The sequence below is a fragment of the Clarias gariepinus genome, chromosome 8 (assembly GCF_024256425.1).
Source record: "Clarias gariepinus isolate MV-2021 ecotype Netherlands chromosome 8, CGAR_prim_01v2, whole genome shotgun sequence".
Lineage (NCBI taxonomy): Eukaryota > Metazoa > Chordata > Actinopteri > Siluriformes > Clariidae > Clarias > Clarias gariepinus.
The window spans coordinates 12,870,595-13,158,952 of NC_071107.1; the positions used below are offsets into that span (position 1 = coordinate 12,870,595).

The 288,358-nt window shown below is 38.1% G+C and overlaps 4 protein-coding genes across 10 annotated transcripts; 3 read left to right on the forward strand and 1 right to left on the reverse strand.

Moving 5' to 3' along the window:
- The first annotated feature begins 19,397 nt into the window (after positions 1-19,397).
- Positions 19,398-72,359, forward strand: htt (huntingtin). Of its 6 annotated transcripts, none has more exons than XM_053501701.1 (67): positions 19,398-19,751; positions 22,244-22,327; positions 24,327-24,447; positions 24,583-24,642; positions 24,989-25,068; positions 25,430-25,568; positions 27,615-27,756; positions 27,861-28,039; positions 28,162-28,366; positions 29,300-29,344; positions 29,659-29,736; positions 30,227-30,594; positions 31,962-32,085; positions 32,354-32,472; positions 35,528-35,639; positions 35,756-35,893; positions 36,932-37,090; positions 37,956-38,053; positions 38,161-38,300; positions 39,190-39,253; positions 39,480-39,580; positions 41,309-41,455; positions 41,601-41,745; positions 41,846-41,991; positions 42,970-43,127; positions 44,162-44,364; positions 44,506-44,632; positions 46,039-46,163; positions 46,305-46,415; positions 47,675-47,752; positions 47,862-48,085; positions 48,167-48,245; positions 49,339-49,500; positions 51,532-51,587; positions 52,683-52,831; positions 52,981-53,117; positions 53,212-53,328; positions 53,413-53,535; positions 54,688-54,938; positions 55,034-55,176; positions 55,274-55,484; positions 55,860-56,001; positions 56,208-56,387; positions 56,508-56,684; positions 57,435-57,511; positions 57,650-57,788; positions 58,171-58,293; positions 58,474-58,690; positions 59,081-59,226; positions 59,789-59,966; positions 60,058-60,153; positions 61,353-61,537; positions 62,053-62,179; positions 62,279-62,382; positions 62,453-62,607; positions 62,897-63,036; positions 63,148-63,230; positions 63,329-63,459; positions 64,500-64,632; positions 65,260-65,415; positions 65,504-65,694; positions 66,251-66,365; positions 66,755-66,986; positions 67,371-67,476; positions 67,610-67,772; positions 68,600-68,760; positions 69,945-72,359. In XM_053501701.1, exons 1-67 carry the CDS (start codon positions 19,651-19,653, stop codon positions 70,156-70,158), a joined length of 9,420 nt encoding a protein of 3,139 aa, XP_053357676.1. In that variant the 5' UTR covers positions 19,398-19,650; the 3' UTR covers positions 70,159-72,359. The 6 variants fall into 6 exon arrangements, with proteins under 6 accessions (XP_053357676.1, XP_053357677.1, XP_053357678.1 ...); XM_053501702.1 differs by having other exon boundaries at positions 66,755-66,968; XM_053501703.1 differs by having other exon boundaries at positions 41,625-41,745.
- Positions 72,360-81,457: 9,098 nt separating this feature from the next.
- rgs12b (regulator of G protein signaling 12b) lies at positions 81,458-155,263 on the forward strand. 2 transcript variants are annotated; one of them, XM_053502224.1, is made up of 18 exons: positions 81,458-81,642; positions 82,664-83,869; positions 85,591-86,460; positions 101,429-101,539; positions 131,194-131,215; positions 140,378-140,547; positions 140,930-141,022; positions 141,255-141,398; positions 142,967-143,146; positions 143,526-143,670; positions 143,863-143,957; positions 145,497-145,691; positions 146,022-146,095; positions 146,279-146,405; positions 149,825-149,924; positions 150,789-150,856; positions 151,960-152,056; positions 152,321-155,263. In XM_053502224.1, exons 2-18 carry the CDS (start codon positions 82,820-82,822, stop codon positions 152,872-152,874), a joined length of 4,095 nt encoding a protein of 1,364 aa, XP_053358199.1. In that variant the 5' UTR covers positions 81,458-81,642; positions 82,664-82,819; the 3' UTR covers positions 152,875-155,263. The 2 variants fall into 2 exon arrangements, with proteins under 2 accessions (XP_053358199.1, XP_053358200.1); XM_053502225.1 differs by lacking the exon at positions 151,960-152,056 and having other exon boundaries at positions 152,321-152,517.
- A 15,761-nt stretch (positions 155,264-171,024) lies between these two features.
- On the forward strand, positions 171,025-209,460 carry dok7b (docking protein 7b). Its single transcript, XM_053501380.1, has 13 exons — positions 171,025-171,202; positions 171,307-171,352; positions 174,354-174,575; positions 179,061-179,261; positions 191,451-191,570; positions 199,678-199,785; positions 200,193-201,010; positions 203,214-203,265; positions 203,362-203,438; positions 203,993-204,062; positions 204,153-204,221; positions 205,594-205,761; positions 207,614-209,460. Exons 1-13 carry the CDS (start codon positions 171,149-171,151, stop codon positions 207,748-207,750), a joined length of 2,142 nt encoding a protein of 713 aa, XP_053357355.1. The 5' UTR covers positions 171,025-171,148; the 3' UTR covers positions 207,751-209,460.
- A 2,657-nt stretch (positions 209,461-212,117) lies between these two features.
- Positions 212,118-222,303, reverse strand: lrpap1 (low density lipoprotein receptor-related protein associated protein 1). Its single transcript, XM_053503017.1, has 8 exons — positions 222,031-222,303; positions 220,635-220,779; positions 220,167-220,297; positions 219,930-220,050; positions 216,776-216,931; positions 216,551-216,633; positions 213,970-214,146; positions 212,118-213,821 (listed from the first exon to the last, which is right to left on the reverse strand). The coding sequence occupies exons 1-8, from the start codon at positions 222,205-222,207 to the stop codon at positions 213,753-213,755; spliced, it is 1,059 nt and encodes a 352-aa protein (XP_053358992.1). The 5' UTR covers positions 222,208-222,303; the 3' UTR covers positions 212,118-213,752.
- Positions 222,304-288,358: the final 66,055 nt, after the last annotated feature.

The following is a 288,358-nucleotide window of genomic DNA, read 5'->3' on the forward strand; positions in this document are numbered from 1 at the left end:
TAGTTTTTGTGGCAAATTCAAGCAAAATCATTTTTTTCTCCTCAATCAGACCATAATGGAGCTTCTTTGTTGCATAGAATGTGCTATTGAAACACTAAACGGGCTTATTTTCATGAATAACAATTTGTTTCTAGTGACTTGCTCCATCTTTGGTCTGTCCTGGACTGGAAGGGCGCTGATACAAACCTGCATTTGTATTGAACAATATTTTGCAGTGCTTCACCCAATAACATTTCTAAAATATAAAAGCATAAAGTGCAGAATTGCAGCAGTAGCAGCAGCTTGGCTAATGGCTTTTGGATACGGTTTGTACGAGATCTATTTCCCGACTTTCACCAATCCCATTTTTAACTCTGCATTCATTGTGGCATTGGCCGTGATCACATTTTGCTGTGTGTCTGTATTGCGTGCTCTGAAGCATCCGGGGCCAGGAGATAGAGGTGGAGATGCCAGGAACCAACAAAAGAAGAATGCATTTAATATGATCTTTTCAATTTTGCTTATAATTGTGTTTAGCTATGTTCCTCTGGCAGCCCTTAGCATTTTTACTGTGGTACAAATACACTGGGTTTTATTGTACTGTAATGTGGCTCCCTTGTTTTTTTCCTTAAGCTTCCTTAGTTTGATTTTTACACCACTGCTGAAAATGTACAAAGAGGGTTATTTTATTAAATACCAAAACCAGAGAAATTTGTAAAAACCTGAGTAGACCACATGAGAAAAATCTGCAGGATTCATAAACTATTCATCTATCCATGTGGAAGAACTTGACTGCCCCGCACAGAACCCTGACCTCTTACCCATCAAGCACCTTTGGGAAAAAATGGAATTAAGATTGCGAGCCAAGCCTTCTCGTCCAACATTAGTACCTGACCCTATAAATGCTCTACAAAATGAATGGGCACAAATTTCCCCAGTAACACTCCAAAATCTTATGGACAGCTTTCCAGGAAAAGTGGATGTAATTTTAGCTGCAAAAGTGGGACTGACTCCATATTGAAGTATATGTATTTGAATACAATAGCACTATACCAAATACTTTTGTTCATATAGTCTATATAAATATACCAAACATTACTCTGACTGCCTTGCTCTGTCTGCAACTCCAAAAAAAAAAAAAAGGATGAACACCAGAAACAATAGGGACAATATGGACTTGTGGACTGTTTTCAATCCTGAAAGTAGATCGTACAGAACAAGCAGGCTAAACCATTAATACTGACTGTCACCCCACACATTTGCACTAACCCTATTTAAATAAACAATATTAAGAGTTTATTATGACAATCATACTGTACCTGGATACATGTTTTGTATGGCAAATGAACTTTCGTGTATTTGCTTCTAAAACCTTTTATAATTCAGCTTTAGTCATTTTACTGAGTTCTTGATGTTTTGTTGGTTTCTGCTATTATCTTTCCTATTCCTATTCATTATCCTTTGAATCTTTTAATGCTTATCTGTGTAAATGCTTTCTGAATGTGAGAATATAGCTGTTTATGGTTGTTGCTATGTTACTGTAATTGTGAGTGTGTAAAATGTAATCTACTAATAAAAATCTTTTAACAACATTACAATACAACAACAATACAATTTTACTCTGTCAAGGTGGATTACTAAATTGAGGTCAATATATAATCTTGTCCCTGCAGAGTAAAATTATTACTACTGCAAAAATGAGCAGTGTTTGGTGTATATTGTAAACAGTGTATTTTGTTTTTTCAAAGGCAACATTAATTGTTTAAGTTTTTCCATGCATACTTCTTGGACAGTGTATTGTATGTATAATGCATTCTTGTTCTGATTATGTCAGATTTGGTCTGGATAAGCTCAAAGCTTTTTATGTACAGTTTTGTACTGAAATTATCATATGTATGGTTTGTTGCACAGATTAGGATGCCATCTATTGGACATATAAAGTACGTTAGCATGTCTAAAGCACATCATTCGGCCTTACGTACAAAACATTTAACAAACATTATACTTTTCTTAACAGGGAAGTAAAACAGAAGATATTTAATGTAAATTAATTAACTTAAGTGGAACTTAACTGAACTCTAGATACAAAGGGAAGCATTGCCATATCAAATATATTTTTTTCCTGTCCTGTTTTATTCCTGTTCTGATTTTCCTCAGTCAGTCAACAGAAAAATAAACTAATCTATACATAAAAAGCACTTGAGCACATTCAGACCAAATCTGACATAATCAGAACAAGAATGGATTACACATACAATACACTGTCCAAGAATGATGCATGGAAAAACAGAAATAATTAATGTTATATAAAAATGTTTAGCATTAACTATTTGTTTAAGGTCAAAAGATAATTTATTGCACTCTATTGTACGGTGGCCCTGAAGTGCACACATCATTTACTATTCCCAATTGTTACATCTTTATTATTTGTTGGCTCATTTTATACTGTAAGATGTCAATAATTCTCCAAGGTGCTGCAGCATTGGGTAAATTAAGAAAACACATGCTAAGTTTTTTCACAAGTATTAAGTATAACATTCAATATAACTTTTTATGATTTTTTTGCCATTTTTATTTATTTTAGGTTATCTGTAGTATGTTATTATAAATCAGTATCATGAATAATATGTCAATAATATTTTCATAATTAAAAAAAAAAAGATATATAGTATATATAAAGTGGAACCTTTGATTGCAAGTAACTTGGTCTGCAATCGACAAGCAACATTTCTGAATAAATTTTCAAACGAGGCAAGCACTTTGCTAAGTGTCCTGTGATCACAACTGAGCCAATGGTTCTTCTCTCTCACGCGCTGCGAATTATGTGTAATCATCTCCCATGCTTAGTCTTTGTGTGCATACACCACTTATATAGTTAACTCATGTGTGCATGCATGTAAAGCCTTTTTTTTAAGTGTACAAAGTGTTCTTTAGTGACTGCACATTTTCTTTGTGTATAGTTTCAGGTAAGATTAGTTTGCTGTTGATGAATGTGGGCAAACTCAGAACAGGATGCAAAAGGTTATTATTATTTCGGTTCTTTCGAATTTGTATAGATTGAACTTTTGTCATGTCATGATTAGCAAAAGTACCCACTGAATCACACGTACATATCTGCCTGTCTTTCTGCACGCCAGAACGCTCAGCCTAACTTATTAATACAAAGAAATTAAATTTTGTAAGGTAGAGTATCTTACGCCTTGTTTACACTAAGTTGTACTTCTTTTATTTACAAATACCACTTTAGCACTGTTATTTTAGCTGTGAAAATTTTAAGCAATCACAGGAAAAAGATCTGTTTTGTTTTTCTAATTAATGTCTATTGGTTGCAGTGTTTGTTTACTTTGAGCAAGTAGCTTATTAGCAGCAACACGTTTGCCAAGTGCTGCAGGGGCTCCTGGAGAATAACCTATTTCATCAACGCTTAGAAATGCGAGTTCCATACCACATCTACTGTACCACGTTCCTCAGATTCACTATTGGGCGCGCAGACATCAAGATGGAACCCGACAAGCTCAAAGCCATTACAAGCTGGCCTACTCCAATCTCACGACAGGTTCCTGGGTTTCACTAAGTTTTACCACCGCTTCATCCAGGGTTACAGCACCATTGCTGCCCTCCTAACAACCCTCACCACTCCCAAGACCCATTTCTGCTGGAATCTGAGCTGAAGCAGCGTTTCACGTTCGCCCTTATCCTCACCATTCCGGACCCATCATGCCAGTTTGTCGTGGAGCTCTCTAGCATGGGGGTAGAGGGCGTCCTTTCCCAGAGGGGGTGGAGGGTTCATTCCTAGTCTGTTGTGATCACAAAAACCTTGAGTACCTACAGAGTGCCAAGAGTCTCAATGCCTGCCAGGCTCAGTGGTCCCTCATTTTCTCCAGGTTCAATTTCACCCTCTCTCTTTGCCCAGGTTTAAAGAACTCCAAGCCACACATCCTCTCAAGACAGTTCATGGCCACCCACAACTCCACCGCCGATGACACTATTTTGCCTCCTCTCTCTTTTACCGCTGCTGAGGTCAGCATCGAGTCCCAAGTCAAACAAGCCCTGGCTCATGAGCCGAGGCCAATCAACACACCCTCTAATCTTCTCTTCGTTCCCCTCTCTCTGCAGTATCAAGTCCTGGATGCACAGCTCGAAGCTCCCCTGCAACCCTGGCTCAGACAGAACCCTGACGCTAGTCCAGCAATGTTTTTGGTGGCCCACTCTCAAGGAATTGATCTCAGTGTCAGGGGCCGGTAGGGGGCGTGGTGGATCCAAACGCAGAAGAAACGGATCACTTTAGATAGCAAATGGAGTTTGGGTGCTTGTGACTTGGTTGACAACGTTATAGTTTAAATGTCTTGACCTTAATTCCGCGTAGAGCTGGGATTTGAAATAAATCCACTGGAAAGCGGAAGCGCGGAGCGCCGACACGAGCGTGCCGAGAGAGGAGGGGGGGTGTGCGACGCTTGACTCGCAGAGACGCGGAAGCGCGAGCTTTATGCCGGTATGAAGAAGCCTGAGTCTTGCGGGAAGGCAGGAGCGAGCGGAGCCGGCGAAAAGCGGCAGCGTGAGTCCGGTTAGGAGAGGAGATAAATCGGGGTCGTGGAGCTGGCGAGGGTCGAAGCCGAAGAAAGGGAAAGAGGTCCGTGATCCAGATTCGTGGTCGATGGCAGGTAAGCAGTCGGTAACGGGAAAACTCCAAATGTGTCAGATCCAAAACGAAAGGCGGAGTCGTAGTCGAAGGGGCGAAGCGAGGTCGATACTTGGCAGGCTGAGACGAGAGATAACGCTGGTAAATTGAGGCTGAGAAGGCACACAATAAACTGGCGATGTGGTGGTGTCAGCACATGGCTTAAATAGGCATGAGAGGTGATTGCTGATAGGAGACAGGTGTGTGGAGAGCGGAAGGTGAGGTGGTGAGTTGGAAGCAGTGGTTGGGAGAAAGGAACGGGAATGCTTTTAGTGATCATGGCGAGACTGTGGCTTGACGTGGCATGACAGTACCCTCCCCCCTACGAACGCCCCCAGGCGTTCTACCAGGTGCCTCGGGGTGAAGTCTGTGAAAATCAGTGATCAATGAGCGGTCTAGGATGAATCTTGCAGGTACCCAGCTTCTCTCTTCAGGACCGTAGCCCTCCCAGTCCACTAAATACTGGAGACCACGCCCACGGCGGCGAGACTTGAGGAGTCTGTGAACAGTAAAGGCTTCACCCCCATCTATGAGTCGGGGGGGTGGAGGGGGTTGGGAGGGTATGGACAGTGGGCAAGGGGCCAGGCGACGAATCTGGGAGACGTGGAAAGTGGGGTTAATTCGGCGCATGGTGAGAGGTAGCGATAGCCGGACAGAGCATGGATTGATGATGCGGTTTATAGTGAAGGGGCCAACGAACCTTGGAGAGAGCTTCTTCGAAGCGGTCTTGAGGGGAAGGTCCCATGTAGATAGCATGACCCTTTGACCGACACGATACCTGGGGGCCGATGATCGATGACGGTTAGCATAACGCTGGAAGGTACTCACAGTGTGCAAGAGTTGCTTGCGGGCCTGCTGCCATGTCCTTTTGCAGCGACGGACAAAGTTTAGCGCTGAGGGAACCGCCACCTCCTCTTCTTGGGCAGGAAAGAGGGGTGGTTGATAACCCAGGCAGCAGTGAAAGGGGGACATGCCTGTGGAGGAAGTTGGGAGCGAGTTGTGGGCATACTCGACCCAGGGAATGAATCTGCTCCAAGAGGATGGGTCCCGGGAAGCCATGCACCTTAGGGCCTTCTCGAGTTCCTGGTTCATTCGCTCAGTTTGCCCGTTAGTTTGTGGGTGGAATCCAGATGAGAGGCTGGGGGTGGCGCCGACAAGGTTGCAAAAAGCCTTCCAGAACTGAGCCGAGAACTGGGGACCCCTGTCCGAGACGATGTCGACAGGAAGCCCGTGAAGTCGAAAGACATGATTGACCAGGAGCTCAGCAGTTTCCTTGGCAGACGGGAGCTTGGGTAGTGGGATAAAGTGGGCCGATTTAGAGAAACGGTCCACAATGGTCAGGATGCAGGTGTTATTCTGTGACGGTGGTAGGCCGGTGACGAAGTCGAGAGATATGTGAGACCAGGGGCGGTGAGGGATGGGGAGAGGTCTGAGTAGGCCCTCCGGAGGTCGGTTAGTGTTCTTGTTTCTGGAACAGATATCGCAGGAGGCCACAAAGTTCTTTACATCCTCTTTGATTGTGGGCCACCAGAAGCGTTGGTGCAGGAGGAAAAGAGTGCGTGCTGCTCCAGGATGGCAAGCCAATCTGGAACCGTGGGCCCAGTCCAATACCTGAGGGCGCACGGAGGCTGGAACAAAGAGTTTATTTGCGGGAACGATACTTGGGCCTGGTTCTTGTTCCAGGGTCTGCTGAACCAGGTGCTCTACGTCCAGTTGGGTGATTGCAATGAGGCAGTGAGGGGGTAGGATTGTCTCTGGCGTGGACGTGTCTTGAGGGGTAGAGAACTGTCGGGAGAGAGCATCAGGTTTTACATTCTTGGTCCCAGGACGGTAAGACAACGTGAACTGGAAACGGGAAAAAAACAGTGACCAGCGTGCCTGGCGTGAGTTCAGTCTTTTAGCTGTCTTCAGATATTCAAGGTTTCGGTGATCCGTCCATACGAGGAAGGGATGTTCGGCCCCTTCTAACCAATGTCTCCATTCCTCAAGTGCCAGCTTGACTGCCAGAAGCTCACGATCCCCGATGCCATAATTACGTTCAGGGGGGGTAAGTCGGCGAGAGAAGAAAGAGCAGGGGTGGAGTTTATTATCCTTGGGAGACCTCTGTGACAGGATAGCTCCTACTCCAGTTTCCGATGCGTCTACCTCTAAAACAAACTGGAGGGCGGGGTCAGGAAAAATGAGGACGGGCGCCGTGGTGAAGCGGTGCTTAAGTTCCCTGAAAGCCTCCTCAGCCCGCGAGTTCCATCGGAATGGCGTTTTGGAAGAGGTTAGTGCCGTGAGCGGGGCTGCCACCGTGCTATAACTTCGGATGAAGCGACGATAAAAGTTAGCAAACCCCAGGAACCGCTGAAGTTCGCGTCGCGAGGAGGGTACTGGCCAGTCAGTAACTGCCTTGACCTTAGAGGGGTCCATCTGGATGCCTACCGGGGAGATGGAGTGGCCTAAAAAGGAGGTGGAGGTGCAGTGAAACTCACATTTTTCTGCCTTAACGTAGAGCTTGTTCTCCAACAGCCGTTGCAAGACCTGGCGGACATGACATTTGTGTTCCCTTATAGAACGTGAAAAAATTAGGATATCGTCTAAATAAGCAAAGACGAAAACATTGAGGAAGTCTCTAAGGACATCGTTTATGAGGGCCTGGAACACGGCCGGTGCATTGGTCAGACCGAATGGGACTACAAGATATTCATAGTGGCCCGTGGGGGTGTTGAAGGCAGTCTTCCACTCATCACCCTCCCGTATCCTGACAAGGTGGTAGGCATTTCTTAAGTCAAGCTTGGTAAAAACATGGGCATCCTGAAGAAGTTCGAAGGCGGACGTCATCAGCGGGAGTGGGTAACGGTTCTTTACAGTGATCTCGTTTAAGCCTCTGTAATCAATACAAGGTCTGAGGGACTTGTCTTTTTTTTCAACAAAGAAAAACCCAGCTCCCGCCGGAGAAGACGACGGACGGATTATGCCTGCTGCTAGTGACTCGTTAATGTAATGATTCATGGCCTCTCTCTCTGGGCGAGAAAGTGAGTAGAGTCGCCCCTTGGGTGGGGAGGTGCCGGGAAGCAGGTCAATAACGCAGTCATAGGGGCGGTGAGGTGGTAAGGAGATCGCCCGTGACTTACTGAACACCTGTCGCAAATCGTGATATTCAGCGGGAACCTTAGTTAAGTCAGGTATCTCCTCTAGTGATGCTGGCGAGGTCCGGTCCACAGGGGCTGAGCGTAGACATGAGGAGAGGCAGGTGGGGCTCCAATCAAGTATACTCCTTTTAATCCAATCAATGTGGGGGTTATGTAATCTGAGCCAAGGGAGCCCTAAAACAATGGGTGCATGAGCATTTTGTACAGTTAGGAGGGAAATAGTCTCTGTGTGGTTGCCTGAAAACTGTAGGGTGATGGGGGCAGTGCGATGGGTGATGGGAGTGAGTCTGCTACCATCAAGGGCCTGAACAGAAAAAGGCTGGCACAGGGGAGTAAGGGGGATTTGGAAGTCGGAGGCAGTAGAGGAGGAAATTAGGTTCTGGTCCGCCCCGGAGTCTACTAAGGCATGAGTGGCATAAGACCGATCTTCATGGGTCACAGTCACTAAGAAAAATGAGCGCTGGTCCGGGGAAGAGCTAGAAGTTGGGCCCCCCTGCATCCCCAGAATTACGGGGGGGCCTGCCCTTTTAGTGGGCAGGATCGCACGACGTGGCCTGTCTGGCCGCAGTAGAAGCAGGCGCCATCGTCTCTGCGGCGCTGACGCTCCCTTGTCGAAATGCGCGTGCGACCTATTTGCATGGGTTCAGGGGTTGTCTCGGGGGGGGCTAGGACAGGTGCTGGGGTGTAAGGAACGAGCGAAGGCTGCCGTTCACTACGCCGAATCCTTCTCCGGGCGTCAACGCGGGTTGCTAGGTCGATGAGCCCCTGAAGATCCGAGGGGAGATCTCGAGCCGCGAGCTCATCTTTGATTGAATCCGAGAGACCATGGAGGAAGCAATCAAAAAGGGCTCTTTCATCCCAGTCACAGGAGGGAGCCAGAGTCCGGAAATCTATGGCATAGTCTGAGACGGAGCGTGTTCCTTGACGAAGCTGAAGTATCTGGGTTGCCGCCTGATGCCCCGTGAATGAGCGATCGAAAACTCTTCTCATTTCGTCAGTGAAGGTCTTATACGTGAAGCAGCATGGAACTTGGGCATCCCATAATGCCGTCCCCCATTCTCTAGCCTTTCCAGTGAGCAGGGTGATAATATAGGCGACTTTGGAACGCTCTGTGGGAAATGACATAGCCTGCAGCTCTAGCACGAGGGAGCATTGAGACAAAAAAGAACGACACGTGCCTGGGTTGCCGTCATAGGTAGGTGGAGCAGGGAGGCGTGGCTCCTGAGAGGGAGGAAGTATCTGAGTGGGGGGGCGAGGAGTGGGTGCAGGAGGTGGCCGATCCTGAATCTGAGCAGGGAGAGATTCCAAAGTTTTTGTGATGGTTTGAAGAGTACTAGTTATCTGGGAGATTTCCTGCTGGTGAGTGCCTAAGAGGGCTCCTTGGCTCTCCAGTGCCCCCCTCAGGCGAGCGGCTTCTGCTGGATCCATTCCTTGGCCAGTTTATTCTGTCAGGGGCCGGTAGGGGGCGTGGTGGATCCAAACGCAGAAGAAACGGATCACTTTAGATAGCAAATGGAGTTTGGGTGCTTGTGACTTGGTTGACAACGTTATAGTTTAAATGTCTTGACCTTAATTCCGCGTAGAGCTGGGATTTGAAATAAATCCACTGGAAAGCGGAAGCGCGGAGCGCCGACACGAGCGTGCCGAGAGAGGAGGGGGGGTGTGCGACGCTTGACTCGCAGAGACGCGGAAGCGCGAGCTTTATGCCGGTATGAAGAAGCCTGAGTCTTGCGGGAAGGCAGGAGCGAGCGGAGCCGGCGAAAAGCGGCAGCGTGAGTCCGGTTAGGAGAGGAGATAAATCGGGGTCGTGGAGCTGGCGAGGGTCGAAGCCGAAGAAAGGGAAAGAGGTCCGTGATCCAGATTCGTGGTCGATGGCAGGTAAGCAGTCGGTAACGGGAAAACTCCAAATGTGTCAGATCCAAAACGAAAGGCGAAGTCGTAGTCGAAGGGGCGAAGCGAGGTCGATACTTGGCAGGCTGAGACGAGAGATAACGCTGGTAAATTGAGGCTGAGAAGGCACACAATAAACTGGCGATGTGGTGGTGTCAGCACATGGCTTAAATAGGCATGAGAGGTGATTGCTGATAGGAGACAGGTGTGTGGAGAGCGGAAGGTGAGGTGGTGAGTTGGAAGCAGTGGTTGGGAGAAAGGAACGGGAATGCTTTTAGTGATCATGGCGAGACTGTGGCTTGACGTGGCATGACACTCAGTGATGTAAACTTAAGCACTTTTTGTAAGTCGCTCTGGATAAGAGCGTCTGCCAAATGCCTAAATGTAAATGTAAAGAAGACATCACCAGCTTTGTGGAGGCATGCAACATCTACACTAGATTCAAACATGTCAACACACCCCCAGCTGACCTGCTCAGGCCCCTGCCTTTAAGGCCTCAACCACCCTTGTTCCCGACCCAGGAGGAGTACGTCAACGTCCCGCCCACCCAAGCCTTCATCTGATGATGCAGAAAGACCTTGTTGCAAGTCTGAAATATACTATTACCGGTCGGCAGTAGATACAAGGGACAAGCTGACCGCAGGCCCCTAAGTACAGGGTGGGTTACAGATTCTTGCTCATTATATCTTGTTATTAGCACCATGGTTTCGAGACACATAAGATAAACTGGTTTTATCCTGCCTGCAGGAAAAATAAACATACATTGATCTGTCCATTCATCTTTGAAGGTTCAGCTTTAAAAGTCTACTTTCCTTTTTTTGGAATGAGCCATACTGTGTTGCGCTTTCATTTTTATTCGTTAAAGATTTTGGCATCTTGTAGGTGCATTACCGTTGTTTTTGTGTCTTCCACATACAATGTCTAAACTATCACATTGATTGGCTCTGTTGAGTGACGCGTATAGCCACAACCACTTCGGGAAAAAAAGCACTAAATTTGTACAAAAAAAAGTGCTAGATGCTGTGACATAATCTGGCACATAACTGCTCATAACTTCATAACTTCTGGCAACATTTTGATTTCATTTATGGTGCAAGTTTAACTTCAGGCAAATATCTAAGTACTCCCACAGTTTCATTAAATTCTGTCCAGCTAGTTTTATGTAATGCAGTGACAAAATCTGCCAGAACATTTTCTGAAACTGACTTTTATCCTCCAAAGTATTAAATATAAAGATATCAGTAAAAGAGTGAGTTCTAACCAATTTATAGACAAAACATTTCTTTTATTTATATAGATAAATGGATGGTTTATCAAACCATTTTCACACATGAATTGGCCATTGCACACTTAAATCGAAGCTGAATGCACCTGAACAAAATCTGAAAGTTAGCATTTTCTTTGGCCATGCAGGGTATAAGACTGACAGCATATACTTTTACAGAGCATATCACACAGAATTCCTGACAGAATCCTTATATACTGTGTGTGTGTGTGTGTGATTGAATCCAAGTATTCACAATCAGGTTGGAACATGTGTCCTTGGGGCGTCCTCATCGACCATGATTATAGGACAGGCTGTGTTCTGAGAAATGTAGTTAGGCGACAATGACACGTGACACTAATGAGTCTCAGTAAGGTTGTTAAATTGTGGTAAAGTTTTCTACAGTGGAGTAAAAAAGGAAGTTCTGCAATTTAAATGAACTAATGCATGAGATTCAGACTGTAATGCGCAATCAGTTGGCCACAAACAGAACTTAAAGGATTAGCTTAATATATAAGCTCTAAGCCTAATTTAAAAAGCTAAAAGCAAAGAATCTTGTATAATAGTGTGTGAATATTTAGCCTAATATTATATCTACCTTAAATGTAATTAAATATTAACAGTGGGTTATTGCAAATCGTATGAAATGTTAATAATGTACTCCTTTGTATTCAGTATTACTGAATTTAACAGAACTTGCTTCAATTAAATACACATTAATAAAGAAAAGTATGTTAGAATATTTAATGCATGAAAAAGTGAAGCTGATTGTCCAGTTTAGCTAAATAATGCAGCAAGTCTAACAAATCCCTTTTAGTAAGACGAGTGAATTAAACATTTTTAACAACATTTTTTAAAAATCTACATGCAGTTCACATTTAAAACAGTGTTCTTTACAGTGAGAAAAACGATTAAATATGACGTTTACAAATTTTAAATTTAACACAAGTTATTGCTGTTCTATTCAAGTAGTTAACTAAAATGTGGAAGGTGATTAAATTTAAATTGAGTGTTTTATTCAGTTACACCCAGCATGTTTTTGGAAACCACATGGAAGACAGGAGAATATGCAAAATTGATGTTAACCATTAATAAGCAATGAACCAGGGACCGCGGAGCTGTCAGGCGTTAACATTATGCCATGTGCCCATTGCCAAACCATGAATAAATGCCTGCTTCTTTAAATACTGTGCTTGCATGATCTGTATTTTGCTCTTGCTTATGTTACTGCACATTCAAGTCTATTCATCAATTTAGCTAATTCTGTTAAGTATCAAGTGATGTATGGTTAGTGTTTTTATAAAACTGTGTTGAAACATAATTGCTGTTATGTTGCAAAATGTATTTAGTATATTTTTATGATACATATACTGTATAATGTTTTATAAATAAATATATTTTATAATGAATATATAAAAATGGTATAATAATTAAAAAAATATATTTTTTATAAAAAAAAACGGACCACTTTAGGTCACACATGATTTCACTGACAGTTTAGAACATAATGTTTTTCTTAACTGTCGGACTAGACACACAAAGTGGTCTGCCATCATCGAATAGTAATTTGCCTTTTGAGCCTTAAGTGTACTTACTATGAAAAGCATCATGCACACCTGTTCACAATAAAAGCAAACTAAACAGCATTATTTGATAACCAAATGCGGTTCTTCTCCTTTGCTTGGAAATTATCTTGAGTCTAGAGAAATGCTGATATTTCTGCAGCACATACAGTACATAGCGTCATCTATACTGTAGGTAAGACGGCTTTGAAATTCCAACTGCAATTTTTCAGGTGATGTAGACTTTTTTTTTTATTATTACAGCAGCTGTAACAGTAATGCTGAGAGAAAATCTAACCACAAATATTAATGCACGTTGTTAAAATGTATTTACTATTAACAAACCCATGGATTTGTACAGTATAAGTACAGTATATACAGTATAGATCAGCTCTTCTGGATCAGTCAGGACAGTACTGTCAAGTGCATTTGCAAAGCACCATGATGCATCATGACTGGCTCTTATGAACTCTCATTTAAAGTTACCAGTCTCAGAAATCATTAATTACCAGCATTTAGATTAGAACTTAAGATTTATAAAGCCTTTTCAGAGCACAAATAGCAGACACATTTTAGTATAAATTATTTAAAAATAAATTATTGCATATTTTAAATGCCTTTAGCAATGTGTTACAATGTAAAAAAAATATTTAAAAATCAGGTAAGACTATGGTATTAGAAGGTGTATCCAACTTTTTTGCTTGTAGTATGTATATATTACTTGTATTTTATCTCTCTGCAGGACAGAAAATGATACAGGATGTCCAACACATCTAAGGAAATCATAAATTCCACTTCAGTTGTCCCATACGGAGAGGCTGTGTGTTTACTTGAATTGCATTATGAACTGGTTATTTGCTACTTTATCATGTCAGTTTGTGCCCTTGTGGGAATACCAGCTCATTTGTGGTGTCTCTGGTCATATTTTAGCTTTTGTGGCAAAAAGAACACTCATTTTTTTGTCCTAAATCAGACTATAATGGAGCTTCTTGCCTGCATAGAAAGTGGTCTCGAGACACTGAATCAGTTTATATTCATGAATAACAATTTGTCTCTGTTGACTTGCTTCATTTTTGGTCTTTCCTGGACTGGAAAGGCGCTGATACAAACCTGCATTTGTATTGAACGATATTTTGCAGTGCTTTTTCCAATAACCTTTTTGAAATATAAAAGCATAAAATACAGAATTGCAGCAGTTGCAGCAGCTTGGTTAATGGCTTTTGGATACGGTCTGTATGAGACCTATTTCATGACTATCACTAGTTTCATTTTTAACTCTGTATTCATTTTGGCAGTGGCCGTGATCACATTCTGCTGTGTGTCTGTACTGCGTGCTCTGAAGCATCCAGGGCCAGGAGATAGAGGTAGAGATGCCAGGAACCAACAAAAGAAGAATGCATTTAATATGATCTTTTCAATTTTGCTTATAATTGTGTTTAGCTATGTTCCTCAGGCAATTCTTAGCTTTTTTACACTGGTACAAATAGATTGGATATTATTTAATTGTAATGTGGCCCCCTTGTTGTCTTCCCTTAGCATGATTAGTTTGATTATTACACCACTGCTGAAAATGTACAAAGAAGGTTGTTTTAATAAATACCTAAATTCATAAACTATTTATTGTCAAGGTAAAATGACTACACTGGTTGAATCAATGCAACAATCCACATAGTTTTAACAAGAAATTATTAACATACTTTCTAACTAAACAGAATAATTAGGCAAGTCCACAAAACAACTTAGTAAATATTGGGTTATAGTGCAAATATATGTGGAGTGACATGCAGTGCATTATTGTTATTATTTTCTTAAATACTAAGTTGTTTTGTGGACATACTATCGCAATCATACCTATATACATGTTTTGTATTGCAAATGAATTTGCCTATAAGTCTATTTGCTTCTTAACTATTTAATAATCCATTTTCAGTCATTTTACTCTGTTCTTGATGTTTTATTTCTTTCTGCTATAATTGCTCATATGGCTTTTCAAATATTTTGAATCTTTCATTGTTTAACTGTGTCAGTGCTTCCTGAATGCCGGATTATAGATTTTTATGGTTATGGTTTTTACTATAATTGTGAGTGTGTAAAATGCAACCTATTAATAAAAGTTTTTTTTAACAATAAAAGTTTCTTTGTTATGCTTGGTTATTAAATCGGGGTCAATAAATCATTGTGTCCATGCAGAATAAAATTATTACTGCTGCATAAACACAGGGTATTGTACAAGAAACAATAAATAAGTGATGGACAGCTAAACACCAATATTTTTTGGTGCAGGCTAGTGCTGTCCCAGCTAAGTGGACCTTTATAGATCTTTCTGATCCTTGGCCCATTGAGACAGGCGATATGCCACTGCAGTAATGACCCAATGAGTTGGCCTTTGGCTTCCACCTTGAGAGGGAGATTGCTCTTTTGACATGAAGTACCAACATATCAAAACAGAACCTTTAACACTACAGTACGTTCACATTAGAAGACACATTGGTCAATTGCGTTTTTTTTTTCTCGCTTAGTGTGGATATTCATGTCATGACGCTTCATGTTCATAATTATAATTGACTTTTATCTGACTCTAATGTGCATAAATCTGTCCTCTGAAAAAGCACACATACATACAGTACATGCAGACAATGCATCTTTGCCTGTACCATCTAGGTTAAAATCCATTACCATCATTCATTTTAAACATTAGATGTGATTTTAGCAAAAAACAATATGTTTGGGATTTTGATCCAAACTAAAGGTATTAGGTTATAGAAATGCTTTAGATACTATGCATCAATGTTTTCACTTGAGGTTACTGAACATATACTGTAGTTCTTGTTACCTGGCTGTAATAATGGATTGAAATACAGTATTGCAATTTTACGCAGTACAGTATATCATCTGCAACACTGAATGATAAATTGCCTTTTGAGCTTTTAGTGTACTCAGTATTAAATGATATTATTTGACGGCAATTGCTTGGAAATCAGAGCTACTTTAAAGGGCTTTCACCACTTTCATTTAATCTTTGATCAATGTTTTTTACAGCCACTTATCAGATCACGTAAGCATACCGTATACCTTTCATATTGTAGGGGATCCTAGAGGTTTTTGTGTGTTCTCTTACTGTTTCTTTTCAGATCAAAAATTATAAAGAATATCTAATACATACACAAGTTTATCTTTGTGGGAACACAAGCTCATTTGTGGTGTTTCTGGAGTCTGTATTAGAATATCAATATACAGCTTATTTCCTAAGTACTACAAAAGTTCAAACTTTCGGATCAAACTGTAAGCTTAAGAGTTCAACTGAAGTGAATTAATTCACATAAAATATTTCCTGTTTTTTTTTTCTTGTTAAGAAATGTATACAATTTTAAGGTACTGTATTGAAGGTACCATAAGTATTGTTTTTTGGCACAAATGAGGATGCCATCTATTGAAAATCCACAGTAGCATGTCTACACGACATCACTACATGAAAAAATTAATTATAAAATGTATTTTTAAAGTACATTTTACTGTATTTTACTGACCTGTTGCAGACTGAGTATGTGGAATATAAATTAGCCTTGTTTACAATACAAACAATGGTCAGTTCCAAACAACAGTTTTTGCATAGCAAATGTGCTTCAAATATATATTTTTGATATCAGGGCTAACACGTTAAGTGTGCAATCTCGGCTTAAGTTAAAGTTATAACAGCATATAAAATCAGGCATAAGCCCTTAGTAAAGGGGTAGACTCGTCCAAAGAGAGAGAGAGAGAGAGTTTATTTTTATTTTCCAGAGCTTTGTTCGTTCTTGAGGGCATGGCAGATCTCTGTTTGTGTTTTGTTGTTTTTTTCGTTTTTTTTTTTTTTTACATATTAATAATCCCCCACACTATCTCCAAACAGGAAGGTCTTCCTGTATATATCATAAGCACTCTGCATCCCATGGTGCAGCTCGCTAACCCGCACCACGTAACAACATTTTAATGGAACTTATCTAAGATCATTTTAGGCCTGTGGTGAACTGGAAGACAGTTGATACTAACATGCATTTCTATTGAACAGTACTTGGCCATGCTTAATCCAGTAACATTCTTGATACATAAGGTTGGTATACATAAGGACAAGATTGCAACATGTCTAGCTTTTGCATATGAGTGTCTGTGTTGTGTGCTCTAAAACCCCAGCACCAAGAAATATGAGTAAGACCAAGCAGGTAGTTAGAGATGTAGCCAACTAACAAAAGAAGAATGCCTGCATTCCATATATTTTGGCATACCAACCTTATGTAATAACTAGCTTCTGTTCCATAATAATAACAGACTTTAAAAACGTTTTATTGTAATGTCCTGTTTATGGTGTGAATATTTCACCAATGCTGAGAATGTACAACAGGGTGATTTAAAATATTTGAATTTGTCAAATTAAGCAGAGGTGAAAGGTAACAGTATATTTACTTTGTTATTGTACTTAAGTACAGTCTGCACATATCTGTACCGTACTTGAGTAGTTTTATAAGTAAATGTTTCTTAATTTTACTTCACTACATCCTACAACAAATATTTGTACTCTCTAAATAACTACATTTGTGCATAACCCATACCCACTGTAATGTGTAGCATTTGAAGCCACCTGCTGACTATTATATGAACTTGCATAATTTGTTTCCCTCCATAAAACTCTTAATCATGTACAGTAGCAGGTGTTTAAAATTAGAAGTGGTTTTAGACAGTGATGAGAACAGCATGTTTACGGTTTGAATGCATGTTCACATATGGAAAGAAAAAGAGAGAAAGAGAGAGAGAGAGAGAGATTCTTTTATTATGATTAAAGCCTATTGTGACCAAACACAAGCTCTGTGTTTTGAAGTTTTTGTACTTTTTCTAAAGGAGAAATTTAAATGGAGTACTTCTATTTTTACTGAAGTAATATTTTACCTGGGATATTTGTACTTTTACTTAGGAATAGGATTTGTTTACTTTATCCACCACTGAAATTAATGGGCCTCATAAGGCGAGGTCAAAAGAGCGATATGTGGTAAAATAATATCCAACTTTGATTTAACTTTGAATATAGAGAAGAGCGGAAGTAAGTGTTGCCATTAGTGCTGTGAACTCAAAGCGCCAGGGTTGCTTTGCATGTCATCTCTGCGTTTGCATGGGTTTTCCTAGTTTCTTTAGGTTTTCTGAATAGACTCTTTGACCCTGCCCAGGATAAATGTGGTAAGTGAAAATCACAGGATGAATAATATCTTACATGTATAAAGTCATTTTAATTCAAGTGTTTTACATGCAACCAATCTAAACTCTTTAGAAAGCTACAGAGGAAGAACAGATTCTCTCTTTCTTTGTCCATCTTTCTCTCTCTACTTCTGTATTAATTTTACAAATTTACATTGCAGTTGTGCATGTTTAGGTAGTAGGCATTTCAAAATGTTTACTCCTGTTTTAAGTTACCAAAATATAACTGTACGGCCAAAATTTTGCACTAATTCCTTAATTCTTGCTGCTGTTTTTAAAGAATGTTTACGTTTACCCACTACCTCAACACCATATTCTATGTTCTGTAACTGTTACGTTTACGTTTACCCACTACCTCAACACCATATTTTATGTTCTGTTATGTCGTGGTTGCGCACTGTCACTTTGTTGTTGATCTTGTTTGCACATTTGCACGTGCACTTTATGTTGTCTGTTAAAATACTTATACTTAGTTAGTTAGTTTTTGTTAATTTATGTTGTAATTTATGTTAGGTCTCTCTGTCCTGTCTCTGCTAGCCAGTTAACTAGGCCTCTTGGTTAGCTAGTTTAGTGTCTCTGTTAATTTATGTTGTAAATTTATGTTGCATGTAGCACCTTGGTCCTGGAGGAACGTTGTTTCGTTTCACTGTGTACTAACTGTATATGGTTGTAATGACAATAAAGCCTACTTGAACTTGAACTTGAAAATTTTATAGACACCTAAACATTAGACCCAGATATGGGCCTTCCTAATATTCCAATATTCCTGCCACAAAATCAAAGGCACATGTTCATACATAGTTTTTTTTTGGAATGAAATGTCCAATAATTGTGCATGTGTGTCATTACATTTTGTTAATTAGTTAATTATACAGTATGTCTGTTGGAAAGTGTCATGATGGAATAGTGGTTAGAGCTGTGGCCTCACACTTAAGGGTTTGATTCCTGCCTTGGGTTTGGTGTTGACATGTTCTCCCTGTGCTGGTGGGGTTTCTTACGGGTACTCTGTTTTTTTCCCACGGTCCAAAGACACCACAGTCCTTTTTCACCAAGGTGGTTCCTGAGCTAGTTTCTGAGGCAGGATTATCCCGAACAACTATAAGTTTATAAATGCCAACTTTAAAAAAATTGCATACAATGGGCAGCTCAAATGCTTTCTAGGAATAATAAAGCCAGGAAATGTTAAAGTTAGCCATTGTTGTTGTGTATGTACATGGACGTATATAGTAATGTATTGACATCACTCTCTGGAACATGAAAAACAAGGCCAGTTCTTGGATGTCCGCTATTGAACTGACTCTGAACTGGCACTAGCACCAGACATGAACAAGCACCTAGTTCACTTTGTTGGAAAAGTGACTTGTGGCCCTGTGGCGTCCTGTTCAGGGTCTACCCCGCTTTGTGCCCAAAGTCTCCTGGACAAGTCTTCAGGCCCACTACGACCCTGTTTCGCATAAGCAGTAAAGAAGATAAATTAATGAACAAATTAATTACTGTTTGTGGAAATTATTATATACTATATCGGCTTGTTTTACTCTATAATAAAAGCCTTTTTGTTTTGTTAATTTTTTTTTTAAAACTAAGCCTCTTGGAGACTTGTATTTTGATGAGTTTTTTAGTAACCCGGAAGTTGCTGCTACATTGTTTCTCGCCTGATACTGGTTCAAAAATGGCAGATGTCAGAACCCGATGGAGTATCATCTGGGTCCCGTTCGTTTTGTCCGGATTTTTGGTGATATAAAGTGCGTTGAGTTTAAAACGGAAAGTCACGCTAAACTTATTGCTTGCGGTATTTCATATTGGCCGCGCGCTACATGTTGCTAAGCAAACTGGCTAATCCGAAAACTGTAAACATTGGCTAGCTACGTTAGCGTTTAATTCCTCGCGGCTAGCCAAGCTAACGGTTTTTAAAATAAAATGGCCACTATGGAGAAACTAATGAAAGCCTTCGAGTCTCTCAAGTCATTCCAGCAGCAGCAGCAAGGCCCGCTGTCGGCAGAGGAACTGGTCCAGAAACAGTAAGTACAGACTAGATATTCACCAGGAGAGATTATTGTATTGCTAGCTAGTTAAGCGTTGACCGCGCTAGCTTCCCTGCTCCTAGCCGTGAACGTTTTCACGTGACATTTACGTGACAGTTCTGCGATTTCTAGTCCTGCTCCTAAAACAACATTAATAACACTGACATTCCTCTTGCACTAATCTCTCTCTCTCTCTCTCTTACACACACTCTCTCTCACACACACACACACACACACAATACCCGATGAGGCTCTTAATTAACACTGTTATGTGATGTGTTGGAGCAGTGGGAAACTAGAAAATAACTGTTTATCATCAATCAATCAAATTTGATCATGTCATCACATGTTAGATGTAGTTACATTTAAATGTACTTGTGAGTAAATATATATAAAAGGAAATTATGTATAATCTTAGTTTAAGATACTGTCTCAGAAGTGCTCACTTCTGTCTAAAAAAAAAAAAAAAAAAAAACGCAAACCATTTTTCCCTGTCGGGAATTGTTTCTCTGTTTGGTTCGTGCTTTTGTCAGTAATTCGATAGACACGCCCCCTAACGCCCTGTAACGCCCACTCACACGCACGCACATCATTATAAAAAGTTGCAGGTTTTTAGAGATGTAGTCTTGGCTTTAAAACACTTCAGGTTCCGAGTGCATTTGAACGTGATGTCATGACAGTCCTTGCTAATGTTAGTTCAAGTTAATTGAATGCTAATTCTAGTTAATTCTAGTCAAGTTTTTGAGGTGAAGCTTTGTGAGAATAGGACGAGGCTCAAAAGACTTTAGCTTTACTTTTGCCTTCAAACAGTAAACTAGATTCAGTAGTGTACTGCAATTCTTTTGTTTAGCAGCACATCTTTTGCCTTACTGACTCCAGAAGAGATTTTTTAATAGATATTTTTAAAATTGATATATGTTTACAGTTGAGGTAAATGGTGCAGTTCCTCTATAATCTTGCATGTGGTGTACTTTATTCACATATTGACAGGCTGCACAGCATCCTGTGTGGTAGGAGCAAATTATTAGCTAATTTTTTGTAAAATAGTAACAAACTGTATGATACGTAATATTGTGTTGTCCCTAATGAATTTCATCCCTAGTAAACATCATTGTAAAGCAGTATTGTGTACAAGTATATGTGACGAAATGCAGCCTCCATAGTATTGAAATGAAACATTACTGCTCTTGAGAGGATTTTTATTTGTAGAAACCAAAGTGAATAATTGTAATAGTAGGAAAATGAATTGAAACCAACATTTAGAATCTCTAGTTTAGGGTACTGCCCCCTTCAACACAAATACCCCATGTTTAGTCACATGACACTACACTGTCCAGTTTGTGACATGGAAGCAACATGGAGGATAACTTTCTTTCTTTAACAGCTGAGAATATTTACAGTACAATCCTTGTCAATTATAATCATGGTAAAACGGACGTAGCTCACGTGTATTGTAATAAAAAAAATAGACACTGCAGGGCACCAGATGCCAATCTTTACAATCATATCCAATATTTTCAGTGAGTAAGTGGATGTTTAATATGTCTAAAGTTTTATACTTTATATATTGTGTGTGTATGTGGGTTTGGGAGAATGCGGCCTGGTTTCAATCAATTAGTCCAGAAGCACGGTGATAGAAAATGGCTGTCCTGTAAAGCTGTCCTGATGGTGAATAGTCCTAATTTCAAAAAATCCTCAACAAAACAGAGGTCACACTGCAATATAGTGGAAAACAACTCTGAGACAAAATGCATGCGAGATTCCTCTATCGATATATAGGCACAAAGACAACACTGGTACATTGTGTGAGGCTAAGTTCCTTAGGCGCGATTATGGTTTTTGGACACATGATGGCAGTGTGGGGAAACGGGGCAGATTTAGTCAAGTGGATTGGTATGCTGTCTGTTGTACAGTATATCCGTGTCAAATGCATACAAGACTGACTTTGTCAGACTTAAAAACAAATCAGGCTTAAAAATGTGCTCCCAGAATGGAACTCATTCATAATTCAGGGACTATCTGTACATAATACCCCCTTTTTTTAAATGTTTTTTACATACATATTTTTTTCCCTGATTTTATTATCAATCTTCACAAAGGATGCTACACAGGATGCTATGCTACCTGCCAATGTGTCAATAGTTTATGATGTGGCCAGTCTAAATTATAATTACATTATATCTGTAACTGTCATTATAATAAGAGTTTTAATTATCTCACAAGGTCACATGCTTCAACAGACTGTTAAATCTAATTAACACAGACTAGGAGCTGAGCTTTTCTTACAAAGCTCAGTTAGAAATTTTTGCGCACTTCAAACCATGTTTAACTTTGAAGACCATCGAAAAGTAATTTATGCATAATTGATAGAATGACATGTAAGCCAATGCAACAGGTAAATAAATTATGCAGTTTTATCATGCATTATTCGGGTTTATTATTTTTATTTTAAACAGTATGACATGCTTGCATTTTATTTTTCTCTCCAGGAAAAAGGATCTCGCGACGACCAAAAAGGATAGGGTGACTCACTGTTTAACGATATGTGAGAATATCGTAGCGCAGTCTCTGAGGTAAGAAGCACCCACTTCATTTTAGATTTTGTAAGATTTAGTCAGGGTTCATGAGTCATCTTCAAGGATTTATCTATCTATCTATCTATCTATCTATCTATCTATCTATCTATCAATATATATAAATTATATATATATATATATATATATATATATATATATATATATATATATATATAGATTACACACACAAGCATCTAAATGTAAAAGCCATTCTCCCATCCTGGAGCAAAAAGGTCCCAGCAAGATAGAATAATAATTTTTTGATTTATTACTACTTTATCTGAGTGCATCACTGAGGACGTGTTAATGTTGTGTACAATTAGGAGAACTGAACTGAGCAAGAAGAAAAACACTCTGCCATGTAGTTTATTGAGAATGAATGTTTGAGTATATCTGTATATGAACAAATAATTTATTCTGGGTCTTAGATAAACCAAAAATGCCATGCTTGTTAAACAGCAGCTCAGCAGACGTGAATATCCTCATTATGATGACGGGTGACCAGGTGCTGTGCGAGGATTTAGAAGCAGACCAGATATTAACAAGCTTAGCAGCTCTGGCTGTGCTTTGGTTACCTAAAAAAAAAAAAAACTTTTTATACTGAAAACACACGTTGAGAGAGTTTTAAGGTGTACATCTTTGGGAGTATAGTAACTGTACACTACAGTTGCCATTAGTGAATGCGATTGCAATTTAAATATTTTAAGCTATGATAATTAATTATTTAGTGTCCCATTTTGTATTTATGCATGGTTGTCTAGGTTGACGACTAATAATTAGATGATCCGTTGGAGGATGTTTGCCAATATTTATTTAGCAATAATAATAATACAGATTATTTTTAATGCACTTATAAGTACTATACATCATTTCAAACCAAAAGCTCTAATTAAAAAGATTTTAAAAGCTTGGTCTTAGGGGCTTTCAAGGAGCTACTGACAGAGAGGAGGTTGCGTGTGGATGTATATGAAGTGACGAGTTCTTTGAGATAGGGAGGGACATCCTCATAAATGCACTGGTGGGTAAGAAGGGCAATCTTGTGTTTATTACACCCTTAAAACTATTTAAAAAGTAAACAAATACTTAAATGAATTCCAAATTTTACATGAATTCCTGACCATGTGTATCTTACCTGTAATAAATTACACCCTTTTGGTATTAAGGAATAAGTCCTTTTATTGGATTGATTGTGCAGCATTAGTCACTATAGGGATCACGCTACCTGGACTGTGCTGTTTTCTTTACAGAAGTCAATAGTTCTGTCGTCTAAATTATTTTTAGATTTTAATTAAGATTTTTTCACCAGTTTCATGTATTAAGAAATGCCATGGTAGTGCAGACTCAAGCACTGGTTAAGTTGAGCCTTGATTTATCATGCATTTATCTATACATGACTAAAAAGTACATTTTTTTGTTCCTGCATCCCAGCTTTGCTGTGGTCAGAGCGCAGGATCAGTCATGATATGGCGCTCCTGGAACAGACAGTGGCAATTTGGTGGAGCGGATCTTCTGACTCCCAGCTTTAACCCTCTGTGCTTCCACTGCCTCAGTGGTTACCGTACCAATGGAGACTTATAAATTATTCGTTTTCTTTGAGGCTTTTCTTTGAGGCTTTTCTTTGAGCTGTCTGGTTCTCTCCTGTCTTCCAAAAATGTGCTTCTGGTTATTACACTGTTCTGAATCAGTGTGTGTACAGCTTAATGTTCCAGGAAAGATACAATGGCACACACTCGAACACACACACTATGACCTTGAACAAGGTCAAAAAAAGAAGTGAATGCATTCTTATACTATATAAAACATTTGCATTAAAGACTTCACGTTTATAATTTACTTAAATGGTTTTCTAATTTAGTGTGTTTAAGATTATTATTTTGTTTTTTTTATTTTATGTACAAGACTACGTAACATTTCTGTATGGTAATCATAGTGTTTTGACAGAATTCTGATCTTATTCTGGTTACATCTCTTTCATGCACTATGGCTCTGGAACCAGGACTTCCCCAGAGTTCCAGAAACTTCTGGGAATTGCTATGGAAATGTTCCTGCTGTGCAGCGATGATAAGGAGTCCGACGTCAGGATGGTTGCAGATGAGTGCCTAAACAAAATCATAAAAGTGAGTTCTTCCAGGTTTCTCGTTCCTGTGGTCTGCCTATGGGTAGTTAATTTCCTTAAAGGGGAGTATCTTTTAATGTCTTTAACTGAAAACCTGTTAATGTGAAACTTTAATTTTTCTGTTCTTTCTCAATAGGCATTGATGGATTCCAACTTGCCTCGATTGCAGCTTGAGCTTTATAAAGAGATTAAAAAGGTAATATAGACATTCGTTTGTTTCCAGTAAAAATAATTCTTAGTAGAAAGCACCATTCACAGATGCTCTGGCTTCCTGTCAGATGAAATAAACCATGAACATAAACCAGTTCCTTCTACAAATCTGCTTATACCTTGTGGTTTGAGTTTTATATTTCAACATGGTGTCATTTGTCAGGAAAACAGAAACAGCTGAAATTGAAGAAACCAAGCATGCAATCCAATGGATATTAATATTATAAATTCTAAGTTATCTTAAATTTAGTTGGTTTATTATAGGTATGGAAATACATGTTTTACAAATAGTACTTATCTTGTATTAATTTTTGCCGTTTTTTCCCATAAAGAATGGCGCCTCTCGGAGCCTGCGGGCAGCGCTGTGGAGGTTTGCTGAGCTCACACATCTTGTGCGTCCGCAGAAATGCAGGTATAATGAGCATGCTGCAGTCTGCGTTTAAGCATATTTAGCAGCAACTCGTTTTATTAATTGTATGCCCTGCAGTACTGTGCAAAAGTTTTGAGTCTCATGTCTATATATTAAATGAAATGAGGAAGATTAATTTAAAGAAATGACAACAAATGTTGTATTACTACGTGCCTTAAGATGCAATTTAAAAAATAGGTTGTTTATGTCACAACCTCAGCAGCAACCTCATTTCACTTCTGGTTTGTTTTATTTTGGACACAATGAGTATAATTACACTAGTTTTTGTATAAAAACATTGTTATAAGTGGATTTAAATAGAATGCAAAAGTTGACGTGTACGCAATTGGCGCTTTCTTCTCAGGCCGTATCTGGTGAACCTGTTGCCTTGTCTAACACGGATCACTAAGCGACAAGAGGAGACGGTACAGGAGACTCTGGCCTCCTCCATCCCTAAAATCATGGCAGCCCTCGGGAACTTTGCCAACGACACTGAGATCAAGGTACAAAAAGAAACATCAATGAAAAACAAAATAATTTATATTAATGTTACTGTTTTAATTTAGAGCTTTGTTTTGCGTAGTAAATGAAACAAACATTTTGCAGGCTCATTTTATAGTTTTCATTTATAGTATTATACAGTATTGAGTTCAGTAGTCTTTTTTTTCTCATTCAGGAGCAAGTTATTCTCTGCTCCTTTGCTGCTCTTATTTCTAAAATGATTATAAGCCCCTTTTAGCATCCACTGATGTATGTATCATAGACATGTGATATTGATGAGGATCTACTGTATGTTTTCCTGCTCCAGTGATGTTCTTGGCTTGTTGTTCACTCAGATTCTAGTCACGAGAGCATGAGGATGACATCATATTCTAAATGTGGAGAGTGACTCATTCAGATTGGCTTCAATTATCCATGATCCCCCCCTCCCCCTCTCTCCCTCTCTCTCTTTCGCTCCCTTTTTTCCTCCTCCCACTGACACACACTTTTTCTTACTTACTCATTCACCGACTTTCCCTAGCACTTTCTCTCTGCAGTAAAATAGATTTTTTTCCCTCTTAAATCTGCCATTACTTTGTGAGATATGTTTAATTCTTTTATGGATAATTAGATCATGCGGAACCCAGCTGTCCATCAAACGCATTTTATTTGACTGTAACTCTTTTACTCCTTTAAGGAACTTGTTTTACTCTGTTGACACTTTTTTAAAAAGGTTTTTAAACAAGTAAATCCAAATATGGTCTTAAACATCTTATCTAGTTTTTGAATACCAAAATGCTTCTTGTCATGAATATAGCCATAGAAGCTGGCATGGCATTAAAAAGAAAGAAAGTAGGTATTATAAATTTTGATGGTGCTTTCGAGTGTTAAAAAGCTCATAAGTGGCTGCTCATGACTTTATTTCACAATGAGGTGCCACAAAGGCTTATTCCTATAGTACCTTATCAACATGATAAAGATTAGAGAATGCAGAAGTAAAAAGCCACAAAGGTGTGTACGGCTATAAATCAGGAAGTGTTTGTAAAATCAGTGGCCAGAATATCCTTATAACCACTCACCCAGGAAAATAAATTAACAAGGGTCCTATATGAACTTGCCTGAAGGAGGTTGAATTTACTGTCAGTTTTACAGGAGGAACTGGAGGTAGGCGCGCAGGTGCATTGAGGTGAGCTCATGTGGGACTGTGGGAAAATTTAACTGTGGACCTGCTCACAGGGCAAGGCAGCCATGCAAAATTTATGACCTGACAAAAATTCCATTTAATCTTTATGGTGACAGATCATTGGTCTTTCGGATGATTAATCGGACATCAGAGGAAAAATATTAAGAGACAACTGATCAAGCTAAAGTTATGCCCAATTTTAAAAAAAAATTGTCATGGGTGTCCATACAGCGTGAGGATATAAAGTACTGTACAAAAGTCTTGAGCCCGCATCATTTTTTCATATTAAATAAAGGTAAATAAAATTATAGAATAGGAACAAATGTTTTCATACAATAACCCAGTATCCAACAATGAAAACTACAAAGCATGTTTGTAAGTCGCTCTGGTTAAGATGCCTAAATGCCTAAATGTAAATATAAATATTAAACACAATTTAAAAACTAATTGTTTATGTAACAACCTCAGCAGCAAACTTATTTCCTCTCCTGTCTGTTCCAACCACTCAGCATTCAGCATCACCAGTATACTAATCACCAGCCTGATCGTTTATCATCTGCACCTGTTTCTCACTGGTTCATGCCTTAAGTTAGATGTGTGTGGTTTTTTTTAATGGTCGAATGGTTCTTGGGTCACTGTGTGGCTTAACAAACAAAGAAAAATATTGATAAGGTACAAAGACTGGATTGAAAATTAGCGCTTAGAAAGTCACATTAGAAAACACAAAGTCTGGCTCTTTGGAAGCAAACGAAGGGCTCATAAGTTTTACACAGGACTGTATGCTTGCATGCCTTGCAAATAATAATGAATAGAAATTGTACAACATTCGGTTGTGCAGGTTGTCTTTTAAGAAAGACCATGTCTTTGTGTGTGTTTTTGTGGTTAGGTGCTTCTGAAAGCCTTTGTAGCAAACCTGAAGTCTAGCTCTCCCACTATTCGTCGCACAGCGGCCAGTTCAGTCGTCAGTGTTTGTCAGCACTCGCGTAGAACCAACTACTTCTACACTTGGCTCCTCAATGTGCTGCTAGGTATGATGCATGCTCACAGATGCAGACAATCACACTCTAAGTACTTTCATTTTCTCCTTTTTCTCTTTAACACATCCTCTTCTCTGTTTTCTGTTCTTGTCTAGGTCTGGTGGTGCCAGTGGACGAGGAACGCTCGAGCCACCTGATTCTGGGTGTGCTATTAACCCTGCGCTACCTGATGCCTCTGCTGCAGCAGCAGGATGCAAGCACCAGTCTGAAGGGCAGCTTTGGTGTCATGCGAAAAGAAGCGGACATCTCCCCCACTCCTGAACAGCTCATCCAAGTACAGTTGCTTTCTTTTCCAGAATATCTTTAACCCCTTGTGGTGTATTTTTTTTTTCTTTTTTTTTTTTTTAATTCTTTATAAAGTCTTTATAACAGTCAAAATGTATGTCTCCAATCCAGGTGTATGAACTGACACTACACTATACTCAGCACCGTGATCATAATGTGGTGACTGCATCCCTGGAGCTTCTGCAACAGCTGTTCCGTACTCCATCTCCTGAGCTCCTGAACACACTCATAATGCCTGGCAAAATCACACACACGCGTGTCTTCAGGGAGGAAATGGAGAGCCGTGCGCGCAGCGGAAGCATCGTTGAGCTCATTGGTACTTTGTGAAATTTGTGTCTTGGAGTAGGGTCTTTGTTACATTATGAGCTTTCAGATCATTAAAGAACAGAACTTGTCCTTATCTATTTGTATCACTTTTGCCTAATCAGTCAAGAATTTAGTAGTGCATTTAGTGGTATGAAGGGAATTGCATGAAGTGAAATTCTGGAGTTGGTTTTGTTTTAACACAAAGCTCCTAACATCTCTAAAAGTGCTTCTTAATTTTCACCTAATGTATGTACACATCCACCCCTCATTTCTTCATATTTTGCCTTAAAATAACCAGACCTTGTATTTTTAATGTAGTCTTGAGTAATATTTCTCCCATCTTTAAAACGGCCTTTTTTGGCTCTCGTTTTCAGTCTAGTTCTAGAGTAATGTTTTTTGTTTAAGCCACACATTAACCTATGAATAATTCAAGCTAATGTAAATCTAATATAAAGCGCAAACAAGTGAGAAACAGGTGCAGATGGTAGATGATCGGGCTGGTGATTAGTATACTGGTGATGCTGAATGCTGAGCAGACGAGCGGGGAAATAAGGTTGCTGCTGAGGCGGGTACATAAACATCTCATTTTTAAATTCTAACTTTTGGCCCTTTGCAGCCTGTCACAGTAAAAACATTTGTTTCTGTTTCTTTCATTTACTATACTTTAATTTACTTTAATTTGACATGAGGAAATGAGAGGTGGATCAAGACTTTTGCACAGTACTGTGTCTCATAACTTGCATGTAGCTGTTCAATCAGTATTTTTATTATTCCACTTAATGCCTTTCCGGAAAACTCATATTATTCTCTAAAATAATCACTCATTTGATTTCAGTAATTCTCTGCTTTTCTGTTGGCTTACTTTCTAACTGTCTAAACTTCATTGCTTCGGTTTCTGGGGCTTTTTTCCCCTGCTCTCGTACTTCCTGTTGCATGCTCACAGCTGGTGGATCAACATCCAGTCCACTCGTCCTCAGGAAGCAGAAAGGTGACGTCCTTCCCGAGCTTTTAAACTTTCTATCACTCATTATGATTCCATCACCATTTTACGAAAAAAAAAAAATATATATAATCAGCATACTGATTTGCTTTTGTCAAGAAATGGTGTATGTTACATACTAATGTCTGAGAAAGTATAGTTGACTAGCTATGGCATGTTATATTTGGTGACGTCTATGCTGTTTTTGCATTAACAATACCATTCTAGAATAACATTGTATTTTAATCTCGTTTAATGTCAATTATGCATTACAGTGCACAAATTTATGGGTCTAGTTTACCTGCGTGATGTAACTGTTTCAGGAAAACTTTTGTCAGGGGAAGAGGATGGTCTGGAGGATGATCCTGAGAAGGCAGATGTCACAACAGGTTCCTTTACAGGTAGAATTAAAGGACTTACAGTTCAGTACATACATTTAGTAATTTGCATTAGGAATAAACTATTTGGATGTGCTCTTTTAGGAAAACAATCAACAATAGGCAAAGGTTTTTTGTTTTTTTTTCCTAAAATAATACATCCTGTAAGTGTTTGTGTTTAAATTTAGTCTTGTACTACATCAATTTGTCAACAGTTACAATGTTATAGGCCCTTTTTTAAAAGTAGAAATTTAAACAGTTAAACAGTTCTGGTTAATGTTGGGTGTTGATCGTGTGCGATACAAGTTCCTTTGAATGAGCTGTTGCTATAGAAATGATACCAGTTGAATTAATTTACTCCCATGGTTTTAATTACTGCTGTAGTCTTCTGACCAATCAGCTTAAAGAATTCGACAGCCCGGTGTTACAATGCTAAAAATGTTCTTTTATCAATCCTTACATTATGTAAAGCATAACTACATTATTTTTCTGATTATTTGTCGAACACCTGCAGCCTCAGTGGGAGGAGAGAGCTCCAGCGATGCCCCCTCCTCATCAGGCGTGTCCTCTCTTAGTCAGGCTGACATCATCACCGAGCAGCCGCGCTCTTCCCAGCATGCCCTGCAGCCAGGAGACTCTGTCGACCTGAGTGCATCATCAGAACAAGGCGGTGGACCGGATACACCCGACGAGGAAGACGAAGACATACTGAGCCGCAGCTCTAGCAGTGCTGCCAGGGCCATGGGCGCCACCACCGACTTGTACTCTGAGACCAATCCTTCTTCAGTGGGGGCGGGGTCATCGTCACCTCCTAGCGACAGCTCCCAGACAACCACGGAGGGCCCAGATTCAGCCGTGACGCCTTCAGACTGCGCCGAGCTCGTAAGATACACTTCCTTCCACTCCGACAGCGAGACCTCTTCATCCTACACAGCCTCCTCTTCCACCTCCTCTTCCATATCTTCTTCTTCCTCTTCTGCCGTCTCCTTCGCTAGCAGTAGTGACAAGGTCAGCAGGTGGCAGAATGAGGGATATGTCTTAATCTTCCCATCCTCCTGTCTGAGCTCATCTGCATTTTTCAATAGAAATATTTCCTCCTCATGCACGCACAAATTGCACACAAAGTCAGTCAAATGTATTTTTTTTTTTTTAACAATTTTCTCCTTAAAAGATGAGTTGAGAAGTAACACTCTATACTTTTAATTCTGATCTTCAGCAAAAAGCATGATGATGAGCTCTTCTTTCTTGGCTATTGGGATGCTAGAAACCGAGATGCATGTTTTTGCATTTTTTTTAGGTTTGTTTGTCAGTTTCTAAATTATCATTCATTGCATTTATCTTTTTGTAACTATCAGGAGTGTTCAAGTCAAACAGGGACACTTTTGATTGTGCAGAACACAGTTGTAAGAGTGAAAACTTAATTTATCTATATAAACCTCTGGTGCACTAATGCACTCTTCTAGTGTTTCACTAGGGCTTGGATACCATCAAGGTAGAAAGTCCTCCCAGTATGATCAGACTCCTTGTTTCACACCTGAAATGCTGGCCTCCCAGGAACTCATTTAATGGCCCAAACATGTGGAAATGGCCTGGAGCGGGGTCAGGACTGTATGGTGGATTTGGCAAAAATATCCAGAGTTACTGTAATTTGCAAGTAGTGTTTGTGAATGTTTCTGAGTACAGTTCCCACAGACAGATGCGTCTCTTCCACAACTAGGTGACAAGTTTTCCCTTAAGCGTTCCTCTTGCTAAATGTTCACAAGAACAACTGCACTGGGCATTGAGCCACCTCGGCCGGGGTCATCATTTACAGACGTTATGCATCCTATTGCATCATTTAAATGTCACCATACTGTACTTGAAGTCTTTTGTAAATGTCATGCGGTTTTACACATTAATTCACAAGAAATTTCATCACAAATCCCATTTTGACTTGAACGCCCCCCTGTATTTTTCCCAATTAAAAAAAGAGAGAGGATATAGCATATGCATTGGTTTATATACAAAGTATATAGTTCTTGCCTGAATATTTGCATTGATTCCATTTGTTTGGTCTTTCATAGTCATTTGTAAACTGCAACATTTTGATTCTTTATTATAAGAAATTATTATGTATGTCTGTCAGTTTTTGTGTTATGAATGATTTCTTTATGAGTGTGTTTTTAGCCTATTTGTCTTTTAGTGAAAGACAAATAGGTCAAAGAAAGTTCTTTGTTCTTTATGGTGTCTGTGTGTGTCCGCGTCTGTAGGTGCTGGATGGCAGTGACAGTCAGTACTCGGGAATGCAGATCGGCACTTTGCAAGATGAAGAAGAGGAGGGAGTGGCTCCTGCTGCTGATGAAGCTTCAGAATCCTTGGCTCACTCTGTGCTGGGTAAAAACCACATTTATGCAATATGCACATTCAGACAATATACCCCTAGCTAAGAATCGTGGCCATGTTGATGCATTTCTAAAGCCTTATATGGTTTTAACTATACATGTACCTTAAAAAAACTATTTACTACTCACCATCTGATTCTGGTAGTTTAATTCTGGTTCAATATAATTTGATCTGATTTGATATTGGCTGCAAACCTGTATAAACTGTCGTGCTCTCTTTTAAATAGTTAAATGTGTGGTTTGTCCATATTTGTTTGCAGCACTGAGTAAGCCTCACCTGCTGGAGGGTAAAGGCCACAACAGACAAGCTTCTGATAGCAGTGTGGACCGCTTTGTACCAAAGGATGAGGTTCTGGAGCCAGTGGACCTCGATAACAAGGTTAAACCACAAAAATAGTACAATAATAGAATCAAACTAAAATCAAACTTTAATTTACCCATGGCGAAAAAGATGTGATATATAGCATTAGCATATAGCAATAGTCTTGATATGTATTGCTTGGTCTCATATTATCACGGTGCCTACAGTGGCTTGCAAAAGTATTTGGCTCCCTTTAACATTTCCACATTTTGTCACATTACAGCCACAAACATGAATCAATTTCATTTAAATTCCACGTGAAAGACCAATAAAAAGTGGTGTACACTTGAGAAGTGGAACGAAAATCATACATGATTCCAAACATTTTTTACAAATAAATAACTGAAAAGTGGGGTGTGCGTAATTATTCAGCCCCCTTTGGTCTGAGTGCAGTCAGTTGCCCATAGACATTGCCTGATGAGTGCTAATGACTAAATAGAGTGCACCTGTGTGTAATCTAATGTCAGTACAAATACAGCTGCTCTGTGACGGCTTCAGAGGTTGTCTAAGAGAATATTGGGAGCAACAACACCATGAAGTCCAAAGAACACACCAGGTCAGGTCAGGGATAAAGTTATTGAGAACTTTAAAGCAGGCTTAGGAGTCTACAGTCTTAGCAATCTACAAAAAGATTTCCAAAGCCTTGACCATCCCATGGAGCACTGTTCAAGCGATCATTCAGAAATGGAAGGAGTATGACACAACTGTAAACCTACCAAGACAAGGCCGTCCACCTAAACTCACAGGCCAAACAAGGAGAGATCAGGAATGCAGCTAAGAGGCCCCTGGTGACTCTGGACGAGCTGCAGAGCTCTACAGCTCAGGTGGGAGAATCTGTCCATAGGACAACTATTAGTCGTGCACTGCACAAAGTTGGCCTTTATGGAAGAGTGGCAAGAAGGAAGCTATTGTTGACAGAAAAACATAAGAAGTCTTGTTTGCAGTTTGCCACAAGCTATGTGGGGGACACAGCAGACATGTGGAAGAAGGTGCTCTGGTCAGATGAGACCAAATGAAACTTTTTGGCCAAAATGCAAAACGCTATGTGTGGCCGAAAACACTGCACATCACTTTGAACACACCATCCCCACTGTCAAATATGGTGGTGGCAGCATCATGCTCTGGGGGTGCCTCTCTTCAGCAGGGACAGGGAAGCTGGTCAGAGTTGATGGGAAGATGGATGGATCCAAATACAGGGCAATCTTGAAAGAAAACCTCTTGGAGTCTGCAAAAGACTTGAGACTGGGGCGGAGGTTCACCTTCCAGCAGGACAACGACCCTAAACATAAAGTCAGGGCAACAATGGAATGGTTTAAAACAAAACATATCCATGTGTTAGAATGGCCCAGTCCAAATCCAGATCTAAATCCAATCGAGAATCTGTGGCAAGATCTGAAAACTGCTGTTCACAAACGCTGTCCATCTAATCTGACTGAGCTGGAGCTGTTTTGCAAAGAAGTATGGGCAAGGATTTCAGTCTCTAGATGTGCAAAGCTGGTAGAGACATACCCTAAAAGACTGGCAGCTGTAATTGCAGCAAAAGGTGGTTCTACAAAGTATTGACTCAGGGGACTGAATAATTACGCACATTATTTTGAATCATGTATGATTTTCATTCCACTTCTCACGTGTAACCCACTTTGTATTGGTCTTTCAAGTGGAATTCCAATAAAATTAATTCATGCTTGTGACTGTAATGTGACAAAATGTGGAAAAGTTCAAGGGGGCCGAATACTTTTGCAAGCCACTGTATTTATACCACCAACTTTATATATTTTGTAATTAAGATTACCGGACTTGTATATCTGATTTTTTATACATATATATTTTGGTAGTAATCTGGTTTGTTTTTTACATATTTAATCAAACCAAAATATAAAGTGGAGAATAGAAGTAAAATACAAGTAGTTTAAATCATAAATTTGTCATATTAAAATTGTAACATATGCTAACACTAAGGATAGACTGGTTATGATATTTTTCAGCTGATACCGATGTTTAAAAATAATTTGCATAATAACCAATCCTGATACCAGCGTTTTTTTTTCTCTCCATACGTCTCAGAGAAATAAAGAAATTTTCATTAAATTAACAAATAAACAAAAAAAAAAACACCTTTTAATATACAGATATAAACCATTCCTTTACATGAAAGATTTATTTTGTGAAAAATTATTTTTTAACCTTATATACAGCCTTGTGGGGGCAGTGTCAGGAACTGGATATTTTTTATTTTGCCCTTTTCCGCATTTCCCTATGTATAGCATGTAGGATCATGGGATATATCCGGTCCTCCGAAGTGTAAAATGAACAAGAAGAAAACGAACTAGAAGCGTTTTCCTTGCGTTCGTTGGGTTTTGAATGGCAAGAAAAAGCTTCATGCAACGTTTTTTTTAATGCCGTATAAACACGCAGCCAGACAAACACACGTCACCAAAGCCGTGTGAACACTCATTGACTCCTACATGTAGAAAACACTCGCCGCTTGATCCGTGCTCACCGGACGCTACGAACACTACGAACGCAAGAAAAACGCTCGATTTTAACGCCCGTGTGAAATGTGTTAAATTTTTAATGGGAGGTATTATAGCACCACCTATTGGATGCTTCCTGAAAATACGTCTAGGTAAACTAATGTCCGAGTCACAATGCAAATAACCAACACAACTTACTGTATAGCCTACATGCAATGCAACTGATAACTGGCCACTAGCATCAGTGAACATGCTGTTGATTGAACGCCTGATGCTGGTCAGCCAGATGAATATCGACTGCTACTGATGTATGGCGGATAAATTGCATCACTTGTAAACGCCGAATTATATATTGAGGAAAATTATTTCATGCCACACTAACTTTAAACAGCACCTAAACAAGCTCCGTTCCGTGCATGCATGGCTTATTATATTTCAAGGCTTGATATATTCATAGTAAAAAAAAAAAGTATTTGCCTCTCCCAATTTGTCATTCATTTAAAATTATCTACACTATCTCCTTTTATTTATTTGCACAAAAAAAGCACACTTATGCAGTAAATGTGTTTACATTTTTATGTGTTTTATCTGTGTCGTAGCTGTCTAGGATTAAAGGGGACATTGGACATTACACTGATCCTGCAGAGGCGCCTCTGGTGCACTGTGTGCGGCTGCTGTCTGCCTCCTTCCTGCTCAGCGGCCAAAGAAACGGTAAGAACTGTAGGAACATCACTTCCCACTTTCTTCATAGATGCATGTTTTGCAAAAGAGATTTTGGTCGTAAAGTGTTTTAGTGACATTTTATTTTGACGCATGTATGTTTGTAGGGCTGGTTCCTGATAAAGAGGTCCGTGTGAGTGTGAAGGCTCTAGCTGTCAGTTGTGTGGGTGCAGCAGCAGCTCTCCTTCCTGAAACGTTTTTTAACAGACTCTACCTGCAGCCCTTGGATGGACAGCAGGCAGATGGTAAGACACTAAAATATGCAGTATATTTTATTCTATGTATATGTAGACTGCATTTATATTATATTCTATATGTTATGTATTATTTTCCCTGTTATATTGATTAATTTGTTGGAGCTGTCACCTTACAAATAAAATTTTACATTTTTTGTCTTTTTCTGTGTCATCTAGGACATTGTGATAAATCCTAGTGACACATTTTTAACCAAACTTTTTTTGGATTTGTTTTCAATGTCTAATCATGTTCACTTCACTAATATTTCATCAATCCGATTGAAATCTGTTTGATTACTGATTTCATCTTGACTATTTGCATGGATGCCAATCTTATATAATGTATGTTTATATGTTCAAAGGATTAAATAGTTAGACTATAACTTTTTTGACATATATAATTAAATTGAATATATAAGAAAGGAAGAAGCATTTCTTTCCCACTGTGAGGTTAGGTTATCTTCACACGTTTTCTGATGATTCCTACCTTCTGCATTATGATTAGAAGAATTCATTCTCATCCACGATTGTGTAGATGCTGTACTGTGTATAAAATGGAAAACCCAATCAGTGCTGCTTCCTCAGCCAGAGACACAGTGAATGAATTAAAGACAGATAGGAGAGACATGTCCTCCTAGCTTACCGATCAGCAAGGGGAGCAAAATTTAAATCCTGGAAACTCGTCATACAACCTAATGTAACCTCCCGTGGGGCAAGCATCTGCAGAAAGCATATATTTATTTACATGGTACAAAGGTTTGCACCATGCCTCTCTTTCTGATCGTGTCACTGTTTCGGCTGAGGTGTTTACATGATGCCTTTTTGTTCCCGTTGGTCTATTGTTCTAATTATGAGTGGAATATTATGATCCATGTAAACATACCTGTTGTTATAATGCTGCACAGTAGGGGCACATACCGATTGACTTCAAAAGATTGAGGCATGTCGCTCCACAGCAGATTGACTCACCATTCAGTCTTGAATGATTTATCCAGCTTCATTTGCTCTCATTTAAGTGACAAAGTAAGTGCTGTCTTTTGTTAACAGAGCAGCAGTACATCAGTGACGTCCTGCAGTACATCGAGCACGGCGATCCTCAGATTAGAGGAGCTACAGCCATACTATGTGGAGCTTTGATCCAAGCCATCCTGCTCAAAACTCGCTTCAGTACCGAGTCTTGGCTCACACGCCTCCACAGCACCACTGGTGAGAATTGCGGAGATGAAAAAATTTGTTGCAGTTGAAAATAAATAACAAAATCAACAAATAAATAAAAATTTTAGGGAAATTTTTTTTAATTGGGACAAACTGCACAGGTAAAAGGAAAACTCCACGCTGTAAAATTTTTTAATGTTTATACGTAAATGTATTTAGTGTTTATTTGCTGTTTGGTATTGTAGTTTCATTGAGAAGTTGATGTTAAGGGATAATGGTCATGTTTCATTGTTAGTAGCAGCACATCACTTTTTTTGCTCGCCTTTTTCAGCACTGATGGATGTTAATCAGACTAAGTAGAAAAAGAAGAAACAAAATGTTTGGCTTGAAATTCCTGTAAAAAATGCAGTTAAGCAGCATGGTTGAATAGAGTCACAGTAGAGGCTCAGCTCGTTAGAAAGCTTAGAGATGATAAGCATGATACTGTAGGGGTATCAGCATGAAAGTTGAAACTTAGGAATTTGAGCTGATTGGACAGATAATGAGGTAAGAGCTGAAAAGAACTGAAGCACTGCTGCATTTCCCTTTTTGGCTAGAAGTCTGACTGCCGCCACTATCAGCAACCCGTTGAAGAGCATTATGGGTAAAGAAACAGTTAAGCGAAGTGAAAATAGACTATGTTGATAAAAGAAGAAGGCTTTGAACTACATCATGAAGACCACATTGAAGATCACATGTTGCGAGTTCTACATTAGCACAGATATAAAAAGATATAGATTTTCAGTTTGTGTACAGCCCTGATGTATTAATAACTAAATATTTCATATACTTTTGTTGCGTTCTCAGTATAATCGAAAACAGTTATATACAACATCAGTCATCACTTGTCTTCCTTTTTTTTTACTTGGTGTCTCAGGAAACAAAGTGTCTCTGGAAGACATTGTACCTTTGCTCCAGCGCAGTCTGAAGGATGAGTCCTCAGTGACGTGCAAGATGGCCTGTTCGGCTGTGAGGGTAAGAATCGTGGCAACGCAGCCTAATCACCTTCACATAAATATCAAAATAAAAAGTAATTTCCGCTAGACTCCAGTGTGTGTTTTGGTGTGTGTTTGTCATTTCAGCACTGCATCATGGCTCTGTGCAGCAGCAGTTTCAGTGAGCTGGGTCTGCAGCTCCTCATTGACCTCTTGACGTTAAGGGATTGCTCTTATTGGCTGGTCCGTAATGAGCTGCTCGAAACCCTGGCAGAAGTGGACTTTCGGTAAGACAAGTCTAAGGTTAACATACAGTAGCTTTGTTAATCATGCTATTAATAAATTGGTTTATATCATATCTTTTATATAAACAAGCATGGCTTTATTAAAACATGCTCTTATCAAAATGCAAAGACAGGGTTTTATGAAACATTTAAAATGAATAAATATGTTGAATAAATAATCTTATATTAAGTTAAAATGGAGATCTCTGAGAAAGCTTCTTCAATTTTTCTCAACAACAATAACAGATTGGTTAAAATAAGAAAAAAAATGCAAACCGAACAAAAATTAAAACAAGCCTAGTTTAATACTATGGCAGACCAGAGACCCCCTGAGTTGGCATAGAGAGAAGTGAATACAATTCAAGGGCATATTTTGATACACTGAACACTTTATTACACTAAGGAAGAGGATTAGAGCGAGCACAATAAGTGAGCCATTCGAGGGCACCCGATTGAACTTCTCTATGCCTTTTATAACGGTGTGGTGTGTGTTTGATGGTGAGCTGTAATATGCCAACAGCCATGGAGAGTCGTCACTCCTCAAGCATGCTCAGTGGTGCTGGCCTTTTTGCTGAGCTTTGCCCTTTTACTTTAACGGGAATTTACAACGTTAAGGAGATCTCGGGATCTCGTGCATACAAACTCGGCAAAACGTGGGAATGAATTGTAGCACTTTGTGCTAACTTAGTGTTGGAAGAAATGGCCTCAAAATGCATTTTTTTTCTCTTTATGCTCACTATGTGTCTCCGCAGGGTGAATGAAGCTTAAAATGCCCATTCTTTTGTTTTGAAAGGCTTTGTGGGCACAAAGTATAAAACACCTCTTGTATTGCAGTTTATGAGGCTAATCATGCCGTCCTGAATAATATTGTACACACTACTCTTGATTGCAGGTTGGTGTGCTTCCTAGAGAGGAATACAGAGAAGTTGCACAGAGGGGAGCATCATTACACTGGGGTAAGGCTTAAACAGTTCTTTTCACTCCGGGAGTGTCGAGTTTATTCTGTACGTTTATTCTCCACGCATGCAGTATACCAAGGGTGTCAGACTGTATTTCTAGACTTCTCTAGACCAACTTCTCTGTTGTTAATGTGCAGCCAGCGAATGATTTCACCAATGATGAGTTCACTTTCGAACAGAGGCAAAGTTTAATATATGTTCCTGTATTCTATCTATTTGTCAGTTGTTGCGTCTGCAGGACAGGATAATAAATGACGTAGTCCTTTACCTTCTCGGTGACGATGATCCTCGTGTACGACATGTTGCGGCTTCTATTGTTTCAAGGTAAGCACCTATAACACCCTACAGTAACAAGTGATACAGGGACAGGACAGTTACTATTTATATGATAAATACATTCAAAGTGCAGAACTGAGATTTAAATATGAATGAAGAGTTTCTCAGGTCTGTGCAAATGAACAAATCCAAACAAGTGGCTGGAAGGATTTCTCTGACCAAACATAAGACTTATTTATTTATTTATTTATTTATTTATTTTTCTTTTCTGAAAATTTACCAACCTACTAGAATTCCAGAGTTTAAATCATCCCTTTTACAGATTTTTTTATGCAAAAATGGAGGAAAAACTAAATCTTGTGCCTTAGGGAATCACCTGGCACCATATGAATAGCTGATACTGTAGCTGTGTTTGACAAACTGTTTTTTTCCACCCACTTTTTAAGAACGACAACCAGCATGACTCATTTTACAATAGACATTATTTATAAATCACAAGTTCACATGTACATAAATAAATATTACTGATCATTTTTATTTCTCTAGATCTAAAATTCATTCCAGATACACAATATTACCATTTCTCTCAAACATTGTTCACAAATCAGTCTAAATGTGTGATAGTGAGCACTTCTGCTTTGCTGAGATAATCAATCCCACCTCACAGGTGTGCCACATCAAGATGCTGATCTGACATCATGAGTAGTGCACAGGTGTACCTTATACTGCCCACAGGTGTACCTTATACTTTTTTTTTTTTTTTTTTTTGCCAATTTATATTAATTATTTAATATATTGCTTTTTTAGAAAAATTAATCAAATAAAAAAAATACAATTTTAAAATATTTATTTAACTGAACATTTTTTTTTACATTCCAGCAGATATTATACAAACAAAGCACAATATAACTTAAAATAAATAAATTAGTAAAATAAAAAAATATTTTTATTTGGCCATCTTTGAAGCCCCCCTTTCTTGAATAGCCTATGTTAGGGCTATAACTGACTGTTAAAAGAATGTAACTCTGTATGTCTACAACAACAAATGTGCATTAAATAGCGCAAAAAATGTGGATTCGCTGCTGCTGTTGCCGTAGCCGCCGTGTCTTTCTCGTACTCTGCATGATGTTCGGGGTGTCTTGATTTTAAGTGATAAATTAAACTTAAAGTGTTGTACGTTTTTGCAGATACACACCCTCTGAACAATTTAGCAGAACAGTATCTGCAAACGGATGTTTTTGCCTCTATCTCTGACACTTTAAAGTGCTTCCACACTGCTGACATGTTTGCTGCATAAAGCGCGCGCCTCTCACTCTTTGGCCTTTTTACTTACACCGAAAGTGCTTTTTTGCCTATTTTCGGCCGAATAATTTCGGTTGCCGAACATTCGGTGCATTAACTCACTTTTTGTTTCTGCTATGAAAGTGGCAATTGCTACATGAACACTATACAAATATTACAAGAAACTAGGGTGAATGTACTTAGTTTTGTGAAATTTTAAGACTTTAACTGAAGATGAACTCCATTCTGGGATTGTAATAACTTATTTGGAGTTTGATAGTATTTATGATTAGAGTCCATAAACCCAAGAAGAACCCAAGCTGTTGTTTGCTGTCTGGCTGGCTGTTTTACATGATTTTTTTATTTCAGTTGTCAGATGCAGTCTACTATCAGTGGGATACTAACAATCTTTGTATGCAATGGGGATTTTAATTTTTCTGACCATTTGTTCAAGTTGAAATCAAAAACCTTAGTTTCGTTTGTTCCTCTTTCCAGACTGGTGTCTAGGTTGTTTTACGATTGTGACCAGGCTCAGGCAGATCCAGTGGTGGCCATTGCACGCGATCAAAGCAGTGTTTACTTGCAGCTTCTAATGCATGAGACCCAGCCGCCATCTCAGTTTACTGTCAGCACTATCACACGGTAAAAACACTATATAACATGACTATTACATCTAAGACATTGCTATAATATTTCAAAGCGACATAATACAAGATAAACTGTACTGTAATAATCAGTTGTGGAAAGTGTTAAATCTGCCTTTTTTTTTTTTTCCCAAAATGACTAGTGCAACACATGTGCTTTCTAACAGGACATACCGAGGGTACAATCTGTCGCCGGGTGTGTCAGATGTAACAGTGGAGAACAACCTTTCTCGGGTCATCACTGCCATCTCTCACGCGCTCACCTCCTCCACCTCTAGAGCGCTGACTGTAAGCTTGAGATGGCCGAGTTTTAAGTTCCTTTATAAATTCTTTAAATATACATGCAATTTGGGACATCGATTGTATTTTCTTTCCTCTGTTCATTCAGTTTGGTTGCTGTGAGGCACTATGTCTGCTATCCTTCGCTTTCCCAGTGTGCAACTGGAGCACAGGCTGGCACTGTGGATTTGTCAGTGCCTCTGTGTTCCACTATGGCCGTTCCAGCCAGTACCGCACCCAAGCACGCTCTTACAGGTAGGCGCAGTGTGTGTACTGTATCTCCTGGACAATGAGTTGAATCGTGCATAAATTGTAGTTCCTTATACAGAAGTAAATGTTTACTCTAATTATGAGCATCCCTCCTTTACCAAAATCATTGTCATGCCATGTCTTCAAGACATGTGTAACTAGGGCTGTGTGCCAAACATTGATAAAAAACTACTTTGAAAATATTTGTAAATACTTTGTTATTTAATAACTTGGTGACCAATACATGGTTGTTTACTTCATTTAATGTTACAATTATAGGTGCTGGTCACTTATACCGGGTTAAACAATTCCTTGGGTATTGTTTAACTGTAAAATTACCTCATGGCTAGATAGTTCTTTAATAAGATGAAATGCATTTAGAGTGACAATAACCGATCAACTTTTACTAATACTAGTATATGGCAGCGTTCAAGTCAAACCAGGACTTGTGACGAAAATTCTTCCGAGATTAAGGCATGAAACGAGAAGAGATCTATGTGAAAAGGGAGAGCCCCTTATTGCAGAATGGGTCTGATGTCTTAATGCATGTGAAGTTTGCGGCACGCCATCGGGAAATTTAAATAACAGCTAAACCACAGATATCTTATATAGGTTGGATCAGATGTACGCACTACACATTAGAAAAATTAACTGAAGGATCATCTAAGCTTGAGACCGCATTAAAAAAAAACAAAGTGTTTTAAGTGCAGTTGACAGTTGACATGCTGTTGTGATAAATGTCACGCCTAGTGTCCGGCTTGTGCTTGAACACAAAACACTGTGGAGTGCTCAATTTGTGGACTTGTGTTGTGAAACGCAAGGGGAAAGTGCACTATTCAGTGGGTCTTATTACAGTTCTGTGTGAAAAGGGCTAGTGCCTAAACACCTGAGAAACGTATGCACATCATGCTTATTTTACACAGTATCTTGTTAACACTTAACCTGTTAAAGCTTAACCTGTATATCTGTGCTTTGTCTCTTTAGTCTGTCTCAGAGCCAGAGTGGCAGCAGTGAAGACAGTCGCAGGTCACTGATTGTCGGCGTGGCCAGCATGGTTTTGTCTCTGCTTTCCTCCGCCTGGTTTCCATTGGACCTGTCTTCCCATCAGGATGCCTTGATGCTGGCTGCAAATCTGCTTGCTGGTGCGAACCTGCCTCAGGCTGTCACAGTCATGAAATTTTGGTTTGATCAGAAAATTAATTATTTAATGCTATCACAACGAATATTGCTGGTTCACATTTACTTTGAGAAATTTTTGCTTTGATCTGGGCATTGCACAAGTTTAAGTCAGACCAGGACTTGAAATTTCTCAGGAATTAAGGCGTAAAACCGATTGACATTTACAGAAGACTTCAAGCAAAGTGTGATGATGTGACTCTTAGCTTTAGTAATAGCTCTGAATGGTGCAAACATTTAAAGGAAGACCGTACACACTCGAAGAATGATCCTGACCGAGATGGCTTGGAGCAGAATGGCTTTTTATTGAAAGTCGATGGGTAACTTTGGGGAAGAGACAAATCTGTTTGTGCAAACTGTCCAAACAATCATTCAGGAAAGCTGCTCACACTTTACAGGAACACATTGAGTGGGCATTGTTGCCACATTATTTGGAGCTCCAAGTGATTTCTTCCATGTTTAATACATTAAAGGAGTTCCTGGGAGGCCTGCATTTAAGACATGAAGCAGTCAGTCCAAGCATGGCACTGGCATGGTGAGAAAATGTTCCACCTAGCACTAGTGAAATTCTGGGATAAGTGCATAAGTGTCACAGGTGGATTATATAGAGGAATTAAGGTAGTTGACACTCTCATAGCTGTGTTGTGTTATTCTGCTCAATGTCCTGGTTTGACTTGAACGTAAGGGTATAGAGCATACAAAAATAATCCTCAAAGAAAACACACACTATTGAGTCAAAAGGTCCTGATCTTCTAAGTACTCTGACATTTCTGTTATTTTAATGTGTTAGGAGTGGCTAGTAGAAATAGTCAGCTCAGATGTGTCAAACACCATCAAACCATGATAAATAAAAAGAAGTTTGGTAATGTACGAATATAAAACCTTAAATCCTGTTACTTTAAATTTGCATCAGTAGTGTAATATTTAAAATAACTTTCTTGTTGGTTTTTGTTTTCATGACTTTACCTGTCTATGTCCTGCTTTCATTCTGAAACTTAAGCTGCTGCACCAAAGTGCATGAAAAGCCCATGGGGTAGTGAGGAAGACTCCAGCTCTGTGCCCTCCAAACAGGAAGAGGCATGGCCTGCTCTGAGTGACCGTTCCCTAGTTGCCATGGCAGAGCAGTTGTTTTCACACTTACTGAAGGTCCTCAACATCTGTGCACATGTGCTGGAGGACACTTCCCCAGGTCCTGCTGTGAAGGTACTGCATTATGTTAAGATGGTCTTGAGCAGAAGAGTTCTACTGTAGTTTTATAAATAAATTGTTTGCATTTGTATCTTGTGCATCTGTATGAAACCATTAAACTATTTAAATTAATTATTATTTTCTTTTTAAATAAAGGCTTCATTGCCATCGCTGACCAACACACCATCTCTGAGTCCGATCAGGCGAAAAGGCAAAGAGAAGGACGCGACTGAACCCAGCAACACACCCATGAGCCCAAAGAAAGGAGGAGAGGCTAATGCCGGTAAGCAGAGATTACCCATGACCCTTATTTTTATTTTATTTTTTTGGAGCTTGAATGAACTGCTAGTGATCAATGTACATCATATTGCCAAAGATATTCACTGCTATTCACTCACTTATCTAAATCATTAAATTCAGGTGTTCCAATCACTTCCATGGTTACAGGTATGTAAAATCAAGCACCTAAGCATGCAGACCACTTATACTAACCTTAATGAAAGAATGGGTCGCTGTCAGGAGCTCAGTGATTTCCAACGTGGTACAGTCATATAATGCACAGTACAATAAGTCCAGTTGTGAAATTCCCTTGCGAATAAATATTTCACAGTCAGCTGTTAGTGGTATTATAACAGTGGAAGCGATCAGGTCAAAAGGTCAACCACGCAGTGGTAGGCCACGAAAATCACAGATACTTAGGTCGCCAACTTTCTGCCGAGTCAATAGCTACAAACCTTTTTGTGGCCTTCGGATTCGATTCGAAGATCAGCACATAGAGAGCTTCATAGAGCAGCTGTATCTAAGCCTTCCATTATCAACTGTTATGTGAAACATCGGATGAAGTGGTAGAGTGTAGAGAGTGGAGACATGTTCTCTGGAGTGACGAATCACGTTTCTCAGTCTAGCAATCCAATGGACGAGTCTGGGTTCTGCCAGGAGAACGGAACTTGTCTGACTGCATTGTAAAGTTTGGTGAAGGTGGGATTATGATGTGCGGTTGTTTTTCAGGAGTTGGACTCGGCTCCTTAGTTCCACTGAAAGGAACTCTTAATGTTTTAGCAAACCCACACACTTTCATGCTCCCAACTATGTGAGAACAGTTTGAGACGGCTCCTTCCTGTTCCAGTATGACTGTGCACACACCTTTGGGTTGAATTAGAGCGGAGACTGCGAGCCAGGCCTTCTCGTCCAACATCAGTATCTGACCTCACAAATTTTCTTGCTGAATGAACTGTTGTAGCTACAAAGGGTGGGCCAACATCATATTAAACCCTATGGAATAAGAATTCAATGTTACTCAAGTTCAAATGCATGTAAAGGCAGGCGAGTGAATACTTTTGGAAATATAATGTATCAACTTCTTAATCTGAGGACATCTAGGCATTGACATCCTGAAATCCATGATTGAGTAATGTTCTTAATATTCATAAATTAAATTAGGTAAATTAGACACGTTTAAGTCACTTATTTTGAAAATACCAATTCAAATAGCATGATCATTAAGTCTGTTTCAGTGGCCCAGGTCCTACTGTATGTGGATTTGACTTTGTTGGTCTGATAAGAAACTGTTTATCTACATTAAATTTTAAGTCATGAGTAATTGTATTGTGCCAAGTAAAATGTCAAAACATTAGGAGGTGTGTTTACTGTTGAGATCTGAATCCTGGTATCCTTCTTTGCTTTTCACAGGCAGAGCAGCGGACAACACAAGCACAGCTCCAGCAAGCAAATCCACATCCGTGGGCAGCTTTTATCACCTCCCTCCCTATCTGAAGCTTTACGACGTGCTCAAGGCCACTCATGCTAACTACAAAGTGAGACAGCTTAGTATCTGACGTGCTGGTTATTTCATCTGAAGGTTGTATGACCTCAGAAGGACACCAGTGCTTTCTAATGGAAAAAAAATATCTTGCAATGAATAGTTTATGTCATGTTTGACTTTGGCTGTTTTCAAGGTAACACTTGACCTCCACAACACCAGTGAGAAATTTGGCAGCTTTCTGCGGTCTGCACTCGATGTTCTGTCCCAGCTGTTGGAGCTGGCTACCCTTCATGACATTGGCAAAGTATGACTAATTGTGATGTTAATATAATTGCTTTGCATGTTGGAATACGCCAGCACTTTTCACCCTAATAACCTCAAACTCATCTTCGTCTGCAGACAAGAGTTTTGAAATTGTTCTCTATTAAGGGGAAAACTTGTTTGAAGAAAACATACTTAAACAGTGAAAGTTTATGGGTTCATAATCTGTCAGTAAACATTTAAATGATTATAAAAGATGAAACCGACAGAGAGAGGCTGTTTTGAGTTTATTCAACGCTTAAGTCAAGCTGTCACCTTTTTACGGTGCAGAATAACAGATCAGGGGCCCCAAAAATCCCATAGACTTAACATTGAGACCAACTTTGACAGATTCTGGCGTTTCTGTCATAACATACCCCGCAAGAGGGTATAAGTTTGTACCCCTGTGGTGCAAAAGGTGCCCAAATTTGCCCAATTGACATATAATGGGGAAGGTACTTCTTTGAAACAGGAAGTGCTCACAGTTGCATTCCCTGCTGTGGTAACTTCCATAGGAGCTTTGAAACTAAACTTAATTGTGGATCTCATTGTCATAGAGATATGGAAACAAATTCCTCAAAAAGGGATTTTAGAATGGATTGATATTTAATTTTTTTTTTATATCAGTTCCGGAATTACAGAATGTTAGGTTGAAGAATAGAGATATACTTTAGTAATCTAAGTTTAATGACAAACCGTAACAAAAAAAACATTATTAATACAATGAAGTTTTTTTTTCTTTCTATGATAAATAGTTTTATTTACAATAAAGGGTCTGCACAGTTGCTTTGTAAGCCATAGGTAAAGCTGTTCCTTTATGTTTCCTTAGAATGTCTGAAATAAGGCATATTGTGTTTTGTCAGGTTGTTGTAGAATGACATGTCTCATATTTTTGTCTTATTAATTTCTAGCGAAAGTGATGAAACAGCTGTGGACAGCTGTAATTACATTTAGGTTCACAAGAACTAATTTGTTTCTTGGACATTCCACAAAATGAAATATATTTATAAACAGATACAGTTTTATAATGAATCCTAAATAATAAATGGTCAGTGGTAATTGTTTACAAATTGCTGTCGTCAAAGTGAAATTAAACACTTTCTACTCTGCTGGTATTTAGGTGAGGTACCAATAATTGCAGTTCACACCAACCTGTCCTTGGCTATTTTCATGTCACATTGTGTTTTCTTCCTCACTTTTTTCTATGCGATCTGTTAATGAGTAAAAAGAACAAGAGTTGACTCTTTCTGTCTTTGCATTCAGTGTGTGGAGGAAATCCTGGGTTATCTGAAGGCCTGTTTCTCACGGGAACCCACTCTAGCCACAGTGTGTGTCCAACAGGTATGGCATTTGCTCTGCCTTACACACTCAGATATATTGTACCCACCTCATAGTGTAACATGTGAAAGCACTGTGTTTTTTCTTCTGAACCTTACTCTTTCTCCCTCAGCTACTTAAGACCCTGTTTGGGACTAATCTAGCCTCTCAGTACGACGGGAGCTCCTTACACCCGTGCCGCTCCCAGGGGAAAGCCCTGCGTCTAGGCTCGACTAGCCTGCGTCCAGGCCTCTATCATTATTGCTTCATGGCGCCATATACCCACTTTACCCAGGCTCTCGCAGATGCCAGTTTAAGGAACATGGTGCAAGCTGATCATGAGCAGGACACATCAGGGTGAGTAAACACACACACTGAAGGATTTGCATGTGTTTTCTAGTATGTATGTGTATAAATGTTGTATGTATACACCTACAGGTGGTTTGATGTAATGCAGAAAGTCTCTAATCAGCTGAGGTCAAGTATCACTAATGTGACACGTCATCGAGGAGACAAGGTAAAGCAGCACAAAGATTGTATTGATTATCTTTTTAGGCAACCATAATAATTGTTTTAATCTCGTATTTGTCCTTACTTAATATTTGTTATATACTTATAATGTGGTACAGCCTTTTTTTTTTATGTGTACTTTATGGGCCTCTCTATATATCGAGTTCAGCTCTAAACAGGACTTTTTTCTGATAGAAAGTATAAAACTGATTGACATTTACAGAAGACTTTAAGGAAAGTACAGTAAGTTGAGTGCAAACATTGTAAGGCAGACTGTACACCCATGAATGATGATCCTGGCCAAGGTGGCTTGGAGCTCACTGCAGTTGTTCCTGTGAACGTTTAGCAAGTAGAATGATCCTCACAAATCGATGGATAACTTTGTGAAAAAGACAAGTCACTTTGTCAGAACTGTGCACACAAACATTCAGGAACACCATTTGCACATTATAGGAACTTGGGTGGGCGTTATTGCCACATTTCCCACACAATCTTGACCTTGCAATTTATATAGCGAAATGAATATTAGATACTTTTAGAACTGGGTTCTGTTTTTCTGCACAATCCAAAGTCCTGGCTTGACTTGAACACCCCTGATATACTGTATAGCCATAACACTAAATCAATCCGCCTAATATTTTGTCGGCCCCCTTGTGTCATGGAAACAGCTCTGACTGATCGGCACTGACTTCACAAGACCTCTAAAGGTGTTTGCTAGTGTATTTGACTCCAAAATGTTAGCAGTAGATCTTCTAAGCAATAAGTCTTTTATGATTTGAGGTGGGTGTAGACGCCAATGTTCCTGTCACAGGTTCAGCAGTTGTCATTCTTTTTGGTACCACTTTTGCTAAGTACTAACCACTACGTATTGGGAACTCCTCACAAGACCAATTTGTCCAAAGTGACTCAGGTCCTTACAATTTTTCTGCCTTAAATGCATCAGCTTTAAGAACGGAGCTATTAACTGGCTGTCTAATATATTTCCCCTTGACTGATTAAATTGAAATCCATTGTTCCCTTAACCACTCAGGGGTTTTAATTTTATATTTCTACCCATACAATAATTTTGATGTATGACTGACTTGTGTCCTATGTTTAAGAATGCCATCCACAATCACATCCGTCTGTTTGAGCCGCTGGTGATCAAAGCATTAAAGCAGTATACCACCAGCACCTGTGTGGCCCTGCAGAGGCAAGTGCTGGACCTGCTCGCTCAGCTAGTGCAGCTCCGCGTCAACTACTGCCTGCTCGACTCTGACCAGGTGAGTCAAAGCTTTATCTAAAACAGTAAAGATTATAAAGTACTGAACCCTGAATCAGACATTTGGGTCAACTGGTGCCTGTTAAGAAAACTGGTATGCAAAGATTTTTGTACATGTTTTAGTTCGTGGTTAATCTTGCTAGCAAGTAAGGAGTGCTTGATCATTTTTATCAGCATACTCTTGTCCTAAACTTATTTATGTAAAAAAAAAGTTATACAGTATCTCACAAAAGTGAGTACACCCCTTTCATTTTTGTAAATATTTTATTATATCTTTTCAAGGGACAACGCTAAAGATATGAAACTCTGATAGAATGTAAAGTAATCAGTGTAGAGCTTGTATAATGGTGTAAAGTTGATGTCCCCTTAAAATAACTCAACACACAGCTATTAATGTCTGAACTGCTGACAACAAAAGTGAGTACACCCTAAATTTAAATGCCCAAATTGTGCCCAATTAGCCATTTTCCCTTCCCGTTGTCATGTCACTCTGTTAGTGTTACAAGGTCTCAGGTGTCCTTGGGGAGCAGGTGTGTTAAATTTGGTGTTATCGCTATCACACTCTCATACTGGTCACTATACGTTTAACATGGCACCTCATGGCAAAGAATTCTCTGAGGATCTGAAAGAAAAAATTATTGCTCTACACAAAGATGGCCTAGGTGTATAAGAAGATTGCTAACACCCTGAAACTGAGCTGCAACACGGTGGCTAAGACCATACAGCGGTTTAAAAGGACCGGTTCCACTCAGAACAGGCCCCGCCATGATAGACCAAAGAAGTTGAGTGCACGTGTTCAGCGTCATGTCCAGAGGTTGGCTTTTAAAAATAGACGTGTGAGTGCTGCCAGCATTGCTGCAGAGTTTGAAGGGATGGGGAGCCAGCCTGTCAGTGCTCAAACCATATGCCGCACACTGCATCAAATTGGTCTGCATGGCTGTCGTGCCAGAAGAAAGCCTCTTCCAAAGATGGTGCACAAGAAAGCCCGCAAACAGTTTGCTGAAGACAAGCAGACTAAGGACATGGAATACTGGAACCACATCCTGTGGTCTGATGAGACCAAAATAAACTTATTTGGTTCAGATGGTGTCAAGCGTGTGTGGCGTACAAAGACAGATGTGTCTTGCCTACAATCAAGCATGGTGGTGGGAGTGTCATGGTTTGGGGCTGCATGAGTGCTGCCGGCACTCGGGAACTACAGTTCATTGAGGGAACCATGAATGCCAACATGTACTGTGCCATACTAAAGAAGAGTATGATCCCCTGCCTTCAGACACTGGGCCGTAAAGCAGTATTCCAACATGATAATGACCCCAAACACACTTCCAAGACAACCACTGCCTTGCTGAAGAAACTGAGGGTAAAGGTGCTGGACTGGCCAAGCATGTCTCCAGACCTAAACCCTATTGAGCATCCTCAAATGGAAGGTGAAGAAGCGCAAGGTGTCTAACATCCACCAGCTTCGTGACTTGATCAAGGAGGAGTGGAAGAGGATTCCCGTGGCAACCGTGAAGCTTTAGTGAACTCCATGCCCAAGAGTGTTAAGGCAGTGCTGGAAAATAATGGTGGCCACACAAAATATTAACACTGGGCACAGTTTGAACATTTTCATTTAGGGGTACTCACTTTTGTTGCCAGCAGTTCAGACATTAATGGCTGTGTGTTAAGTTATTTTGAGGGGACATCAACTTTACACCATTATACAAGCTGTACACTGATTACTTTATATATATATATATATATATATATATATATATATATGACAGTTTTGATTTAAAATGTAGGTTACGCTATGTGTTAAAATAATTCAGTGCATCAGTATGAGTGAGGTTGTATTGCTTTTCAGTAGTCAATGCCCTGTACATCATGTTTTTGTGTTGTGAGACTGAGCTTTAGCCGTATAATAACATTAGCCTAACGTGCAGTACTGTAATAGCAACCATCAAGTGACAAACATGAGGGCAATTGTGGTAAGAAAATAGTAAACGTTTCCCTAGCAGAATGTTTACAGCTGCTTCCTTGTGTTTTTCAGGTGTTCATTGGTTTTGTGCTGAAGCAGTTTGAATATATTGAGGTGGGGCAGTTCAGGTAAGCTGTAGTGGCAAAATAGTATAAAAATGTGCTAAATACTTTGTAAAACTATACCTTTGTATACCTACCAAGCTTCTACTAATGTTCTTGGTTTACAAAAATGCCCTTGGTTAAAATAACTATTTACACAACCCCTATTTCCCCCATAAGCAGAAGCGCTGCGTTTTGTCCGTGATCAGGTCGCCAGAGTAAATCGCTGTCTAATCATTGTGTTTATACCTAGTGTACTGTTTACGAAGATTCCCAGAAATCAAATTACATGCCTAGTCTATTTTTGTGGGAAGCCACTTCTACCATTCTAAGTAAGGGCACGAGGCGGGGTATACCCTGGACAGGGTGCCAATCCGTTGCAGGGCTCACACATTACGGGCAATTTGAGAATGCCAATTAGCCTAACCTGTATATCTTTGGACAGTGGGAGAAAACCGGAGTACCCGGAAAAAAAGGCAAACTCTATGCACACAGAGACGGGAATCGAGCCTGGCCGGGTATCGAACCCAGACCCTGGAGGTGCAAGGCGACAGTGCTAACCACTACACCACCGTGCCGCCACGAGCATGTTGCCTTTCTTTAAAATGTTAGCACTACTCAAATGTTTAAAATGTTTTCCAAAGAGTCTTATTACTGTACTGTACTCGAAGTCTTCTGTAAATGTCAATTAGTTTTACACTTTTATTCCCCAAAAATTTCATCACAAGTATTTAAGATTTGACTTGAACACCAATTGTAATTGCGAGCAATAAAATATATGAATGAAAACATTTAATGAATACTGTATATTTACGTTCCAATATAAAGGTCGTGCCATAAGGAAAGATTAATTGATATCTTTTTAAAATGTTAATGTTTAATGTAAAAATATAGTCGAGTTCAGTCATATTCCTGTTAATCATTCAAATTATTATTATAATTTTTTTATATATATATAATTTTGATGCTGCTCCAGACGAGAAAGAAAACCTCATTGGAAATGCGACATTAGAGATCTGCTCCTGGTGGTCTGGGGTTACACGTCAAGATTCTCTAAACTACTTATAGCGTGCTCATTACTTCATGTTTTTATTTCTTTTTTTCTTTCTCTCACTGTCACAGGGATTCCGAGGCAATCATTCCCAATATTTTCTTCTTCCTGGTGCTCCTGTCCTATGAGCGGTATCACTCCAAACAGATCATCAGCATTCCAAAGATTATTCAGCTGTGTGACGGCATCATGGCTAGCGGCAGAAAAGCGGTCACCCATGGTGCGTGATGCCCTTTCTGAAACATACCGCTTGCCAAAATGTGTTGTTACATCATTAATGAAATTAATCCACTGTAGTTTATTAAGACAGGCAAGATCTATTTACTTTGAATTGTTTTTGAGTTTAGTGTGTTTGGCATTGTGTTTCAGCAATACCCGCCCTGCAGCCCATAGTGCACGATCTTTTCGTGCTGCGCGGCTCCAATAAGGCTGATGCAGGCAAAGAGCTGGAAACTCAGAAAGAGGTGGTGGTGTCCATGCTGCTACGGCTTATACAGCATCACCAGGTAGCACTGCACTCTAGAGCGAACACGATATGCACTACTGTACTATGATGCGCTGAACTGTGTTCTGATGGAAGCATCGTGTGTGTGTTTGTAGGTGTTGGAGATGTTTATCCTGGTCCTGCAGCAGTGTCATAAGGAGAATGAAGATAAATGGAAGAGGCTGTCACGGCAGATTGCTGACATTATCCTGCCAATGATTGGTAAACAACAGGTAAGTAGTTCTTAACAATTTAGTTGTTTGTTAATTATCTATTAGTGACACATTTGAAGAGTTTTGTTTCTATGTGCGTTACAGATGCACCTGGATTCTCCTGAAGCATTAGGAGTGCTGAACACACTCTTTGAGACAGTGGCACCGTCTTCATTGAGACCAGTGGACATGCTCCTCAAGAGCATGTTTGTCACACCGTCTACAATGGTCAGTGTGCTCCATTACAATATCCATGTTATCTTATAGCCTGTTTTTCATGTTGGTATTTGTTACTCACTTTTATGTCCTATTTGCACATACTAGTATTACCTAAGGACCTTGTGTGATTTGTAATAATTGCGGTGGTTGTCTCTGATCTTAATCCCAATGCAAATCAGCCATCTGTAATTTGTAAAGTAAAAATTCCTTTACAAATTACCTACCATATTTCGCCAGACACCAAGCAGGTCTGTGATTGGGCCAGTATTTGGTAGTAAGTCGTATATCAATTTTTCAAGGTTTTTGTTTCCTACGCACCTTTTTATCCATCTTCCATGAAGAATGGAGGCTGCGTTGGAGAAACTATTTTGTGTGCTGGGTCATATCGGTCATATTTATTTATTTATTTATTTATTTATTTATTATTATTTTTTTATCTATCTAACCGGACATCCATAAATTCTCTCTCTGCCTTACACACAGTCTGCATATGGGTTCACTTATCCTGTGTGAATGTGCCACATTAAACCCAAATGTGAAGGGGTAATTTCTAAATCACACGAGGTCCCCAGATAATACTTAACCCATGCGAACAGTACATTAGTTGTAAATTAATAGTTAAATATGTGTGGTATGGGGCGGCATGATGATGCAGGACATGAGGGGCCTCCATGGTCGAGGGTTCGAGTCCTGCCTTAGGGTCTGTGTGTGTGGAGTTTGCATGTTTTCCCTGTGCTTGGTGGGTTTCTTACGGGTACTCCGGTTTCCTCCCACAGTCCAAAGACGAGCTGCTACATGTTAATACCAGAAGCTGTTTAACATATTTAGAATTCTATTATGCAGTTTATTAGAACAGTGATTTATTGCAACACTTCATAAGGTGATTTTAGATGCAAATGAAATTTGGTTTTGTAGCCACATAATACATCTGCTGTTTTGCTAATCAACTGTTTAATTGCCCAGTTACATGTTTTTGTCCCAAATTAACCTGCTTGATAAACATCAAATGTTCCACCGTATGTCATATCTTTTATATGTTAAATCCGTAGTACGTCATCTGTAGGTTTTATGCCTGAATTCATTGTTACGTTTTGGCATTTCTGTCTTTTGATTACCTGAATGCTGTCCTGATTGCATGATGCTCTTTTGTTCCCGCTGTAGGTGTCAGTTGGCACAGTGCAGTTGTGGGTGTCTGGGATTCTGGCCATCTTACGTGTCTTGATCTCCCAGTCAACAGAGGACATCATTCTGTGTCGCATCCAAGAGCTATCTCTGTCTCCATATCTCCTGTCCTGTTCCGCCATCTGCAGTCTCCACAGCAACGATTCCTCCTCACCAACTGCCCCACCCACTGCTGATGTAGAGACCAATGGAGAGCCACAGCGCTTTTTACCTGAAGAGACATTCGCCAGGTGAGACTACTCGTTTTTTTATCCTGTTTGAATCTGATTTTCCTTAATTTATTCCTCTCTCTATCTCTCACACACACTCTCTTTCCTTCCTTCAGGTTCCTTCTGCAGCTGGTAGGTGTGGTGTTGGATGAAATCTCCAGTAAGCAGGTAAAAGTGGATATGACTGAGCAGCAACACACCTTCTACTGCCAGCAGTTGGGCACGCTCCTTATGTGTCTCATCCACATCTTCAAATCAGGTACATAAAGAGCTAATTTCTCAATTTTTTTTCAATTTTCTTTTGCATATATGACTTGTTCCATCATCACTTGCATCTTCCTACATTATGCTGTCAGGAATGTTCCGCCGCATTACGGCTGCAGGCAGCCGGCTGCTCAAAGTGGAGGGGCCTGAAGCGGCAAATTTTTACACCCTGGAAGGGCTTAATGCTCTGGTGGTGCAGCTCATCACAACACACCCATCACTGGTGCTGCTCTGGTGCCAGGTGCTCCTCATCATCAACTACACTAATTACACCTGGTGGTCTGAAGTGCACCAAACTCCCAGGTATTGTGATCTTTCAAATTATTATTGTTTAGATTGATTGAAGTATTTTTGGGAAGCACGGTGGTGTTAGGGGTAAGCAGTGTGGCCTTGCATCTCCAGTGAGGAAGGTTCGATTCGCGCCTCAGTTCTGCATGGGTTTGCATGTTCTCCCCATGCTTGGTGGGTTTCCTCCAGGTAGTCCTTCCATAGTCTAAAGACATGCAGATTATGCGGATTGGTTTTGCCAAATTGCCCATAGTGTGATTGAAGACTGAGTACAGTGAGTGACTGATTATAATGAAGTATTAAGATCCATGTGATGCTACAAAGTCTAACTTCAAGTTATTCTTGAGTTGCTCATCATTTCTAATCTTTTTTTTCTTTTTTTGTCTTTAGGAGGCACAGTTTATCCAGCACCAAGTTGTTAAGCCCTCACTCGTCTGGAGAGGATGAAGAGCAAAGACCCGAGGGAAAGCACGCCATGTGTAACAGGGAGATAGTTCGCCGAGGAGCGCTTATTCTCTTCTGTGACTATGTGGTGAGAATGATTTAACTGGTTTTTATAGATCGACTGTGTAAAGGTCCTTTTTTGTCCAGATTTTTTGGTGTCTAACACACACACACACACACACATACTGTTTGACCTATTTGAACCATTGGTTAGAAATATGAAAACACAAAAGCTAAATAAAACCTAAGCACTCTAACTCGTCTTTCTCGTTCTCTTTTCTAAATGTATCTCAGTGTCAGAACCTGCATGATTCGGAACATCTGACGTGGCTGACTGTAAACCATGTGAGGGATTTGATCAGCCTGTCCCATGAACCGCCCGTGCAGGACTTCATCAGTGCGGTGCATCGTAATTCTGCAGCCAGTGGCCTCTTCATTCAGGCCATCCAGTCTCGCTGTGACAATCTCTCGACTGTACGTAATAAACACAAACACACACCCAACAATCAGCCATCTCTTCATTTTCTCTCTCTCTCTCTCTCTCTCTCTCTTTGTCTATATTTCAACAATTTAATGTACACTCTCTCTGTGTAGCCGGTGATGCTGAAGAAGACTCTACAGTGTCTGGAGGGCATTCATCTGAGCCAGTCTGGAGCTCTGCTTATGCTTTATGTGGACAAGTTGTTGAACACACCCTTCCGTGTGCTGGCACGCATGGTGGACACACTTGCTTGCAGAAGAGTGGAAATGCTGCTCGCTGAGACTTTACAGGTCTTTGTCTCTCTCTTATACACACACACACGCAGTAAAAAAAAAAAAAAAAGATACTTTGGGACATGAGTGTGTCTAGTGTGGTGAGCCTAACAACAACACACAAGGCTACACTGTTCAACATCTTATTCAGCCTCATGTATGATGCAGCTTTGTCATTTAACTAACAAAATACAACACATCCTTAATCTAAACAGACTTTGTTCTGATTTCAGCTAAAGTGTTGTGTGAAATTGCACAATATTTTTTTTAAGTTGACTTGAGTCATTGATCCAGTATCAAAGAGCAGATATTGCAGATTGCTTTCTTAGTAAAGATCTTATAAATATTAAAATCTATCAAAGGTCTAATGTTTCAGATCTAATTGCTGGTCGTTTCTTTCAAAGGATGTAAAGAACTATTGCCACACCCTTAAATTAAAAGCAGTGATGCGGCAGCACCTTAGTTCGTTTAGTTCTCTCACCTTATCTTCTATTTTACTTTTTTTTTTATGTCATTATTTAGCCTAATTATGTTTTGAGGATTTGCAAGGTTAATAATTATATCAAGTGAAAATTAAACAAACTGTTATTGATCTCTTTTTGGAAGAGAGTATGCAGACTTACAGTCTAAACAAAGCCAAAGAATGCGCTGTTCTATGGAAATGGAATGAAAAAATGCAGCTTGGTTATGGGAATGAAAAGGTTACGAGTCATAAAAGAACAAAAGACTTGTGTGAAAACAATGTCCTTCTTTCTTTTTCCTCTGTAGAATAGCGTAGCTCAGCTACCCTTGGAGGAGCTGGACAGGATCCAACAGTACCTCCAGACTAGCGGTCTAGCTCAGAGGTAATTCTAGGTTTTTGTGATTTCCTGTGCTTTGCTTATGTTATCATACACACATTTATTTATTTATTCTAATGTCGACTAAAGTGATGGGTGATGGGCCTGCTGATAATTAAAACACCTTTTTTTCCCTTTTCATAGGCATCAGAGATTCTACTCCCTCTTGGACAGGTTTAGAGTGACGGTTGCAGAGGAAACCACAAGCCCCTCCCCTCCGATTTCATCACACCCGCTGGACGGGAATCCACCCCCTGCCCCAGAGAGTGTAACGCCTAGTAAGGTGAGATTCATAAGACTAATGTTTTTTTATCCTAATGTGTATTTCTGTGCCACAGCCATTCTTAATACTGATTGGTCAGAAGGAATTGATTAGTTGTCTACAGTGGCAGCTCTGGCAGTATTAGTATAAGTGGTAATTTCAATTAATAGTATATATTAATGCACTTGTTTTAAAATGTGATCTTTTCTGTAGCAACAGCTTGTTCAAAGGGACTTGTATGCTGGACGGTCTACATACACTAAAACTTTGAATAATTAAAATAAAAAAAATTTGTACTTAACATTTATGAAAGGAATCTCCAGTTTCAGAGGTGTGTTTTATCAATGTTGGTTGGCTTCCACAATGTATTTTATTCCTTTATTGTATTGATTTTGTTTTACAGGATTGGTACGTTGCCCTGGTCAAATCCCAGTGCTGTGTGAGAGGTGAAGGATCTCTGTACGAGACAACTGACCTGCTAACCAAACTACCCCAGTCTGACTTAAACGCCATCATGTCCTGCAAGGTATTCATCACAAACCTGTGATGTTAAAGCTCTTGTTTGAAGTTTTTTAGCACTATGTACTAGTAATGATAACGAAAGAGTCTTTGTGGAAGGAAAAAAAAAGGATTTCTGGAACTAATCTGCTATCTCAGTACTGACTTCATGCCCTCTTCAGCTTTTCTTTTTGTGTTTCCATCTCAGGACTTTAACCTGTGCCTGTTGGCTCCATGTTTGAGTGTTGGCCTTCAGAGGCTGTGCAGAGATCAGGGAGCAGTTCTTTTTGAGACCACGCTTCATGTGATTTTTGAGCAGTTGACAAGCATCACAGCACTGCTCCCTTCCCCTCATCAGCCACTCCTCCTCTCATCGCAACCCAACACGGACGCTTCTTACTGGAACGCGCTTAGCAGTGTATATGGTGAGTCTTCTATGTTGTTAAAGACACTGTCCTACCTAAAATCCTGATCTTTTGGTTGATTAAATTTATTGAATCAGTGAGTCTGTTTTTAATTCAGGCTCCATTTACACTTTTCAATTAAATGTAAAGGTTCAATTGTTTAAAATTGACAAAATCCTTGGAAATATACCACAGCCTTGGAGCTATAAACTTACACGCCATGAACCTGCTGGTGCTTTGGTCATACTGTATATGGATTAAGAAAATTATAATTTTGTGTTGTGTTAAAATTCTGTTTTTACCCTCTCTCTCTGAGTTTCTTTCAGTCCCGGTTGCCCAAAGAACAGTACTGTTTATTTTTTATGATGTTGTGTTTTACTACTAATAAAAGTCTTTGCCTCTGTGTTGCAGGTGAGGCAGGATTTTACCAGAAAGTCATGAGTGTGTGTAGTGCATTGAGTCGGTACCTCTTGTCTCTGCCCAAACTGCCCTCGGCCCTACAGATCCGTCCTGCCACCGAGCACATGATCACCTCCTTCGCCACTCTGGTCATAGAGGTATATACACATACACCCATTTTGCATTAGACTGTCCATTAAATTGAGTTATTTAATTCCTAAATGAAATAAATGTTGGCAAACAATGAAAGTTAAAATCAGGGTGTTTCTAGTTTGATTAGTGTGTTTCACTAAAATATAGACTTTAAAACGTAAACTTTAAAGCACTTTTTGTAAGTCGCTCTGGATAAGAGCGTCTGCTAAATGTAAATGTAAAATGTAAATGTATAGAACTTAAGCATTTAAAATCAGATTACCCAGAGCTAAGCAGTGTAGCATTATAATATCGGTATCGCAGTAATTGATGTGATAATACACTGTTCTGTCATGTGCTTGAAATTTAAAACTACATTTAATAAATGCATGAGATTAGTCCTACTAAAATCGTTAATCAAATCAAAGGAACATATAATGATGATCATTATGGTCTGTGGTTCTATTTTTATCCTTTAACTTATAGCCTCAACTCATAGTTACGAATCCATGTTTCTTTTTACCATCTGTTTCCCAAAATCTGGATTATTATTTTTTTTTCTTTCTCTCTCTCTCCCTCTCTGTGTAGCTGGTGACATGGCGTTTGCTACAGGACCGGTTACCTCTCAGTGTAGATGTACAGATGAGTGTGTCCTGCCTGTGTTTGGCCTTACAGCAGCCGTCAGTATGGGCAGACTTTGCCTCTCGAACCTACCTCACACACACCTGCTCAGTCATTCACTGCGTCCACCTGCTAATCCGCGCAGGTAAGTGCGAGTGGAAGCTTGGCAGACTTCAAGCATGTACTTAACTGGTTATATAAAATATTTAAAACTGATTGTTTTGTTTTTCATGCAGTCACAGTTGGTGCGGGAGATCAACTAGTACGGCCTGAGAGAAAGACAAACGCTGACAGAGAGTCTGAGGAGGACCAGGTGGATTCAGGAAAAGGCAGTGGGTTTCACTTAAAATGCACTCTCATTCTCACACATACTCACACACTTACTGACACATCTGCCAGGATAGCACAAACTCTGGCTGGCACACAGGGTTGGGCTAAGGGACTCTCAGATGAATAATCAGTGCTCCAGACAAACGCAGATCTTTAGGGTCCTTTGGCTCCTGAACCCAAAATGCTTAGGAGCCAAAATTTAACCCCTTTTCATACTGTAACCAGGTGACCTCATGTGATTTTAAACTGGAGTTGTGGATACAGGAAGCATAGTTAGCTTTTCTAGCTTTATCTGTGACTTAATACTGTATCTGGCCGGGACGACTGTACCCGGGAACTTACACTAGTTCACTCAGTCTTTGCAATGATGGCACTGATGTAGAGGATTTGGCTGAGCAGGGAGTGAGGAAAAGTCATTCGATCAAATAGTAGCTTCTTGCCAGGTGGACTGTACAGGGAATACAGCCACATCAATTTAGATTCCAAACTGTAGGGAGCAAAACTACTCAGTTAAAAGGGAACTGTGAGCAGTGAAGGCAACAAGTGAACAGCGGTTTATCACCCTGCCAGAAGTGGCTATAGTCACTGCACCTCAGGAGATTGCAAAAGAACATGGCACTTACATGATACCTGGCATTAAATTCATGCACTAATTATTGTCATCACAGACAGCTTTTTATTAGTGTTACTTAATAATAATAGTAATTTGTAAGTAATCTATAAATATTGTAAGCAATTATTAATTAATATTACATTCAATATTAATCAGCATATTAAGCTCTACAGAAATTAAAGTGTCCACCTTGTAAATTAATTAAATCTTATTTGTTCACAAGTTATGTCCATTTTAATAGTGTATGTTTTTAATTTCTGCTCAGCATTTTGTTTTTTGGAGTGTGAAATTTCCACCGTAGCAACAAGAGGTTACCCTGGTAACTTAAGCACTTCAGATACTGGTTGCTGCTACTGCAGAAATTTGACACTTCTTAAAAAAATGTAAATATACATTGAAAATTTTTTTGATGCATTCCAAAATACATACTATTGAAATGTATATAACTTCGATTCGATAGATTCGATTCATTTACAAGATCGTGTCATTCCTGAAGAAATTAATATCATGCAGATAAATATCCCTGATAATCATAACTTGAAATGAATTTACAACAAAATCATTATTATGTGTGTATGTTTATTTTAGACCTGTGTGAGCAGCAGTGCTGTGAGATCATGGCTGAGCTAGTGGAAAGCCTGCAGAGTGTTTTGGCTCTTGGTCACCACCGAAACAGCAATATCCCAGCATTCCTCACTCCTACCCTTAGGAATGTGACCATCAGTCTGGCCAGGCTGCCCCTTGTCAACAGCTACACACGCATCCCACCTCTGGTGAGAGATATCTAGTTGGACAGCGTATAGCAATGTTTTTATCTCACGCTATGACTATTATTCTATCAGTATTTTGTAAAATGGGGTAATTAAATACAAAATGTGTCTTCTTTTTGAAAATCTGGAACTGAAATTGACTTAAATGAGATTATGTATTATGAATCTACAGAAAATGTTACAGTAGAGGGAAATCAGAATTCATAAATAAACATGATGAAAGATATAATATATAGAACATGAATTATATACAGTATAGAGTTATTGACACTCACTGACATGTGTAACCACTAAACCAGTTGCCATTTGCAATCACCCTATTCATAAAGCCAAAGATGCTGTCAAAACAGATACAGGATTAGTTGTGGGTTGTCTACTTTCCTGTCTCATATTTATTTTTTTTTAACTAAGGAGTCTCAGTTACAGGTATTGTGTGTGTGTGTGTGTGTATATATACTCTCCTACTATTAGTGTAGTAAAGAAGTATTTAAATGCAAGCCTTTATTTGTGTGTCATAGGTCTGGAAGCTGGGCTGGTCCCCCAAGCGTGGTGGGGAGTTTAACACAACATTGCCTGAGATTCCTGTTGAGTTCCTGCAAGAGAAAGAAGTCTTCAGAGAATTCCTTTACCGCATCAACGTTCTCGGTATAAGACAGATGAATGTGTGGTCTGATTACATGTGAATGATGGCAGATTTTCATTTTTTATGTCATGTTTGATGTGTTTTTGATGTGTCCTTTACAGGATGGAGCAGTAGGACACAATTTGAAGAGACCTGGGCCACTCTGTTAGGGGTGCTGGTCACCCAGCCAATTACGATTGATCAAGAGGAGGAAACTCAGCAAGAGGTGAGTCGAGTCTTCGCTCGTTCAATTGATAAATCGTGACACTAATATTAAAAGGTACGTTGTGTGTTAGGATGATCTGGAGCGGACGCAGATAAACGTGTTGGCAGTGCAGGCTATCACGTCCCTGGTGCTGAGCGCCATGACTCTGCCTATAGCCGGGAACCCAGCCGTCAGCTGTCTGGAACAGCAGCCACGCAACAAGAGCCTCAAAGCCTTGGACACCAGGTTCATTTCCTCTTATAATGGTCAAGATTAAAATTTTAAAATAGTGAAAGGAACGTCCGATCCCAGGATTGTGAGAATGAGATTCCCGCTTGAAATTTATCTGCTCACTTATTCACACAGCATTAAGTGCTGTTCTTACTCTAAATGATTTTGGAAAAACCCACAAAACTAAATATTTAGGCTTAAGGTTGGAGCTAATTTAGTATTTAGCTAGTAAAATCTGTTAATAAGGCACTTTGAGAAGCAACCGAGTTTGTGAATTCTCCATAATCTCTTCTGTGACTAACAGGTTTGGGCGTAAGCTGAGTGCAATCAGAGGTGTAGTAGAGAGGGAAATTCAGGCAATGATGTCCAAGCGAGACAATATAGCCACACACTTTCCTTACCAGGCCTGGGACCCGGTGCCATCGCTGTCATCTTCATTAACAGGTATTAACACACAATCAGGCTCCTGCAACTAGGTGTGCAAATCCTATATTTGATTCTGTATGCAAATATTTGATCCTCTGCTATTTTGTTTATTTATTTGTTTTTGTGCAGGCACTTTAATCAGTCATGAGAAACTCCTCCTGCAGATTAACACTGAGAGAGAACTAGGCAACATGGACTATAAATTAGGCCAGGTTAGAGAATGCAAAACAAACCAGCAACCATGCAGTAAATCTTGTCTCTCTGTTAAAGGCTGCCTGATAATGTATGGATTGTATGCTGATTGCTGTAGGTGTCCATTCACTCTGTGTGGATGGGGAACAATATCACTCCGCTGAGGGAGGAAGAATGGGGTGATGATGAGGAAGATGAAACTGATGCTCCTGTAACTGCTTCACCTCCGATATCTCCTATTAACTCCAGGTGAGGTCACACACAGGCACAAGAACACATGGACCTACATATGTATATTCAGTTTACACACCTTGATTTACACAACGAGCAACAAAACATGCTTGAGTTATATGGGTCAAGGATTTCAGCGATTGTAGAAAGCTGTTGTGTATCAAAACAAATACAAATGATCGGCTCGATTAATGATTCCTCTAGTCCCATTCTTTCATATACGACAACTTTCATTGTTTATAATCGCAATGAAATTTCTTGTGAATGAAGGCAAAAAAATGATCGACATTTACAAAAGACTTCAAGCACAGTATGGTGAGACTCTTAGCGGCAGTAAAACATTTGAATGCTGCAAACCTTTAAAGAATGCTGTATATCCATGCATGATGTTCCCAGGCTAAGGTGGCGCAGAGCCCACTGCGGGCAATCCGGTGAACATTCAGCAAGTATAACACCTGCTCCTTGAAAATCGATAGATAAATCGTCCCCAATGTGTAAAAGAGACGCATCTGTCCGTGTAAATTGTGCACACAATCGTTCAACTGCACAACTTGCACATTTGAGGAATTCGAATGGGAATTATTGCCACATCCCCCGTCCAGTCCTGACCTTGCTCCAAGCTACATTATTGGGCCATTTATGGAGGTTCTAGAAGACCAGTGTTTCAGATGTGAAGCATGCAGTCCGCTCGTGGCTTCAGCGTACTGAAAAAGCTTTCTACCTTGATGGTTGGCAAGCACTAGTGAAATGCTGGGATAAATGCAGTAATGTAGCAGTGGATTAAAAATAATTCATACTTCAATATCTATGTTCTGTTATTCTGCATAATCAAACTCCTGGTTTGACTTGAACACCCTCATACATCAAACAGATGATTTACACAACTAAACATTTGTATGTTTCTCATCATGTGACACAAGCGATTTTGTCACATCTTTATGAGCCTAGGGTAAAACTGGTGACCTGGTGTAGCATTTTAGCCATAAACTGCACTCATCATCTGGGCATGGATTTACTCTGGACTGATGCTGGTGCTGCCTGTCCTCTCTCACATTCAGAAAACACAGAGCTGGGGTTGATATCCACTCCTGCTCCCAGTTCCTCCTGGAGCTCTATAGCCAGTGGATCCTCCCTGGAAGTCCCAGCAGCAGAAAAACTCCAGTGGTACTTATAAGTGAAGTGGTGAGATCGGTGAGTGTGCTGACTTTCCGACTGTGTAAGAGGGCAGATTATTCTTGTCTTTCAATCCCCCACTTTTTATTCCTGCTTTTTGTTGCATGATAATACAATTCAATAGGTTTAGCTTCATTCTGCATTGTTATTTATATAATAATTCTACCAGTTTTGTTCAGTTCCATGCTAGTTTGGGCTAACTGCTCTTTAATCTTTTAAATGTTAAATGTAAACAAAATTATTGGACTAAATGAATAAATGCATGTGTATCTAGTTGTGCGTATTATAAGATCAGTTCACACTGGTTTGAAATATTTAGCTATTTCGTGTGCAGCTGCTGGCAGTCTTTCTTATAAGTAACACACATACTGTAAAGTAAATTTAAATAAAAAAAAGAAGCACAGAGCTTTGACTGCTTGATTCTGATTGGTCAGAAAGCATTGTTTCTTCTTTTTAATCTAAAACCTTTTCGCTTTTTCTGAAAAGCAGCTATTTAACAGTTAGAGGCAAACTGTACATGGGTTTTTCTCAGTATCAAAATCGATAATGTTTTATTTACAAAACCAAATTTATGATCCTTATTAAATATTAAATAGCTCTATATTCCTATTGTAAGTTTTTGTCTTTATTGTCTTTTGTCTCTAGTTGTTGGCAGTGTCCGATCTATTCACGGAAAGGAATCAGTTTGATATGATGTTTTCCACTCTGATGGAGCTGCAAAAGGTTCACCCTCCAGAGGATGAGATTCTCAACCAATATCTTGTCCCTGCCATCTGCAAAGCAGCTGCTGTACTGGGCATGGTGAGTGTGTCTGCGTGTGTGTGGTGGCAGGGGGTTGATGTAGACATTGTGTTTGCTTAATTGCTGTGAATGCGTGTGTGTGTGTCAGGATAAGATGACGGCAGAACCTGTGTGTCGGCTGTTGGAGTCGTCACTGAGGAGCACTCATCTGCCCAGTCGAATCGGAGCGCTGCATGGAGTGCTCTATGTGCTGGAGTGTGATCTCCTGGACGACACGGCACGCCAACTCATCCCCACAGTCAGCGAATATGTACTGTCTAATCTTCGGGCCATTGCCCAGTGAGTCACCACCACCCCTTCCTCCGCACACACACACACACACAAACTTTTACTAATACTCTACATACTGTCGAAATATGACTAATAGCTTATGAATAACATGCGTCCAGTTCTGTGGTTTCCACGCAACACACTGAAACAAGTTTCATCAGTCCCAATGTGAAAGCAAGCAGCAATATTCAGACTTTTTGACCTCACAGCGATCAAATTGGAACACACAGTGGCATGAGCTCAGCTTGATAATAAATCATTAGGGCCAGTGTAGATCTATTTGTCTCATATGAGGGAATACGAGATGAGAAGGAAACAGTCAGCAGCTAGTACCCAGTCAAGATAAAAGACCTCATGCTGACCATTAGTGCCCTTGAGTTTTGGATGCCTGGGGCTAAAGCTAATGCCAGACTCTGTGTACCATGCTGTGAGGCTAAATCCCAGATATTAAAACTGCATCGCTATTAGCTCCTTATTATCTGTGTTATGTGTAAGATATAAGATTTTTAGGTTATTAATGGCAATTAAACTAACCTGTGTTTGTGTGTGTGTGTGTCTGTTTCAGCTGTGTGAACTTGCATAATCAGCAGCATGTGTTAGTAATGTGTGCTGTAGCATTCTACATGATGGAAAACTACCCACTGGATGTAGGCCCAGAATTTAATGCAGGAGTTGTCCAGGTAAGGACATGGACATGCATGCAGTACATTAAATATAATAAATTGATCTGGACACTTAACCATCACACATATATCTGGTTCTTTCCCAAATTGTATATATGAAGATGGGTTACATGCACTCTTGTTTTTGAGGCTAAGCAACCAGGCACGAGGGCTTGCTTAATGGTTTGACGAGGATGAAAATGATTTCTATAAAATTAAAAAATTGAGAAAGAGGACATGATCCTAGTGTAGTATTTCTTAGTTGCAGCATTAGAAAACATGGCAAATGCAATAACTTAATATGTTGCGGTTCCCAGTACAGTCAAAACAGTGACTAGATGTTGCACTTGTCTAAACAGATGGATGAATTGACTTTGGTTTCGGTCTCATGCTTTATTCTTCTCTAGGTGTGTGGCATAATGCTCTCAGCCAGTGAGGAGGCCACTCCATCAGTAATCTACCACTGTGCCCTGCGAGGCCTGGAGCGATTGCTTCTGTCTGAACAGCTGTCGCGCATGGACGCAGAGACGCTGGTGAAGCTGAGCGTGGAACGCGTGAACATGCCGAGCCCGCACCGCGCCATGGCCGCCTTGGGTCTCATGCTCACCTGCATGTACACAGGTGTGCCTGGAGAGGAAGGCAGGACACATTTCAGCTCACTTTTACCCCCCTCCCCGCTCCCCACACTGACCCACCTACTAACAAAAAATCCTGCAACTGAACAGATTAGTGCCCTTCCTCATGCTAACACACCTGACTAATACACAGCACCTCTACACACACTCTTCACACTTCCTTCACTGGAAGGGCAAGAAAACAGGACCCTTTTTAATTGGATTGACAAGTGAAATTACTAAAATGTTGGATGCTTTTTGTTTAATTTAATGAAAAGAGTAAGTACAGTAATTCAGAGTATTTCAACTTCCTGTTTAATGTAATGAAAGGAGTAAGTACAATAATTCAGTAGTATTCAGAAATTATGTATTTAAGCTAACTTGCGACCGATTTGTTTTTATCCCACAGGAAAGGAGAGAGGGAGTCCTGGTCGGCCGGCCGACACAGACCCCACGGCTCCTGACAGCGAGTCTGTTATTGTTGCCATGGAGCGTGTCTCAGTTCTTTTTGACAGGTACAGATGATGCGTATACTGTATGTGTATACTGTCTGTAAATGTACTGTATCTTATGCATATTAATTGAGTTTATTTTAGTTTCAGTTAACAACCTCATGTATTGTGTGATTACTTTTGTATCCAAACTCAGGATCCGTAAAGGTTTTCCATATGAAGCGCGTGTGGTGTCAAGGATACTGCCCCAGTTCCTGGATGACTTTTTCCCCCCACAAGATGTCATGAATAAAGTCATTGGAGAGTTTCTGTCCAATCAGCAACCTTACCCCCAGTTTATGGCCACAGTGGTTTATAAGGTATGTTTGGTATTGCTGAGTTGTGATAAGATTTTGCGTGAATGATGGCGTAAAACCCATTGACATTTACAGAAGACTCAAAGCACAGTATGGTAATGAGACCCTTAGCCGCGGTTAAACATTTAATAGGCGCAAATGTTCTACCTTGCTGTACCTATGTGAATAAAGATTCTGTGGTGGCTTGGACCCCACTGCAGTCAAGTAGAAAGCCTGATTTTTTTTTTTATTTACATAACTTGTTGCCAACTTGCGGAAGAGACGGATCTCTTTGTCGCATCTCAAATACGGTCCTGACCCCGCTCTAAGCTGTTCCCACATGTTTGGGACATTGACATTGATTTCAGACATTAAGTGGGCAGTCTAATCACAACTCTAGTGTACTCAGACAACTTTCTACATCGATGGCATTGAAGCACTAGGAAAACATTAGGGAAATAAAGGGAGTCCTGGTTTGACTTAAGCAACCCTCGTATAGTCGTAAACCCTCGTATTATAAACAATAATCGTTTAATCTATTAAATGATCTATAAACATGATTTTATACACTTGCATTATTCGCGGCCTAAATATGATAGGTATATATATATATATAATTTTTGCATGTTTATCAGACAGATGTAATCTTAATTCAATGTGTGGAGGTCATTTTAAGGCTATTCTCTTTTTATGTGCAAAAGAGAATAGCATGGTTCCATACAAACAAATGTGGCATTAGATTTGAGCCTAAAAAAACAAGAACTCAAATAGTTATGTTACTTCGAGCTATTACAACATTACCAGCAGTATTAGCGTAGTGCTCTTATTCTAATTTGCACTTGTTGTTCCAGGTGTTTCAGACACTTCACGCCACTGGTCAGTCCTCCATGGTGCGAGACTGGGTGCTGCTCTCGCTTTCCAACTTTACACAGAGAACACCTGTTGCCATGGCGATGTGGAGCCTGTCTTGTTTTTTTGTCAGCGCATCAACCAGCCAGTGGATATCTGCCCTGTATCCTTAAACATGGTTTTACATACTGAACATGCTCTTACACACATTTCCTCCTAGTTATTATTCGCTATTAGTAAGCTGTCGTAGTGTAGTAACTGCACGGTCCTCCTTCAAAGGTGGTGGATTTGTAGAAAATAGGCGTTTGGGTTAGGATGTAGTCATTACTAAACAAATGTATGTTTATGATTTCAAAGGTAAATTCTCAGTTTATACTTTAGAGTCATTTAATCATCTATATACCAAAATGCACACTCCAAAATCACAAATGTGAATGATTTCCTGTAGTAAAATAAACAACTTTTAGTGCACACTCTCGGCTGCTTTCAGTTCACATACACATGGCACAGGTTTTATGCCGGATGCCTGTCCTAATGCAACCCTTACATGCTCTCTAAGCTTGTGACCAGCACTAAGGATGGCATGGATATTTTGACAGTTGCTTGGAGTCAAACCCAGGCCCTCTGTATGGCAGGCGAGAATCTTACCACTGAGCCTCTAATGCCCTGTGTAATCCTCACAAACTATAATCTTTTTCCAGTTCCATTTTAAAAAATCTGCAGTTACTTTATACCCTCAACAAACCCTTGGCCTTGGTTAAGGTCACAAGAGGTTTCGGGTAAGGGACTGTTGTCTGCATTTACTCAGACCTGTCTCAGTGGAATAAGGATCATTTATTTTCTGCCATCCTCCCTACTGCATTTGGAGCTGCTCAAAGTTTTGTGCCATGTTATTGTTCAAACTTTAAGATTTACAAACAAAATATGCAAACATTTTGCGTCCATGAACAAAAAAAAAATAAAAATCCTTGCTTTTCGTCCTTTTTCCATTTTTATATTGGCTATGGCTTGAACAAGCCAACTAGATTTTCCCCCTATTGTGACCTCATGTAAGAACATCCCCTCCCCCGGCTTGTTGCGCAGCTATTCTGTTCTCATTTACATAAACGAGGGGGTTTGTAATAAATTTAAAAAATGCATTATCTAAAGGTTGTTTCAGCTGGAGCTTTAGGGGAGCTCTGAGGCCTGTTTTTAACTTGTTATAGAAATAGTAAAATATGAGATCTTAAGGCAATGAATTTCATTATAGCAGAAACACACTGACAGTGAGTCAGTGAAAGGGTGTGTATGTTACAAACCTGTTTGTCTCATACAGTTATTATCTTTAACTCCACTTGTCTTCTCCAGCCTGCCTCACGTGATCAGTCGCATGGGCAAGGCAGACACCGTGGACGTCAGCCTTTTCTGTCTGGTAGCCATGGACTTCTACCGACACCAGATCGACGAGGAGCTGGATCGCAGATCTTTCCAGTCTGTTTTTGAGATGGTGGCATCACCCGGTAGTCCTTACTACCAGCTGCTGTGCTGTCTGCAGAGCATTCATCAGGACACATCACTATGAGGCACACACGTCAAGCCATCAGACTGACTGTAATGCACATCTCATCATGTCGGACGTAGTAAACTAGTGGGTCGTAGACAGTTCACTGTTACATTAACCATAGGACCAAACCACAAGGGCAACTTTGTGCATACTAATGACCAGCTTTATGAAGAAACCATTGCATGTCACCTAATATATGAGCTCTGCAATACGGAAATTGGCAACAGGCTAATTGTGGATTGTTTTAGAAACAACTTAGTATTTGGGTTAGATGTAATGTCTGAAGGCAGATGTGGGGATAAAATGTACTCTCTAAACACTTGATTATTTTTTTTTCCTTCCAAATTTAGGATCTAGTTTTTCCACCCTTTGCATCTCTTAGGGTTGTCACTTTCAACACTGAGCAGGAACCACAAAGTCAAGTGCTCAGTCAAAACATATAATGTGCATGAAAGAGTAAACATTTATATTAGGATTTTTTTTTCCTATTCATGTCATTCCTTTGTAGGAAAGTTTGCCTGATTTGACTTTAAGCACTTGGGGAAAGTCGAGAGGTTTAACTGGAAACTGACTTGATTGTCCCTCATTCGAGGATAAGCCATGTTGAAAGAAGACCGTAGTATTTCCATGTATTTAAAATGTAAAATGTGCTCAATTAAATACTTTTAGGACTATGAGATGGTAGAACTGACTGGCACAAAACTGACCTTTATATAACACCACCAGTTCTCTCTCTCTCTCTCTCTCTCTCTCTCTCTCTCTGTCTCTCACCTTTAGTTTATCTTTTTAAATATATTTTTTATTTTAAATTTGATTCTCGATCTTGAAAGAAAGATATAAAAATATATATATAAAAAGTGAGGCCTGGTGCAGAAAGGCTTGCGACAGCCGCAACGCTCAGTGTTTTTAGATTGTGAAGTCGTAGCAGATAAGAATACCAAGTGAGCTTGTTAAATCTGGTATACGCACTTACAGTGATTTTGATGTAATCCGGTTCCACCTTTTGGACTGATTTTTGCATTTGTTTTAACGCTCAGGATGCTCTTGTGGAACTCTTGTGATTCTTTGATCTAGTGTCATGACCGGAAGTCTATTTTTTATGTTGTGTCGAAAAATCCTGTACAATGTATGTAAGAGAAGAAATATTTGTGTTTATACTACTAAAAACTCTGCTGCATGAGAACAGCCATCAGATGATAAATGGCGTAAAGAGACTACATTTACTGAATGTTTGCAAACCACTCCCCTCGTTGTGTGTAATTATATACTGACAGCTTGCACTCTTCGAAGGCTCTGGAGCGAACAATCAGATCGAAGATGTTTAGAGGAAGAGAGCAAGAGTCCCTTTACTGTAAAAAAAAAAAAAAGAAGCCTGGTAGCATCTTGTCTATTTAGCCTGCAGCATGCTGTTGTCTGCTTTTAATATTGAGTCTTCGTGTGATGTGTTAAAACCTCAATGGAGAAGGACGACAAGCTGCCCAACTTGGAATAAATTCGATAATATCACAGCCATGAGATTTCTTGCGTCATCTTGAAGTGTCTAATCTAGTGCTGCATCGTTGTAGCCGCTATAGAGAGTCGGATATTCATCCTTTTACATTTTCCAAGTTGAAGTGTACCCTTTGCTGGGTCAGTGTCTCTTCATGCACACACGTACATAGATTGCAGTTTCAGCACTGCGCTAGTCTGTATTTCCTCAACAAACTTCAGAAAACAACTTCACCCTTCTCCAAGCCTGTAAATTTCAAATGGGATAAATCAAATGTTGGGGGCAGTATGGTGGGGGAATGAGGGTTTCTTCTTAGCACTTATTCCCTTCTTCAAAATCTCATCATGCCACTCTCAAAACAACCTGCCTACTTTCTCTTTAATTTGCTTAACCTAGAATGCTTCAGTGATGATTTTTATTTAACTGCTTATATTTGAGGCAGAGTTCAATCAGTGAGCCGGGGCTGACAGTAGATGAGTGAGTAAAGACAGTGTGGATTATGTGACCGTAGTCTCTATTCACTCATCTACGATCCTGTTCAATAAGGAAGGCTGTGAAAGTTGTGCACCGGAGCTTCCTGAAAACATTGGTGTGTTCAATATTCCACACTGGACGTCTGCAAGCTTGTGGAATGAAAAAGTTGTTGTATTTACTGTAATGGCATATTTTAATATAAAACTACTGGAAAGATTATAATGTAGTAATAAAATGAATAAAATGTCTAATGTTTTTTTTGTTGTTGATTTGCATTTCTTTTCTACCCTTCACATATTTCTGCTCATTATTATTTACATTTTTTGTTGTTGCTTCTTTTCTGTTTAACTTTTCAAGCTCGTCATTTAATATCAGCTCCTTTCTGTCAGACTGTTAACTAATTGCTTTAGGCAGCTGCTTTGGACAGCATTTAGTGATAATCCTCTCAAGCACTTAGCACTCCCATGCACTGGGACAGGAGATTAAATGAAATCTCTGGCTGGACATGATGGAAGCGAGATCTATTAGTGGGGGAAATTAAAGCTTCCAGACTCGACAGATTGTGTGGTCATGGGTGACAAATTAAAGGGGGGGGTGGGGACGGACCTGGAGAGTGTGTTTTGCTGTAGGGAGCATTTGTCCCCTAGAGCAAAATGTCAATTCAAAGTTCTTCAGACTGATCTACTGTGATAAAAAATTTATTTCCTTGAGTAATTCCTTTTAGGATATCTCCTCCCCCATTTTCACATGCCACTAGTTCACATCATATCTGCTGTTCTTGATGAGTTGAGAGTAAAAGTATGGCCTACTCTGTGACTGCTCGTATGAGCCTACAGTATGGTTGCAAAGACCAGTCACTGATTATCGGTGTTTGTCGCACATTCTCACTCCTTTGTTTTTCTTTGTTCTACTCCAATGTTTCTTGTCTATGTTTACAAGTACTGTAGTAACATTAAACAAAGTGAGTTATGGATATAAGTCTATGACCATTACCACTATGCCTATTTTATAACAACTTGGTTTTAATTGTTTCCTTCCGTTCAAGTTTTTGATATTTGTTAAAAGGATATATACATATATGCTTATGTATATATACATACAGAGTGGCCCACAAAATGTGTACACGCTTAAACATGAAACCTATACCTCTCTTCTGACAGTCACATGATAACAATAGTGTGACTGACATCTTTAGAGGAAACATAATACTGCACATTGCTGCCATAATCCAATTAAAGGGCATAGTTAACAACTGTTGAAGTGTGTATACATTTTTTGGGTCTATATATATATATATATATATATATACAGTTGTGTTCAAAATAATAGCAGTCCAACATCAGTAATTCTTCTTCTTCTTTGTCTTTCGGCTGTTCCCTTTCAGGGGTCGCCACAGCGAATCATCTGCCTCCATCTAACCCTATCCTCTGCATCCTCTTTTCTCACACCAACTTACTTCATGTCCTCTCTCACTGCATCCATAAATCTCCTCTTTGGTCTTCCTCTAGACCTCCTGCCTGGCAGTTCCAACCTCAGCATCCTTCTACCAATATATTCACAATCTCTCCTCTGAACATGTCCAAACCACCTCAATCTGGCCTCTCTGACTTTATCTCCAAAACATCTAACGTGGGTTGTCCCTCTGATAAACTCATTCTTAATCCTATCCATCCTTGTCACTCCCAAAGAGAACCTCAACATCTTTAGCTCTGCTACCTCCAACTCTGCCTCCTGTCTTTTCTTCAGCGCCACTGTCTCTAAGCCGTAGAGCATCGCTGGTCTCACCACTGTCCTGTACACCTTTCCTTTCATTCTCGCTGATACTCTTTTATCGCACAACACACCTGACACTTTTCTCCACCCATTCCAACCTGCCTGTACCCGCCTCTTCACCTCCTTTCCACACTCCCCGTTGCTCTGGACCGTTGACCCCAAGTACTTAAAATCCTGCACCTTCTTTACCTCTGCTCCCTGTAGCCTCACCGATCCTCCTGGGTCACTCTCATTTACACACATGTATTCCGTCTTGCTGCGGCTAACCTTCATTCCTCTGCTTTCCAGAGCATACCTCCACCTCTCCAAATTTTCCTCCACCTGTTCCCTGCTCTCGCTACAGAGCACAATGTCATCTGCAAACATCATAGTCCATGGGGACTCCTGTCTTACCTCATCTGTCATCCTGTCCATCACCAGAGCAAACAAAAAGGGGCTTAGAGCTGATCCTTGATGCAGACCCACCTCCACCTTAAACTCTTCTGTCACACCTACTAAACAGATCAATAATTGTTTTTGGGAGAAATTATATTTCTTCATGATAAATATTTTACTTGTAGGTGTAGTGGAGTAACAACAGACCCAACAGTCATGACTTGCATGCACCTGATACTGTGTAATTGAATCATTAATTAAAAAGGGCATGTTCAAAATAATAGCAGTGTAAGGTTCAATTAGAAAGGTAAATTATTCTGTGAACAACAGGTGTCAAACAAATTCAAGGATAAAAAAATTAAAAGATAAATGCAGAAAAGGTTGTCCTGTGCATTTCTCTCTGAACATGTCAATCTCCCAGACATTGTTAGGAAGAACAGTGTACTTTAATTCTAAAGTTGATTGTAGATGGAAAAACATACAAAGAAGTGCAAAAAAATGATCGGCTGCTCTGCGAAAATAATATCAAATGCTTTAAAATGGGGACCAAACCAGAAAGCTATTAGCAAAAAGCCCCCGCAAAGTCCCATTGTTGAAAAAAATAAGACACGTGCTGAAGAGGTTACAGTTCACCAAATAACACATTGACTGGCCTAAAGATAAATGGCGCAATAATTTGTGGACTGATAAAAGCAAGATTATTCTTTTTGGGTCTAGAGGCCGCAGACAGTTTGTCAGGCGACCCCCAAACACTCAATTCAAGCCACAGTACAGTGTGAAGGCAGTGAAGCATGAAGGGACAAGCAATGATATGGGGATGCTTCTCGTACTATGGTGTTCTTCTTTGTCTTTCGGCTGTTCCCTTTCAGGGGTCGCCACAGCGAATCATCTGCCTCCATCTAACCCTATCCTCTGCATCCTCTTCTCTCACACCAACTAACTTCATGTCCTCTCTCACTGCATCCATAAATCTCCTCTTTGGTCTTCCTCTAGACCTCCTGCCTGGCAGTTCCAACCTCAGCATCCTTCTACCGATATATTCACCATCTCTCCTCTGAACATGCCCAAACCACCTCAATCTGGCCTCTCTGACTTTATCTCCAAAACATCTAACGTGGGTTGTCCCTCTGATAAACTCATTCTTAATCCTATCCATCCTTGTCACTCCCAAAGAGAACCTTAACATCTTCAGCTCTGCTACCTCCAACTCTGCCTCCTGTCTTTTCTTCAGCGCCACTGTCTCTAAGCCGTAGAGCATCGCTGGTCTCACCACTGTCCTGTACACCTTTCCTTTCATTCTCGCTGATACTCTTTTATCGCACAACACACCTGACACTTTTCTCCACCCATTCCAACCTGCCTGTACCCGCCTCTTCACCTCCTTTCCACACTCTCCGTTGCTCTGGACCGTTGACCCCAAGTACTTAAAATCCTGCACCTTCTTTACCTCTGCTCCCTGTAGCCTCACCGATCCTCCTGGGTCCCTCTCATTCACACACATGTATTCCGTCTTGCTGCGGCTAACCTTCATTCCTCTGCTTTCCAGAGCATACCTCCACCTCTCCAAATTTTCCTCCACCTGTTTCCTGCTCTCGCTACAGAGCACAATGTCATCTGCAAACATCATAGTCCATGGGGACTCCTGTCTTACCTCATCTGTCATCCTGTCCATCACCAGAGCAAACAAAAAGGGGCTTAGAGCCGATCCTTGATGCAGACCCACCTCCACCTTAAACTCTTCTGTCACACCTACAGCACATCTTACCACTGTCTTACAGCTCTCATACATGTCCTGCACCACTCTAACATACTTCTCTGCCACTCCAGACTTCCTCATACAATACCACAGCTCCTCTCTTGGCACCCTGTCATACGCTTTCTCTAAATCTAAAAAGACACAATGCAACTCCCTGTTACCTTCTCTGTACTTCTCTGCCAGCATCCTCAAAGCAAATACTGCATCTGATGTACTCTTTCTAGGCATAAAACCATATTGCTGCTCACAAATGCTCACTTCTACCCTTAACCTAGCTTCCACTACTCTTTCCCACAGCTTCATTGTCTGGCTCATTAGCTTTATACCTCTATAATTGCCACAGCTTTGCACATCTCCCTTGTTCTTAAAAATTGGCACCAATACACTTCTCCTCCATTCCTCTGGAATTTTCTCACTCTCCAAGATCTTGTTAAACAAACTTGTCAAAAACTCTACTGCCACCTCTCCTAAGCACTTCCATACCTCCACAGGTATGTCATCAGGACCAACAGCCTTTCCACTCTTCATCCTCTTCAACGCCCTTCTCACCTCACTTCTACCAATATTTGCTACTTCCTGTTCCACAACAGTCACCTCTTCTACTCTTTGTTCTCTTTCGTTTTCCTCATTCATCAACTCCTTAAAGTACTCCTTCCATCTTCCCATCACCCTTCTGGCATCTGTCAGTACATTTCCATCTCTATCTTTAATCACTCTAACCTGCTGCACATCCTTCCCATCTCTATCTCTCTGCCTTGCCAACCTGTACAGATCCCCCTCTCCCTCCTTACTGTCTAGCCTAGCATACAAGTCCTCATATGCTCTTTGTTTGGCCTTTGCCACCTCTACCTTCACCTTACTCTGCATCTCCCTGTACTCCTGTCTACTCTCTTCAGTCCTCTCAGTGTCCCGCTTCTTCTTAGCTAGCCTCTTTCCCTGTATACACTCCTGGACTTCCTCATTCCACCACCAAGTCTCCTTGTCCACTTTCCCCTTACCTGATGATACTCCAAGTACCCTCCTACCTGTCTCCCTGATCACATTGGCTGTAGTTGTCCAGTCAACTGAAAGCACTTCCTGACCACCCATAGCCTGTCTCAACTCCTCCCTAAAGACTTCACCACATTCTTCCTTTCTCAGCTTCCACCACTTTGTCCTCTGCTCTGCCTTTGTCCTCTTCGCCTTCCTCACCACCAGGGTTATTTTACACACCACCATTCTGTGTTGTCTGGCTACACTCTCCCCTACCAACACTTTGCAGTCACTGATCTCTTTCAGGTTACAACGTCGACACAAGATGTAGTCGACCTGAGTGCTTCTGCCCCCACTCTTATATGTCACCCTATGTTCCTGCCTCTTCTGGAAGAAAGTATTTACTACTGCCATTTCCATCCTCTTTGCAAAGTCCACCACCATCTGTCCTTCTACATTCCTGTCCTGAAGACCAAACCTGCCCATCACATTTTCATCACCTCTGTTCCCTTCCCCAACATGTCCATTGAAGTCTGCACCAATCACCACTCTTTCACCTCTGGGGATGCTCTGCATCACTTCATCTAACTCACTCCAGAATTTCTCCTTCTCTTTTAACTCACATCCTACCTGTGGGGCATAACCACTAACAACATTTAACATCACGCCTTCAATTTCCAGCTTCAGACTCATCACCCTATCTGATACTCTCTTCACCTCTAGAACATTCCTTACAAACTCCTCTTTCAGAATAACTCCTACTCCATTTCTTTTCCTATCCACACCATGGTAAAACAATTTGAACCCTGATCCTAAGCTTCTAGCCTTGCTACCTTTCCACCTGGTCTCCTGTACACACAGTATATCCACCTTTCTTCTCTGCATCATATCAACTAACTCTCTTCCCTTCCCTGTCATGGTCCCAACATTCAAAGTCCCTACTATCACTCCTAAACTCTTGCCTTTCCTCTTCTCTCTCTTCTTACGAACACGCCTTCCTCCTCTCCTTCTTCGACCAACAGTAGCCCAATTTCCACCAGCACCCTGTAGGTCAACAGCACCAGTGGCGGTCGTTGTTAACCCGGGCCACGACCGATCCGGTATGGGAATTATATTCTTGATTCGCATCATTGATTTGGCAAATGTTTTACGTCGGATGCCCTTCCTGACACAACCCTCTGCATTTATCCAGACTTGGGACTGGCACAAGAAGACACTGGATTGCGCCCCCCCGTGGTTGCATTCTCGTACTATGGTGTTGGGCCTACTTATTACATTTCAGGGATCATGGATCAATTTGAGTACATCAGAATACAAAGAGGTCACGGTGCCTTATGCCGAAGAGAAAATGCCCACTTTCTCTCTCATATATATATATATATATATATATATATATATATATATATATATATATATATATATATATACGTATTTAAAATGTTTGCATCATTCAAATATTTTACTGTGGCTAAGAGTCTCATCATATACACTCACCTAAAGGATTATTAGGAACACGGTGTTTGACTCCCTTTCGCCTTCAGAACTGCCTTAATTCTACGTGGCATTGATTCAACAAGGTGCTTAAAGCATTCTTTAGAAATGTTAGCCCATATTGATAGGATAGCATCTTGCAGTTGATGGAGATTTGTGGGATGCACATTCAGGGCACGAAGCTCCCGTTCCACCACATCCCAAAGATGCTCCATTGGGTTGAGATCTGGTGATTGTGGGGGCCATTTTAGTTCAGTGAACTCATTATGTTCAAGAAACCAATTTGAGATGATCCGAGCTTTGTGACATGTTGCATTATGCTGCTGGAAGTAGCCATCAGAGGATGGGTACATGGTCGTCATAAAGGGATGGACATGGTCAGAAACAATGCTCAGGTAGCCTGTGTCATTTAAACGATTGGCACTAAGGGGCCTAAAGTGTGCCAAGAAAACATCCCCCACACCATTACACCACCACCAGCAGCCTGCACAGTGGTAACAAGGCATGATGGATCCATGTTCTCATTCTGTTTACACCAAATTCTGACTCTTTGGTGAGCTTGTGCAAATTGTACCTTCTTTTTCCTATTTGTAGTGGAAATGAGTGGTACCCGGTGGGGTCTTCTGCTGTTGTGGCTTCACAAATGCTTTGCTGCATACCTCGGTTGTAACGAGTGGTTATTTTAGTCAAAGTTGCTCTTCTATCAGCTTGAATCAGTTAGCCCATTCTCCTCTGACCTCCAGCATCAACAAGGCATTTTGGCCCACAGGACTGCCGCATACTGGATGTTTTTTCCTTTTTTACACCATTCATTGTAAACCCCTCGAAATGTGCGTTAAAATTCCAGTAACTAAGCAGATTGTGAAATACTCAGACCGCCCGTCTGGCACCAACAACCCTGCCACACTCAAAATTGCTTAAATCACCTTTCTTTCCCATTCTGAAATTCAGTTTGGAGTTCAGGAGATTGTCTTGACCAGGACCACACCCCTAAATGCATTGAAGCAACTGCCATGTGATTGGTTGATTAGATAATTGCATTAATGAGAAATTGAACAGGTGTTCCTAATAATCCTTTAGGTAAGTGTACTGTATATGATGAGATTCTTAGCCACTGTAAAATATTTGAATGATGCATACATTTTAAATAAGGTAACTGGTCCATGAATGATGTTCCTGTGAACATTCAGCGAGTAGCGTTCCTGTGCTTGAAAATCATTTACTGTGTGGATGAGATGCATTTGTCTGTAATGACTGTACACACAGTCATTCACCAAGATCATTTCACACTACAGCCACATCCTCTGTACAGTCCTGACCTCAGTCCAAGCTACTTCCTGGTTTTATTTATTTTTTGCATATTTGTCACATTAAAATGATTTTGATCATCAAACTAATTTTAATATTAAACGAAGTTAACTTGAATAAATGCAAAATGAATTATTATTTTTTTCATTTATGGAAAAAAGCTGTTGAAACCTACTAGGCACTTTGTGAAAAAGTAATTGCCTCCTATTGCTAAAGCATGAATGAACTGTGATTATTATTATTATTATTATTTTATTTTTTTTGGAAAGCTGAGTAAATTTTACTTGCCACAGCAAGACCTGATTCCTGGCTGACCCATTGAATCCATAATTTATTGAAAAAATAGAATGTGTCTGAAAAAGTGAAGAATGTTAAAAGATATAAACAAGAAACACAAGAAACTAATAAATTGACATGTATTAGTGTGGCAAGGGTTAAAAAGCCATTTCTGAAGCTTTGGGACTCCAGCGAACTATGGTAAGAGCCATAGTCATATTGCCAAATGGAGAAAACTTGGAATAGTGGTAAATGTTCCGAAGGAGCTCATAGCAGAACCCAGAACAACATCTAAAAAACTGCAGGCCTCTCTTGCCTCAGATAAGGTCAGTGTTCTTGATTCGACAATAAGTATGAGACTGGGCACAATGGCTTGTCTTATATTTGCCAAAAAGTATTTTGATTATCCCCTTGACTTTTGGGCAAACATGCTGTGGACTGATAAGATGAAAGATTAACTTTTTGGAAGGTGTGCATCTTATTACATCTAGCATAAAACTAGTACAGCCTTTCATAAAAAGAACACCAAACCAACAGTCAAACATGCTGATGGTAGAGTGATGGTCTGGGGCTGCTTTACAGCTTCAGAACCTGGACGACTTGCCATAATTGATGGAACTATGAATTCTGTGCTCTACGGAAAAAAAAAAATCCTGAAAGAGGAATGTCCGGCCATCAGTTCGTGACCTCAAGCTGAAGCACACTGTGGTAATGCAGCAGGACAATGATCCGAAACACACCAGCCAGTCCACCTTTTAATGGCTCAGAGGTTCTGGAGTGGCCTAGTCAAAGCCCAGACTTAACTACATCTGAGACTCTTAAACTGGTCGATCATGCTCGAAATCTCTCCACTGTGGCTGAATTTAAACAATTTTGCAAAGAAGTGTGGGCCAAAATCTCTCCAGAGAGATGTGAAAGACTCATTGCCAGTTATCACAAATGCACGATTACAGTTGTTGCCCCCTTGTATTTTGTAAACAGGTGTTATTTTAGCTACTCTCCTCTGAAAAGATTTAAGATCACCAGATTAATGGCTCTCTGACCACCTCATTACAATTGTATAATGTCATGTTGTCGTATTGTCACTTTGTCGCTCTCAACTGTATATGGTTAAAGTGACAATAAAGGCCTAGTTGACTTGACTGGTTTTGGAAAGCATTTTTATTCTGTTGGCAATATTCCATACTCCAAAATTCAATTCGATAACGTTTTCTCCTTTATTTATCACGTGACTCGACATTATATAAACTTTAGAGACTTTTATTTCACTGTTGTGTTTGGTTCTCCACTTGCACGTGCACTTCTCTGCACAAGCAGTTTTCCCCCCTTTTCTCTACAGAAATCCCGAGGTCACGTGACCAAGGAGGTCCTCACAGCAGAGGTCTACTCCTAAAAAAAAAAAAAGAAAGAAAATAACACGTCCACTGCGACCTCGTCTTTAGCTCCCAGCAGCTGCCTCTCCTCCCTTTGTTTTGCCAAAACAATCACATTATTATCATACAGTTTGCTTTTTGTAGGAGGAACGACGCGTTTAGTAAGTTACAAACCCTGAATAAAGGAACATCTTAGGAGATAACAGTAAGAACTGGTGAGTTAATCTTTATAAAAATCTTTATATGTTTTTGTTCTTGCTTCTTTAGTACTTAACGAGTATATACAGAATATCTGCATGTAGCACAGAGGAATGGACTCGTATTTCCTGTTATTATTAAATAATGAATATTTTATCAGTGTAGTCTCAGAATTCAACACCGTTATGTTCCTCCCACTGAGCAGCTGTTCTTTAGAAACTTCACCGCCTCATGGAAGAGACAAGAAATCATTATTTAATAAAACAGAAAACCGCTAAACAATACACGGTAGTATTCTTGTGATATTTTCCTTTGTTTGTGTTTGCTTCTGTAAACTCCTTAACTCGAAGTTTTCGACACCTGTGGAATAGTTTGGATTTACAGCCGAATCAATCTCAAACAAACTGCATTTCCAAATTGGGAGCGATGCTCAAGATGATTGACAAGCCCGCTGGCGAATAGGCGACGGTGACTGGGCTTTTGCTGTTTCGGTTGTCATGGCTACGCAAGGCGACGTGGTAATATTCTCCAATAGGAGCGCGTGGGTGGGCGGAGGCCAGATAGCAAGAGTGAATGAGTGTTCATCGCAAAGGCGACAAACAATAACGGAAAGTTGTTGTTAGTTTTAAAGTTAGCCCACGTGCATCAGGGTTATATTGTATTCCTAATGTAAAAAAAAAAAAAAAAAAAAGTTATACAGGTCTTACAGAAGCATCAAAATATTTTTTTTAGCTAATGTGTTTTGGGAGTTTTGTGGCTTTCTTACACCCAAAGTAGATATTAGGAATATCTTACATTCAGAAATACATTACATTACATTTAAAAGTTGTTGTTGGGTTTCTTCCTCCACTTCTTCTTTTCTTCTTAGTATCATGTTTCTCAGAAAAGCAAAAACCAATGAACAAACAACCCCTCCCCCCGAATAAAAAAAAACCCTAAACTGTTTGTGAATGTTCATAATATTTTCCCTAAATGTATCAGAGGACTATATTTGTTTATAATAATTGACTTTGATCTAAAGTTCAATTTATTTTTCAGAACATGATCCATGAACCAGGCTTGCGTCGGGATGTTCCCTTCCTGAAACCCACTATAACAGAGAGGATGATCTCACCTGAGTGTTATATTTAACCCGCCTGCTCTGCATTCGTGAAGCCGGTGACACCTGCATGCGAAAGAAGACACAAACCAACCATGTTCAGGTTATCTGAGGCAAGCAGACGGCGTGGTAACAGCCAGGCGCTGGGCCGTGTCAGAGGGGTCGAGGTAGCCCGAGGAAGGACAGGTTATGGTTTCACTCTCTCTGGCCACTCGCCCTGCGTGCTGAGCTGCGTCCTGAAAGGCAGTCCGGCTGACTATGTTAGCTTACGTGCTGGAGATCAGATCCTGGCCGTAAATGACATCAATGTGGCGAAGGCATCCCATGAGGACGTGGTCAAGCTGATTGGACGCTGCTCGGGTGTTCTACACCTGCTGATCGCTGAGAGCGGACAGCTGGACTCGTGTTCCAGCGACGAGGAGCTCGGGTTCCATGAGCACAAAAGCCACTGGCTCCGACCAAAGATGGACTCTAAGACTTTGGGAATAAACCGTGCTGAACGTGTGGTGGCAGAGATGCAGTCTGGAGGAATCTTTAACATGATCTTTGAGAATTCCTCCAGCCACTCTTCCAGCAGCTCGGAGAAAGCCGTGGCGAAACGGAGGCCTGTCTCTGAGCTTGACTTCCCGTGTGGAGACGTTGAGACACACAGGAGCGACGTGAACCTCCTCTCTGAGCAAGAACTAGCCAGAGTGCTGCGTGACGACTCCGTGTTCGTAGATGCATTTGAACCTGAGCGTCAGGAAGCTGACTCGGCAGGCATCCTCAACGTCGGCATGATTGTGGGATACTTGGGTTCCATTGAGCTGGCATCGAGTGGTGCAAACCTAGAGAGTGACAGTGTTCAGGCAATACGTGGCTGCATGCGCCGCCTGCGAGCCGAGCATAAGGTGCACTCGCTGGTGCTGCTCGAGGTTCTTCATGACCGCGTGCTCCTACGCAACGAGCGTAAAGCTGTCCTGGCTGCCTACCCAGCTGAGAAGCTGGCATTCAGTGCTGTGTGTCCAGATGATCGCCGCTTTTTTGGCCTGGTCACCATGCAGGCTTCTGAGGATCATGGCATGAGCGCAATTGCAGATGAAGACCAGGGCTCGAGGACCTCATGTCACGTATTTCTCGTTGATCCTGAGCTCTGTCACCACAAGGTCTTTAAACTTGCTTTTAAAAAAAAAAAAATAATAATTTTATTAAAGGTGCTATATGTAAAGTTCAAAGGTTTATATAATATTATAGGTACAAAGGCAAGAAAAAGTATGTGAACCTTTTGAAATTTCGTGGTTTTCCTGCATTAGCCTTTCTTAAAATTTTATCTGATCTACATCTAAGTCAAAAGTATTGACAAATATAATGTGCCTGAAATTATAACACATTTAGGTTATCGTTTATGTCTTCATTGAGAACAACCATAAAAAACCTTATAGTTCTACTGGAATGAGTGTGTCAAAATCTTGAGTTAATGACCTGAAAAAAAGCTAATTGGAGTCAGGTGTTAGACTACCCAGAATCTTCTTAAGAAAGTTTGGAAGTGTGGACTAGAGCTACGTTGAGTGATAAAAACCACTCAAACATTTTGAGTTTTCTCCGCACAGGAAGAATAGACATGTCTTGTCAGCAAGAGCTTTATAGAAGGTAATCTATAATCCAGAATTGTTGATTTACATAAATCTGGAAATGGTTACAAAGTGATGTCAAAGACTTTAGAAATTCACCAGTCTACAGTAAATAGAGACACTTTGGGACTGAGGCTATTCTACCCAGTATTCTACCCAGTAAAGAAACAACCCTGAGTGGCAGCCAAGGATTTAAAGGCATCATTGAAACTAGCTTATGTCTGTGTTCATGAGTGTAAAGTACATACTGTAAGACAATGAACAAGCAGGGTGTCCATGGCAGGACACCACATAGGAAACTGCTGCTTAAAATTAGCAAAAAAGCACATTATGCTCACACGTTATTGGCAAAATGTTGAAAACTAAGATCAAACTATTTGGAAAGAACATGCAGCACTACATCTGTCGTAAAAATGGCACTGCATATCATCATGAAAACATCATCCCCATCCAACCCATGGTGGAGCAAACATCACGATTTTGTCTGCTTTGCGGTAACAGGACCTGGCCAGCTTGCAGTCATTGAGGTGAAGATGAATTCCCAGGCGTATTAAAAAATTCTTCAGGGTAATGTGAGAATGTCTGTGTGTCAGCTGAAACTCTTTAGAAGTTGGGGATGCAACAGGACAGTGACCAAAAAGTCCACAACGGAATGGCTTCAAAAAAACAAAATCTGCCTTTTGGAGTGGCCAAGTTAGCCCAGATCTCAACCCAATAGAGAAGCTATGATTTGATTTGAAAAGAGTCATACACATGAGACGTCCAAAGAATATGACAGATCTAAAGCAGTTCTGCCAGGAAGAATGGGCTAATATTCCTCCTGAATGTGCAGGTCTGAGCCACAGCTACAGAAAGCCGCCCTGTTGAGATTATTGCTGTCAGTGTGGGGGTCAACCAGTTATTAATTCTAATAGTTCACTTATTTTTTAGACTACTATTTTGAATATTGAATGAGTGTGTTCAATAAATACATTCCAAATAAAAAGTTTTTTTTTTTGGTGTTATTATTTCAGACACATTATATTTGTCAAAACCTTTGACTTAGATGAAGATCTGATCACATTTTATGACAACTAAATACAGAAAACCATGAAATCCCAAAAGGTTCATGCCTGGTTGTTTAATATACTTCATAGTTATAGTTATTATAGTTAATATAATAATATGATTTTGAAGATGCATTGGGAAAACTGGTTTGCACTATTGCTTGGTTAGGTTGGAACTAAGTAGTTTTTCTTATTATTATTATTATTAAGGTACATCAAGGGATCTCTCGGCGCTTCGGTTTTAACTGCACTCCAGATCCGGACACTGGTGGCTGTTTGGAATTCCCCCCAACATCTCAGCCACTGCTGCAGTTTGTTTCAGTGCTCTATCGTGACATGGGCGAGTCCATCGAAGGTGTCCGAGCGCGAGCGTTCCTCGACGGTGACCTGGATGCTCAGCAGAACAACAGCACTAGCAGCAACAGCGACAGCGGAATAGGCAACTTCCTGCCAGAAGAAAAAAACAACCGAGTCCTCTTGGTCGACCTCGGTGCCAATCCTGCTCGTCACATACCCACAGGATTATGGGAAAGCGCACAGGGGAGTAGGAACCCTGCAGGTGCTCAGGCTGGTCTCCCTCCTCCTCCACCACCTCCTCCTTCTATAACTCATCGTAACGGATACAGGCACGAGTTCTCTGAGCCACACCCGCACCCCCACACAGACCAGCCCTCTCTGTCCAGTAGACACCTGAGCTGCTCTTCTCGGCTAGACGTATCCGGACTTCCCACCCGCCACCATTTCCCCGCCCACTCTAAGAAAGGAGCAGGAGGTCAGCGCTGGCTCCCTGTACATGTCCTGAGAGAGTGGCATCAAGGCCGCAGCAGTGATCAGGAGTCCTACAGCGAGTCCACAGACGGCTGGTCAAGTGCCAACTGCAGCACACTGCCGCCTCCCATGAGTAAGATCCCAGCTGATCGGTACCGTGCGGCGCGAGACATCGCCTCACAGCCCCATCGTCTCCATGCCCACAAGGACGAGTGGGCCAACAAGCTGTTCGGGACGGAGAAACACTTTTGCCAGCACCAGCAGCTTCCACAACAGCACAATGGAAAGAGGGCAAAAGATGCTGAGAAAAAGGTAGGAGGTGTTTTATTTTCTAAACTGATTTAACTTTTACTATGTTTCTCCGTTCAGGGCTTAAATGAAATGAATGACGTGCAGAATTTATCAGCTGTTATTACACGACTGTACAGTCAGTTATCTTATAATTGTGATTGACTTCCTTAAATAATGAGCCATAATTAACTGCAATATTGATTAGATGTGAGTTAATACTGATTGTGCTGCACTAAATCAGTCTGTAAAGCTTTCTAGCTGTCTGTCTCTATACCTGTCTAACTTATAGCTAATAGAAAAGTTTCTTAACTTATTACATATAGAAACAAACACACAGACAGATATATAAATATAAATAGAGAGATAGCTGTATTTGAATATAGCTAGATAGATGAAGACAGACAGATAGATAGATAGATAGATAGATAGATAGATAGATAGATAGATGTTAGGGAATAATACATTTACTGTATGGGAATTAATAAATGAATAATATAAGTAAATAAGTACATTAAAAGAAAGGACATATGAAAGAAAGGATGTATATAAATAAATAAATAAATAAATAAATAAGGAAACAGTTAGGAAGATACAGTGAAGCAGATACAATAAATTAATATTAGGAACGCATTTATGCCATTGAATAAAGGAATTGAAAGAAATACTTACAGTGGTTGTTGATTGTGCTGTAAAAGTTGTCGACTTACCACATGCACTTGCTCTGTTGGGATTGCTGGTGTTTGTTAAGTAGCCTGATAATTTGTACAAATGTAAAATACATAAATAATATTAATGATGTTACGACCAAACTGGGTTTTAAAACATGAACACTAATGATAGTGTAAGTGCAGAGTTCACTACGAGTGCTGTTATTTAATATGGCACAACCGTTCTGCTGGAGCATCCATGGGTACGTGGTGTTTTTCCTCAGTGTCTCCACGCACATGAAGGTGTGTATCTATGCCGACGATGAGAGAGAAGAATGCCTAATATACAAAAGATTGTGCAGAAAATAGAAACCTCTTTCATCTTTTGCAAATACTTGTGTTTTGTAATAGTATCACTTCTTCTTTTTAGAGTTCATAACTAGTTGCTGCAATAACACTACCACCTGTTGCTTAAGATAAATGTATGAATGAAGTTATATTAAATTTAAATAGTCTTGTTATAGAGAATTACCTTATAGATTTTTTATCACAACTGTCGTCATATCCCATAATGAATATTATCATCCTGATTGTGACTAAAGATCTGCACATTCCTGAGATTCAGATACAAAAAAGGGCTCTTTTGTCTTGCAATTCATGTATAGACACACTGGCATAAAAATATATATTTTAAAAATGTTTTTTTAATTGATGTGTATGCATTTGGTAAAATGTCGCCCTTCCTTTGTGATTCTATAGGTAGTGGGCTCTAAAATATTCACACATTGACTGAAAACACTGCATCAGAAGCTAAATTAATTGCTAAGTGTTTTAGAATCCTTACAAATTATATTATTGAATCATGAAAGTCATAAAATCATGATGCTTACAGAATCACAACTCAAAATGAATGAGCACCAAGGTATGGTGATAATATCGTATTGGTCCCTGGTGATCCCCATCCTGAATAATCTTGCTACTTTTTTTACACTTTGTTTTCTAATCAATCACATGGTGCAGTTGCTATTGAACATGCAAAATTTTTTAAGCTGTTAACCAGGTTTAATCTGTCTGTGTCAAATCGAGTGTGTGATCTGTCACAGTGTTAAGATCGATCCAGTGTCTTTGGCTTTGATACTCTTTGATGCGTTTGCTCTTTTATTACTCCGACATCCCACATAAGACCTAAACCTTGTCGAGCACAGAATCTCACTGTGGCGTTTATACTAACTTGGGAGAGATTAATATCTGAGGCTGTGACATGTAACACACTGGTCATACACACGCACCAGCAGTGTTTTATAGGCAGCAGGAAGGTATCACAGCAGTACGAGTTTCAGTAGATAACAGTTAATGTGCAAGCAGTAGTGCATAATTAAGCTTTCAAGTGCGTAAGTGGTAGACTGTTGTGAAAAAACAAATCTGTCCAGGTGATTCGTGGGGGTGTGTGACTCATAGTGACCACCTGGTGGCAGCGTTTCATTATTTGATCTTGTGCAGGCGAAAAGTGCAGTTTTTCTCTTTGTTCAGGGAACACTTGTTTTACTGAGTCCAAGTCTTAGTACTTGATTTTTTGGAGAATATGGTTCAATACATGTTAAGGCAACATGCTTATATTGTGTGTTATGTAATTTTTTTTTTTAGATATACATATTTTAAAAAAATATGTATTTTAGGCTTTCTTAGTATTTGCAATGTCCCCTTTTGCTATATTGACAGTGTGAACTCCAGCTGGTCTGGACTCAGCAAGTTTGTTTAGATCCATTTTAGATCAAATCCAACACAGTATCTCCTGAACACATTTACATATGAGCATTTGGCAGATGCCCTTATCCAAAGCAACTTACATTTTATCTCTCTTTTTTTCTTATATCTGAGCAATTGGGAGTTTAGGGCCTCGCTCAAGGGCCCAACAGTGGCAACATGGTGATGATGGGGTAGTCTAACACCTTAACCACTGAATTACTCCTGATCCCAGGCTTAAAATGAAGAAATTAGGAATGTGGAAAATCTTACTTTTACAGAGTATATGATAAGTCCACCTCTGTGGTTAGGATCTCCTCTTCTGCTATGATCTGGTTTGTTCAGCTACTCGTCCTAAAAGTGTCAAATCAGCAGATCTGAATGGAGAATTTTCCTCAGACAGGGGTCGAGGTGGATCTGGACTCTGCTGAAGGTAACCACTGCGGTTCTACTTGTCTCAGCTCCATAGAGCTTGACTTTGCTACTTACTAGTCTTCCCTTGGTCTTCAGAGACAGGATCTTCCTTGAAGCTGGAGATGTTCTGTAGCTGCAAGAAAAGGTGCTTTTGCTGTGCAGTTTCTTGTTTTCAAATAGACATCTGTTCCCTGCTGGATAGTCAACGATCAGCCCATGTACCCTTCCAAGTCCCAAACTACAAACTAAATTCTACATATTTATATGAAACCACTCTAGAATGAAGCATGTACTGTTTCACCACATAGTCAGTAGAGATGGTTGTAATCACCAGGGACCATCCAATATAATATTAATTTTAAGAATTTTATTAGGGCTGTCAATATTAAATACGTTAACACATGTGATTAATACAGAAATTTTAACACATTTTTTATGCAAATTGTTGGCATACATATGACCCCAATGGCTTTCCATAATTGCAAAAGAGTTAACTGGCTGTGGTTGATAATGGCACGTTTAACATGGATACTAGACCGAGGAAACATCACCAGTTGTGCTGAACAGCAAGTTTCATTATAAAAACTTATTTCTATATGGATGTTTGGATAAAACCAAAGTTGTGTGCTTACGCTGCCTTGAAGGATACATTAAATGTACAATGTGGGATTGATGGTTTAAATGGCTAAGGCTCTAGGTTGTTCATTTTTGGATCTGGGTTCGAGCCCCGCCATTGGTGGGCTGATATGCCCCAGGCACTGCATGCACTGCTGGTCCCATTCAAGGAATTTTAATTTAAAATTTGCTAAATGTTTATGTTTAAGATATTATAAAACTGCATAATCTGTTTTCTCTAACCAGTTTGTCATGCATTTCTTTATTTCAACACTGCATGTTTATAATACAAGTAAACCTGAATATTTTGAAATTGTGAGTATTCATAACCATGGTTATAACTAACTAGATTTAAAAAAAAATTATTGATTAACACCACTAGATTGTATAAACATTACAATTCATTATTATTATTGTTATTGTTATAATAAGGAGCAAATGATTTGCTCCGGCCACACAGAACTGCCATTATGTGAATAGTTTAGAGCACACCACCTGCTGGATCATAGAGGAACAACACTATTTTGCCACATCAAAATACAAACATATATGAATTTGATAAGAATTATAAATAATCGATTTATGAGTCAGTGTGGAATTGTGTGGAATAATTTAATAAATCGTCTCCAATAGTTATTATAGCGGTGTAAATGTCTTATAAGAAAGTGGCTTGATGTTTTTGGATGAGCCTAAATAAATAAATAAGTAAATAAAGCGTTCTCTGGCAGCTTATACCCTATCAGTCAAAAGTTCAGTCACATACTAGTTCCATTTTATTTATTTATTGATCTCTTTTTTTCCTACACTGTAAAACAATGCTGAAGGGATCCAAAAATTATGTAATAATCTTCTTTGAACAGTTAATATTAAGATGTGTCTGCTACTTATGCTCTGTAAAACCTTCCTAATGGCTGTAATCTGAGTTGCCTGTTAATTGGTGATTTTTAAGGCTGGTTACTAAATGAACTTCTGCCAGTTACATCATGGTGCTTGAGAGGTTTCAAATGCACTTTTCAATACTGCTCTCGCAAGAGCTATTTAAGAACAGCTGACCATTGAGTCTTGAAATCACAACTGATTATGGTTACGTAATTACCTATATAATATGTGTGATTTAATAGTTTTAATTTAAAAAAAGTATTGTTCTAGGATGTAGAAAATAAATCTGAACTCGAGAGTGGTACTGTTCTCCAGCACAGCTGAATTCTAGAATCTGGTTCATCAGATAAGAGCTCAAACACAGGGACTTGTATGGTGCATAATGTGGGACTAATAACAAAAAAACAGTGTTGCTCAAGAAAGTCAAACATAAATATTGATGTAGTGACATTTTCTAGGAGACATTTATTTAACCTTTATGGAGGGGAGAGACTGGTAAGGGAATGACTGTTTATTACAGCTCTTACTGTATATATGTGTTAGCAGGAACTAACTTGTTTCTCTAAAGTTTCACAACATTAACTTTAACTATAAACAGATAAATGTGTGACATGTGGTTCAATAGTAAATCAAACATTGTTGTAGGCAAATCTCTGTGGTGTAAGTGGAATAACACCCTCCAGACCCGGCTGTTAATGGTATGTCATGTGTTATTTCTTTCGGCCCTTATAATGTAGGCTAACAGTGGCAAAACCAAAGAGTCTTAAGTTAGATTCTATAAATAATGCTTTATACACCAGCCATTCAAATCTTATCTCTTATTTGGGATCATGATCATTTATGGTACTGTATGATGGACATGCTGCTTTAAGATATACTGTAGGCCTGATTAAAGGAATGCAGAAGGCGGTAAATTAATTAATACATAACATCTTTAAGGCGGTCATAATATGCAATTCTACTTTGAACAGTTGATACTGTATTAAGATGTGTGTTCTACTTATGCCCTGTACATCCTTCATAAGGAATTCATTTTTGGCAGTAAGTTTTGGTCTTGCTTTTTTCGATGGTCTTCATGAGAACCAGTTTCATTAAGCATCATGAGAAAATTTAGTTATTACTCAATTATTGTTTATTTGTTTTCACTTAATTACCTAATGTCATATGTAGCATCTAATAGTTCTGAAAAAAAAAAAGAAAAAAATCACAAAAAATATAATTTAAAGGTGTGTCAGAACATTTGACTGGTATTGTAAAATAGAAGAAACAAACCAATTTTTTTCGCTGAGATGGGGAAGAGTATATCCAGGTCAATGTAGAAAGAGTCATCACTATGCGAGTACTCTATGCTTTTGTTTATTTCTTTGAAAGTAAATTCAAAGAAATTTAAAATAAAAAAAATTAAAATAAGAAAGCTGTTTCAAAAATATTAACCTTCTATCTTATGATAGGTTAGAAGAATTCTTGATCTATCTTGGTTGGATAGTCACCAAGAGCATAAAGGCGGGACTAAAATCATTGTTTTTTTTCCCAATAAAGCATGTTAATGTTTGTTAATTATTATTATTTTTTGCCAGTCCAAAGTGTATAGATAATGTACTGTATAGATAATGCTGAATGGTGGCTATAGGCGGTTGAGGCTCTGGGTTTCTGGTCAGAATGTCAGGGGTTCAAGATCTGTCACCCCTGTTGCCACTGTTGGGCCCTTCGGCAAAAAACTTCATGATACAAAGCAGCCACTGCAAGCAGTGATGGTCCTAAGTCCAGTTAGGAAAGGGAAGGGTTGTGACAGGAAGGTCATCGAGTGCAAAACCTGTGCCAAATGATATGATATGGTGACCTATATGATAACGGGAGCAAAGCCAAAGGAAATTGGGCTTATGTGAGCAAGCTTGTGTAAGGTTAAGAATCCCCACCTTCTGCTAAATTATTGATTAAAAAAATTCAGTTACCTTTATGTTGGAGGTTTCTAACCAGTAAAAATACTTAAATCTTAAGTGTTTTAAGTGCAGTTTAAATGACACCGATACCTATGAATCACACCATTTTTTCTGAGATCTCACAATATAAGGACAGCCTTAAATGCCCAATAATTACACTGTGCAATTTACATTTTAATGTCTTAATTATCAATTATCTTAAAATAAGTAAAGTTAAAATGGCATAGCACTTTGAATAACACAGCACTGTAGGACAATAAGCTACGTAAAAACAAGTGAGTACACTGTGATTCGGCTTTATATATATTTTTTAATACACATTTCCTGGCCACATATAATGGCAAAAGGAAATGTCCACACCAACAAGGGCTATTCCCTTAGAGCTGTTTCACTAGGTTTATAAAGAAGCTCAGTCTAGAGCTAAGATGCAGGGAAGCTCTGAAAACGATTAGGATGTGCATCCCATCAGCAGAACAGCTCGACACGTCTGGTTAATTACAGCATTGCCTTATTTACAGACACCTTCAGCTGGCTTTGCTGTGTGCTGGACGATTAACTGGCCATGCCAAGCGTCTAACTTGTTGACACTGAACAGTGTTCATTTTGATTAACCTCCTGGGGTAAAAGTGGTGGGGATGTGGAACTGCAAAGAGGAGTCGCATCGAGAGTTACGGCCATGTTGTGTTTGGAGTGACATGTTTTTCTGGGTTTTGTAGTCGGCCTCTCTGGAGTGAGAGGAGAAAGAGAGCAGAGATAGAGAGACCTAATAGTTTGCTTTGATAGTGCATTGGTATTGTTTTATTAATAGCATGACTACAAGCTAGTGGTAACTGCTTTGGCAGTAAAGCACATTAAGCTGTGGAGCTGTGTGGGAGAGGGCGAGGGAGACTTTGTAAAAGAGCTACCTTCCTGCTGTGCAATGTTATTTTCCCCTCACCATTGAATCTGACGCCAGTAGACTACCTGTGAATGGGAATAAAGGGGAACACGTAGGAAGACAAACAAAGCTGCCGGACGTGGCAGAAGAGAGTAGAGTGAGGGAACAGTTACCTTTGCCCTGTACATACAACATTCTGTAACTGATATCCAATTAAATAAACTTCATTTGGTCTACATAAATGATTATGTTAATTCATTTGTGTTATTTACTTATGTATTAATATAAACTTGGTATTATGTAATGAACGTTTATTTTAGGATAGAATGCAATACCATAATGAAGCCACCGGAGGCAGCAGTGTGCAATGCTGTTTTCAGTCCCACTTTTCTTAAGAAAGCAGGAAAACAGGATGATTGATTTCACTTGCCAGTTGGAGCTGGTATACCCAATACAGAAAAGAATTAATGTCGTTTCAAGATAAGTTCAGGTGACCTCAACTAAGACTTTATGGCATGTTAAAAAAACTATTGCTTATATATAAATCATATTGCACAGATAGAACTTTGAATGACTGGAGCAACGTGAGAACAACCTTTAATATTGACTTTTTTCAGGTAAAAACTTAAAGCCATGCTACAGTACCGTCTGTGTAAACAGGAGCATCTTGATGATGCATGAACTTTAAAAATCATGGCACTCAATAGCTCCTCCTGGGTGAGTGAAATATACCAAATGCTCAATATTATAGCTTCTTATATCACAGCACGCTTCAGGGCATTATTTGAAAATAAAAGCACAGGTACAGTTCCAGCTGTAACACAGAAAACGACAGGTTAATGTTAATGCCCTTGTTGCAGTATGTTACCATTTCTATAGTGACAGATCATAGAGGACAGGGTTTGTGTGGCGAAAGCTTCACTTAAGTGTTCCATATTTTCTTTAAAAAGTTCAAATTTAAATTGTATTTGTCACATATGTACACAATCATACACGCTATAAAATGCAGTGAAATGCTTACTTTATATGACTGTTTGAGACCTAAAATGAAAAGTTATTATAGAATAGAATAGAAGAATTTCACTCCAAAAACATGCATTAGAGATCGAAAGATAGAATTTACTTTAATAATCAATTAAAACAATATGTTTTTTATTTTGGGTTGAAATACACAAATGTACAAAGTTACAGGAAAAATTTAATTAAAATGTATTTTAAACACAACAGGTTTTGCAATGATTTTAAGAATGTGCAAAATGTAACTAAAAACCAAGAGACATAAAAATATAGAAGAGTAAAGATATGATGTGTGGGTATGACTGCAGCAGTAGAATTAACATTATCACAAAGCAGCTTTACACAATCAAAAGAATTAGTTAAGTTTGTATGAAATGTTAATGTGTATGAATTAAAATGATAAGGCTGTCCCTGATGTCCCTGAGAAAGAAGGCGACAGTGGCAAGGAAAAACGCCTGAGATGGCAATAGGAGGAAACCTTGAGAGGAACCAGACTCAATCAGGGAGCCCATCCTCAATTGGGTGATAACGAATAGCTGGGATTGATCTGCAGTCATACTATGTGTTAGAAGGCTGAACACTTAATAGAACAAGAGATGTGTTTAAGTTAATATTGAGTCTAGTTCGTTATTGGAGGCTTGGGTAGGCGTAGGAAAATCTACGTGACCGCAGTCACAAGTCCTCAAGATTGAAACTTGATGATGTGTGTATCAGCCACAATGGTATTGTCCAAATTCCAAATGCATCTTAGCCCCCTTTTTGTGTAAATGAGCGGTGTGCAAAAGTAAGTTAACGTACTGTACTGTGCATAATTCTTGAGCCTCCCCTCATTTTTTTCAGATTTTGCTTACAGAACCAGACTTTCTTGTATTTTGATGTAGTCTTGAGGAACAATTCTCCAGGCGTCCTGAAGGACCTTTTTGGCACACATTTTTGACAGGTTTTTGTCTCTCATTATCAGTCCAGTCCTCATACCTGACCAGTTTCAGAGGAATGTTGTTTGTTAAGCCACACAGTGATCTATGAATCCTTCAAGCTTAATAAAAAACATCTAAAGTAAGGCACGAACCAGTGAGAACGAGGAGCAGATGAGTACTGGTGATGCTAAACGCTGAGTGTTTGGAACAGACAAAAGGGAGAATGAGGTTGGTACATAAACAACTAGTTTTTAAATTGAATCTTTGGGCACTTTGTAGCCAGTCTCAGTAAAACATATGTTCTAATTTCTTTAATTGAATCTACTAATTTAATTTAATGTAACGTAAATAAATGAGGGCTGACTGGGGGGGGGGGGGGGTGTTCACTTTTGAGCAGTACTGTAGGTCTCAGAGATCAAGCATGTGTTATATTCCATCTGAAATAGCCCTCAGATATTGCATTTAAGTCTAAAATCATCTAAAGGTCTAAAAATGACTAAAAAGTGAATTTTGCATGATAGGTCTCCTTTAGCTGGCATGGTGGGTCGAGGGTTTAATTTACAGTCTGGTCAGATTTTTTTTATCTGAACTAAGATAAAACCTTCTTTTTTATCTTTAAGACGTAATCCAGTTAACAATTTTAATAATTAGATTTTTTTCCCTGCCATATTGATTCTTCTATTTTATTGGTTTATCAGAAGCTGCAGATGACCTCTGCAATAAGCCACAGTTTTTATTTGCGCTTTTAAAGCATTGCAACCATCTTACAGAATCCAGACTCATTTTCTGAGTGCTTTGATTTATTGTGGTGTTAATTCTCATGCAAATAAAAACAAACATGATTAGTTAAATATATGCAATAAAATAAATAACTTGCAATACTGCAGTTAAATATCAATGTGAATAAATTGTGAGACATGTTACAATCGTGGTGTGTAGGAACGTAATTACAACATGCTACACATTGTGACCAGGGTGCTGATTTGTCTCAGCATCAGAGGGTTAATCATGGGGGATTCTCCGCTCAAGGCTGGAAACAGTCCTACAGTATGAGCCAACGTGATTACTTTCTCCCTCTCTGTCACAGACACACTGTAATCTCACTTTTGTCTTGTCTTACTTTTAATGAGCAGCTAGTGAGTAGTGATGGCTGTTTGGCTGTGTGTTGTAAAGGAACATTTGTAAAAAGAAGCAATGTGTCCTCTGTCCCTCTTTAGATTTAATGGTCTGCACTGTTTCCTTATATGGTGCGCATCCGTGGACGGGTTCGTCATTCGGTTTGTGTCTGGGTGTCTGTGGCTGGGTTTTGTAGGAACAGAGTGGACTTGAAGCAGATGTTTCCACATTAAATTATATACCAGCAAATACTGTTATTGTTTATAAATAACCTTATCAAGCGGAAAGGTATGATTAAATAAGAGGGACTATCTATATATATATATATATATATATATATATATATATATATATATATATATATATATACAGAGGACATGGATTAACTCAAACTTGGTACGTCAACAGTTTTAACTTGGAGTAATTTGGGGAACTCGAACACAGACACACTTTATAAAAAGGAACAAGGTTGTATTTAGAAAAGTCTTGGTTAAACAATAAATGCATATCATCTCTATTATGCATTTGCAATGACACAAACTCAAAAATGGAGATCACAACCGTGATTCCGAAAGCGTTACCATGAATTCAGTGGTTAGTTCCTGAACTGTACTTTCATTCCTTCAAACCATTCCTGTGCAATTGAGCCTTATTCTCAAGACACAATGGATCTTCTATGCACCATGTCTCCTTGTACACTGCTGGGCTAAAAAAAGCACATGTTTTGTTTAACCTCCTTGTTCTTTGATACAGTGCAAAATGTGGTGATCAATTCTTGTGTGAAAACATTCCTCAGGCTCCCAGAACCACTAATTTGAGTCCTGAAAAATGCCTATGCCAGCATGGAAGAAAAACTTCATTAGATGTGATACCCTGGTTATTCAGTACATTCAGGTCATCAACGGACTTCATTTTATTGCCACATAATATTGCTGAGTCTAGCCCTGACCAACAGAAGCAACCCCAGATCATACTGTAACACTGCTTCCAAAGGCTTGTACAGTGGGCACTGTGCATGGTGAGTGCATTGTTTTATGTGCTTCGCTCTGGAATAGGATCAATCGGAAGTCATCACACCAATCTTTGACTCCCTAGCAAATAGCTTGTTTACAATCACATGGCAATTATGTTTGACAACAAGATGAAGAAATTCCTTATATCCAGATATCTTTGATGTGATTGGTAAGTTGTGAAGAGGAGTGATTTTAAAACAGAATTGAAAGGCATGTCTGTTATCATGGCAGAAGATTGAAGTAACTCAGTTTTTCTCACGTGCACTGCACTGAATTGTGTGCAACATTTTGCATATTTTTGAACTTCCCCTCATACCCTGCTATGATTGGCTGAGGTGTCAAATGAAACCTTCACCATTAAGCTTCAGCTACATTCGATGTTCTTCTATAATCCTACAGGTGGCGCTCTTTAAATATTCACACATTGGCATCCTGTGTGGTAGGAGGAAATTCATTGCCACGTTTAAATGTACCAAATGTAAATGTTACCATGACATTTTTTTTTTTATTCTGATACTAAAAGAAGAGCAATTCAAATCAAATTAAAACTCGGGTATCGAGACAATATCGTATCGAGAGGTCCCTGGTGATTCCCATTGCTAGTCATCTTCATTTTAACAGTCTCTTTATTTGTTCGCTGTGCTTGATTCAGGCCTAGACTTAGACCTACAATATGGTTTACCTTTTTTATTTTGGGTGGGGCCTGGCTGTAAACATCAGCTGTATGCACTAATACATATATTAGTATTATTTATTTGTATTAATGTGTTAATATTAATACTTATACAACAACCATACACACTACCAGTCAAAAGTTTGGGCACACTTCCTAATTCCAGGGTCTTTCTTGATCTTTTTTTCTTTCTACATGTTAAAACGGTGCTGAAGGCATCCAAAATATGCAGTAATCTCCTTTTCAGGTGTCTGCTGCTTATAGTGTGTAAAGCCTACATTATGGATCTAACCTGAGGTGCTGTAAATTTGTGATTTCGAGGCTGGTAACTCTAAATGAACTCGACCATTTCTAATAATAAATTATTTAATGAAATGGGTCAAATAAATGCAATTATTAAAATAAGTTAGGTTAAAGAAATTTGTATCTCTAATTAAAAAAGAAACGAAAAATATCCAAAACACAACCATAAAACGCAGCTCGGCATTAGTATTGTTTATGTAAACTGATCCAGTGTATTTATCTAAAAAGGCGATTGGTTCCTCATCTGAAGCATGAAAGAGGCGAGGAAAAACCCTGTCTGTGGATGATTATGGATGTCTATTCACTTCTTCTTACCTCTTTCACTCATTCTCTATACCACTTATCTATATAAATAAAAGAGAGGTTTTGTTTTTACATTGGTCTTTCAGTAATATCTTTACGTTTCATACAGTTCAGATTCCAAAAATCTTTTTTTAGGTTTTTAACTTTCTCTTCTTTGATTCGTGCTCTGATTAATTAACAGGGAGTGTATTTGGCTGACGAAAGGACTACATCTTGGCGTAAACAAGGCGTAAGATCATCAACCTTATGTTAAGTTAGGCAGAGTTCAGCTGTAGTGCAGAGAGTTCAGCTGTACAGAAAGACAGACAGACATGTACATGGACTTAAACCTGAAATAATATCACTAATTACATTACAGCTAATCAGCTTATTTTTTAGCTTTAACCTTTTATCTATTTCTACAAATTGTTTTCCTATTAAAGACGGTTACTAATGCTGGTCCTGAATAGCGGGGCAGGAGACCTGGAGCCTATCCCAGGGGACTCGGAGCATTAGGGGGGTACACCTGGGATAAGGAGCATGCATACAGTATGCTCACACACTCATTCACACACTATGGGTAATTTAGAAAACGCCAATTAAACTAGTCTGCATGTCTTTGGTCAGTGGGACTCTCTATTCAAGAGATTTATGTTATAACAAAATTCAGCACAAGAAGTTTATTGCTAGCAGTACACAGTAGCAACGAACATAAACACAGCTCACACTCATTTTGTTATCAGCATCGGTGTTGATTAGGTCCAAAAACATTTATGCTTGTACTCAGTCTTGGAAAAGCAGGACTGATTCACCAACTGTTGCATCTACAGATTTAATTCCTTAATTGGATATTGGTTTTGTTATCACTCGCTTATACTCCTTATAAGCTGGAGTTTCTAGAAAGCCTGAGCTAAAAATACCTCTTGATTCACAGTGTGATGGGTTCCCCGCTGCGCTTTGGTTCCCGCTTAACATTTCTACCTCTATCTTTGGGAGCTTTTTTCCTCACCCACTGTTACCCTTGGCTACCTCACCAGGCAATCTGCACAGCAAAAATACGAACTTTTACGATTTTATTTACTTTCATTTTGCATTAAACTCTTCCAGCTGTTTGAACAGCTGTCTTCAAACACAGAAAAAGGATGAATGAACAGTGAACACAAGGTGTGCAGTTATAAAACAGATTTCTTTTTAACTATTACTGTATTTACACATTTATAGACTCATTGCCTCGTTATCTTAACATTCTTACGTCTGCACCAGCATAGTCACGCACTCTGTAAACCCTACCAATGCCAAATGGCGGAGATGAGCACTCAAGGCTAGATTATAGGAGACACACTTAAACCCTTCAGTGTGTGTTTGCTTCTGTGTGTGTGTAAGGCTCAGGGACAGGGTCTGAAGACGGGCAGTAGAGAGCTCTCAGCGTATCCAGGCAACACAGGAGACCATCTGATTAAACACTCCTCAAATCAAACTTGACGCACTCGCTGCTTGAGATCTGCTCTTGTCTGTGTGTCTGTCTATCTGCCAGGCTTCTTAGTGTCATATAGCTTTCATTGTTCGGACACATAGTGCCATGTCAAATTGGCGGTTCTTTACCTTTTTAGTCCTGGATGAGCATATTGTGTTTAACTAAACTCCCAACTCTGAATATATACACTACTTTATATTGGCAAAAGTTTTCGCTTGTCTGCCTTCGCATGATGTCGCATGAACTTGAATAACATCCAATTCTTAATCCCTAGGGATTGATATGATGTTGGCTGACAATTTGCTGTTATAACAGGTTTAACTCTTCTGGGAAGGCTTTCCACAGGGTTTACGAGTATGTTTATGGGAATTTTTAAGCATTTTTCCAGAAGCGTGTTTGTCAGGTCAGACACTGATATTGGACACGAAGAACTGGCTCTCAGTTTCCACTTAAATTCATTCCAAAGGTGTTCTGTCGGGAGAGTCAAGTCCTCTCTCAAGTCAAGTCCTTCCACACCAAACTCACTTATCCATGTCTTTATGGCCCTTGCTTTGTGCACTGGTGTATAGTCATGTTAGAACAGGAAGGGGGCATTCCCAAAAGTTGGGAGCATAAATTAGTCCTAAATGTCTGGGTTTGCTGAAGTATTAAGAGTTCCATTTACTGGAAGTAAAGAATAAACCAACTTCAGGAAACGACCAGTAACTCAGAACGATCAGACCATAAGGCAGTTTGTTATTTTCCTGTAACAGCACTCCTTGTCATGGGCTTTTTCATATATAAAATTGTCCACTATTTTTAAACGCCACTATTTACAAATTTGTCCAAAGAAGTAAAAATCTAACTCTTTTAAAATGTGAAAGTTTGAGGACTGTTGAGTTAATCATCACTTTCAGTTTTTTGTGTTTATTATTTTTGTCTCGTAAATTTGCTGTTAACTGTAAAAGTATGTGTTTGTTTTAATATGCATCTAAACGCCTGTATACATTCTTTTAAGTCTGCCTTGTTCTTGTTGTGACTTTTGCTAATTTTGTGTGTGTGTGTGTGTCTGTGTGTGTGTGTGTGTGTGTGTGTGTCAGGGTGGAAGGTTCCGGGGCGTTACTATGGGATTTCCCCAACGCTCATCTGGGAGAAGATCGTTCGGCCGGTCCAAACGCCTTAGTATGTCTCACTCACTGGACGACCTTGAGGTAACACACACCAAAATCACACACCACATAGACAGTCACAAAAAAACAACACATTTTGTAAATCTACAAAACATATACCAGAAATATGCGCCACAACAATACAATAAGAGATCACAAAAGAAACACACAGTCTCAAGGCGGACCCACAAAACATTCAGATTACAAAAATACACCCTACAATAGAACCGCTGCAACAATGTAACACTTGTTTCAAACTACAGACACCCCGCTTACTGGGGCAGTCATCCTCTTTTCCTTCTATAAGGTGTCTATCTGTTCATCTGTGCATCCTTTTTCCTAAAGTCTGCTGGAAATGTGATGTTATCTGGCATGGACAGGGGTGATTATATAAAGCATGAACTCCAGACAGAGAGCGAGTCTGTTTCCTCTCAAAGTGATCCGTCACACAGAAACTCTTTCCCTCTGTCAGCTTCTTCTATTCCACACATCCTTAAATATCTGCAGAAATAAGACATCATGACCTTTTTCATCCCTTATAGACATCCCCCATCCCCCCACGTCTCACATACTCACACACAGAAACACGTGAGTTTAAATTTAGACCTCAGCAGTCAGCCGCGTCGCTGCCCGTGTGTTTGTCGTGACGTATACACGTGTGATTCCAGAAGAAGCACACGAGCGTGGTGATGGCAGGTCGCCATGGCGACCGAGGAGGCAGAAAGGAGGTGGTGCAATCTCTTGTTCGTATGATACATTTCTACAGCGACGGCAAAGCGCTCCCATTATTTCTCCCTGCGTTCTGAACGATAACAGTCACGCAGAGATCGCTGTAGGAAGATGTCCATTTATTCTTTGGCAAGCATTTATATCCAGGACGGCTTCAGTGCGGCAGTGAGCTGTTGGAATACGTGACACAAACGCACACGTACACTTGTTCACACTTCAGCAGGACCTGGTTCCACGCAGAAACTGGCTTCCAAGGAGTAAAACTTGGACCGTGTGCAAGGTTCAGTAATTGGCACAAGTTATGGAAATTGTACATAGGTTAATGTTGTGCATCTCTCTCTCTCTCTCTCTCTCTCTCTCTCTCTCTTTCTAACACACACACACCTACTCACATAACTGTAGAAACTTTTAAATAGCAAAACAGACATACTTAAAAGCCAACATTGCCATCTCAATGATCCGTTGTAATGAAGACTAACAGGTGAAAATGGCTTAGTATGGAAAAAGGTTTTGATGAATAAAGTAGACCTAATGTCATAAACCAGGGTTGCCAGGTTTCAAGATTTAAAGAACTTTATTAATTATCCCAGTGGGAAATTGCTTAAACATTCTGACATTAAACATTCTACAACATTTCCATCAAACTACTAAGGCTATGTTCACATTACACACATTACAGCCACATTAACATGATCACCACAGTGCACACACATTCCTGTTCATCATACATTATCCATACCATAACTCCTTTTTCCCCTTCCAGAATATCTTAAATTAGAAAGAGTTCTCTACATCATGGACATAGTGTCTGCACTGTCATATTTAATTTGCATTATTTGCTATAAAACAACCCTTCCTGCTGCTCATCTTCTATTTCATAAAACGAGCATGGGGCAGCATGGTACCTGCCCCAGCTGCCTCTATTACCACGTGTTGTATTTCTTGTCTCTTCCACCACCATACAGTAAGACTTTAGTCTTTTTTTTCTTTCTCCCTCCAAAAATTTTATTAGCATTAGAGTTGTTTGTTGTATGTTTTTTTAAAACCCAAACCTTTAAAGGGAAAGTGGATTTCCTCTGAGTTTTCCTCAATCCGAATTGTCTCAGATTATTTCTGCAACAGCAAAACACCTATTAGTTCATCAAGACTAGAGCATTAACGAACAACTCGTTATAATCACAATTACAGTCACACATGTCCATTATGCTGCAGTGACGGGACCATGATTAGATCAAGATTTCTGCTCACATGCATGGACGTGAGGAACAAGCTTATGGGATATCATCCATTACTCATAATCATTTAAAAATTTGCACACATATTGTACAGTTTATGACGTATGTTTGTATGTACGTGCGTGTGTGTGAGAGCGTGTGCGCGGCTTGATAAGATCAAACTCTTGCTGGTTTCCGCTGCTGGGCGTTTGCCACAAACAGAGGCCTGTGTAGGCAGAGATTGTTGTGGAAAGGGTCAGGATGGGACTGAGGAGATCATTGAGCACTAGAGCTGTGAATCATAGGTAGACTTTTTATTTCATCCGATTCAATTTTGGGGCACTGTCATTTACAATTCCATTCGATTCAATAGCGCAAAACTTTTTTTTTTTTGGTTTTATTTTGAGTAGCAACACTGCCTGGCCAAAAAAAGGCCCCATTACAGAAGCGCCAAAATATTGGACTGCGTCAAGCAAAGAAAACAACTAAGGAGATTAGAAATTACTGGAACTGGGTTAAGAACCCTTCAACACATTATCAGAACCAGGAAGGATAGTGCTAAACCTAAAAATTATGAATGGAGTTTACTTGGTGAAGTTGCATTAGTAAAAAAATCAACAGTAGAATCCATAGCTATGTTTAATAGCGAAGGTAAGAGCACATCATTTGATGAGAACTGAAACCCAGGAGCTACGTTCAAAATAATGTTTTACAATATTGCCTCAATACAATTCAAATCATAACCGTTTACATCAACACTGATCTGGTAAAATGTGCTTTTACATGCTTAATTAGAATATACATAGACTTGCGTTTACACAGTGGTTCTGCCTGCAGGGAAGCATTTAATCTGCTGAAAATATAACAGAAGAAGTAGAATTTTTCTGCAACTATGAAGTTTCTCCCGCAGATTCCTCCTTCTGTTTTATGATTAGTTAGAGGCATTCAGTCTCATCTGATTGGTTGGATGCTCTACTGCATATAAAATGGTGAGCTAATCAGCCTGAGGAATGGATGAGAGAGTTGTTCCGAAGCAACATTTCCCTTCCCGAAACTCATCAAGTCACTTAATGTTACCCCGGCTTGGAGCAAATATATATATGTAAAAAAATAGAGCCGTTCCCAGAAAAGACACACAGTCAGATTAAGTGCTTACATGGTTAATACTCACCTACTGAATGGATTATCAAAGGTTTATAGTTTATACTACCCTCTTTGTCGAGTCAGATCGGGTGAGGCTGTCCCATGATGCATTTTTAATTTTGATTTGGCTATTATTCAGATTATCAGTGGAACATTTGGGTCCATGTCAGCGCACCTAGTGATTTAAATAAAGATGGAATGCAATGTCTGTTCACGTTGAATATTTTTGTGACGGTACTAAATTGTAGCTATTAACCTCAACCACTTTGATGATTTGGGTGGAGAAAGGATTAGAGGTTCGTCATGGCAGGATTGTTTTCACACAGATGAATGCTTCCGAGCCAGTTTAGCAGCTTGCGTTTGAACAAGAAAAAATAAAATAAAATCCAAAATGCACAACATGAACGTGTGTGAAGTGTGAAAATCTGATCTTTAAGAGTGAAGATGAAACACGGCTTTTATCTAAAGTGTTACTGCTTTGAATTTTCAATTTAGGCTCATTTAGAATTTGCCGTCTTTCCAACTACCATTAAACTATAGCATATGGTAAGCTTTAGTTCTCACACTTGTTCTCACACCATGGCATCTCCTTTGCCTTCCGACCTTGTGGTTGCTTAATCACTATTTCTCAGTGATAAAGCAACATGAAGGATGATGATACTGACATGTAAACAAAGCCTGGTTTGTGTAAAAAAGAGCACAGTAATTGTTATGTGTGTGGGTGTCTGTATATGTGTGTGTGTGTGTCTCTGTGCTCAATCGTAATGAGCATTGAACAGCATTTTGTTCGTTCTTGTTAGCGAAGGACTTCGTGTCCACACACAGACATACAAACACTCTAATGACTGCCCTGTGGTGAAACACCCTCATGCTGTCGCTCTCTCTCTCTCTCTTACAAGCTAGTTCACACACACACACACACACACACACATAATTACTGTCTCTTAGAAAGTACATGATCATACACAGTGCACTGTGAAAAGTAAAAGCACACAGACACAAATTAAATGTTAATGAAACAAACCGCTTAAATTCCGACACACTAACAGCTCTGAATATCCAGCAGACACACACACATACAGTACACACAGCTCAGGGTTTCTCAGGGTAACCAAACAGACAGCCAATCTGACTGCTCAGCCATGATGTGGGATAGTGTTTATCTAATGAGAGAGGGCATCCCGGTGCCCACGCGCCAAGCTCCTGAGTCGCTCATGCTCTCTGAGTCTTGCTGTAATGACTCTGTTTCTTGTCTCAAACAAACTGACAGCCTACAAAGCTCAGACTTCATTTCTGTTTCACACCAGTAACAAAATGACAAGCAGACATTCATTCCCTGAGCAAGCTGGCGACATTAAACAGCGACAAGTGACAGGACGAGAAATGACATTACATATATATCTTTTATAATATTTATGCAAATCACATATGGTAAAGTTCGTAAAGTCTTCTAGTAGTTTTTTTATAAAACCTTTTTTTTTTTTTACTTGTCAGAGATATTTCTAAATAGTTTATAATACTAGTAAAAAGTTCTAGTAACCAACTAGAAAAATGTAGTTGGTTCAGAAAAACATTCGTATCTACAAAAGTGTAGAAGGTGACACACTAATGTAAACTACAACTGACTTGAAATCAAAGTTGCATCAGAAGCAATCAACAGTAGAAATCAGAGTTCTGTTAAATAGTGAAAGTAAGACCTTTTCCATATGCATACAAGGTGATGAGAACTGACCAGCTTGGAACTAAACAGCTGCATGGCCATAAGAAAACCACTTGTTTGTGAGACTCGTTATAAAAAGCGTTTAAATTCCTCAAGAGCAAAGAGATTGGACTTTGACACAATGGGAAAAGATCATGTGGTCTGTTAGGTTCAGATCGGCCCGATTCCATAGTGATGAGTGCATTAGGGTAAATAGGAAAGCGCATGAAGCGATGCATAGTGCTCCCTGTACAAGTACTCTCGTACCCCGTACTCAGGGTTGCTTCAGCTGGTCAAGTCTAGGCTCAACAGCGTGATGTGGCAAATAAATGAGTTTTTCCTTGACTAATGATGCAGACATTTTGCAGGACTCTACCTTTGGAAAAGTGGTTCTGGGAGCGTGAGAAATTGAGTGAACTAGCCACCACATTGCATTTAATTTATTTTATTTTTCTATTGTTGTTGTTTTGCCAGACTGTGTAGATACACCAAAAGTCAGATCGGAATCTATAAAGATGTATAAAATGTTGATATGTAAGTTGGAAGCGTAGATTTTTGGTATAATGCTTGAAGGAGAACACATTGGAAGATTAAAGGTTGCATTGATTGCAAGTGTTGAATTTGCATTTGGTAGCTATTCATGGGAACTCTTGATATGAAGTCCAAAGAGATTTTGATGCAATTGAAGGAGGTTATCATTAGGCTGAAAAAAAAAAAAACCTTATCAGAGAGATAGCAGAAAAGTTGGAAGTGGCCAAGTACACAGTTTGGTTCAGAAAAGAAAAAAATGAACTAGGGAGTGAACAACAACGAAAGCCCACGGAGTGGTAGAAAGTTTTTTGTCAGAGCCATGACCTGACTGCCTGCTTCATTTCTGAAACTCCAGCCCCCCAGGAACTCCTTTAATGGCCCAAACATTTGAAGATCACATTGGAGTTAATAATGATTGTATGCACAATTCCCACAGACTGTTGGACGCAAGTTATCAGTCAGTATTTCAGATTAAGTGTTAATCTTGATGTTCATGGTAACAACTGCACTGACCTTCGAGCCACCTTGGCAGGGATCAGGGATCATTACTGATGATGTGACTGTTGACATAAGTAGCAGGAGGGGTTTTAAAGTGAAAACTGATTCACAGTGCAGATGGATAATGATCCAAAACTTACTTATTGAGAGCAACTCAAATACCGCTTAAGGCAAGAAAATAAAATGTTCTTAAAGGGCAAAGTCAGCCACTTGACCTTAGTCTTAATTTTTATAATTGTTCGTTTGAAAAGTGTTAATTTTCTTATTAAACCCATTGACATTATACGAAAAATCTTAAGTAAAATCACATCTTAATTGCTTCATGTCAAATTCATTGTGGTGCTATATAGAGGTAAAATTGGGTTAATATATAAAGTAACATTTTAAATTATAATGTATATTTACCCTACAATATAATATTATATAATATACTGTATAATAACATTTAATAAACTGTCATGTATAATGGGTACAATCATTTATTTATTGGAGCTTATAAACAGCTGCAGAGATGAGAGATAGTAAATACTCCTGGTACTTGTCCCTCGCTAGTGTGAATGCAAAATCTAATCAAACCAAATTAAATGTGAGCAACATGACATGCAGTTAACTTTTAAAGTAAAATTAAAATATCTGTATATATCCTTATAAAGGCATGTTTCTTTTGTAAATAAGAGGCATGTTTTTCCTGATTCCCCAGAACAGAATGATGATATATATACGAACTTGCAAGTTTATGAATAATAATGTAGTTTGGAAGACAGCCGTCTTGCGCTTCCTCGCTGTGCAAAATCTTGCTCTGTCCCCCAGGGTGACATCGATCATCTCGTAAAATGCTGTTTACTATTTTTAGCAAGCGATGGAAAGAGAAGTTGAGTGTAGAGAGGTGGTGTGTGTGTGTGTGTGTGTGTGTGTGTGTGTCCATTTTACTGTTCTGGCTCAGTCAGGTGACTGGATTCTCCTGCATGTTGTAGCAGATACAGAGCCATGAAGGCTGTCGTTATTTCAAGGTTTTTGCATTCAAGTGTGTACAATTTATTCATGCGTCATTATTTTTAATTAGCATTAAATATGTTGTTGAAAAATTTTGGATCACCACCTGTGTACCTGCTCAGCCAATCATGTACCAGCAGGGTAATGTATAAAATTATACAGATACAGAAAGCAATAGGCTTCTGTCTGTTCCTGTTTCAATCCGCAGGCTATCATTGACTGATTCATAATTGTTTTCTTCTGTAGTTTTCTTTTGTACTCTTTATAATAATTTAAAAAGGTAATCAGGCAAATGCTATTAGCTGCTAAACAAAATGACAAATCTGTAGCCTGGCAGCGTTTTCTATTTCTCTTAGACGTTAACAGCATAGTGGATAAAGATCTTTGTTATCCCAGAGATTTTCTCAGCTTAAACACATAGACATTCTACTTTAACAACTTGCTATGCAAACTCATTCAGTTTAGGTGTGTTATACAGTCCATGCTAAAAGTATTGGAACAGCAAGGTCAATTCTGTCGTTTTTGCTTTACACCTGGGCTTTTCCTGAGAAAAAAATGAATATGAGACGATAAATCAAAATTTTAACTTTCAAATGTCTTCAGTGTAAGAAAGAATTAATCTTGCCGTTCCAATATTATTAGAGTGTCCTACTGTAAATGAACATTTTGTTTAATGTTGTGTTGTAAATGCAGTGTTAAGATGTATCTTAAGAAACAGGTCTGCTGTCAAAAGCAATTAGTTACTGAACATACCTAGAGCTTTTTGTACATCTTTTTGGATCACAACTGATTACAATAATTACTTTGTTTAAAATAAATGTCACAAATATATTTCATTTCTGTGTCTTCTCAGCTCATTACGTTTTTCGAAGTTAAACCCCCTGTATAACATAAATTATACAACAGTTACTTCCGGGTTTATACTAGGAGTAAAACAGTTATAGGTCATTTTCTGAAGCTGTCTGTCAATGGTGGCTCTTGTTGCACTGACTCCAGCCTTACTTCAGTCCTTGTGGCAGTCACCAAGTTCAGCTTTTCTTGACAATCTTCTTTAGGCTGTGGTCATCCATGTTGCTTGTATACCTTAACCTTCCGCACTTCTCCTTTTTAGTCATATTTGCCTGAATATGCTTGAAAACAGCACAGTGTGAATAACCAGCTCTTTCGGTGATGACCTGGAATTTACCCTCCTTGTGAAGGGAGTCAGTGATCATCTTCTGGACAACTGTCAAGTCACCAGTCCTTCCCATGTGTGTACTGAACTAGACTAAAAGATGCACAGTGTTTATACTGTATGAATAGTAATTTACTTAATCTTTAAATAAAATTAAATATTTCAATATTTTAATATACTGGATATCTGATTTTCATGAACTGCAATCCATGAACATTAAAATTAAGACAAAAAAGGCTTTAAAAATTTCTTACATGTTAGGATTATAGAAAATGTTTTGGATTCAAACTGCAAAATTCTTCCTGGCAGCCACAGAATACACACGCACGCACGCGCACGCACACACACACACACACACACACACACAAACCTTGCTGCGGTCTTCATGTTCTGCTCAGTGGGGAGGAGAACATAATGCTGGGACTTGCTGAAGAATGTAGAGCTTCATAATTCTACTCACACCTCTGACACATGTCAGATAAGTGACTCATACACACACACACACACACACATATATATGTGGGGGGGGATCGTAATATATGTTTTATGTATTAATTTATACACAAAGTCACCATTTTAAGCTTTAGAATGATTGGGAGGCTTTATAAAAACGCAACACAAAAATATAAAAATGTCTAACATTAGTTGTAAGTCATCTTTTCAACTTAAACATGTGAAAATGCTGGTAGCTAGATTAATTGCTTGCACACTCGATCTTCAACTCTTCACCTAGTAATTCATGTCATTGTCTAAGCAGCCAATTATGTAACAGGAGCGCAGATAGGCCAGACGCTTCATGTAATGTTCACATCAGACATTAAAATGGAAATGATTTAATCTGAGTGATTTTGACCATGGCATGAATGTTGGTGCCAGACAGGCAGTTTGAGTATTTCTTTAACTGCTGATCTCCGGGGATTTTCACACTCACCAGTCTCCAGACTTTACACAGACATAGCAATAAAAAAAAATGTTTCCGGTGAGTGGTGGTTCTGCAGACAGAAACGCCTTGTTGGTGAGGGAGGTCAACAGAGGAAGGCCAGACTGGTTCACGATAAAAGAAAGCCTACAGTAACTCAGACAGCCATTTATACACTTCTGATGAGCAGAAAAGCATCTCAGAATGTGCAACATATCAAACCTTAAAGTGGATGTGTTACAAGTGCAGAAGATCATGACAGGTTCCACTTCCGTCAGCTAGGAACAGAAAGCAAAGGCTGCAATAGGCATAGGCTCTCCAAAGCTGAAAAGATGAAGACTGAAGCAAAATATATTTAGCCTGGTCTGATAAAGCTTGATTTTTGCTAAGGCACTCTTTGTCAGATGGTAGGGTCAGAAATTGGTTCCTACAGCGTAAATTCATGGACACAACCTGCCTTGTGTTAACAAGTCAGGTTCGTGGAAGTTGTGTAATGGTGTAGTGAATGTTTTCTTGGCACATTTTGCACCCATTAGTATCGATCAGTCATCTCTTAAATGCCTCAGTCTATCTGAATGTTGTTGCTGAACATGTGCATCCCTTCATGGCCATGTTACACAGCCAAAGTCATCTTAACCTGCTTTTATGAAAACGACAGCATTCTTCTTTTTCTTTTCTAGTTAGCGAATCTGAATCCAACTGAACAACTTTGTTTGAATGTTCGAATAGCAGAAAACCTAAATCTGCACCTAAAAATCTGGAGGAATTTTTTAATGCCATTACATCAACAAGTAGTAAATCTCAAAAGAATATTCCCATCAACTTGTGGAAATAAATTACTTATTTGGTCATGAGTGTAAAAATTCGTATTTCAGCAATAAGTGTTGACTGGATGTTAAGGTTCAGTCACGTGCTGTGACACTTCCATGAGGTATGTGCATGAACACAGCTTATTTTACTGACAAGCTGCCAGAATGCATCACTGTGTTCAACTGTTTGGTACACACACTTGCATGAGTGTAAATAACTGAAGAGAGAAATAAATCTCCCCATTGTGTTTGCATCAAGATTTAGTACAAACAGGATTAAGTACAATCTGCAGTGATGAAAACCCAAATATAACTACTGTAGGCCTACAACAAATGATTATCTTACTTATCGATCAATCAATTTATCTTAATGTCAAGCAAATCAGACTTCCCACAACTCCACAAACATGCAATGCTTTTATTCACAGAAGTGCAAACAGCAGCATCTTCTTAATGAAACGTATACTCAGACAATGTAATGTATGGACATACTGTTTATCAAAGCAAAGTTTTCATACTGTATGTGTTATATGTCCACTGATCAGCTATAAATTACAAAGTATTAACATTAAAACTACCTAGATTTTAGGTTCCTCTTGAGCCAACAGCTCTGACACCTTGGGGCACGGAGTGATGGATCCTTTGAGTGCCGTGGCTTGTGGAATGGGCTTATTTGTCCAGCGTGTGTCATGGGTACTTGATCAAATTGTGGCCTTGGGGGTTTGGCTGCTTTGGACTTTTTGCTTGCTGGGCCCCGTGCATGGCATGCTGTGGTGCACTGGATGTTCTGGTACCTTTCTGTCATGGCCGGCATTGGGTTTCTTCGGCACTGTGTGCTGCATTGACTTTTCTATGTTATTAGATCAGACGAGTTGACCCTTAGTTGCCGTGGGCATAAATGAGTCTTGGGTGCCCATGATCTTAGTTTACTAATTTACTGGTGGATAATTGATAATTAGTGTTATTCACACTGTTATGTTATAGTGTTAATTTTATAGCTGATCGGTGTGTAGTCACAAAACATACTGTATGTATAGTACCTATTTCCATATATATTCCTAACATTACATAATGTAAAAATGATATGCGAGCCATACAGTGGGGTAAAAAAGTATTTAGTCAGCCACCAGTTGTGCAAGTTCTCCCACTTAAAAAGATGAGAGAGGCCTGTAATTTTCATCATACTGTAGGTATACCTCAACTATGAGAGACAAAATAAGAAAAATAAATCCAAAATACCACTGTTGCCGATTTGACCTATTCTTGTTGATGTTTTGGGGCTGTCGCTGGGCACCACGGACTTTCAACTCCCTCCAAACATTTTGTATGGGGTTGAGATCTGGGGACTGGATAGGCCACTCCAGGACCTTGAAATGCTTCTTACGAAGCCACTCCTTCGTTGGGGTCATTTTCATGCTGAAAGACCCAGCCATATTTTATCTTCAATGCCCTTGCTGATGGAACAAGATTTTCACTCATATCTCACGATACATGGCACCATTCATTCTTTCCTTTACACGGATCAGTTCTCCTGGTCCCTTTGCGGAAAAACAGCCCCAAAGCATGATGTTTCCACCCCCATGCTTCACAGTAGGTATGGTGTTCTTTGGATGCAACTCAGCATTCTTTCTCCAAACACAAAGTTTTATTTTGATTTCATCTGACAATATGACATTTTCCCAATCCTATTCTGGATCATTTAAATGCTCTCTAGCAAACTTCAGACGGGCCTGGACATGTACTGGCATAAGCAGGGGGACACGTCTGGCACTGCAGGATTTGAGTCCCTGGCAGCGCAGTATGTTACTGATGGTAGCCTTTGTTACTTTAGTCCCAACTCTCTGCAGGTCATTCACTAGGTTCTTCTTTGTGGTTCTGGTATTTTTGTTCACAGTTCTTGTGATCATTTTGACCCCACAGGCTGAGATCTTGCGTTGAGCCCCAGATCGAGGGCGATTATCAGTGGTCTTGTATGTCTTCCATTTTTTTAATAATTGCTTCCACAGTTGATTTCTATTGCAGATTCAGTCTTTATAGCCTGGTGCAGGTCTACAATTTAGTTTCTGGTGTCCTTTGACAGCTCTTTGGTCTTGGCCTTAGTGGAGTTTGGCGTGTGACTGTTTGAGGTTGTGGACAGGTGTCTTTTATACTGATAACAGATGCCATTAATACAGGTAACGAGTGGAGGACAGAGGAGCCTCTTAAAGAAGAAGTTACAGGTCTATAAGAGCCAGAATGCGGAGCAAGCCCCAGATCCTATTAACGTTAATTATTGCCAGCTGGCCAGAATAATAGATTTGGGCACACGCCCATCACAGGCGCACCCCGTGACAAGGTATACCTATGATGAAAATTACAGGCCACATAATCTTTTTAAGTGGGAGAACTTGCACAATTGGTGGCTGACTAAATACTTTTTTGCCCCACTGTATATTGCTTACATGTATCACCAAATACTTTAAATGAGGTGATTCCAAGGTTATTTATACTGGATATATGAAATACTATGACGCACACACTAGTACAATATACAGTATAATGCACATACTGTATATGCACCAATCAACCTTTACAATAACACAGTAACACTGATTATCAATTATATGCTAGTAAACTGGTACCAGGATATTGGGTGCCCCACGTTCACACATTCCCTCAGGGACCGAAAAAGCTAGCTTGTCTGGTCCGATCATACAGAAAAGCCAATGAGGCATAAATCGCCAAAAAAAAGTAATCCTGGCCACAATGGAATGGTATCGGAATACCCAATGGACCCCAGCCCAAGGCTGCTGAGCCCGCCATCAAACTCCCCAAATACCAATCTAATCAAGCATCCGTGTTCTGCACCGGACAAAGAGGTCCGATCTATGTAGCTCCTGCCCCATAACATTGTAAATAACTTTATAATTTTCATAATTGTGCCAGACACCATAACATACCTCCAGTGGTCTTGTGGAGTCGATGGGCCAGAACAGTCTAGGTGGCACAAGGGGAGGTATTTTTCTCTGCCTCTGATGTTAGAGGAGGCTTTCCATCTTTTCTGGTAAATCCCACCTTGTATGTTATACAAGAATTCAGGCACATCTATGATTGGTTAGACACTCTATTACATACAGTATAAAATGCAGAGGACAAACAATGCCTATCCTCAGACAGATGGGTGAGTTTATTAATCAGGAATGGAAGCAATAATGTATTACTGAAAACACAAGTTACCTAATGTTATCCCCATATGGAGCAAACATGTGCAGAGAGAATATTCTTAGTCCGTTAAGAGAGAAACCATCAGATTAAGTGTTTAAATGGCTAATATTCACATGATGAACAGATCATCAAAGGTTACACCACCTCTCTCCTTCTGATTGGGGCAGATCGGATCGGACTATTCTGATTGTGGTGATGTGTTTTTATTCCAATTAGACTATTATTTTAATTATTATTGGAACAGTAGGGTGTAAACACACCTAGTGACATTATCTAGTCGGGGGTATCTGTAACATCATGAAAGCTTTAGATGGTAAATAGGACTTTTCTCTGACTGTGCTACCGTGTCCTGTGATGCTGCATGAGCTGGATTTACATGTCTTCCATGGAACATATGTTTTATTTACTCTCACTAGTTGGTAACTGCTGTATGATATGGGAGGGCATGATTTTTGGAAGGGGAATTGGCAGGTGACCAAATTGGCGAGAAAGAAGGAAGGGGTGAGTAGGGAAAAACCCATGAAGATGAACCAAATGACAGAAAAATCTGACTTGAATGCGTTTTTGATAAAGAAACTTAGTCGTTGCTTCAGGGTACAATTATCATTACACACTATCATTACACACTGAACAGGAAGTGGACTTCTTCAGGGAATTCAGGATTCCCTTTCAGGTTTTTTTTCCCCTTATCAGAAATAGTTGCAATTTTAAAAAGCCTCCTTGAAGAAGGTTTTTAAAATTGTATGCACTATGTTTATTTTCTATATATATTATTTTTGGTCCTGTGAAGGGGGCCAAAACATATAGAGGAATACACAGAAGATAGTACACACATGAATATGTAGATTCTGGGGTTGAGGCCCCAAGCACCCTCATCTCTTTCTCTCTCACGGACACACACACACACACACACGTTTGTGTTAGTCTGCTTGTGAGGACCTGCCACCGAGACTTTTATTTATTAATTGTTTATGTAACTCTAACCATAACTTCAATGATCAAAACGAAAACTTTTAATTTTAGCTTTTTTCTGATGTTTTTAAATAGTAAAAAGAATACATGTTCAATTATAAAGAAAGCAACAAGTTGTCATTGTGGGCACCAGCGAAATGTTCCCACAAGGTCTAAATCTTCAGGCATTCACAGCCATCTAAGGACATTTGGTCCCCACCAAAGTATAAGAACATGACCCCCCCCCCCCCACACACACACACACACTTTCACTCTCATTCCCTCTCGTTCACACACTTGCCCCTTGTATTTAAGGAGATGCTGTGCTTTAGGCATACTAAGTAGGCGACACAACACATTGTGTAATAAAAAAAAACCGCACAGGATCGCAGGGGGCCACGATGTCATCAAGCACTTTCTGTGTGGGAATATAATCTTTGTTGAGCGCAACACGCAGCAAGTGTGTAATTTTTTTTTTCCCTTTCAGACATCTTATGGAGGCTTGAACAAACACCCTCGCGCACACACTAGCATACACACACACACACACACCTCTGTGTTGCAAGCGTGTCTCTGCATCTTTGTGTTCGAGCCCTAAGCTTTGTGGGCGGAATAGGAATTACAGGGTGGGTGGAAAGAAGGAGAGGGAGGAGGGAGAGAGAACGAGAGAGACTGAGTCAGAGGAAGAAGCGCAGAGATCACGACGGTGACTGAGAAGGATCGTGGACACAGGCTCTATCACTCATACACTCACACACACACACGCGGTGGATGGATGTTTTAACAAAGCGCAGGGTGACGTGACGCCGGCTGTAGCGTTGAGACTCACAAGGCTGCAGATGGAGCAAACTTTGAGCATCAAACCTGATAGAGTGAGTACCTGTAGAACATGCGCACACGCATGCACACACACACACACACACACACACACACACACACACACACTCTTTCACATATTTTACTACATTTATTAAACTAGTCTGTCATCCTGAGAGTGTTTTCCCGTCCATCTTCTGTACATTAATACTGTGAGTGCGTTAATGAGGGATTTCACAGTCCTTCGCTTTCAAAGTGATGGTTATATATGTCAGAGTAGGGTGTGTGTGTGTGTTATTTGTATATCTGTGTGTATTGTTAACGTGTGTCAGTAAGCGCTCATGCTTTTTTCACACCGCTCTCTGAAGTGCCTGTGCAGTCATGCTGTGGAATGCGCTGATTTTCTGCAGCAGAATAACCTCTCAGATTTAAACACTAGCTGCCATTCCCAAATCTCTTTAAATCTCATGTGTCACGATGTAGTTTCAAACAGAATCCAGTGCACAGCTTTACACCTGTCAGGAGATCAAACAGAACAAACATCAAACTGTTGAGCATTATGAAATATTTCACAATTCTATGGCTCAATCGAGCCATGGAAAAATCATGACAGCTTCAGAATTCTGTAACATCATAACAGGTGACTTAATGTCTTACCGATTAAGATATAATTTGGCTCCATTAAGTTTTCTGTCGATATCCTAACGCTAAATGACGCCCGCCTGACCAGTTCCAACAGATGGAAACATCCCTCTGTTTAGTTCTTCCTGTTCACAGAGCGCAAACATAATTGTACAACATGAAATTAATTAAAGCCTCTGATTGAACAGCAAATGAATAATAAATGACACCCCTGTGGCATGCATTCACCTTTTCCTTCAGTCATCTAATGCAAACAGTTCATTACCGCACGGGAAATGTCACTTTCATTACCGAAGCAGCGAGCTTTTGAACTTTCTTTTATTTTTCATGATATGCATTTAAAAAGTTCTGTAGGAATGTGTATGAAGCTGTTTCACACAGAGCAGCCTGAGTTTGATCTTATCAAAGAAAGACTTATTATTGAAAGTGATCGTCATGAATGTTTTTCCAGAGACAGATAAAAAAAAATTATAAACATAAAACAATTATATATATTGTTTTATGTTTATTCATTTTTTAAAATAGATATTTATTATATATTTTTATTTATTGTGGTTTTGACTTTACATTCGTCTATATCCCTCTGTCACTCTGACAAAACTTTTTAGCCCCCCCCCCCCAAAAAGATTTTGACTTATTAATTATTTTATTAGTTGAAGGCATGCTAAAAATTATTTAGAAATATGTTGAATGTCTTTTTTTTTTCATTTAAGATCTTTCTATTTTTAAATGTATTTTATTAAACCACAAATATAATTAACTTCAACAAAAACCCCACGCAAATCAGATTAAATCAAATTGATGTGTACAAATAAAATGTACACTGCCAGTCAAAAATTTGGACACACCTTCTAATTCCATGGTCTTTCCTGATTTTTATTTCTTTCTACGTTGTAAAACAATGCTGAGTGCATCCAAAATATGCAATAATCTCCACACACTTGAAACTAACGGCTCTAATCTAAGGTGCTTTAACTTAGTGATTTTTGGGGCATGTAATTCCAAATAAACTTCTCCTCTGCAGCAGAGGTAAGTTTTGGACTTTCATTACTGGGATGGTCTTTATGAGAGCCAGTTTCATTATGGTGCCTTAGTTTTATAGTAGTACTTGACAATACTGTTCTACTATTCCAGAACAGCTGACCTTTGTGTCTTTGTGTCTTAAAATAACCCTCATTACACACACACACACACACACACACACACACACACACACACACACACACACACACACACATATTTGATGATTTTTTCCTGATTTATCACACTCATTTTAATTTGCCTTTTGTAATGAATTGTCCGCATAGTTAACGGGTTAATCCAATGAAAGATGGATTCCACAGCAGAGGGCAGTATTGAGAAAGGTTGGAGTCATACCAGTGTTTATTTGCTCACAAATAAGGTGCAAGTGATTTCCACTCGTAAAACATGTAACATATAATCACTTTACTCTTTACTTAAAATAACCAGAACCTCTGATTACTTTCCAGTGATTCCTTCATTCTAGTGATCCAGAATTCGGATTAACATGGTAGTCAGGAGGCATGGTAGTACAGTGGATAATATTGCAGTCTAATAGCTTCCGGGGCTTCATGTTGATCTTAAGCTCCAGTTACTGTCTCTGTGGTGGTCTGTCCATAATTTTTTTTTTTTACTCTGGGTTATTCATAAAAACATGTATGTGGGTGGCTTGGCTACACTCACTTGCCCTTAAGTTTGAACGAGTGTGTGAACATGTATGCAGAGCATTTCGTCCATGATGTATTCCTACCTCATGTCTCCTATTCCTGGGATTGTCTCCAGACTGACTGTGACCCTGATCACGATAAACTCTGCAGTGAAAATTGATCAAACAAATACAGTAGTTATAATGATGGTATTAACTTCTTGTACATCTCTAATTGGAAAGAGTTGGGACAAAGGACTGAATTATAATTGAAGTTAAAAAGTGAATTCTAATTAGTTAAGTTAGAGTTTAAGATAAATAAAATTGATCAGAATTGTAGTTACACTTAGCTGGAATTACAGGTAAATTGAAATAAGTTATGAAATTAGTAATAAGTTAGAATTAATTAGAACTAATGTTTAATTCTTAATTAAATAAAGTAAGAATGAGATTTTGAGGTAAAATTAGAAATCTTTGAACTTTATCGTTAAGGAGTAAAAATATAAATCACAACGAGTTTCTTTAAGAATTTAGTGAATTAGCGAGAAGATTAGATTTAGAATGACTTGTATGTATTACATCTAGAGTTAGAATTAGCATTAGAAGGTTATACTGTATGTAGAATGTGAGTTAGAATCACAGTTTGTAGTTGAATTTGTAGTTAGAATTTGAGATACAGGTATATTCAGTGTTAAGGTTTGAGTTTTAGTTATATTGAGAATAAAAGTTGGTGTTAAAGGGTAAAGTTATAGTTAGAGTAAGAATTCAAGTTGAAATGTGAGTTAGAGTAAAAAGTTAAAGTTGTAGTTATACCCTGAGTTGTAGTTAGAGTAAAAATTAAAGTTCATTTAGAATTAGTTTGAAGTAATAATTAGGTTAGACACAGAATTACAGTTAGTTAGAGTTGAAAATCGAATTAGATTCAGAATTGAAATAGTAAATTATAAGGGTAATTAGAGTTTTTGCTAGTTTTAGAATAAGAAAATTAAAATTAAACGGTTAGAGTTAAAATTAAATTGAGTAGTAAGAATCTTTAAAAAGTATGACCTGGCTCATTTACATTGACCTTACAGAACCTAGAACCTAATAACAATCTTAAATCAGCTGTGCTGGCATATTAAAGTTATATATAGTGTATGTTAATCACATGATAAACACAGAGAAACACTGTCTGTCCAGTTACTGGCGAATCAGAGTGCAAATGTTCTCATTTTTTGCAAAGCACTGAAACAGGAAACCATCCTTATATTTTAAATAAACATCTCCTTACAGAAAACATCAACAAGGGTAGGTACACCATGGCCAGGGTGCATACCATCACATGGCACACATACACACACAGTCACACAGTCACTCACACACACTAATGGCACTTTGAGGCGAATTAGCCTTATCTGCATGTCTTTTGACTGTTGGAGGAAAACTGAGTGCCCAGAGGAAACCTACCAAGCACGGGGAGAGCTATAGCATTTATATAAATCTTTATAATATTAATTGATAGGAAATCATTGGAATTACAGCTGGGTTGACTGACAGCGCTGCTGTACTAGAATGTTAATTCTAGTGCTGTAGAATGTCTACAGTATTTTTAAATCCCGGCCTGAATTATACCCTGGGTGGTGGTTCAGTTATTTAACTATAAATAGTTAAGTTATATCTGCTGTGTCTTGACAAGATAAACCTCAAACCAAAAATGTGCCCGAATATATTTATTTATTGCTCAGTAATTGCAGTGTATCAAGTCTTCCAGCTGGAAAATCCATGTCTCTGCTTGACTCCAACATGTGAAAGTTGATATTTAGTTTATTAGAATTGTTACGTAGTTGCCAATAGCGAGACAGTATGTTTATTGAGGTGTAGAAGGATTACAAGTCCAGAAAATTGTGTGTGTAATCTAAGAAGAATCAAAACCATTTTTTTCAGTTCCCCCTCTCCCGCTTAAAATGAGACAGCTGAATGTTTTTTAAAACCTTTTTTTTTCCCCTCAAGTCTGGGACAGGAAATAGCTCATCATACCATGAACAGGTTTCAGCCTCGGCCCATGACCACGCGGTACCTATCAAACGCAGCCTTTGTGTCTGAGCGTCTCGTTCTCTGGTTCGATGCAGCAGAACCTCCCGGCTCTGAGTAAACCAGCACACCTTTGGTTACGTCATGTCCAGACTCAAACGTTTCTCCACCCCTTGAGTCTGCTCCATTAATAAGTGAAACCCCAGACCCAGACTTCTCCAGTCTCTGCTACAAGCTCCTCACACATTCTTGTTTGTCTCTGAGAGAAACCGACAGCTTTCTTTGGCCTTTGTGAGAGTATGATTGTGGTCCAGCGCAGCGATCAGAGATGTTTTCCAGTCGGGAATAAGGACAGATGTTTATTTAGCGTGTAAGAGTGTGTGAGTGAGGCACTGCAACGGCAGTCGAGGGGCTTTCTGGGCTTGAGATCCTGGATTTATTTAGGTTGAGACTGAGCCAGAGATGCAGAACAGTTGAGCTAGCAATCCTGTCGTTCCCTGGAGAAGGAAAAAGAGCGACGGTTAATCTGTGCTGATTTGATTCTATGACGTGTTCTGTAAAATGAAACGGGAGACAGGAGAGAATTTCAGGTTCTTCAACTGGATTTTTCACTAACCAAACTCAAGCCCGTAAATCGGTTCCCGCCTCCCGCTGCAAGCTTGGGTTGTCATAGAGACGGAGCTGAACGGAACTTCCTCAAGAGTAAGAGATGGCAGATCTCTGACTGTGTATATGTGTGTATGTGTGTGTGCGCGCACAGGGGTAAGAGGCGAGCGTGTTGGCTCTTGCTGTGAAGGAATGAGTCGTGCAGACATGTGCGTGCCCATGGCATGGCTCAGGCATTAGCGGCTCCACATCCGTGTATGTTAGTAGCTCGGCCGGATGAGGAACACACACCTCCGTGAGCGCACTATGAGTCTGAAGAAGAGGCTTTCTTTCAAACGAGTCTCCAACTTTACAGCGGTACGTGTGAGAGTTTACATTTCAGCACTTTATAAAGCCGTTTCTCATCTCTTCACCTTCCCTCACTATATGTCCCGCTTTTTATTCTGTTCAGATTTTGTTTCAGAATGTGCTGCTCTGTTTTTGTTTTTTTAGGTTTTATTTTTAAATCAGTCTTTAATTGTTACCATCGTTTTGGAAATAATGCAATATTTTATCAAATTTATACAACATTTTTGAGCAGTTACTCGATTTAGATTGTTAGACCCAAAGCAAACTTTCAACTGTTGTGTCTGTCCGTCTGTCTTTCGCCTTCTCTCTCCTAGTTGAGTCAGTTGTCCCTCAAAGGCAGCTACTATTCATACTTGAAATTCAAAAGTAAACAGTGGATGGGTTTGTGCACAGACGCTTGGATCGGAACGTTCTGGTCCTTCCTCTAGGTGTAGTGTGGGATGTGTTTTGTTTGGAAATATCTCAGTGTTGCTCATGTCGACATGGCCAAAAACCTTAAACAGAGCTTTCTCTTTCTGTTCTTTTACACCAGAACAACCCAAGGCTTTTTTTTTTTTTTTCTTACTCATGTTAGGGTTAGTCCAGTGCTGAAGTGTTATGACTGAACAAAAACTAGCAGTCAGTGGATTAAGTCTATTATTAGATAACTTTTATTAGTAAGCACAGAAATGAGTGGTGTATTAATGATGCCCTATTATAAGTTAGTACAGTTATCGTTAGCAAAACATTGTATTAATTAGCACAGCAGTAGTACAAGTAAGTACAGAACTGAGTGTTTTAGTGTTGAATTACATGAATGGGTTGCTAGTTAGTACAGCTCTGAATGTATTTGTACAACCCTGATACTAGTTAGGGTGTGTTAGTTACTTAGTTCAACACTAAAACCTTTTAGTAAAGCATTGAACGTGTTATAACAGCACTATAAATTAGTTTAGCACTTATACTAGTTAATAAACAGTAGCACTAAGTGTGTTAGTACATTGATTATTCTAGTTATTATAGCACTAGTACTAATTAGCATAGCACTGACTAGGTTAATACAGTAGTACCAGTACATCACTCATACTAGTTAGTACAGCACCGAGTGTGTAGTGCAGCACTGATATGAGTTAGTACAGCACTGGGTGTGTTATTCCAGTTCTAGTACTAGTTATTATAGCACTAGTAGTAGTTAGTATAGCGCTGACTGTGTTAGTACAGTGATATTATTAGTATAGCACTAATACAGGTTAGTACAGCACTGAGTGTGTTAGACTGGTTATTATAGCACTAGAGGGTATGGTGGATGGAAAAGTCTGTTTATAAAGGTGTTTTATTGTAAAGTTTTGTGGTAATTCATTTCATACACACAAATAGTTTGAAAGCAAAACAAGACAAAAGCTATTTTCTGACTTTCACTCATTGTGGCAAATTGCTGCCACATTGAGTCTTTCTCTTGCCGTTTTTCTTTAAATTCCCATTTACAATTCTCTTTTTTTTTTTACTTCCCAGTTTCCCTCTCCTGTAATTTTCATATTCTATTCGGTCTTTCATGCAACACTCCTTTATTCCTCTTTACTTTTCTTTTTTTCTTTTACTTACCTTTCTTGTCCACCTTTTTATTTACCCTCATATCTCCCATCATCTCCTTGTTTCAATTGCTTTCCATTTTCTTTCTCTCCCCTGATTTTTTCCCCTTCATTTCTCTTATTCTTCCCCTTTTTTCCCTTTTTCCCTCTTTCACCCTTTTTTTCTTTTTCCAGTTCTCTCCATTTCTTATTCCTTTCGTTGCTGTTCCTGCTCTACCCCAGGACCCTGTTAATATCTCTTTCCTCACTCTCTCATTGTGTCGGTGAGTAAAGGCGAGGATTAGAGTCGAGCAGTGCTCACTCTAAATGTTCGCTCACTCTCGCTCTGAACAAGAGTGCCTTTATGGCAGTGTGTACCGTGTGTCCGTGTGTAAAAAAAGCTTAGCTTTGTGTGACTCAGTGTGTCACTCACTCATTTACATCCAGCTCTAAGGACGCAAGACACACACACACACACACACACACACACACACTGGCCTTCTCAGTTTATGTACAAGCTTTATAAGAAGCGCTGCCGTTTTTAGACCTGTACGTGTGCATGTTGTTTAAACAGTCGTAAACTTCAGAGTCGGATAACAATGCATTTGGAAGCAATGTGTGTGGGGGATTGTTCCAGCATGGCCAAACGCACTGATGTGCTCAGGATGTGTGTGTGTGTGTGTGTGAGAGAAAGAGAGGGAGAGCGGGAGGGAGAAAGAATCTCTACTCCTTAAATGGTAGCAATGATGTAGCTGTGTTTTCATTATTCAGGTCAGACCTGACCAAACACCCGTGATGAGCGTGGGTTTATGGAAGTGTCACTTATGTGGGAGAAGATGTTGGGGTTTGATCCTGTGCTAGCTCGATCAAACCCCTTTAGTCACCATGACAGCAGTAACAAATGAAAGCACCTGCCCATTACACTTCTGTGCAGAGGCATCCTTTAATTCTAGAACTGTGTGAGTCTTTAAAGCATACAGTGATGACTTGTGATGCCAAACACTTTTTTTTAATCATTCAAAATAAAGATTTTAATTCCAATAAAAGACTGTTTAAGACCTAGTATTGGTATAATGAAATTGTTATAATACACATTTCTAAGATTTTGCTGATATTGGGATCATTTGTTATAATATTTTATATATATCTTTATATAAGTACACAGAATCTGAGCTCACATGGACCTGTGATTGGTTAGTGTCCCTGTGATTGACAGAAGAGAGAGCTATAACTGTGACTTCTAAAAGTTCTAAACCCACTTTAGCAACATTGCACAAAACCATAGTTAATATCTACGCAAATGTCTTTAAAACAGATATAGATATAGATCTCCATGAAGCTGCATTAGCTGTGTGTCCAGGCCTGTTGGTCCAGCAGTGTTACTCTGTTCATTAGAGTGGGGAAGAGAAAGAAAGAAGTGTCCTCGGACAAAGAGTGAGCGACAGGTCTATGGGGACATGCAGCTTCAGAAATGTTGAGGAGGCTGGAAAAATCCAAGTAATATTTCAGTATGTGGCCACATTTGCTTGCGTTGCCAGAAGAACGGAGGCAAGCCACTGGAATGAGGAAGGGGGAAGGGGAATGAAGAAGAGCCACAGCATGAATAAAGAGGCCCAAAGATGCTCAGAAATGTACACTGAATCTGGAAAAAATGCTGACAAAGAAATTCCCATAACTCATTTCCCTTTAAAAGAGCAAACACTTAAGTAATCTCATACGTTCCACTCTTTTTTTCCCCTCTTTTACTGAATTTGAATGCACTGAATTTGCCCTGCATGCATTTATCCTAGGCAGGTCTGTATCTGGTCTATGTACTTGCTTACTGTTATAATCAAAATTAAATTATTCATTTTTCCCCCCTGCTTTCCCATCGTCTAGAAGGGGTATGCTTTTGAGCACAAACCCAGGAAGCATGCTGTTATATGAAAGGAAGCAATGCAGGGGTGGCATGATAAACCCAGATGTAAAGAAGAGTTGCTTCAGTTGGTCAGGTCTTGCCTCAGCAACGTTATGTGGCAATAAAATGAAGTCAGCTGATGACCTGAATGTACTGAATGCCCAGGTTATAATACCAGTAGAGTTGATGGCGCAGGCATGTTTTAGGACTCAAGTTGTGAGAGAATGGTTCTGGGAGCATGAGGAATTATTTTTATACATGAACTGGATGCCACATTGTGTCCTGTAATCAAAGATAAATGCGGTCAAATGAGATATTTCTTGACACAGTGCTACAGGAGAATGTAGAAAATGACCAAAAAACACTGAAATGAAAAGTGTGTCCTTCCAGTTTAAATTTTAAATTAAATTAAATTAAATTAAATTAGTTTCTTGTTTACTGATTTATGTTTTACATCCTAAAACAATAATGCAGATTTCAAAACTATGTTATTAGATACATAAGTAAAAACAACAACAAAAGTCAGTTGTTAAGATATAAAGGTCAGCTGTTAATTCTTGCAAGAACAGTATCGTCAAGTGCATTTGCAAACCCATCAAGCACCATGATGAAACTACCTCTTAACCTGGCAGTCGATTCTCTGAGTACTGAGGGATTGACCTGCAGTGGTATGGGAAAGAGCACTGAGAATTTGAAAAGAAGTTTAGATACTGATCTGAAGAGAAGACCGCCATTGTGTATTGGTTGTCAGAAGAAATGCACACTCTTTGAATATGTGAATGTGAATATGTACTGTACTGTACACTCATTCACAATGTACAATATCTCACTCCATGACTACAATATGATAAGAATCATGCAGTCCTGGGAAGGTAACTGAGGAAGCCGTGAGATTCACCTTCACTTAAGCATACTGAGATTTTGTTTAAACAGACAACAAAACACATGCTTTCAGCTGTTACTACTTCCTGTTTATAACGCTGCTTCCTTACTTTAATGGAAAGCCTACAGATAACTCAGATTCCTATCCTATTCTGAAAAAAAATGACACTTTAGCAGATTAAGTAGCTTGTTGTTGTGGATCTTAAAAACTCTTTTCTTTCAGAAGCATGAATCATCTTTAAGTAGTAATGAAAACAGCTTGAGCTAATAAAGTATAAGAGCAGGTGGGATGGAAACGGATAAAGGAGGATTGTGCGGACGAGGTCCTCAGTATATGACGCCTCTGTCCTATAATTGGGAAGGAAAGCCAGTTTTATATAGTATGATTTTAATGTGATTTTTCTGTCAATGACAAAATTACACATTTTAAAAGAGTCCCGATCCTAACTCATAACAAAAAAAACTCTTGGATCTTGTGTTACATCAAAGTAATTGTGACCAGATAAAGTTGACAGCAAAGTTCTGTTGGTGTCAGAAAATATTTTATTAAAACTGAAGTGTGAGCAACATCTAAAAGCCACAATAAGTGGGTGGGACAGGATTACACAAGGGCTTTGCAACAGTTACATGTTCACTAGTGTCAATGGCGAAACAAAAAGAAAACATAGGGTTTAAAGGTCACATATTATGCTCCTATTTAAACAAGTGTCCAAAATGTGTCTTGAATTTTCCAGCTAAAATACAACTCAGATCCTGCATTCTGGCATCGATTGTTTTGTTTTGTTTTTTGTTTCACTGTAGTTTCATTGAACTGCCCCTGAACACCCCTTTGAGGATATGAGTTTTCCCAGACAATTAGAACACAGAGACTGGAAAAGTCCATGTTCAGACCTTATCAAGAGAAACTATTTGTGAAAGAGCTTTAATTCTCAACAGCATCCTCTATATTTACTGATCATAAAAGTTAGTACACAACTAAGAGGGAACTAGCCTAGGTTAGCCATTAGTGGTTAGCTGCTAATTGCTAGCTTAGGCTAGCCTATACTGTAGCTTTTAAAAACGGCACCCAGGGAATGGCAGAGATGGTCAGGACTGAGGCGGAGTGGGGAGTCAGTAAGGGTTCTCTTGGTATATGAGGTGTCAACATGGGGAAAATCTGATTTGCTTGTTTAGGTTCCGGCCAATACAAAAATGAAAAAAAGATAAACACCAGTGAATGTTTTTTTCCCTCATGTTTTTGTGCATTTATACAGACGGAGGTTCATTTAAAAGTGTAAAAATTACTAAAAAGGTAATTTTGTACAACAGGTCCCAATTTAAAGAAGAGCATATTGTTAAATGTTGGCGGCAGAGAGGATGTCACTTATCACAGATGACAGAACAAAGAAAGACATGACATGGAACCGTGGGTGAACCATCCTTGATTGTGCATTGAATGCTTGAATTTAAGCAACAATTTTACAGGTCATATGTTTCTAGAAGCTTACATAAATTTTTGTATCAATACTCAATAAGTCAATAATCAATAAAGAAATAGTAATAAAATTTGGATTTTCATTTATTATTGTTTGAAGTGAGACAGTATGATGCTGACAAATGGCTCTATTAGTTTTTTTTATCTCAAAGGAGGAAGGGAAACTTGTTTTCTTATCTTAGATTAACTTGTATTCATGGTGTAGTAGCCATGAACGATTACAATACCCTTTTCTTCACATTCAAAAATTGTGTTTTCCTGCAGAAGATGCTTCTTGGATTGTGATGATGGAAGGATGTAGTTTACATTATCACAAGTCTATCATGTGAAAATCTTCATGATGTAATCAGATCCAGGCAACACTGTTGCACATAATAGAATTCAGCTTTTTATTGTACTACGTTTATTTCATCCAGTGTGACAAGCAATTATTTTATTACACCTCTTACAGTGTATCGCACATCTAACTTAATACAGGAGACAATTTAAATAGAGGACTGTTTTAAATCGAGAACTGTTGTACTGTTCATGTAGCTTGAAGGTCTGCACATTTACAGTAATCCTGATGCCTCACTGTCCTTGACTATTGATTAACTATCTTCTGAAATTTGCATGTTAAGGTGGCATTTGTTATCTGGACACAGTTGTGTATAGCTGGCCTGCTTTTGCATTGTAAATGACCTTGTATTTGCCTGTTCCCATGCTCCCAGTATAATAAAGGACGGATAACCTGTGCTGTGGAGCCACTGCAGCTGTGACGTCATATGTGTGGGAGAGCAGGGAGTGGGTGGTACATGATTAACACGGGTCATGCCACTGCAATCAGAAAGAAGTGAACTCAAAAATAGGCTTTCTGTGAGCGTGTGCATTCTGTTTCTTCTCAAATTGTATAATATGTGTGAAGTGCATACTGCAGATGCGAGACATTTTACTACTGCTCAGTGTTCCAGAAATTTTTGCATTATAAAACTGACTTATTTGTTGGTCCCATTAAACAATTTACATCTAACAGTGCTTAGAAGAGAGACTACAAGATCCCTCTTACATACACATTATTTATAAAAGTGTTCTGCAAGAAGTACTGAGGATTAATTTGTATATTTTCTAAGTAAAAGTAAAACAGTATGCTATAAGGTTCTACATGGAAATAAAATGCTATGTTATTTATTTTCCAGTAGCGTGTCCAGGTTATATATTTTTCACGTGCGAGAATTTTTTTGTCCTTTATTAAGGTAATCTCAGCTTTATGAAGCCTGTTGTATTGAGATGAAATGTAATAATGAGGAATTCACAGCTCCATATGTGGCAGCTTTGCATGACATAGAATCCCATATTCAGTTTTTTTTTTATTATTGAATGCCTGCAGGTGTGATGCAGGCAGTCCGATCATGGTGTTAGTGCATTAGTGTAGCAGGCGATAACATAGAGAAATAAAGGTAGTTTTTACTCTCATACCTGTGGTCTGTTATCCAGCACAGTTGTCAAAAGTCCCGGTTTGACTTGAACACCCCTTGTAATTTCTAAATATGCCCCAAGTTCCGCTGACTTGTGTTTGAGGTTGATCCTGTTTTGTGAACAGTCATTGTGTTGATATTAACCAAGATCTGATGTAGTTACTGATCAATGGGAAACTCTCACAGGTGTGCTTTGTGGGTTTTATTAATGATTAATAATAAAAAAAAAGGAGAGAGAAATTGTTCATTATAGATGGTTGGTTAATATTTTTTTGCTCTGGGTTATGGGGATTTGCATGGGAATATGTATTTCCATGATGATTTTTGTCATTTACTCTGGAAAGAGACGAAAAGCTTCTGACTCACTGAAGAATCTAAGAAAGGTTTAATATGCAACATTTCCGTCTACTTATCACTCTCTATCTCCTCCGTCTCACTCGCTAACTTACTTCAGACCATCTGTCTGCCCACCCGTGGCTTTGTGGTCAGGCTCCAGCCCCCCTTTTTCTCTCTCTGTCTCACTCCTGGTTCTCTTATGACCTAATCACTTCATTGTGTTTGGTGTTGGAGTTCTGCGTAGTCGGTGTGGGCGGCCTTCTTGTTCGCCTGCTGGAAATTCACACTGCATGTCTGAACAGAGGAACACTTTTAAGTACAACAGTGATGATTATGATCCTGCTCGTGTGTGTGTGTGCGTGTGTGTGTAAAGGTATGTGGGTGAGTGTGTGTGTGTGTAATATTCAGCATTGTTTCTCACGAGCAAATGCATACCGGTTTAGATGTATACATTTATGTTAAGGATGTTTGATTACTATTTGTGGCAAGGTCATGTGTTAGCGAGTGCCTTGTCTCCTCCCTACGCAGTTCTGTCACTGTCTGACTTCAGTGCCTACATCTAAAGGAAGTGACTCACTAGGTTTCAAGCCTACACAGACTTATACATAAACACATGCAGATAAATCTTACACATAAATCTCATGCTATTTGACTTTGTTCCTGATAAGGGGTTTGATCTTGTAGCAGTATGGGGCTAAAAACGGTTCGATTTCAGAGTCATTGTAGTCACACTTCATAATGAGGGTAAAAGTCTAGACCCTTCTCTTATATATAAAGAGTATATATATATAAATAAATATATATATATATATATATATATATATATATATATATATATATATAAATATATATATAAAGAGTATATATATATTTTTTTTTTCTTTTTTTTCTTCTTAATTTTCTAATTAAATGTGAAATCTCCTTCATATGGTTTAGTATTAAGTATTGACTTTGAAGGCCTTTTGCTGGTAGAATGTAAAAACACTTTAGAATAGAATCTAGCACAAATCTAAAACTAAAACTTATTAAGTCAGTAAAAATAAGGCACATGCATCTTAATATCAATGCTTTAATCTACCGTGACACGTTTTATTTTTTAGCCCTTAGTGTGGAATAAAATATGATGAGGAACGCTATTATGGAGAACTGATAAACAAAGTGTGATTTTTCCTATAATTGGAGGGGAAAAAAAATTGTACCTCAACATTTTGACAGTGAAACAGTGAAAAAGTTATGTTTGTTAATGAATGAAACATAGCAGTTTCTGTCTGTTTACAGCTGTGTTTAATGTTGTGGAACGTTCCGGAAAGCAAGGTTCGTTCCTGTTATACCAGTTAACAGTCAATCTCTTTCTCTTCAAACGAATAACACCAGAATGGAGCTGGCTTGAGAGAAACCTCAAAATATTGAGTCCTCTTTCCTTAATATCCTCCCATGGTGGAACATGTAAAAAAACAGATTTGACCTCTTTATGTTTATGCAATACTGACACTGGAGACTCCTTCCAAAAATCCACCATCTGAGAAATCGGAACCAAGAATTCAACATCAACATGGCTGGGGTGTCATATTTTGTGAATTAAGACAGTGTGTATGGTTGAACAGAACAGGTAAAAGGGTAGAAAACCTGCTAACACACACACACACACACACACACACACACACACACACACATCTTGTTGCTATGTGTTTACATATCATTTATAGAAAAGCTGATACCGGATTGTATTAATATTACACCACGAATTAGTCCAGTATTGTTCTCTGTAAACTTCCTGTCCTTCTGTTGCAGCGTGGGAATTTGTTTTGCCATCTTGTGCTCGCTCAATCGACTGACATGTCCGGGCAAACCAAGGCAGGGCAAATGTGGGCAGGGCTTATGTGGGTCTGTGGGCGGAGCTAAGAACATTTCACTCATTTTCATTCAGAATGTTATCAGGTGAAAAGCATTACCAGTAGAACAGGAAAAGTGTGACTAAATCTGAGTGTGTGCATATAGGAGAGAGAGAGAGAGAGTGTGTGTGTGTTGTGGTCGGGGGATGCGTGGGTGCCATCAGAACACCCTGCCTAGCTCCAGAGCGTGTACTGTGTTAGTGTGAGTGTGTGTGTTGGTGGGGACAGTCACTCACACATGTCTCTCTGTGTTCTCTTGCAGTCTGCAGCTGTCTCTGATGGCGGTGAGTAACCATCAATTTATTATTCTCACATCTTTTCTCATGTTGCTCGTTGGTCCATCTCTCTTAAATGGAATCAGTTCTGCAGCTTGACTTATCCATCAAAATTGTTTTAATGAACGTCCAGATTACTAAGCTGAAAATGTAATAATAATAATAACAGCAAAAGTTTGTTTAAAAATGATAGCACACTATAAAACCTTTTGGCTTTAAAACACTTCATATATGTTTACATGTGACTTTATTACAGTAATTGAATTTAGTATTAAAATGGAATATATAAAAAATTCTCTTATTTTCCTCATGCTTTTGATCCATTTCTCACTTCTCACATTTTTGACCTAGCTGTTTACATTCATTCATTTATTAATAACATTGCATTCTTTTCTCAGACTCAAGTGCTTTTTCAGCCTTTTACTAAGCGTTTTCCTCTCTTATGTTCTCAGTGGTAAGAGTTAGGGATAGAGATGAGCTGATAAACAGATAGAGAGATTTCTGCCTGCTTAAAAGGGAACTCATCCATGGCTGTATTTAAACAGTTGATAACTCGGGATGAGGTACTGTTTGCTTTGCTTTGTAATTTAAAAGCCATTTAGGGCAAAAGATATATTGATATGCATTGAATATATCCAATTTAACAGCTGTTGCATGTCATACTTGCTCATTCAATTCATCTTCAGGCGGTATTGGTCTGGTGTCATCTTTTATAACTAACATTGTACACGAGCACTACTTCACGTATTAGGTAAGTTTTAAGTCATGTAGCACATAAAACGCATTGTTTGTTCTGACAAGTACTCGAGTTCCTCCTGAGACTGATTAAGAGGAGGTATGGCCACTAGAGACACTCCTTCCTGATCTGTCCTCTGTTCTCTCACCACCCAATTAGCACGTGTGAATGCCGCGCCAACATCGGCGTGATCATCGTTACCGTGTGTTTGAGCCCCAACCTGGCGCATAACAAAGGCATCGGGGGAGCGGGCCAGGATCCGCCATGATCCCAAGACTAAACAGCATGTAAACTTATAAAAAAGAAAAAGGCTTTACTTGCCACATGTACTGTACATTACAGCATAGTGAAATTATTATTTTTTGCCTATTGGAGCATGTTAAAAACCTGGGGTTGGAGCAGCTGAGCCCTGCTTACATGCAGCATGGTTGACCGTGGTACAACATCCCTGGACCAGACAGGGTTAAGGACCTTGCTCAAGATCATATCAAGCTTTGTGGAGCTGGTGCTTGAACCTTTTACCTTCTGATCAATAACCCAAAGCCTTAATGCACTGAGATGCATTAATGCTGAAGAGCAAACTGTTCTCATAAAGTTATACCACAGGATTTTATCCTCACATCAGATTGGTCAAAAGCTTCGTATAACTTAAGCTCTGACTGAAAATTAAATATATCATTGTCGATAAGTGCAGGAGGTTTTCCACAATGGGAGGGTCTTCAAGAATTCCGGTTTTCTATAACATGACAAACACATTGTTTTTCTTTATAATAAAACTAATTACAAATGTTAAAAGAGTTTGATATTGAGGAATAGAATAAAAGACTTAATATTAAGCAAAATGTTTAATATGTAAGATTAATTAAATCTTTGGGGAATTTTTTTAGGCAACACACCAACACTACACTGATTATTTTCCTAAAACTGCACACCCCCAAGTGTTAGATTTCTTGCTAATTATATGCAGCCGCCTGTGTGTGTGTGTGTGTGTGTGTGTGCTTTAGTCATAACAGACCCGTAGGTGAAAATTCCGTCACATTTTAAATCCTTCTCACTTGTCTTACTGTCAAAGGATCACTATTTAAGATCTTTGTTGCTATTTCAGTGACACGTTTAGAACCTGACCAGCCTTCACTGCTCTATTAATGCACATTAAGGTTTTTTTTACAGCAGTGACGGAGAGATTGGGTTCAGAAAAGGTAAAAGTATTATCACATTACTCATCAAAGGCCAAACTGTGGTTGTGTTTCTGACTGTTCTCAGATCTGTAGGTGTACTTAAATAGTAGTGTACGGGTCATGCCTTCATATTGTATTAGGATGGATGAGATGACTAAGACATCGTATCGTGTTATGCGTCACAGTATGTACAGTAAACAGCGAAACCATAACGTATATTTATTTAATAAAAAATATATATATATCTTCGATAAAAACCTAACTCCTGACAGGAAAAGGAGGGAACATTTTAAAGATCGGAAATTGCATACTCTTTTGGTTTGCTCTTAAATTTATGTATTCGAACAAGCGCCTTAATATCAATCTAACATTCCTGTAACACTTTCTGTGTGCTGTGGGACACATCCTCACACTTTGAACATAGATTTGCTTTTAGAGTTTGAGGTGATGGAGGTTAGCAATTAGTTAGAAACTCTGCGACATTTTTCCACTTTTGCTACTTAGGTGATCCATGTTTCTTATCCCTTTGTAAAAAGCATGAGGAATTACTTTAATTTATTTTTGTGGAGGCCTGTAGCTTTTCTACTTGGGAGGAATCTGAGCTACTGTTATGTCTGATTTATGCTTCTGTGTCAAGCCCACATTTACTCCGCTGGACCATGGCCTGACGTGCAACAAAGACCGAAATAACTGTGACTGGTCCGCTTAGTAGTACTGCATCCTTTTTATAGGAATAGTTTTAGATTAACTTAAAAATAAAAATGTAAATCTTTATGTCATATCTAAGCTAGTCAGCTAATTAGGTCTCTTAGTTAGCTAGCTGGTTCCGGTAGAGTTGTGTTGTTAATTTATGTTGTTGCATGTATGCAACACCTTGGTCCTGGATAAACATTATTTTGTTTCACTGTGTACTGAACTGTATATGGTTGGAACGACAATAAAAGCCTACTTGACTTGACTTCTGTATATCCATTTTTAAAATTAAGCGTCATACTGACTGTCTCTTCCCTCGTCTTCTCTCATTTTTGCAATGCAGTAATTTCAGTAAAAATAACTCTTAACATCTATTTGCTCTAATTCCAACAAGATCTGCTCACTTTCATTTGCCATTACAGTGGAACCTTGGATTGTGAGTAACTTGGTCTGCGTTTTTTCGAGACAAGCTAAATTTATTTAAAAAGCGAGGTCTTGACATATGAGTAGTTCGCATATGCTTTGTCTGCCCAGCATCACGCAATCACAACTGAGCCAATGGTTCTTTACTCTCTTGCGCTGTGGGATTGTGGGTAATCGTCTCCCATGCTCAGTCTCAGTGCGTCACTCGTATAGTCAACATCTGTGCGCGTATGCACTGTTTACTATAGCATTGTGACCACGTGTGTGTGCGTGTAAAGCATTTTTGAAAATTTTGTGTCCAAGTGTAGTGACTGTTCTTTAGTAACCATACTGCAACAACAGCCTCCATGAAAAAAGCAATAGCGGAAGATGAATTTGTTTAGAGGAGTGATTCCATTTGTGTGTGTAGAAGTGTAAAAAGACTTCCTCATAGAAGAAAAATGTAACTTTAAATAACTCAAACTGTTCAAAAATGTAACTTGGCACTAAAATCTCTTTCTTTAAACATGAATTAAATTTCATGTTAAGTTTTAGGGAAGTGGTGGCTCAGGTGGCTAAGGCTTTAGATGGTTTGGGTTTAGATAAGTGCCCTAAAATGGCCATTTTTAGTGTTATACTGTCTCGCTTCAAAATATAATAATTTAAAATGCAAATAATTGATATTTCTTTATAATAATAATGATAATAATAATAATATATATTTTTTTAAATCACCAAAAAAATCTGTAGTGTCTGTAACCATGACAAATTTAAGTTGCAATATATTAACAATTAAATTTGTTTAGAATAACACTTTTTCAGGTTTGTCTTTTGTCAAGTTTCATCTGAATGATAATTAAGATTGTTGAATGATTTTAATTCGAAAAGTTACAGACACTTCATAAAAGGGCATGAAATTGTATTCACAAATGTGTTTTTTATGAGCTAAAAAAATAAATATGTATGCATATTTACAAAAACTAGAGTATAGATTGAAAATATCGTAAAAAGCATTAAGTATTATAAAAAAATGTTACATGATCCTATCTGAAAATTTATCTTTTCACCTAAGATACTTTTTTAACACCAATACCATATTTTGACTTGATTAAATTATATTGGCTACCGGGTTCTCTCTTGATGAACAGGGTTTTAAAAATCATGCATCATGCAGGGGGGAAAGTGCTTTAAAAAACAAATTCTGAATATGAGCACCACTTCTACTAAAAATTCAATATAAACCTGTAGCTTACACCAGGATTTGATGTATTCATCATTACTCACTCATTCCTTGAAACCACTACGCCACTGTTTTTAGCTTTTTTGAATGTGCCAATGATGATGCAACTCAGAAAAGGTCAGTGTGTGATTATGAGCCTAACATAATTGCATTTTAATGGCTTGTAAATCCTTCTAAATATGTATAATTACTTCGTTGTTTGTGTGTGTGTGTGTGTGTGTGTGTGTGTGTATGTGTGCGGTTAGGATGCTGTTAGACCGCTGTATTAGCCTCTTCATTAACATTGCAGTCTCATGTTGCCTCCGTCATCAATGTTTCCCTCTTCTACCTGCATTGAATTATTCATCCCGCGACTCGGCAGGGTTTTGTGCCGGACTTACTGTATTTCCTGCAGGTGCGTGCTTGTGTGTGTGTAGCATGGCTGTGGCTGCACATTCGGGTTTATGTTGTGTAATGTGGAATAGGTCTGTGAATGGTTGACGGGGTTTTTGATAACCAGTAGTCCTGCCCTCCATGGACCGTGTGTGTGATGGTAGGGAGGCATGGATGTAAAGGTCTGGCGTCCTGCTGGGATGAAGTACCTGGTTAGGTGGCACCATACAGGCTCATACCAACTTTACCCAGGTAAGAGATAGAGTTCTAACAACAGGGCATATCAGAGATCTGGAAACATTGAAAACTGGTATAAAACTTATTCCTCTGAGAAGACGACAGTATCTGGGGTATTTCTCCAGGATGTTTTAATTGTTATTTTCATATTGTTGCTACTGTTTTGTTCTATTGCTTAAATATGCTCGCAAACCTGTGTGTTAAATAACACATAATGCGCAATGGAAGCATACTGAAAAAAACACTGAGCTTATGTTTGTAGTCATATTGTGCATGATTTATATGCATTAGTTACTTAAAATTCTTGAAGCATAATTTTTCATTAAATTGTAACGTCTGGCTTGAAAAATCTGAAATTTTAACGCACATTGATGAGTGTTATGGCGGACAATATAATATGACCCAATATTATACAACAACTACTTTCAACCAAGCGATCCGATTAAATGAGAGGCATTTCACGATTATTGATAATAGACGCTAAAAGCGCCGCAGCGTTTAACTGTTCGTATCACTCTGTGTCACAGGTGTTCTATTAACCATTAATTACACTAACCTATTTATTTACAGCTACAAACCTAACTATATTGTCTAACACAAGGCGGAATTCCAAATCGCTCTTTAACCCCTGATCAAGGGTGCCCTACTTGGTGTGTGGAACAAGGGATTATACGCCCTACATAGCACGCTAGCTTTTAATTTATTGCTATTTGGGATTCAACCCAAGAACCTCAAAAGCTATCAGAGCAGATATTCCAATATTATAAGTTCCCCAGGACTGCTTACTGCCTCCGTGATTTATTCTTCATAGTACTGTAAGTAATTAAAACCACTCCGAACTGTCGGCTGCCAGCTTCTGCGAGTCGCAGTTAGTTAGTTCCGCCAATTCGTAGAAGGATATGTCTTGGCGGAGCAAGATAACTGGTTAAATAAACAAACAAATCATTATCTATTGATAAAAAATGTGTAAAAGCAATATCACACTAGAGTTTGTACTGTTGTTTTGGGTATCAGCACTGCTGTGATATCTTCAGCCCTTAAGATGCCTCACTTACATTTCACCTGGAAGTGTCGTGTTACAGCATCATTTTTGTTTTGTGTCTTCATGTTTGTTATAAGGCGTTAATGCTTATTTCATTGTGTTTTGGCTCTAATCATATGTGCGTTAAATTTGTATGACAAATTGTGTACTTGTGTACCTTTTAGTTACCAGACTAGAATAAAGTGATTGATGTTTATTACTTAATAATGCCACTCAGATTTTTGCTGTCTGACAAACCCTTAAAATGAAAATCTGAACAATCTGTGTGAATATCCTGTTCACACCCCAGTTACTAAAGAGCATTATGGTATCATACTCTCCACACACCATCACACGAACCTTCCTAACACACTTCACATGAATACTCTTAATGACTAACTGCTCAGACTGACTCAGATATTATGAATCATACGGCAGTATATTATTAATCAGAAGTCAAAAAAGAACCTTGAAAAAAAAAGTGACTGTGAGCTAGTATTAAGCAAAATTCTGAAATGAAATCTTGTTCTTGGTGTTAAGTTTAGGCTTTTGCTTGTTTTTTATTATTTTTTTTATAAGGACTAACGTGTTGCGTCAATAGCTGAAAATAGCAAACTTTCAAAAGAAGTGTATAATTTAGCCAGAGGATTTAAAAAGGAAAAAAAGGATGATTTGTGGGCACTTAATTTTGTCAAGTAAAGAATCATTCCCATCTGAGTATAAATAAATGATTTTTTTGATTTAGCTACTTTACCATAAAACGCAAAATAATCACATCAAATTATTACCAGGAGGCTTGCAACACCAGCTAACAAATATTATGAAAGTGCTAGTTGTTTGTGTGTGTGTGTGTGTACACATGTGTGGCAGCTGCAGGTAATCTAAACCAGTTAGTCTCAGCTTTAAGTTTTTACAAATTTTAACATAAAGGTTATATACATATATTGGCTTTGGCATTGTATATCAACAAAGAAAGACCAAAGGGAGAGACGTCCTGATTAGTTCATGTGCGTCTGGGTGCTGCTATTAATTATTGTAATTCTTGGCCATATAAAACTGAGCAAATTGTGTAAGTCTGTTTGGGTCTGTGTTAGAACTTATTAGAGTTAATTCGTGTCAATAATAAAATTTAAGCCTAAAAATATCCGTCTGTTTCCTTGCTCTTTTTCTTGGGTTAGAGTTTTTTTTTTAAAAGTGAGAGATTTTTAAAGGTTTGTGGGCACCGATGCAAAAGAAACAGAAGCTAAAAGGCTCAGATATACACACAGCTTGTTTCTTCAAATCACTTTGCGATGCCAGGGTTTTGAACAGGACGATGAGGACCTGCTATGCAGTTAATGAGAAACAGAACGCTAATGACTGGCTTGTGAAATGCTCTCCATATGAATGCACAGCACACCACCTGGTAGGAGTTTTCCTTTACAAAGCATTTAAACAAGTTTCAGATACGTGGAGTTATTGAGGGGGACACAAAATCTGCCTGAGACCTTTATGCAGGTTTATTAGGACGGAGATTTACGCGGTCTAACAGTAACAGTCACACCGAATGAAGTGGCTTTGAGTTCCATTAAGGGTGATATTTTCTGTAGTGACACGTCATCAGTAGTGATTGAGAAGGCGTGTGTGAGATAGATATGCAAATGTAATGAACATTGAAGAGGTGGATTATTTACTTTATCAAGCAATTTCCTTTCAACTCCTTTAAAGCTGAAGAATAAAGTACAGTACAAGGAGTGCTCAAGTCAAACTGGGACTTTATTGTGTAGAATAACAGACTACAATTATGAGAGTAAAACTCCCTTTATGTCTCCATGTACTGTAATCCCCTTAACACCTACACTAATGCACTTATCCCAGCATTTCACTTGTATTTGGATACCATCAAGGTAGAAAATTTTCTCAGTACGCCAAAGCCATGATTGGACTGCTTGCTTCACGTCTGAAACACTGGCCTTCCAAACACATGGTGGCTTGGTACAGTTTGCACAGACAGATGGGTCTCTTCCACAAGTTGGCGACAAGTTATCTGTCGATTTTCAAGGATCAAGCGTTCCACTCGCCAAATTTTCATGGGACTGCTGTGGGCTCCATGCCACCTCGTCCAGAATAGTCGTTTGTAGATTTACAGTCTTGTTTAAAATGTTTGCACAAAGCAAATGTTTTAATATATCTAAGATTCTTATCATTATACTGTGCATGAAGTCTTCTGTAAATGTCAATTGGTTTTAAACCTTCATTCATGCATAATCAAAGTCCAATTTAAAATAAGGGATATTTTACAGGAATATAAAATAAAAATAAAAAACCTTTTGTTGTATATGTATGTGCAAGAGCGTGTAAGTTTCATGTCATTGTTTTTCTCTGTTCTCCTCTGGAATTAATGGCAAAATCATTTTTGTCCACATACAGTACACCAGATACACAGATCATAAATAGATATAATAGATAGATGATAAAATGTTTGTATGCAGGTGTTGCCTCATGCTAGAAAAAATGATGAATGACTGCTGCCATTTGCTCAGTATCATTGCATGCATATTAGTAACCCTCCCTCAAATTGAGTTATTTTTTAAATAGATTTTAGCATTTTATCACTTGCTACTGGTCAACTAGTTATAACTGCAATAGTTCATTGTGAAAGAGCTGGGAAACCCCATAGTTGTTTCATTTAGATGAACTGCAGGAGTAGAAAAAAAAGCTTGGGAAAAAAAAAATCAATATTGACAAAGACTGACATCTCAGCCTTGACTTTATGTTCTGAAAGGGAGATTGGATCGGAACTAATTTAAACAAGTACAATGTTTTACGCTAGCTAATTATACCAATTCTATTAACAACACTATTAGACTGACTATAACTGATTTACATAAGAGGATTAAAACATAGACATTAGCTGAGGTAAGGCATGCAAGTTCTGGTAACCAGATCTCAAAACAAGCTGCTTATATTCTCTTGTAATTTGCATATTTGCACAATTGGTTCTTATATTTTATGAGATAATACTTGCTGCACAGCTCTGATCTTTGAACTTTTGATCTCACAGCTTATTCAAATTAAGTAACAAAGAATTTAATCATGAAAAAAAGTTTAAAAGGTTTGTTGTTACTTCGACTTCACTGCTTCTTGGAAGCATATATAATAGCTTTCCATTTATAAATTTCTGAGAAGCAGTATACATAAATATTTTTTTTTTCAGAAGTGGATTGCTTAAGTTTCAGCTGTTGCTGTTTTTGTGGTTGTTGATGTGCAGCAGTGATCATAACTGAGTGTGTGTATATTTCTGTGCGTGCAGAGCTGAACAGTGCAGATCTGAAGGGCTGCGGCAGTGACAACAGCCTGAACAGCAATGCCAGTCTCCCCAGCGTGCAGTGCCACAGACGGCACCCCGAGCGTCGCGTCGCAGAATGGGCCGTCTGCTTCGAGCGTCTGCTGCAGGACCCTGTCGGCATCCGTTACTTTTCAGTACGTCACGTCTTAAACTAAAATCAAACACATGTTTTATCCTTCAAAAATTAGAAAATTACAGTCCTGCAGATTCTTCGACATCACAGAGCAGTTGGCGGCTTTCTAATTTAAAATGCGATTACATTTTATTTATAGGGATAAAAAATGAAAAAAAAAAAATAAAATAGGTAGCTTCAAATAAGATCCAAATAACTAGTTTTGAGAATGTTGCTCCGCATGTCAAAAATCAGTGCCGGATAACTTGGATTTTTTTTATTTAAATATAACTCACACTGCTCTAAACATGCCATTAGTGCTTGCCTAAAGAAGATCGCAGCTGGCCTAATGTCTCTCTGCCGGTTGCATGATTAAAGGGAGTGTTGTTTTTCTGACTCCGCAGGAGTTTCTGAAGAAGGAGTTCAGTGAGGAGAATATCCTATTCTGGCAAGCATGTGAATTTTTCAGCCATGTTCCAGAAACAGACAAGAAGCAGGTACACAGCTTACCAGTTTCCTTTTACCTGAAGCAAATCTGAACACTGCTGTCCTTCATTCCATTGCTGTAAAACTCCCACACAAAGCACTCAACTGGGCCGTTATTCATGTACAGAACATTCTGGAGATAACAAGCCCCTGCTTTATTTTTGCATTTGTTATTAAAGCTAGAACAATCCTCCCTACAAACTATTATCAACTTTTGACCACATCATGACCTTTGAACTTTAGTTATCCCAGAAGGCGAAAGAGATCTACAACAGCTTCCTGTCCAGTAAGGCCACCACGCCAGTCAACATCGACAGTCAGGCACAGCTGGCCGACGACATCCTCAACGCTCCGCGGCCCGACATGTTCAGGGAGCAGCAGCTACAAGTACGTAGTGCACTACTTAAGCAGAATAAATATCTGGACCAGGGAGAAGTGTGGAACAGAGAGCTCTTAGTATAAATGAGACATAATTAGAGTCTTGATTTAGACTGCAATTGTGTCAGCACTATTCCAGCAGTTTTCACAACAAGGTTTTGTAAATTCATTTAGTTAAATGCTATAAATACTACTGCTGAATTCTCAAATCTGATTGGTCAGAAGGTGTTGGTTGTCTATGATAGCACAGTAGATTAAAACAAAGGTTTGTGTTAATGCTACGTTCAGAAAATCCATATAAATCCCATGTTTATGTTTTAATAAACCTGGTAAAAATGATTATTTTGAGCTCTGAGAGGTGTATGAGCTGTTAAACAAGTTCCTGGGAGGCTGTTTCAGACTTGGAGCAGGCAGATCAGGCTTCGATCATGGCTCTGGTGTACTGAGAAACTTTTCAACCATGCTGGTCTCCAAGCAGTGATGAAACACTGGGATATTGTACAATCATTATACTCGGTTTGAATTGAACATCCCTTGTATTGTTTATTGAGATTTGCTCTTAAAGAAAGATAATTATGCACAGGGTGCGAAATGTAGCTGAGAGTTGATTATATTTGCCTATACCAGCACAGTTCTTAGTGTTTTATTCTATTTACACAAGAGCAATTTTACAATTTCACTTATTATGAAAATGACACATCATTCTTTTTCACTGTGTAATGTTGTAGGATGTAGGCAAAACAAATAAGTTCCTGTTATGACTAACATTATAGCAGGTGTAAATAGTGAAGCGTCATTCCATCATGTTATTTTATCATTTATTTTGAAATTATTTACACGTATATACAGTATGCAGCTTCTTATGTCACTGAAAACAGCAAAAACCCTTCCATAAAAGTCACTGTATAATTCCTGCTTGTGGTTTTAGCACAACCATTAACTTCTTACTGAGGTACACTATAACAACCCCATAAGTTAAAATAAATGAGAGAATTATAAGCAACATGTCCTGTGTGAAAGCTTTGAGAGGGCAGTGGTGGTGCTGACAACGCTACGTCTAGAGTGGTTGCATTAGGAAAGCCACATATGGAGATACAGTCTGCTGTTTTTCTTCTTGTGGTTAAAGGAAGAAAATCCCTCTGATCCTGCTATCACGAGGTTGTGTAAATAGCCTCCCATGTACCAGATTGCTTTAGCCGACACACACTGAGCACATGATGGAACAGTAAAAGCCTTCTGGAAGCCCAGGGGCGAGACCCAGGCACCCAGGCGCTGCAAACTTAACCACGATTCACCTCTGTCATGTCCTCACTTAGCTTTTGCTCTGAATGTGAGATCTGTTCTGTCTGAAAAAGGGTCCCGTATCACTGTGCACAATAAGTGCATTCAGGGTGTCGGGCATCACTGCATAAAGATATCACATAAAGATCAGAACACGGGTTTAGTGATTAGGAAAAGACTGAATAGTTTAATACGACGGGAAACTAAAAGCCTGCAGTCGGTACACTTTGACTGTGTTCAGTACGTATCTTTTTCTCATTCCGACCATTTCTATCTTTCTGTCTTCCAATCCGCAGATCTTTAATTTGATGAAGTTTGACAGTTACACGCGCTTCCTGAAGTCCTTCCTCTATCAGGAGTGTATGTTGGCTGAAGTGGAGGGCCGTCCGCTCCCAGACCCACACCACATCCCCAGCAGTCCCACGTCCAAACACAGCACCGGCTCAGAGCGCTCCAACCTCTCCACGCCTAAAAAGGTACACACACACACACACACACACTCACACACTCACACGCGCGCACCCTATCCTAGTGAGGACCATAATTATTAATGCAGCTGATAATGATATGACTTGAAGCGAGGTCAGGACTGTACAGTGGATGTGGCGATGTACAGTGGCAGATGAGGGCCTGATGAGTTTGAATCAGGTGTGGTGAGAGTATAATTAAGTTCACAGGAGCCACTGTTATCAGTTTGATCAATTCAGGAACCGAGTGAATTGACTCACAGGAACTGAGCAGAATTTCTCCATCTCTGCCTTACATCTCATTATTTCAGACCTGACAGTGTGTTTAAAGAAAAGATTCCCCAGCTATCACATGTCCTTTTGTGAATGTGATGAATGGTGTTTGCAGGAGGAGAAGAAGAGCAAATCAGTGAAGGCACTCAACGAGGAATGTAAAGATGAACACAGTGATAAAAAGAAAGGAAGTTTATTTCCCTGGCCCAGAAACCGAAGCTTTGGGAAAGGACAAAAAAAGAAAGACCTCGGAGAGTACAGTGAGTTTAAACTGATGGATATCATGTTTACATTGTGTTCTTTAAAGAATTTGATTTATTGTATGTGTTCAAGTTATGCCTGTGAGCATGATTTTTTTTTTTTTTTAGAAGATTCACTGGATAAAATAGTTAGTACAAGTGAATATGAAAAAGCGGTCGTGTGTGATTAGTGTGTGTTTGCTGTTGCTTCAGGCTTTTCAGGGAATGACGGGCGCAGAGAATCACAGGGTTCTTTATCTTCTGGTGCGAGTCTGGAGCTGGGAAATTCAGCTTCGGGCAAGAACGAGGTGAGGAACTGAAATACTGATCACACAAATAAACTACGTTACCCTTTGGTGGTGTAAGCCTTATAGTTATAGACTCCTTAAACTAAAAGGAGTTTTATTGGCTGTGAAATTTTGGCACCTTATTTAAATGTACACAATTATATTTTACCTATATTATTGTATTTTTTTTTCTGAATTTTGTTTAAATTGTTACCATGCAGTTATTTCTACTTCAAAACAATTTTTTATGACTGATTATTGGTAGCCAGAAAAGAAAATTAATCACAAGCTACCTGTATATTTGTGGCAGGAAATCAATTATTTAATATCACATGGGAGAGAGTTCTGTTGCGCCCTTGTGCCTACAGCTGCATTATCGCCATGCTGATATTCAGCACAACAGCATGTCAAGTGTGATATTGCTTTTCTACGAACACCTTTGATTATCAACAGATTATGATTAGATTGCTTATTTACCCAGTTATTTTGCTTCTGCGACTGGCAGAGCCGGTCGACCTACTTTTTATGTAATTAACAGGCGTGCAATTAGTTTTACATTCTTATATGTTAACTTCCAGGTACTCTGGGTTAAATCCCAAGTACCATAATATTTAAAGCTAGTGCGCTATGTAGTTTGTACCATCCCAAGTAGTGTCCTTGATCAGGGGTTATAGAGAGATTTGGAATTCAGTCTAGTGTTAGAAGCTAGTTAGCTTTGTACCCTGCCTTAGCCATAACCAGAACAACACTGACAGTTCAGAGGCAATTCAGTAAGACTTACCAGCAGTTACTTAGGAGGCAAAGTGTTTGTTGTTTAAGGTGACATAACATTATCAGATGTGCTTTTTTTGCTGAATGTACGTTCATGATGGTTTTGAATATGGGAATTGGCAGGCGGCTGCTCTTTGCAGTACTGCGGACTGTACACACCTACTTTCACCTATCCTGCCGATTGCCAGTTAGTGTAATTAATGATTGTTAGAACAACTGTGTTGCGGCAGAGTGATGCATATAGTTAAATATCCCAGTGCTGTCATGCTCCACATCACCACTCATGGATTGCTTCTCTTTAAATCAGATTACGCGTTGAGAGTGATCTCACACGACTTCATAATCTCCAATAAATAGTCAGCCAAGATGAGAGCTTGTAAATGTAAAGGTCATAGTTCATGATCCGTGAACTCAGCAAGGCATATAGTGAAAGCTCTTGCCCTGCAGATGGGGTCATCTTGGAAGAGACACACTCATCAGGATAAAATTGTTTTTACATAAATCAATATTGTTGAGTCAGATTTTTTTTTATTTGATTTGCGTTGACACATGTTCCAAAGGGGTTCAAAATATGCTAGCAAAATAATAAAACGCCCCCACAGCATAATAAAATTAGTTTTTTCCTTTAATTTGTCATTTATAAGTATGTCATTTCAGTTCCAGCATCAAGGCGGGCAGATAAAATAAAATAAATCTCCTGAAAGTTTACATTTTAAATGTCCATTGATCCTCTCTATTTCTTTTTCTCCCTCCTTCCATTGTGTCTATTTGTTTCTTTCTATCTACTAGGGAGAGGTGTCACGTAACTCCATGGCGTTATCAGAGCGTGCTGTGCGTTACTGTAACATTAACCTGCCAGATGGGTCGTGTTGCTCAGTACCCATAAGGCCCGGCGTGTCTATCCGTGAGGTTCTTTTGGGCCTGTGCGAGAAACTCTGCATCAACCTGGCAGCTGTGGACCTTTTCCTGGTGGGAGGAGAAAAGGTAACATCTGTAAACAGGCTTTCCTAATTATTGTGGCTTTTGTATGTTTTGAAATGAATTAATTAATAGTAATTAAAAATTATAGCATTAAAATATTATTAGATTACTGTACACCTGGTAAACGTTGCCATCTTTCAAACAAAGTCACCCAGGTGAACATATTCACCTGTGCAAATACATATTTGTTTTTTGTGTGCTAAAGTCTAGTGGTTCAGCTCTCATGTATGTGTAGTGTTATAAGTGTGTGGGTGTGTTTGTGGGATTATTAGTGATATCCAATCCTCTCCTGTTGTGTTATATAATAATAGTGTGCTTTGTCTGTGTGTAAAGCCTTTAGTGTTAGACCAAGACTGCATGACGCTGTGTTCCAGGGACCTGCGACTAGAAAAACGTACATTATTCAGGTACCAACAGCACACCTGCTTCAGTCTACCTAACAATTTATAGCCATGCATTTATATATTCATTTCTGTTTCTCTTTTAGAAATGACCATTCATTTATGTATTATTTTTGCAATGTAAGAATGTATGTCGTAAAGTTTGTCTAATTAATCCAGTGTCGTTAATAGTCGGTATTTCTCTCTCAGGCTGGATCTGGTGCCCATAAACCGCTCGGTAGGGCTGAAAGCTAAACCCACCAAGCCTGTGACTGAGGTGCTGAGGCCAGTTGTGGCTAAATATGGATTGCACTTAGGAGACCTGGTAGCCAGGATTGTGAGTATAACATTCACCGATCCGTCCAGAACGCAGTTAAAACTTATTGGGTTATTCAGCATGTTTTTGTTTGGGTTATTACATATTTCATTTTAAATCGAATAATTAATTACTTCAGGTATTTTGAGTGTCAAGTGTGCTTGTGAAAAAAAAACATGCATTATTATTATTATATATATTATATAGTTTATTCATAATTATTATTTATTATTTATAATTATGTATTATTGATAGTATCTAATTATTATTAATAATTTGTATTTTATTAATTAATTTATAATAATAATAATAATAATAATAATAATAATAATCACGTAACTAACTAAATAACTTTGCCATGCCACACTCATCTAGATGGACATTAAAGAGCCTGTTTGCACCATAATAGCAAAGCAAGAAAACCTGTAAAACACCAAAAATGCTTTTATTTTCTCCTCACTTTCAATCCAGATTCTGGCAAAGTAGTACCCCGAATGGTGCAACAAACAGTTAAAACTCCACCAGAGGTGGGCAAAGTAAACAAATCCTTGAATAAAAAGTAGGGATTACCTAGGTAAAATTTTACTCCAGTAAAAGTAGAGGTCCTGCATTTTCTTTTCTACTTGAGTAAAAGTACTCACGTTTATTTATGAAAAGTACAGGAGTTGTATTAATTGTATTGGCTCACAATAGCCTTTTTCATAGTAAATATCCCTCTCTGTGTGTCTCTCTCTCGAAGGTGATGTGCTGTTTTCATCACTGTCTGCAACCAGATGTGATGCTGATTTTATACAGCTGTTACATTATTAGGCGTGTCTTGAATGAAAGTCAATCAATTAAGCATAATAGTGAGGAGGTGGAGACATTCCTGCTTCAAATACTGCACAGTGTGGTTAGGTAACGCAACCCCATCAGAAATGCACTTAAGTGGACAGATGTGTAAGAGTTGCACTTAAGTACTGTATCATATAAACCATGCACTCAATTATCTCCCACCCTTGTCTTGTATGATCAAGAGTTTGAATCCTACGTTAGCCTACACCCTCCACACTCTGTGCTGTAGCTGTTGTATCTTAAATAGGGGAGATCTTTGAAAATGAATTGTCAGGTGACTAGAGATGTTAAGGATTAATCGTTAAATGATTAATTGCAGTTATGAATGTAATCTATTAAAAATGTATTAACCAGTAAGGTTGTTTTGCATGTAGTGCTAAGCTCGACAGCTCAGCTATAATCTAACGTCTGCTTAGCTGTCCTTACAGGAGTCGGGCTCCTCACATGCTTGCTAATAGCTATTTTAGAAGAGTCTGGTCTCTGGGATTCCGTTAGCGATCACTGGATTGAACAGGCCGGCTTACAATCTAGTTCCTCTACCGCCATTTTTATTTTCACGGCGAGCCCTGTGACAAAACTGAACTCTGTTGTTCTAAAACAGTTCTGGTAAACTGACAGTTAAACAGCATGAACAGCACTTCATGAATGCTCACAGAGGGGAGGAGCTATTCACAGACTGTTTCTTTGTGGTCCTGTGTGAAAGAGAGAAGGGATGAGTTAAGGGCACGCAGTGCAGTTAAATAGTATCTTTTTTATTAATACATTTTGATAATAAAAAAGATTACATTTATATGTGCAGATCACCACAAATAAACCAGTGTATGAGGAAACAGTGGGTTCTGCCCCTAAAACTATTTAAATAGATTAAGCTACTTAATTATAATGTTCATCAATGTAAACTTTAACCAGTCTATCAACATTTGAAACATTTATTTTTAAAAATTATTATTTTAAAAATTATCTGCCAACAGAATAAGAAGTTTTAAAGCCTAAAATAAATTAGACCACGTAGGCATATATTTATTATGAATACCTATTTATTATAAAATGTTAGATACATTTGCCTATATATGAGAGGGGATCTGTATAAATAATGCAGTAGTAAATAAAGCTCAGTAGTGAAAACACTTGTTTTGCATCAGCCACTTTAATATCCTTGTAGCACATGAATGCTTACCATTCACTAGAATGAGTTAAAGAGTTTTGTGGGGAAAAACAACTACAGGGAACCTTGGATTGTGAGTAACTTGGCCTGTGAGCGTTTTGCAAGATAGTCAAATATTTTTTAGAAAATCTAAAAAATTTATCTAATAAATGAGCGAAGTTTTGCTATACGAGTAATGTGCATGTGCTTTGTCTGCCGAGCATCACATGATCACAACTGAGCCAATGGTTCTTCTCTCGTGCACACTACAGGACTATGGGTAACCGTCTTTCATGCTTGGTCTCAGTGCATGTGCGTTACTTTTATAGTCAACATCCGTGCGCACGTACTGTTTATTATAACATTGTGACCACGTGTCTGTGCACGTAAAGCAAAAGCAAGCGTCATTAGATAGGGTTCCCGTTAAAGATCCAGTCTCTCTCTGTCAGAGAGTAGTGATTCCGTTAGTGTGTGTGCGCGCGCATGAGTGTCATTAGAGACATTCCTTGTTAAAGAACTCTCCCGACAGAGAAGTGTTTCTGTTAGTGTGTGTTTGTGTGTAAAAGTTATCCTACACAGTAGCCCCTCCCCTCCTCTGCTCCTTTCGCCTTCATACATACACACACACACATGCACACACATTAATGGAAAAACTGCTCTGCCGGGATTCTTTTTAAATGAAAAGTGCAAGTTAATTTGTTTTATTTTTACTTTATAGCAGTGACTTTATTAGTTTGTGTGCGCGTTCGCACGAGTGTCATTAGAGAGGTTCCTTGTTAGAGGAAGAGCAGTGTTTCCGTGTGTGTTTGACACACACACACACACACACACACACACACACACACACTAACGGAAACAGTGCTCTTCCACGATTCTTTTTAAATTGCTGGGTAATTTGTTTTAGTTTTACTTTACATTTTGTATTAATTATTTTAATGTGAATATTTTTGGGTTATGGAATAAATCTGAGTTTCCATTATATATTATGGAAAAATCCATTTTAAAAATAAATCCAAGTTTAAGTGTATTATTTTATTTTTTTTTACACTTAGCTAAGATGTCTGAGATGCCACTTTGGTAAAGAAATATGGAAACCTTAAATTAACAGCAAATGATTAACTTTAAAAAAGAAGAAAACGTGTATTAAAGTTTCCCCTATATTGCCAGTGCCTTCCAAAATTTTCACTTTTTAGGTCTTCTTTTAGATGGCAATCACAACAGGTTAATATATGAAACATGATGTCCCATATTAACTTGGGCAATTTTAGATAAGTTCATAGTAGAATTAGCAGTTTTATTAGAATGTAAAGCATATTTTAGCATCTATCCTGTTTACCTTGTCCAGAAGTGTCAGTCTGTCCACTTTTCACAGCTCTGTTGTTGAACATTAGCACAAGGTGATTAATCCAGACAGGAGGTAAAATTTCAAAGTTTGAGTAACAGTGTATGTGTGTTTGTACAGAGTGGAGAGAAGGAGCCACTGGATCTGGGTTTGCCCATTTCCAACCTGGATGGACTCAGAGTGGTGCTGGAGGTGGCTGAACATGGCAGTGCTGCAAAAGGCAAGATATATCAACCACGGAATCTTTAATGCTTCTTTGACTCATTCTATGTTTCACTAAACATGAACCTTGAAAAATATTAATAATTTTGTATAGGAAAACATGCAGTGTGTATGTTATTGTTACATCAAATGATCAATGCTGGGATGGTATAATGTGGCCCATGGTTACTGTTATAATCACCTTAATAAGCACCTTAAAATAAGCCTGTGATTCGACACTGTTGTCATAGTATCTGTCATAGAAAATTAATCAAAACCCAAATCATTTAACAAATCAATATATGAGTGGTGGCTTTGGCGCCTAAGGCTCTAGGTTGTTAATTTGGGGATTTGAGGATCCATGTTTAAGCCCTGCCATCACTTGGTTGCCATACCCCATACTACCCAGCCACTAAGTGCAGTGCCAGTCCCAAACCAGTTAGAAAAATGGGAGAGTTGTGTAAAACCTGTGGCAAGTTGTGTGGGGATGAAATGGTCCGCTGTGGCAACCCCGTGACAGGACCAACCTCTCATAACTGTGTTCTGTTATTCTGCAAAATCAAAAGTCCTGTTTTGACTTGAACACCTCTTGTATATCAAAATATAACTTTCATTTGTTTGGTTATGAAAGTCTGACATGTCATTATTAATTAGTAAATGGCAAATGCTAATAAATTGCTTCTTTCTTAGACTTCTTTTATAATGTCTAAGCCTAAGTACAGGGTTCTTTGTAAATCATTTGTTTACTCAGGAAGGGCTATAAATTTAGCCAGCCTATCATGTTTGAATCCTTTCTAAACTAGTTGGCTTATCTTTTTCAACAATGTAAACAGTGACCACAGTATCTGATCCCATTCTTCCTTGTTCTGCCTCTCCCCTGCAGACAAACAGAAACTGACCTTGTCAAAAAGCCATGGCCCACCACTGTCTACACGAAGCCAGTCTGCTACAGTAAGCTCTTCTTATGTGTCTGGAAATTCACTGTGCACACTTTTAAGAAACACTTTTTTTCTGTTGCTCTGTCTCCTTGTCTGTCTCTTTGGCCTGTGTGGTGGAGGAATCTGTGCATGTCTGGTCCTGCCACCTCTTCTCTGTCTTTCTGAGGCTGTGTATATCTTAAATCCTAATGGACCTGTGGATGATCTAACCACACTCTTCCTCCAGCAGTTCTACAACTACAACTCATTTCTGCTCTCTGCCCACACTTGAGTGAACAAGGCTAATTTAACGCTTATCTCCGGGCTCAAGTAGTTGCGATGTGCCGGGAACTAGGGGTACTGTGGGAAGCTAGAACAGAGCTGCCGTCTTTATATTTGGTGAAAGTCTTACAGTGGTGGTGGTGTTGCCTATTGTGCTGTGCTTTGGTGGAGTAGAGATGAATATATACGTAGTGACTGTAGTGGCAGTAGTGTTCCTGTGTGTATGTGGATGCAAGCTTAGGAAACAATCCACTGCCCCCTCATGAATTAGATCTCCCCTATTCTCAAAGAAGAATCCCCACAGGGGTTTTTTCCACTGCTCTTGCAAAAACAATAACTATCCCAAATGAAAACAGTGGGACTTGAGGTTCGAGATCTCTTTCCACCCACAAGGCAGGCGCCACTCAAAGTGGCTACCTTCATCTTTGCAGCATGCGATGATGCAATTGATAAGTTTAACACAGAAGTACATATTAATTAACCTTGGTTTGGTCAACCAGATTACAATTACCGTTTCATTCTTAGATAGTTTTAGGGGGAAATTGGGGCAGTTTACAAATTTTTAAAACTGCTAAACATACATGGCTTAAAGAAAACTAGACGAGAGTTGGTCTTGGCAATTTTTGGTGGCCCAACCCCCAGCAAGCATTACATCCCAATGGTACCAGTTTGACATGAGTAAATCATGCGACCTGGGCACTCATTTGGAGGTGAATGAACAAGGAAAATGGCCCAGATCCATTTTCTGCTGCCAAAAATGCTAGTGCCACTTTGTGCAGTGGAAAAAGACCCTTCGCATCTTTAGCCCTCATGCACCCATCCCTAATGTGCCCCGTTCTCATTGTGACCACCCAGGCGGAGGACAGATCATCAGGAAAGGCTACGACTGTCAAAACCAGGGCCCAGGCGGAAAAGCGAAAACAGAAAAAGCTTAATATAGATGAAGCCGAAGGTAAAGATTCTTGCCCTCTGTCCCTCTTTCCTTCTCTTTATACCAATTATCATTTAAATAACTTAAATGCTTGGCTACATGTCTTGCTTAACCAGTTTGAGATGGCTGATCATGCTAATGCTAATGCCCCACAGCAAACCTGATACTAATGTTCTCCATGACGAATGCTCTCCTCCTACTCTCGAGCATTGCTCTTCTCAAACATGTATTGGTGTAAGTTGTTTTCTGGACTGTGGTTTGAAATGTTGTGTGTTTTCTAACTAGAATTCTTCGAGCTCATATCCAAAGCACAGAGCAACCGAGCTGACGACCAGCGGGGTCTGCTAAACAAATCTGACCTCGTTTTGCCTGACTTCCTGCGCCTTGATCCTGACACGAGTCCCAGAGATGTCCCCGTCAGCTCCACCCCTGATCCCTGCAAGCCCCGCCCACGCTCTAAAGAGAATGGCTCCGCCCTCAGTGCCAGCCACCAGACACAGAGCTTGGATTCGGGTGTGGAGGGTCCAGGTGGCCGGAAAGTTTTCATGCCCCTCCATAGAAATCCCGCTCCCCATAGGCAGGCGACATTTGGCCCTACCCTCTCACCCATCTCACACGGTCATGGCGAATGGAAGCGAGAGAGCAGGGCCCAGGCACTGGAAGAGGAGGAGCATGGCACGGACCTGACACTGGTGGCTGAAGGCGATATTGCCATTCCAAACAGCCTGCTCCTCCCTCCATCTCCTCTGCCCCTCCCTCGCTCCCCAGATCGGCCCCGTCTCCTCAGAGAGGATGCTTACCAGGACAGCTGGGCCCAGCCAGGTACCTCTCCTGTGTGACCTGTGCTTTTCCTCTAGCACACCCCTCTCATGTTCTTCCTGAAGATCTGCGTGTGTGTTTTATTGAGTGCCGTGGACTTGCTGTTCTTCTTTTTGCCAAACCTCGTCAAAGTCACAACTCTCCCTTGTACATATGTTACCCTCTAAGAGCACTTTACTGAACTGTTGGAAAAGATTTATAAAATTGATGACTAACAAACTTTTATTGCCTTTGTTAGAAAGGTTTTGTATGTCCAGTCACATTTCATGACGCACAAACATGACAGTTGTTTGTTGTCAGGCTTCACTAATATAAGAAGCTTAGTAGAGACGATTGTAGACAGTGTGATTGTCAGTGAGTGGTCAGCTATTCTCAAAAACACAGAAAATACAGTACTGTGCACACCTCATTGCCACCTCGTTTCTTCATATTTTGCTTCCAAAGAGCCAGACTTTCTTGTATTTTTAATGCAGTCTTAAGGAATAGTTTCAAGCTTCCTGAAGGCTCTCAGGTTTGGCAAGGATTACTCTCTCATTTCCAGTCCAGTTCCTGCATCTGACCAGTTTCAGAAGAATATGTTTTGTTTGTATGCCACACAGTGACCTATGAATAATCCAAGCATAAAAAACATCTAATTTAAGGCATGCACCAGTGAGGAACCGGTGCAGATGATGACAGATGTTCAGGCTAATGATTAGTATACTGGTGATACTAAATGCTGAGTGGTTGGAACAGATGAGAGTGGAAATGAGGTTGCTGCTGAGGCTGTTTGTGTACATAAACAACCAATTTTAAAAGGTACAAAACATTTGTTCACATTTTTGTAATTTAATTGTTTAAATTAATTTAAGATGAATAAATGAGGGATGGCTTAAGACAGTGTAATGCACAGTACTGTATAATAAGCATAAATGCCTAAATATGAAGTGGTGAGAAATGCAACAATCATTACACCACTTCCTGATTTTAACTATTATCAGTTAAGACCATTTTGGCTCTCTAATATCTTCTGCAAAATTCATACAATGACAACACACTAGATTGATTTCACAAGAATGAAGAAATAAAGATTTTAGCCCTGGGCCTGACTCTCAAAATCTCAGCTTATTTCTTAGTCCTTAATATGTTGCAATATATTATTCCATAACTACATTAAATTAATACGAAATGAAAGTAGTTATGCGGTCTAGGAATGTAAATCTGGATCCAACAAAGAATCTTTGGAATGTAAAGAATTAACTTTCAGGAGTTTTATATTTAACCTGAATTGGCAAATTCATATGAATTGACACCTAAGATACCCTGATGGCTTCTTGCCTAATGTCATGACAGGCCTAAACAGGTGCAGAACCAGACTGGTGACGAAAGTTGTCTTCATGAGCTATTGTTAATTTTAATTACTGACTTAAAGGCTGTTTTAGAGTTATAATAACAAGAACAAGCCTTAAAAACAGGTATCAAATATATATTACTGACTTTTCCTGTTTTACCATCACTAAGGAAATGACTTTAAAAGTTAATACTTGTTCATTCTTTATTTTTTCTGAAAACAGTCCGGCCACATTTCAGACATCAGATACTATATTTACATGTTTCTTTCTCAGTGGTCTTACAATGTATAACAAGAAGAATTTGGAAAGATGGAAAAAGTAGATCAGGGCTGAGGCTCCCAAATGTCCTTTAGCACCGTGTCAAGCATCACAGAAATGTTTAGTAGAGTTTTTCTTCTTGATGATGATGACACGGCTGAATGCAATGTCAGAACAAGAAGAAAATTGTTAACATCACTGCCATAACACCCATGCAGACTGCCATGAGCCTTTGGCTTGTTGTAAAACATTCCTCCTTATATATTATAAAAAAATATATTTTGTTGCACCTTTAAAAGAAGAGATGTGACCAAATGCATTTCCCAGATTTTATTTTAGCTTTTATCTAACATGTTCATTATAACACACACACACACGCACACAGGCCAGGTGTGATAAGCATTCAGTTCTGAATGTTTTTAGGATCTACGATTTCTTGCAGTATACCATTCTTTACACTCATTCCTTTACAAACCTTCAACCTGTTTCTTTTGACAAGCAATTCAACAATGTTTACGCAAATTAATGTCCATTCAATGCATATGCTATTATTTCATGTATTATAATTACAATTTTAATTTATCCAATTTGTGTGCAAAGTAGGATTTACTAAATGACAAAGAAATACTAACTGTGTACAGGTTTTTGCTTATACCAGCGTTGTTGAATTGCCTGCTATTTCTCTGTAGACACTGAGATGCAATCGTGTTTCCTGTAGCAGTTTTGTCGAGATGACGATCCACTCCGGTCTGTGCATATCTCTGTATATAAAGTTAAATAAATATTAGAGCAAACGTCTTTTGCTCTAATTTACTATGTGTCCTTTTTGGCCTGTGTCTACTTTCTATGTCCTTTTTTTTCCCAGCTTATGGACTCATTCAAGCACAATATAGGGAAGGCAATAGTGCTAATATTAAGAACAGAATAAAACATGACATGGTGTACTGTTATAGGATAACAACAGAGTTACATAGAAATATTTTTTTCCTATGACTTCATGTCCCAAAGTGTGTGTTTTTCCCTCTTTTTTTTAAGAAGTGTATTATTTGCTTATATACATTTTTATAGTTAAATTATTTTCTTCATATAGCCCAGCTTATTAGAAAGTAGGCCCTGAAGAAAAGAATGGGTTAAGGACCTTGTGCAAAGCTCAACAGTGGCAGCTTGACAGTGCTGGGGCTTGAACCTTTGACCTTCTGATCAGTAACTTAGTAAGCCTTAACCATTAAGATTGTCATTCAAGCCAGATTTGAAATAGAGACATAAGGATGGCCATTTTTGCATTCTCTGCTCTACCAACTGATGTTAATAAGACATAAGTGGTCAGGCTACAAAAACAGCAAAGCACTTGGTCCTAAAGACCCATGTTGTAAAACACTGAAGACTCCTTTTATAAATGTTCCATAATAAAAAATATCATAGAAACCTAGATCAGTTAAGCATTTCACTCCCTTGTTATAATAGGATTTTATCTCCATTCTGAGATATTATTTCAGTGAAATGATTTATTAAAAACAGTTGTTTCAGCAGAAAAAAATCCTTTAAAACAGTTATTACTTATAAAAACAGACACATATTAGACAGACCATTTAAATAAACCCTGTGATTAGTCTTATAGTCAGAACTACAATGGGAGCTGCTGTTACAGAATATTAATCAACATCTTACTGAAGCAATGAATCAACATTGCTCTGAAATAAATGTTTCTACTTGTGTAAAATGTTTAATTCACTTGAAATGGAATGAAGAAATGGAGTGGAATTAAGTACTGTGGTATAACTGCTCACTTTTGCCAGTCACACTTGAACTAGGTGTGAAGAACTTGTGAACTCTCCAACTGATCCAACAGTTTTAATGAAACCTCTCTTCTAATCATCCATGTACACACCTTCTCATTACATGCATACATACTTCATAATGTGCAATTTGTCTATTTGAGACACCGCTATAGATCTTTTTGTGTCTTTCAGCGTAATACTCATCAATATTTTTGTTTCCTTCCTTCCTTCCTATCTCTCTCTGTTTCTCTGTCTGTGTGTGTCTCTGTACACACACACACACACACGCACACACTCACTCACTAACTCACTCTATCTCTCCTGACACTTTCCCTCTCTCACTGCATTAGATATGCATGGAGGCCCTGTTGAAATGAATGGCTGCTTAGACAGGCTTTGTTTCATTAGGGTGCAAGAATTGTCTTGTTCCCTTCCTCACCTCCACTCCTATAGTCCATGTTCTATCTCCTTCTTGCACTATTTCTTGTGCAGAAGCAAAGGAAATCCTCTAAAGGCAGAGATTTTTGGGATTCTTCATAATACACCAAATGATCACATGACTGCTGATCCTTCATCCTCTTCCACTCTCTCATTTGTGGCTTATCTCTCTTTCTCTCTCTCTCTCTCTCCCTTTCTCTCTCTGATTACTTTCCACAAGGCCTGTTTGTTCTGAGCTGTTGTGCTCAATGGAAGAGGGCGAGTAATGCTAGGCAAACTGTGAGCCTGTATTTTGAATTAATTTGGTACAGATACTATTCAGGGAGAAATCTGAGCTTGTTTCGATGTCCTTGCCTATTTGAGCTAGTTTCACATGTTGCTCTTTTTCAGTTGGTATTTCATTTTTTTTGATCCATAGGTTAATCACCAGTGCTAGCACATCTAACATGAATTAAATATTAATCAGCCAATGATAAAGCAGCTAACTATAATGCATAATTAATTCCTGTTTAATTATTCAATGACAGACGGACAGATTTAGGCCTAAATTTGGAAGAACTGAACTGTCAAATGTCAAATGTCAATTTGCGTTTACTACACTGATCAGCCATAACACTGATAATCTCATTACAATGGTATCTGTCAAGGGATTGGATATATGAGAAAAGAAAATGCACAGTCAATTCTCTCAAGGTTTTGTTTTAGAAAAAAATGTAATGGGCACATTTAAAGATCTAAGTGACTTCTTGGTGTGCCAGATCTCACAGCACACCCTTAGGGGTCTTGTGGAACTCATGGTCCAAACGTATACAGTTCCATGGTGTTTTTGACAGTACCATGGCACTTATTTACAAACCTGCTACATAATATAAATACATAAATATATGATACATTATAAAGTACATGTAACACACTATGAAAAATCATTCTACTATGGGACATGTACTATAGTATGGTACTATGGAACACGCACCAGGATTCTGTAAAAAATATGTAATACGTATATTTGTACCATCATTTACATTTAGGCATTTGGCAGACGCTCTTATCCAGAGCGACTTACATTTTTATCTCATTATACATCTGAGCAGTTGAGGGTTAAGGGCCTTGCTCAAGGGCCCAACAGTGGCAACTTGGTGGTTGTGGGGTTTGAACCTGGGATCTTCCAAACCGTAGTCCAATGCCTTAACCACTGAGCTACATTATTACATTAGCTACATCATTACATTAGCCCATCATGCTAATATTTATATAGTAAGTTTCTATATAGTGCCATTTTACCTGTTATGGTAGATTCCAAAAGTTATACACAATACTTTAATAAATACCATGGTACTTATTGGGTAGCACAGTGGCTAGAAATGTACCTACAGCCGTTTGGTACAGCAGGTACCTTTTTGTATTATGGTTATGCTAACATACTGTATCTAATATAGTACAGAAACTACAAAAATACTGTATTGGATACCTGCTGACCTTTGGTAGCCACTGTGGTACCCAGTAGGTACTTTGGTACACACCATAGTACTGTCATGGTACCCATTGAAGTGCCCCAGTACCTATCATGGCATTCACTAAAATATGATGTACATAACGTATTACCATGGTACGCACTGAAGTGCCATAGTGCCTACCATGGTATTCTATAATATCCTATGGTGTTTCCTATGGTAAGTATCATAGTAGTGGTACGTACATACCATTGTAAAAAAAAAAAAATCCTGTTATCTCTGACTGGTTATCAGTCACTCACTGGTACTTTTAGTGAATCAGTGTAAGAATATATTTAATGATGAAGACTTAAAAGCACTTATGTAAGCAGGATAAGAGCATCTGCTAAATGACTAAATGTAAAATGTTTTAAGGCATAGTAATCAAATAATTTCAAGTTTTTAAATTTTTTTAATTGCACAAAGCTTTGTAAATTACATTTATCTTTTTTCGGACACGAAATAAGCTCTGCCCTTGATTAAAAGACACACATTCAGCTATTCCTTTCTTATCAGGTTCAGTCAATGAAGTTATTTAGTTTCCTTTTTATCACAGTTCATTTCACAGACTCTAAAATGACAAGCTGCTCTTTTAAAAAAATAAAAAGCAGCTGAAAATTAAATTGCAAACCTGGGTTAGGCTTTGGGTGAAGGGCATGTGTTTTAACTCAGAAACTGTAAGAGCTGATCAAGTTTCTAATGTACAGTACAGATATAGGCAAATCAGATATCACAGTAATTATCAGGGAAAGAGGGTTATTTACAGTATGTAGGATGGAGGTGTTTCAGTTTGCATTTTTATTTCTTCCAATCTTATTAAGTACAGCACAGCTCCAGGATCCTCAGTACAAGCCTGAGCCTGGCGTACTGTCTGTGTGGTATTCTCCCTGTGTCTCTATGGATGTCTCGTATGGCTGCAAAACATCCCAGGTGGATTGCTGCCTCAAAATTGACCCTATGTGTAAACGTGTGCATGATGCTCATTCAGGATGTATTCCTGCTTCATTCATAAGAGTTCATAAAACCTTTAAAACCACCATCCTGAGTCTTAGCAGCAGAACAGTCCACAGTCATATAGTTTTATTCAAACATGTAGCATGCTCAACAGTTTGCCTTTTTACCAAAGCATCAGTTATTTACTTATATAAGTAAAATATATAGGCTGAATCTGGCAACAATAATCAGCCTAAAAGACATTTAATAGCATGAACATGTGAGAGGTAAGCACTTAGCAGAGACATGGCTCCACCTAATGGGCATGGCAGGAAGTGAGGACTGATTAAACGCTTCACAATAATAAACTGTTTCTGTAACAGCCATAAAGTAATGTTATATTTATTGGTACAGTTGCATCATGTCTGAACTTCTTTATGTGGTTCTGTTCTACAACCTGTTTTCTTCTCTATTCTCCACATTTACAAATTTACTACAGGGCTAGGAGTGACATGTCCTCTTGTGATTTCTCAAATTTCATGCTTAATTGTCTTGTAACTCATAAACAATACACACCACAAGGGGGCAGTGTGACTAAATCAAAATTTAACTTCAATGAACATGTATCCCCCCCTTTCTTTTTTTCTTTCTTCCTTTTTCTTTTTTTTTTTTGTGTGAAACATGATCCCTCATGATTAATCACAACCTTTCCTTTAGACTTATATGAAGCACATGATATATGGATATGACATGCAGGACATCAATAAACCCATAGTTTAATGAGAAAATGTATACACCAAATTGTATCATTATTATTATTATTATTATTAAGCCACACTTTAAGCCACTGACAGAAAAGCCAACAAAGAGTTAATTATAATCATTAAGCATAGGTAATATTTAATTATTACATTTTTAATAACTAAATATTATTTGCTAAAACAAATAAACAATTCATTTGTGAATACATCTTATGATAAAACATAATAAACCTTTGGGTGTCCATTTACTTCTTGCATGTCTGTGTATCAGGTTAAGATGCAGTCGGCAAAAAATAAAATAAAAATGGCACCATCTTTACCATCAGTCTGTGATGTAAACCCACTCGTCTCATGACTGGGAGAGTGATGGCTCTGTAATTTAACCAGAAGAGTCATCAATCAGTGCCTGAGTCCATTCAAATGAAATGTTGGCTTCACTGAAACAGATTAGGTCATCAGTGTTTCTTTTTTGTTCTTTCTGTCCTTTTTGTCTCCTTAGATGTAATAACCTGGTGATTCAGTACATTCAGGTCGTCGAGTGTTTTTTTTTTTTTCACACATACTCTAACATTGCTGCGCCTACACCTGACCAACTGAAGCAACACCAAACCATAACACTGCCTCTAGAGTGTAATTGTACAGTGGCCACTGTATGGTCTGATGAGTACATCGCTTCATGCACTTCTATTTGTACCTTAATGCGCCTTTAGCCCTGAATAGGGTCAATCTGGATCATGTGACCTTTTTCCATTGCTGCCAAGTCCAATCTTAATGCTGCCTTTATTCTCCCTTTCGTTCTAATTAGTCTCACTAACAAGTGATTTTCTTATGATCACACAGACATTTCGTACTTTGCAACCTTAATAAGATTTTTTTCTTCTGATCTCATTTAGGGGAAGTTGATATGTTCCTTAATCACCTTAAATGTTTTTGGCTGGGCAAATAATTAATTTAGTTTTTTCAATTCAATTTTATTTATACCTGTATAGCGCTTTTAACAATGGTCATTGTCTTAAAGCAGCTTCACAAAATGAAAAGAAAATTTATATAAGTGTGTATAAGTGAGAAAAATATCCACAAAGACCATCAGCCAAGACACTATCATGTTTTTTTAAAATCGTTTTCATAATTAAATGCCCAAATTAAATTCTTTAATTTGCTTAAAATTACTTAAAGAATTTTTATTTAACTTTCCAAATATCTAGGATAGTATTTTTAAGTTAATAAAAGTAAAATGTATTATTTGCATATTTTATCCTGAATAGTTTAATGATTCATTAAATCATCCCCTTGCCATATGTTGAAGAAATATTACTGTCCATTCCTCTAGAAAAAAATATATTTTTAGTAAAATTTATCACTGTATCCATTTTTTACAAGTTTATATACATTATGCTGCTTTGTAAATTTAAAGAAAGCGTATGACAGTTTGCCGAGAGAGGAGCTAAAGTATTATATGAGGAAGTCTGAAGTGGCAGAGAAGTATGTTAGAGTGGTGCAGGACATGCATGAGAGCTGTAAGACAGTGGTGAGATGTGCTGTAGGTGTGACAGAAGAGTTCAAGGTGGAGGTGGGTCTGCATCAAGGATCGGCTCTAAGCCCCTTTTTGTTTGCTCTGGTGATGGACGGGATGACAGACGAGGTTAGACAGAAGTCTCCATGGACGATGATGTTGGCAGATGACATTGTGCTTTGTAGCGAGAGCAGGGAACAGATGGAGGAAAACCTAGAGAGGTGGAGGTATGCTCTGGGAGGCAAAGGAATGAAGGTTAGCCGTAGCAAGACAGAATACATGTGTGTGAGTGAGAGGAACCTAAGTGGAATGGTAAGGCTACAGGAAGCAGAGATAACGAGATGCAGGATTTTAAGTACTTAGGGTCAACGGTGCAGAGCAACGGAGAGTGTGGAAAGGAGGTGAAGAGGCGGGTACAGACAGGTTGGAATGGGTGGAGAAAAGTGTCAGGTGTGTTGTGCGATAAAAGAGTATCAGCGAGAGTAAAAGGAATGGTGTTCAAGACAGTGGTGAGTCTTAAAGACAGGAGGCAGAGTTGGAGGTAGCAGAGCTGAAGATGTTGAGGTTCTCTTTGGGAGTGACAAGGATGGACAAGATCAAGAATGAGTTCATCAGAGGGACAACCATGTTAGATGTTTTGTAGATAAAGTCAGAGAGGCCAGATTGAGGTGGTTTGGACATGTTCAGAGGAGAGATGGTGAATATATCGGTAGAAGGATGCTGAGGTTGGAACTGCCAGGCAGGAGGTCTAGAGGAAGACCAAAGAGGAGATTTATGGATGCAGTGAGAGAGGACATGAAGTAAGTTGGTGTGAAAGAAGAGGATGCAGAGGATAGGGTTAGATGGAGGCAGATGATTCGCTGTGGCGACCCCTGAAAGGGAACAACCAAAAGACAAAAAGGAAGATGTACATTATGCTGCATTTAATCAGCGTTCTAGCTTACCTTGCTATTAAACATTAGATCATTAGGGACTAAAGATGTGTTGCTAATATATATACAGTGGTGTGAAAAACTATTTGCCCCCTTCCTGATTTCTAATTCTTTTGCATGTTTGTCACACTTAAATGTTTCTGATCATCAAACACATTTAACTATTAGTCAAAGATAACATAATTGAACACAAAATGCAGTTTTTAAATGATGGTTTTTATTATTTAGGGAGAAAAATTGTAGTTCACCTTTTGTCTCGTCGGTCTACAAGGTATTTTCCCAAAAGTCTTGGCAATCATTGAGATGTTTTTTAGCAAAATTGAGACGAGCCTTAATGTTCTTTTTGCTTAAAAGTGGTTTGCGCCTTAGAAATCTGCCATGCAGGCCATTTTTGCCCAGTCTCTTTCTTATGGTGGAGTCGTGAACACTGACCTTAATTGAGGCAAGTAAGGCCTGCAGTTCTTTAGATGTTGTCCTGGGGTCTTTTGTGGCCTCTCGGATGAGTTGTCTCTGAGCTCTTGGGGTAATTTTGGTCGGCCGGCCACTCCTGGGAAGGTTCACCAGCGTTCCATGTTTTTGCCATTTGTGGATAATGGCTCTCACTGTGGTTCGCTGGAGTCCCAAAGCTTTAGAAATGGCTTTATAACCTTTACCAGACTGATAGATCTCAATTACTTTTGTTCTAATTTGTTCCTGAATTTCTTTGGATCTTGGCATGATGTCTAGCTTTTGAGGTGCTTTTGGTCTACTTCTCTGTGTCAGGTAGCTCCTATTTAAGTGATTTCTTGATTGAAACAGTTGTGGCAGTAATCAGGCCTGGGGGTGACTACAGAAATTAAACTCAGGTGTGATAAACCACAGTTAAGTTATTTTTTAACAAGGGGGGCAATCACTTTTTCACACAGGGCCATATAGGTTTGGAGTTTTTTTTCTCCCTTAATAACGTAAACCTTCATTTATATATATATATATATATATATATATATATATATATATATATATATATATATATATATATATGTATTTAGATATTATATATATATACTATATTTCTCTGAACATTCCTCTGTTCCCACTCCAAAAAAGTACCAAACTGTACCTTTCCAATTCACTGGGGTGGTGTGCCTAAGGGTATGTTTTGTCCCTTTAATGTGTATCGAAATAATAAAATTCTTTCCAGACCCCAGTGACAAGGGAAGCTTCAATTTAGTACACTTTTCTTCTGAGCTCATACTATTTACTCTCCACTAACAGTCTGTACATATTCTGTCTACTCGTGACTGTTTTCTTCAGGACGAGAACGAAGAAGGCAGAAGGACAAAAGCAGCGTTTCCAAACTGTCCCAAAAGAGAACACCCTCTGCTCCTCCCTTTGCCCCGCCCCCACCTCCTAAACCTGCTCCTCCTCCACCAGCTCCACCACCACGGGTCAGACCCGCATCTAAACGTGCTCCTCTCCCCAGCCGACAGCTGCTGGATGTGGATGGAGTGTGTGTAGAGGACACCAGACTTCAGGACAAAGAGATGAAATCTATGGTACAGAAGCGGACAGCGGATGTGAGGAATTGTAGGGTAAGAATCAGAAAAGGAATGCAGCAAACGTCAGGACACGTCCGTAACAAACCCTTGCCTGTTAAAGCCACTGAACCGGCCAGCACTCCGCACTCATCTGAGAGCAAGCACAAGGCTACCTTCGTCTGATCACACACACGCAGGACATGATTTGGACCAGTACATGACCCGTAGTCATGGCTTGTATCATATCCTTTTTTAGATTGAAATGAACTTGCCCGTTTCAAAATGAAGATAACATTTTGCTTACAGAAGATCTTTAAAATGCACACAAAGTTTAAAAAAAGAGTAACATTTAAATACTATTTATTATTTTCTTTTGAAGACCATTTGAATAAAGCTTCCTGCAACAGAAAGGCAAAGAACAGTGATTATACTGTACATGCATATGCAAAATGGAGATGTCTTCATCACTACACATGTCCTTTCTCTTTCTCAGGGTCAATGGTCCCGCAGTGACTACATTTGCATACTGACACGTGTTTTAATTTTTTAATTTATGTAATGAATAAAGCTTGTCATGTTAACAAAAACTACACATCAATGTTTTTACTGCTGTCAGAGCTCCAGGTAAAAAAAAAATCAACAATTTCTGAACAAACAGAAATCTGAATTCAACAGTGCTGTGCTTAAATTAAGCAATGACACATGAGAGGGAGTGCTGTCGTACTGAATATTATAGCTACGATACAGTGTTCGACTGTTAGTGTCGTTAATGATTGTTAAAACATCTGGTGTGCAGAGTGATACATATAGTTGAACGTCCCAGTGCTGATAACGAATTATGAAATGCCTTTAGTCCAATCAGATTACACGGTTAGAACTAAGTGTTGTATAAGATGCGATAATCAGGATCAGACCTTTCTTGTATCATGTTGAATACAAGATAAAGATTTTTAAATGAGATTTTCTGCTCTGTTTTTCCTAAAGTAATTCCAATTACCAAGAATTAGCTGTGGGGAAAATATAATAATGTAATTATGAATTAATGTTCTTCTACTCAGAAACAGGCGATCTTGAAACTTGTGTGAACATAAACTTTAATCACAAAGTCTAACTAATGTTACACAGTTATTGTTAGAGTGCTACTCTATAATGACAAAAGTAAGTTTGTATATTTGTAACTTACTCTATGTCCTCCACTTGGGGGTGTTTTTTATCAAAAATCTAAAATATGCTAACCTAGCCAAAAGTATGCAGACACCTGATCATGACACTGCAACCTCCATGTTAACCCCCCTGGCTGTTATAAGGTAATAACCTCCTCCTTTCTGTGTAGGCTTTTTAGAACTATGTAGTGAAGTATAACTCTTATTTATTTTATTTCGAAATGCAGCATGTACAGTAATCGTTGTGACATCATACCAGTATGTCAGTGCTGCAATCAGCCTGGTGTCCTGGTTATAAATTAGATCTGGTTGAGAATCCTGGTAGGGTAAAGTGTCCGTACTCTCTCTCTCTCTCTCTCTCTCTCTCAGCTCCAAGGACTGTGGCCTGTTTCATTGGGCACTCCTCTAAAATAAAGAAGCGTGTCCCATGACACAATGCATCCTTTATTCACACACTGCAATCTAACTGCCACTGTTGCACATCAGTCACCACTGGTCACACCTCATTGAGAACAGGATGAGAAAGACCTTCCTCCTGCCCATGCAGAAGCAGTAACTACAAAAACTACAGGATAGATGGGAGGGAGTGGGAACTGGAGAGAAACAGTGAGAAATGATAGAGGTGTGTAGATGGATTGAAATGTACAAAATAGATAAAAGGATAAGACATGGCAAATGGCAATAATAGGTCTTATATGAGAGAGAGAGGGAGCGATAAAGAAAGGCACTGGCTAGAGTGGAAGAGGATGTACTAGGAAGTACAAATGAGATAAGATAATGGAGACAAATGCTGGTGAAGGTTTTTATTGTTCTCGCAGGTGTCATCACTTTAACTGTGTCAAAACAGCAGAATCTGGGGGTCTGTATCTGTCCCTCAGGACATACTCGGTCATTGCACCAACATAAACCACAGTCCACAGTGAATGATGATGGATTTCCGAAACTGTCACAAATGTTCTTTTGTGTGCCAGTGCTTGTTAATAATCTTTAATACAGTGCTGTGAATTTCTGTAACCAGAGCTCTGATGCTAATTTAAATCACAAGTGGTCCTTAAACAAAAACCATGAACAGTATTGTGTATGTTGACTTTGTGCAGACTGGGCAGCTCTGGCCGCTCATGGCATGACTCCATATGACCACTTGGGTCGTATGGACGTATGCACAGGACGTTTGCGGTCGATCCTTTGGGTGTTGCTGATTGTGGGATGGGGCTCCCATAAATCAGACTTGCTTGTCTGGATCGGATTGAGATCTGGAAAATTTTGAGGCCAGGTCACCAACCTTGAACTCCTTGGTTGGTTCCTTGTTGGTTCCTTTCTATTGCAGCCAGCATAGATTTGTGCTACATTGTCTTTTTTAGGGGATTAGAACAGATGGGCAAGCCTTCAGTCTGCACTGTCATAGATGATCCTTGCATGCCCATGATCCTGTCACCAGTTTACTGGTGTTCAATTGATAATCAATGTTATTAAATTTGCTTGGTGGTGGTGTTAGTGTTGTGGATGATCTGTATATAATTTATTTTATATTATATCGATTTTGAGGGTCAAAACATTAAACAAAACTGCTTTTTATGCATGTATGTATTTTATTCCTCAGTGACATCACACTAGGGCAGCACAGTGGCTTAGCCTTGCACCCCCAGCTCCTAGGTTCGATTCCTGCCTCAGGTTTGTGTGCATGGTGTACAGTTTAAATGTTCTCCCTGTGCTTTCCTCTGGGTTCAAGGGCAAGGAAAAACTCTCCGTAATGGCAATAGAAAGAAACCTTAATAGGGACTCAACAGGGAACTTATCCTCATTTGAGTGATAGCAGGAATTGTTTTATAGACATATTGTGTGTTAGGCAACTCAATTCAATATAACAGAAGACATCTTAGTTAACATGGAGTCCAGTTCGGCATTAGGATAAATCAGACAGGTGCAGAGATTAGGCGATATTGCCTGTATTGTGTGAATGTGCATGTGAATGTTGACCGGAGGTCCTAGCATGGTGCTACAAAATAGGAATAAATACAATGGTCACCACTGGCCTCTACAGTCTCTAGCTGGACTACAGTGGTTCCTGGATGAAGATGACATCACACTGATGTTGTTTTCCAGAAACTCAGAAATTTTTAACAATGTTTTTATTTTATTTTTATTTTTTTATATATTTAATCATCTGTTACCTCCATCCACCCTTGAGTATAATATGTGATTTAAACCAGTAAGTGTTATGGGTTAAGCCTTTATTTTCTTTCTTCGTATATCCAAGCGTACAACCAAGCTACAGCGCCCCTGGAGCAGATAGGGGTAAGGGCCTTGCTCAAGGGCCCAACAATGGCAACCTGGTGGATCCGAGGCTAACCTGCTGATCAGTAACTCAGTGCCTCACCCTCTGAGCTACCACTTCACCTAGGATAAGATAACCAACATGGCAATGATGTATTTAATTCCCACAGTTTTGGTATGTAGTGTAATTAACAGATTCAGCACAACTTTCACACTACTTTTCTCTCGTTATTGATCAACTTTAGATTTATCTGGAAAAAGATTTCTAGAAATGTCTGTCTACCTTCTGCACTGTAGCTAAAGCTGGAATAAGCAGAACATTAATCACATGACCAGTGATCCAAAACAAGGCTGTGGAGATGTCTTTCTAGTTAACAAGTGAACTGTGTGTGACTTTGCAGAGATGTAATTTGCAGACATTTTGCTGACATTTGCGAGATGTGCGAGTGTGTATATGTGTATGTGTATATGCGGTATCAGGGACACCTCTGCAGTTGCAAAGTGGTGGTCTATATATATCATAAATAGAGATCAGCATTGCAGCAAGTCAGCAGGAGGGAATGTAGGGAAGTACATAATTAGCATTATTATCTGTTATAAAATCATGGTTATGGGTTTAGTGTTCACTGCAGAGAAACACGGCTGGCTGAACACATTTATTAGAATGTCCCCGCTATACGCGCTATAGAAAAGTTCAGGAATTGAAAATTAGGAATATTTAATAACAAAGGATTTCTCTTTTAGACACTGACAGTTCATCAGAAATAATGAAGGAATACAATTTCATCTTATTTTATGGCACTTTATGTAATTACTCCAAAGTGTAATGTAAGTACAGTAAGTCAGTCAGTCTATGAGGATGTAGGACATACTGTCCAAAAAACTTTTTTCCCTTTACTTAGGCACTATTCCAACCCCAGTAAAAATGGGAATAAATACAAAGGTCACCACCGACCTCCACAGTCCCTAGTTGGACTAAAGGTGTTCCTGAATGGACACTATAGCACTATAGCTACTAGACTAAAGGAGCTTTGTAGGAGTTTGTCACAAACCTCATCCAGTAAATCAATAAATCCACAGAGACATGCTGATCTGTTTAAGGCTTTGGTGTGACGTATTAACTTCTTAAAAGCATATTGTCTTTTGACCTCCCAAAGAGTTTATCTTCTGACACTGTGGATCTGAAGGACATTTCAGAAAGACAGGAATACACCCTAGGTGCAAACTCCATGCACAGACCCGAAATGGGAATCAAACCTAGAACCTGGAGGTGCGAGTTGACAGTGCTAATCACTAAGCACCATTATTGTGAAGTGCATAATAGAAAATAAGTGAACTGTAACATGGTGTTTGCATAGCATCCAAATTGCATAACATCCAGTTTCACAGAACCAGTTTTGAACATTAGTTGGTCTTTTTGACTGTTCGACTGTTTTCTGGGTTAATAGTTTGGCAATTACAGTTTTTAGTATGGTTTGACTTAGAGGACTTATTCAGTGGCACTCGTCTCTCGACAAGGCTCTATGTCTACAGGTTTCATTGTGGAGCATTGGTAAGTTATTGGTGTTTGTACTGTCAGAACATCATCTTACTTGAAGATAGAAAGAGGAAAAAATACTAACAGGAATACTGAGCATTCCAATGATGTATTCCACATATATTATGTATTCAGATAAACCTAATGCTGTTAACAAATACAGGTTTGAAGTCACATTTGCAGCAGTGTATTGAGTTCATTCGGTATCAATGTTATACCAATGTCATGCAGTCCGTGAATGTAATATTAACTGTCAGAAACGACCGAATACCAATGACCAATTTTAAAAAACAAAAATTGCTACTGGGAATTGACTTAATGCCCTTTTTTGGAAGTGGGCAGAAACCCACATGGACATGGTCAGTGCAACTTGGAGCAAATTAAGCTCAGAGGTCTTTTAGGAGTTATGCTTTGCTGAGCCCAATTTCATGGCTTAGCCCTACTGAACAAGAATTAAACCTGGGTTATGTAGACCCAACACTATAAATAGTTTAGCTAGTAAGGAACAGGTGCAACAATTAAAATGGAAACAAAGTAAGGAAAAATATAACTTAAAAAGAAAAACACTAATTGATTTAATCTAACTATCTATTAAAAATTTTCTTCTTTCTTTTTTATAGCACACTAGGCACTTTTATTTTATTCAATCATTAAATTATGTTGCAGCAACACAATGCATAAAATGATCAGTTCCAAGTCAGGAGCTGAATTTATTGTTCACATCAGAACATCATAACTGGGACAATGTGTAATCTTCAGCATGGATGTTGGTTCCAGACAGGCTGCATATTTCAGAATTTTTTTTTTATTGTACTAGTGGGAAACATTTTGTGAGTGTGCTGCCTCCTGGCAGAAATACCTTGTTATGTCTGAGGTAAATGGTCATGCTCAGGAACTCTCTGGTAACCATGATGACAACCAACCATGATGAGCAGAAATGCATTTTAGCTGCACATCATGTAGAACCGTGAGGTGAATGGGCTACAACAAGAGGAGAGATCCATTACTTTTAGTTAAGATCCTTTTAGTTATATCAAAAAGTAAGCTGTGAAATAAAATATCATTTAAAAATATATATAGAATTATAAATCAACACCTGCGTAGTTTTCTCAACTTCAGCAGTTTAACTAAACTTGGTTCCTTCCAAGTTATGTTACTGCATTCTTAAACATAGGCCTTAACCCCCTTAATTTCCTCCATATTCTGTTCATTAGGAAAATACCAGATGATTCTAATATTATCTATCTTACAATAATAATATTAACCAAATGGAATAAATACTTATTTATGGAAATACTAAATTAGAGAATGCCTCCTGCAGTAAGTTAATTTAGGCTACTTTGTGGAAAATAATCAAATAAATGTTCCTTGCAAGTTGTATAAAAGGGTAAACTTCTAAGTGACCCATTGCTCACTGATGCCTCCGGGACTAAAGAGTGACCAAAGGCAGCATGGTGGAACAGAAGTCTAGGGAAATTTATTCTATGGTACAAAATCTAGCCATCCGTTTACTGTACATATGATAATATAAATGTCTTAGTCCTACAATCTCAGGTCAGCTGGAATGAAAAAGAAGACTGTCGCTACAAAAGAGTGAAACCAATTTCTGGCACCGATCTAGTTATGTACGATCTGCTCACTTTTCCAGTTGAACTGTATCAGCAAACGTTTTGGGTTAAAAGGATATGAGTCTGGCATTTTATTTTAGGTTTCTTCATTTTGTAAGAAAACCGATATAGATACATATCACACTGTAGTTGCGTGTGAGTTTAAACCCCATTGTCTGGGACTTTGAGGAATGTTTACACTAATAGGCTGCTGACTGAGAGGGTAAGTGACTTCAATTCGATTTGAAACCTCAAACTAGACACCCTAACCCAAGAGAACAACTGTGAAGACTTCTTGTCGCCTAGCTGTCTGGTTTAGTGTGCAGACATTTAGTCCCTACTGTGGGAGGAGGTTTGTGTGTAGGTTGGGTTGGGTGGGTGGGGGGGGGTATGTCTTTGTGGGGTCCACATTTTTTATGAGGATATGAACAAATGACAGTTTTGATGATGTGGAGATGTTTAATTGGTTCCGGGTAAAAAAAAATAAAAAAACTTTCCAGAGCCATTCTATTTGCTCTGATTTTAAAGGACATTGATGAAACAATGGTGAACGTTTTTGATAAGAGCATCTGAAAGAGTTATAATGTGAACATTATGGTATACTATCATAGCATAAATGTTCTTTGACTTTTAATTAGGAAAAGTGCAGGAGAGGGAGAGCAGTGTATACCATGTGCACACAGCCGTTAAAGTTATTTTGAACTGGCCACACACACACACACACACACACACACACACAGCTGTCAGGAACCATGACACAAGATGACCGATACAGTGGTCGTCGAGGGACAAGTGAGACTCCGAGAAGGGAAAAAGGTTTTACTAAACTACTTACTCCTCTTTTCTGCTGTGGGATTAGTTGCCGTTGTGTGATTTTACCTGGTCAAGGTGAGAGTTTCACTGTCTTTCTGTCTCTACAGTGGAAGAACAGATGGCTGGTTCTGCGAAAGCCCTCTCCAGTAGCAGGTAGGCTAACAGCACAAGTTACAAAACAGCGTGTGTGCATGTGTGTGTTACACCAATGTTGTGTGTTAACAAATAAACACATGGTTCTTTAAAAACTAAGGGGTTTGAAATGAAGGATTGTGTAATTTCTTGGTATTTATAATCCCTTTTCTCCTGACTGGTATGTCACCTGGAATCCTCATGACGTTGTCTCTGTGGCAGCACGTGAAACTGAGAGCGCGCAAAAGTGACAGCTCAAGGTGCATGCAGCAAGTTTGTCTGTCTATAGGAGAAGAATTTGACAAATTACGAATTAATTGGTAAAACTGATAATATATAATGTAGGGCTAGACTACTGGTTTATATGCATTTCTGCCTCTTTTTTAAACAGATTTTAGTTCTGTTTAAATCAGTCATATCAGTCATGTAACGTGACTGCACGCTTTTGCCTGAAAATGCACATGATAGGCAGTTCAAGTAAATAATTTCATATAAAACATGGCTCAACTGTGTTATACCGCTCATTTATTGTTTATAAATAATTGCTAGGTTACAAATTATAGTTCAATTTTAAGTTATTCTCTCTTATAGCAAAGTTGTTCTGCAAGTCTCTTGTTTATAATTCTCTCATTTGAAGTTAATTAGACAACAACAACAACAATAATAATAATATTAATAACAATAATAATAATAATTAAGTGTCTTGGTATGGAGAATTTGGAAAAGTGTTTTGTCCTGAAGGCTTTCCCATGATGGAAATAAAACAAACAAACAAACAAACAAAAAAAACAAAACAAGGCACTCCGACTTGAGAGTTCATCAATAAATGTTTCATAAAAGTGCCTTGACCTGTATCAGTTATATCTACAATGATTTTCTTTAATTAAATAAAGTACATTACAACACTTTTTTTTGTAGAGGATAATATACAGCCTATCTATCTAAAAGATTTTTTGTTTTAAGAATTGAATTGTGCTGTGGATTTATCCCAGGTAATACACAGTACCTGTCAAAAGTTTGGATACACCTTCAAATTTTTGGGTCTTTTTTAAATTTTATTCATTTATCCATGTTTCTATGTTTCTACAAACCATGCAAACCATGCATAATCTCATTTGAACAGCTAATATTAAGTTCAAAGTGAAGTTCTCCTCTGCTGCACAGGTCTTTTATTCTTGGGAAGGTCTTCATTGGAGCCAGTTTCATCATAGTGCTTGAAGGGTTTTTGCAAATGCACAAGGACCGTTCTTGTGCTTATAAAAGCACTCTGTTTTCAACTATCCACTTTCAATAGTCACATTAAAAAGCGTAGTGGAAGAAATCCAGTGCATCAGTGAAACCCTGGGCCCAATACGAAGCTTCTGCTGTATGTTACTAAACTGTCTTTGTAGAGAGACAGTTTAGTTCAGTCTCTGTAGAGACCCGAACGCTGAAACGATTTGCACAAAATACCCACAAAGTTACCCTAATGATTATACATATTAAAACCACATGAAATGTATTTGTACTGAAACATTTGCATTAATAGTTGTCTTAAATAATTCACATTTAAATTTGTTGCTTGATGATGTATTTTCCTTATTCTTGTGAGAAGTAAAGAGTTTTTTTTTTTTTGCCACAATACTATCACAGATGGACATTTCAAGGCAAGTTATGATGATGTTTAAACAGTAAAAAAAAAACAGTTCTTAAAAAGAGCAAAATTGTCTTTCCGTACACATTATTATTCAGAAGCATTTGATATTATAATAATGAAAAATTCAACCAAGAAGGAGTGGACTCAATGTCCCAGGATGCAATGCTATAGGTGACACAGTTGAGCTGAACAGAATAAAAGACTGAAGTTCCTCTGAATCGCAGTCTTCAGGTAGAGATAAAGCAAGAGGTAAACCTTAATCACTACCAGCAGGTAGTCTAAGAGCATTGTGGGTAATGTAGAAAACAAATTTTCACTTCCTGTTGGTCACCCTTAGCACTACCTCGATGTCCCATAAGGCATCTGATGTGTTGTGTGCTCTTACTTGGTATCAAGCTTTAAAATCTTCACCTGGGCTCCTTAGTCGATGCATAACCACAAAGAAGCACCAGTTTCACCACTGGAAAAACACACTTTTAACTACCCTGACAACATTTCAGAGCAAGCAATAATTTTGCATGGATTTAAATTAACACCTTGTATTTTAAATCACTTTTAGAGTTGAATCTGTATACGGGAAATTCAATCACATTTTTTTCTGTCTGTGGCTTTTTTATAAGTGTCAGTCAAATTGTCATTTTGTTTAATGATGTCATGATGTTCCAGATGCTCTAGCTCTATATAGTAGTCTACAAAAAATGTGGGATTTTGTCAGAGGCTGACATGTAATGAGTCAGTCAGTCTCCAGCTGTTGCAATAGATCACTCTCCCACTCTCTCTGACGCACTTCATATGGCAGCTGCTTGTACGTCTACTCATGCAACTACAACTACAAACACGTAATGTAAATATAGACCATCAGCCCGATGTTACAGAGATGTCTTACTGGCTTCATGTTAATTGCCTGCTGGCCTGCACAAGACATATGTGTAGGAGTGGATAATTATAGACTAACACTACAGGTGCTAACAAGCTTTCAGGGCTGCACCAATAAGTGCTGGCAGAGTATTCTAAATGCACTCGATGATTTTTTAAAATTAATTAATAAATTTTTTGAATCCTTTAATATTTTTTGGTTATTTTTAGAAATTTGCCTTTAGAGCTCTAATGAGCAGTTTGCTGATTAGATGTCTAAATGCAAAATAAACTCTTCCAAAAGTAGGCTAGACAGTTCCAGATAGTGAGAACTTGTTAAAAGCACTTTATAAATGAGGTGCAAATGAAATTCAAAATTTAAATGACTGTATTTTCATGTTCACTACCTCACTGCACAACAGTCATTTTCATTACTTTTCAGTAATAAAACCCTTTCAGTGGGATGTGCATACAATGTATAGCATTTTGTTTGATTTTGTGTTTGTGTGTGTGTGTGTGTGTGTGTGTTAGACTGCCTGTGTGTGCTGGTCTATAAGGAGCGCAGTAAAGGGCAGAGGGAGAAGAGCCAGCTCACCCTGGGTGATATCTGTGGCCTGGAGCTCCTACAGGGTTTTGAAGGTGTGAACTACGCACTTACCCTCCTCTGCCTCACGCAGTCCCTTACACTCGGCTTCGACAGTCGGGAAAACCTCCTGGCCTGGGATGCACGGATCCGCTACAGCCTCGGAGAGGGTGAGAAACCTCGGTTCTGATAGACTGTATGGATGAAATATTAACCTGAAGTCACTCACTTCGTACGGATTTCACAATGCTTTCAATGACCTGTAGGGGATCTATGTACAGAAGATTTTTTCATTGCTTAAATACTTACATTTAGAGGGTCTTTAGTGATCTCAAAGTTGTACATCACATAGGGAGTATGAACTGTGCTTCTGACCCTTGCACCTTCACGTACACTCCTTCTCCAAAGGACACACACATATAAAGATGGAGCACATAGCAAACATCATTTGTGGTTGAGAGGTCTATATTAAGTCAGTCCCCTGAATGCCTTCCAGGTTGAGTGTGACACAAATGCACTCCTGAAGTTTAAATATGGTCTGCTGATGCACCAGCAATACTGTAGCAGTTTCCTTTACCAACTTCTCTCATATATTCACAATGTTATAGGAAGCTACTTTCATCAACCGGGATTCTGTTCTTATACACATGGCCAACTTGGTATGCTCAGGAGGATCAATATCAATGAACATATGAACAATTCAAAATGAATGTCCAGAACATCAAGTTGATGAATGATGATTAACGATCATTTCATATGCTGTCTCCGCAGGTGATTGTTACTTCATGTTTTTTTAGTAACAGTAAAGATGCAGCTTTGAAACAGTGATAATTTGGGTTTGGCACAGCCGACAGCGTCGGGAATAATTAATCAAACTTTGCTCTTACAGCAGCACAGATCATGCCCAGATTCATACATTCAAAAACAAGCTGCATTCATGGGGTTTTGGACATCATCCATGACTCACACATCAAACTAATCGTATTTATACGCTACCGCTCAAAAGTTTGGGATCACTTTTTAACTCCATGGTTGTTTCTGATTTTTATTTCTTTCTACATTGTAAAGCAATGCTGAAGCCATCCATGTTAAGTAATGTTAAGACGTACAATATATGCTACCCATGATCTATAATGCCTTTATAACAGCTCTAATTCAAGCTGCTGTTAATTGGTGATTTTTGAGGCTGGTGACTCTAAATGACCTTCTCCTCTGCAGCAGAGGTAAGTTTTAGTCCTGGGAAGGTCTTCATGAGAGTCCGTTTCATCATGGTGCTTTATGGGTTTTGCTAATGGACTTGACACAATAATGTTCTTGCAAGACCTATTCCAGGAAGGCTGACCTCAATGTCTTAAAATAACAACTGACTGATGTTGTTACATAATTACCAAATTCCATGTGTGTTATTTCATGGTTTTAAAATCCCAAGGATTATTGTAGAATGTAGAAAATAAAGAAAACAAACAAAAACAAAGATTTGCAAGTGATCCCAAACATTTGAGTGGTAGTGTATATACATTTTATATATTTATATGAAATTATTTGAGAGAACTGTTTTTTTAGATGCCCTGTTATAATCAGCACTTCATTAACACGGCATACCCCCCATTGTTCACACTCCTTTCACACATGCTGCAAACTGACAGGTGGCTTAGATGATTTCACAAATTGCTGTCCTCTCATTTTTTTTATCTTTAGAGGTAAGAGTAGGACAGACTTTTCCTTTAATTATTTGTTACATTTTACTACCTCCTCCGCAATAAAGCGGTCTCATCTTCTCTCCAGTTTGGCTTTCCTTTGAAAACCATTTTGATCAGATTATGACAATCTTACGCAGCTCGAATATAGGGCCTTGAAACTGTTGGGATTGGAGCCTGATTAGGATAACTTCATGCAGTCGAGTCACACATTTATTATGTTTGGTCAATGTGTTACTATAAAAAACTGCCATAATTACAACATCCGCTATAATTTGCAGCCCACTTTTTGGACAGATAAGAAGCAGGGATAACAGTCGAAGTAAATCTTAGTGGTAATCTGTAAATCTTAGTGGCAATTTCCTTATAAAATTACAGAAATGTTACATCATAAAGTTTTTTTTTCTCAACATTTTATATTGCGAAATGTCCATGAGAAAGGCGGCACGATGGTGTAGTGGTGAGCACTGTCGCCTTGCACCTCCAGGGTCAGGGTTCGATTCCTGTCACTGTGTCCCTGGAGTTTGGATGTTCTCCCTGTGTTTGATGGGTTTCCTCGAGGTGTTCCGGTTTCCTCCCACAATCCAAACACGTTAGATGTTATCTGGTCATTATTAGGATTGGCTTGTATGGAGTTGCACCTAACTGCTGTTCATCAACACCTTCACCCCAAGCAGAACTGAGAACTCTGCAGTGCTTTTGTATAAGCAGAAGTAGGTCATAAATCCTTCTCATTGAAGACAGACTCATAACTCTCACCATGATCATCCTTTTTTCAACGGAATATCTTAACTGTGATAAATGATTATGAGATTATGAGATAACATAGCATCGACACATGCCTAAGGCACATCGCGGATAATGACTGTTTCCATTCTGATCTGTTGCATCCTCAATTTCCATGTCCTTCAGTTCGTTTATTTGTTTGTGTGTGTGTTGCGCTGACAGAGTGATAATAGATTGTGTTCAGTGAAGCGTGGTGAATATTCCCCACAATGCTCAAACCTTCTCATCAGTCTCCTTCCTTCTGCTGTGCTATCTCACTACACGGCTTGCTAACTCGGCGTACAATGAGCTTGATCGATGAGTCAGTAGGCACTAGGGACTCTCTCTCAATGTGTGTGTATGTGTGTGTGTGAGAGAGAGAGAGAGAGAGAGAGAGAGAAGTAGACAACAAAATCCTTGCTAGGACACAAAGTTCATCATTGACTACTGATGATGTTGCTTTAAAACAACAAAGTCATTGCTTATACATTTTTCGAGTGCTCGTCCTGGTTTTAATGAACACATCACATCCTGGAGCCCTGTTCACTGCTCACTCGCCTACTTATCATTTCCATAAGTGCTTTATTATTCCTTTTTAAAGGGAACTCATTAGGCTTTCATGCTTCTAGCTAGAGCAGCATGTTAGTAGTTTGCTTTAGTTGATTTAAATGAAAATCACAGTGCCATTTATGCAGATGTGTTAAGTATCCGCATTGTGGGTTGAATAAACATCGCTCCAGCACACAGTTCCCATTTGTGCGTTGGGATTTTTAATTAGATTAGATAAAAGCATAGTTCAAAACGCAACATTTAAGAAATTGCTTTATATAAATGTGTGTATCTTTGTAGACCAGTGCAGCATATTAAAATGTCTCTCCTGTCACACGTAATGCCTTAAAATAAAAAAATCGATATTCTACAGTATTGTTCTGTAGGATATTGAGTTCTACAGTTCTACTGTATAGTACTTAGTTCTACAGTATTGTCTTTGGAGATATGCTGAAATTCTGTCTTTTATCTTGTGTTTTATTTGGGAAGAATCTGCCATCTGAATGTACTGTACAGCATTCCTGCGCATTCCTGTGATAAAGTCTCATCTATCCAGAAGCCTGATTATGGGAAGCTGCTTTAAATTTTATGATTTTAATGCCTGCTAAAGTTGAATACTGGTCCTTTAGAGCTTCTGGATTAATCATAGGATTGAATTTGTTTTTGTGTGGAGTTCTGCTTTTCCTGAGCATCTAGGTTATCTGGTTCCTCCCACCTCATAAAAAAATGCCAGATGTTGGACTGACTACACTGAATTGCACTGAATGTGGCATGAGTTTATATGTGAATGAGTTTATAAATGAGCGTGATCATGATGTCCTGTGATGGAATGGCTTCCAATCCAATTCAATTCAATTTAATCGAATCCATTTCAATCCAATACCTGCCCCATGCCGAGCATTCTCAAGACAAGCTCCAGATCCACCATGACCCTGGATTAAGGTGGTGCAATGCTTACTGAAGATGAATAGAAGAAAAACAATGTGTCTTTATGCTTTGACACAAACATACTTATCCTGTCAGCAGTCATATTTATATGAAGATAGTATTTAATTTTCAATTTATAATGTTAATATTCCTCGTTGTTACACTAATCGATACTAACTAATAATTAACGGAAAAAAAGATTTTGATATTCATATTCACAATATATTCACAATATACATAATAATATATTACAGATATACACACACTGTACAATATATAAAAAATACATAAGGAATTGCTGCATTTCATATATTGAAATGCTGCATATATTCATATATTCATTTATATATACAGTATATTTATATATTCACACACACACACACACACACACACACACATATATATATATATATATAATGAATATATATAAATGAATATATTTCAATATATTGATAAATATAAGCACTAATTTCCCATGTATGAAAATTTATTATTTAATCAATTGCAATTATTTTACAATATATTGCCATATATATTTTTTCCCATTAGGTGTAAAAGGTAAGAGTATATAATAACTTTTATTATCATATTATTATTATTATTATAATGTATTATTAGCATGTTTTTGAAACAAAAAGGGCAACTCTTCTTCTCTTTCAGTGATAGCACTTAAACAGTAAACTACTATCCCAAACTGAACTGTTGTTCCTTTTTCAGTCCACAGGTTCACTGTACATGTCCAGCCGGGCACTAAGCTGGAGAGCGGTGCAGCCTCCCTTCATCTGTGTAATAACCTGCTCGCTATAGCTCGAGACATCCCTCCAGCAGTTATTGCACACTGGAGACTGACTGACCTGAGACGTTATGGAGCAGTGCCGAATGGGTTTATCTTTGAGGGAGGAACACGATGTGGCTTTTGTAAGTCTCTTTTTGTGTTTTTACAAACAATTGTAAATGCAACTGCTGTAGTACTTTTAATGGTTCCCAGTGCTGTAGTACAACACAGGTTCCCAACCCTAGTCCTAAAGTACCCTGTAAAGCCCTGTCCCCTGTTCTGTGCACTTTAGTGTTTAGTGCCAACCCAGGAAGAGCTGTTTGGAGTTGTGTATTGAGAGCACGGACAAACATCAAACTACCCATAGATTACAATATTATCCTGATCCTCATTGTGTTAAAGATTGTAAAGGAATTCAGGTGGATATCTGTGGGCGGTTTTAATATAACGCTAGCTGCTTGCTGGTATAGATGCTGGCCCAGAACGCTGGTGCAGAACACTACTAATAGGCAGCAGAATATTTTACTGAATGTTTGGGTAGAACTTTGATGGATCCAAGATCTTAGATGTTACATTGAGGATCATGTTTTGCCTCAGGTAAGAAGTTACTTGTCAGATGAGACGTTGTTTGATTGACAGAGAGGAACGGAGCTTGGACTGAAGCTCTTGGCTCTGATGTCTAATTTAAGAGTTTCTCCTTTTAGGAATGTTATTGCTGCATGTAGGTCTCTGCATCTGGCATGCTTCAACCAATTGCTTTGGTCTCGAACCATAAAACTTCCTGCTCTATGATTGGCTAGTAGTTGCTACACTAGAAATATCTGGTTATTAATGCATGATGTTTTTGTTCAGTTTTGTTCTTGATATGCTGGTTAAAAACCTTGATCACTTAAAGGAACATTATATTTCTAACATTTCTTTAAGGGAAATAATCCAGGTGAACAAGTATAATGGCATATCCCAATTTGATTTATTCCTCTAAAATCACAGCTATTTGATCACACTTAATGACACATCATATGATTAATGTGTTATAGTTAAATAAATAATGATTATCAGTAAATTAAATATTATTGAGCATCCTTAAACCACAAACTTCTTGCTATCACATACATTTAAGTATATGCATATATTAAAGTATTATTAAAGAGCCATAAATTTTTTCCCTTTGGAACTGGTACTCTCCTGACGTTAGCGTCTACCTTTATAAATCTATACATATAATAAAACCGTAAAGTTGGCGTGTCTGTACATTAAAGATATTTGCGAAAAAATAATTTGAGAATACATAATATGAGTATATGTGTGTGCCCTGTGATGGATTGGCACCCTGTCCAGGGTGTACCCCGCCTCGTGCTCTAAGCCTCCTGGGATAGGCTCCAGGTCCCCGCAACCTTGAATACAGGATATACTGTAGTGGTACAGTATAGAGATAAGTGAGTGAGAGTATGTAATAAAACACATTAAGATGATTTTTGGAATTTTTGTCTGTCTGTTTGTTTGTGCATGCATCATGTAAAAACTACTCAACGAATTTTAATGGGGTTTTCAAAAGTGTATTTGGCCGAGCTTGACGTAACATACAGTATAAGCTTTTGTCATCGCAATCGGGCCATGGGAAGAGAAGATATACTACTTTAAATTTTAAATGGAAAACACCCTTATATCATAAACAAAACTTCATTCATCTCAAAATTTAACAGATGTTGCTGTACATTTTTTAATCACTCCACATACCGTAACATGTAAAAATGTTAGTTCATTCTGAAATTCAGCAGATGGCGTTGTACATTCTAAAAATGCGCAGGCACATCTAGTGTTAAATAAAGTCTCGTAAGCTAAAACTTGTATCATTGATTAGATATTTTCCTTTAATTGATAACTTTTTCTAATATGTTTCTAATTTAGCACAAATTGTTACTATAGAAACAAAAAAGACAGAAAAATGATTAAATTAATATAAACCTATGTTTTTTTTTTTATTAAAACCAGAGAGATCGTCAGAGCTGCTGTTACAGAAAATGAATCTTTGTGACCAGCCAGATTGGAGAATTTAACAGTGCTTTATAATGTTTAACAGTCTTCATGAAAGGGTTAGGTCTCTCCAAAGATCTCCACTTCTTTCTCTCATTTTCACACAGCATTAGTGCTGTTTTGTGAAGTGGAGGTTTCCTGCCAAGAGTCCAGTACGACAATTAGACGCACTAATTTTCTCCCATCCCTCTCTCCTTCTCTCTTATTCACTCTCATGCTCACACTGTGGTGGGTAATGTGTGATCCGGTCCAATCTAGACATTAGTAGTATTACAAAGCCCACCAGCTGTCTTTTTGGCAAATGAAATGCAGCTGTTCGTGCAGCTCTGTTAGACCTAAAAACCTGATTTGTCTACAAGCCAAATCCTGTAATAAAGAAAACCAGATTTCCCTATTGATGTAGCTTTTTAATTAATTTCTTGCTCGTGATAGAGGTGGTATGCAGTGCATTTCGTGAATGCTCAGCTGTCACAGTCGGCTGTGTAACAGTCTCAGGGCAGTTTTATAACCTTGGCATATTATAGTCATCTACCAATAACAGATGCTCCAATATAGTAGGACACAGAGGCATGACTCTCAAAGTGGGGTCTATGAGGCAAAGCCAGAGGTACTGTCATTTCTCTGACTGAATGACCGACCACCATTATCGAAAGGTTTGTACAAGGGACATTTTGTGCCATCCATGCATGTGTTGCATTTCTTCACCAACTAGCCAGCTACAGAATTTGAGGATAGTTGGAGTTTCAATGTAGATAACATTCCCTAACAAGCAGTGATTGATTTATAGTTATCTGCTAAATTTATTCACAAATTAACGAATAATTTACCGATAGACACTATGAGTAAAGGTAGGTTTTGGTAACAAAGTGTCTTCAAGATTTGCTATTATATTATAATAGCAAATAGATTCAATTTAATGATGGTATGAGGATGCTTATGGATGTTTAAGAACATGTAAGAACAAAGCTTGTCTATATACTTGATTTCTGTCAAAACCAAGGCAGATTCTGAGGCAGAAATCAAATTTTGCCTTGACACTCGATCCACCATGCGTCCCAAACGTCTTAAAAACTGCCAGTAACTGACGTGAGGAAAGGATGCCTGAATGCACCAGAGAGAGAGAGAGAAAGAGAAAGAAAGAGAGAGAGAGAGAGAGAGAGAGAGAGAAAGAGAGAGAGAGTAAATGTTGCAAATCAAGCTCAGGTAATCAAAACGTGGGTGAATAAACAGGCCGGGGTCAGTCGATCGGCAAACAACGTGAACAAGAGCAAACGCAAATTGTAGTCAATGAATTCCATCTAGCAGGGTCATAGGCAAAAGTCACACTGAAGATCAATGGCTTAGTAACGTCAGGAGTCAACTCACCAGAGGGTATACTTTACAATGCTCCTTGTATTCGAGTTCTATTTATACCTGGTGTTAAATGCGAACAAGTGCATCTGGTTAGAACTCCAGTGAGCTGGAGAGCATGTTGGCAATTACTGTCTACTTTCACTATACTGGTATGCAGTTTACTCTCAGCTGTCGTTGCTGGTGGCCCAACAAAGTTAAGCATCATCTAAATGAGTTTTTCTACCAATGTTAATCACTTTATGATGACCTCATTCACAATTCTGTATGTTTTAATTTACAGAATGAAGAACAATTAATGTTTCTAAATGTTGCACAATTGTGGGGAAATTAATTTACTGCCTAATCTTATAGAGTAAGTTTACTAAGTGAGCAGCAGACAGGTCAGGTAAAGGTAGGGTTGCCAGGTTGGACTATTTTAAAATACTTAACGGGGGAAAAACCTTCTTTTAAAGTAAATAATCTGTATTAGATCAAAGACATTTACACAAAATGGAAAAGTGTAACTGCAGACGGCGTGTTTATTGCAATAATTAATTACATGTAGTGTATGTATATATTTGGAAAGCTGAGTCAAATTTCACTTGCCACACCTAGTCTGGAAAGGGTTACCGAGTCAATTCTAAGGCTTTTGGGAATGCAGCAAAACACGGTGAGAGTCATTATTCACAGATGAAGAAAACTTGAAACAGTGATGAACCTTCCCAGGAGTTACCTACCAAAAATACTCCAAGAGCACAATGACAACTTATCCAGGAGCCCATAAAAGGAGCCCAATCCCTACACCATGTGTGGAGGAAATCAGGCACTGTGCATCACCTCATTAAAAGCATCCCTACAGTCAAACACGGTGGTGGCCGTCATGCTGTGGGGATGTTTTTCTGCAACTGGGCCTAAGAGACAAGTCAGAATGGAAGGAAAAAAATAAATAAAAATAAATATATATATATATATATAAACTTGAACAATTCTGAAAAAAGTGAAACTTGCTAAAGAAGCATATACCAAGCATGTAGCATCAGGCAGACTTGAGGCTGTCATTGCTACAGAAGCGATTTTAACTCAGGGATGTGTCTGAATCCAAAATGGGATATTTCAGTCTTTATTTATTTATTTAATAATTCTTTAATTTCCTTTCCTTTTTACATTGGCTTGGGATGATTCGTACCATGATGCTGTAAAGCAGTATAGTGGCTTAGTGATTAGCACTGTGACCTTGCACCTCCAGGCCCCAGGTCCGATTCCTGCCACAGGTATCTGTGCATAGAGTTTGCATGTTTTCCCCGTGCTTGCTGGGTTTCCTCAGGGTACTCTGGTTTCCTCCCAAACTACAACGACTAGGTGGCATTCCTGAATTGCCTCCAATGATCACCCTTGGCCTCCACAGTCCCTAGTTGGGCTACAGAGATTCCTAGATTGATGATGCTGTGATAGCTTACTTTTGGATTTTAATGTGCATTGTCTCTAAATGTTTACAAGGGCAACGCATCACTCATGTTATCACTTAATATCAAAATTCTGCATCTAGAATTCCACATCAAAAGGGCTGTGTAGCTGTGAGATTGTGCTTTATCCAAAGTGCCTTTTGTTGTCATGTCCAAATGCCACAAACATGTAAATGCACGTGCGCACATAATGTGACACGGTGGGATTGTGCAAGAGATAAGGTAGCTGGCATGCTTGGTGTTTTTGCCAATGTAGAGTAGGATTCCTGATCCCTTTCCAAAATTCAGTCTGCACAGATTACCTTACTGACCTTTTAATGCCCATAGCTCAGCAAAGCTTCTGTCCTCCAGGCATTCAGAACAGCCACGCTGCTCAGAGCCAAGAAGCATTCTGCTCCTGTACTGGAATCTTGGCTGAGGGTTTTGTTCACAATTGTTTTGTGCTTATAGACTTGCTATTGTCTTTACAAAGGATAAAGTGCAAAATTGTGTACCATCTTAAACCCCATATGTACACAATTAGGAATGCACTGATATCAATACCGACAACTCCAGTAAAAAAAAAATATACTTAAGTATATTACAAATATATTGAAATCTTTGATAGTACATTGCAAATATACTAACAAAAAGTTTTTTGTTATAATAATGTATTATAGTACACTTTCCAAAAATATATTATAGGAAAATATACTTTAAGTGAAAGGTTTGTCTTATTTCCAAAGGACACTTATTTTACCTTTTTAACTTCAGTTTATTTTTGTTATATAAAAAAAAAAATGCTTATATTAAATATATAATATTTAATATAAGATAGTCTCAGTATATTTCAGGTAGTTTAAGGTAAATCTTAGTATACTTATTCATACAGTATGTACTTATTTATGCTTATATTTAGTGCACAACTCTCATGCGTGCACGCTTTTAGCGTTTTTTAGTTTTTGCATTTTATTCACGAACCGATGTGCAATTTTCATCCCTTTGTGTTCATTTTCTGTGATAATGGTCACTACAATGTTCTGTACACTCAGGGCAGCTGCTCTCTGACTCGCTATCAAAGATACTATTCAAACATCTCAAAAATAAAACTCAAGCACGAGGAGTTCATTGCCAGCAGCACATAGCAGCAACTAATACAGACACCAACGAAAGTGTTCCATGACACCCTAATTGCTTAATACTAAGTAGGTTACCCTAAATAGGTTTCAGTGCATCCATAGTTACAATACAAAGGTTTTCTACACACATGGAAACACATGACATCATTTTTTTCAATTCTCCTATTACTTCCATTCATCATCATGACCCTGTCATCATATATATCCCTACCTCACATCATCCTTATCATTACCATCATATATCTCTCCATCTGACATCACCGTAACCTCTATAAACATCACTTGTGGTTTGACAGCCCTGACACCATATGGACACATCATTGGTTCCTTAATCATATATTTCCCTACGTGACATCAGTGTGATGAAAGATAACATCTTTAAACCACAACTGCTCTGACCCTGTATGGAGACAAGAGAATGGGACACGCTGGCAAGACCTGGTCACCTGTATTTATAGCCTGTTGATGGATTATGAAACCCGCCGCTCAGAATGTTATGTTTATTTTCGTAAAAGGCTTCTCATTTCTATAGCTGAGGCCTTTTCAGTCTCCATGGTGACTTTAAGGGATCTGGCACAACTATATTTACTACAAGTGCTGGAGCTCGGGGCCTCATTAGACTTGGGGAGAGGAATGCAGAGCCATAATTGTGCTGAGAATCTGCTGAGTGACACAATACAAGTAAACCATGTTCCATCCATGTGAGGTTGTTCTCCTCACAGCTGGAAAGTGCTTTCCAGATCATTGGTCCCACTTATTGAACTGTTATGACAGATATATCATATAGAGGGCTGTATATGTAGTGTGTACTTTAGTTAGGGTGTAGGATGCGACTGATAATAGTACCACAGATAAAAGGTACAAGAAAGGCAATTTGGTAGCATACAAAAAAAAAACAAATGGCAAATGTTCACTAAAGACCTGCATCATTGTGATTAAGCACTTTTTTTTGGCAACATTTTAGATCCAAATGCTTAACTAAATACATAATGATTAATACAGATACATAGATTTAGATTTACCACAAGACTGCTCTATGCACAATTGCCCTGCTTAGTGGGATTCCTCCAGGTACTACGGTTTCCTCCCAGGCTAATTGGCATTCCCAAATTACCTGTAGTGTGTGAATAAGCATATGAGTGTACAGTATGTATGGGTGTGTGTCCTGTAATGTATTGGCACCCTGTCCAGGGTGTACCCTGCCTCGTATCCTAAGTCTTCTGGGCGCTAGGCTCTAGGCGTTACAGAGTTTAGCAGTATAGTCGATGAGTGAGTAAGTGAGATGTTCAGAAGGTGTTGATTAATTTTCTAGGGTTCAATGTCTCGACAATAAGGTTTATAATATTATACTCATTCCAACACTAAAATATTTAAATAGTAACTTACACAACACTTGTATGATGGAATCCAACATCAGCATTTTGTATCAATCTGAGCTAAAATTGGATTTTATTTTTCTTCAACAAAAAAAAACATTTTTAGGGCAGATTTTAAACATATGTCTTATTAATGTTACAACAGGAAAAAAAGACAAAATAATGGCTGAATGTCAAATAATAATAAATTTCAAATTTAGCAATATGTACTGTATGACACAGGTTTACTTCATTTCGGGTCGGGCCATATCATGCCCCCAAGAATGTTGTTCTTTTACCATAATATCCATCACATTTCATTTTATACATATACAACACAGGTTTCACAGGTTACAGTATATAACAAAATAAGTTTTAAATTAGATCTAAATTGTTCAGGACATTTTACAAAATTACTTAAAGTTTTGCTTAGAGGACAGCTCTTTTCAGCCATTAAACCTTTTAACAAAATGATGTGCTGCATGACAACCACTCTGGTTACTATGCACTCTTTGGAAATAACCCAAATTACAGTTACTGAGGCTTTGCAAAAATCCATGGTTTGACCTGAATCTTATTATACATACCGGAATCAATACTACCACATATCATGAGGAAGTTCTGCATCATTACATCACAGCCTTAGTAATGGAGTGCCTCAGGGGTCAGTACTTGGTATGCTATTGATCTCCATGTACACTATATCACTGGAATTAGTGATCATGTCTCATGGATTCTTCTACCTTTGTTACACTAATGACACCTACTGGTGTTTTGCTGATTTACTTTTTTTGTCTCCCATCCACTTCCTAATTCTCTAAGAAGCTTGCAGACTGCCCTTTTTAACAATGCTTCCTGAAGAAAGACTCATCGTCTGAAGCTCAACCTTGACTAAACATGACCAAAAGATGTTGGGTTTTATAAATCACTATCCACATGACTAAGATTGAACCAAAAGCTCCTGCAGAGTTCTTCTTCATAACATCAAAAGAACACCATGAATACGGGCTTTATACTGTATATAACATCTTCTTTACAGAGTGTTTAGAATTCTGCTTTCTACTTGCTTTATGATCTCTTAAAGTTATGTCTTGTGACCCTACTAAGGTCACTCCCCTGGCTTCCACAGGCATCAAAGAGCTCTGCACCACATCCTCCACGTAGTTTGGTTCAAAAATACACACTGGCATGAAAACTCAGTTAACGCTCAACCTTAGGATGCCTGACATGTTCTCTTCTCAGAAGTAAACATACTTTTAATGCCTGATCTCATTGCTCAAGTATTCTTGGCCTTTAATGATCAAAGAACAAGCTTTCACATTTACTCAGAATGGATCTGTCAATATATTACTTTCCCAAAATTTCAAAACCTTCCTCATTAAGCAGTATCTAGGAAAACACTTCTCTAAATTTACTTTGCACTGATCCTGGAGTCATAAAATTAATTTACAGTTGGTTATGCACTTGGGTTAAAATCGTGTAACTGTTTAAAGAGCTTTTATTCGGGTTTTGAACTGTTAAAGATGAAAAAGGTGCTTTGTGACTTTTTGCACATTTTCTTTATGCCTCTAGATAAATGACTGTGATTGCATGTGTCCATATTGGGTGTATTAAAATGTAGAAATGGAAAATGAAGGTTTTTAGACATGCTAACTGTTGTCATTCACAGTGCTAGCTCAGATCTGAAAAAAGCTCTGGGAGGAGTTAAACGAAAAGTCAGTGACGGATTCAGATATGACTACCTGGGAAGTCACCCAGGGTGGCACAGAACACGCAGCGAAAAAAAAGAGAAAAGAACACTTTGAAATGATGATAACATTTGCACAATCAGTTTTTATCGCTCGTTTGCACGTCACATTTTTTCATGTCATTGTGCAGTCAATTAACTTCAGCTTTCAATCCACTTTTGCATTTACAATCTAATTAAATATCATCCCTTAAGGACCATGTGGCAACTCAACTGTTTGAGCAGCAAAGGGAAAGATAAAGAAAGGATTTTTCAGATACAATTCAGTGCAAAAAGGAGACTGGCCTGGAAAGATCTCAAAATCAGTTGTACGAGATGGGTAGGATGGTAGCTAAAGGTAAAGGTATTGACCCTACCTTAGTTCTCCCCACTGGAAGCCTGATTGTTAGGTGGAGCAAAAACAAAAATGCACATCTTATTTTGTACAGCAATGCAACTAGTAAAATAAAATTCTATGTTGAATATACACTGATCAGCCATCACCAACACACATAACATTAACACATTAACATTGATTAAACTCCCCAGATCCCAATCCGATTGAGCACCCATGAGATGCACCATACAAACATTTCTGATCCAGGGAAGCTCGACCCCACAGCACTGAAAGATCTGCTGTCAACATCCTGTGCACAAAAAAAGCACTCCTATATAATAATGCACCAAGGGGCCAGAGCTGCCCAGATGGTACAAAGGGATCCTACATGATATTAGGCATGATGTTTTGCATTGTGATGTTATGTCTGATCAGTGTCATTTAAAACATCCAAAGAGCAAGCATTCAATGTGCCTATAATCACTTAGGATTAAAGAAATTAGAATGTGAATGCAAAATCTTTGCATAAAAATCATTGTAAATTTATTTAGGTAGAAACACCTGCAAATGATTTATTTTTTAGTAACTAAGCTTGCAAATTATTGTGGATGCTATTAAGGTTACTCATGAAAAACATTACTAAATTAGGGCCTAAAAGCCTAAATGTTGATATGAATTAAAATTCTTTATTTGATTAATTTTGTCCTAAGGGTATGCAAATGTTTGCACTGAATTGTATCTGAAAAATCCTTCCTTTATCTTCCCCTTTGCTGCTCAAACAGTTGAGTTGCCACATGGTCCTTAAGGGATGATATTTAATTAGATTGTAAATGCAAAAGTGGATTAAAAGACAGTGAAAATGACTTGACCTGTAGGTATTTAACTGGATTTGGAAAGATACTGTACATCATGGATGATTAAGATACAAAAAGAACTGAGCTAGTAGGTAATATAATATTCAGCCAATTTGTCTTTGTCCAGTTTGTCTTTTCAAAGCATGCATGCACTCAGCGTTGTGTGTGATTCTGTTAATACCCTTGGACCGACAACAAGATTAACTTGACCATGTGACTGTACAGTATGGCATTACAGTGTGTCTTCACTGATGAGTATGTTAAAGTGGGTGACCTCCAGTGGCCTATTTACACATATATTGGAATGAAGCCAGTGCTCTGGACTGTGGAATTAAAGTGCACAGCTTAACTGGGAATTGATTCAGTTTACATTCTATACTTCTTTTAAACCTGATGGAATGCTATTTCTTTGAAGTTTATCCAGAATACAGATGTATTCCTTGAAATGAGCAATGTCTTTAGGGGAGCAAATAAGAGGCATGCCATTCTATTTAGAAAGACCGCCAGAAAAGTTCACATGGCACCTGATCGAGACTAGAGATGTGCATGAGAGATGAGGACTGGGATGCAACAATAAGATTAACTGCGTGATCATGACCATAGTGGTTTAAATTAAGCTAGTACAGATTCATGTATTTATTTTTTGCTTAAGTAGGGTTATTTAATAAGACTCCACTACATTCTGCAACAAATATCTGTCCTTTCTACTTTGCTACATTTGCCCATGACGTTGCGTTGCATAATTACTGTACACATACAGTGGTTCATGGAATCTGAAGCAGTAATATCTCCACATTCTGGCTATCACATATAATTGCTCGATTTGCATTTCCTCTGTGAAACACTCAATCATGTAGCAGGTGTTTGAAATCAGAAGCGGAGATGGTTTCAGACAAAACGACAAAAACGTACATTCACAGTCAGGAAGCAGAGAGCATAAGTGAGTGAGAGAGAGAGAGAGAGAGAGAGAGAGAGAGAGGCTCTTACTTAAATGCTATCATGAAGTAATACAAGCCCAGTAATTTTGACATTTGAAGTTAAGTACTTTTGTACTTTTACTTTAGTAGTAATGTAAATGTATGACTAGTAATATTTTAATTGGGTATTCCACCTATGGGATATATGTACTGTACTATGTGCCCACACACTTATTCTAATATGAATATTTGGAATACTTATATAGGTAGTCCCCATATTACAAACAAGATCTGCCGCTAAGTGTTGTTTTTAAGTTGAATTAGCAGGTCAGAACAGGTATATATTATATATATATTATAAGAGAAAAGGTTGGGCAAAATACAAAGTTACAAACTGAAGAAAGAGTCACTTGCATTGTAATGTGAGTCAGATTAAAGGACAGTGTTTATCTCCCATGAGCTGTCCGACCACTGACTGTACGGTGTTCACAGAGTAAATTGTGCATTCAAAACATTGTATTTGTAATTATATACCTGGCATTAAGGTGGTCTATTTGTAACTTTGAGTTGTCTGTATGCTGGATGCAGATTCTTCTGTATACACATACAAATAAAGAAAGTGCCTATTTTTTTGACATAACAGTTTTACATATAAGTACATAGTAGTATAGGCTCATATACAGTCCAGTACATATACAGTGTAAAAAGAACTCTTGACATTGGTAAAGTTATTTTCTGAAACTACAGAAATGTAATTGTTTAACTTTTCTTTGGCCTTGCCATATTGTTCTGGTGTCCTGTCTAGTTAGCATGCACTTCCCTGTGTATTTACTGTCCTGAGTGTTTAGTGCTCTGAATAATTTTATTCTGAGAAACTTTAGATCTGAGTTCACTGCCATGTACTTGCACCTTATTTAGTCCTATATACTAAGCTGCTATAGTGTGTACAATGGTCCTGAAGAAATGAAATTATATTCCAGTGTATACAAGTCACAGGGAGGTCTGACAATAAATCCCACTTGTGTTAAATGATGAAAAGTAACTTTGTTGCACGGCTGATAAATATTTGAATAGAATTTATGATCTACTTTAATCTCCTATGCCATTGTAGTTGCACTCCTTATTTAATTCAATGTTTTAAAAGAGAAAGTAAATTAAATGATTAATCTGACTCTGTGTCTGTCCACTTCCTCAAGGGACCGGTGTCTTCTTCCTGGCCTGTACAGAGGGAGAACAGATCAGCTTTCTGTTTGACTGTATTGCTCGAGGCAGCTCTCCAAGCAGGACACCATTTGGCTTGCGCCCCTCTCTACCAGGTTCATGCAGCACATTTGTGTGTGTGTGTGTGTGTGTGTGTGTGCAAAATTCATGCTTTGTGCTCTTTCTCTCTCTGTCTGATTATTTGTTAATTAATTAGTAAAAACTGGCCAAATTTAAGTAAGAAATAAAACCCTTGGCGGCATATTATTGTAGAAAAATAATCAGAGATGTGTGTGATGAGGCCCAACATGAAAAGAGTTACTTTTACATCCCATACTAAATAATTTTTCAATTTGCAAAGTTTTATTCCTCTGACACCACAGCGATTTTTCTACAATTGTCTTCAACACTAACAGTTTTTTATCAGTTAAAGAAGGACACTTTTTTTGTAATTACATTTATTGTTCTAAACAAGTTAGTCTCTCACTTATATTAAAACAACTATAGTTATTTTGTCAGCAACATGCAGTGCACGAGGACAAATATTTCCTCACTGAAAACATGATCATATTAAACATTACATATTTTTCTAATCTGTTAGTGTGGCGCACCAACTATACAGTCCCTCGAGAATGTGCTTTTCTGGAATATTAAAATGAAAGAATTTATATAAACCTGCGATTTGCATCTCATATTCAATACATTTTAAACAATAAGAGTTAAAGATTCAAAAGAACAGGAATTAAGTAACCCAACCCGCACAAGAAAAAAGTTCCCAAGCTGGTAGTACTGTATGTTTGATCATAAGCATTAAAGTGAATGTGAAGAGTAACTGTTTTATTATGTGAGAGACCGCGCACATAAGTTCTCCGAGCACTCTGAGCCATGAGACAAGGTGCGCTTATTCTTGCATTTCTAATGACCACACACAAACACTGATACTGATCAAAAGACTCTCTATTAACGTACTGTTAAAACAATGAACATTTAGAAAAAATTATCCTCATTAAAGAATTGAAGATACATATGAGTTTATTGTCTTTGTAATTATACAGCAACATTTTGTTTAGTAGACCAGAAGTAATAGAAATAATGAAAGAATAAAACAAACAAAGAAAAAAAAAGACTTGGTGTGGTTTGGTGTCTGGCACCAGGATGTTAGCAGTGGATCCTGTGGGTGCTGGGGGTTGTGACCTCCGTGGATCAGACTTGTTTGTTCGATGCATCCCATTGGTGCTCATCCTGTTGCAGGCTGTGGTGCACTGGGTGTTCTGGTACCTTTCTATCATGGCCAGGATTGATTTTTTCCCCCAGCGATTTATGGTGCATTGGCCATATATATATATATATATATATATATATATATATATATATATATATATATATATATATATTTGGATATAATAAATATGACAATAATAATAATAATAATAATAATAATAATAATAATAATAATAACACTGCTCAAGTAATGGAAAAGTCTCAGCCACTAAATTAACAGTGTAAATGTCACTATTCAAATCCAGCTCAGAGTCATGTGGAGAAACAGCTTGACAAGTTAATTGAGTCTGCATAATGTTCTGGAGCTGACTGAGCAAGGAATGAATGGCAGGACGTGGCAGAGATTAAAACTTTTGGCAAGCAATTTTCTGTGTCTTTCCTTGTGCAGAAGAGTTAAATGATATCAACCATTACAGTATAACAGCTCTCTCTTATGATTTTTGGATCAGTACCTCACAATATCTACTTTATAACCTCACATTTTTTAAAGTGGATGAAATGAAAATTACATTCAATACTGAACAGCCGTGTAAGTGCCCGATTTCAGCAGGAATAACCTGTAAAATGAATACAAGTACTCATGGATGACAGTTATGTCTGCTTAAGTTTAACTTTCTATATTGTACTGAGTTTTACATCTAATCTTCTCTGATGTAATTATGCATCAACCAATAGATCTGCTTGAAAGGGGTTTTACAATAGGTGGAGTTTAACATTTATGTTTGGAGGAAACTTTTTTAACTAAACTGCATACACATTCTAACTATTGTGTGGTGTGTTACACATGGACAATAGTGCTAAGCTTGCAATAAAAACAAACAACACAGAGCATTAAATCAGTTTCAGACCACTTTTTTTTTTTTTTTTTTTTACTATTTCACCCACAGCGTTATGCTGGGTTTTACACATGGGTCCATACAAACGAAGCATGCTGGCCTTCCAAAGAGATAACAGTCTGTTAAAAGTGAAATATCAATTTGTTTATGTTCTGTTAGAATTTTCTTTTTTGTTTTTTAAAACATTTAGCAAATACATGAACTAATTACATTTTCATTTAAAATATGGGAAATATGCACTCATTCATATCCAATTTATTGCACGCACACACACACACACACACACACACACACACACACACACACACACACACACTCTTTTTTCACTTATCTTCAGTAACCACTTTATGATCAATCCAACTGCAGGAACACTGTGAATAAGCCAAGAATACACACAGAACCTTCACTTTAAGTTGGAATAAATGAAATATTTTTGTAATTGGCGGGGTGGTGTGGTAGCTAGCACTGTGTCATTGCACCTCCAAGGTCAAGGGTTCAAATCCCACCTTTAGCCTGTGTGCGTGGAGTTTACATGTTCTCCCCGTGCTTGGTGGGTTTCCTCCGGGTACTCCGGTTTCCTCCCACAGTCCAAAGATATGCAGGTTAGGCTAATTGGCGTTCCCAAATTGCCCGTAGTGTGTGAATGAGTGTGTGAGTGTGTGTATGTGTGTGCCCTGCGATGGATTGGCACCCTGTCCAGGGTGTACCCCACCTCGTGCCCTAAGTCTCCTGGGATAGACTCCAGGTCCCGCGACCCTGAATACAGGATGAAACGGTATAGAAGATGAGTGAGAGTGAGTGGTAATTGGTGTGGTGGTGTAGTAGCTGCAGTAGCCCTGTCATTGCACCTTCAAGGTCAAGGGTTCAAGTCCCACCTTTGGTCTGTGTTGGTGGAGTTTGCATGTTCTTCCCGTGCTTGTTGGGTTTCCTCCATGTACTCTAGTTTTCTCCCACAGTCTAAAGACATGCAAATTAGGCTACTTAGTTTTTTAAAATTACCCAAAGAGTGTGCGAGTGTGTGCCCTTGCCATGGACTGGAGCTATGTTGAGGGTGTATCCTTCCTTGTGCCCTGTCCCCGGGGATAGGCTCCAGGGCCCATATTCACAAAGCTTCTTAATCCTAAAAGTTGCTTCAAGTGATGAAAAAGTCTTAGAATTATGACATTTTCTTAGAATTTCCCCATAAATTTAGGATTAAATATTAGTAAAAATAAAGATTATTCACTAAACATCTTAGCCCTAAAAACAACTTTTAAGGCAAAAATTGTTAAGAGTAGAGAGGATGACTTAAGACGCTTAAGAGTTTCTATAGCAGAGGACAAAATGTTGGAAAAAAGAAATAATGTCCAAACACTACAAGTAAACACTGCTTTTCTGTCCAATGGTTTTCTTGTTGTTTTACTTCCTTCCATCTTTCTTGGATTGTTGGCTACATACCATCTAAAAGTGCAACTTAAATAGACTGTCCAGCAAACATGCAAATTAGTAAAAGGTGGGCCATTTTGCTCGCATCAATCTGAAATGGATGAAAAAGTAATAAAAACTCTTCTATTATCATACTGTATATTCTATTTTCACAAAGAGAGCATTTTAAGACCTTTACAGAGGTCAGAGGTTATTTTTTAATCAGCCAATCACAGTCCCTAAATTGCTGCATCATCCCTAGCAACGGGGTCAAATCGCACCTCCTCACTAAGATAAAGGTTTTTATACTTTCCTTACTTAGAGTTGCTCTAAGAAGTTTTCTAAATCACTTTTAGTCTAAGACTCCCAACTAGGACTTTTTAGGGCTAAGATAGGAGCTCAATGAGATAATTCTAAGAAGCTTTGTGAATACAGGCCCAGGTCTCATGCAGCACTGTATAATATAAGCGCTATAGAGAGAGTTTCAGTATTAGTTTCATGAATTGTAGGGCATAAAAAAGAAAGCATCATGTTTCATTAATTTTTTTAAACCAGTAGTTAATATAATTACAGTTTCGTTGTGTTTACTTGTGTTTGGACCAGATGCAGCTGCAGTATCTTTCATTACCATACATTGTTAAACACATCAATTACCATTAATGATTGTTAATAAATAGTAATTAAATTATAATTATAAAGGTTTCCCAGGATTCATCTGTCTTGACAACATGCATGTTTTATTCACAACGGATAAATGGGACACTGCTTTCTCTCAAAAATGTGGTAAAGCTGTTTATTAAACCATCTAACGATCAGAGATCTTCATCACGAATCACTAGGTGGTGCGAGACCTGCTGATACTTAAAGTACATATCCATAAGCAAAATGTAAAGCTTTGTTTTTATGGTTTTGGCTGTTTTGCCGTTTTAAAACTGAAATATTAACTGGCTTCGTTAGCAATATCATTATCACGGACACTGACTCATCAGCCAGGGGAACATGTTATGCTGTCTCGGGCGTGTGTTTGTACTCTCCTCACAGGTCATCTCATATTCTGTTTGTCAGATTATCACATTGCCAGCTTTACGTATTAATATATGATGTGACGAAGGATATTTGCCAGGCCGAACCTTCCCTCGATACTTTGCATAGCTAAGTGTGCTCTGACAGGATCAGGTGACGTGTCTCTCAGGCAGAATCAAGGACACGGAGAGCCGATGGATAAAGCCGATCATAGATGTTTGCGTTGGAGAGAAATTCTAGAAATATCTAGTTACAGTTACTTGTATCCTCTTACAGGTATGTGTGAGTCATACAGTACCACCCACACCGGAGGCGGGCTCAAATTTTGACTTTTAGTTTCTCCTAAGTTATTATTATGACTAATGTGGCATGTTCTAGAGATTTCATGTAAAAAAAAATAAATAAATAAAAATACTAGTTCCAAACTGGGAACTGCAACATCATTAGAAATAGTAGGATATTATTGAATTACCAAATCTATTTGGTTTGAAAGTGTTATTTTAATTTTGTTTAGCAGCATTTTTGATAGATCTATATAAAAACACCAGAATTACAATTTTAAAGTATAATTTTCAGTACCAGTCACTCACAATGTTTTGTATGGCAGACATCATGCTTAAATTGAGCTTTATAAATTGCAAAGTGTTTTGTTATTTCACTAAGAAAAATACAGAGTACAGAAATTTTTATTTAATGTTTGTGGAAAGAGTCTCCAGTGTCAGAACTTAACAATCAAAACAACAGATTTTTTTTAACCACCAAAAAAGTTTTATTATTACATTTCATAGGCATTTAATATTCCTAAAATACCTTAAGATGTATGTATGTATGTATGTATGTATGTATGTATGTATGTATGTATGTATGTATGTACACTAATAATCTATAACATTAACACCCGTGTCAGATGAATTGAAGAACACTGATTATTATTTATATACCCATAAACTGGTGACAGGCTCATTGTCACCCAAAAAGCCAGTGCAGCAGATACTGCACATACTGCTGGAAAAAAGTCAGTGCTGGGTATGACAAAAAGGTACCAGAGCACCCAATGCATCACAGCCTACAATACAACGCACACACAATATAATATACAATATATATATAATAGTTTAGTGTATTAGCATTATATATATAGTTATGATGTTGGTGTACAGTAGCTAATCATAATTTTACTGATATCCAACTCTGGCACATTTCAAAGAGCTCACTTGTCTGCAGTGCCACTGGGCATCATCACTCACACACTAGGGATCCACAAAGCTTCATAAACACCACACTGCAATGCAGATATCTGAGAAGTGCTGAGATCTGAAGAATGAGATTTTGCCATCTGGTACACCTAACTTGGCGTGACCTTGATCTTTATCAGGTTTTGGTTTGGAGCTTCCCCCAAACTGGCATCGAGGAAGCATAGCCAAATACCCAAAAAATAAACAGGTGGTCGCACACAGTTCCATCAGCCTGCCTTATTACCTTTTATCCCTTACATACAGCATGTACAAAGTGAAACTGAGCCTCTTCAATAAAATGAAACATAAAGTAAGCATTTTAAAGACGTCCAAACATCTGAATAAAAGGCACAATATATATTTTATCCATCCATCCATCTAGGTACCTATGTTATCCAACAAGAGACCATGGAAGCCAAAGGTGACAATTGTATTTATTCCCATTTGTATGACCGTAATAGGACCTCCAGTCAACAGTCACATACACAACAGGCAGTTTGGAAACGGCAATTAGCCTGATCTGCATGTTTTTGAACTGTGGGAGGAAACCTGGAGAAAACCCACCAAGCATATTCTACTGTACTGTAATGTACCAGTATATATACATTTTGCAAGAAGTTGCCATAAAATTCGTTTAGCTGTGATCTAGATTTGGATCTGCGATCTACATTCTTGTGAGGTTCTATGATATAATCATAAATATGAAGGAAAATGTACAGTATTTCTAATGAGGCAGAAAAGTTCAAGAAACATTTAGACTTACATTTACATTTACATTTAGGCATTTGGCAGACGCTCTTATCCAGAGCGACTTACAAAAAGTGCTTTAATGTTTACATAATTGGATACATACTTACACTGGGTTAACTAGGTTAATAACTAAGTGCCATTAGTCCAACACAACTAAGAAGAGTTTTTTTTTTTTTTTTTTTTTCTCGGGGGCGGTGGTTAGTCCAAGTACTGGAGAAACAGATGAGTCTTGAGTCGTCGTTTAAAGATAGTCAAAGTCTCTGATGTACGGACATCTAGAGGAAGTTCATTCCACCACCTAGGTGCCAGAACAGAAAAGAGCCTGGATGAATGCCGCCCTCGATCCCTGAGAGATGGTGGGATGAGGCGAGCAGTGCTGGAGGATCGGAGGGAACGTGGTGCAGTGCGTGCAGACTTTTATGCTTATAGGAAAGTTGGAAAGTGCAGCTTAAAAATTCTTTAAAAATATAATGGTTTGATTTACTGTAGGTTTAGAATTGGATTATTTACAGTAGCTGCATTACTAACTACAGAATGTCAGTGGCAAACATGTGTTTCTGGGTGTGTGTGTTTGTTCCCCTGTGGTATTACTTGTTAATACTTTACCAGTGATCCGCATGCTTGCTTACTTGTTTGTATTAATGTGCACTACTTATCCTGTTTCATGATGATATCATGTTTAGTTTGACAAACTGCTTTGTGACAAGTGTGTGTAACAAGACCTGAGAGCCAGCACTAAGTCTAAATCTCTCTTGGATTGAATCTTGCCTTACCTGTAAGTTGAGTAAGATAAAAGCAGGTGTTAAAATGAATTAATTGAAATATTCATGCTTGATGATGGCATTATGACGCCTATTCTCAGAGGCAATGGAATATCTGTAAATGTCTGATCATTTTTATAATAACAAATAACTAAAAGGCATACATTTTCTATTCATTCCTGAACTGTGTTGTTTAGACATTAATATGGACCAAACATGCGTATTACACTTTTGGGATAAGACCTAAAATTGACAAGCTATTCAGAGTGTTCGGAATGACCAGAAATTATAATCTTGCCATAGAAACCAGAAGGCTAACACATGCATCTTCTAAAACACATAAAGCTAGTCAGGTTCGTCTTTTCAAACTGTTGCTCATGCACTTTAACAGCACTTTTCCTTTAAAAGAAAGCATATATTTATATGCATACAGATGCTTTTTACAGGCGTAAAAAAAAGAACAAAAAGTAAGCTATGATTTGTATATAACTGATTTAATTAACTCCTTAATCTCCTGGTTTAATCTTCATGCACATCTGCACCCAAAGATACAAATTTGTATGACTAAGAGATTAAAGGCATGGCAACAATGAAGAATTGAAAAAACATTTATTTAAATATTGACTAAATTTGTCACTGATGAGTACAGTGTACGAACAGTTAAGGCTTTAATAATGCTATAATGACTAGGTTATACCAGGACAGTCATCATGCCACTTGTAGACACTCAAGCAGTTAACTAAGAGGTTTGTGTGTGTGTGTGTGTGTGTGTTGGTACTAGTGATTCTCTGAACAAAACAGATGCTAAAATAACAAACTCATTTTTTACCATCTAGTATCCAATCTTTCCCCTCAAAGGAAAAAATCAAAAAGGGAATAGTTTTAGATTTGGTTAGTTGGGCTGATGGTAATTGGACTGTTTTGATTTTTTAGACCTGAGTGCTCATGGATCCTCTGTTGAGGAGAGGATTATGCAGGAAGCCAGCGATCTGGAGAAACGCCTCAGCATGCTGTCAGTGTGCAGTCGCCAGAGCAGCACAGGTAACACACACACACACACACACACACACACACACACACACACAATGCATGTACACCTCAAAGCACATTATTCAGTAAGCATGGTGGAACCAGCGGACAATGTTTGAAAATGTGTGTGTGTGTGTGTGTGTGTGTGTGAAGGTTTTAAAATGTTTCCCACATATTTTGTACCGCTGCTCCTTTTAAAGGTTAATCCATGTAACACAGCACCATTAAGCACTCCACCACAGTATGGTATTAATTAAGTGTTCATCTCTAACCTGGTTGCCAGTTCATGTTTCACTCATTGAAATTGTGCGGATTTAGTGTAGATGTAGAGTGGAAACATGTCCAGATCAGCTTAAAACTGAAACCGTCAATCATGCTTTTTAATAATCTGTTATTTCTTTTCTCTTCTTTTCGGTCAGCCTCCCACTCCAGCTCCACAGGAGATGCCCGTAGCATCTCAAGCTCTTCCTCTGAGACCAGCCACTCAGATGCCTGCTTGAGCAGTCGTCTAGCAACATGGGCTGACCCAGTACGATTCCCCACGCCTACAGAGCCATCAGTATCCATGTCAAGAGTGACAGGGTCGAGGCTATCCAGTGAGGAGCAGCATGAAGGACTACTCCACCCCCCGACCAAACCACCTTGCCCCAGAGGACTTCACGAGGCCGGGCGACAGAGCTCGACTGACAGCGGCATCGCCACGGGAAGCCACTCGTCTTACTCCGGCAGCTTCTCATCTTACACAGGCAGCTTGGACACTGCTCTGGGAGAGATTGAGGAGTTGGGCTCAGTGATGAGCCTCACACTGAACACAAATTCCAGCACTAACCTGACTGCAAACCCCAACACTCCGTCTTTTACCTCTAACACAAACTCACGAGTTCCTCCACAGTTCCAGACCTCCAGCATATTTGCGAGCTCAGCTAACTTGCCACTTGGGCACAGGCCATGTGTTTGCCCCACCATCATGGTATCTGAAGCACAGGAGTTGGAGTACCAGGTACCTGTTCAACTCTTGCCGCACTATGACACACCTCGCAGACTCGTCCAACCCCACCCCTTCACCTCCTCCTCGACCCAGAAGCTTGAGTCTAGCCTGTTAGAGCAACTGGGAAGCCCTGCTTCTAACAAACTGATTACACCTGTGAGGCAGAGTGGGAGTGGTGATGGAGCGCTACCTCCTGCAGGCTTGAGCATGCACAGACACATTCTCTGTCCTGTCTGTGGAGGAATAAAGGTAGTGTTTTTTTTTTCTCTCTTTTCGCTCATCCAGTCTGTCCTTTATGTGCTTACCGTAAGTACTAACTTTCAACAAAAGTCATAATAATATCATGAAAATGAAGAAACCGGTAATGTGGGTTGCCAGGTCTGGATGCACTTTGTAACTTAAAAATAAAGCCACAAAAATCCACCCATTCCTCATCTTATATATTGCTTTATTCAGTGTTCAGGGTCGAGGCGGACTGGAGCCTATCCCAGGAGACTTAGGCCATGAGGCGGGGTACACCCTGGACAGGGTGCCAATTCATCGCAGGGCACACACATACTGTACACACACACTATGGGCAATTCGGGAATGCCAATTCGTATAATCTACATGTCTTCGGACTGTGGGAGGAAACCGGAGTAGCCGGAGGAAACCCACCAAGCACTGGGAGGACATACAAACTCAGAGATGGGAATCGAACCTGGCAGGGAATCGAACCCAGACCCTGGAGGTGTGAGGCGACAGTACTAACTACTACACCACCGATGTTTGTAAAATGATGTGTTTTCCTTAACTGCCTTATCAACCAAAGTCCTGAAAATCGCCTTTGGGCATTAAGTTAAATCAAACTGGGACACTAATGCACTTATCCCAGTGTTCTATTAGTGCTTGGATACTATCAAGTTTCCTCAGTTCGTGGGAGCCATGATCACGCGTCACAAGAAATTTCATTACAAGTACAAACCGAGCTCCAAAGTAAACCCTTGTAATTAAAGAATAGGTTTGATTTATAATAGACTAAGCACTGCCTATTTTAATAAAAAAATTACACTTTTTTTTCATTAAATAACTAATGCAAAGTCCCAGACACGTAACTAACAGATAAAAAGAAAAGGAAAATTGCTATTGCTATTATGAAGCAAAACAAACATGGTTCTAGCAACACATTTAAGGTAACCTTGTAAAATTTAAATATCTTGCAGACATCGAACAGCGTTTATCAAATTACACAATTTGTCTATATAATATTTATACAGTGTTTTGATGAATTCTTTTTAAGTATGATGTTATTTTGTTTTTCAGTTAAACTTTTTCTCTTTTGCAAATTGCACGTTGCAGAGTGAGTGGGAGTAAGAACTGTTTCTCTCCCCAGACCTTTATGTATTTCTTTCTTTATTTATTTTAACTCATGTACTTTAGACTTCGCTTGCATCTTAAAACTTCACACTCAGTTTGGTAGCACCTGCTTTTACTCCCATGACGGCCCATCAGGAGGTGCAGCAAAACAAACCTGCTGTGTGAATTTAAATCTGTTGCCGTCCTGTTTTTCTTCTTCGCCGGCTTTAAAATGCTCTGTGTACACATTAATTAGCTTCAGAAGCGAACTTGTCTCACAAACAGCTCAACTTTTTTCCCCATGAATTGACTACAGGTGTTACATTGTGCTGAGGAAAATGTTTACTTTCTCCTGCTCGGTTGGAATAAAAATATGCAGCCATGCTGGCCGACTGTGGATAAGCGGTAGTGGATACGATAGTGTAGCATTGATTTTTCACTTCTTAATACCCTTCAAGCTTTGTCATGCTTAATTGAGATAAGAATGCGGATCTTATTGACATTTGCTTACTCGTTATTTGCCTGGAATTTATTCCTGTCAAGGTTTTTATTTGTTCCGGTTGACCTGCTATATAATTGTGCATGCGAGCAGTAATAGTACGTGTCAGTAATTCTCATCAGATACAAAAATACCATTGCCACTGCCCATGAACAGATATGATTATTATTTCATTCACACCTCCAGTAACTGTTAGTACTGTGGCACTACTGAAATAGCTGCTTAAAGAAAAAGCTGCCTCACACATCAAGAATATGGGTTTGATTCCCACGTCTGGGATTGCGTGCTTGGAGTTTACGTGATCTCCCCATGCTTGGTGGGTTTTCTCCAGGTACTCAGGTTTCCCAAATTGCCTGTAGTGTGTGAATAAGCATATGAGTGTATGTATGGGTGTATGTCCTGTGATAGATTGTGACCCTGTCCATGGTGTACCCCATGTCGTACCCTAAGTCTCCTGGCCTCTAGGCTCTAGTCCCCCATTACCCTGTATACAGAATGATTAACAGTGCAAGCGTCTAATAATCTATATAATATGCAAATTGAATTTCTGTTCTAAAATTTGTTAAAAATTTACTATAATTAAAGACAGATTAAATCCTGTGATATTACTCTTTGCAGATATTATTGACTTCTACACACACACGCTCCTCTCATGTAACTGCTGGACTAGGTAGGTTTTTTTTTCTTCTTATTTATGCAGAAATATGTCTTCTTATGGCTTTAGGCTGTTGTTGGGTATAAATATAAACATTATGATTATTTTTAGAAAAGTCAAGGCCTGAAATGAGCGGTGCTGCAGAATGTGGAGGTCCTGAGGGTGTGAGTATGGGCCTCCCCACAGAGGTAAACGAAATGTTTTGGTCATTGCAGTATTCGCCTTTTTTGGTTATAGCCTGAGATTATTGGGGCTAGGATATTAGCTAAATGTTCGGATTGATGTAATGGCTCGGATAAACAAAAAGTTCCATATTAGATTGAAGGGCTAGCCAAGCTGTTGAAGCTAAGAAAGATTACTGATGGCATAATAAGTATAATTAGGAAACTATTATTTACACACATACAGTAGACACACCAAACACATAGGAAACTGCATCAAGATCATGCAAAATTTATATGACTCTAGACTCTGGACAGTATAGAAATGAGCTCTAACATTGCTTCTTTACACCATTAAGTCTTTTTGTACAAGCTGTTGCGCACTCTACAAACTCCACACCACATAAATCCAAACTTATTCGCTCTTTGGAGGTCATAAATGAAAATGTACCATGACTTTAAGGATTATGGGTCGAATAAAGACTGGCTACAGGCTTGAGGAAAACATGGTGCATTACAATTAAGTTAACCTGTCATTTAAGGTCTTTATCATTTCATGAGCATGTGACTTATCTTAACAGGGTGGGCAGTTAAACAGATTTGACATGATAAGCAGCCAAGGTGCGCAGAAGAGCTTTTGGGAGATTGAGGGTGAGTGTGTAATTATTTCAGACCTTATAGTGTCTCTTGCTCGTAGATAAGCATGACTGAAATGACTGCCCTGTAATTTCTTCTCATCAGGACGTTCGTCAGCAGTGCCTACATCTCCCATGAGCTCTCTGAGGCTTTTCAGGCACTCAGCCTTGTCTGGTAAGTTGCAAGAGTTGCTTGGTAGTTTAAGAACTTCTGTTCATTAACAGAACAAAAGGTCAGCTTTTACAGATCATTAACTGGAATGTGAGCTTCCTTATGAGAGAGTTGATTATCGTAAGCACTTAGGCAAGATGTAAATGTACAAACATTTTGTATTCCGCCTCGAGGAGAGTGTGTGGCTCAGCAGGGGCATCTTAGCAGTGCTGGGATTAAAACTCATGACCTTCCGATCAGTAGTTCAGCATCTTAAACATTGATCTGCCGTTCCTACTAAGATAGAGCAGATAACAGTGGCGACAGTGGTATTAGCATGTAAATGAAGCTTTGGAAGCTGAGCTGTTGAGCGTACAGATGAGGTGAGAATAAGATTAAAGGATTAAAGCACTTCTGCATTGCTCTCTTCATGTAAAAAAAAAAAAGCTTAATCCTCCTACTGGTACCACTGTCTGCAGGTAGTTCAACAGCATTAAATAAATCATTCAATAAAAAGAGATCACTTCTGTCTGTGAAAAAAAAAAAAGCTACCTTTAGTTATAAATATTAATAGCCATTCAAGATGGATTTTTAACAACCTTAATCTCTTTGCCTGCTAAATTCCATACAGAGCAAGCTGTGAATGTTCTGATACCTTTCTATCATAGCCCACGTTAATTATTTTTCAGCAATTTGTGCAACGTTTGCTTTTCTGTGGTACTGGACCGGATGGGTTAGCCTTTGCTCCCCACAGGCCTAAATGAGAAATGGCTCCCCACAGGCCATTCCTCATTTTTTATTTCTTTTTACATAGGAAAGTTATGCTGAAAGCATCCAAAATATGCAATAATCTCCTTTTTGGTCTTGCTTTCCCGGGATGCTCTTCATGAGAGCCAGTTTTATCATGGTGCTTGACAATACTATTCCAGAAAGGCTGACCCCTGTGTGTTAATATAACAAATGACTGTTATTGTTGTTACATAATTAACTAATTCCATATGTGTTATTTCATATTTTTTTAAAATCCTCAATAATTGTTGTAAAATAAAGAAAATAATTCACTAAACAAGGACATTTGCAAGTGATGGCAAACTTTTAAGTGGTAACACACACGCACACATACAGTATATTTTTGATGGATGATGTAAAAGTGACCCCAAGCACCTAATAAACTCAGTAACAGTTAGTGTCTATAAACTTATGAGGATGGGAGTGTGCAGGTTTTTTTTTTTTTTTTTAGATTTCATCATATTACAATGCATTTTAGATAATACATTTTTAGTATTTCTATTGTATTGCCTTATGTTGTAATGCTTTCCCATAGCCAGACCAGTCCAATTATGCTAAACACATGTTCACTTGCTTGAAGTGCTAAAGCTGTGTTTTTTTGTGTCAGGGAAATCATTAGCTCTATCGGGTGAATCAGGGCCTACAGTCGCAGATCGGTTTCAGGGGGAATCTGGGAATTACGTCAACATCCCTGTTAGTCCCATTTCTAAAAGACAGCTAAACTACATGGAGCTGGACCTGCAGGATGTACAGGAGACTGGTCACACTGTCAGAGGTGAGCTTTACTATTGAATTCTTTCACTACTGTAGCTGGATATGATGATACAGCATCAATATTGTGATAGATTATGGCACAATCATTGTCAATATTCAAGTTGTGTTTGGAAGCATCTAAACCAAATTTTCCTTCCTTTTTTATGTAAACCTGATTGAAATCTGCCAAGGTTCTTCATATGAACACGCACCTCCTATTATTAGCATTTATCCATTATTGTGTCCATCACTCCAATATCCTGAATGGTTTTATATCACAGGTACTACAGGATGACTTTTCTTGATGTGTTTTGCAAAAATATTAAGATCCAGCTTATTGAGAAATATCACAGGAGGTTTATTTGTAGCCTTGGTTCTATTAAGTATTGATCCAGAGGTCAAACACATGTTTACTTTGTTTCATTATATTCTGGTACTCAACTTTTTTTTTCTTTTTTTATTACACTTTTTCATATTGACCATTGTGAAAATCGAATGGTAAAAATCCCAGTTAAATCTTAGTTCCAAGTTGTAATACAAGAAAGTGAAAAAACCCAAGAGGGGGAATAAATATGCAAGATACAATACACCTTCCAATTAAGCTGGGAAAAGTATGAAACATTTAAAGTGTCTTAATCATCCAGCTCAAAAATATAATATTATGTCTCACATTTTAAACGATGGAAAAATTAAAAGCCAGCTATAATAATTTACATAGAGAACTAGATAGAAAAACGACTTATTTCTAGCCTACATGTTTAAAAAGAGATTGGTCTTTATACTGCCTGTGATATCAGTGTGTGTGTGAGAGAGTCGAGGATGTGTGGCTCGGGCCACTTGTTGCAGCAGACACTTCCTCCTGCACATGAAAGTCAATGCACAGAAAGACACAGACAATGCGTCCAGCATAAACTTGAAAGCCAATGGCACTCTTGGGATACTTTTACTAATGCATACAGCTTAGGTGCTAGAGCTTTGGTTCTTGGTTCTTTGTGTGTATTTTAAAAATTAGTTGCAGGATAACAATTTTTACAAAGTGGTCGACCAAAAACGAATGAGAGTTAGGGAAAATGGTCAAGATTATTCCTTGACTGAAAATTGCACTCGGGAGACCCAGCTGAACAATTTGCTACATGTAAATTTCATGGGGCCGTGTGCGGATTTCAGGGTGATGGGGCAATTAGACCCGATTAAAAAATTCGAGATTCCTTTGAAAAGTAATAACACACCATTCTCACAATATCCCAGAGGGTGCCCCTACTAAAGTAAAATGGACCTGTTTTATTTTGCAATTATTTATTAAAACATTGTTACATGTGTTGTTTTAATTACATTTGCTTAATATGTTAAGTCTTAAATAAAATGAAGAAGCTCCAGATGATAGTGATTCCATTTTAAACCAATTTAAAATGTATGATTTTTTTTATATTGCTAGATTTTCTAAGTAATCTTTCTCATAATTCTTTTTGACTGACTTAAATTCTTTTGCTTCTTTCTACAGTCATAATTTTGGGCCTCGAAAAAACTTGCTGAAAACAAAGAAACACACCAATGTGCACTTAATGCATGAACTCGCCTGCTTGTTGACTCTTCTAGAACTGTCGTGACCCAGTAATATCTTTATATTTTACAGCAGAGGTTTAACGGCTTATGTATTTCAATTTTTTATGGTATCCTTTCTGGCTTATTTAACTGGCTGTGGTCCACCGCTCTCTTGCATTATACAGTAGCACTACTATCTTTAAAAAAAAAAATAAAAATCCCAGTCAGCTCTTCCTCAAAGATGCGAAGATATTCAATGTAATTTGCACTTTTTATGTGCTGATAGTGCTGTTGACTATAAGTCATTAAGACCATTGTTTGTGTGTGTACAGGGGCCTCCAACACTAAATATGCACAGATTGACCATGCTGCGACAGAGATGGCTCAGAGAGTCGGAGCCCAGCATGCACAGGGCAGAGAGGAGAGACTACACGAACTAGAGCAAAGGAAACGCGGAACGCTGAACTAAACATTCAGTGAACCAACTGATGTGATTTGTAAATAAAGTACCAGCATCTCTCATGACTTTCATCACCATACAAGATATCACCAGTTGATTCTGAACTCTCTGATTTGTATTATGGAATCTGATATGACTACAGTAATACAGTTGGATATTCTGTCAACAAATTAAGTGGACATTTTAAAAGTCATTGATTTTGTGGTTTTATATATTTTATAGCATTACTACTTACTATTGAAGTATGCTAAGATTATAAAATAAGTATATATATATATCTTACTGTTATGGTTATGTACTTTTAATGTAAGTACTTGATAATTTGTAAATAGTCTGCCTTTTTTTCCCCAAATGACCAACTTTGTACATTTATAGATTTAAATCTTAAATGTACAATACATGAGAAATAGATTCTGTATATTTTTATATTTATTCATTTGGCATTTCTATCTTTAGTGCAATAAACAATCTATTAAATGATTGATATTCATTACTCAGAAAGTGAAAATGTACAGGTACACTCATCAATTATAGAGAGAAAATTTAATATTTGAAATCAACAACCAAACCCCTCAACTGGGCAACTTTAAAAGACCTTAGATCACCCTATATTGACATGGCTCTTTGCCTTTGTCTTTTCTAATAGCTTCTTCCAAATTTTTGGCTGTTTCTTGGATTGAAGCTTAACATAAAATGTCCTTCCTTCTGTGCACGAGCACAAACTCTATTCTCCAGTGCTACAGTAATTGGCTGGAGCAGTGTTTTGCCATTCGGTTAGATCAGCAATGTTAAATTCTCATTTACAGTGCCAGGCCTGTGTGCGGAGTGCATTTCTATTGCCAGACCGCACACAGACCTCAGCTAGCAGACCAGCAGGTTTGAGAACTTGATGCCTGTAGACAAATTACCCCACAAGGCCCCCAGGCAAAGCAAGTAAGTCTGCAGACACACACACATTGAGGGACAATAGATTGATTCACATAGTTAGGCAATGTGATCCTGCAGAATACCTAGATTTAGCCACAAGATTATTCCAGAGTCATCTGTCCACCAATACATCCAAGACAAGCTTATCTCTAAAGCCTACAACTCCACCACTATTAATCAAAGAGCTTGCTAGTAAGAATGCTGTTAAAAAAGACACCTACTTAACACACCACTCAATTTCTCACACAAGCTCTTAAGGAGGATCTACAAGGAAGAAATAAAGAAAAAGAAAATAAAGATGTGATGCATGTACAGTATTTCCTGTCTACTTCACATTCTATATTTTAAAACACTGTACATCGAAAAAAGTGACGTTATTAGAAAATTGAATAGCTATTACACATTTATGCTTCTTACGAAAGGTTCTGTAAAGCTTTGGTCAAATTCCATGAGGAATTGTGGATAGAAAAACAGTTTGATGGCGACAGAAGATGATGATGATGCTGATACAAGACAATGACTATTAATCCATATGTGTTGCCTATGCTTTGCAGACAAGCAGCACAAAAAGGTAGACCCTACACACTTACAGACCCTGGGGGACCATGGTCAATCCAAGTGCCTCACAACAATGAGACAGGCAGTATTAAGCATGTAGGGCCCTAGGGAGACATGCTCTACTGCAAGTTTCAGTGGCTGTTCCAGAAAGATAAGGACTTGTATATAGAAAATTTATGGGCAATTCAATAATGCAAGGATGAGGTCACAGTGAATACTATCCAGATAACAACTTACACTACTACTACACACTACAGGCTCTCTTGCAATGAGAAGCCTCTAGTGGATGCTCCAAGTGGCAGTACCCAGGGAATTAAATTCTAACCACTAGAGCCACAGAAATAAGCAAAACCTGTTATTCATCTAAAATAGCAGATCTGCTTATAGAAGAAGCTGCCAGAGTGTTGAGACAACCAATACACACAGCAGCAGAGACCATCTTGTGTGCACAGGTAGGTTTCTGTGGCCTAGGTGTTGCACAAAATGAGAATAATTGGCAGCACACGGCTTAGAATATATTAAGGTCAGAAGTACACCAGACCATATATCCCTGAGGGATGTAGAAAGGAGTGTCATAACTAGAACTGTGTTTATTTGGTACAGGCAAAGAGGCCATCTGTGTAATCTCTCCCAGATCTGGGGTACCATATTCAGGTACATATATCACTCCTCTAGTAATATTCACAGTCTTTCCAGTACATCTGTTATGACATCACAATGTTGTCTGAGTCAACAAGCATGTGACAATGTCTTGGAACTGGCAATCAACTTAAGAGCCATATTGGATGCACATGGGTACTTATATCTGCCACATTTTGGGGTTGTGGAATGTTTAGCCTATGAACCATGTGATCTGCTTTGGAATAGTGAGCAGTTTCATTGTAAGCCTGAGCATTGTAATGGGAATGGACATACAGTATACAGGAGATAAATATCTCAATATCTTGATGCCAGTGTCCATCAGATGAGAAAAATGAGAGTCAGAAGAGACTTGTAAGCACCTTGAAAACACCTGTGGTGTTTGGGAGAGAGAAAACTTGAGAGAAAACTGTTTATTATCAAATAAATACATGCTTCTCTTGGGTAACATCATTAGAAGACATGGGATTAGTTTCCATTGTTATGCTGATGATACCCAATTATATATCTCAACAAAACCAGATGAAATACCCAAGTTGTCTAGACTAACTGAGTGTGTCCAGGACATAAAAGATTGGATGACCAATAACTTTTTTTTGCTAAATTCAGATAAGACAGAAATATTACTTATCGGTCCAAAAACCAGTACACAACAGCTTTCACAATTCAGCCTGCGTTTAGAAGGATGTACTGTTACTACCAGTTCGACAGTGAAAGACCTGGGCGTAATATTAGACAGTAACTTGTCCTTTGAAAATCATATTTCCAATATCACAAAAACAGCCTTTTTCCATCTTAGAAATATCGCCAAACTTAGGAGCATCTTATCCATTTGATGCAGAAAAAGCTAGTTCATGCATTCATGACCTCCAGACTGGACTATTGTAATGCATTACTACTGTAGGTGGTTGTCCTGCATCCTCAATAAACAAGCTTCAGTTAGTCCAAAATGCAGCCACCAGGGTTCTCACTAGATCCAGAAAATATGATCATATAACCCCAATATTATCATCCCTGCACTGGCTACCTGTTCAGTTTAGAATTAATTTCAAAATAGTATTACTTACCTACAAGGCTTAAAATGGTTTAGCTCCCACATACCTAACCAGTCTTCTGATACGCTATAATCCACCACGCTCCTTAAGATCACAAAACTCTAAACTTCTTGTAATTCCCAGAATTTCAAAATCTACAAAAGGGGGCAGGGCATTTTTATATTTAGCTCCAAAACTTTGGAATAGCCTTCCAGACAGTGTTCGGGGAGCAGACACGGTTTCCCAGTTTAAAAGTAGACTCAAGACGGATCTCTTTAATCTGGCATACGCGTAACTCATCCCATTACCTCATACTCCAGTACACCTATCCTGAATGGCAACTACGCTAATTCTCTCCATCTGTTCTGTACTTTTCTACCCATCCCGAGGCATCTGGAGATTGTACCAGCTTCAGTAGACAAAGGCCAACCTTGCGAGGATCCTGAGGCATCCAGAGAAGGACCAGCTCCAGCTGGATTCTGCCTTATTATGATTGGAGCTACACATCCTGCTCCTGTGCTCCCAGTGATCCAGACCCCATCTGCCCTCTGCACCTACTGACTCATCCCTATGTTGAACTGGACTTCATGTTAATTTAAAGAATTTCTGTTATATTGTACTGTACTTTCAGCTGCATAACACACATGGTGTTACTGTATATCATCTCTATCTGTTATCACCCAGATGAGGATGGGTTCCCTGTTGAGTCTGGTTCCTCTCAAGGTTTCTTCCTATTACCATCTCAGGGAGTTGCCACTGTCGCCGTCACCCTTGGCTTGCTCATCAGAAAAATTTCATTCATTCATCTCGTTATTATCTAGAAGCATTTTTCTCACACATACACAATTTATTTTATATATATATATATATATATACACATTTTTTTTATGAATTTCTTTTATCTTTGTGAAGCTGCTTTGAGACAATGACCATTGTTAAAAGGGCTATATAAATAAAATTAAATTGAATTGAAAACCCTGCTTTGAAGCTAAAAAAAGCTGGGGTCAAGAGTGTAATTAGTTTTCCTGAGATATGATCATCCAGACCAAATTATCTAAATTAATGGCCATTCAAGAAACAATGTAATATGCCCCATTGTCAGTATACCTTTAGATGTGTGCTCTGTGCTATTGTTTAATCTGAAAGTTAGAGTCATGTAGGGCCCTGTTCCCTATGTAGATGAGGGACTCTAAAATGAATTGGAACACAAGCTCTCAATTGTTGTTACTCGTTTATTTGTCTAAGAAAGCATCAGGTAATCCGATAGGTAATCAAGTAATCATCAGGTAATTTTTCTGGTACTAAAATACAGTATACTTTTGACAAAATTATAAATAAAATACATAGTAGCCTAATACTGGTTAACAGTACTTCTCCCATTGACAGGTATGTCATGATGTCATGGTATTTTTTTTGTCCAGGCAGTGTATATGGTTTCTCTAGAGAGTGATCTCTTGAACAGGTGCATCAACTGGTATACATTAAAAAGGACTTGTTCATGAATTATTATATTAATTGAAGCATGCACCACAATTGGCTGGGCAGGAATGAAATCTGCCAATCTGAAAGCCAAGTCACAGAAGCGGTGCAGGAATATGTATTTCATGTTGTGGTATCAACTGCATCCAACTCTATTCAGCCATCCTCAGGGTGCTTGTCACAGCTCCCACTGAGTCTGCCATAAGGACAAGCAAAGGGGCAGGGACTGAACCAGACCCTTCCCCAAATACTGCCAAAACTGGCAGAGTTAAGTGGAGATTTATTTGGTGAACCATGTATAGCCGGGAAGAACATCCTAATTTATAAACATATTCCTAATAAGACTACAGTAGTTCAACCTTTCTATTTGAATAAAAAAAAACAAATAAAATAAAACAAAAGATAACAGTATAGACCATTAGTTGTTGGGACCCCTGTACTTAACCTTAAAAGGACACATAGCATATGCATTATTATGCATATATCATACTCTGATACAAGCATTTGCTTTACAGTATACAAAAACTGCTTTTTATCTGTTGAGTGAACAGCATAATGTCAATACAATGATGACATTATTGACATGAAGACAGGGGTAGGTCAATGGTTAAGCCACCAGACCCCCGATGCTTTGCACCACCAAGATGCCAATGTTGGGCTGTATCCTTTAACTGCTCAGGTGTATAATGAGATAAAAATATAAGTCGCTCTGAATGAGGGCATCTGCCGTAATGTAAATGTAAACATTAGTACAGCTGGCTAGTGGCACCCAAATTTTGCAAGTTAAAATCAACTAAAATATCTTAAACCCCTAACAGTCATTTGCTCAACTGCGCAAAATTACCCCAAAGTTTCATTATGTGTAAGCCATTTTGGACAGATAAATCTGTGAACTGATTATATACATAGTTTAAAGTTAATAGACTCAATGAAAAATCATCTTTTATTTACAGAGATTAATTCAGCAAATGAGTGAAATTTTATAAAAAAAAAAAAAAAGGTGAGCATTTCAAGAAACTTTTTAAAACTTCAAAGCCTACCGATGCATAAAATATTGCATTTAACGTTTAACCTGTACCCCTCTGTGGGAATGACTTTAGCAGTTCAAATACATAACAATAACTGGACATATACTGTGACGTATGCTTTCGTACCTAAACTATCAAAATGGGTTTGCTATCGCTAACAGTGGACCAGATGCAAACCATGCAATGCTATTAAAATAAATCAGTGCTGTCAACTTAGAAATGTTCTGTAAATAATACATGATTTTGACAAACCTTTAGAAAATCAATGATTGCACCCACACTATAATCGATGAATATGGAAATAAAGGATTTTTAGTGTTGTCATGGTGACAAGTGGAGGTCATGCTCAGAGTTCATTGTGCTGCAGTCCATTTCGGGAGATTTTGTTGGTTATATCTTGCAAATGCTTCTTCATCTGGAAAAAAAAAATTATACAATAGTGGTGTGCTACTGTCTTCACATTGCGTTCAATGTTAAAGAAGTAAAGTAGTAAAAATGTACTGAACCAGTACAGATGTTAAGAATCATAACCATCATAAACTGGTTATCCCTACAATTCCTACCTTGTATCCAATTTCTCTTGCTTTTTCAGCAAGTGTGTTGTATTTCTCTTTATGTCTCGTGATGTGGTCCTCATCTCCCATGGCCTCTATGTGCTGCAGCTTCTGGTGTGAATACTCTAGCTGTTCCTGGTAGTGATGGTGCTTCTCTACCTTTGTCTCAAAATGCTTCAGCTCCTCCTGAAGCAGATATAAAACACATTCTTAAAAAGGTTTGACAAGGCTTTAAGTAATAAGACATTCACAATTAAATTGGCAGAGAAATACTATTACATGTATTCAAATATGATCATTCTTTAATTGCTATGAATTGAAAAGTTTTGAGAATGACTCTTCTTTTTCTAAGACCTCTACAATTCGCCCTGGCATGCTGTTAATCAACGTTTGAGCAACATCCTGATAGCAACCCATTTTTGAATGATCAATGCTTGGAGTAGGTCAGGATTTTGCCCACCGAGGATTGACCACATGTTCTAAAAGGGATGAAGCTCTGAAGTTTCGAGCCATGGATGCAAAATTTTTATTTTTTGTTCTTGAGTTACTTATGAGCAAGGTGCTCCATCAAAAAAAAAAAAAAAAAGATAAGGTATTGTGCATTACCAAGCTGTTCTTGTATGTTAGCGTTTACCTTTACATATTTTAAAAAGGGCATCAAAGAAGTTACTTGTCATGCCAACAGTAAAGGATCCTGAAATGATTCATGTGTGGGGTTGCTTCTCAGCCAAGGGAGTGGGCTCACTCACAATATTTGCATAAGAACACAGCCAAAGAATGGTACTGTACAAAAACAACCTTAGAGAGCAACTTCTTCTAACCATCAAAGAACAGTTTAGTGATGAACAATGTCTTTTACAGCATAATGGATCACCTTGCTATAAGGCAAAAATGATAACTAAGTTGCTCGGGGAACAAAACGATGAAGTCCATTTTCCGGGTCTATGGCCAGGAAACTCCACAGACCTTAATTCTATTAAAAAACTTGTTAATTCTCAAAAGGCAGGTAGACAAACAAACATCTGGCTGCCATCAGTCAGGACGTGGCCCATTATTAATGATTGGAGTTTATCAGAATTTGTGGGTAGATAGACAAAACCCCACAAATTCTAATAGACTCCAAGCACTGATCATGCAAAAATAAGCTGCCATCAGTTAAGATGTGGCCCAGAAGTTAATGGACAGCAGGGCGGGGTAAATTGCAGAGGTCTTGAAAAAGAAAAGTCAACACTGAAAATATAAACTCTTTACATAAGCTTGATGTAATTGTCAATAAAAGCCTTTGGCACATATGAGATCAATCTTTTTTATGTTAAATCTATGCAAACCTTTTATTTGTTTTTATTTTTAGGTTTATATTTAAGAAAAATTTTATGTCATTAAAAAATATATTATTCAACATCAAGCACCCCTAACTCAACGTCTTTGAAACGTTTTTTCCCCTCTCTGCATCTCGGAAACTTTCAAAAAGTCTGAAAGTCTTCAGGAAATAAACAAAAATTATTAAATGTTTACAAATTCCAAACATTAAAAACAAATGTGCAATTCAATATTTAAATGCATGCTGTCAATCAACACAGCAAACGTGTGATAATTATCATGTTAACTGGTGTTTACAAAAGCTTAGATTTTCCTCATGCCTAATCTCATCAGAGCAACTCGAGTGCATAGACATTTAAGCAAAAAAAGAAAAAGAAAAAGGGGGAATACGCCATATGCTAAAAACAAAGTATGCTAAGGCTGTTAATATTATATGTTTAAGATTTTACTTTTCTCTAAAGACATTTTCTAATAAAGTTATTTTTAATAAACATTTATAAATTGTTAAACTGAAAAAGAATGTCACAAGCAAGTTTTCAATTGGTCATCACTTAAACTTGTATAGCTCAAGCAAAATATCAATGTTTTTCTCTATGTCAAAATAATGAACAATCAAGACTATGACACCTGACCAATCTTTTGTGAGTTTACAGGACAACTATTATATACAGGACAATTAAATAATAGACTGCAATAAAGAGAGGTGCTAAAGTTACCCCATGACTCAAATTGGTTATGTAAGCAGTTAAGAGCTCTTTGATGTGTTTGTGCTGGGGAGATTTTTGCTTTTGTGATATACAGTTCATGAGACATGGACTAAAATGTAAAGACCTGTGCTACAGCATAACCACTGAGTGCCTGAGTGGCGGGACAGGATTACCTACTGGAAAAGTTTCACGGCTCTATGCTTATTACCTTCATTAAAAACAATAGAGTTCATGGAACTGCAGTGTTTAATCCCCTAATAATTGATGAGGAACTTGATTGATTCACATTTAAGTAAATTACATAGTTGACTGATTGTGGTGTAAACTTTAAATTTTACTTTACCATACGCATTCTTACTGAAATAGATGTCTGGAACAGCCCAACCTCCAGTGCTGGATATTCTCATAATTTATTTATTTTTTTTTTTTTTACAAAAAATGTATATACTAAGAGTTCATACTGTTTAAACGCATGAAAATTTTTCTCCAGAGATCTTCCTAGAAGTCTTGACACTGATGAACCTTATAGGGTGTAAGTGTAAGTGTCCTGAGAAACATGTTACCTTAAGAGAGTCGAGTTCATCCTCAGTAAGATTTGATCTTCTGGCCATTTCCCACAGCTCTATGACCCTAGGCTCCTTAAACTCTACAGGATCACAAAAAGAGAATAAAAAAACATAAATGCCGAAATTGTAAAACGACATGTACGCTAATGTTGGTTCATTAAAAGGAAAAAGAGAGAGTGGTTGAATTGTACAAAGAATTATATAATAGTAGAAGAAAAGTACCATTGTCACTGTCAAAGCCTTCATGTGTGATTTTACGTAGCCGCTCAAAGCCTTGGTTTAGGTCCCTCATCCTCTGTTTTAGGTCTGTATGTTTCTCATGGAGACTAGACTTTTTTTCTTCACCCTCCATTGTAGAGATCACATTCTTATGGATTTCTGACAGACCAAGAAAGAGGCAAAATTACAACTATGTAAAGCTACATCCTTACTGTATATGGAACAGAACCTTTAGGAACATGCCGTTACAAAAAAAAAATCAATCGGTGTGGTAGTGTGATTTTAGGTCATTTTATATACGCACAAAATTTTAATGCTATACATACATATTGAGATATCCTGATATTAGCATATCTCAATATATAACATAGCATTTAATTTTATGATAAAATGATTATCCATTTTTGTTTTATTAAAGTGTGTATACTCTTTTTTGGCTGGCTCTGTATATGTAAAATACTTTGCAGTGTTTAAGTGAGAAATTAATTTATGAATTTCGTGAACTGTTGTTTTTCCCCAGTGCATTTTGTGTGAAAGCAATGAAACATGATCCACAGTTCAGCCCACGTAGTCCGCTGTTGTGTTGTGTAAAGAGCTTTCAAAAAGATTTTACTCAGTATTGATAAATGTATGTAACTATTTGTAAAAAAATATATAATAATAGTAATATTAATTAACAAAAATTTACTTCCCATTACGCTTACGTGTAACTCACTCATTAGCTACTTAAAGGAGCCTCAGTATAGAGAATATTATAAACGGTTTCTACAGTTTTTTCTTTGACAACAAAATTAAATATTCCGTTGGAGACAAGAGATTAGAGATGCAAGATGGGAAAGTGGGGGTGGGCTTAAAGGTTTACTTAATTAAAACACCTCCACAATTATAAATCATTCTAAATGCACGTCATTTGACTTATCTGCCATTTTTAGTGAAAGGGGAAAAAAAGCTGTGCAGTTTTTAGCAATAGCTCATAGCAGAGTACCCTGATGTAAAAAATTTTACACAGAACACAAAGACAAGAGTAGTCTTGTCACATCTCCATGTTTAAACAGCAACTGTGTCACTTTACACTAGCTGAACTGACATTGTTCACTGTTATTAATTTGCCCTATGAGCTATCCTTTGTGTACAGAGGTGCTTATTTTCACAGTCCATATAGACAACATATAAAATCAGTGAGTTGATTCCTAGGAAATGATCATGAGTTTATAAAGCTCTTTGTGTTTTAAAGAAAAAACTTTACAGAAAAAAAAAATCTTTGGCTAGTGTATAACAAAGGCAATGTTGTCACCTTTATGTTTTGAATGGGCTTGGATGAATAATGGGGTGATCATTGCTTTTAGTCAATGTTCAGTTAATTTCCTTTGCATGGCATTCTAATCATTAGATTCTAATCATTCGAAATTCCTTATTCCTTATGTTTTTTCTGTGTACCTGGACAACTGCTGTGTAGCAGAAATACGCATAAGCCCAAGGCATATAATGCAAATGTTCACAGCACGTCTGTGCCTGTTTTACAATTTTCCTGGTGTTCCTAGGTGTGGGTGTGCTTAAAACCACCAACAAAGGAAATCTTAAAATGAAGTGTGATATGCAAGATCTTTCACGAGGAGCATGTGTAAAATGTTAAATACTATTTGGTCTACAATGACAATGTACAGTATGTACCAAAATATATAGTACTGAAATGACCAGATGAACAATATTAACTTGTTGTCATCTGTGAGTTTATTTCTCCTAAAGGAAACTAACATACACACTATAAGCATGTTGATTTACCACAGTGTGCATCATGTAAGTGTTTAAAATGTGTGTGCAGTGCCTCGCTGTAGACAGTGCACACACTGGCTGCAGCGAAGGATTGTTTTAATAATCGATAAATCTGTCTATATATCAGATTTAATAATCGATAAATCTTTAGAAAGTGCACAAACATGTTGCTCCTTGAGCTGTCATAATAATAATAAAATAAAATAAAAATGGACTAACACAAAAAACAGACATGTACGCTTTACATCTGCCAAATATATACATTGGAACCTTGGATTACGAGCATAATTTGTTCCGGAAGCAGGTTCGTATTCCAAAACCAATTTTATTTTTAAAAACACTGATGGAATCACTGCTGTAAAGTGAAAAATAAAACAAATTAACCGGCACTTTTTCCTTTAAAAAGAATGGGGATGGGAGGGAATTGTTCTGCCACCTTTTTTAAACTTGGTCCCCGTTCACAACCACTTCTGTATGAGCGGAAATAATACTCAACTATAAATACTTTTTCACCCTGTCAAGAGACCCATTTCCAAAAACAACTGCACAAAATCCTTTTCATTACTGGCAACACCTGTGTCTGGAGCTTTGTACGTTGACAAACGCACATGCATGTTCGAGATGTGCGAGTTTCATTACTGTATATTTTGGCGTATACAGTACCTTATACAGTGGAACTTTGGATTGTGAGTAATTTGGTCTGCGAGCGTTTTGCAAGACAAGAAAATTTTTCATGTTAAAATAAATTTTACCTTCATAAATGAGAGAGGTCTTGACATACGAGTAGTACGCATGCGCTTTGTCTGCTGAGGGGCACATGATCACAACTAAGCCAATGGTTCTTCCATCTCGGGAACTGCAGGATTATGGGTAATCGTCGGAAATTTTATTTTATATACGAGTGCTTCAATATACATGCAAGCTTCCGGAATGAGTTATGCTCACAATCCAAGGTCTAACTGTATCTGCTTGACAGGTTTTTAGTGTTTTTAATGTTAATATAATACTAATAATAGATAATTACGATAAATATCTATAATAGATGCTTATGCAAGTAATCCTTGGTGATGTATGCATGTGTAATGTACTCTGGATGTAGTTATAGTAAATCTATTATTAGTCCGTCATCAGTTGTTTTACTCAAATTGATGACCAATTATTGAAAGGTCACTAGCTCCCATTACTAGTTCAAATACATGTGATGGAGCGATTAGAAGTAAAAAGTTAAAAGCTCAATAAAGGGTTATAAACATAGGCCAAATTATTACATTTCAGGTCATAAAAAATCTAAATATGGGATATTCCATTTTTATTGTATTATTTATGAAAATTAGTGTACTTGCTTTTGAAGCTTTTTGTTTATTTTTATAAGTGTGCAGCTCACCCTCAGTGCGGCTCACTGTATCCATCACAATGTTGTACTCATGAATCTTGTCCTTGTGATGCTCAAACTCTTTGCGGAGGCTCTGCAGCTCCTCCTCAGAGAACTTTCCTGAAGTCTTGGCCTAAATATTAATAGATTAATATACATTACATTTACCTACAGTACATTTATTGATAAGAAAAACCTGATCTACTGTAAACAAAAACTCAAGGTAGCATGCTTTAGAAGAAAACTCACTTTGTTCCACAGTTTATCAAGTCTGGGGTCTTCAAAAATTTCTCCCAGTTTCGCGTCATGGTCTTTCAGGTTGTTACTGTCCAAGGCACGATTGTCCTTCTTCCCATCCAATCCATACTTGGCCAGAATAACTATGAATGCAAATATTCTTAAATTAATGAAGTAGTTTTATTTAGTGAAGACATGATCAGAATTAGAATTGACAAAATTTTATGCAAATCAAAGGCTTTTTTCCAGATATGCAGCAGTAAGAAACCAGTTAGGTTAAAGTCCTATGGGACGAATATTTTATAATAAGCAGCTCCGCCTGCAGTCCCACACACTTGTTTTATACTAGTTTACAAGACAAAGGCTTGCCAATTTACAGATTAGTTTCACTGCTCCACTTCCTAAGAAAAGAAATTACAAAAATAAATAAATAAATAAATAAATAAAAACGCCTGAAACATTAAATCTGTGTGGTCTCACTGTTAAAGTTGCGTCTGAGCTTGGCCTCTCTCTCGCCATCCTCATCCATTCCCTCTGCCTTCAACTTCTTCCACTGAAGCTCATCTTTTTCTTGAATCTTCAAGTCACTGTGGAGCTCAGACAGCCGCCTTGGGGCAAGCTGCATCTGTGGGCGGAAAAAAAAGATAGTCAGGAACACTTAACTGTAAAATACAAAATTATAATACAACTACAGCATGCGGGGATGTAACCATGACCTATTCCTCCCCATTTATGCCATGGCTTGTTATCAGAGTAGCCTAACTGCTGCTGAACACTGTAATTCTTGGTGTTTATGTACTTCCTTTATGTGATGTTTCACAACAACAACAAAGAAGGACTATCATGTTATGGTTCTAATCTTCATCACATTTTCTGTTTTTAAGAAATTCTGCTCTACAAATAGAAAACTCTGCCTCATCGTTAAAACTATTTTTTCCTGTCGTACACAAGAAATTAGAAAATTGTGTTACTTTTAAATAAACCTTCATTTTAGCTCAAACAGTTTATTTTGTTTTTGCTAATCATGATTGAAAAGAAAAAAAAAACATTTATTTTCAGATCATCAACCCCCCTTTTTTAAATATATTTAATGATGTAAAAAAAATACATATATATCAATGTAAAGCTTTTGAGCATTTAAACTAGAGCTGCACAATTAATTCCAAGATTCTAAACCACAATGTAAACCTGTGCAATTATTTAATTGCAAAAGACTACAATTTATTTTAGGCAATATATGCATAGCTTGAAATTTACGACGAGGATGTCAACAGTTTGAGGAGATAAATAAATATTGGCAAACGTCCTTCTATCATTTGGTGTTATCCTAGATAATCTGTAAACAAAATGGTACATTTATTAGTTACACATTTCAGTTTAACAGTCAAAATAATCACAATTTTACTTTTAAAGAATTTTACAAATCTAATGGTGCAGCCCCGAAACTTTTGCCACATCCCTATAGGATGAACAACTAGGATGCGCTCTCACTCTCTCTCTCTCTCTTTGCACACACACACACACAATGAAAAGTTATAACAACATCAACGATAATCATAATAATAATTATTATTTATTTTATTCATACGTTAAACCTATAAAGTTTTATTATTTTAATATAAATATTTAAAACAACAAATATTAACACACAGACTTCAGACACAGATGCTCCACAGAGCCCAGGTGGTTCCCAGTCCCCACTCTATGAGCCCTAGATACTGTACATAGATAGATAGATAGATCTTTACTGTAATGGCACACTACATGTATTCAGGAACAAAATGCATATTTGTTTATTCAGTACATTTGAACACTACTGTGCATACTGATAATAAACTCTGGTGAAACAATATTTTCTGCCCCACACACTGCTCACCCTGTTCGCTTTCTCCCAAACCTGGTTCAGTTTAGCGATACGGAATTCCATGGCGTTTTTCCCGTCATTCGAGTCCTTTTGCTCATTTACTTCTCGTGAGTATTTCCCCGTCGCCATTACCCCCACACTAAGACAAACGCTCAAAAACAACCCACACACTCTCATGTTTAAAACCATTACAGTTCAAGCAAACAGCTAAAACAAAACCAACACGGATAAACTAAGCTGAAGGGTTTAATACATTCATCCGCCGTTGCATCCAGGAAGAGCAACAGTCACATGCCACAACGCTAACGCAACACTGCATTCTGGGAAGTGTAGTTGAAAGTCTCTTGGCGCGGTTTTCTTTCATACATCGCAAATGAGAGGGAAAAACTACATTACCTATAACTCTCGGCTCAGCCATTTCTCAATAACCTGGATTTGGGCAAATGAGAAGAATCCACGCACTGGAAGTAACGGGAAACCGTTGTTGCACAATTATACGCAAATATGAACAAATAGGAACATTATTTTTTAAAAAGCATCTACACAGTCATGAAGAATAATTTAATAAAGGATTATGAATGAATTTTAATCACACTTCTGACTGAATTAAAGTTATGAAATTCAGTTATTTTTATTTGTTTGTTTGTATGTATGTTTTTGGTTGTTTTATAATGTTTTTTCCCTATTAAATAAAATAAATAAATACACATGCTTATTAAATCATTAGAAATAATAGTAAGTATTAAATATATATTTAAAAAAGTGGGTAGATAAGGTTAACTGTGTGTCTCTAATCAGTCCCACACTTTGAATAACACGAGTAATGGAATTTTGTCACAACACAAATAAAACAACAACCATCACAAAAAAAAAAAAAAACCTCAGGTGGAATTACACAAGCAAGACTTTACTATACATCCTTCTCAAATAGAAAAAGAACATTATGTCTCTGTGTTATAAAATGCTAGGAATGAAAAGCCTTTAGGCTTTTTTACTTTACACACAAAGGCGTTGAGGGGCCAAGGGATCCCCAAGACTGAGAGGAGAACCAGAAACCGCACACAAGTCTGTAACCAGGGGTAACTTAATTAAATCCATCCATCCATTCATTCACCCAGGGACCTCTGTAGTTCAACTAAGGGCCATGAAGACCAATGATGATACTATTGCATTTATGCCCATTTTATGACTGTGGTAAGACAACATTCACAAACTATGGGTAATTTGACAATGTGTGTCTTTAGACTGTGGGAGGAAACTGGAGTACCCAGAGGAAGCCCACCAAGCATGAACTCCATGCACACTCCATGCATAACACTTCGAGAGAATCAAACCCAGACCCCGGCGGTGCAAGGCAACAAACCTAACCACCAACTCACCGTGCTGCCAAGTTAATTATGCATTTGTACTTTATTACTTTCCACACGTATTGCTTAAGTGCATTTAACTACAGCATTGGACTACGGTTCGGAAGATCCCAGGTTCAAACCCCACAACCACCAAGTTGCCACTGTTGGGCCCTTGAGCAAGGCCCTTAACCCTCAACTGCTCAGATGTATAATGAAATAAAAATGTAAGTCGCTCTGGATAAGAGCGTCTGCCAAATGCCTAAATGTAAATGTAAATTAATATTTTACTTAAGTATTTTAACAATTACTTTTATATAATAATACTGTAAGAATACTATTACTTAGTGATTTTTTAAAAATTCAAATTACATTTACATTCCTATTAAGTTAGAAATGACAATGAAAAACTCTTAAAGCGCTATTCTTCTCTCCTCCAGCCAATGCCATTGTTAGGTTATAAACTGAGGCATGAACTGCTTGATGGGTCCACAGCACCTTAATACACTTTTGGCAAATTATGCATATTTGCAGTCTGGGAGAGAAGCACACACACACACACACACACACACACACTGACTGCTGATTTGTGGGTTGAGTTCAGAGATCCCATTAGTATTCCATTTATTGTTAAGCTTAGGTTTACCATAAACAATTTTGCTTGTGTGTGCGTGGGTGTGTGTCCAAGCCAAGATGTCAAAATATAAATGTAGTCAAATATTGGTTAGCATATTTTAGTGAAAAGTGCTTCCACTTTATTGTTCAAATACAGCACTGCTTTACCAGTGGTGGGAAAACTGTGGTAACCTGGTAATAATAAAAACATTTATTTACAAAAATGCATTAGAGTTTTATTGGTTTACTACTTTCTGTGCTCTTTGAAACCTTTGTATAAAACAACAGAACTCTCAAATAGTTTGACAGCAAAATGACATAACCCAGTTTATGTCAATGCCAATATTAAGGAAGTTTTTTTTTAAATGAAGCAAGAAGTATTACAAGTAGATAGAAGAAATTTTGTGCATATTTTCTTTGAATCACAAAGATGTTAAAAAGTACAAATGCCAAAACTTTTTTGGTTATATAAGTGTGATTATATAAGTGTGCTTTAAGTCATGACTCCATCTCCCACAGTTTTGTCACAATGGATAAATCAGTCTGCAGTTGTGTTTGTGCAATTTAGTATCAATAATATTTTGGAGGTTTAATTAAAAAGTATAGCAAACTCATACTTTGATTGTGATTTTTACACTGATTCAGAAAATACTGGCAGCAAATTAGATGAAGAAATTTGGTAAATTATAAACAATACAAAAATGTCAGTCCACAGCATCCTTGGTCTCCTCCACTAACAGTTATTGTTAACAATTGCCTTATTGTCATGCATGTATGCATTGTATGCATTGTTAAATGTCATGAATTGTTCAGCTGCACGTATGAATGTGGTTTAAGATAACATAGTTCAGAAATCCCAATAAAGAACATGAGGGCCAAAAAAGCATACAAAAAAGAACCAATAGTTTTCCATATGCAGGTGCATGCATCTCATATCTCTTGTACACAAAAATTGTGCATCTTTAGAGTTGTTCAACGTTATATCTCTGCTTAATTTCAAATCAAAAATATTTCTGTGTATGATTAAGTGCATCATGGCTCCAAAATGCACCAAAGCAGAAGAAAAAGAGACAAAGAATACCTTTGGATGTGAAACAGAAGGTTGTGTACATATGACAGACATTACTTCTACTCAATTAATGATGTGTTAACTGCAATGGCAGTAACAGGATGTAAAAGTCCTTTTTCTTAGCTTTAACATTGTCCATAAATGCCTTTAATTTACTTAAGGCATCTTATAACGGAAATAAGCAATGTGATTGACTTGTTAGAATGGTGTCACATTTGATTGAAAATGCAGCCATTATGTGTCATGTTTAAAATAAATAAAATAAAATCTAGAGGTTTAAAGCTTGTTAAACAAATTTAAAAATCCAAAATGAAAAGACCAAAATGAATAAAAGTCATAAAATGGTGTTGATCTGTTTATTTGTTTTTATCTCTACTGCTTAATTAATTCTTTAAAACCAGGTAAAGTGAAATTGACAAAAGATCAATGAACAGACAGACAGACAGACAGTTTCAATTGTTACTAGACGTTATTATTTTTTTAAAAAAATCTTTAGAACTCTTGTATATTGGCAGAGCTGTGATTATACACTATATTGCCTAAAGTATTCACTCGCTTGTATCTCATATCCTATAAACTTGAGGATATGAAGTTCATGCTTATGAACTTAAGTAATATAATTCTTAAACCATGGGTTTAATATGATGTAGACCCACCCAGCTATAACAGCTTTGACTCTTCTGGGAAGGCATTTGTGAGGTAAAGAAGAAAAGGCCTGGCTCCCAGTCTCCGCTCTTCATCCCAAAAGTGTTGGTCAGAACTCAGTTCTTCCAGTCATGTTCTTCCACACCACACTCACTCATCCATGTCTTTATGGACTTTGCTTTGTGCACTGGTGCATAGTCATGTTGGAACAGGAAGGGGCCATCAAAAACAGTTCACACAAAGAAGCATGAACTTGTCCAAAATGTCTTGGTATGCTGATGCATTAAGAGTTTATTTCGCTGCAAGTTAGGGGCCAAGCCCAATGACTAAAAAACAACCTCACACCAGTTCCAACATGACTGCGCATCAGTGCACAAATAAAGGTGCAAAAAGGATGGATGAGTGAGTTTGGTGTGAAAGACCTTGCCTGTTCTGCATAGAGTTGGACCTCAACCCGATAGAACACATTTAGGATGAATTAAAGCAAGCCAGGCGTTCTTGTCCAAATCAGTGTCAGATCTCACAAATGTGCTTCTGTAAAAATGGTAAAAAATTTGTATAAACACAATCCAAAACATTGGGAAAATCCTTCCCAGAAAAGTTGAAGCTCTTATAGCTGCAAAGGGTGGGCTAACATCATATTAAACCCTACAGATTATGAATTGGGTGTTACTTAAGGTCACATTTATATCCAAGGCAGACAAGCAAATACTTACATATGGTGTAGTAGTGATTGCTGATTTAACATAATCTTTGGCTGAACTAATGAATCATCTCATTATGTCAAACTCCTTGATCATAAGATACATGTGACCTCAACTGCTACACCACCAATCCCACACCCACACATGCACTTTGGTTAACTTTTACTCTTATGTTGCATCTTCCCCCTGTTAATGATTAACAGGAACATTGATGCTTTTATAACCTATTAAATTCAAACACTAGTTGTCCATTGACTTAGTAGTTAGCATTGTTACTTTAGGGTCTTTGGGGTCCAGCTCCAGGGTTTGAATCTTGCTTTCAATCTGTGTGTGTGAAGTTTGCATCTCCCCCCTATAGTTACACTAGTTAAATTTTGTATTTGGTACAAGGAATATGTTGCAAAGTTTCAGTTTTAAAATATGTTACATAACAGTGAAACAATTGATGCTGCTCAGGGCATGAAAATGCAGAACAAAGAAAACACAAATGTACATTTATGACTGGTAATTTCCTTTGCAGTGCTTATTATATTTGCAATAATATTAGTTATATGTTACAAAATTATTGCAGCACAGCTTAATTTTGTTCATAATAATTTTTAAATGACTGTAATTACTATAAACACAACCATCACAGTGGAATAAATGGCAAAAAGCAATCTTGCCTAATGTATGTTTGAAAAATTAAGACATCATTGTTTGAAGTCTTTACCATTTTCTGAAAGTTAATGCACAAGACAGGATGTGCACAGGGCAACAAAAGAGCCACTAAAGTGTAAAATTCAACTGCTTCATAAAAATGTTCCATATCGTTTATGCTTCCTAACCTTTAGAATGAGAGCAACTTCATTACTGTCCAGAGGCCATCTGCAGCCAAGCAGCACTATTCAAACTGCCTGTAATTTTTACATCATCACCCTTTATTCTCTTCATTCTTCCCTTTCCTTAAAGCATTTATAAAAGGTGCACGATAAAAATAAAAGAGTGGTTCTAGGAAAAAACAATACTATTTAATAACACTCACTTATTCATTGTCTACACCGCTTTATCCTATATACAAGGGTGTGGGGGCCTGAGTCGGGGTACACCGTCAATGGGGTGCCAATTAATCGCAGGGCACACACAACGTGCTGTTTGGGAACAACAATTAACCTATCCTGCCAGGAACATATTTTACAATAATGTTGTACTCACTCAAAGTAATTTGTATTGTGGATGGTCCATAAACACTGCATTAAAAACTACTTATATTCTATAAGTTAATGTTTATTTGGCATTTTAGGAGTCTTTACTGTCAGTGCTTTTAACGGTCTGATTAAAAGCTGTTTTATAATGGTTTGCAATTAATTTTTTTTTTATTTTTATTATTATTATTATTTTTTTTACATCTTTATGACTCTTAGTGTGTGTGTGTGTGTGTGTGTGTGTGTGTGTGTGTGTGTGTTTTAAAGTTATGGTGATAAGACAAAGCAAAAATATATGTGTTATTCTGTTAATCATTAGTTTTAGATTATGTAGAGTGTCCCTAGATTTCATTGTGTGAAAGTCGCTATACTGTAGATGTGCCCCACCCATCCTGAAAACTTCATTTTTCTGGAACATGGTAAGAAGCGCTACCTATAGGCCCACCGTTACAAAATGTATAGATGCTAGATGCTGATAGTAAGCAAACTTGTTCAGGACAGTTTTCTAACTAGCAAATATTCTGCACACAACACTAAACAAAATAACAGGAGCACCACCACCACCACCACCACCACCACCACCACCAACAAATCCTGTTCTAAATAAACAAGATTTTTAAAAATGAGATCAAAACGGCAGCTGTCATGGTTATTAACTAGACGAAATTTGTTACAGAGAATTGCATTTACAATTTAAAAATACTTCCATTATATACTGTACAATATTAACCAACTTTTAATGCAGTTCAGGTGCTCACACTAAATAACAAAACAAATCACAGTGTATTTTGTTGTAAAGACCTGAATGATGTATTAGAAAAGTGACGTGTGGAAGGTTGCCCCAGTCTGCACTTGTCCATAACAACCCGCACTGTGCACTAGAAGTGAAGCGGTCGTCAGGGGTGACTGCTTCCTGTAAATTGCCTTACAGATCTGGTAGTATGTTATTTATGCTTTTCAATTTTAAAATTGGCAGTTGGTGCAGTGAAGGCTGTGAATTCAAATTTCATGATTCATAAACCTGTAATTTGGTTTCTGCTTAGTATAGAATGGTAGAGTGTGATTTGTATAGTATTTAGTCAAAATATGAGATTTGAGGCAGACAGGGATGAATGTTATAAGTTAAGACTCTACAGTGGATGTTATGTGAAAGCACCAGATGAAATCAGCAGATGAAGCACCTTAGCACTCTTATTAATTGAGTGACAATAAAACAGAACATGAGGGCCAAAAAAAAAAAAGCATACACAAGGGAACCAATAGTTTTCCATATGCAGGCGCATGCATCTCATATCTCTGGTACACAAAATTTGTGCATCTTTAGAGTTGTGTAATGCTATATCTCTGCTTAATTTCAAATTGAAAATATTTTTGTGTTTGATTTAGTGCATCATGGCTTCAAAATGCACCAAAGCAGCCCTAGTGATAGAAGAATAAAACAATTCAATTCAATTTGATTTGTATAGCGCTTTTAACAAATGACGTTGTCACAAAGCAGCTTTACACAATCAAACGAATTATTTAAGTTTGTCTGAAATGTGAATGTGTATAAATCAAAATGATAACATTGTCCCTGATTAGCAAGTCGAGGACGACGGCGACAGGGACAAGAAAAAACTCCCTGAGATGGTAATAGGAAGAAACCTTGAGAGGAACCAGACTCAACAGGGATTGGGGGGAAAACGGATAGCAGGGATTGATCTGCATAATACTATGTAAGACTGGAAGTTCAGTATAACACGAGATGTGTTAAATTAAATGGAGTCTAGTTTGTTCCTGGAGGCTCAGGTTGACTGTAGGAAATTCCAGTCCTGAACCATTGAGTGACTGAATTCACAGGTCCTCAGAGATTATCTGTCTGCATCAGTCGAGGACAGGACCATCTTCGTGGAAAAGTGGAACCATCCCCAGTCACCACACGCATCCCAGGCAGACCCCATGGGGCACCCATGTGACGAGGTCTCCAACCAGAAGCAGGACTCCAGGACGAGTTAGACAGGTCCAGAGGGCAGAGGAGGTTTGGATCACTGGCAGCTCAGGAGCGACATGTATAGCTCGACAGAGAGATAGGTAGAGGAAAAAGGAGAGAGGGAGAGAGAGAGGAGAGAGCAGAAGAGATAGAGAGATGGCGGTTTAGTATGGTCACAGTTGAACAATGTACAATATAAGGTGAATGTATATTTAGTGCAGAGTGTAAGCAGGGACTCCAGCAGGACTAACTATGACAGCATAACTAAAAGGGAGAGCCAGAAGGAAACACAGACATGAGGGCTCCCTGAGATGTAAAGCAAACAATCACCTCACCGTCAGCAAACCTGAGTGATTAATGAGAGTAGGGAAGACAGCATCCAAACATACCAGTTCACCTAATACTCTACGTCCATGAGTCCCCCAGATCTGCTCCTTTACCTAAGGCTAATCTATTTATAAAAATGCTTGGCTAAATAAATAGGTTTTTAGCCTGGACTTAAACACTGAGACTGTGTCTGAGTCCCGAACACTATTTGTCAGACTATTCCATAACTTTGGGGCTTTGTAAGAATAAGCTCTGCCCCAGATGTAGTTTTCATAATACGCGGTACTGACAAGCAGCCTGTATCCTTTGTTCGAAGTAGGCGTGGCGGATTGTAAGACACTAGCAGTTGCTCAGATACTGCGGCGCGAGACCATTTAATGCTTTATACGTCAAAAGTAGTATTAAAATCGATGCGAAATTTCACAGGGAGCCAATGCAATGTGGATAAGATAGAGGGGTGATGTGGTCGTATCTTCTGGTTCGAGTGAGGATCCTCGCTGCTGCATTCTGCTGCAAACAGACTGTGCATTAATATATGTAACCTATCAATTATTGACACACATGCCTCGTTAATGGCTGATATTGTATAAAATATTTAATGTTGTTAAACATCTAAGAGATAAATCATTTCCTATTATCCAATACAATGAAAAAAATTTACTAAATTAATTAAATTCAGATTTGTGCATGCATTCCATGTGATTGAATTGAGATATATTCACACTATTATGTATCATGTATTTTTAAAGACCTGAGGAAAATCAAACTCGGCACTGGCAGGATCAAATTCAGGTTGTGTTCTGCAACGGCCAAATTACTATGGAGCATTGTTAATTTAATTCCACATTTATATTTCCTGCCCCTGCTAACATCTTCATAATGTAATTGGGATACCTAAATACGATGTGAATTGATTACACATATGCTACCTAATTAAATAATTAGAAACTTACTTAAATTAAGTTTGGTATAAAATAAATCAAATCACATTTAATGGTAAGTTAGGCCAAATTGCTCATTACCCACAGCAGTTATGCCAAAGCCTGAACTCTCTGACCACTGCCCCAATGTAAACCAGAGTCCAACAGCATAATTGTCTCTCTCTCTCTCTCTCTCTCTCTCTCACTCTCTCTCTCTCTCTCTCTCTCATCAGTACCCAGAAGTAGACTGTGGAAGTAGATCTTGGTTTGACCTGCAGAATTGTATGCACTGTGCTGTTACTAAATGACCCGGAATGTGGGAAAAAAAAATTACTTAAAGTAACTGTCCTACAGTTATTAATTTTCAAGCGCCTTAATCTAACACAATATAATCTAAAGTGAGGTCCAAACCAAAGGTGAACAGTTCAGGGTAGGGGTTTTGCTCAAGGGCCTAGTGGTGTCTAATGACTATCAAGGTCACTGATCCAGAACTTCCCCATAGCTTACTCCACTGTTTTGGCTGTTTTATTTATTAATGCACCTCCATTTTTCTCCCAAAAGATCATTGGACATGTTTGCTGTGTATGTGTGTGGTTTATGTGTTCATATGCTAGATTCCTCTTTTGCGGCAGTCAGTCTAATGAACACGATCAGTCACAAAGGACAAAACAGAATCATTAAGACTCTGAAAATCTTATCACATCTCACATGGGAACACTTAAACCTGCTGTTCACACTCATTCATTTTCGTTTAAACAGGAAAGAAACACTATCAGGTCTATCATCTTTTAACAGAACACCTTTAATAGCTTTGAGAGAGAAAACACAGCAATCAAACAAGTCAGATTTCATTCAGTTCAATACTATAAGCTGCTAAATAAAGAAATGGGTCAAAGCAACTAGGCTGTTATGTGACTAAATTTAGAATAAAATTCAGTTCATTATGTAAAGCATAAAAACACCTGGAGGTGTGCTGTTATAGAAAAGCTATGAGGTAGTATAATGTGGCCAGATGCAAAGCCACAGCTACCATAGCCCCTGAAGTGCTTATTTTATACCGCATTATCTTGCGTTCCTATGATAAAACAGCTTGAGCTCTGATTGTTACAGCGGTTTAAATTTTGTGCAGTGTTCAACAGTCATGTTCCTGTGAATTAGGTATTACTATAAGAATAGAGTATTAGAATAAGAAAATACACTGTGATTTTTTGTTTTTAGAAATCTAGATCTTGGTAATTTTATTCACAGTTAAAAGGAAAGGTTAAATGTACAAATCTCATTGTTAAGATTCACATAAATGTAATTTACATTTATTTATATATTGTTATTAAGCACATTTTATGCATAAAAGCAATTCCCATAAGAAGCTGCTTATATAAATAGTTAAGAGAAAATGTCTGTAGCTAGAATGTAAAGTACGTCGGGATCAAAGCTATAGGAAAAGACCAGTGCTTTAAATTTGGTTGCTGCTTTTGTAAAATGTTCATCAGTTTGTACATCAAACCAGGTGCATGAAAGTTTTATTATTTGAGGTTCCAAAACACCTTTATAAATCTAAGGATGGTTGTGCAATCATTTTTTCTTTTATCTTATTCTAGGCTCTCCAAGGTTATCTGACATCCTCAAGCAGATGTTCTGTAGTGGTTCCAAGACCAAAAGCTCAGGCCAGGATAAGAAAGCCTCTAGTTTGTCAAAGGAAGATTTAAACAGATTGCATGGTTTCTCCTAACTCCAGAGGACATGATGTCTGATAATCTGTGGTATTGCAGCAAAACCCAGCTGAGGTTTTTAGTGTACTAGGACAAAGAAGCTGCAATCAAAGAGGATATAATCTTTTCCCAAATATCTCAATCTCCTCTCCCTCCTAAATAAATCACGTAAATCTCAAAATACTGTACACTGTTATGAATAAAATTATTTCACGGTATTACTGGTAAGAGTTACTGGTAAGAAACACCACATGGATCTGCTTATTAACAGAGTCAGCCTGTTTGGATTGGTGTTGGCTGTCTTTGCTGTTCAGTTACTGATCCTGTGGTCTGACTGGCAATATCGCATAATGTTATACAATGAAACACCTGTGAATACAACTCAATTATCCTATAAAGTGACATGTGGATGGCACTCAAGTGGTCAATGTGTAAACGGGGTCACAATGTGCAAAAGAGTTAAATAAAGGCAAGGGTTAGATCTCACAATATCCCTCTTGACAAGGAGTGATAAAGTCAGTCACACGTGTCTAACAGACCATTACTCACTCACTATCTCTCTCTCTCTTATACACACACACACACACACACACACACACACACACACACACACACACACACACACACACACACACACACACACACCTCAGTCTACTGCCCTTTAGAAGCTGTGGGATTTAGAAGCACATGGTCCTAATTTTATTTTTTGTCTAATTTACTGTAAGCCTCATGTGCAGAAAGAACATTTCAGTGTATTCCAACCTAACCCCCAATTCATCACAGCTGTGCCATATGGGTGATTACACTATACAAGCAGGTTGGCAGGATTCTCAGTATTGGGAAAATGAAACAAAAACTTGTTTATTCAGAGATAACTTGTAATAGACGTCAGTAAAGGGAATTATGGGAGCTTTCAATTAACACTTTTTTTTTTTATTTCAATTTGACAGCAGTGCTGGCTGTAATTCAAATCACAAATTTATTTTGTTCAAATTCGTTTTTTCATTTTTTAAAAACAACACCTGAGTGGATTTTACTGAAAATTATTGATGCAGCACAACTTTTGGGCACAACAATTCAACTTTGTGAAATGTACAAATAAATCTAAGTTCTAAATGAATCTTTTAGTCTGTAATTTTTCTATTCAGAAATTGTGGTACATTTTCAAGTAGCAAAATTTGTTTTATGCATGAACAACAATCAGACTGGTATCTAAGACAGAGCATTTACTTCACCAAAGATATGGGACCTAAATGTTCCAATACACGGATTAGCCATAACATTAACACCTCATAACATTGTACTTAAAAAGATTACAATTCTCATCATCGTGTTTTTTTTATTCAATTTCTCTCATTTTAATATGCTGATAATTTGGCAAACCAACAGTAATTGTATTATTATTATTATAACAGCTTTTTTTGTTGTAGATGTTGTGGATGATCTGAAAAGAGCAACATTGTGCAAACTCAAGTGTTCTGTCAGTCGTTAACAACACACCACAGACGCTTTATGAGTAGCAATGCTGAAAATTAATCAGTGAGTGCGGAGGCAACACCTGGCAGAAGGAGGTGGTGAATGGAAAGGTCAGTGGCAGTGGGGTGGAGGGGGAGTGTAGCAGTTATTGAATGAAATAGGGGAGTATTGACAAACCTGTGCAGGCCTCCTGCTGTGTTAGGCTCACATTTTGACCCCAGACATGATATTATTGGAAGACTGTGAATACAAGGATAATGGGAACTGGGATTCCTGGAATTGGTCATTTTAAATCAATGTAGATTCAATAAAGTGTTATTTCAATCAATGTTCAATCAAAATAAAATCAGAGTTAAATTACTACAGGACTTCATCAGCATACTGTATGTGCAGTAATCATGGGAAAGAATTGTTCCACATTTTCCTGTACAGCAAAAAGAACGAAGACTACACAAATCAGTTTTATAAGGGGAAGTCTAAGGGCAGTCTATCATAATGATGACAAGATCAGCATCCAGTATACAGTAGGTGTACAGCACTCAAACATGGCCAGAACTACAATTCTGAAGATTTTTTCTCCAACTCACCTAATTTAACTGGCATCTGGGGAGTTTGGATGCTGGGCCCGTGGCCTTAGGGCTTTGTACCAGCTGACCCTATGCGTGGCAAGCTGAGGCACGATGGGAATTTTGGTGCTTTTCTCTCATAGCTTTTGTTGTTTTGTCCATAGGACTGGACAGGTTAACCTTTGGTCCCCACAGGTATAAATAAGCCTTGGGTGCCCATGATTCTGATACCAGTTATACTACTACTGACATATAATTGATAATCAGTGTTAATGTACAGTGGAACCTTGGATTACGAGCATAATTAGTTCTGAAAGTGGGTATTTCAAAACACTCGTAAACCAATTCGAATTTCCCATAAGAAATAATGAAAACTAAAATCATTAGTTCCACAGCCCCCCAAAAATAAATACATAAAAATAATTAACACAAAATATAAATTAAAAATAAAACAAAATTAACCTGCATTTTACCTTAGAAAAATAGGTAAAAATAAATCCAGACAGATAAGTGTTTCCATACGTGTGTGTGTGTGAAGCTAAAGTAAGAAGCCTTCCCCTCTCCCCCTTCTCATGTTACAAAGTTACCCTTCCTCCACTCTTTTCACACACACGCGCATAACGGTTTTATCAGAAAAATGAACAAGAAATCTCTCTAATGACACCCGGTTGAGCGAAACATTAACGGAATCACTGTTGTAAAGAAAAAAAAAATAACCTGCACTTTACCCTTAAAAAGAATCGCGACAGAGCAGCGTTTCTGTGTAGAGCAGAGAGAAAAAGTGTGTGTGTGTGTCTGTATTGGCGAAAGTAGGAGGGGTCTGTGTTTGTGTGTGTGCACACAGACAAAAAGAGCAAGATAATACAGAGAGAGAAAATGGATCTTTAACAAACACACACACGCATACAACCACAAAATAAAATATGTTTTACGCATACACATGGTCACAGTGTTATAGTAAACACTGTGCACGGATGTTGATTATACCAGTGAGAGACGCGCACTTACACGAAGGGGAGACCCACAATTCCGCAGCGCAGGAGAGAGAAAAACCGTTGGCGTTACCCGCAATCCAAGGTTTCACTGTACCACAAACCTCAGGTTTCCTGGGATAGGCTCCAGGCACGCTGTGACACCCTTGATAGAGAGTTCCGTGATATCGACGGTGAATTAGTGAGAACATGTATTCGCACACACTAACCTTTTCCATAGTAAAGAGCTCTAAAAACAAATAACACACACCACTGTGGTTCGGTAACGCAACGCCATGAAGAAATCTAGTTATGTTGGAGTACAGATATTTGTTGGAGGATGCAGAAGAGTTAAAATAGAAGGTTTCCTCGAATAAAAGTACTCAAGTAAAGTACATATACATGAAATATGGACTTGCATACAGTAACACAGTAAATGTACTCAGTTATCTTCCACTTCTGCTGATGAATTTACTGTCTATGACCTTTGCTTTGGTTCAAAGTAAATGAGAATCACCTTGGATTTTTTTTTCGGCTGATGAATTTACTGGCTTTGACATTTTTGCTCTCTGTCATGAATATTGAAAATGTGTGATCGCTTTAAATTAATTAATATGTAAGTGTTTGGACTTTTATTCTGATTTCCTGTCATAATATCATCTCGTCACCATTGTCTTTGATCTGACCACCACACAATGCCTCCCTCCTTTGGACTGGCTCTTAACCACACCATCTCAACACTGTTATCCATGGCTGCCAACTGTCATGAGAAAAAGCATTCTAAGGCTACAAAGTTAACATTGATCTTAACAACTTATTAAGCTAGATCTCCTAAGAGTTTCAATATATATATATACACTGTTGATTTGTTTATTTAAAAAAATTGATACAAAAATATCTAACAGCAAAAAAGGTAAGGCACACTCGTTTATCACAAATTAACAGAATAGGAGAAGAAAAAAAGAGTAGACTATAAATTGAAGCAGAAATAACAAAATGTATCAGAGCCATGTATGCTAATATTAGTATGTGGGATGTTTTTTGTTAACTGCAAAAATTTATTACTAGCTTACATTATGAAAAAGTTTACTTTTCCCAAACTTTTAAATATATTTTCTTCAGTAATTAAATCACTGTGTTGTTGGCATTCTTAGGAAACAGGAGGAGATTGAGCTTGAACAACACAATTTTTCTACAGTGAAAGGGAGAGGGAGAGTGGCGCTGTAGATTCATAATGGGTCTGGGGAGCAAAAATGGGGGTATGTGGGAGAGCAGTTACAGTGCTGATTAGTGCAAGGCTGTGCAGATAGTGTCAATCAATGAATTTGGGGAAAAGGAGACCATAAATGTAAAAGTTATCATCCATATTTTTTTTATTCAAATGACTTCAAAGAAAAAAAAGCTCAAAGTCATGTATTATACACAGAATTAGCAACTTTTAACCTGCACTTGGGTCTCTCTCTCTCTCTCTCTCTCTCTCATACTTTTCATTCAAAGACACATTCCTGACATGCCACTCCTGCCCCTTCTCCTAATCTAGTAGCACTCTGTGATCCCTGCTTTCCCGCTCAACCTTTCTATGATTGTAAAACTGGTATCTGCAGGTCCTTTTTGTCTCACAGTGCTCTTTATTTCTTGAAATACAACTCTCATCTTTGTGGCCAATGCCATTACCCTCCTCTCTTGTAGGGCTCCTGAATGAGATGTGGCTTTGTGGGACACCCAGGCTCCAAACTCTTCCTCTTATTATTAGATCATGGTAATACCTGGTGACAAAGTCTATTAGTTTATAGTATTGATCACTATCTTTAATTATGGCATGTTAAGCAGAGCAGAGGCTTCACTAGTGCTACAGGAACGATAAAAATATGGACTCAGGGATCAGCGGCCTCTCAGCACATTAAAAAACGTGACTGTGCTTATGCAATATGAAAAATTGCATGTGTATTTTATGGGCATTTTAAAAGCAATTTACAGAAACAAATTGCTTTAATGATGTCAAATGTTAAATAAGGGAAGATAATGAACATTCACTGCTAACTGTTCCTAAGTGCTGTGACATGTTTATGCATGAATTCACATCTCCCACATGGAACTCTCTTAGAGACCTATATGAACAGTATATCAAAGAGTTACAATAATTTTTTTTTATTATGATTTGGTTGTAATAACACTTAACTAGGGTTGTTAAAATATGAACCTTTTCTACAAAAAAAAGAGTTCTAATTATTCTTTAATTATCAATCAATAACATTATTAAGACTCAAGTGAATAGTTATTTTACAGTAAGTAGCTGACCTTCTCTTTAGTAATATACAGTAAATAATATATAGTAAATTTACACTTAGGTTCATTGATTCTATAGAGATCCATTATTAATTCTATAGTTATCATATTAATATGTTGAGTAGAAGTTTATTAAAATTTATAAAAATTTGAGTTACCGGTTTACTTGCAATCCGAGGTTCCACTGTACTTACTGTATAATAAGCTATTAATAGGCTACTAATTTGAAAAGCTAAACTGAATATTTTAACTTTGATTACTTAATATTTTTAAAACTGAAATAAACGTGCTGATGTGGTATACGTGAACTTTAATGCATTGGAATTGTTTTAAGACGAAACAAAATATATGTGTGATCTACTTTTTCCATTTCCAATCTGCAAGTCATTTACCAATTACCAAACAGGGAGTGCATTTGGCTGGCGCTGACAGAATACAACTTAGCATAAATAAGCCATAAGATAAGAAATTGAAATTTGTAAATTTGAGTACGTTCATTTTGTAAGTTATGAGGAGTTATGTTCCAGATTATGTAATAGCATCTAGCGCTTTTTCGGACAAATATATAGCGCCTTTTTTCTTGGGGTGGGCAAGTCTATACACGTCACCCAACAGAGCCAATACATGTAATAGTTTGCCGTGCATAGAGAGAGTATGCGGAATACAGAGAAACAACAGTTATGCTCTTACAAGCTCCCACAATTCTCATTAAACACAAATGAAAGTGTGACATAGCATGGCTATGCATTCACAAAAAAGGCAAGTAAAGACTTTAAAACTGTAATCATCAAAGATGAAAGTAAAGTTATAAGCAGTTATTTTCCACATTAAGTCACAGCAGCACCCAAAACTGGAATTTTTTTTTTAAAACTTTCGCAGTGCTTAGATATCTGCCTGAAGTTTAATTCACACCAAAAGTTGAATCAAAATGTTGAGTAAAAGCGATGTGATTAACAGTTATGTGCCAGACTTAATAATCTACTTAATTCCCCATAAGAAATAATTTAAACTTGTTCAAAATTATTAGTTAAAAAAACAAAACAAAATAAATGCATAAAAATAATTAATACAAAATATAAGGTAAAAATAAAACAAATTTACCTGCACTTTATTTTTGAAAAAAGTATGTAGTTTGTGTGTGTTTGTGCGAATATGCGCTGTATAAGAAAGTGTTTGTGCGACACCCTCTCCCTCTTCTCGTATTATTTGAGAGGGGGATGAACTACTGTGTACACACACACACACATTTTATATATATTTATATATATATATATTTATTGTTTGTTAACAATAAAAAGGATGAATACAATGACCGAAGTGTTCAAAAGGTATCAACATACAAGATATAAAAAGCTTTCAATTTAAATGAGTGATGGTGATACTAGAGTGATACTAAAAACACACTCAGAACACACTTAGACTTGCTAAAGATTTAGAATCAGAAATGCTTTAATAATCTCAGGGAGAAATTATTTTGTTACTCCAAATATACAGACCTTTTTCTAAATAATAATAATATAAACAAAAGTATAATATAAATAATTTAACAATTTACTGTTTTTAAACATTAAAATAATATACACATTAAAATAATATTCTTCCATAGTCAACAGGTAGGCAAACTGACATTATTTCGCACTTTTTTCTCCTCAACAGATGCAATCAAACACAACAGGCAAGTCAGCTAATGAACAAATAATGCTCAAAATATCAAAATCAATTGCACTGGCAATAAACCCATAAATACATTGTTTAACATTGTCAATTTGTCCCTCCTCATCAATTTCCTGCCTTCTTCATCACAGTTACTTTATGCATTGATGCCACACACATAACCGAATTTAGCTAAGTTAGCTACTGAACACTATCCCAATTAGCAATTGCCATTAGTCTATAAAACTAAATATAATACAGAAAACATTCGACATGTCAACAAAACATAAACAGAACATCTCCCCAAACATATATCAAGCTTATTTAAAAACCTCAAAAGCATAAACATTCAAAGTAGCTGAAAAACGGAGATGTAAATAATCATAACAACCATAAGTTTCCGCCTCCTCTGCACGAGCTGACCGATTAATCTAACACACCACGAGAGGCGGGACTTAAGGCAGACTAGCCAATCATCAGCCGGTGTCATGTTTGAGAGGGAGGGGAGAGGAGAGCTGAAGCGAGTGTAGACACAGAGCGGCCAGAGAAACGGAGCGAATGCCAAGGCGTTTGTTCAAAACTGCGGGAAAACTGTAGAAAAAGTGTGGGTGTTGAACCCTCTCACCGGGAAAAGTGTGGGTGTTAAAACACCGACAGCCCCCACGAGTGTGACGCCCCTGGAAGGGGCACGTGGTCCACTCTCACACACACACACACACAAAATCAAAATCAGTGCAGGCTGAGACAGAGAGAAAATGGATCTTTAACCTCTTTAATGATACTTTCTTTTGCTTTACAATGCGCGCACACACTTGTGTTATAGTAAACAGTACAAACATGCACAGATGTTCATTATACAAGTGACAGATGCACACTAAGATGCACACTAAGACCCTTACGGGGAAACATTGGCTCAGTTGTGATTATGTGACGTCAACGTCAAACCAAGAAGCATATGCGTGCTACATGATACTCTGTACTCGTAAACCAAGACTTGTTAATTTTTCAAGTCAAATTGATAAAAAATGGGGTTACTGGGTTACTTGCAATCCGAGGTTCCACTGTAGTTATAATAAGCTACTATTACTCAAACTTAAAAATCTTAATTTCTTTGTATTAATATGTTAGGCAAAGAGTTCTGCAGTGCAGAAAGAAAGGCAGACATGTACGTGTGCTACAACCTGAAATAATAATATCACTGGTTACATTAAAGCTGATCTTATTTTTAACTTTAACCCTTTTACCTATTTTACAAACTCTTTTCCCATTAACACTGGATGCTTGTGCACAATGGTGCACTCCATTTTGATCTTAAGTGTGCGTGCATGGTTATACCACCGTTTTCCAATACATTAGCAGGCATGATGTGGACCTCATGACTGGCCTCCAAAAAGTCCAGATCTCACTGCATGTGATTTTTTTCTGTGGGTCTACGCAAAGGATGAGGTGTACAGGACAAAGCCTTTACACACTGGAAGACTTGGAGACATGGTTTCAGGAGATTCTCAGCAATATCCTAAACAAATCCAAAAGACTGTGAATCCCATTCCTAGCTGTTTTAGGAAACTGGTTGACGCCACAGGTGTCTACGCTGACATTAGTTACTTTTTGCCCACCCTGTACTGTATCAACATAAACATCTCGCTCATGAAGTTAGGCCGTTTCAGTACAAAATTGTTTACTTTCTTTAGAAAATGCCATCTAGCAAATTTATTCACCTTTGTTAACTACAGTATAAACATTCATTTGAATTTTTGGAGTTATTTGAATTTTTCAGTGTTAACAGTCAGAGCAAACAGTGTAATGAAGTTCTTTCTTTAAAAGAATGCTTTTTCTTCACTGAAGGTTTTATCCACTGATGCTAGTGAATAATTTGATATTGCGGTATTAACTTTTCCAGGTCCAACTTTCATTTGCGAAAAATAAAAAACATGCTCCTTGTAAGCTTGAATAATTCTGCAGTAATAAATTGTCACACATTTAATTTTTCATAAGAAACTTTAAAACTCTAAAATTACCTTTTTTTTGTTGAGAAATTAGAAGTGGAAGTATTGGAAGAAAGCTCTGTCAAAATGCCTGGATGATGCAAAACAGTAACTTAGGCTGAATCTATTTAAGACAAGGACACCTTTTAGTGCTAAAAACAAATGACCTTTTTAAATTGGTATTAGGAGCACCCCTCAACGGTGTAAATTTATGCATAGTAAATCTCTAACAGCTGTAGGCAGTATGATTTTAATGAAATGTAACGGGATGATCATGATTAGCATTTTAAATTTGCATTAGATATTAAAGTAGCCTGGAAGAAAATTTCTTCAGGCAACAGTGTAATAAAAACTACAATACTGTTTACCTATATCAGGTAAAGTGACGCAGCAGTTAAATATTTAAATTGTTTTAGTGAGATAAGAACAAAACTATTTAAAAATGGCAACTGAATTACCTGTCATCAGTAATGTTTTTTATCACTGTAAAGATGATAGTTAAGATCAGTAATACATTCTCTTTCAATGCCTTAAAAATTTATTTATTAACATTTTTACCTTGAAAAATGTAATCTCATATGTGATCAGATAAATATCCAACATTAAAATGTACAATTAAAAACCTAACTAAAACAGGCCTATAGCCAGTTTGTGATATTGCGTTTTCATGTTTTCCTCACACATTTTGTGTTTCCATACATTACTAGCGTTAAGTCATTTAGGATATTTGCATTATGTTTATTTGAAAAATAATGGTGGAGACAAAAATTACTTCAGCTTTAAATAAATATATCAGATTACACTAGGTCACAAATTCACCTTTGTTAGTATGTAGAATTTTAGTCTACAATGCACAATTAGCCTCTTTCCACTGCCAGTTTCAGTTTCATGGTTTTGACACTTTGTGCATATTTACACATTCATTTAAATTTAGGTGTAAGCTTTTATTGGTTCTGAGCAATCTGGACTTATTTTACACCTGCTCTTTTATTGCAATTCTCCAATCAGCCCAAAATACAGCATGATTTGTACCATCAATTAGGAAGGTTTGGTTAACCCTTACGGGGAAAAAAATATGTACAGTATATTGTAAAATATAATGCAATATGTTAAATAATACATTTCCATAAATAGGAAAGTGCTTGTATTTATTTAATAATATATTGTAATATATGAATGAACCATGTATGGAAATTTATATTACAATCTAGACAAAAACCATTATATTCCTACTTACAGTATAATTGTTCTATTGAAACATTATTGAAACTTTAAGATGTTTAAGAATTCTACACACTTTTACTTTGTCGGTGTGCTCTGATTAATGCCTATAAAGTCCATTTTGTTCGAACTACATTAACATATAAGCATGTTGTAAAAAAAATATGAAGAAATAGATATATTTAATCAAATTGAATATCGCATGTATATTGTTATATATAGTATATTGTTGAATATAAAATTACGGTATATACATTAAGATGTACATTTCTCATTTCTCAATATATAAAACTTCCTTATGTATTTTTCAATATGTTGTAATATATTAATACAATATATTATTCTGTATATTTTTTTGTATATGAATATCTTTTTTCCTGTTAATTATTAATTGGTATCAGCTACTGTAGCAACAATACATATTAACATTATACAATCTTTTTAATTTACCAGTAGATCAGTAAATCTTAGAGACCTGGGCTGCAAAACGGGCTGATTTTAGTATTTCAGACATTCAGCAAGTAGAAGTTCTGCAGACTGATTTGCTTTGTTGATGAGACCAATCTACTACATTTGTGAGCAGAAAAGCAAAACAAAACATTAAACCTTGAGGAAGATGAGCTACAACTACTAAACACCACATCAGGATCCACTTCAGGTAAAAACAAGATTCAGAGTTTATACCAGCTTACCAAATCTAGACAAATGAGGTTTTTAAAAATATCAGGCAACGATCCAATCCCTAACTGTCAAGATATGATCAGGCTATGGCCAAGATGTACGTTTCCATAAGCTTCATTTAGCAATTGCCTCTAAATATTTTTAGAATGCGCATTGTGATACAGAATCACACTAAACAGAAGACAAAGCAAAATTTTATTTGCATTATGCAAAAAAAAATAAAAAAAAAAATAGTGGGGCATACTTTTTTTTTTACATTGAAATTTGCCATAGGGAAATGGATCAATGTACTGTAAACACATACCCACTAAGAGAGAAAAAGAAGCTGATAGACAGAGAGAATGCAGTTCATGTATTATTCAACACCGGCAAACACAGAACCCCTCAGCAGGATGTCGTAAACAGACAGGTCCAGGTGGATTAAAAGAAAGGACAAAATGTAAAAAAAAACAAAAAAAAAAACATGATAAACTGAAAATGTAATGGATCAAATGACACACGCAGTAGGTCTCTTAATGCATTTGTTTGTCTATATGAAAGAATGCGTGTGTAATGTGAGCAGAGAGAGGGGTCAGAGGGAGGGAAAAGATCACAGGTGTCACAGTTGAAAGTAGGAAATGAGATATAAAAACACCATTAGCCAGAAAGCTGCAAATTGGCAAACCATGTCTGCCTTGCCTGAGAATACTGAGGCCATTACTTTGTTTTTTATTCCCTGCATTTTCTGTTCTCTTCCAATGTTCTCCGCAGGAGTTCTTGATTTATAGCACAGCCTTATCAACGACTATACTATATTAATTTTTGCTGGCATGATCACAGCGATTACAGCATGTTGATTATAGGCATCAATCTGTTTAGGAATGAACAGTGTAGATAGTCAGGAGCTTCTCAGTGGGAGTGCACATCCACACAGGCACACTGCTGCTAAAAATCTCAATAACCTTATAAAGCACCAGCATCCTGGATAAACACATTCATCCATAATGGATTTTAAAGATAATACTCATATCAAATATTATACCAAAAACAAAAGGTGATCCAACATTGTCTGGTAGGGTTAAAGATTAGAAAACATCAGCCAGGATTTTTCTAATCTTCAGCTGTCTAATTTAGGGAAGTCTGTGCAAATGGTAGCCCCAGATAGCTGTTCTCAGCTGACAAATGTGGAATATTATGTGGTCTTTTGGTGTCGTACTGTAGCCCATCTGCCTCAAGGTGCGGAATATTGTGTGATCTGAAATGCTGTTGGTCTGAACATAGTGGTAAAGTCATGCTGCCATGCTGTCCATTATCTTCTGCCCCTTTTTCATGAACAAGGCATTTCTATCAAAAGAACTTCTTTTTTCTTTTTTTTTTAGGCTGGGCGCTTCTGAAATACTAACACCAGCCCATTTGCCATGTTCAATAAAATAAAAAAATAACAAAAAATATTTTAATTGGATAATAATAAAAATTGGATAATAAAAAAACATGGCACAGTAAAAGTAAACATGTTCCAATTTTCCCTCGTTGCATTATTTGATGTAAACATTAACGGAAGCTCTTAACATTCATCTTAAAGTTCTTCTACGTTATGTTGCTACCACATGATTGGCAGATTGCATAAATAACAAGTCCACAGATGTTCCTTAAAAAGTAGCAGGTGAGTAAAAATTGCTGCTGAAGTAGAAACCCTGTAATGAAAAGTGTGTTGAACATATCTGCACCTGCACAGTCTGACTTAGCATGTAATTTTAAACTATGCATAAAAATACTACTAACAGAGAGGACCCAAACTCGCAACCATGATAAGTCGTTGAGGGAAAAAAGGAATTTAATAACAGGCTATCAGTTAATTCCAAAACAGACTTTTTAAGGGCAAATACAGTACTGTATCTATAAGTTAAATCTACATAAGTTGTTGTACTTAATGCACTCTTCACAAACATGGCTTAGGCAGGAACATGCTTGATGTGATAACACATAATCTTAAATTACCAGACCTCACAGGCACAGATAAAGTTATGGATACAGCCACATGCAATGAACGCCAAGTAACGGAAGCCAATCGGGCAAAGCCTGAATGTTTAAATGGTACCTAAATACAAAACAAACAGAACATGGGTTGGGTAGGTGATTAGGTTTCATACTGCAACAAATCACAAACTAAACCTCATAAACAGACCGAGTAAATAGACCAGGGTCAATTAAACAATATTACTATGTGATAGCTACAGTTGCACTCGAAATTATTCAAAGTCCATTGAAAAATTATATATATATATATTTTTTTTGCCAAAATTACTAACTTGCAGTTTTTGTAATAAAATCAGTGAAACAAGAGCAATTTAAATAGCTCAACGCAACTAATATAACAAGTGGTATATTAGTGGTAACACAAAATGCTACTTTCAATAAATATTTATTGAATAAATATCTATTTATAGTATAAAAACTATTTAACCTGTCGATGACAAACTACTTAGCAAGGCCCCTTGAGCTATTATGACCTGCTTCAATTCTGATGTATAGCCAGACATTAGCTTCTGCCAGTGTTTATGAGGGATTTACGTACATTGCTCATGGGCAATGGCCCCGAGTTCAGTAAGACTTTTGGGTTTTCGTGCTGCAGCTGCTTTTTTCTAAATTTGGGTAGCAGCAGGTAATAGCTTCCTCTTTCTGCCACTTCCAAGTAGTTCCTTTAACTTTGAACTTGCAAAATTTCTATTTTTCCAGTTTCATACTGTATTTCCAGGAACATTACGTACCTTTTCTATTTTTTTATCCTCATCCTTGTTTGTGCAAAGCAATGATCTCTTCTGTTGAGTTTTTGTACATTACTCTTGACATTTCTGACAATGTCAAACATTGTCCAAAATGGTTAACTCCATTAACAAATCTCCAGACAGAAGCAACCAGGAGAAAATTCAAGGGTCATACACAAAGAAAACAATAAGCAACAACAGAGTAGAGGCTAAAGAGAAGGCTTTACAAGCATGTCCAAGGTGGGGAAATACATTAACATTTAGGCATTTAGCAGACGCTCTTATCCAGAGTGACTTACATTTTTATCTCATTATACATCTGAGCAGTTGAGGGTTAAGGGCCTTGCTCAAGGGCCCAACAGTGGCCCTGGTGGTTGTGGGGTTTGAACCTGGGAACCGTAGTCCAATGCCTTAACCACTGAGCTACCCCTGGCCCTAACAACCCCAGAGAACATGTTCTTATGCAGTCTGTTATAGAATTCAGCTGAGATTTTGTCGAGATACCATCTTCTTCTGGATGACATTGGATCCTGATTGTAAAGATAATGTGATTATGTCTGCACTGAATTGGCAGATAATCCGGCTGATTTGGAAGCAAATTCACATCTCCTGATTATTGTAGAAGGTGTCCTGATTTCAGAATAGTTGTATTATAACATATATATATATATATATATATATATATATATATATATATATATATATATATATAACATTTCCCCTCCCTATATGTGCAGGAATTGCTTTCTGTGTTTTTGTGTACTATATGTGTGTGTAAGAGTGGGTTTAATATATTTTTTCTTGTTAGTGGATGTCTTGAAAAAAAATGCTACCAATGTTACTAAGTTCTACATTTCCTTGAATGTCATGTAGCCAATCAGCCATAACAATAACAATGCAAACCATTACCACAATAAAATTGATTGTCATTTATATACAAGTAAACTGGTGACAGGATAGGCATCCAAGGCTCACGCATGTCCGTCAGAACCTAGAATGTCCAGTCTGATCCCACAGAAAAGTCAATGCAGCATAAATCACTGAAAAAGTTACTGCTAGCCATAAATGAAAGGCACCAGAACAACCAATGCACTTTTGCCCTGTCCCTGTCATTGTCCATCCAAATTCAACTCTGTAATGTTTGCACCCATTTGAAGAGCAGCCTTTGATCTCTTTGGCCTGTTTATATCATGAATTTTCATCATTGCATCCAATTCTTGTGGCCAGGTTTCTGTGAATTTGACCCTTTTCTATTTTGTATTATTTTTATTTAAATTATGGGTGGTCATGGTTTGATGCTGCTTAGTCATTGATCTGTAATCAATGATTATGACCATGATTATTGTATGCTATGATTACAGTATGCTAAAATCTAATATAATAACTCTAATAAACAACACTTGCATCCTGGTTTCACTGGCATTACAGGTGTTACAAACACTAATTGCACGGCACTTTCTGTTGTCTTTTGTTTTGAAGAGGCTCTATCAGTTTCAGCATTGTTGTTTTCATCCTTGTCCTCATAACCTTAGTATTGGTGTAATGTAATTTGCAATATTACTTGAAAACAAAGCAGGTATTATTTACTTTTTTTTTTTTTTGCTATTGCTGCTTGCCAAATATGTGGGTGAGTAATAAATTGAAATTATAAGTTATAATTGCTGAAATTACACTATAAATCCTTAGTAAAGAGGTGATTCTGAGATAGCTGCCTCACATCTTTGGTCTTCCTGGTTTGATTTTAAGATTGTTTATGTTCTCTGTTTATGTTTTTTGGCCATGTAAGTTTCCTCCAGATGCTCTGGTTTCTTAAACTTCACGAAAAAAAAAATCAGTAGATGGATTATTTGATCTAAAAAGGATAATTGGCGTTCCCAAATTCCCTGTAGTGTGTATGTGTGTGTGCCCCGCGATGGATTGCCAGCCTGTTCAGGGTGTACCCTGCCTCGTGCCCTAAGCCTCCTGGGATAGGCTTCAGGTCCCCCATGACCCTGAATTCAGGACAAAGCGCTAAAGACGAGTAAGTGAATAAGTAAGTGATAGCAGTCAATTCATTATGTATCACCAATGATGCCCATATGTTAACTTATGTTGACTTTTTTGTATGTTTTTATAAGTTACTGTGTAAAATGAGTACTACCAACAAAGAGGCAATGGGTCAGCATGATTATACTTGCTGTTGGGAATGTACAGTAGTGGGCAAAGTACACAAATCCTGTACTTGAGTAAAAAAAGAGATACCCTTATTTCAATATTACTCAAGTAAATGCAAAGGTCCTTCACTTACATTTCTACGTAGGATACAAAACAAAAGTACACACTTTCACATTAACTTAAGAATCAGAAGTACTGAGCTTGTATTTGCTTACTGTAGCCTTCAAGATGTGTTTTTCTCTCTCTCTAGACTGTGAGTGTTTTAAAGAGAAAATGAAAATTATGCATTTATGTACAGTTGTCAGGACTTAGCTTCAAATGCTATGCACCACTGTGGTTATGTAACGCAATGCCATGCACAAATAGTGAAGTAGAAAGTACAGAAAGTACATAATTGTTGTAGGATGTAGTGTAAAATGTATCCCCTGATAAAACTACTCACATAAACTTTATATACATGAAAACTTTACTTAAATACAGTAACAAAGAAAATATTACCTTCCACTTCTGAATGTGTACAATTTAATATAAAATACTAATATTTAAACTCCAATACATATCTGCCATAGTTGTTAGATCTATACTTGAGTTTGTTCATAAATAGTCTGTGAAATCTGTCAGGATCAATGGTCAGAAATAAGCACAATCAGTGAATGGGTGGTGTTTGTTGTATTACAGTACAAGTTGCACACTTGTATTATGGGAGGAGTTTAATGACTGAAACTATTGTAGGACAAAAAGGCTGTTATTGTTGCTGTGTTTTTTTTTTCTTAACAAAAAAATAATAATCCGCACTTGTATCTTGTATCGAGGCCCATAAATAGGACACTAGCTTGAATAGATGAAAAACATAATTCATAACATGTCTGCTATTTACAAGCTCGTCTTAATCCTTAATTGCATCTCGTCATTTCTCAAATAGTGTCACAAAATCTCAGCAATTACATAAAATAATAGGAACAAGACATGTATATGGCTGTCTTTTTTTTAAAAATAAAGATTACGATTACAAAAGCTCCTATTATAAGTAATAGAATTCTATCATTTCAACTAAATATCTGTATCTCCATCTGAACAAAGATATTCATTCATGTTGGGCTCTGAGTTAAATCACACAAGGCAGAGTAAAATTTAAGTTTATATACAGTAAAGATAAAAAAATTTAAACTACATGACGGAGATGAGCTTTGTGTGTTTGTGTGTGTGTGTGTGTGTTTAAAGAGAGAGATACTGTAGAGCAAGTGGAGGGAAAGAGACACAAACAGAAAGAGACCAGAAGAGTAAGAGACCAGTACACCCATATGCATTACTCAAGATCTCAAAATCTAAGGCTAAAATGCGAGTAAAAGTGTACATTTTGGAGCAATGGGTCATAACATTTTAGGAAATGTATTTAAATGATTTATTTTTCTGTATAAATGTATTTGCTGATATATGCAGCGATTGACTCTTGGCCCTTGTGTATTATATTTTACGATCTATTCCTACTGCGGGAGACGAGCGTTACAGACATTTCATGATCAAAGTGACCTGTATTGTAACTCCACACATTTCTGGAATAATAAGTAAATCTTTGGAAATTTCCTCCAACTACACTTTAAAATGTAGTGAAAAACCTGTAATGATCAGGTGTCCACATACTTTTGGATGTATAGTGTAGGTGGAAAATATATGATGTTAAGATGATTCTATGAGTGCTGGTTTAAAATAACACAAATAACATGATAACAAATAAGAAAACCATTGATAAAGAGCTTTCTCCATTCTCCACCGATGCTCAGTGTCATGTTAATGAGAAATTTCACTTAAGCTAAGTAGTGGTGACTACAAATTCAAAAGTCAAAGTTCCCAAACGAAATACAGGTATATTTTTACGTAATGATTTGCACATGTAAAATTTTGGAACTTTACAATTTTAAGCGAGGTGTACAGACTAAATGCTGTGAGAGCTGGATAGGTCAAAGGATTTAAAGAAAGTGCAGCACTATTGGTGAAATCTAGGTAAAATCTAGGTTAATTCTCACATCAAACTTTGCAGAAAAGAAATTCTGACTGAACTCATTATAAGCAGGTAGACAAATGAAATTATATAATACTGAAATAAGCATCTTACCAAAATATAAAATAACGGTCAAGTCAATGAAAGACGTTTAAACTAAAAAGTTAATATCCAATATTACTTATACATAAACATCATTAATACTACATAAAATTACATTTAATAAATTATTATGCCATGGTTAGTACTAACCAAGTAATCTGACTGGACATGTGAGATTCCCAGAGTGCATATATATAGAGCACAACAGCACTAGGATGTTTAACTATTGTATATGTATTACTTTAAGTCACAAGTGCTTTAATAGTTGTTAATTGTAAATGTTCTGCAGTACTAGAAAGAGGGAGAGAGCAGCCGCTGCCAAATCCAATTAAAACAGCTGATTACATTGTCTTCTCAAACTACACTTTTTCTCCTTTATAACTGTTTCTAATTAAATTTTTTTGTGACGCTAGCTACAAAGCTAACAAGCTTCTAACACAAGGCTAAATCTATCGCTAAGCCATGATCAAGGGCACAACTTCATGTGTGGAACAAGAGGGTGTATTTGCAATTAAATCCCTGAACCCTACAAATAAGCCAAAATTCTAAAGTGGAGTTAGTGGAAATATGAATATAATCTCATAACATTTTTAGGATTGTCCACCAACTTCATCATTTATTTTCTTAGATTTTTTTGGCTTAATAGTAAAATTAAGAATTTAAAAATACTTTTAACCCTATTAATTACAGCAACTGTTGATTGCTAACTGTTGGCTGTTACTGTAACTCAACATTAGTTATACCAGTCGCGGAAGAATATGTGGTGGTAAAGCAAAATAACTGATTAAAAATCATAATGATTTGATAATAAATTGTGTTTTTAGAACTGGTCTATAAATGCAATAACACATTAGTGGTCAGACTGTTGTGTTGAATTTCAGTAAAGCTGTGGTATGTTGGGGCCTTGGGCTGTGCTCTCATGCCTACGACCGCATCATAGTTGTGCTGATATTTAACACTTACTCTTATGTGCTGTTACTTAAATATGCTTAAGTCAATGTAACAAGGTACAAACTTGAGGTCTGACACCTATCCGTATGCCAAAACTTGGATGTCTCTCTTCGATATCGCTTCTGAAATGAAACCATCTGAGAAATATGTGATGACCAGCCAACAATCAAACATGCAGTTAAAATGAAAAGGTTGGACTTGTTTTGACATGTCTATTGTATGAGCAACACCGGCATAGAAAACAAGATTCAGTGGCAGCAACATCCGGTACAATCGAAAATATAAAGTGCTGCACCCTGAAAAAAACATGGTCAAAACAAATAAAGGATCAAAGAATGTTCATCAGTGCAGCGTGTGCCATCACAGTCAATAGCATATCCTGCATAGACACCGTTAATAGATTTTGAAACCCTGCTGCACCCTCAGTAACAGGCTGCCTTTAAAAATAATATAATCTGATAAGCAGCTAGGTAACAGAAAGAAATATCTGCTCTAGTGATCCTGTTGTGGTAACTTTGAAGTGATGGACAATGTAGAGCATGAACATCAAAGCTTGAGATGCATCAGTTAAGCACTAGAGTCAGTTATTGTACTGAAATGTGCATCTTTATTAAGGGTATCAAACACAAATTGTGCTCATATCAAAGCAACAAATGAAATCCTGGAGGCTTACTGTGAATACAGAAGATGTTAACAGTGCTCACAGATTTTAAAACATAAGATATCCTTTTTTACTTTAACCTGGTTCTAATCACTTTCATTGTCACAAAGCTTTCTTATGCCATTATTATTAATAGAGTCTAAAATGATTGCCTCATCATTTTCATTATTTTATAACATTCACCCAAACTCAATGAGCATGTCACACTTAAATCACTTTAATTGTACAGATAATGAGAATTATCCAAATTTTATTCAGTACATATTTCCTCATCATGAAATTAGTTACTGATTAAGCAAGTGCCTACAGTGGATGTGAATTGTTTTGAATCAGTTTTAGATGTAGGTTTGATTGCATTAAATGTCAAAGAAATATGTTTTAACTCATGTTTCATGTTGCATGATATAAACTGGTATTCTCTATGCCATTAGTTTGTCGTAAATTTACAAAATGCAAAAAGTTTGGGCAGGAAAATTTGTAATGATTGGCATGCAAGTTTTACAGCAGTAAGCTGTGCAGAAATGTTACCCAATGTCACCTAGTAAAATAGTCAATAAGTGTACAACGTTGTATTAATACCTATTGCACTGGTAAATGATTGCTTTTAGTGAATTGTAATTACTAAGTTATAGTTTATTCAGTCAAAAGGCTTCTATCCTAAAAGCCAGACCTCACAATTTTAAGCACTACAAGCTGAGAATTTAACAATGTTTCTCATGACTCAGACAGTGAGTACATGGCCATATTTTAGCCATATGTCAGTGTAGCCTGGGGCTTAGCGCCTTTCTTTCTGCATTGTCAGCTGTAACTATGGACGCGTGTTCTAAAGGTCTTGCAGGTGTTTGTAAGTCAGTGTGAGGAAAATTTAACATGCTGACAGTGACTGACCAGACTGGACCCAAGAGGCAGGCAGACAGACAGACAGACAGATGCATTATTCAACATTTTATTTAGAGAATACATGAATAAGAATTTTATAAATATTTTATAAAAAATATTCGGGCTAACTCTTCAGTGGCTCAGTTGTAGGTTTCTTGCCTATAATGGCCAAACCCCAGCTACTAGATGTCAAGAAGGGCATCTTGCAAAAAACCTTTGCCAATTTGTAGTGGATCAAAAGGTGTGCTGTGGTGACCTTTTGATAGGAGCAGCTGAAAGACTGGTGTCTTAAAGAGACAGAGGCTGGGTCTTTGCCTCTCTCTATCTCTTGTATTTTACAGTATGTGCGCCTTTTCTTTTCTTAGTCTTTGTGCCCTGATACCTTGCTGGTGCTACCTAATGGTTCGCATGAAGTGTGGAGGGATCAGGACCCCTAAATAGTCATGCCGCCAGGTGTAGCGTATCCAGGCTGATTGTGTCGGCGTTGCCTGGCAACCGCATGTATAAATGGCCGCTCCTCTGCCTGTTCAGAACTCCATGGGGTAGCAGTTCATAGATCTGCCCGTTCTGAACAGTGCGGGGTATTTTTGCGCATCTCCGCCTCTCGTGAGACTGGTTCTTGCAGTTACAGATTTTTCTGATGCTGTCTGTTGTGTGTGGCATGATGTCCAATGCTCAGCTGAAGCACCTGTTCCATGGCTGCAGTAAATGTGAAACTGGTGTGTGTGTGTGTGTGTGTGTGTGTGTGTGTGTGTAAGAAATATAGAGATAGACTGTCCTGTCTATGAAGTCATATGGCATTTTAGAACCTTGTGGCTCTTGTTCACATGTCATGTGGGTGATATGGCCACCTGCTAATATAACGAGAGAGGAGCAGAAGGCTCGGTCAGCACGACAGCCCTCACAAAACTGTGGAGGAGATGTGTGAGTGTGTTTTATGCACAGATAAACAACTTATAGTGATTTGCAGGTCTATGTACTACTGCAGTTGGGAATAAGAATAATGAAGCAGTTCAATATGCTAAAGCCGATTAATTTATTTATTTAAAAAAAGAAAAAAGGCGGCACAGTGGCTAAGTGGTTAGCATTGTGGCCTTGTGTGAGTGATATATTTAAGTATAAATTATATATATTTTTTAATAAAAATTCTCTCATATACACATACATACACTTTGTGAGCTTTGCACTTGATTCTAAATCTCAGTCTCAAAGGTGATAAACCTATGCCTTGTAAATATGCCAGTTTAAACACGTTTCAACAAAGCATTGTATCAATACCTGCAGCAATCAATGTAATAACAATCTGAGTGATCATCTTGTTGTAATAGTAACTATTAATTAATTATTATTAATTAATCCCACAGTCAATCTAGTCTAGCCAAAACCATTTTAAAGGTTTTTCACGAAATAATTATTTTTTAAGGTTTTTCACAAAATAATTATAATAACATTTAAAATGTACTTTTCATCTGATGTTTTCAGCTAATATTTTTAACCATCACAACAACTGCTGCATGTCTATATTTTTTAACTACAAAACAATAGGAGCAGTATGGATAACAGACTTTTTTTTTTTTTTTATATGAATTTACACACTTGGACTGGTGTAGGGATAGGCTCCTATGGGTCACAATCATTTGCTAACCTATTAGCTTAATGTGTTCGGCAATGGTTTAACTATAAAATAAAATAAAATAAAATAAAAGAAAACGCATTTCAACATAATTATGTTAACAGTGGATTGTGACAAAAAATATATGTGGAGGAAAATAAAGACAGATGTTTTATTAGTTTAAATTTTTTTAAACCACATTTTAGTCTCATCTTTTTTCGTCAACAATATTGCATGCTGATTTCGTCACTGTTCATTGATATCCGTGACGTCTCATCGTCGTCTTGCCCTAATTGCAGGAAATAAGGTCGTCATAACTGGTACATAGTGTTAATTTGGTCAATGAAATTAAAGCTGAAAAATATTTGTTGATCAAATTAACACCATGTACCAGTTGTAAAGGTCTCTGCTGTAGCATCACAACTGTATGTTTATATTTATCCTATTCTAGCAGAGAGATGAGTGGAAAATTGGTTTAGGAATGAAAGCAGTCCTCTGATCAAGGGGAGGTAATGTTGACAGTGACAACTCCAGTCATGGATTCACTTCAAGTGAAACTTCCCAGATGTACAGTGAGATAAAAATGTAAGTCTGGGTCCTTCTTTTTTAATGTAAAATAATCTAAAGAATTAATGCATCTGCCAAATGCCATACATGTAATGGTTCAGAAATAATGCCATGTCCAGCATTGGTCAGCTCCAAAGCAGGGGTGTGCTTGGAAGGGGTTTAGTGCTATCAGGATATCCAATTTATTGGGCACAACAACAGGTCACTGAACAAACTCCTATCAGTCATGGAAAATCCATCCCTCTCACTACATGATCCAATACAGAGGCAGCAGAGTTTATTCTCTGACAGACTAATCCAGCTTTGTTGTGACAAAGAATGGTTCAGAAAATCATTCCTACTGTTCACCATTGCACTGTACAATGACTCATCCCTATACATTTCTTATTATTGTCACTTTACACATACACTCAAAATTTGCACATTTCATCTCTTTTTCTTATTTTGAGTTGCCAGTCTGCACTCTTTTTTCTATATAAAGCTACATTTTTTCTTCCTTCCTTTTTTCTTACTACTGTTTGTGTAACCTTTTACTGCTGTAACACAATAATTTCCCTCACGAGATCAATAAAGTCTATAGAGGATAGATAGAGTCTATCTATCTCTATCCCTCCATCTATCTACTGTACAGTATCTATATCCCCATTGAGTAGACACATGACATGCCATGGTAAGGCATAGGATAGGTTGTACTGAGTGATGAAGGACACGCTGACCAGAAAGTAAAATGACAGTTCTTCCCCAAAAAAGCAATCAGAAAGGTTATTCAAGCTGGCTCATTGTGGGACATTTAGGAATGGCTAAAACACTGGATCCTGTTATGGCCCATTTCTATTGCCATTTGCAGCACACTTCAAATGTTATGACTGGGAGAACAGCTTCATTGAGTCATGCAGTTATTATATTAAAATGTTGCTTTAGCAAGTGCTTGCACATATGATAAATTATTATTTATAATAATATAATAATAATATAATATATTATTAAAATTAATAATAATATTATAATATATTATTTTAAATATTATTTTTGAAAATGTATGCTTTTTATTTAAAACGGTAGTTTAAGCTATATTACACAGACAACATACTAGTAAATGACAATTTTAAGTCTTAAATTCTAATGTTACTATTAGAATATAAGATGTGTAACAAGGTGTAATGTGTAAATTGTCTTTTTTAATTGTTGGGATTTAACAGAATTTATACAATTCTGCTATATTTCATATTTCTACAAAGGTGTACTGATAAAGTTATAAAAAGGACATTCTCAGCAGCATGAGCCAAGTGCATTTCTGATATAATTTCGTGACATGTTTTCATGCCTTGGGGCAACTCAGTGCACAAGGGAACTAAAGCCTAAAACTAAAGCCTAAACCTCCTGAACTTTGGAAAAATGTATTTACTGAAAAAAGGCAGGATTATCATATTAGAAAAATAATCAAATGTCACAAACTGTTACCTATAACAGATATTGAGTAGCTAAAGGACACTTTCAGATGTCATTTATTTTGTCAAGTTTAGTTCAGCTCTCAGTGTCATTGAGTTTGACCTTTCAAAAAGCATTTATTAGGTGAAAACATGCATGCCTTTCTAGTAGATGACATTTGGTACAGTTGTGCAGTGAAGAACTTTTCACCTACAATTCAATTTATAAATCATGGCAATTTTGATTAATTGGAATTTTTTTTTGCCCCTGTCTTACCTAATCACATCACTATGTCACACTTGAGGTTACTATTGCAAGGACTTATGTGCTTCTGTCTTCTCAGTAAATCTCTCCTATGAATTTCTCTTACACCAAGGATTTCTAGAGAAAAGTATATACAGTACTGTAGGAAACAACAGCTTTAGATTTGGTTGACTACTTGATGATGAGAAAATAAAAGATACCTTTTCTATATGAGCAGCTCTAACAGGTATTTCAGCTACAAGGCAGATCAAAGTTTTATGCACTGCCCGGCCAGTTATACAAGTTATTTAATGTGTGTAAAAGTGTGTGCAGGTAACTGGAATTCTTTCACTTCAGCCTTGGCATACCAAGTCTAAACAGAGCTTGCTTTGTGCACAGGGGCATAGTCATGCTGGAACAGGTTTGTTAGTTCCAGTAAAAGAAAATGTTAAAGATTCATGTGTAAATAAGTTTTATATAAATATGTGCCTTCCACTTTGTGGCAACAGTTGGAAGAAGACCCAAACCTATGTGATGTCTGGGTGTCCATAAACTTTAGGCCATACAGTGTGTATCTGACTGTATGAATCCTTTGACCACACAGAACAAGTAGAGAGCTAGTGGAGTATCATAAGCCAGCTGTACTGAGACTGGTGTGTGGCAAAAGTGTTTTTTGCTGCTCTCCTCACAACCTGAGTAACAGGAGGCACTTCAATAAAATGACTAAGGAGCCTCACAGAATGGTTATTACAAGATGCCACTTGATTTGTTGGAGCAGTTTTCTTTTTTCAAAGTTTTCCTACTGGGATTGATCATAAGCAGATTTTTTTTTCTCCTCAAGTCTACATCTCTCATCAGGTTGCTGTCTGTTTGCATTGAGAAGGCCATTGTGTTTAACTGACTCTAAACCTAAAACAAATAGTTCAGGCAAACTTGTAAAATAAAATAAAAAACCCAGAAGCACCTTTTTCCCCAAAGAAGGATTTAGTGTCCACTTGAGCAGTTGATATTTTGACTGAAAAAAATCACATTAAAGGGCTGCTGTAAGTCAGTGGATCTGGCGGCTATCACCATAATAATGGGTTTGAAGCAGGATACAGCCTGGATGGAATGCTAATTCGTCTGGCATTTTCTTGGGTTGAAAACAAAGACCCTAGAGAAAAAAAAAAACTCATGGACACTTGGAAAAAACATGATACAGATTGTAACCTCAACTTATTGAACAACTTATTTAATCATGGTAAATTTGAATTTCACATACACAGTATAATATGCAGTAAAATGCTTATACGACCATAAGGCCTAAAATGTAAAAAGGAAAATAGAGTATTCAAAAAAGAGAGAAAGAAATTACATATAAAATAAACACATATAGAAAACTTTAGATGTAAAATATATTTATTTTTTACATTCTACAGCAATACTGGGTATTTTAAAACTATAAAATAACACATATGGAATTAGGTAATGACGTAACAACAAGAAAAACAACACTTAGTTGTTATTTTAAGACACAGAGGTCAGCCTTTCTATAATAGGTCTTGCAAGAACAGTATTGTCAAGTGCATTTGCAAAATCCGTCAAGCACCATAATGAAACTGGCTCTCATGAAGGCCATCCCAGGAGGGCGAGACCAAAACCTACCTCTGCTGCAGACGAGAAGTTCATTTAGGAGATTTAGTTCATCAAAGGAGATTAATGCCTTTTTTGAACACCTTTAGCATTCATATATATATATATATATATATATATATATATATATATATATATATATATATATATATATATATAAATTAGAGTTAAAATAAAATTGACATAGGAGTGTACCACATTTTAAGTGTATAGGTTATGCAGGATAAGTTAAAACAGAATGCAGTTGAGTGCATTTGTGTAAAAAATTTCATGAGCAGAACAATGTGCGAAGTCCCAGAGGAGTATGAGTAGAGAGAGTGTTATTGTGTACGAGAACAAAAATGCAGATCAGATTGTTTAGCCTTCAGACCTTGTAAGGCAGTCTAAAGTCTCTCAAGCGTCAGAGGTGGTAGAGACACTGCTGGGCCTTTTTTTTATGTGACAGTGCCATGCCTGATCCTGCGTGATGTGAACACAGGTATCTGAAGCTGTCCACACTCTCCACTGGACTCTTGTTAATGGCAGAGGTCTGATTGTACCTCTCCTGCTTTGTACTAAATTCCACTATCAACCCCTTTGTCTTGCTGACGTTAAGGAGGAGGTTGTTTCTCTGGCACCAGTTCTCCAGATTTTCACTCTCCTCCAGTTAGGCCATCTCATGTTTGTCAGAGATCAGGCCCACCACAATGGTGTTGTCAGCAAGTTGATGATGTTGGTGAAATTAGTAGTGACCACACTTTCATACTGTATGAAGTGGGGAGAATTATAGTATTAAATGCTGAAATGACTTCAACATACAGCGTTTTAACATAATTCCCCTTTCCTAATGTCCAGGTGAATGTGTGATGTGTGAAGGAGGTGAGCAATGGCAACATCTTTTGGTCGGTTAAGATGGTAAGCAAACTGTAGGATTCAGTGTGTCAGGTAATGAGGAGATTATGCATCAGCACTTCATCACTACTGAGGTCAGGGCTACATGGTGATAAACGTTGAGGGAAGCATGAGGAGTTTCTTTGGAACAGGAACAATGATAGACCCTTTAAAGCATGTGGGTTTTACTAATTTGAATAAGAAGAGGTTAAATATTATCATGAACACAGATGTTAACTGTTCTGCACAGGCTCTGAGGACTCGACCTGACATGCCGTCTGGTAGTGATGGAAAGTTTGAAACATTTTAGTGAAACATTTTTTTTTTTCTTCAAATCTTGTTTATCAAAATTCCATTTAATTAAATTTTATTTGTATAGCGCTTTTAGCAATTGTCATTGCCGCAAAGCAGCTTTACACAATCAAAAGAATTATTTAAGTTTGTATGAAATGTGAATGTGTATAAATCAAAATGATAAGACCCTGATGAGCAAGCAGAAGACGACGGCGACAGTGGCAAGGAAAAACTCCCTGAGATGGTAGAAGGAAAAAACCTTGAGAGGAACCAGACTCAACAGGGAACCCATCCTCATTTGGGTGAAACAGAAAGCAGTAAATGATCTGCATTTATACAGTGTGTAGGGTGGGAGGCAGTTCAGCTATAATAGTTGATGTTAATTGATGTTAATATGCAGTCCAGGTAGTTATTGAAGACTCAGGTGGACTTGTAGGAAGTTCCAGTCCTGAACTATCGAACTGTCAAGTCCCCAGAGAAACAGTTGCCAACACCAGTCAAGGCCAGAACCATTTTCTAGGTAGAGAGAATCATCCCCAGACACCAGACGCATCCCAGAGAGACACACGGGGCATCCATGTGACGAGATCTTCAGCCAGAAGCGGGGCACCAGGATGGGTCAGACAGGTCCGGAGGGCAGAGGGAGTTTGGATCACTGGCAGCTCAGGAACGACATGTGTAGCTCGACAGAGAGAGAGAGAAAGAGTGAAAGGGGGAGACAGGAGGAGAGAGGTAAGAGAAGGAGGGGGAGAAAGAGAAGAAGAGGAGAGATGGCAGTTAGGTATGGTCACAGTCACACAATGTATAATGTGAATGTATATTAATTGTAGAGTGCAAGCAGAGACTCCGGCAGGACTTACTATGACAGCATAACTAAAAGGGAGAGCCAGAAGGAAACACAAACATGAGGACTTCCTGAGATGTAAAGCAAACAATCACCTCACCGTCAACAAACCTGAGTGATCAATGAAAGAATGAAATAAAAGAGTCATTTAGTTAATTTCGTTCTTTTAATCAGAAATAAAATAAAATGTTGCATTTTCAATAAAAAGACTCCCAAAACGTCTACTTACACAAATTTTGGCTATAGTTCCAGTAATCAAAATATTACAATGCAGCTAAGGACATATTATAATGACCTATTATAATCATTCATAACAGAATGAGTAGCTTATCTCCTATATCGTCCAGTCTGAGTTGTTTGCTCTTTTGAATCGCACCGTATAGCATCTATGGGAGTCACGTGACAAATGAACAAACGACTCAGATTAGAAGAGTCATTGTAAAAGAAACGATCAATTCTGTTTCCTGTACATAACCTATGTTGGTTTTGCAATGATTTGCACATGCGCGCCCAGTAAAAAATGAACGAATTACTCTCGAAGACTATACATTCTTCTGAGTCACATTAAAGATTTGTTCAAAAAGAATGAATCGTTTATGAACGACCCATCACTACCGCCTTGTCCTGCTGCTTTCCTGGTGTTTACTCTCCTGAAGGCATTTCTAGTGTTGCCATTCTCTTTCTGTCTGCAATCATTAGTGCTGCTAGCATTAGCATTGCTAGCATCATAAGCTGCAGCCTCTAGGGTAGAAGGCTGTTCAGCTCGTCTGCAAGAGACACGTCAGCGTTTGTCATACTGGATGTTGCTGTTTTATAGTCCGTTACTGTCCTTAGTCCCTTTCATAGGCTCCTAGAGCCACTCCGTTTGAGCTGTGATTTTAGTTTCCTCACATAAAGCTGATTCGGCTCCTTCGCTGCTTTCCAAATGTTGTATGACGCAGCCTTGTACGTACGAGTCCATGCCACCCGACGCATGTCCCATAGTATAGGCAGCGGTGTGGAATCTCAGAGCATTGCGGATGGTTTTATCTACCCATTGGTTTCTGTTTCAGAAGAATTATTAATGAAAATTATTGGCCTACATCAAAAAAAAAAAAAAATCTAAAAATAAATTGCTGTCTTATACATATATATATATAACTTATATATAAGTCTTATACTGTAATTAGGTTGGAGAGGGTTGAACCATCATCTTTGTCAGAAAAACATCCTGAATTAGTGTACATAAAAATCACTACATTGCTTAGTGACATCAAGTCAAAAAAAACCTGCAATATTAGAACTAACTGCTTCATTTATTAGTGAAAGTAATATCTCCCACAAACACAAGGTGAAGAGAACCCACTACTCATGTGTATGAGTAAGCCTTGGGCACTCACAAACCATGTTGCTAGTTCACTGGGTTTTCCTTCCTTAGATCACTTTTGGCAGTTTTGGAGTTGCTCTGATAAATGAATAAAATTTGGTCATACTGGGTCATACTGTCCTTCTCACAGTAGCAGTAGTGGTACATTTTCAAGATCTCGTTACAGTTGCAACTGGAAGTGGGTGGGATATGTTAGGCATCAAGTGAACTTAATATGTCCAAACTTCTCCAATTGGACATCATTTTGGATGTAACTGATTGATTTCACAGCATTAATGTTATACAGAGCGTTTGACTGAATATTTTGCATTGAATTTGACTTTATATTTTGGCTGAAAACTCCTACCATTGATCTAATAATTTCTTCTGACAAAGTGTTTTTGCAAGGAGAGCCGAAGTCTATCAAAGGAATAATGGGTATGAGGCAGGGATACACCATAGATGGAATGCTTATTTATTGTATAGTTTTACACATTCACAGCTAGGTGCAAACCTACCTGGTTTGTTTTGGAAAGGAAAAATCTTTGACTTCTTGACTTTCTGAAGTGTGCATTGTGCTGCTTCACATTACTCATCAATGTCTTTGCATTAACTCTTAATGCAAAAGCTATGAAAATTCTGGTTTAAGCTCCCTGTCTGAGTTCAGAGAAGTCTTTATTTCATTTAACTGAGTGTGTAAATTCAGAGCGAGCATTTTATAGCTGTACAGTTTTTAAAAAGCATTTTATTTCTGGCAATATTTTGGTAGACAATAACTGTCTGGCCAATAATCTATACCTTAAAAACATTTGACTTGCTAATTACTGCAGTTATTAATATAGTTTATTTGGCAACAATTACTTTAACGCTAACTAAAATGCAATGCGATGACTATCCTCTAATTTTTTAATCAATCACATCGGAAGCTGTATTCCATAGAAAAGAATTGGCAAAATGATCAAATTATTAAGGAGATTGCTGAAACTGATTACTGGAATTGGGTTAAGAATCGTATAAAACATTATTAAATCTGGAAATAGTGTGCCAAACAATGAACTTTGTGGAATAAATATAGTTGGAAATAAATTATGACTGACAATAATCAGAGGCCATTTAAACACTTGGAATCGCATTGTAAAAATGTTTTAATAAAATAACATCTATGGTGACATTAAACATTGGAGTATTTTCATGTGCAAATTGGTATATGAATGCTTAGGATTGGGAATAGATAGCTTTTTGTCTTAAGAAATCTACTTATTAGACAGAAAAATATCAGTAAAATATCAGTAAAATAGGCTTCACCTTGCTTAGGATCATAAACATTTGACTTTGGACTAGTAATAAGGAGAGAAAGAAGGAAAGCACATGGACCCACCATGCTTCCTGCCTATTTTACAAGACTCTGGAGGCTGCATTATGTTCTGAGGTTGTCAGGTCTATGTTCAGCAATGTTCTGTTGCAATAACATAAGGATAGCTGACTATCTGAATGTACTAAATGCACAGCCATTTTTTATTTGCCAAGAATTGTTTGGCTCCGGATGTGAAAAAGTGCTTTTTGGACAACACGGAGTCCTGATCTTCTGAAGTGCTGGAGACTTGAAGTGCTTCTCTCTCCTGTCATCAGTACAATATTTCAGGCAAAACATGTACAATATAAACTCTGTTGCCTAGGGTAAATGCTAAAATCAATGCTGAAGGTGTGTGAAAAAATATAAATAAATAAATAAATAAATAAATGACTTATAACTGAACATAGCAAAGCTGTTTGTCTAATTGAATATGGTTTGATTAATTTTAAGGAAGATGTACAGCCATGTACAGTCATGTGGGCGTTTATTATACATGTCTGGGGAGTACATATGTGGGAAGTGCATATCCATGTTAAATGTACCATATATACCTAGTAATAAATGTGAAGATGAATGGAGGATACAACTGTGATTTTCAAGTGTTTAACAAAACATTGACCATTTTATAAAGCTGATAAATTTAAGAAATAAATATTACTTCCTCCTTTTAAAATGAAAAATGAAAACTATTTGTATAAACATGCATTGTGATTAAGGATTCCTTGTGCAGAAAAAGAAAGAAATATCATTGCAACAATGAACAATGAAATATGTGACATTCATGACAGTAATGTTGCAAACAAGCCATAATGAGACACAGGTAAAAGTAATTTGTGACTTGTGACTAGGGCTGCAACTAACGATTATTTTAATAATCGATTAATGTTGATTACCCCTCCCCCCCCCCCCCACATGTTGCTTCTTGAGCTGTTATAATAGTAATAATAATAAAATAAAATAAAAATGGACTAACATAAAACATAGGGATTGTGAGCAAAATTTGTTCCAGAAGCGGCTCGTATTCCAAAACACTCGTAAACCAAATAAAATTTTTAAAAACACACTAACGGAATCACTACTGTAAAGTAAAAATAAAACAAATTAACCTCCACTTTACTTTTAAAAAGAATCACGACAGAGCAGTGTTTCTGTGTAGAGCAGAGGAAAATAGTGTGCGTGTGTCTGTGAAGGTGAAAGTAGGAGGAGTCTGTGTGTGTGTGGCACGGTGTCCAATGACACACACGCACACACAGCAGCCAAAGAGCAGGCTGAGCCTTGAGAAAATGGATATTTTACCTCTCAAATGAGACTTGCTTTTGCTTTACATGTGCACTCTACACACACGCATACAGACACAAAATAAAATTTGTTTTACGCATACACATGTGGTCACAGTGTTATTGTAAACAATACACGTGTGCACGGATGTTGATTATACCAATAAGAGACGCGCACTAAGACCCAGCAGTGGAGATGATTACCCGATTACGGATTTCTCTGCCTCCGCCATGTATCTTTCCTCTACCTCCGCACAATTTTTTTTTTTGCTCCGCCCTCTCTATGAGGCTCCTAACTCTGCTAGCATCAGTGCGTGAGACCAAGTGTGTTTACTCCGCTCCACACTCAACTAAAGCTTTTCTTAAATAATCAAATGTCAAATCCAACTCTTTTAGTAATCAATTTTTATCGATTTAATCGATTCGTTGTTGCAACCCTACTAATATATAAATATACGACAAGTGTATAAATTTAAAAATATTAAATTTGTTTTTCATAAGTGCTACATATTATATATATAGCATTGTGGCCTTGTGTGAGTGATATATTTAAGTATAAATTATATATATATATATATATATATATATATATATACTGGGGTTGCACTGGGGTTTATAGCCGGAAATAATATATATTTTTTTTGAAGATTGTGCCACAGTAACTGTCCTGTGGGATTGAGCCAAACAGGCAAGAGTTGGCTTTTTATGCGGAGCCTTGGACACTCATGACTCAGCAGTTTAACGGTAGTCCTTTCTTGGACTACTTTTAGTAGATAACCACTGCACACTAGGAACACCACAGTAGCCCAGCAGACTTACAGTATCATTTTGTTTATGTTTACATTTGTGTGTGTGTGTGTGTGTGTGTATGTGTGTGCGCATACTTGGTACTGTGCTAAAGTATTAAACACCCTGTGTTCTCTATTACAAACTTATATATTTTTTTTTTGTTTAATTTTAGGACTTTATTACTTATTTACTACAAAACATTTCTGATTTTTAAAGCTCAGTGTACCAACATAAAATTCAAAGTTAAAGAAAATCTGGATTTGGTTAATATTTGGATTTGAACCCAAAGTGGGAGTGGCTTTTAAAAATTAAACCTATCATTATGCTCAGTAGACTGTCTATAAAAAAAATATATATATATATACTGTACAGTATATATACTGTATACACTAGAAAAGAAATCAGCACATTATAAAAAGATCATTCTTCAGACAAAAGAACGAAATGAAAGATGCTGAATTTTGCATGCAAAAAAGCAGTTAAAACAGTTAAAGTCCTCAGTAAAACTGTCGGTGGTTTTGCAGGATGCTAAGTAGAATTTTATTACACCAAATATTGACTTTGTTTCATTACTATTTATTGTGCTATATGTTTTTTATACAGCATTTCTTTGTATCTCTCTCTCTCTCTCTCTCTCTCTCCGACATCTCTATTACTGTATATAGGATTATCGAGCCTTTCTTGTGTCATCCCTACTTAAACAAACTGAAAATGCATAACCATATTTAGCTAAAACTTGAGAATGCAAACAAGGCAATTAATGTCCCCATAAATTCTTAGCTGTTATATGATTAAGATAAAGTAACCTTGTGTTGAACTGCTTGCTTGATACAACAATCAAAAATCTTTGGAATGGCAGATTTGACCATAGTTTGGCAAGCAGAATTGTGGTTTCACTCTGTCTGAGGAAGCAACATCCTTTAGCATTAAAGAGTTTTAACATCTCATGTCTCAAGGTTAAATGTGTCCCTTTGAAATATATTTACTACTAATGGACTGCTCTATGCCTCTGGGAGTTTGCCATACATTCATTATGGCTAAAAGTACCCTAGACCATCACACCCCTATGTGCTTCTTAAATGTTGCATTCCAAATCCATGGACGTTAATATGGTGTTGGTAGATCAGGAATATCTACAAAGTTGTACCCTTTTTATCCCCATGTACAGTGTAGGCTTTTTAGGCTGTTTTTTTTTAACAGTTTATGTTTATGCAAATGTTAAATAATGTATGTATTTAATTTTGTGAAAACATGTTTTACATTTAAAGAGGCATTATAATAACATAAACTATAAAATAATCTGAATTTTTGAAGTTGGTTGACAAGGCACCAATACAGTTTATGTCTGTGTAAACTACTTTTTTAGTGTTAAGATGAAATGTGTAAATGAGATTATGAAATTAATGCACTCAATATTAAACTTAGTATCAGCTTTAAATAGTGTAATGCCATAAATCTGTTGCAGCTCAGTTACATCATCTTGTGGGTCATTTATAATTTAGAAGACCTGCTGTAAACAGTATTAGATTTTGTAGCAGTGTGCATTATTCTGCTAAAAGAGGCCACCACTATTAGGTCATAGAGTTTCCATGAAGGGGTGTACTTGGCAGGTAGGTTATGGATGTCAAGGTAACATCCATATGAATGCCAAGATGCATAATTTCCTATCAGAACATTGCCCAGAGTATCACACTGTCTCTGCTGGTTTGTTTTTTTCCCATAGTGTATCCTTGTGCCATCTCTTTTGCAAGTAAGTGTAGTACATAAACATGGCTGTCCACATGATGATGTAAAAAAACAAACAAACAAAAACAAAAAAACAGGTAGGGTACCTTCTTCCTTGGCTTCATGGTCCAATTCTGATGCCTAAATGCCCACAGTAATGGAGCGGGTCAGCATGGGCACACTAACTGGTCTGCAGCTTTTTAATCATAGCCAGCATTACTTTTTCTGCAAGTTGTGTAGATCTTCTGTAAGTTGAACCAGATGAACCTGCCTTTGATCCATGATTCACCCAGTTGCCTAGTCATTACAATTTAGGCACGCTTGCCCATTTTTCCTGCTTTAAACACATCACTGAGATCTACCTGTTCACATTCTCCCTAACATATTATAATCTGAATATATTACATCGCTTAAGTCCCAGTACATGTTATTTTTATTTAACATAATAAAAAGTGTTTTATTTCCATTATATCATATAAAGAAAAAAACATACAGTAACACAAGTTCATTCCTATTACCATTATTCCTATTACTGATGCTATTAGCTACAGTATCAACAGCTGTTCCCTCACTATTCTCTCTATTCTTAAGCCATTGTTGCTGTCCTATGGTTGGCGGCAATGAACTATAACTTCATGGCAGGGATCATCCTTGTAAGGAGAACATAACTTTCTGATGACCCTAAGTTCTTTCATCACAGTTGAACCATACACACACAGACTGAAGGCTAGATTAAAACCCCTAACCCTGGAGGTGTAAGGTAACGGTGCTAACCACTAAGCCACCATGCTATCATTCTTGCCCAAACCTTATTTTATTCAGTCTCAAGAATTTAGTAAGATGCCTCGAATAACACATTAGAGTTTGTCACATTGTCTTGAGAAACCAATTAAACTGTCAGTGTTTGAATTAAACACTGCCTAGTATATTTATGCACAAATCAATCCAACAGTTTGATGATACTGGATTAAGCACCTAATATATTAAAATATTATATTGCATTTCTCACAGTATTGTGACGTTAGTATGTGCTGTGCAAGTCTTTTAGGCACTTTGTGTAGTCTTGAAAGAGACTAGGAACAGAAATAATTGTAAACATTTTAGTCATATGTATATCTATCATCCAATGATAAATTATACTTATTATCAGGGTATAAAATAATATGTTAGCTTTGAGCTGTAACGGTCATCTATTAATATGAGTCTCATGCATACCTTTCTGTTGGTTCGTCAGTGTTGAACTGTTTCTCACATTAAAAAGGCTTATTCGCCAGCATTTCTTACATTCAGAATTTATGAGGATGTCTACCAGGTCAAAGTAGTCATTAAAATCTATTCAGTTGGCACAAAAAGTAGGCCACAATCCAAGCTAGTCATGAGCAAGTTTAAGGTCTTTCTCAAGGCTTTGGCAGTGGACGGGAACAACCATAATGCAATTAAACACTTCACTGAGCACATCTGCAAAATGCAGCATGTAATAAAATATTAAAATGTATAAAGTATTACATCAATAAAATCAATCAAAACAAATCAGGTAATGGTTTCCATACACTTCTGGGACATATTAGAGTAAGCAGTATTTTAAGATGAGAATGAGAATACTTACCACCTTAACACAAACGCTCCTGAGACAATTTCCTAAAAAATAAATAAATTAATAAATAATTAATAAAATAATAAAATAATAATAATTATATATAATTGTATGTATATTATACATATATACACACATACACACACTGTATGAGAGGGAGAGAATATAATCATGTAAAAAATCAACTGTGTGGGAATATTTTAAATAATATTTTTATTGATTTGCTCATACTGTTTAGATGCTTTATAGTCACTGTGCATAAAATAGAAATATTTTGTACATTAGTATTAGTGTGTTTGAGTCTGTGCATATCACAATGATGTTTTATTAGTATATAATTACCCGAAACTTAAGCTTAGAGCAAGCTTTTCATATCTACCTAGGTGGTTGGAGCCTATCATGGTCCACTGCCATGTTTCTACTTTAACCAAAACTGTTAAAAAACTTTATTTTATGAACATTCTTACTATATCATTACTGATCTTTTAGACTTGGCACATCAAATTTCTAACGTAAAAATGACCTGGAGCACATCCTTATAGAAAGCATTAAGAGAGAGACTTATTATATTAATAAAATAACTGCTAATTTTATAAAATAGTCCATTTCAATTTAGTTAAATATTTAATCAAGTGGAAAGTTTCTTAAGCTAAAATTTCTGTTAATTAAACAAGTGTAAGTTCATCTGTAATTCATTGGTAAAAAAGAAAAGAAAAGAAAAAAAAAAGTCTTAGGAAAATACAACAATCAGCTTCAGTATTTAAACCACCTGCCTAATATAGCATAGCTTCCCCAGTCAGATCTCATTTACTGAGATGTGGACTTCACAACATTGCCCAAGGAATCACACTGCCTCCACTGTCTTTTCTTCTTCTCATAATGCATCCTGGTACCACATCTCCAGCTAAGGAAAACACAGCATCAACTCGATGTAAAAGTAAACATGATGTTTTAAACTAGGCCACCGTTGTTATTTGTTGCATGGTCCAGTTCTGTTACTCATCATTGTAGGCACTTTTGTTGGTAGACAGAGGTCAGCATGCGCACTCTGACAAGTCTGCACCTCCTCAGTCTCATACATGGCAAGGTCTGATGCACTCTATTTAATGTTGACAAAAATAAACTTTAATTATAAAGTATTTTATTTTTGTACATTTTTATAAGTATATTAAATGCATGAAGTAAATGTTTTTGTATGGTAACATTGATTTAATTAGCAACATTTACTGTACATAACTATAGAAAATATCACCTTATACAACTACGTAAGTAAAACTTCAAGCAAACTTCTATGTGAAAATTTCAAGCAATAAAAGATAACTATTTTTCAACACTGAATAGTAAGATCTACTGAGTACTTTGATGACAACAATGTTTCTATCTATGGAAAATGATAGTTAAATATTTCAGATCTATAGGCTGTATAACTTTAATATACAGTGGGGAAAATAATTACTTAATGATAAAATATAATAATTTTATATTATAATATAATATCCTATTATTATATATAATTAATATTATTATTTTCTGCAGATTTTGTAAGTTTGCCTCCTTACAAAGAAATGAAGCGTCTATAATTTTATTATTGGTTTATAGTGAAGGATAGAAACAGAATATTAACCAAAAATCCAAAAAAAAGCACATGATAAAGATTATAAATTAAATTGCATTTCAATGTAGAACATGATTATTTAATCCCCAAGCAAAACGTGACTTAGTATTTGGGGAAAAAACTCTTGCTGGCAAGCCCTAAGGTAAGATGTTTCTTGTAGTTGGTTACCAAGTTTGCACATCTCTCATGAGAGATTTTGGTCCACTCAACTTTATAGAACTTCTCTAAAGGTTTCTGTCCTGTTGCTTGGCAACTCGAAGCTCCCTCCATAAATTTTCTATAGGATTACGGTCTGGAGACTGGCTAGGTCACTTCATGACGTGTGCTTCTTCTCGAGCCACTCATGGAAGACCCATCCGTGACCAATATTCAAGAGGTTCTTATCCAAAATTTTATGTCTATCGTCCTCTCAATGCAGGAAAGTCCGCCTGTACTTTTAGCAGAGAAATGGTCCTAAAGCATGATGTTTCCACCTCTGTTCTTGACTGTAGGGATGGTGTTCTTATGGTAATAATCAGCATTCTGGAGCTGAGACCAAAGAGCTCAATATTTTTTATTTTTATCTCATCTGACCACAGCACCTAATTGTTGGTTGGTAGGGGATCAAATAATTATTTTCCCCACTTTAAAATGCCCTGTAAAATTATGATGATTTTACCAAGTAGACACTTTGAATATTTAAACAAATGATAATTTGCTTATTCTTAATTCAGCATTCTTATACTATGCAGCAACATGTAGAATGGTTTGATTAACAAGTAGACCCATGGGAGAAACACACAATCTTTCTTTTGTTTAATTAGTTTTATCAATTGCCACTTGAAATATCCAAGATTATGCCTGATAATATTTAGAAATGTCACATTTAATCAAACATTTAATGAATAATATAGCACATCTTCAAAAACAAACAAATGTCATGGAAAAAGGTTTTAGTATTGTACTTTAATAAAAAAGAATTAAACTAAATATTCTAGATTTAACACACATCAAGTGAAATATTGCAAGCCTGCTTTTTATGCTTAGAGCTTACAGCTCATGAAAATCCAGTATCTCAAAATATAAGAATATTTATATATATTTTTAAAAAGTCAAGAGGAACATCCAACCTAACCACACAGGCGCTGCTATTAAAGCAACCTTGTCTTAAATAATGCATCAGCACTAACACTAGCCCCTGTGCCACTGATGCAGTAATTTGTGCTGAAGGCACCACAATCAAGTATCGAGTGTTTTATTTTTTTTTAGCAATTTGAGCTGCAGTAGTTTTTTGGACTACAGTGAAACCTCTGATTGAAAGTAATGCGGTTTGCGAGTGTTCCGCAAGGCGAGCAAGGATTTTTAATAAATTTTGCAAAAAAAAACAAAAACGGGCAAGTCTTGGTTTACAGGTAACGAGTATCATGTATCATGCATGCGCTTCTTGTTTTGATGCCAGGCATCACGTGATCACAACTGAGCCAATGTTTTTTCTCTCTCTCTCTCTTGCATAATCGTCTCCCCTGCTGGGTCTTAGTGCTCGTCTCTCACTGGTATAATCAACATTCATGCACACATTTTCTCCCTCAGTCTGTCGTTATGTGTGTGTGCGCGTGTAATTTGACACCGTGCTGGTTCACACTCTCTCTTACTCTCTGCACATGCACTGGGTGTGAGGGAGCGCTCGAAAGCCTGTTTGGCGTCCTGCCAAATTCTCTGGAGACTGCCCATTTTATTTTTTAACTTAAATCAGTAAATGTTTTAGTTAAATAAAAGTTTAAAGTGAGAGAGAGAGAGTGAGCAGACTTTGTCCCTCCGGCATGGCGTCAGGTATGTCTCGGAGGACAGCGTGCAGATTGAGGACCTGTTGCTAGCGGTGGGGAAGATGGTCAGGTGCGAGAACATCTACTCTGCCTCCCAGATGAATAAAGCCGTGGTGTTTTTTGTAACCAGTGTCGACCTCACGAGTGCACTGACACAGAGCGGAATACGTGTGAGAGGAGATGCGGTTAAAGTCACCCCTCTGTCTGTCCCCGCAGTGAGGGTGGTGATCTCCAACATGCCCTCCTTCATAAAGGACGAGGCAATAATGAAGGAGCTGGCCCGTTTTGGGACGTTCATCAGCCCCACAAGAGCCAAACCGCTCTGGTGCAGAAGCCCAAACATGCGCCACAGGACACACCTGTCCTACCGCCGGCAAGTTTCAATGGTTTTAAACAACCGAGAGTAGATTCACACTAAATGTGAAACGTAAAGGGGGGAACAGTGGCTACACTGTCTTTGCCATCACGAAGCGGCTGAGATGTTTCAAGTGTGGGGACGTCGGTCACAAGAGGCTCAGCACGGCTGGGAAACAGCGGCAGCAGAGCGAGGACAGCTGGCGGGGGAGCACCAAGGAGTCTGTGCCTGTAGTGGGCCTCGCCGACACACCTAAACTCCAACAGGTCAGTACTGAACACACCGACAGCACTGAGACACACCCTGCGCTCAGCGCTGAACTCAACACCGGTACCACTGTACACAGCGCAGAACCTGATGCCAGGACAGTGTTCAGTGCTGACAGTGACCACGCCCCCAACATCTGCACCGAAACAGCAGCCGCAGACCAACGCACCACCACAGACACCCAAAGACAACACAGACAACATAACAAAACCGAGGAGAAAAAACGGTAGGAGACGTCCGGTATAGAACAGACGAATAAGCGGAAAACCCGAAGCCGGACTCAGAGCACTGCGGTACAGGAGAGTGAGGAGGCCGAGTGCAGCACCGCACACACACTTGTAGGCATAGAGCAGCAGGTGAACCTATTCCTACAGCTGTCCAAAACAGAGAGGAAACGGGTAGTAAAAACGTTAAAAGAACTGAAAAAAACTAACACAACAGGTAAAAAAAAAGTCACTCAGAGAAGAAAAAATGGACAACAGCTGAAACCAAACTACAAACTGTAAATAAAACTGCAAATTAATGGACAAAAAAACTTACATTTTAGAATTTTCCTAAAATTGTAGGGAAGTGGGGTGGGGGGCTTAGTGGGTGTTTAAAAAAAATTTGTAAATATGTAAATACTGTATGTGTGCGTCTGTGTATATGTAATGTATGCATGTTGAATGCGTTTGTGTGTACAGTAAGTATGTGTGTTTATATGCGAGTTTGTGTGAAAAAATGTAAAGTAGGTTTTTCTTTATTGTTTCACAATAAAGTGTGTTTAAAACCTCTCTCTCTCGCCTTTTGTGTGTGTGTGGTTGTGAACCGGCACGGTGTCAAAATACGTGAGCACACACATAACGACAGGCCCAAACACACACACACAGCGCCTGCGCAGATAAATGGAAACACTTATCTGTCGGGAATTATTTATTTATTTATTTTCATTAGAAGGTTAAAACTCACATAATTAACCTGCACTTTACCTATTTTTACTTTTTAAAGTAAAAATAGGTAAAGTGCAGGTTAATTTGTTTTATTTTAACTTTATATTTTCTATTAATTATTTTTATGTATTTATTTTTTTAGGCTGTGGAACTAATAATTAAATTTTTCATTATTTCTTATGGGAAAATTTTATTTGGTTTACAACTGTTTTGGAATACGAGCCCACTTCTGAAACAAATTATGCTCATAATCTAAGGTTCCACTGTACATTGTTCAGCCTTTGCTCCCTACATGCATCAGTAAGCCTTTAACTACCCACGACCCTGTCACCTGTTTGTTTTTCCTTGGACCACTTTTAGTAAGTGCAGCATTTTGAAGTTGCTCTCACCAAACTTTTCATTTGCTGCCTCATATATCCCACACTTATCTATGTGCCATTTTAACAAGATGATTAATGGTATTCATATAACCTGTTACTGGGCATAATGTTATCGCTGGTCACTGTATGCATGTGTTATTTTAGACTTCGTTACCATCTCGACATGTTTACGCCTGTCCTTCTACCTTCACTAACCAAGCATTGTATTTCAAACCACATACTCAGTACTTATCTAGACCATTATTGGTACTAATATAACCATGTTTCCAATTAAAAACAGTGTTTGCATTTTAAAAACCTTTCATACTGTTTTTAAACCTACTGAAAAGGGTTAATCTTCTGAATTTTCTTAATCAGAAATAGTTTTTAATAAAATGTCAGTTGTTTATATTATATGCAACCAAGGACTATAATTACAGCACAGGGATATTTCGCTCTGATGTGCCAAATATAGTTGATGTGGCTTTTTTATTCCTCCAGATCTACATACCGTAGAATACGCAGCTGAATATGTGAACAATGCTGAATGTATTACTGCTGCTTCTGCATGGGCAAACACCATCATGTGTCAAGTATGTCTCACTATATCCCAGCATATATTACATTCTTATATAACAACACAACTTTTTGGAAGAACCCACTAGACTGTTAAGTCAGTGCACAGAATATTTATTTGTTTTTTAGTCACTTTTTACTCATAGCTTTGCTACTAACATAAAACATTTAAATGTTACTGTAGTCTGGATTTTTAAAAATGTGCTGTGGTCTAGGCTTGGGCTCATGGAAACTTTATAATGTTCATTAAATATAATTTGCCCAAAACATTTGGGACCCACTGCAGTAGCCTCTGTGTTGCTTTGGTGTTTGGGGTCTGATTTTGTTTCTTTCCAGTGAAGAAGTTTGTTGTCTGTCTTGGTAGGTGTTATTCTGGGTCTTTGTACAGTATGAATAGTATTTATACAGTATTTGTGTTTATAATTTAGCAGGTGCACGGTGGGTTTTGTTCCACTGCCAATTTTTGACCACAGAACAGGTGCCCATGTTTAGAGAGCAAACCAGGGACAGGACAGAGGAGATAGAGACTGGGATCAAAACAAGACATATAGCCATAATATGAACAAAAGCCATTTGCAATGCTGGGAATCATGCCATCCACAGAGGGGGAATTAACACCAAGCCTACTGTTTTTTTGTGCTGCAAGTTTGGGTTTGGCAATAAGTGATCAAACACATTGCTGTTATGGTGTTTCATGGTCAAGCTTCTTTTCTCACCAATGCAGTGAAGATGTCTGCAAAGAGAAATCATTGTGGCAAAGTTATAAATTGCAGTATAATTCATAAGGCAATTTTGTATATGTCCCTTCATGCTTTAGTTTCTGACTATGCTTTAGTTTCATCTATGCTTTCGCTCTCTTTGCTATTTTTCCTTTATTAACCTCACTGCAACTCTGTGCAACCTTTTGGCCTAAAACATCTCATATAAATTTACATCAGGTTCTGTTGAATGGAAGAGTGCAATAAACAGTTTAATGGTCCTAGTATATATTTTTGTTGTATATATACATATTATATGGTTGTTACATTAAATATTAACAAGATCAAATCACTGCATGGGCAAGAGCTGAGTGCTACATGTGCAAGACCTTGCTCTGTCTTTTAGCTAAATAAAAACAACATGCTGATTTTTTAAACAAATTTAAGGGAGAATGTTTCTTTGTCAGCTAAACATGATTTACCACAGAGTAATAGGTGAAAATGTTTATGTGCTGTCCAATTAGAGTGAGCCTGGCATTTCTTTTAGCTTGGAATTAGACTAATTTACATGCATTCACTTTCACTGAGAGTTACATTTGAGAACACACTTTAAATGTAGATGTAGATTATGGGCTGTGCTAAATCCGTTGACTGTTATGGGATTTGAACCCACAAACTTTTAGACACTAGCTCAGAATCTTAGCCACTGAGCTTTTAACAAATAGGCTGCTTGCAGATGATAAGGATGCCACACTTTGCTCAATACAAGGCTGGGCACACACTTCCACTTTGCTCAATCAGGGATTTAAGCAGTTCTACAACATCAGCACATTTTCGCTGGAGATTAGTAACACATTTGGAAACCATTTACATAACTCTGTTTCCAGCTTGCTGACAAATGTTCTTGCTGTTTCTATTTTCATGTTTAATAATTCAGGAAATTGTAACATCATGAGAAACGGTCCCTCCTTAGTGTATAGAAAATAAGTAAATTTCTATCATATCAAAAATAAAAACTGTCATAAGTGCTATATATAAAACCAGTTGAACGGTTGTAAATTAGGAATTAGAGAACATAGGTATGTTGACAAATGTACATTATTGCATTCATTTATTCATCCATCTGTATCAGTAGTTAGGGTTGTTGTGGTCTAATTAATTAATTAGGTTGGTGGAAAAGAACCAATAGAAATATTACACAGGATAAAAATAAAACTGCAAAAGTGGTAAGATTTATTATAATTTCATGGGGAAAATAGGGAGAAAAAGCAATCAGTTGTTTCCAGGGTGCATCATTGCCAAAGAGAGGGTGAAGCTAACAGATAACACGTAATACTTTCCATCTGTGTATCATTATGCATATTTTCTTTATGTGTGTTAATGTTAGAAGAAAGAGCGATGATTGAGAGTATTGGCACCACGAAGGACAAAGCATGTGTGTACGCATGTGTCTCTGTGTAGCTTTGCAGGTGATTCAGCTGAAAAAGCAACATTTCATTCACAAGGGGTGCTAAAGTAAAAAGCCTTTCATTTTCCAACATTCCACACAGGCCTTTTCACAACTTAACTGCACATTTCTTTCCTTTTTCTTATTTAAGTGATAACATGGGTGATAGTTGGGCATCACAGTAGAATGAAATGATTGTTGCTTTTCACCTGAAAGGAGCCTTAGAGTGTTCATTTAACCTTAAATTACTCAATTACACACTCAGTCACTCATACTATATACCGCTTATCCTGTACAGGGTCGAGGGAGGCCTGGAGTAGTGGCTTACACTGTGGCCTCACACCTCCTGGCAAAGTGCTAACCACTACATCACTGTGCCACCTAACTTTAAATTGCTAGTCTTTAATTTAGGAACAAACGCTACACACAGGGGTTGGTTTAAAAGAGAATGACATCTATCCTGTTAAAACAAAGAGAGAGAGAAAGAGAATATTGAATCCCTGGTAAAATCAACATTGTTTTTTTTATTATTATTATTACTTTGGACTTATGTTATGCGTTATCTGCTATAATAATGCTTTTAGTCACAATGGTATTACATTAACATTATGCAAAGGTTGCACTGCATCAATGTTTAGAAATATTTTAGGGGAAACAAACAGAAAATTACCCAGAAAACAGACAATCTGAACATTGTTTGAAAGGTCAGTCTTAAAAAGCTACCTGTGTGAGTTATTGTACTTTTCTCTGGATAAGTGGTAAGATTTCTGTCAAACATGTTTTATTTAAGGCATCCTTTTCATTATAAAACATGCTGATCAAAAAAACTCAATTAAATCACTAAGTGGCAGCATGGTGGCATAGTGGTTACTCAAGTGGAGTTGGGTGCCTGTGTTCTATGTTGTACTGACAAATAAAACTTTTAAGAACCTTTTATAGCAAATGCAGTTATTGGTACCCTTAATTTGATTAAGTTACTTTATGATTCTTTTGAAATAAACCTCAATTACGGGTTATTGGGAAGTCTATTTCTTTTAACAGAACACTATATATTACTACCCAATTATTCACTTAAAGCCTCACTGTTCTTTTTGGCAGACCTTAGCCCTCAGGTCTAAAGAAAATGTGCTAACCTTATCTAAATGACCAAAATGTGCTTGTGTTGTCAGAATTGGGCTTGTTAGTAATCTGTTAGTGGAACATTCACATTGACCCCAAATGCCTTCTAAACCTGTATAGATGAACCCAGAAAATTAGGAAATAAATTTAACTGGAGTGGAAGCACAACCTGCCTTATTGCCTTGGAAACCTTTCCAATTTACCTTTGAAATAAATGGAAATGCCCTGTAATACTAATATTTCACATTCACCGAAATCTATCTGGTGTAATAAGGAGCACTACCTGGGCCAGCATGTGCAACCCTTACTTTTCTCCTTCTCCTCTTTCCCTTATTTTATTCCTCAGTTCCCTTTCCTTTTCCCATTTACCATAGGGAAATTATAATTTTTATTATAAAATATATAAGAGATGTGGATTCATGCAATTTCAAAATAATTGCTATTGCTTTAAAATCTTTAGGGACATATAGAAAGTCAACTTTTGATCTACATGCCATGCAATACAAGCATGCATCTTCATGAGGTTTTCTGTAATCCAGGTGCAATCAGAAACAAACAAACAAAAAAAAAAAACTAAGATATGTAATTTTGGCTAGTTGGAGTAAAAGCTAAATTTATGACATTGATTAGGAAAGATATGCAGATTCAACAATTTGCATAGTCCTTAAAACAATGGACATTGTTACAAAGCTGCTTTACAGTAATAAATATTTCGGATACAAATGTAAAATTGAGACATTTATAGCTCTTTGTCACTAATGATCAAATGGATGTGATTGTGGCAAGGAAACTCTTCCTGAGTTGACATAAGGTAGAAACTTTGAAATTTACCTTACTGAAAAGAAAAGCCATCCTCATATGGATATACATCCTCTGGATAGCATAACCATAAACAAACACATTTCACTTACCAAGTCCACATTGTTGAATTTACACCTGTTCGCTGTTGAAGACTTGGGTAAACAAGGTTTATGGCAATTTCAGTCTATCAGAGTGACTGCAGTCTGAAGCCATCATGACAAAACTGATTGTATCAAATGAGGTCCAAAGCCATCTCCTTAGTGGTTTTTAACCAGATTATATGGGACCAACCTCAGCAACATTTAGTAGTCTCCATGTGATGAGATTTTCAAACAGAAGTGGGGCAGAATTGATCAGCCATATCTGGGGTGCAAAGGGGTTCAGGATCACTGGTGACTTTAAAGTGACATGTATAGCTTGACAAAGAGAGAGAGAGAGAGAGAGAGAGAGAGAGAGAGAGAGAGAATTAGGTATGCTCATTGACTGTTATTAATATATTGTGCAAAGTGCAAGCAGGGACAGGACAGGATAACTGAAATGTAGAACTAGAAGAAAATACATTTTATAGAAGAAAACACAGACATGAGGGCTCCACAGACATAAGGTAACCATTTACTTTAAAAACAACATACAGTGAAACCTCGGATTACGAGCATAATTTGTTCTGGAAGCAGGCTCAAATTCAAATTCAAATTTTATTTGTCACATACACAGTCATATACAGTACGAAATGTAGTTAAATGCTTATACGACTGCCATTGACCCTAAAAGAGAATTAAAGTTTACAAATAAGAAACAAATATGAATAAAAGAAATACGATAGAAAATTAAATAGAAAATTTTAATTAAACTAGGAGAAATAGAACTAAAAATAAAAATAGAAATGTGCTAGGAAAAATAGAACTAAAAATAAAAATAGAAATATGATGTACATAAAAATAGAAATATACTGTACAGATTGAAATATACTGTACTGAGAAATATACTGTACAAATTGAAATATACTGTACTGGATGTGCAAATATGCATAGAACAAAGTGTCTGTCTGAAAAGGTTATTAAAGTGTCTTTGTGCACTGGTCCAGGATGTAAACGTAAACATGTAGTGTAGTTGTAAAGGTAGGTGTGCAATGTTATTAAAGTGTCTTTGTGCAATGGTCCAGGATGTAAACGTACAACATATAGTGTAGATATGAAGGAAGGTGAGCGTGTAATTGTCCATAGTGTCCATGGATGTAAAAAGATTGATTGATTGATCAATTATGAAAAGATTGTGTTAGTTCTGCATAGTGGTGTGGTTGTGGTTGAGAGACCTTATCGCCTGCGGGAAGAAGCTCCTCCTCAGTCTCTCTGTGTTGGCCTTCAGGGAGCGGAATCGCTTCCCAGACCGCAACAGAGTAAACAGTCCGTTGTTGGGGTGGCTGAGGTCCTTCACGATCTTCCTGGCCTTGGTCAAGAACCGCTTGCTGTAGATCGAGTGCAGGTCAGGGAGCTCGATGCGGATGATGCGCTCAGCTGATCGCACCACCCTCTGTAGAGCTTGTCTGTCCTGCATGGTGCTGTTCCCGAACCAGGTTGTGATATTTCCCGTCAGGATGCTCTCTATGGTGCAGGAGTAGAAATTCCTGAGCACCTTGGAGGGCAGTCTAAAGTCTCTCAAGCGTCTGAGGTGGTAGAGACGCTGCCGGGCCTTTTTTACCACGGAGTTGATGTGACAGGACCATGCCAGGTCCTGCGTGATGTGAACACCGAGGTATCTGAAGCTGTCCACTCTCTCCACTGGGCTCCTGTTGATGACGGGGGTCTGGTAGTTCCTCACCTGCTTTGTACTGAAGTCCACTATCAGCTCCTTTGTCTTACTGACGTTTAGGAGGAGATTGTTCCTTTGGCACCAGTTCTCCAGATTTCCAACCTCCTCCAGGTAGGCCGTCTCATCGTTGTTCGTGATCAGGCCCACCACAACATTGTCGTCAGCAAACTTGATGATGGTGGTGGAGTTGGTAGTGGCCACGCAGTCGTGGGTGTACAGAGAGTACAGCAGGGGGCTCAGAACACAACCCTGGGGGGCTCCAGTGCTGAGAGTGAGGGAGGCTGAGACATGTCCGCCCATCCTTACTGCCTGTGGTCTGCCAGTCAGAAAATTGGAGATCCACTGACACATTGATGAGCTGAGTCCCAGGTGCTCCAGCTTGGTGGGAATTATGGTATTAAATGCAGAACTGTAGTCGATGAAGAGCATTTTCACATAATTCCCCCTCCGAGTGTCCAGGTGAGTGAGAAATGTATGGAGGAGATGAAAGATTGCATCGTCCGTGGAACGGTTTGGACGATAAGCGAACTGTAGTGGGTCCAGTGTGTCTGGTAGTGAAGAGATGATGAAGTCTCTGACCAGGCGTTCAAAGCACTTCATCACTACTGAAGTGAGGGCTACAGGGCGATAGTCATTGAGGGAAGCAGGATGAGGTTTCTTTGGGACAGGAACAATGATGGACTCTTTGAAGCATGTGGGGATCACCGACTGAGATAAAGAGATGTTGAATATCTCAGTGAACACAGGTGCTAGCTGGTCTGTGCAGGCTCTGAGGATACGACCTGAGATGCCGTCTGGTCCTGCTGCTTTCCTGGTGTTCACTCTCTTGAAGGCTTTCCTCACGTCATGCTCGGTGATGATGAACGCGTTTCCGGTGCTGGCAGTGACTTCCTGTCTGCAGCCGTTAGCGCCGCTAGCATTAGCATCGCTAGCGTCTTTAGCTGCAGCCTCGAAGCGAGCATAGAAAGTGTTCAGCTCGTCTGCCAGAGTCACGTCCGCGTTCGTCATACCGGTTGTTGGTGTTTTATAATTCGTTATTGTCCTTAATCCCTGCCACAGGCTCCTAGAGTCCCTCTGTTGGAGTTGTGACTGTAGTTTCCTCCCGTAGCGCTGCTTCGCCTCTTTTACCGCCTTCCGGACGCTGTATGACGCAGCCTTGTACGGTTCCATGTCCCCCGACGCGAGTCCCGTGTTGTAGGCAGCGGTGCGAGATTTCAGAGCGTCGCTGATGGTTTTATCCACCCACGGCTTCTAGTTGGGAAACGTTTTAAAAGTCTTTTTCTCCACGGTATCATCCGCTAGTTTCCTGATAAATCCCACAACCGCTTCCGTAAACACGCTGACGTCATTATCGGAGCTGTTTCTGAACATGTCCCAGTCTGCGTCATCGAGTGCGTCCTGTAACGCGGCCACCGATTGGTCCGTCCAGCGTGCGACCTCTCTCTGAACCGGAACTTCCTGTTTCAGCCTTTGTTTGTATTTTGGCATGAGGAAGATGGCGGCGTGGTCGGATTTACCAAACGGTGGACAAGATTGTGCCTTGTAGCCGTCCTTGACTGTTGTATAGCAGTAGTCCAGTGTCCTTTCGCCCCTGGTGGGGCAAGTGATGTGCTGATAAAAGTTCGGCGCTGCGCGTTTGAGGTTGGCACTGTTAAAGTCCCCCGCCACAATAAGCGCAGCGTCCAGGTGTTGTGTTTGGTGCTGTGTGAGTGCCTTATGCAGCTCGCATAAGGCAGTGTCCGTGTCCGCTTGTGGTGGAATATAAACGGCGCTGATTATGACCGATGTAAACTCCCGAGGTAGATAAAAAGGATGACACATGATGGACAGTAGTTCCAGATTTGGTGTGCAGGAGCGTGTGAGAGGAACAACGCTCGCGCTGTTGCACCAGCTGCTGTTCACCATTAAACACACGCCACCTCCCCTTGACTTCCCCGAGTCCCGTGTCCTGTCCATGCGGTGAAGCAAGAAGAACTCGGCTGGCTGGATGGCGTGGTCCGGCACCACTGGGTTCAGCCATGTCTCGGTGAAGCAGAGGAGATTGCAGTCCCGAATGTCTCTCTGGAACTTTATCCTGGCCCTGAGGTCATCGAGCTTGTTCTTCAGTGACTGGACGTTGGTGAGCAGGATGCTAGGCAGAGGTGTGCGGTGTGCACGGGCTCTCAGCCTGTTCCTGACGCCGACTCGTTTCCCTCGGGGCCGCCGCTTCGCGTCGCGTCCTTTGTTGAACCTCAGGATCTCACTCGGCCAGCTCGGATCCGGAGTTAAAAACGTTAAATTGTGAGTACATTGTACACCAATAGAAACAAGAGTGTCTCTATCATAACTAATGTACTCCATGGTGGTAATTTTGCCGGTTTTAAAACGCTGTAAACTAACTTAAAGAACAAAAACAAAGAAAAGGTGGTCGGAGCAGTCGTGACGGCAGCCGACTTCACCGGCGCCATCTTGAATACATTCCAAAACACGTGTAAACCAAATTTAATTTTCCCATAAGAAATAATGAACACTTAAATTATTCATTCCACAGCCCAAAAAAATAAATACATAAAAATAATTAGGACAAACTATAAAGTAAAAATAAAACAAATTAACCTGCACTTTACCTTTTAAAAAAAGTCAAAATAAATCCTGACAGATAAGTGTTTCTGTTTATGTGCGCAGGTGCTGTGTGTGTGTGTGTGTGTGTGTGTGTGTGTGAAGCCCCTCCCGTCCCGAGAGAGAGTGTATGAACTGGCATGGTGTCATATTACGCGCGCACACACATAAGAGAGGCTGAGGGAGAAAATGGATTTTTAACTTTCTAATGAACCTTTATTACACATTAAACCTTTTTTATTTGAATTTTACATAAACACACATTAACGGAAAGACTGTTTTGTCTGAAAAATTAGCAAGTAACATCGCTAATGACACTCGTGTGAGCGCTTAATAACGCAATCACTGCTGTGAAGTAAAACAAACCAACGAACTAACCGCACATTATCTTTAAAAAAAAAAATCGCGACAGAGCAAAGTTTCTGTGAGGAGTTACATGACACAGCAGGGGAGACAATAACCCACAATTCCGCAGCACAAGAGAGAGAAAAACCGATGGCTCAGTTGTAATCACGTGACGCTCGGCATCAAAACAAGAAGCGCATGCGTGATACATGATACTCGGCACTCGCAAACCAAGACAATGCTCGTTTTTTTCACACTTTCTAATTCAATGTTTTGTCGTTTGTCATTTTCAAAAGATAGTACAAACAAAAAACATCATAACCTTTTCCACCATTACATTATTTATTTAACAAAAAAATAAGCAAAAAACATGTGGACAATCCTACATACCCCCTTACCACTTCTAAAAAGTTTAAATAGAATAAGTTGCAGCTACAGTAGGTGCTGCTAATTATTGATTTCTTTTTTATAATAATTGATTATTGCTGCTAATTCTATCTTCAAGTCTTAATGATGCAATTGTTGCTGCACATAAATTTGGAAAGGGTTATAAAACCATTTCCAAACAAGTTGGAGTTCAGCATTTTGTAGTGAGAAAGATAGACAAGTGGAAAGCACTTGTCCCTGAAGAGGACATCCCAGCACATTCACCCCAATGTCAAACCATACAATTCTTAGAAAAATACAAAAATACAAAACAACAAGAGCTACATCTTAGATCATACAGGCCTTACTGAGCATGGTAAATGTTAAAGTCCATGATAGCACAATTGCACAATTAGTAGAAGACTGAACAAGAACAGTTTACCTTGAAGGGTACCAGAAGAAAGCTTGTTCTGTCAAGAACATGGAAGCATGACTGAGGTTCACAAAACTGCATCTGAACAAACCAAAAGACTTCTACTTCTGTTTGGCTTTATTGCCCAGTGCCATGTTTCGAAAAAAAAAAAAAAATAAAAATAAAAAAAAAAAATATATATATATATATATATATATATATATATATATATATATATATATATAAATAATACATATGGATTTAGGTACTTAAGAAACAATTGTGACAAAATTGGAGGAGATGGAGTTATAGTTTTTTTTCCAAAACACAAAATTTGCATTCATAAAACCCCAATTTTTTTGACATAATATGATGGCAGTTGTTCTTTTTAACCCCTTTGGAACTCACAGAAAAAAACATGCTAATAATAATAGTCATGTGTCTACTTATGAAAAAATGGTTAATGACAACAAATAAATAAGTCTAACAATTAATGTATAAGTGGCAGATAATATAAAACTGAATAAGAATGAATTATATTATCACTTATTTAATAATATATTTGGTGTACAATTAAGATGTTGATATTACAATAAAAATAGCTGTTATTGCAGTTATTAACATCCATCCATTTACCATTTGGCACCAGTCCCATTTATCAGCTGTGTTAAATCATACTGAACCATCTGCTGTAAGTACCTGGGCAGGTCTTTGGCAGACAGGCCCAATGGGCATTAAATGATTGGCTCCTTTTGACTGAGACAGAAAACATGTGAAGCAACAAAACATGTGCTAACAAATAGGTCCCACAGGGCTTGGTTTCAAAGACTATCACAACAAATTGAGAATGCTGTGTAGGATCACAATGATGTGGCAGTGGCATCCCAGAACACAGATGCTGTTTTGTGCCAGAACAACATGTGAAAAATTCTCTAAAGAATTGCTTAAAGATCCAGAAAGTCTCTGTATTCGTTACATGGCTAAAATTACATGGCTGTTAACATGATGCTTCTTTTAAAGCATTAGAGTTTTTTTTTTTTTTTTAACAACAGATAAATGACTACCAAAAGGTCTTTTGCCTAGCACAGGGGTCTGTGTCATAGATAAAAAAGACTGAAGCCAATCAGTTATACTGACTGCAGATTAAAAAGTACATAAAAAAAAAAAATGACTGACTGACTTGTTTCTGCAATATATTTTTATCCCAATTGTTATGGAGTGCAAATTCTTTCTCAAGAAATATGGAGGTTCTTGGATTGTAAGCACACTCTGGACAAGCAAAGACACTTTTGGAGACTGTGCAGTGAGAGCTTTTTTAGGTTCAAATAATGATACACATACACATATATACACACACACACACACACACACACACCTAAAGGATTATTAGGAACACCATAATAATACAGTGTTTGACCCCCTTTCGCCTTCAGAACTGCCTTAATTCTACGTGGCATTGATTCAACAAGGTGCTTAAAGCATTCTTTAGAAATGTTAGCCCATATTGATAGGATAGCATCTTGCAGTTGATGGAGATTTGTGGGATGCTCATTCAGGGCACGAAGCTCCCGTTCCACCACATCCCAAAGATGCTCCATTGGGTTGAGATTTGGTGACTGTGGGGGCCATTTTAGTACAGTGAACTAATTGTCATGTTCAAGAAACCAATTTAAAATGATTCAAGCTTTGTGACATGTTGCATTATCCTGCTGGAAGTATCCATCAGAGGATGGGTACATGGTGGTCATAAAGGGATGGACATGGTCAGAAACAATGCTCAGGTAGCCCGTGGCATTTAAACAATGCCCAATTGGCACTAAGGGGCCTAAAGTGTGCCAAGAAAACATCCCTCACACCATTACACCACCACCACCAGCCTGCACAGTGGTGACAAGGCATGATGGATCCATGTTCTCATTCTGTTCACACCAAATTCTGAGTCTACCGTTTAAATGTCTCAACAGAAATCGAGACTCATCAGACCGGGCAACATTTTTCCAGTCTTCAACTGTCCAAGTTTGGTGAGCTCGTGCAAATTGTAGCTTCTTTTTCCTATTTGTAGTGCAGATAAGTGGTACACGGTTGGGCCTTCTGCTGTTGTAGCCCATCCGCCTCAACCATTCTTTGTAAACGCTAGAAATGGTTGTGCGTGAAAATCCTTGTAACTGAGCAGATTGTGAAATACTCAGACCGGCCCGTCTGGCACCAACAACCCTGCCACACTCAAAATTGCTTAAATTACCTTTCTTTCCCATTCTCACTTTCAGTTTGGAGTTCAGGAGATTGTCTTGACCAGGACCACACCCTTAAATGCACCGAAGCAACTGCCATGTGTTTGGTTCATTAGATACAGTAATTGCATTAATGAGAAATTGAACAGCTGTTCCTAATAATCCTTTAGGTGAGTGAATATATATATATATATATATATATATATATATATATATATATTTACACAGTGGTGTGAAAAACTATTTGCCCCCTTCCTGATTTCTTATTCTTTTGCATGTTTGTCACACAAAATGTTTCTGATCATCAAACACATTTAACTATTAGTCAAAGATAACATAATTGAACACAAAATGCAGTTTTTAAATGATGGTTTTTATTATTTAGGAAGAAAAAAAATCTAAACCTACATGGCCAAACCAAAGTATCAATCAATGGAGTTTTACCTTCTCCGGTGATTTCAACAAATTCCAGGAATCAAATTGAAAAGGGTGGTTCTGGGAGCATTATTAATCATTTCACATATGAACTGCTCGATCCATTTTGCAGTGTGGAAACAGTGGAATCTCCTCTCTGCTCTGACTGCAGCTGGGACTGCTGAAGGCTGCAGTGAGACTGACCGCCTGTGAGTGCTTTGGAATGGAGGAGGGTCTTACTGCAGCACCTGCTGCTTGTTGAGAACATTAACTGCAGAAAAATACGTGCTTGTATGTTGAAGTCTCCAAAGTTTTTAAATTGTCTCAATAACAGCAGTTACTGTTGCTACTGTAACTGTTACTGTAGTCGCTTTTGACAAAAAAAGTCGGCAAGAGGGTTTGAAAAGTCACTAGATTTACCAAGAAAGTAAATAAATCAAATTGCTATTTAAAAACCTATACCATGTGACATGGCCTTACCTTAAAATTGTTGATGTTAGTCATTTGAAAGAGCCTGATTTAAAATTAATTAAATGTGAATTTCTAATTAAATTTAATGTTGTAAAATCAGTTCTCACTTACAGTACAGTATGTAAATTTTCTCTCTTTACATATAGTTTTACAGGTTGGATGCAAGTTGGAAAATGCTAAATCTTTCTATAACATACTTTAGAAAACTTAAGGAGTTTGATCTCTGTTCAAAAATAAAATAAGAGTCTCCTCACTAAAACATTCACCACATCAGCAAATTAACATTCAAATGACTGTCTGAGTTGCTTTTTTAGGAGATTTGAATAGCACTGGGATATGTATAGTTTCATGAAACGTATACTGTTTGTATTCTTTGTACTTGGTTTTACACACAATATTGTATTCTGTTACAGCATATGCTCCTGTGTGATATCACTGTAATTCAATCCACATGCTTAGCCATCCAATATAATTCTTTATAAACGAATGGATTTAATTACTCTTACCTACCACAAGCTGAATCTGGTATTCTGATATACCATAGAACATGGGCCACTAATTTTGTCGGAGCCACAGATCCTACAAATCAAAGACATGTAGAATTTGCTAAACCAGATTATCTCCATCTTCTTTAGTGTGGCAGTAGGGAAATAATTAATCATATTACACTAACAATGTTATCATTTCCATCCACAAACCTACCATGTGATGATGCATTAGCCATTCTAGCAATGACAGGATGGGGATTTAGAAGGTTTCTGGTATGTACTGCATGAGTCTGGGCTTGAGAGGTCAGTGCAGTGGGCGCCATGACACAGACAACAAAATCAATAAGCCTCTATCCCTGACAGATGCTAAGGGAATCTGACAGCAGCACACTAGTATGCATTCAAAGATTGGTGGAGAAGATGTAAAAAGGTTCCATAATATTTACAGGCTGGAATCAACAAAACAGCATACCTTTTATAACAACACTACATTGAGGCAAACCTGAAGGTTTTATGGACATAGAGAATTATGGAGTACTGGAAATTTTTTTCTTGCCACCCAGCTTGATTTAGCTGATTTAGTGTCTTGATGCTGATCTGCCTACTCTTATGCCTTTCTACATTCTGGTTCTGTCTTTTTAGTTAAAAAAATTAAAGAATTTACAGTATATCACATTGCAAGTGGGTTGATCTATTTCTGCTTGCAATGTGCTATAATGTCCTGTGCAAAGCTATTTATTCTCCTATCATGCTTTAAAATCTGCAAAATTGTGATACTGCTCTGGTCATTTGCTGCTTTTTTGCCTTCTGCTTCGAGGCAATTTAAATTCACCAATCCTGCTGCAGT

Bases quoted from the DNA above. Each gene is read 5' to 3' on its own strand.
- htt (XM_053501701.1), top strand. From the start codon at position 19,651: ATGGCCACTATGGAGAAACTAATGAAAGCCTTCGAGTCTCTCAAGTCA. The intron at 59,227-59,788 runs GTATATACACAT...CTCTCTGTGTAG, and splicing joins TCGCCACTCTGGTCATAGAG to CTGGTGACATGGCGTTTGCT. The intron at 62,180-62,278 runs GTATAAGACAGA...TGTCCTTTACAG, and splicing joins TTACCGCATCAACGTTCTCG to GATGGAGCAGTAGGACACAA.
- rgs12b (XM_053502224.1), top strand. From the start codon at position 82,820: ATGTTCAGGTTATCTGAGGCAAGCAGACGGCGTGGTAACAGCCAGGCG. The intron at 86,461-101,428 runs GTAGGAGGTGTT...TGTGTGTGTCAG, and splicing joins CAAAAGATGCTGAGAAAAAG to GGTGGAAGGTTCCGGGGCGT. The intron at 149,925-150,788 runs GCAAGATATATC...TCTCCCCTGCAG, and splicing joins ACATGGCAGTGCTGCAAAAG to ACAAACAGAAACTGACCTTG.
- dok7b (XM_053501380.1), top strand. From the start codon at position 171,149: ATGACCGATACAGTGGTCGTCGAGGGACAAGTGAGACTCCGAGAAGGG. The intron at 171,203-171,306 runs GTTTTACTAAAC...CTGTCTCTACAG, and splicing joins GACTCCGAGAAGGGAAAAAG to TGGAAGAACAGATGGCTGGT. The intron at 201,011-203,213 runs GTAGTGTTTTTT...TACTCTTTGCAG, and splicing joins CTGTCTGTGGAGGAATAAAG to ATATTATTGACTTCTACACA.
- lrpap1 (XM_053503017.1), bottom strand. From the start codon at position 222,207: ATGGTTTTAAACATGAGAGTGTGTGGGTTGTTTTTGAGCGTTTGTCTT. The intron at 220,298-220,634 runs GTGAGACCACAC...TTGCATTCATAG, and splicing joins GCTCAGACGCAACTTTAACA to TTATTCTGGCCAAGTATGGA. The intron at 216,932-219,929 runs GTGAGCTGCACA...TTGGTCTGTCAG, and splicing joins TACAGTGAGCCGCACTGAGG to AAATCCATAAGAATGTGATC.